This window comes from Lonchura striata, chromosome 1 (genome assembly GCF_046129695.1).
Source record: "Lonchura striata isolate bLonStr1 chromosome 1, bLonStr1.mat, whole genome shotgun sequence".
In the NCBI taxonomy this organism is placed as follows: domain Eukaryota; kingdom Metazoa; phylum Chordata; class Aves; order Passeriformes; family Estrildidae; genus Lonchura; species Lonchura striata.
The window spans coordinates 35,619,874-35,908,231 of NC_134603.1; the positions used below are offsets into that span (position 1 = coordinate 35,619,874).

Here is a 288,358-nt window from a genome sequence, read left to right on the forward strand (position 1 = left end):
ATGGGGGAAAAAAAGTTGAGGAAAGTTAACTTCCCCCAAACAGAAAATGTATAATGTCAAAACCTATTTATTTATTTCTTTGCTCAGATACCACTCACTGAAAGAGATTTGAAATTGTAGCAGCTATAGCATAGCCTGGAGCAAAGGCAGGGTCACAAGTACCATCATGTAACACATTTTAAAGGCTGTCAGAGATGTTTCTTCAATCTCTGTGTCCTCAGCAGTCCCAGAGTCACTGGTTTGCTGCAGGGACTTGCTACCTGGTCATACCTTTTCTGTGGCTCACATCATTTTGACTGTAAATCACATCTAAACTGTGAGAAGGCTGTTTGCCTTAATATGCTCTGAAAGCATATGAAGCTTTGTGTGCAAAAAGTCCTGGGCCTCATCCAGTCTGCAGCACATTTTGCATAACTCTGGTCTCATAGGCTTCCATGGGAAGTCCTGACACCCAGCATCTCCTCCAATCCACCCACCCCCGCACACACCCCTTCAGTGTGTATTGAAGACGCTCACAGGAAAGAATTTTTCCTAATATCTAATATAAACCTACCCTCTGCCAGTTTAAAGCCATTTCCTCTTGTCCTTTCACTACATGCTCTTGTAAAATGTCCCTCTCCAGTTGTCTCATGGCCCCTTTAGGTACTGGAAGGTACTAGAAAATCTCCCCAGAGCCTCTTCTCTGGGTTGGACAAGCCCAACTCTGCCAGCCTGTCCTTATCAGAGAGGTGTTCCATCCCTCGTGGCCCTTCTCTCAACTTGCTCCAACAGGTCCACATCCTTCTAATGCTGGTTGCCCCAGAGCTGGAGAGAATACTCCAAGTGGGGTCTTGCAAAGGCAGAATATATGAGGTTGATAATCTCCCTCAATGTGCAGGTCATGTGTAGGTGTTTTTAAGATGTGTTTTACTTCTCATTTTCCTGCTTTGATTTTGATTCATAATGAGTTCCATTAATTGCCCCAAGTCAAGTCTACTTTGCCCATGACAGTGAACAGTGAGTGATCCCTCCCTGCCCTTACCTCAGCTCATGGGCCTTTTGTTATATTTTCTCTCACCTCTCCAGCTGAGGAGGGGAGAGACAGAACACCTTTGGTGGGTACCTGGCATCCAGCCAGAGTTAAACCACCAAACTCTGCTTCTTTTGGTGCAGCCCAGGAATGTTCTAGAGCAAACAGATGCAGTTTGTTTCTTCCCCAGGGCAGAGGGTGGTGGGAGGATCACCTGAGCCTGGTGCCCATCCAGCAGAAGCATCTCTGCCTCTGGGGCTGCAGTGGTGTCAGCTGCACCCTCAAGCACCAGGACATCACAGCTCACAGGCCAAACTCAACAGAGAGGAGCCAAACTTTAGTTTTCAGTCATCCAGAAAATAGTTTCAAAAATAGTTTTCAAAAAAACTATATAGCTTATAGTTTCAATAGTTTTCAAAAAGGCTTGCTGCAGAAGCATGCAGGAATTGGAAATTTAACAAAGAGGTGGTAAAATTCAGCCTCCAAACAGGAGCCTCTGCCTCTGAGGTCATTGCATTTAAAGTGTGTATATGTTTACATTTACATAAACCACTGAAATTCCTGAGTGCTATGTTGTAATGTCTTCCAGAGCCTGAGGGGAATATCTAAACTGATTTTAACTGTACAGAGGATTCCTTTTAATAATGTATTTTTAAATGCTCCCTCAGACCTATTACTTGTCTTTCCCCCTTTTTCTTTCCCACCAAATTTTAGGTCTTAGCTAATAAACAAACAAACAGTATAATTCCAGGTTGCATGCACTATTGCTGAACAAATGCATTTTAACAGTATGCCTGCCAATTATGCTTGCTTCTCATAAACAAGCTTGCTTTTGTCATGACAGGAGTGCCCACCATAAGAGTTAATTTATGCAAATTCTGGATAATATTCAAGTTTAAGTCTCTTTCCCTTTCTTTTTCCCCCAGTCATTCACTTGATTCTAAGACTGTCATTCACTGAAGGAATAATAAAACAGCATTTGATTTAGGAGAGCAATCACAGTTCATGTTTCAAATCCTGAATATTCACAATAAGCTGAGACAAATTATTACAGAATTATTCATTAAATTGCTTTGAATAACAAATAAATGTTGTGGAATTACATTCTGAATGCAGACTTGCACAAAAAAGCAAATACAGTAAAATGATTTAAATAAGTTCTTCAGTTCTAACTAGGGTTTAGATTGCTATACACTTGGATCATATAAGCAGCAAGTTCCTTTGTAATTTATCCCATTGGTTTCAAGGGGATGATCAGTACTGGTTCAATCTGCAATATAAAAATTTTACCATGAAAATGTCCAGCAATAGAAAAGAAAAGCATTTTGACAGCTTGATGCAGTACCTTTGTTTCTGGCCATAGGCTAGAATGACCTGAAAGGATGTGCTGACTCTCACGAGCCGTAAAGCAAAGTTTTTTCCTTATATCTTGAGTCTGTTTATAGACTTACACCAAGACTGTGAAAACCATGTCCTTAGCTGAGCTGGGATGCCTGAGCTGTGTATATGAGACATGCTACCTCTGATAACAGCAGCTACAGGGATTTGTATAGCCTGAACTAAGCAGGCAGGGACTTAGCAGGGGCTCCAGAAGGCTAATTCCAGATACTGGCTAACAGTTATTTTCTCTAAATTCCTACTTAAATCACTTTGGTTAAAAACTATTTAAACCATTTATTTGTGTTTTACTTAGTAAGTATTTGTTTACATCAAAACTGGAGCCAAAATTCAGTTGGTCACATTTGTTTTGGTAGAAGTCCACACGGGGACACTGCTGCAATAAATCTGCCTGCCTTTGAGGCAGATCAGGATTGAAGTATTATAAAAGTACAGCTAGTTGCAAAATCAGAGTTTTTCACCCACCCCATAAAAAGGTAAAGGTATTTACAATTAGTCTGCAACACAGTGAAACCCACTGGTCTTGCAGATACTGGCAGCAAGCTCTGTCCATCCTTTTTAAATTTCCCTGTATGGCAAATACACATGGTCAAGGAAAAAAAATAAAACAAAAACTTTTCAGAAATTCAGAGGAATGAGGTTGGCATCAATCATTAATGTTCTCTGTTGCAGATGCAAAGATAATTAATGTAATCTAGCACATCTTGAGGTAAACTAATGTGCATACAGATATAAACAACAATTCCAATCTCTTAAAGAGTGAAAAGCTGGTGCTTATTAAAACAGTTCATAATCATTCCTATTTCAAGTTCTGCATGAGAATGTGCTGTAATGAGGAATTTAAAATTTTCTAATTAGACATGATTTTATAAAACACACAGATAATTAAAATGGTGAGGATTACACAGAGAAGGATGAGAAAACACTGTAGAACAGACAGAAAAGAAGAAAAAGGGTTTAAATAAGGAAAAAACCCACAAACCATCACTGATGTATCAAATTTATCCTGCAAAATTTGTAGTGTATTGGAGTTTTAGTGCAAAAAGCTACTATCAAACATTTTTATAAGGTTATGCTAGCATAGGTAGATTCATACTGACATTTTATTTGATTAAAGGATGCTTACTGAGCCTTGGAGTTGATTTTCATAAGTTTTAACACTTCAGAACAGGAAATTGAGGTCTATAGACCACTGCTGTTAAAATGGATCAAAACACATAGATAATAGCCCTTAGCTGTAGAGCCATTGCAGAGCTATTTACCCTGATTTGTATTCAGTGAGAGATTGGAACAAATAAAAAAAATATTTTCCATATAATTAAAAGAAGGAGGGTGATGTTCTGCTAAAAGACAGGAAAGGGTAAGAGGCTGATTCTACAGTGAGCAATTCTTTCTCTTCCACTACCCAGTGTGGGTGCCAGGTGGGATGCTGAAGGCTTGTTTATTCTCTAGCAATACACAGAAACCACTCTACAGAACAGTCTGTTTGAGAATGAAGGTGACAGAAGATGACTAACCCTTGTTAGCAGGTTACATTTGTACCCCAAGTGAAGAGTGGTCCTATTTCCTTCTTTTTAAGGCATTTAGAAAGATGGGTTAATTTTGCCTTTGTAGAGTTCACAGAGACATTTTTAAAGGCCTGGGAATGAAACCTTAACTGGGACACTCATTTTGTTTTGTATTGTGACTCAACTAGCTGATTTTCCACTACGGTTTAAGCAATTCCCAGATTGTAACAGGAGATGCCACACACTAGATAGATACTGAGCAAGCGCCTCTCCAAAGAGTCGCTGCATTTCCAAATGTTCCATACCACTGGGAGAAATTCAAGGAAGTACATATGTTGCTTCTAGCTTCCACAATATTTTGGGTGTGACTGACTAGACTCATATGTTCCCATATTTCACCAGCAGATAAGTATTGGACTCAGAAACAATTCCACCCTATCAATATGAAAGTGATGTGTGAAGCCAAGAATGTTATTACTTAAGATCTTGCCAACTACCCTTGATCAATAGATGAAGGTCAACTCACTCAAACACATAAGACTATTTCTGATCAACCAGTTCTAGCTGCATAGCTGGGAAATTGTTTATTATTTAGGAGCAAATCTGCATATATAAAAGCACAATGTTCCTTTTACTGATAAATAAATATCCATCAATGTTGCAAGTGATAATGTTTATTTTGTGAGGATTTATCTTCTTGACTAAATCTATGACTGATAGCAAACAGAAAGCATTCAAAACTCATCCCAAAGTCAACTTGCTGAGTAAAGAGATCTTAGTATGATGTTCTGATGCTCTTGTTCAGCAAAAAACCTGATATGTTGCAGAGATAGTCTATCTTTCTTCCTCTTGCAAATAAAGATTAAAAAGCTCACTTTGAAAGAAGCCTGAAATATGGCTAACAAAGACAATAATAGCTAAACTAGAATCTCTTGAAAGAAACTAAAATTATATGGATGAAAAGATTTTTTCCTTTTTCATACCATAGCAGATAAAACGTAGAGACATTTGACATTACAATAATTTTACTTTTGACAAGGATGTAGAATTTCATGAAGCAAAGTTGCCTGCAAGCTAGTACTGACTTGCCACTGTCTTTTCTCTCTTCATTCTTCATCTGTACACTGAAAGGATGTCTCCAGTTTTTGGCACTTTTATCTTAAGCTTCAACAAGAATACAGCTGGTGCTGATGCTGGTTAAATGTAAGCAGTAGCAAAGACCACAGGTTTGTACATGTGCAGTTCAAAGGACTGATGTACATGCTCAAAGGATTATCTCACTTTCAGTAGTCAGATCTTTTAGATTGTCTTAGCTGTGTGTGTGACTGCACCAAACTCCAGAACAGAGTGCAGAAGTACCAGCAGCTTCCGCTCCAACATGATTGTATCAGGGATGCTTTCTCATGTCATCTGTCTTCGTCAGAGAAGGAAAATAAAGTTTCAGAGATAAAAGTGGATTGACAACTCTGCTTCTTTACTTGGCTCTACAAATGCTGCAGCAGAGAAGACAGGCGTGTCCACACCATGGTCCTGTTGGAGTTGGTTTTGTGTCTTCACACTTCATTTGAGGTCAATCACACGTGAATGTTGGTGAGCAGTGAGGCTTGCTCACTTTGCAGGATTAGAGTTAGCATTGGTTTGAACCAAAGTGGTTCCATATAGACAAGAATGTGTTTTAGAAAATAATCAAGGCTCGATTTTTTTCTGACAACTTGGTAATGAGGGAGCTTTGACTTTGAAGGCACAGAGCTGGAAATAGAATTATGCACATTTATGATATATGGTTTTGATCAAAACTCAGATTAAAAATTGTTCCTTTACATAACCTTCATGACCTTCAGGTTTGTCAAAATTGTTGGAATTTATGGACATGGAAATTTTAGGAGGCACTGAGGTAAGGTGATACTTGCCCTGGCTCAGCAGGCTTTAATATGAGGTAACTTGAAGTGTGAAGGAGTGGTCCAAGAATGCCATAGATCATTCTGTCACATCATGTGGATTCTTATGTGTGATTTCTTTATTAATAGAGTCTTTCTGCCTAAAGGGTCAGAATAGACATGTGTATTGTATATCTACTACCTCTTCTTGTTGCTGAACTGTATCTACGATGGCCTTTTAGAAATGCAGGCCAGGTTTCAGTGGCTTGCTATTTCAACATGCCTTGGTCTAAAAGCAAATACCAGAGAGCACCCTGAGAGCCATAGTTATATGCTCTCTAATTTTTAAAACAAACATATGAGGCTTTAATCCCTAGAACTCAGAGATGCCTCGCTTGAACAGTGACCATCCAGCTTGACTTCTATGTACAGATGTGCAGGGCTGACAAGGACAAAATCCTCTCTCTATCAAGAGATGCAAAATATTTCAATATCCAATTGATATTAGAAGCTATTCAGAGATTTTTGACTGATGGACCAATGAAAGAAACTACCCAAGATAGAAAAGGCAATCAAAGATTTGTGATAAACTGCAGTTCTCATAATTTTATGGTTTATTATATTAAGCAGTGTGTGTTTATGTGGTAGGAAGAGCACAAAAATATCATCCCTCTCTAAAGTGTTGTTCTGCAATACATTACTTGAGAATCTCATCAGGGCCAGTGAGACCTAAATAAACCCCAAAATGCAACCAGCTCATTTGTGTCTTGCACTTTATTGTGACAGTAGCACGTGCTTTTGGTGGTTTTATTTTTTTAAACAAAAGGTGAGTGAATTCTTATTTCTTCTCATCCAAATGTCAAAGATTCATGAATCAAGCTTTGTTCAAGATGAACAATAATTTCAAAATTGTTTTTTTTTCCTTAGTGAACATCTGATCTGTTCCTGTCAAAATGCATTCTTAAGATGTCTCTTCCTGCTTTTTCCCAGTAGATAATTTAATTTGGAATATGCTTTGAAAGGTTTTCACACTATAGATGGGCTAATGGGAGCTTTAGTAAGACCTGATTATTGAATATCCTTGGAGAATGTGTCAGCTATACATGGAGGAGAAGAAGAAGGAAAAAAATAGCAATAATCCTCTGATGGAAATAATTTGTAAGTAGAGACACTGGAAAGGATTATCTAAGAAAGAAAAGTGTTGAGTCTTGGACATCAAAAGTCATAATTTCCCACTGTAAGCAAATAAACACTGTTTTTTAGCAGAACAGAGAAGCTGCCTTTCACCACTGCTGTAGTCCCCAACTGCAGAGGTGTGAAATGTTTACTTGAAAGTGCAATTTTTCACAAACGACAATGTAAAAACATTCATACCTATGGGAAAACTCCATTTCCATAGATGTGTGAATGTATCTAAACATCATTCATTCTATCCACTGTGTCATCTGCAAGAATATTTCCTGGACTTACCTCTTTCCCTGTGTCTCACTTCGACTTTTTCCCCATGAGTGAATTCTGATGTGATTCCCTGTTGCTTCTTTTCCCATCAGGAGCTCCTGATCTTATGTACCATCCCACCACAGTGTGGCCCTTTCCAGTTCTATCTACCCTGGGGCCATGATGACCTTCTCTATCCCTAATTCAAAAAGTTCTAAGTGCATGCAAAAAGATTTTAGAAGGCAAAAATTGGTTCAAGTCTCAGTAAAACCAGTGTCCTGCTCATCTGTTTGCTCAAGACCTTTGGAGAGCAATGACAACACAACCGGCCTTGGATTATCCCTTCAGAGCCACATTTCACCTGATAATTGAGTTAAGCAACTAGTTATTCCTATAGCCAGGACACATGAACGGGATGATAAGGGAAGATTGATTTATGATCACTTGGTATCCGAAAGGTGTAGCATTCTATTTAACAAATAGTGTTCCTCTAGATTAGAAAACACCATAAACACATTGGAAAACCTCAGCCCAGACCCATCCTCCACATGTATTTTTTTTAACATTTTAATTTAGCTATCTGTTTTGGATTACATAAATAAGAAAAAATGTTTTCAGTATTTTCTTTCTAAAATAAATCAATTCTGCTACATTGGAATTACCGATTAGATTGAGCATTAGGGAATGTATAAAACTGCATCTTTAACAGACACGACAACATTTCTCAATGAGAATCAAGCAGTTTGCAGTGACCTTCATGTTGATCAGTGGGGGGTCAGTACTGGCATTAAATCATTTTGATTCACAGATGAGATCAACATATTCATATTTGTTTGCCAAATGTGTATTTTAATTTAAGCTTCCTCTGATTGATGCATGTAATTTATGCTGCTTAGAACTAAGGCATCATATTTTTCTTTTTTCCTAACTAACCGGGGGAGACTTTCTTGGAAACAGATAAAGGAAAGAGTCCAGTAATTTGTAGCAATGTGACTACAGCCACACATGTTCTAGAATTAATGTTCTTCATTAGGGTGAGGAGTATCAGCTGTATATATACATCAGGATTTTAATTAACTTGGTCCCCACAACAGGACACATGATTCAAACTGTTTTTCCTTTATTTCGTATTAGATAAAAAAAAAAACAAATAAACCAACATGATGTAAAGTTAAAACAGAAAAACAACAAAAAACCAACCTCATGCACATGCAACAATAAGAAACAGAATTGAAGCATTTTAGTCAAGGTCAAGAATATTTCTGTAAATCAGAGTTAATCCTCACGAGTAACTTGGCACTGACAGCTTACAGAGCAGTGCTCTGACTGAGAGATTACCAGTTCTACCTACCCCATGTGGCCCAGTCTCACACAAGGGTAGTGACTCATTCATGGGATTGTTTAAATCTTTTTAATGTATTTTTGGGATGGACACAATTTCATTTACAAGTGACTTGTAATTGGCTACAACGACTGCAATTGCCCTGTACTCTGACAGATGGGTTGCCTTTTAAGTGAGCCCTGAACACATTGTCCAGGGAAAAAAGCATCTTACACTGCAAGTGACTGGTTCACATTTCCCTGACCTCTGTGTAACCAGACTGATGACTGAAGTTGCAGCTGTGTGGGACAGGGATGCCTTTCACTAACCAGGTTGCTCAAGGCCCCATCTAACCTGGCCTTGAACACTTCCAGGGATGGGGCATCCGCAGCTTCTCTGGGCAGTCTGTTTCAGTGCCTCTCCACTCTCACAGTAAAGAATTTCTTCCTAATATTTTACCTGAACCTATTCTTGCTCAGTTTAAAGCCATTACCCTTTGTTTAGTTATAGGAATGTTTGCACATGTGTGTATTCAAGAGAGAGAAACAGATAAACTCACATGCAGTCCCATACACACCTCCCCAGAGTGCACATATTGCTGGTTAGAGGAGACAAAGTCAGGGGGAAGCTCCTTACTCACCATATGCAAGGATTTGCTATAGAGGCTCCTTGTTCTTGGATCAGCACCAGGGAAGGCACTTCCTTCTCTGCAAAGATGATTTTTATCCTTTCAATAGAAATTACTATTGTGCTACAGGATTCTTACACCAGGCACGAACATTGAATTAGCTTAATTTATGCAACTTGTGTAATATTGTTGGTTGGGAGCCAATGCAAGGTAAGCTGAACTGTTGCACCTTTTATGATTTGTAAAAAAGCCCATGTCTGAAAATAAAAGTCAGCACTGGTGTGGCTGTGATCCTCACTTCTAACAAGAATATCATCCCAACACAGTTTATTTAAGAAATTCAAAAGACATGGACAAAGTGTTCATGCAGCTAAACCTTTAGGAGTTAACTTTGGTATAATTTTTGCCTTCTGACAAAAATTCAAACTGGAATCTGTCTTTTGATTATATACCTCCTACTCCATCTATTTTAGATATTCAAGATGTAGTCTCAGCGACTAATATTCTAAATTCTTTATACAGTCAACAGAAGACCTATATTGCTGACAAGAGGCAGACCTAATGCTAAAATTAGGACAGATTCACATAGGTCTGAACCAGTGGAAAATAGATACACTGCAGAGAAATGTGAAGGATCCTAATATGCTGATAAAATATCCTAGGGAGCTTGGCAGAGAGTCTTAAAGAGTATAATTCTGGTAAAATTCTTTGCTACTTTCCATTCAATCTTTTTTATTTGTGTCTAGTATCTTAAATTGTCCTGTTAACCAGAATAATAGAAAAGATAATTTTTATTGATCTGGAGACTCTGGAGGCAGCTGATACTTTAAATCTTTGCATTTCTTATAAGATAAAACACATATTATAAGGACAACAAATTGCACACAATTATGTTTCACTATGTTACAGTGATTTAGAATATAATTTTAGGTTATTATCTTTCTTTTCATAATTAGGCATTTTGCTATTATAGTGCACATTTTCAGTTGATAATAAAAGAAAAGTTATTTATTTTGGCTTTAACACAAAGATGTTTGAAACTTTTTTGAGAACACAACACTCTCCATTTTATTCTAGCGGAATAATTGTATTGTTTTGGTGGTAAGAAGAAATCAAACTAGGTGGCTATGTCTGTTATATAATAAATCAAAATGCTACAGTAAACCTACAGTACATCTAGAAATATATGCCTAGAAGCAGATCTAGCAGTCAAAATCCAGGTTGCAGAGCCTCTTTTTTTATGAAATCATCACTACCTATTATCACAGCCATTTATCAGCTGATTATCTCCATCCCATTTTTTTTTGCACCATTCTAGACACAAATAATTTCAAGATATTGACAAATATTTCTTAAAGAAAAAAGCTCACGCTGTCTTTTCAGGTTGATCGGGTGAGCTCTCTCTTGTACATCGGAAAGCTGACTACTTTCCAACAACTTGATTTCACAAATGGAGAAACAGCATCTGTTTTCCTGCAGCTCCACATATGGCTCTCACTGTTGCTGCACAGATCTAAAGCAGGTAGTCCCATGAGCACAGCCCTCGGGAGCTCTGCAGCCCCCCGGGACCAGCCACCACCACTCGTCTGCAAGGGACAAGGGTTCTCCAGGCACCTGGAACCCTGTACCTGATCTTGATCAGCATATGCAAAACATCCCTCCCAACCTCAACCTGTGGGGGAAAATTCTCCAACATCTGCTTAGGACTCCTGTGCTGCTCTATTTGGTGTGGTGATTTCAGCATATTTACTCCAAGGTATGATTGCTAAAGGACTTTAGAAAATGTTTAGCTGTCATCAGTGGAGCATGAGGGGACCTGAAATAATTTGCAGACAGAGGGGTGCATGCATGTGAAGAAAGGAAACAGAGCAGCTATGCTAGAATTAAGATAAAATGCATGTACTTTTTTTCTGCATGGCACGTATTTTTGGCTCTGTTATATATCCAGCAGATCTTCATGGCCCATTCAGGAGTTTGAACCTGTAGTCAAATAAAAAAATCAAGGCTTTTTTCTTTCTTTTCTTTTTTTTTTTTTTCTTTTCTTTCCTTTTCATAGGCTTTATGTGCTTGTGAAGGTCGAGGGACTGGCAGTGTCAGAAATTGAATTTCTGAATACATCCACAGTCCAGGTATATTTCAGACAGATGCTCTCATTCTCACTCTGCCCTGCCAATGACCTTAACCCTGATTTGGAAGGACAACTCAATCTACTATAAAGAGGAGAGGTGATTTAGTCTCCAGCCATGCTTACAGAGTCTTGGACCTCTCTGAACACAGTTTGTCATTTGTGCTGAAACATAAAATCATTTGGTAATGTGAACTATCTCCCACTAGTGATTAAACTGAGACTAATTACTATTCTTTCCCTCTAAAATCTGGCTCTGAATAATCCCAGTGATAAAATTTTTCTCTCTGTATTTTCCATCTTCATAACAAAATGTAATGCATCAGTATCTATTTAACCATCTATCTATACTATTGTTTCCAAGTGTTGAAGGCCAGACACAAGAAAAGACAAGACAATTTTCTATGACCATTGCTGGAGACTGCATTATATCAGGTTAGAACTTAAAAGTCCGATTTGTTCAAAACTGTCATTCCTTTCTTCAAAGCATTTATCCACATCTCCAAACCCACCAACTGATCCCCAAAATCTGAAAAGCAATTTGGGTCAAATCTAACATTGTTAAATAACTGCAAACCCTCTGGTGAGGTGCCATCTCAGCTCATGGCATAAGAAAATCATAGTCCAGGAGAAATGCTGACACACGGTAGCAGCAAAGCATCTTTAAAAGAAAATAGCACAAGCTTGGAAGCCAGATACAGTCCATCTTTGGGGCAGGAGGAAGTAATTAAAGCCCATGATTATAATCCCCACCAGAAAAGGACTGACAGCAGCACCTCAGGAATGACCTCAGACAGACAGGCCCAGCAGGTAGGGATGGAGAAGGTGAAAGTAGTCAAGTAAGAGATTAAAAAAGAGTGAACATGAAGTGGAAAGGAAAGGAAAGGAAAGGAAAGGAAAGGAAAGGAAAGGAAAGGAAAGGAAAGGAAAGGAAAGGAAAGGAAAGGAAAGGAAAGGAAAGGAAAGGAAAGGAAAGGAAAGGAAAGGAAAGGAAAGGAAAGGAAAGGAAAGGAAAGGAAAGGAAAGGAAAGGAAAGGAAAGGAAAGGAAAGGAAAGGAAAGGAAAGGAAAGGAAAGGAAAGGAAAGGAAAGGAAAGACAGAAGAAAAAAAGGAAAGCAGAGGAATTAAAGCCAGTGAGAGGATGGATACGAGGAAAGATAATGTCAAATAAACTATTTGGAAAATGAGACAACAACCCTGACCTCTTATATCAGCTGAAGGAAAACAAAGCTCAACATGATTTTGTTTGACTCAGGGATGAGAAACATCCCATTACTGAAATCTGTGACAGGCTACAGCATTGTTCCACTCTCCTGTGTCAGGAAAGAGCTGCTATTTTTAACCAGTCAGGGTAGACTTCAGACTGAGGGACAGGGAGAAAGAGAAATGCCAGCTAGGCTACTATTTTGCAGGATGGTAAAACTCTTAATTTTCAGTAAGGTGGGGAGCTGAGAAAAAGTAGAATTTAGCATGGTTCCATGGCAAAAAGATAGCTGTATTGATTTGCTTGACTTCTTGTGGCTTTAATCTTGCTCTAAATTAAATGTGTGTTGTGAAGGAAACACTGCAGTCTCTGTAGAACTGAGGCAGGTGAAGAGTCCACTGTTCCCTGAACTCAGAGGGAAAGACAAGTTCAGGTGTCAGGGGGTCACACTCTCTCATATTTAGGAGGTGTCAGTGTTTTCCTATCAGTATGTAGATATCTGGGTACCTCATTTGGAAAAATACCAGGATCTACACTGAAACTGGAAGGCTAGGAGGGAAACAGAGTCCTGGCATGTCCTGTGCCTGCCACAGACAGGAAAGTGGCAAGCAAGCCATGGGTGCCTGCTTTGTATGGTTGCTGAATATCTTTGAATGAACTGAAATACTGACACGTGGAAAATTGTGGGATTGATTTAATAGTTACCTTCAGCACTTGGAGAGTCAATGCACTGTACAATACAGAAATCCAGTGCTTTCCAGAAAATTTACAGAATAACACAAATGATCATTCTACTACTGCCCTCTAAGTGCCAAAGTTTCTGTTTATTTAAAAACTTCCATTGTGAACATATAATTGAAGATATATTTTTATTTGATTTGTGGTAGAGGTGGTAAAGGATCATTGTTTCTGTCAGGCTAGGTTATCATCTTCGAAAAGAAAATATCCAGGTCCAGTCAAATATAACAACAGCTTCTAGGAAAAACACTGACATACAAACCATGTAAAAACAGGCACTGCAAAAATTTTAAAAATCTGATTCATCTTTCAACACTGAGGTCTGTGTTTTTAGGTTGATTCAAGTTTAAATGTAGCACTCCATTTCAGTTAGTGAAATGCTGTGGATGTGTTTGAAAAGAGCAAAATTTCTCCCTAAGAGAGCAGTAAATTTTCAAAGCGTTTGCAGTTTGTTCTTTGCAGATGGATGAAAAAAGGAGGGAATCCACCTCAGAAATTATTAGAATACTGTCATAGTATCATTCATCTTGGCAAAAGTTGACTGAGCAGATGATGAAGATCCACTTAACTTGGACTCAATCAAAGGTTTTGCTATTTTCATTTCACAGGCCAGATGTAGCTCATCACCAGTTGGAGCCGATTTCAGAAGAGGTGTTAGAGTTTGCTGGTCCAAGAGACGATCTGATCCAGGCATCAAAGGGAGCCACGAGAGAAGCGTGTTCTCTCTCCCTGCTTGCAATTGTCTGCGGTGCCGCCCGCTCGCTCCTGGCAGCCCCACGCCACCATCCCAGGGCAAGGGCTCCTGCACGCCCCTCCTCAGCCTCCCCTCCCCTCCCCACCCTCCGTCCTGCTGCCAAAGGCTAAAGAGCACAGCCTTGGGGCCTGCACAAAAGGGAGAAGGAATTGCTAATAAACACAATCCTGTGTGCTGGGAAAATCAGGAGCCAGCTTCCCGCTATATGTTCGCTTGACTCACTCGCATCCATACGCTGAGCAAGGAGGTGGCTGTCTCCTCTCACTTCTCCTTTGTGGCTTTTGAACTTCTTCACTCTTTTGTGGGGAACACATTCTACCTTAGCTGTGCAGCATCTGTTGCCTGGTTTTTCTGACCCATGCCAGAAGCTTTGCTAGTCAAAAATTACTGAAATGCTTTATTGCGATGCCCACAGCATTCAAGATGCAAAAGGTTGATCGATATCCCAGCAGGATGCAAAAAAAGTGTGTTTCTTTCCTTTTCTTACATCCTAAAAGAAAGAGTGCACTTGAAACATTATGCCTACTCTCTCCTATTTCTATCACCCCTTCTAATCAGACTTCAGTACATTTCTTGAAAACAAAAGCCCTTGCAAGCAGTGATAAATAGATAATGTCAATTACTGTGCTATTCGTGCAGTAGAGTTTTTGTGGGTTTTTTTAAGATTGTGATTCAGCTTCATACAGAGGGTCCTCCTGAGACACTGTGAACTTCAGAACCCAACTAGAATTTCTCTGGGGTTTACATTTTTCCTGATGCCTCACACAGGGTGACTTTTATCTCTCTCATAGATTTTCTGTGAATGGGTCATGAGAGTCTGAGACCTTTTTATAAAACGTTTATAAGATGTTTATAGAAAGCACTAGCAACTTAAAGCTTTCTATCTGATAATGCTTCTACTACTTTCAGTCTCTGATTGGATAATCTTAAAAATGCTCTAATCAGAAAAGCAGGAAAACTTCATTAGGATGTTGCAATCAAAACAGTTGAAACAGTTTTTTGAGTTTTCCAGCATATTTCCAGCAGAGATTTATGCTGGAGTCAAAAACTGTAGTCCAGTTGTAGACTTTACAAAGTTAAAACTGTGCCTGGTTATGAAAATAGGGTTTATAAGGTTTTTTTAACAATGTTCAGTTCCAATAAAGATTATTCAAATCCACCTACTCCACACGTGTGAATGGGTAAACCAATTGAAATTCCCATTGTAACAATATATTATAGACTATTAGAATAACAAATATATGTATCAATGTTAGAAAAAATAGGCTGTCAGTTTTGTGCTTCTCCTTTCATATTTCTTAATTTTCTTCCTTATCATCATGCCAATAACAGCAACCAAAAAAAAAAAAAAACCACCAAAACAAAACAAAAAAACCACCAAGCCACCATTGCCCCAGCAATCACCATTTGTTGGAACATTTTCATAAATGTTCTTTTCAAGACATGCCCTACTTAATGAAATAGATGTCTGAAATCATGCATACTTCAATGTATTTCCTTTTCACATTCCTTCTGGACGTGTATTTATATGCCAACTCATCTTCATAAATTTCAGACTGGCCTTATAATAGCACAAATTAATGATGCCACTAGAAAAGAACTCAGCTGCTTTCAAAGGAGCAATAATCATGTCAGAGGTGCAGTTGGCATGAAGATGATTGAGTTGCACCTCTTCTCTGAGATATTTTCAGGGATGAATCATCCTTTACATAACGTATAGCAATGGACAAATTTTCCATGTTACTCTGATACCTCCTGCCATCACATTTAATTGTGTAACAGTCAGTCACTACTGCATAAATTTGCCTCCTCAATGATTTGTTGTAAGACCATGGCAGATGTGTTTTCAGTAAGCTGATTTGAGATTTCAGAGACACATGTCTGACACTGCACTGGATTGCAGGAACTGCAGGACAGTGATACACCTTTCTGGAGACAAACTCTACTTCTGACTTTTTGATGTGTGCTAATTGGAACTCCTCTCTTGAACATTAACTCCTCCATTGTGAACAATTAAATGGGAAAATTAAAGACAATAAAAAGTCACTTTACTCTAAATAAAAGGTCCTTATTACACACTTTGCCTAACAGACTTTTTCATATCCTCATATATCAAAATTTTGCTTTACTGCTTGTGACATTTTCCAGGCTATGCCTTGCAGCTTTCTTTAAGAGAAGTTTAGATTAATTATTCATCTAATATTGCGAGCTAAATACACTCACCAAAAGCCAAATGTTCTTTCTGTACTACAGTGTAGCTACAGCATTCTGATGTGACACAGGCTATTATCAGACTTACAAGTTTGTCTGCTAAAGCATTCTTTGGCTTGCTGAATATTTTAATAAGCCACAGTTCATTTTACACAATGAATATTTTCACTGAACTTTTTCATTGTGGACCCTGGTGAAGAATGAAAATACATAGAAGAAATTTAAATCAATAATTTTAAATTAGCTGTATTTTAGCTGGGGATCCATACCTGGAAAGGCCACAAATATTGGCCTTCCTCAGAGAAATGTTTTTCATAGGAAACTGTAGAGCTGGCATGGTTCATCAGGCTGCTGTTTCACACAGAGCTTTACAGAGTATGGAATACTTATCAAACACCTTCTCTTCAGGGCTGACAACATCTCACATCAGCTTAGCCTGTGACACCCCAGTATGCCAGGGAGTTGTGAAGTGTGTTTATATCTACATTGACTCTTACCTTACTGAGGTCAATTCATTAGGTTTAAGTTTGGATGTGTCATTGAAATGACTAAGTCAGGACCTAGGTGCCCTACAACTTAGGTTGATTGAGTTTTGTGCTGGTGCATTAAGATTCATGCCCTTGAACTATGTCTCTCTTCCCTTCCACTGAGCCTAGCTTACCTCAGTGAGGTGCCAAAAGCTACATGGGATAAATTAAATTAAAATTTGATGACATTCTGAAAAAAAATTAGGGGCCTGTAACTATTAAAGGAGAATGCCTGTTAATAATTGAAATACCAGATCAAATCTCCTCTGATGAGGAGGACAATTCATTGGACTTTTACTAAGACTGATATTTCAAAATCTTCAACAAATACCTTTTACCAGAGGTATGGGGCTGCACAGATACATTATCTAACATATCCCACCCCGTGGACACCCCCATGACAGATCACAGGTATTATCTAGTCCTGGTAGACTTTTCCCCTGGGATAATGATTTTAACATAAGCCTTCACTGGATGAGTTCTGCACAGAGTTCAAGAGAGGGCTTATCTAATCCATAGCAATGTTGAAGAAGGGAAAATATACAAAACATTTACACAAGATCTTAGCAAACATAAGTTGTTTAATGTACATGGGACCATATGTCAAATATTTTGTATATCGCTCTGGATAAGCAGAGAGCACCAAAGGTAAATGCTGGTTACAAAAGACATTTGACAGTAATTCAGGTTACATAAAATAAAATGCAAGCAAGTAAACAGCTTCTTCACTTTTAAGTTATTTTCCAAGTAGTAAATTGCCTCAGCTGGCCATATTCCTTTAGTAATTTGCCCACAAAAACAATTTGAGAACAATTATTGCAAATGGCTGGACAATATTTTTCTAAAACCTCTCACTTGAAGAAAAAAAACAATCACACTTCTACAAATTACCAAAATTACTTTATAATTTTTGTTTTGATAACTTGGTATTCACTTCCCTGCTTTTCTTTCTTTCTGAGAGTCCTTCTAGGGCAATCTGGTCCCAGCTGATGGAAAGATCATGTATTTCCATACTTTCATAGTGAATAAAACTATTTTTTAAGCAATAAATTAGAACAGGGTTCAATATTTTCACTGTAATGCTTTTGCCTCTGTAGTGAGGTAATGAAACTCAGTAACTTTTTATTTTTATGTCTTAGAAGATGTTACTGCAGGCAGAAAACTTTCTAACTTCTAAATATTATGAATTTGCTGTCTTTTATGCATTTCTTGACAATGCAATCAATTTTGCATCCAGTTTTCTTTTTAGAAAGAAATGACAACTTTTTAAAAGAAAAGACATCATGATTTAAGGTCTGCATTCACACACAATTTTTTGGGGGGTAAGGATGAAGAAAGACACAGAGCCAGAGTGACAGCTACATTATCAGATGTGTGAAATGGGCTCCTCTTGTTAGACTCTCTCAACCCAGCTGTTAACCTCCCATTGCACAGAGATTCAAATTGGTATGTAAACAAAGCTTGGGTTACTTGTTTCATGTCTTCTCTCTTCTTGGACAATCTATTTCTTTGCTTTGGAATTTAGTTTTGATCTTTATAGTCTTTCAGTTTAACCAGTATATTGATAGAAATTAGTAATATCCTCTTTGCATAGACTTACCAAAATTTCAGGTGGTTTATTTCCTTTGTTTACAAATATTGTCATACTAAATCCAAATACACAGCACTGTGCCAGATGCTAAGAAGAAAATTAACTCTGTCCCAGGCAAAACTAGAACATTCAACAAAAAGAACAAAACATAATGCTCTTTGGCAATCCAGCCTCTTCACATAGCCTGCAAGACATCGAGTGATTCTATCTCCAGTTTGTGGAAGCCTGCACAAACTGGTAAACTGGTGAACTGGCAGTGAGGTTCTGATACAAAGGGGCCAGTGTTTATAATATTAATCAGGTTTTGAACATTCCAAACTTTTTTTAGGGCCTTAAATTAGAATGTATTCCTTCAGCAACATATCAGCTACATTTATTTAAGCAAAATTGTATATAAAATTGTGATTCAAGAATTGGAAATAATTGCTTCTTTTTCTCTTTACAAAGAAAATTTGCATTGAATTTATAATGTAAGCCTTATTCAAATGAGCTGGTTTTATTTCCATGGAGAAATAAAAGTTTCCATGAATATTTGCTCACAAAGTAGATATTTTTCACACTGTGGTGGGTTGACCTTGGCTGGAGATCAGGTACCCATCAAGCTGCTCTATCATTCTGCTCCCTGGCTGGGATGATAGTGGGGAGAAAATAAGTGGAAGGTTTGTGGGTCAAGATAAGGACAGGGAGATTGCTCAGCAATTACCATCATGGGCAAAACAGACTTGACTTGGGGAAATTAATTTAATTTATTACCAATCAAATTAGAGTTGGGTAATGAGAAATAGAAACTAAATCTTCAAACTCCTTCTCTCCACACCTCCCTTCTCACCAGGCTTAACTTCAGTTTTCTCTACCTCCTCCCCCTCAGTGACACAGGGGGATGGGGAATAGCAGCTGCAGTTAGTTTATCACACACTGTCTCTGCTCCTTCTCCCTCACTGCTCCTGCTCTAGCGTGGCATCACTCCCATGGGAGACAGTCCTCCCTGAACTTCTTCAACATCAGTCCTTCCCATAAACTCTTCACAAACTGCTCCAGTGTAGGTCCTCATGGGGTCACAAGTCCTGCCAGCAAACCTGCTCCAGCGTGGGCTCCTCTCTCCACAGAGCCACAGGTCCTGCCAGTACCCTGCTCCAGTGAGGTCTTCCCATGGGATTACAACCAGCTCTGGGTACATCTACTTGCTCCATGGTGGGGTCCTCTGTGAGCTGTGGGTGGATCTCTGCTCCCCCATGGACCTCCATGTGTTGTGTGGGCACCATGGGCTGCCTCATGGGCTGCAGGGGAATCTCAGCTCCAGCACCTGGAACACCTCCAGCCTCTCCTTCACTAACCTCAGGGTCTGCAGAGATGTCACTCTCACATAATCTTACCCCTTACACTTCAGCTACTCCTACTCCATGGTTTTCTTTTCCCCTTTGCTAAACAAGCTGTCCCAGCAGTGCCACCTCTGTCACTGATTGTCCCAGCCTTGGCCAGCTGCGGGTCCATCTTGGAGCCCTCTGGGATTGGCTTCGCTGGACATGAGGGAAGCTTCTAGCAGCTCCTCACAGAAGTCACCCCAGTAGCCCTTTTCCTACCAAAACTTTGTCATGCAAACCCAACACATCCTCAGAATTTAAAAATAAAACTGCTGTTATATAAGGTTTACAGGAGTCAAAAAGCATTCAGTTGTCTCTTATTTTTTTTTAATTGAAGGCTAGAACTCAGTACGGCATCGAGTTTTTTGAATTAGGTTTTTGTTAGAGATGTGACTCTAACAGCTGGGTAGTTAGCTGCTTTTAATAATATTATTCTCACAACTTGTGTCAGCATTGCCTAGAGCCACAGAAAGCTGCTCAGTATTGTAGTTTCTAGTAAACAAAAATCAGTGCAAAATGTGAACAAAGCTACACCAATGAAGATTTAGGCAAAAGGAAATGGGCAAGAGTAAATTCCTACTTACCCTCTACCCTCTGGTCTGCAAATTAGAGAGGGCAATGAATGCAACATTGCAGTGGACACCACTAATGGACAGAAGTGGATGTGATTTACAGAAGCAAAGGTAAATGGAGGTGGGGGGACTGTGGTAGCAGGGAAGATGAGGAAGCCAGATCCCAGCTGCTGTGTAACCATGGGCAACTACATGGACTCACAGGGAATTTCAAAGGTGCCAGCACAACAGTCTTTGGGGTCTGCCAAAGAGCCAGATGCTGGTGCAGAGTGAATATTTTAGACTGTTTGCCATACTGTTTTCTGAATTCTACCTGATCGTCTTCCCATCTCCTTTGGAAAACCCAGTGGTATGTTAATTATCTGCTTCATAAAAGAAAAAATATCCACAGTAAGCTTAATGAGTTTGCAGAACTTTTGTTTAAATGCAAGACAAAAAAAGGACACTGTTAGAGTGTGTTACAATTCATGGGCAATGTATAATATTCATGGCCTCTATGATTAAAAATGAAATTCTTCTTTTTGTAACACCCAGGGATTTTCATTAAAGCAAAATGAAGATCTTAACTGCAGCTACTAAAAGCAGCAGCTGGTGCCAAAATGGATAGAGCTATATGGCCTGTGATGTGTTCTTTCCCTATTTCACACCTCTAGTGAGGCAACACATCTTCCCCACCTTCCTGTCTTCTGAAAACCCTCTGACCACTGGAGAAATATGAGAGTCCTGTAATATTTCGTGGTTAACTTGTTCTGATGAGAAGGGTAAATAGAAGGTATAGATTTAAAATTGGTAGATGCCTTTCTGTTGATTAGATATAACTGTGTTTTTATTTCCATCTCTCCTCCAGAGGATATAAAAGCAGTCACCTGTCAACCCAATCCAGCAATGAAATTCAGCAGCCTATTGTCCCAATCACTGCTTTCAATCACTCTAAACGGTCTCCAGAGACAATCATTATTATAGGACATGTTCCTAAGAGTAGATAAATGGAGCTCAACCTGCCAGCCTGCATAGGGAAAGATGGACAGTCTTGGCCAAAAATATGAAAGGGCCTGGAGCTTTATTGACATTTACATCAAAAATAGTTAGCAATGAAAGCAGCTGTTGTGGAGAGCTTTCACCACAACGTGTTTGGAATATGCTGTGAATTGAAATACAGACCTCCTGACAAGCAATTTACCTTCTGTCATTCTCCATGTGCTTGCAGCATTACTGGGTACTTGCTGTGATAGCCCACTTAAAGCTGCACATGTGTACAGTTTGGATGAAAGATTAACTGCAATTTGAGGCAGGAAGCAACGAATTGTGGAGTGTCATTCATAATGGCCGACATTGTCATCTGCAGGGTGACACCACAGCAAGAAGGTGCCTCTGTTGTGATGAGCTTATAGATTCAGATGTCATTCATCCTAATGAAGATCTGCCTACAGTTCTAATAAGCAGAGTGTGAGACAGCTCAGGATTATAAGCATTAATCTGCCTTGTTTGTTGACATTAACATGATGACTAAAATGCCATTATGCAAGAAATTCTTTCGAAAGCTATTAAAAAGGGGCAATCTTAAAAGGAGTATTACAGCCCAGAACAAAATATGTGCTAGGAGTTAATTTGCAGGTTTACTCTTTTTATTTTCTATGCTGTGTTGATTTTTTTTTTTCTCCTCTAAATAACTTAGGCTGCATAAAAATTTTTGGTATTTCATGAACATAGTACCACTTACTGTAGCTAAAATACAATCCACATGCTGGTTTCCCCTAATGCAAAACATAAATCCATTAACTCCTGGTGTTGATGGCAGGTTAAGTTAAATACAAATAAATAACAATGTGATAAAGATTTAGCTGATATAGTCTGAAAATAACAAACCCAAATCACGCCAAGTACGCTTAAAAGGAAGACTTATGATAATATTTAATTTAAATAATTGACTTAATATATAAGTAGATTGGAGTTTTTTTTCAGGCACAGAAAGAAGCCATTTCAAACTGATGTGGTGCTCTTGACTATGGGGGTCAATGGAGAACTGCCAAGGCTGATTTTTCCAAAGACATCAAAACTCTTACAAGTCATTATCAACTGGAATTGAAATAAATCTGTGTGTAAATCTCTGTTTAAAGAAGGCTAGAAGAAGGATATTAAGGATTTTGATCTTTATCCCTGGAGAAGTGGATGACATACATAAAAATGGATGTATGCCTGTCTTCTCAACTAAGCTTAAATGAAAACTGTATTCACTAGCAAAATCCAGACAGCAATCTAATATATGCAGATACGGCATAAGATATTTTCTTTCTAGCTGTACCTAAGAGACCCAGGGTTTAAAGGACAATAATGCAGATGAGGGATCACTTTGCACTTACAGATGCTTTAGCATTTTTTTCTTTACACCTAGTTCTTAAAATCAGCTTGAAAATTCTTAATTTTTAATTTATGTAAGACACATTTCAACAGAACATATATGTTTTTGCTGTCTGGATGTGGAACAAATTATTCTCAGCAGTAGGAGGTTTGGCTTGGGGATGGGTTAGTAAAAGATCTTCTAAAAGGTTAATCAAAATTTAGTGGCAGCTGTTACCTTTGTAATGTGTCAGTGGAGGGTAAGGTGAAAAATTTATCTTGACATATGTTTGCCCATATATCAATGGATACAGGTGAAGCAATTTAAAAATCAGGAGGATCTGGGAGAGACATGCTGAGGGCCAAGGAAACTATGGACTGCATCTTCTCAGTCTTTTGTATCTTTGTGAAATGGGCAGCACTAAATAGTCATATCTACCAGAGTTTAACAAGAGAAGAGTGGAAAGCAAATCCATGTTATGTGTGGGACCACTAGAGGCTGCTTCTAATTAGAGCTGGGGCATGGGAGCCTTATTGCAATTCTGAGTTAGCGACTGAAAACTACATTTTCATTTTCTCTTTGCACGAGGGTTCTTTTTACTAATGAGTCAGGACAGCCTTAGAAAGATCCTTTTGTAACACTAATCTAAGCATATCTAATCTGGAAACTACAATTACCTAAAAGTGCATTGATTCCATAGGAGATCCAACTTCCTTCAGTAGCTAAAACAAGTTTCTGTTTAAGGATAAACTGCCCATTTGTGGTTCGTATTTTTTGGCCTGCAGGTCAAGTGTAGTGTGGTATTTCAAAATGACAGAGGCCTTCAGGTGGGGAAGACACTGGGCTCCAAATGCAGTAAGTGGGTTGAGTCAGAAGTCTTGGAGAGGGGCTTAAAAGGGACACAGTTCAAAGCAAGGAGCTGAGAGACTTCATTTTAAGCCCAGACAAATAAGGGAACACCAAAGATGGAAATAATCCTAAACATCAGGTTACAGAGGTCTCTAATGAAAGCAGGGATCTGGTCTCCTTTCAAAAGGTGAAACTGAGCACAGGATGATAGGATCTGGATAAGGTGGCATTTCCCTTCTCCCCCTGTTTCTGGGGCAGAGTAGAAGTGGCAAGTGTGAGGCTCAGGTCCATGACATTTCCTTCATTTGACAGATCCCTGAATTCCCCCTCTTGGTTGGTCAGGATTTTTATTGTGGACTTCAGTCTCACAGTGTATGCCTAAGCTTTTTCTTAGCAGGTGAGACCACCATTTCAAATGAGGGGTACGTGCTGAATGGGCTGAGCTGTCAGGCACAAAGCTCCTTTGTGCCGGGGACTAGCAGGAGGACAAAGGGGAGACCCTAGAGGAGAGACAGGGCCCGGCCCCTTTCTGCCCCTCATGGTTTAGGTGTGCTAGTGAAGAGCCTAAAACACTCTGAAGAGAATGAAACACTGGGCTACACTCACACAGAGACACCCAGAGCTGCTCCTTGTCTTCTCCATCCCTATGCGGTGTCACTCCCCTGGCAGCACTGCCAGGCAGTCCCCACTGGCTTTTTCAGCAGGGTGGGATTTCTGGTTCACCCAGCATAATTCCTGACATATTTCTGACTAGAGATATGCTCAGTCCCGAGGGGAGCGTACCTCGGAGAGCAGCTGCTTGCTGCTCGTCCTACCCCCTGCACCAGCTGCACATCTCCAGAGCACCAGATGCACACAGAAGTTCTCATGGTGTCTATGCGGTGATGTGAGCATTTTCAGTATTGAACAATTTTCCTGTTCTATTTGAACAGGACTACTACTCATTTCTTAAGCCTGTATCAGGCTGATGAGGACAGCAACAACTATAATTTCAAGTCTCCCTGAGAGAATCTCCCTCTTGCAAAACACTCTGCTCCTTCATGGTGGTTACTGCACGGCTGTTCAGTATCCTAGATGTAAGAGTAAGGGCACTTCTAGACCTTTTGAAAACTATCTCACAGAATTTTTAGGGTGGGAAAGGACTCTGGAGATCGTCTCCAAGCCCCTTACCAAGGCCAGGTCACCCAGAGTAGGCGACACAGGAATACCTCCAAGTGGGATTTGAACGTCTCCAGAGAGACATGACCACATCTGAACAACCTCCCTGGGCAGCCGGTTCCAGTGCTCTGCCACCCTCAGTGTAAAGAAGTTCTTCCTATTGAAATGGATCTTCCCATGACTTAGTTTATTGCCTTTGGTCCTTGTCCTGTCACTGGGCACCACGGAAGAGAAGCTGGTACCATCCTCTTCACAACCACCTTTGAAATATTTATAGGCTGTGATGAGATCCCCTCTCAGTCTTCTCTAGACTTAACAGGCCCTTCATTCAGCAGAGTCACAGAATCTAAATTCAGTGAATAATATCTGTAGATTCAAAAGATATAGATATTTTCAGAACTATGCGTTAGAACTTTTAGTTTATCATATATTTGTAATCAAAAAGGCTTTTGAAATGCCTTCAAAATGACTTCACATTTGTTTGTTTATTTGTTTCTGAGGAACAAAAAAGAAACATTCTGGCATTCCCAAAACAGATGAGATTTGGGATTAAATGTTTCTCTTCTGGGAAGAAGTAAGTGACATATTTTTACTTACTGGTATAATCTAGCTGTCCAGAAACATCCACAAGTTTTAGGTTTAGAAGAACCGAGTCTGCAAGAACTCAGTTCTTCCGAATTCACTTTTAATTCTGGACTCTGAGAACAAAACCACAGCTGATTTATTAGACATTTCTAGAAATGTGAGTTAATTATTGGCAGCTAACTACAGATTTTGGCGGCATGAATTTCCCACAGATCAGACTGACTGAGGAGGTGTGAACAGGTTAAGAATATCCAAATTATTGATTATTTTCCATACTTAAAATAAGAGAGTAGAACATTTCTATAAGGCAAAGAAAAATTATAGCTGAAAGTGTGAGGAGAATTTGAATGAGAGATTTTTAAAAAAAAAACCCAACTGAGAATGACATTTTTAAAATAAAAGTAGATAAAATACCAAAGTATATGTTTTTGAATGGACTCATGTTATTTTTAACTGAGAGTTTAATCTGTTTTGAATTAATTTACTGAATATAATCATTGCCTTTTCTAAGCAAATCCTGATGCAGTTTTCAGAGAGCTTGGCAAAATTTTGATCAGATCACTTGTGTCTTTAATTAGGCCTTGTGCTGGGAAGAAGCTGACTATGACTTTAGGGGTCAAAATGAAGCATCTTATTTTTAAGAGAGAATAATAGTGGGTCATTGAACTGCTAGGTAAGTGTTCAGAAGGCAGGACTATTGACCACTATGAAGTTTCTATTTGGATCTAGGAGTACATCAGAAAAATTCCATAAACCTGGATGGAAAATCATTAAAATCTGTTGTAAGGTTAAAGGAGGGATGTTTAACCGTATGACCTCCAGGAGTCCCTTTCAACCTCGACAATTCTACAGGTCTGTGAGTCTTTGAAGTGACCAGGAAAATTCTCCTGGTGAGCAGACTGATCTGACAGAAATTCTGCATGAGCTTTCAGTCTCTACTTTAATTTTTTTACATCAGAGAGAAGTACTGGCCTCAATAATGGCAGGGAAGAAAACCAAAACTAAGGGTTTGAAAATTGTTTATTTTATTTATAAGTATTAGGAGGACCAGCCAAATGAATGCACTAGAGAATTTTTTTTTTCTCTTTTCAAACTGCATTAACTTTCAGCCAGAGATATGTTGGATTATTTCTAGCTCAAAAGCTGGACCTACTTTTGCCTCCTCTAGCACTGTCATTAAACAGTAACACTATCTGGCAGCAACAAACAGCACACAATAAGTCTAAGATTATCCAACAGCACACACAGCTGAGAACATTCAAAACCAGCTGGCAAATGTTTGGAGTTACTCCAGTTGTCTTCCTTAATGCAGGCAAAGGTAACAAATGTGTGAGAGGGGCCAAAGATCTCTGGTTTGCTCCCATGCTGTGCTTTAGCCATCACCTCAGATATTCTGTGGTTCTGTGAAACTGATTACTGGGTTAGCTTTGCTGATAAGGACACACAGCAATTTTCTTTTCTTAAAACCCTTGAATTCTGTTGAATTTCAGCCAATGGTTGAAGAAAGTTTGAAAAAACCAACATTGATGAGCACAGTGTGTGTCAGAAAGGAAATGTTCTTCCTACGTATCTTATCAAAATCTTGCAAACTGTGTGTGGCTTTTCTTCATTCTGCTCAAAAGACCACGCAAAACCAGTCCTTCAAACCTGAAGTCTTGGCTTATTGCCATGAGAAAAATTCAGACTCAGAAAAACAAGTCCTTAAGCAAAGGACTTGTCACTTTCATACAGCTCTTGCAGGAGAAGGAAAGACTTCAGACAGGCATTGCTTGACACTAAAGCTTGTTTCTCTGCCTCGTGGTAAATCTGTGCTTGATACACAAATATGGGTGTCCCCATGTTTCCCTCTCACTTGAGACTGCTCATTGCTCAGAGCTGCAGCTCAAATTAGCAAATGGAATTTGCTGGGGCTGGATTACCCCAAACACACCAAGGACGGGCAGTCCCTGCTCTGCAATACACCTGGCGGCAGCTGGCTGCTCTACACGACACTGGTAAAAGAAAAACTGTGAATGCTGTATTATTATGTATTTCTACTACTTCTAATTGTCTTCAAAGGGGAGGCATATTTTTGAGATCAAGCACAGCTGCTTCTCTCCCATCTCCCCAGCCTCACCAGGTTCCTCCCACAGACTTCAGAGGAGCAAGAATCACATACCCAGTGAAATATCAAGGTTATCAGGTATTGTGAGCTTCTGCCCTTTGGCCGGTATATTTTCTCTGTGACTAGGTAGATGTGAACATAATTTTCTGACTATGTTCAGTAGTGAAATGTTAGAAAGTATAGGTGAAGTCCTGCAGCTCCTGATCTCAGAGCTCCAAAGAGCAGAGTTAAAATGTTTGCTGCTGCTCTTAAGTGAGATGTTCTGTTCAGCCTGGCTACAGGCCCTTTGTGGAGACCATCTGTGTCCCTTTTTGAGGACAATTTGGGAAGAAGCTGCTGATTTCTGTGGGGGTAGCACCCCACTAGGAATTATGGGGCAAAAGCAGGATGTGCTTCTTCTTTCAGTATGTGCCTTCTCTGAACTCTGAGTTCTTCTCTGAACTCTGATCAAGAGCCTTAGCATCTCCATTGGCAAGGGCTCTGAGAGGAGCTGTGTGTTGCAAGACAGAGAAAAAGATAAACTATTGCTTAATATTCATAGTATGGCAGGACCCAGGAGCCTAAGTCAGCCTCGGGGCTCCCTTGTGCTAACCTTCATTCAGACACTTTTTGTCCTTTATCCTATTTACCTGTTAAAAGGTCTCTCCTGTTTTTAACTTTTTACAACTTTCTTTGATTTTTTTCCCCCTTTCTTTCTCAGGGGCTTGTCACCTCTTTCTTTGTTTTGTTTCTGAAAATCAGTAAAGAAAATAGAAAAAATATTTAATGTAATGAGTTTCCTGGATTTTATGTGGTGACTAAGTTCCAAAGAACACCCCCTCCTAGGAAAAATTTCCTTTGAGATCTTCCTTTTTTTTGTAATAGGAAACTGTTTGAATGAAGGGTGATTTTTGTTTCTTTTTAAAGGCATTTTCTGAATAAACAATTTTAGTTGGAATTTTTTGCTTAACTCCCTTATGACACTGAGAACATTAGTTGCAAAACTTACCCTCTGAACTAATGAATAACTGATTAATCTGTTTTGCAAACTTATCTTCATTCTCATTTTGTATCTTGACTATCTCCATGGACAGCTGAGGGCTGCTTCATTGTAGGTATAAATTGCCCCAAATCTGAGTAAGGAACTGGAGGAGACAAAACTGCAAGGTGAGAGGGCAAGTTATAAATTTGGCTGAGACATCCAAGGAAACATCATTTCAAGGCTTTCCTTCCAAGGTACCAATGTGCAGACTGAGAAAAACTTGAGTGCAGGGAAACCAGCCAGCTCCATTGTGCTCCAATTTGATTATTGCTATAGATTGTCAAATCTTTAGGAAGAAAACTGTAAGAACTTTTGAGGGAACAGCTGACAGTCTGCACTGTCCATGACCCAGTCACGGCTGAGGAGCTGCAGATCCCTGTTTGCATGCAGTGAGACAGAGACGACACTGCAGTGCCTCCTTCCATACCTGCACCCTCCTGCTCTGGGGTCATGGTTTGCTGCTGTTTTATGAGTTGAACAAAATCATAAAAGATTGAGCAGCAGCTCTGGATGGCAAGGAGCCACCAGGAACCCACTCTCTGCAAGAACTGACCCAGTGAGTGCTGGAAGGCCAGGAAAACCCTTGAGATGAATCCACCAATGGATTGATGCCCCAGCTGCATCATTCTCCTCCCCCCTCAATCTTGTCCTGTCCCACTACCTGTGCTCCCTTTGATCCAGAGCCCTGGTGTTTCAGACCAGGTTGAGACTCACCTGTATAATGAGGCAGAGCCTGGAATCAGGCACAAATGACTATTGACAGCAAAGGGGGTGGGGCAGGATCTGGGTTTCAAAGTTAAGATCTGAGATAAGGGAAGTTCGTGTCATTTGAGCAAACAAACCTTGGATAAGTAAGTTCTGGGGAGAATAAATGGATGAATAAATAAACAGATAAAGAGACTGTGTGAAGTTTTAAATAGAGTCAGCTGCTCTATAAAAACAGGAAGCCTTTAAATTATGGGAAAAAAGAGCCATTTTTTTTCAGTATGCAGAAGAAAGGAGCCTTGATACTTTTATTTCCACTCCTGGTGCACAGGAGTGTAGGAGCAGGTTTTTGCTCTAACGAGACCAGGGTTCAATGTGTCCCTGTGGATGAAGGGTAGAGCTGTGTTTGTTTTAAGATGAAGTCTGAATCAAGCCTTAGCACTACTGAGATCATTCCATTTCTCCTCCTTGTCCCTTGCTTATTATTTTTTTCTTAATTAACTTTTCCTGAACAGAAATACTTTTAAGCAGCAGGACCAGCCATAAACAGCTCTGAGTGATCAGTTTGAAGGAGTATGGAAAAAGAGAGAAAAGTATATCTGCTTTTGCATTTTACTGGTCTAGCTCAAGTTCAGTGTTTCCCAGTTCCTTATTCATATAGTAGAAGACAGTCCTCACATAACGATATTTTAAAAACATCCTTGATATAGGCTTGATATAGACATATAGATATGTCATTTCTGATACGAAATTACATATTTTCTGTTTGCTTATTTATTCTCAAGAAGAGCAAATAAAACTTAAATTGTAAAGTGTACAGCATTAAGAGAGCCCCAAAAATCTCTTTAACAGTATTTGCAAGTGTTTTCAAGTGAAGAAAAGTTTATTATATGTGTTTAAATATTTATGGAATGTTAAAAATGAGGCATTAACTGGCAAACAACTTAATTAAAATGCTTTCTCGAGTAATTAGGAGCAAATACCTTCCTCTCTATTTTGCATACCATTTGTCTTACTCTCTGTTTGATAAAGCCTGCCTGTCAGTCAAACTTTGCTGCAGGTAATTTTTTAGCTCTGTGGGGAAAATCTTCAAAAATTACATCTGAATTTAAAATATTTTTATTATCATTTTTGTCTAACAAATTCTCCTTTTTACTTCATCTCCTATATGTCCTAGTAAAGCATCATCCTGGGAATTTAGGGCCTGAAGATGAAATTCTGCATCAAGGCATTACTGAGTTTCCAAAAATGCTCTCCTGAGAACAAACTGAATCAATCTAGAATCAACAAACAGTGCAGTTAATTAATGAGTACACCATAAGGGAGCTTTTTTAAACAATGTTGACTGCTGCTGCCTCAGGACCAATAGCACCAGAAGTTATTGCTGGTTTCAAAGAAGTGATTCTTAGGGTTCCCCCAAGGCACCTTTTGCTTACATTAGCTATTTACTATAACTTTTCCTCTTATTTGCACCCTAGGGAAAGTATACTTATTTGCTAAATTACTTTTTAAGTGATGCTTCTTCATGCCAGTAGCCTGAGGTATATGAGGGAAGATGCTACAGCATAAATAATAGCAGAAATGGAGCTGCTTTAAAGGAAAGTGCAAAGAAAACCTCTGAGCTGGACACCATCCAAGTGCTTCCAGGCCAAGCTGAAGCTGGAGGGAGGGGGAGAGCCCCAGGGGCCAGCTGCACATCAGCCAGCTGTGTGTCATCAGGGGTCACAAACCCACAGAAGTCCCCACAGGGAGCAGAACACTTTGGAGAATCAGGATGGAATAATGGAGAAAATCCCCCAGATTTCCAGGCACTACAAACCAGAGAAGCTGAATCAGTCCTAGGAGAGTGATGCAAGTTTGCACCAGGTGAAATTGTGGCTAGCAGATCATCTCCAACAACAACCAAAATGAATAGAATATTCCAACTACAGCCTTCCATGTAAAAAAATCCAAACAACAAAATATTAAAAGTGGAACTGCATTTTTTTTGAGGTCACACTGCTACATTATGGGGGAGCAATGACAACTTTTCTTGTGCAACTTTTCGAATTTCCCTTTCAGGCCACTCTGTAGGAGGAGAAATAAAATATCCAAAGTAGGAGGCTGTGTTTATCAAACACCCTTCAGAACATAAGCTGGGTAGATCATCATGTTCTTGCAAAATTATGTTTTCTTATCCCAGCTATATGATAAGAGTTTAAAGTTGTTATTAAGTAGGGTCAAACTATCAGTGGCCTGGGATAAAATTGTATTTGTGAGTAGCTAGTTTCAGTCATTGGATGAATTGCTGCAACTCCTTTTTAAAGATGCTGGGTGGCAATTATCCTTACCCCAGCCATGGCTGGAACTCATAAATGTAACAATATCTGTCATTCACACAATTTAAAGTGTCCCATGAAATCATTGTGTAGGAAAAATAATCTAAATCTGAATGGAGGCATTATACATTAATAAGTCCAAGAGACCGTACAAGCATTGGTTACAGCAATAATCATTTGGTATTACTGATGGGATCTTGCTGGGAGGTATTTCCAGCCTATTCATGCTTTTAGTTTACTGACAAATTGCCACTACATAAATATTGCAGTGGGGATTCACTGATGTAATCTCTAAAAGTTAAGAATAATTGAAGTTCAGATTTGTTCCTGCTATAGAATTCTGGCCAGATTTTTGTAGGACCAAGGAAAGTGTGATCATGAGCAGGATGGGGTGAAGTTGGAGAAACCTTTGTGTTTCTGGAGGACTTGCTTTGCAAAGGATTCAGGCAGATTGGAAAAAAAAGGATCCTGCAAAATGCTGCCTTTGTTCCCAAAGAAGAAACAGTGAAGTCTGTGCCAGGAGGGCAAGTGCAATCTAAACTCAGGAAGTTAAACTCAGCCATTTAATTCTCTTATGTTTATGTCTGGTTTTGTTAATTTCCTGTAAATTTGAAGGGACTTTGCAGCACAGGCACCATGACAGGGTTTGACCCGAGCAACAACCATCTGCTGGAAGGGAAAGACCTCTTGCCACAGAGGCTCAAGCACATGGCACACGAGCCTCGTGCAGCTGGCAGCTGAGCATGGGGCTGCTGTTTCTTTGGAGCTCCTCCTGCATTGCCACTATTTATTTATTCTTTGGGTTCCACTTCCCCCAAGTGAGCACGGCTGTGTGCTGCACACCCAAGCGGCTTCACCCAGGGACCGTGACCGGATCTGGCCCCAGACTAATCTCAGTGGTGCTCCAGCAGATTTGGCTGCAGAGAAATGTTGACAAAAGTTGCCATTCCTTGATGCTGTTTTGGAGTTAATTTTGCTTACTTCAGATGGAAGTCAGTTTGGTCTTGACATAAGGGAGAAATTTTTAATTGTATTTTTGACGCTAATAATTTATGTCTGATTAAAAACATAAACCATATTAATAGATTGCTTAAGTATGAAATAAAAATGGATTAAAATGGATAGTGAGGTGGGAAACTGAAGTACTTCTATTAAAAACAAGCAGGTAAACCACATCAGATATGTACTGTAATTAGTGAAGGTTCTGATTTCAGCAGGTTCTCAGAGCACCTTTATGAAGCTACTTGTACACACTGTTTTATATTTCTCAGTAATAAATGTTGCTCCTCACCCCAAAATTCATATATAAATGCTTATCACACATAAAGACATGACTTTAGATTAGGAGTGTTCTTACCAAGTCTTTTCATAAACAATATTTTTTTGTACCAAATAGAAACAAAAGCAATTGACATTTGGCATTGATGCATTGACTACTACCTCAGTAAAAAAAATACTGGGTCATCTCTGTACCTGTTTCTTGATATTTAGTTAAAATTCACCCTATAGATATGTATCAGCAAAAATTGGAGATATCTGAAAAGGTTGGATAACTGGTTCCCAGTTATCTTATGTAATATCGTAGCAATATGAGCCACTAAAATCCTGCAAAAATTTTTTTTTCTTGCAAAAATGATTGTTAGTATCTGCTTTTTTTTTTTTTTTGTGTGTGTGTCCTTGTATCCTTTTTGTTTGTGTTATGTATTATGTCTGACTATCATGATGACCAAAACCCAGGATTGAGCTAACAAGTGATGATTCTTATTTCTACAGATTAAGTATTGTAACAACAAAAACAAAAATGTCTGTTCATCTCATGGATATAATTTCATAGAAGTAATTATAGGAAGTGGAACTCTGAAAATATGAATCAAGATGGTGCAGTGAAAAAATGTTCTATAATGATCTGTACATACACTATAGGATTAGTTTTTCTATGGAGCAGCCAACCACCCATGCAAAGCACTGGGCTTGATCTTTTAGAGTGGATGGGAAGGAGTCAACTATATGCAGTTCAATTATCCAATTACTCAAAATTCCTCATATGTGAAGGAGACTGTTAGCAACATCCTTTCTGGTATCACCTGCTCTCGTGTCTAGTCTATTTATAACAGCATTCCCACCCCTACATGTCCAGCCTTCTGTAGTGAATATGATATGCTCATGTTCCCAAACCCTTGCCTCTTCTCCTACTGGAGGTGGGAGCCTGTCACCTCCTTTATAGTGGCTACAGTAAGTTGACTTTTGTTTTGGGTGGGAGTGGGAACTTCAGAAAAAGTTTGTTAGAAAAATCCAACCATTAAGTCATGAGGTGCAGAGTGGACCTCCTTGCTGTCTAAATTCCTGCTCAGAGAGGAGTCTGGGGGCAGCTGGATCTAATTTAGCCCTCAGCTTTGCTAATGGTTTAAATAACCACATTCTACCGGATTACAAATGGCAAATAATATATTTTTGTATAAAATGAATTGTTTATTATGACAAATGATTAGACCAAATGTTTTAATCAGGATTATTTACTGCAGAGTATAAAACCTAAAACTACTAATAGTGTCTAGTATAGGACAGCACATTGAACTGTATCATAGCAATTATATTAAAGCTAGCAAAAAGAAACAAATTTTAAGTAAAGATTGATGTAACTCATCCTACCAATGCTGGTGGGCAGATCTCTTTTTCCTAACCTTGAGAAGTATAATTGTGGAGTATCCCCTACCCAAGGAAGGACTCTCCACACACTCCAAGGGGAAACAGGACATTGTCTGAGTTGCTTGAGCACATTCCAGGACATTCCAGAGCATCCTACTACATTTGTTCCAAGTGCTACAAGCTGTGTCTCTGTGCTTCTGTGTTCGGCTGTGTTATTTGGTTTATGGTAATTGTAAAGTCTTGGAAAAGTATTTACTTATTCTGCATCTTGACCAGATGATTCAAGTTACTTTGTAGGGGATTTGGTTCTCAGAATTACCCCTCATTTTACAGGGGTAATCATCTCCCTGATGATCTTACTGACAAACTGTCTAACAACTCCCAGTAGATCTTGCTTGCACTATCCACTCCAGAAATACGTGTTCCTCTCTGTCCCCACTAACTCTATCTGGCATGCAAGATCCATCTAAGGGTTCTTGAAAAGTTTAGAATTGGACACTGTTATTAACCTGCCTACAGGCAGTTTCTGGATATACTTCAGTATAAATACTTGGCAGAGTCAAATGATAGCTTTCTCTGGATAGCTCTACCTCTAAAACATTCAGAAAAATGTGGAGCTCTCCATATCTTCATGGTGAAGATCTCAGCCGGAAAAAACAAAAACCCAGACTTATGAATCTGCAGGCCAGGGACCTAAAAGTTAGATATGATGCTGGATCCATTTCCACAGATTGTATACAGATTGATAGTGATTCACAGCTTTTGGAGTGCCTAAGGATTTGGGTCTTGACTGAATGCAAACTTTGGGTACTCCAGAAGTGCTGACACAGTATGAACTGATTAAACCTGGAATTCAAAATCTCCAAAATTTGTTGAAGGATTGTCTTTGTGAAGCAGGTTTTATGACAGATCAAGTACTGTCTATGCATGCAGCTTACTAAATCAGGCATCATCTAGCCTCCCCCAGCTGCCACAGACCTTCATTAAAAATATGGACAAAATGAAATCTGTATTGTGACTAATTTGACAGGTGGTTGTGAATCCACACTTCTCTTGGATCAAGCTTTTATTAAAGGTTGATTCTACCATGAAGATGGCTGTTGTGAAGGAATGTGCAGTCTCTGACCTGTTCATGGTGAAGTCTAGAAAAAATATTTTCACATTTTTTGATATCAGTTTGTCTGAATTAGTGGAAGATGATGTCTACTTTAAGCTGTTAGGTGAAATATCAAATTTTAATTACCAATGGAAGTGAATATGAGTATTGACACACAGCTCATCTCTAACTACGAAAATCCTGAAAAACCTGAGCTACCAAGCATCAAGGTATTTCTGAAACATGTATCATCATTTCCTGTATTGTGGAAGGGAGATTTACAATGCTGGATGTGTAGGGGATATTGTGCCAACAGAGTGTGGGAATGCTAATTTACGTGTATTCCTCTGCTATATTCAAAGAGTTTGGGTGATGTGCTCTTGCTGTGTAAGGTTTTTTTTTTTTTTTTTTTTTTTTTTTTTTTTTTTTTTTTTTTGCTTGTACAACACCAGAATGCTTAAGCATTATAGCTGCAAGAGTTTTAAATGCTGTTTGCAAGTCAAACTGTTTCAAAGTAGCCCTGAGGGGAAAGAAAACAAATATTCCCTTAACCTTCATTCTAATTATATCAGTCATTAAAATACAGGGAACAAAGAACAGTGTTTATTAAAATTCCCTTCTGTTGATAGCTCCTCTTTATAGTGTGGTTCATACCAGCAGATGTTTAGAGGAAGCATCTTTGTGGAAGAGAGGAATAGTATGCTTATGAATTGCAATCACTTAACCAAATACTTTAAAACATTCTGATACTCCCTATGATCCTTTATAGTATATGCTGAGGAGTTATTTTAAGAATGCATTTTCATTACAGTTATCTCTGTGGTTGTCCAGCTTTGCACAGTCCATTAAATATAAAATGCTCATGAAATAACAGTGTTTGATACTTGTTGATTAAGATCCAGAACTGGCATTGTATGCTCTGCAGATAAGCAGAAAGAATAGAAATAGCTGTTTTCAACTGAAGACCTAATTTCCCTTTGCTATGAGAACTCTTGATTCTGTAATCATAAATTAATTAGGTTAATTCTGAGATTATTAGTACAACTGGCATCTACTTCAAACGATGAAGCCATCTGCTTTTATAGGGGCTTTGGAGAGGTACAGACTTCTGCTCTACATAATTATTTTCTTCATAGGACTTTTCTTTTTCCCTGCAGTGCAAGTTTCAGAGTGGGCTTCAGAGCACATGCCCCTATCCTCAGTTTGTGACCAAGGTGACTATTCCAATGTGTTCAAAATACTCATACTCTGCATTGGAAAGATTGGTCTCAGATTGTATGCTGATCAATAGAAATGAGCAGAAGAACAGGAATACTTTGGTTTTTTAGCCAAAATTTGAACCTAGGTGGATATTTTTCTGCAATTTAAGTGGTTTTTCATGATGATGACTAGAACAGGATGTCAGATTTTTATTATAGAAATTTGATGTGGAACCATTTTTTGGATTAATCTTTCTCTTTTTACTTCCTAGATGACAATAGCTTTTTTTATACTTAAGAGTTTTAAAAATTCTTAAACTTGAGTATTTATTTTCAGGGTACTTTCTATTTTCTTTTATTTCTGCATTTGTAAGTGACAGAAATAAAAATTGACTGTCATAAAGCTTTAAAAACTGCTTAAATATTTTTAAGCAGTATGCTTTTCTGCAAAAATGGAAGCTTAGTATGGTGCTTCTAGTCTGATATAGAGAGTCCATTTTTCTTTCTTGATGTCCATGCCACAAGGCCTCCAACTCATTTACAGGATGATTCTGGTACAAGCAAAATGAAGTAGTCAGAGCAATCATCATGGGGCTAAGGGGCTCCAGCTTTCAGAGAGGTGCTGCATTGTACATCTCTGCTGCACACCATTTGTCTACCTTTATAGGGAAATACACGTTGCTTTTGATGGACACGATGATGATAGCATATGCTATTGATGCAGTCCTCCTAAGTTGGGGAATTCTAACATGTAAAGCAGGTTACTGTGACTTGTATGAAATTCAGGTCACACCTGACACAAGAAAGACAAAGGAGATGACTTCTGGGAAGCTTCATATCCCAGCAGTAAAAGAGAGAGCAAAAACAAGCTCCTTAAGTTGAGTTACCAAAGCTCCATGGCATGCAAGTGTCAGCTGGTATCCTGAACTCTGTCATGTTTTGTGGCTGTGAGCATGAAGACCATTCAGAGTGAAAAGAGCACAACAAGAGCAGCAAGCGTAGGGCTGATGGTATGAAAACAAACTGTTCAGGGAGCAGGTGGAAGCAATGGGGGCCAAGCACCTTAACCCCACTTCAAGCATGTTGAATGCTCCAGCAGCAGAAGGCAGCTGTAACCAGAGTGGATCCTGAGGCAGCTCAGAGATACTGCAGTGACATGTAGATCCCTTATCCCTGGGGTATAGGCTGTGACTGCCAGAGTATTTCTGTTACAATTGAAAAATCTTCACTATTTAATAAAAAGTTTAAATTATTTCCTCAGTTGTGCCTATGCTACAGGTAAGGATTGAGCTGCTGAGCTACCTGTTACACAGGTATATTGAGAGAGAATGACCAGAAATTAGTTTCAGTAGCTAACCCTACTGAGTTCTTCAGTAAATTTAACTCATCTCATTTAAGAGAATACTGTTGACTACTCCCTCTTTTTTTTTTCTTCATCTGTGCCTGTTTTCCTTTGGTAAAAGAAAAACAATAACTGAGCCTATATTTCTAATATAAAGATAAAACAACAGATCAGATAATACTAGTTGTGTATGCCCAGAGGACTTGCTTCTGAAGATTCTTCCATTGACTTATAGGAGAGAATTCTCAATCCTCCATGAGTAATGCTGCCAGGCAAATCTGCTGATTTGCATCACTTCTGCTGGACTTTGTGTCTTCTGCCTCTACAATCCATCCCTTGCTTTTTTTTTCCTAAGGAAAAAGTAAAAGGAAAAGCAGAGGAAAGAATTTGATTCAGGCAGATTTCTATTTTACTGAACTGCACATTTAGTATATAATACACGGAACCACACAAGTACCTTCCCACCATAATCCATAGGAAGTGCTCCTAGTTTCCAAAAGTCAAAGTCTGAGTGAGTGGAAAAAGGGAAAAGCCCTACAGAAGCATCCAAAACTAAGGAAAAAGCATCATGAAGACAAAATGCCTGAGCTTGTCAACAGACACAACTTGCCTTCCAAGCTGTGGAAAAACCAATAGGTTTTCACAACATGTTGAATCACAAGGAAAAAATATTTGTTTTTAAAAAATAAGCCTTAGATTATCCAAGCACTGACACAGACAGCAGTACACTCAGTTCTAGATGGAGCAGAATAAACATATTTACTCTGCACATAAATACAGGTTTACAGAGTGACTTGACCTTTCCAGTTGAGGGAGCCAATTCCTTAAAGGTAGATTTCCACAGATACTTCCTTAATGATGAAAAAAAACCCCAAACCCAAAAAGGATACTTAGAAACTCTAAAGAAGTTGTAACTAATTTTTTCCTCTGAGGCTGTCACATAAATAAGGTTTTCCTGGGCTGCTATTTTGCATTAAGCTAAATATGTAAAGATCAGAAACCACCGATTCAGATTCAGTTCTGTGATACTGTAAATGCATGTAAATGAAGGATATTGCTTTCTATTTACACTTGTACCAGAAAAAAACAACAGAGGAATTTGCTTCTTGCTAGATTTTATAGAAGCAAAGTGCAGGAAGTCATGAATAGTCTGCTTTTATTTCTGAAATGCACATTCTCTTTCATTTTGCTTTGAGTCTTACATTTAAAAAAACCCCACTTCCACTGTTAAAAATAATCATTAAGACCCAAATAGTATTTTGGAAAATGAATATGACCTAATTAAAAATATAGAGGTAAAAGCACCAGTTGCATTCAGTAATTGCCAGCAGGCAATGATTGCATGCAGAAAATTGACTAGTATACCCAATATAAATTATTGATGCACTCATATTGACTTATTCTGACTCTGATGAATAGAAAATGTGACACTATTGTAATGTGCATATTGTATTAATAACGTAACTAATCAAAGATAATTTTTAACAAAATATGACATAAGGCCCTAAATTATTGATGTAGAACAGTTTAGAGATGGTTAGTGCATTAGTTGAATGTGCTCATTTCACTGACCATTTGGTCTGGTCCCATCTGCCACAAGTTAGCTTCCTCAGCTCCCTAGTACCCATTCAGGTGCATTTGGAGCAGCTGGGATATTAGTTCTCTATGGAGAAATAAGATCTCACCATGACTCGCCAATACTCCCTGCAGTTCCATGCTCCCCAGCAGCCTCTTCAACAATAGGACAAGGCCCTTCTCAGTTCCAGGTCTAATAATTTAATCCCATAAAACAATGTAACTTAGTCCCTCAGAGAGTCCAACCTTATTAATAAAAAATGCAGGCATACAATTTACATTGTTATGGTGACATTCCTCAATATTGCTTTTTTTTTTTCATTCTGTCAAAAGCTGCTTAATAAAGAAAAGACTTGTTCAAATAACTAATTTGGCCATTTGAGGTAATTGGCCTAGGGTTATGGCATGAAAATTAGGAAAAAAAGTGGAGGCAGTGGTGGGAGGGATGTGAGAATTAGGGGAGTTATTCTATTAAAGGAGATTGTTTCTTTAATTCTTTAGTTTGTGGAATAGTAACAACAACAACAAGAATAACAACAGCAAACAAAACAAGGCAGCCCCAGAATATGGATTTCAAAGCAATAAATGCTCACTTTTGATCCATTTACAGTTAAATATGGTAGTATTAAAAAAGCCATGTACTGTTACCATAATTTAGCAATCTGTTGGATAGGGAAAAAGAACAGTTCATATTGTGGCTTAAAGCACTAAAACAAGTGGCTCCCCATGACTTTTATTTAAGTTTTGTGGTACAAATCAGCCATTGTGTATCATGCAGTATTTGCAGATGTATCCATTTCCACAGATGTTTTCAGTTAGAAGTTGCTCTTTGTTGTTAACCCTGAAATACCATCTCATGAGGAATGTCAAGAAGAAAATGGTTGGAAGCTTAAAGAAAACATTACTTGATGGCAAGAATCTTTTGAAAGAAAATATTTTTCACACCAACCTTCACCAGGGGTGGTGGGAAATGACACTTGCTAACACACAGCTTGGTAAACTTTTCAGAGCTCCCTTCTACCCAGCTGATTTTCTGCTGTATAATAGCTTTGAGAACATCTACATTTTCTGAGACCAGTTTCTAGGCTAGACAAGTTCTCTTTGTGCTAGAAGATTTGCCATGCTCCCACATGGTCTTCTAGGCTGAATCAGCTGTCCCACCTAAGCAGCACTCTGTAATGCTTACAATGCCTCTCTGCCTTAACTAATACCCTGAGTGCTAAATGAGCTCCAGCAATTGTTAGCAGCAATCAAGGCATGAGTTAGAGGATGAACTCAGCTTCTGAATGAACAAAAAGATATGTCAAAGCACTATTTGATTAATGTTGCCAAAAATGTCCTTATTTTTGATTTTCCATAATCAGAGATCATTCCATTTTACTTGTTTTTCCTTTAGGTAGACTGCAATTTACTGTCCCCACTGAAACAGAATGAGGTAGATCTGAAAAGGTAGGGGAATTTCAGAAAGTATTCATATAGCAAACCACTGCTTGCTGTAATAACAGGGACCCAGCAGACAGTAATGAAAAATATCTGGATTTTTCATGTGGTTCCTGAAAATCAAGGGAATGTTTCTGTCTCTATCCTCAGCTCACTTGCCTTTTCTGTCTCTGAACAAAAGTAGGAAAGACTTACCCAGAGCTAGGTTTTTGGTCCTAGTCATAGGTGACATAATTAAGAGTAACTGAGAAATATCACTTCCCTGCTCTGATAAGATTTCTCTCATGTGACTAACATATAACAAAGGATGCTGTGATGAAGTTTCCAGTTCTGGTGTCACACACTGAGGATTTCTGTGGCTCTCCAGCTCAGTCACTTGCTGGGGAAATGCTTGGGAACTTCCCAGAACCCAAACTAGTCTATTTCCCTTTTACTGATGAAAACACCACATTTGGTTCCACATCCTTGCCAGATGTGACTAACCCTCAGGACTCAAAAATGCACTTCTGAAGAACTGGTTTTTTCCAAAGGATTTCAGGCATATAAAAAAGAGAAGAGATTTTTTTTTCCTATATTTTTAAATGATACAAGATACTGTGGCCCATGAGACAGCAGTACCATCAAATTTTAGCTCAATAGTGTTCACACAGGTTGAACACGGCTGTGATACTAGTATGTGATTTTTAGGAAACATAGCACGAAGTACAGAAGGGACAAAAACGTGTTTTCCTACTGCTGCTGGCAAAAGGAGTACTTATTTTGGTATTCTAACTGCTAGAGAGCATATGATCTCCAACTGTTTCTTCCAGAAGAATTAAAAATTGTCAAGTGGCATTCTGCCTTCTTTCTGCATTTCATGGAAACAGCTGGCTAAACTTCTGCGCTCCCTCATCCTTCTGCTGGAGCCTGGTTTTTAGTCACTAGCTTGCTTTTTTGCCCATCTATTTAAACATTGTTTACACCTTATTAATCTCGGCAGAGTAAGACATTCTGCAAGGTTTTGAAATGGAGCACAAAAATTGCGTGGCAGATTTATCAAAACACACTTTAACAAAGACAGAGATCTGACACTCCTGGTGTAAGTCAAAGGATTTATCCATATTGAATCCCTGTACAATCTAATCCCTGTAAAATTTCACAAATTCACAACATGAAAAGTCTAATTTATGAAAAGAAGGCATAAAATACGTTTGTAGGGCTTTTTTTTTTTTCTGATCTATGTATTTTACAATAAAATTGGTTGTTCCCATGTCAGAGAAAATTGTGCCTCTGTCTGCATGCTGCATCCTCACTGAGGAATGCAGTTAGCTTTGCATTGAGGACAGAAAGCAGAAGTTTAGGTTGAGACTGTAGAGCTACAGGCCATAAAACATCATGAAAAAAATGGTAAAGTGTAGGCAATGTGTCACCTATGTAGAGCAAACACAGAGTTAAAGATATCCCAGGGAAGGATTTATTTACCCACAAAGACTGGCCAAACTAAGGCACCAGAACCTAATTAGAAACAATGGCTGAAGGGCTCTGCCCTACCAGTATGGGGAATATGGGCAGTCAAAATTTCACTGGTGGTCTCAACTGCCCTTCCCACTCACACAGCGGTGGCAAAACCATCTTGCCCCTCAGCATTCCATTGCTTGAGGATGGTACATTAAAAAAGTATGACTAAAAATCTGATGTGGTTTTATATGGAGATTTCTAAGCCGCTCCAACATGTTTTCTGGAGGGACTTGGGTTTCACTGGCTACAGTTATGTTCTAATGAGCATATGGACACAAGCCCAGGCTGTGGCAGGGGCATTCCATGAGCTTCAGTGCTTGTGGAGAGAAAGCCTGATTCCATCTCCCCCCGTACGGAGAAGCCATGTCTCTCCTGCCTACGGCATGAAGTGCCTTTGTGTGGTTATCCCAGTCACCAGCCTGGACACACAATGCCTTCCAGTGACAGCACCTTGCTGAATTTGGGAAGTGAAGCTGTGCTGGGGTCATTGAAAGAGCCCATGGGTGGTAAGAGGGGCAACAGGCAGCCCAGGGTGGCTGCAGGGAGGTGGGAAGGGTGCTGTGCCCTTGGTGGTGCTCTGGCCCATGCCCTGCTGAGCCACTGCCTCTGACTCCAGTGGAAGAGAACCTCACACTAAGGTTGCTTGCTGCCAGACATGCAAGTTACAGTGTTAGTAGCAGGGGGAAATATTCTTTCCTCTTTTTAAATTGAAAAACATTATGTTTTCTCCTGCTAAATAACATAGGATTATTTAATCTTCTACTTTAAAGGCTTTCAAAAATATGAAAGTGCTAACTGTTTTATTTGGTCAGTAGAGGTGCAAACTTAAAAGGAAGTCAAGCTTTTGTTTGTGCACCATGCCCAGTTTTCTCATCTAGAAAGGGGATGCACAGCTATCAAGTGTCTGAAGAATGGTTTCTTTGGCAACATGAAATATATTGAAACAAGAATATATATACAGTTAGTGCAATCTCAAATGACTGATTTGTTTTAATGAAATTAAACTTCTCACAAGACTGCCCCAGAACTATATAATGATTTGAAGGGCTAATGCTTACATTGGGATGTTTACATTAGCAAACAAATCTGGGAAATAAATGCATCCATTTGTCTGCCTTGCAGGGATATTCCTGAGGAGTCAGCTGCACACTGTTTGCTTTCATTGTGTTGTTTTGGTTTTAACCAGCTTGGCTTTCTTTTCAGCCATGCTGCAGGACAGGAAGGCTCCATTTCAGCAGTAAAAATGTGTCCTTTTAGCCAAAAAAATAAACATGTCAACTCCACCAGAGAATCTGTAAGACTACACAGTGCAGCTCTGTTTACAGTAGGATGGACTACAGCAGTTGAGAGTTGGTCTTCTTAATTTCTCTTCTGAATTCCTGAAAGCACCCTGCAACACCAAGGTGGGTTTTGGGGTAGCAGCCTTGCTGAAGGCGCTAAAAAAACATTTGCCAAGTTTAAGTTTCCCAAAAACATTAAGCATGAGGTCATCACGTGGATATAAATTCTTCAGAAACAGCTGAAATTAACTGCTCAAATAAATCCTTCACTAATCTAAATGTAACTGAGAAAATCAACACTCAAAATAAACAAGTAAAAACATTGGGAAACCTTAAGTGCATGATGAGATACATTCAGTAGATAGATGATGCATGCCATTTAAGGATCAAGCTTCAGACTTTAGTGGCAAAAAAGAAGAAAAATATAAGAAATATATCAGTTAGAAATGTAAATTCATTTAAAAAATGAGATCACATATTTGAAATTCAACAAATTTGATGGTTAGCTTCAAGAATCCCCCCTTTGGTAGTTTCACTGGCCAGTCATATGCAACAAATGAAGGAAACCAGAGCTATAGGCCACTGAGAATGTTGTATCTGACTTCCTTTTGATACCAGCTAATGTGACTGAAACAACTTGGTTCCCAGAAAGGAGGCTCATAATAAATCCTACTTTCAAGTAATTGTTTGACCAACTCCACATGAGGGCAAACCTTGGAAATGAGATTCCACAGCTGCAAAGACACTTATAACTGCTATACATCTCATCTTTTTGACTCTGCCAAGAGATATACCTTTCTCTACTTTATCAATCTTCAGAAATGGATAAAAAAAAGTAGAAGAAAAGACAAACAAATTATTATTTTTCGCTTGGAAATTGGAGACTTCCCTCATTCTTTACTTCCATTACTTCACATGAATATGCACCTATGCAAAAACTGTTAAATTTTTTAAAGGATATCTAGGCTAGCAGGTGCTTCATCTAATTTTTATTTCAAATTTTAAGATGTTTTGAAGAGAGAGAGATCCTAAACCACTATCTCAGCTCCCAAGATTATGAGAAGAAAGAGGCATTTCTATACAGCTTTCTTAGATATATAATCTAACTTTTAGTGGCTTAAGTTAAATGAGATAAATTCCATTCCCTGCAGAGCTGTGCTGCCAATTGTGTAGGAATATAAAAAAGTAAAAGACTATAGAAAGTCCAAAAAGACCCCAGAAAGTAGACATAAAGCTAAGAAAGGCTGGAAATTTTCTAAACCTTCTTATAGGAAGCTAGGAAATTAAGAACGAAGTGAATACATTTATATTTATCATAAGGAACAAGAAAGAACAAGAACTTATTGATAGTTCAGGATATGAAAAGTCCTAGATATATGTTTTACAGAGATAGAAAATGTTTCAATCTTAAATAATTAATTATTGTGTATTGTTTGAGGTCCATAGAAATCCTTTTGTTAGTGTTAAACCCATTTGGGTCCTTTTCTTATTGGTTAGAGTATAATGACTTTACACCTTTTCTTTTATGCTATTGGTTCAAAGAATAGATAGGAAAAGGCTTTGCATAAGCTGCCATCTTGTCTCTGATCTGGATTTGCACGGATGTTGTTATTTCCCTGTGTCTTTTGCTTTTTGCTTGTATGATATGGACAGATAATAAATCCTGAGTCTGCAACTAGTCAGGCTCCCATCCCATTTGTGAGACACGGAGTGATATAGCAAAAATTTCAGACTGTACCTGACAACCTATATATAACTTATATATATATATGTGTGTGTGTGTGTGTGTATATTTTTTCCCTCTTTGTGCTTAACTACCATTACTGATAGTAGGAGATGTACATGGTTATTGAGAGCAGAATATACCTGAATTTCAAGTACCTGAATTATTTTTACTTTGCATGGAAATATGATTAGCTGTAATGAGAATTCAGGATTCAATGAAGGTGAGATAGCTTAATGGTAAGAATTTAGTGCAGTTTTACAATCTGATTAACTTAAAATATCTCAACTTATAGCTTTTTCAAGCAGACATAATGGACCTTATTCAATAAGTTTGCTGAATCAGGTGTTACTTTCAGAGAAATATTACCATTCTTCTAAAAATAAAAGATTGCATTTCTATGTGTTACTATTGGGTTTATTCATTTTCTTCCTGTGAAAGGAATTTCTGATACAGCCCTGAAATTATTTTATTAATGTTTTTATTTTGCTGAAATCAAAATAGCCTGTAGAACTAGCTCCTCTGTGTTCAGGGGAACATATCATAATATATCATAATATGATAGTAGTAACGCAGAGACATTTTAGCTCCCATAAACATGATTTGGTAAAAATAACATAATTAACAAACCATGGCTTTTTAGGAACCAGGAAAGCCATAATCTTAAGGGCTGAGGCACTGAAGAATGGACCTCTTAAAACTGCTTCGTCACTAACTCATCACATTGTTTCAAGCAGCTTGTCACTCCTCTTCCTTAGGGGTTTTATCTTTAAAATCCAGGCAGCAATACTGGTGCCCATATTGCAGGACAAGGCTTGAGTGTGGGCAGCTGTCTACTCGAAGGAGCTGTGTGTGAAAATGCGAAGCTGGTGTTGATGTTCCAGTGCACTGTCCTTGCCTCTCCCCGTGTGAAGGGTGCAGTGTCTGTTTTGTGTGCAGAAGTGAGATGAAGTTTGTGTGAATGGCCTTGGGATCTCTGCAAGGGCACACACTGGCCCCGCTTTGCTCCTTTGGGAGCGCTGCACCAAGCATAGCGAGGCAGAGCTGGGAACACTCCATTTTGTGATGGTAATAATTCGGAGTTTTTCCTAGGTGCAGTTTTATGCTCAAAATGAGATTAAGCAGCCTCAAGTCAAAAAACACAGCCTTAGGAAGACCACTCAGGGTTTTGTTGTTTAGTTGGGTTTTTTTTAATTTTACACATATTGTGCATATGCATACACGCACACACACATTTTTGTGTATTTGAAACACCCAATAAAGGAATCATCCTTTCTCATTTTCATGTTAAATTTCAAATTCAATACTTGCCTTGTTACCAATGTAGGAGGATATGAGGAGCCAGGAAAGTGTCTTCCATGTGTGGCGAATTGTGGTATGCTGTGTTCAGCTGCATAGCTGTCTATCTGGGTGAACTCAAGCTGCCTAAGCAGTAACTTTCCAGTCTAAACCAGCTGAACCTGAACACAGCACTTCCTCTCATCTGAAAAACATTGTTTAGGAAGGTGTGGTGTACTGTCTTTTGGAAACATTTATCAGTGGAGAGACACCCACAGGGAATGAAGACCCACTTTTATCCTTCCACTGAATATACAGGGGTTTAAACGACCATTTTAGTCTAAAATTAAGGAATAAGTTACAGTAGCATTGACAAAATGAAACCAGTTTTTAGGTTGCTCAAAAATATTTAAAACATAAAAATGATGTGCAAACTGTGAATATAAAGAGAAATTCTAAATATATAATTCTTTTTCAGTCTCGTAAAAAACAAGGCTGTTAATGTTATGGAATAGCTAAGGTTCATTTGAATGTCTGTTCAGACATTTTGAATGTCTGTTATTTTGATAGAAAACACAGATATTGCAGGTGATGGCATGAAATAGAGATTTCTGATGGAAGGTGTGTCATGTAAGAAACCCACAATCACTGAACATACTGTTATCCTAGGCAGAAATACTAGGCCAAACAAATGACTAACATGTTAGGAATTACAAAAATCTGTCATCTCACCCTATCAGCATCTCACCACTTTTTTTAGTGCTGCTATTTTATTTCAAACAAAAAGCCTATGGAATGTAGATGATAAAACAAAAAAAATTTTTTTGAAAGAATGAAATTATTCAGAAAACATCAGGACAGAGCAAAATTCTAGTGAAATTTCTACTCATTTTTCAAGCTGTGATAGAGCTACTTTAAAAAATCCCAAACCCAAACATAACTGAAAAAAAAAAAAAAGAGACATTGTAACATTTTCCTTCTTCTGTATTAATTATACAAAAGACTGAATTCTGTACTCCACACTCCAAGTTTTGTCTGGTTAAGTAGGAAAAATCACATTTTGACATCAGTCACCAAACAGCACTTTCTACTGATGAGTGTAGAAGGTTGGTTTTGCCATTTAAGTTCATCAATTCTCAGACTATGCATCAGAAAGAAAAAGTCATCTGGGCCTGAAATGATAAAACCACTGAAATACAACACAGAATGAAGAAGTTTGAAAAAAGCCAAGAAGAAAGTGTTGTGGCAAGTGCTTTAACTGCAGCAAGTGCCAAATGGCAATGTGAGTGAAATAGTTTAGAGGTCATTCCATGATTCTTGATGCTTGAACAAACTTATGGCTATTTTGGACTGTCATCCAGAAAGTCATGTCTTATTCATATCTAGAAAAGCCACCAGAGCTGTTCTGCCCTCACTTGCAATGCTGCTGTTAGTCCCACCTTTTGATTTCCTTCACTTGATTATGTGAGTTTTCCTTTGTCTCATTGCCACATATATTAAGAATTTTATTGTTGCAAACAGTTGTCATCAAAAATGATGACTTGTGGAGCATTTGGATGATATTCAGGGTATTCTTATGTTATTGTTGTCCATTTTGGAGTCAGCCATGGCCTGTGAAGCTTCATGCACGTTCAGAGAAAGTTACTTTCCTATTGTCCCTGTGCCGTACACATATAGATGTGTGTATGTTTCTGAAAACTAGAGCTTTTAGTGATTGGTTCAGCTAACACCATCCTTAACAAGCTTGTTTTAGTCTATTACTTCAAATTAATTTTTTAAGACCAGAGCATTAGAGAGGATGTCTGCTGGGGCTACAGTTGGAAAGACAAGTCTGAGGACTAGTTTATGAAATAAAAACAGCACATAAGGGAAGAAAATTGCCTAAAGGAAACATACTGCTGTTTGAAGCAGGCAAGAGGTGGGAGACAACCTTGTTAAAAAAAAAGCAAAAACAAATAAACAACCCCCCCAAAACAAAACAAAAAAACTGGGAAGTATGTCCAGATCTTCTTGAATATCCCAAACTGAAACTGAGGTTTTGTCAATTTTAACTTATCCTACACATTTTTCATATGCTTGGCATCTGAGAATTGCTGGTAAGAAATCCTCAAAATTTGCAAATGTTTTAGGGTTTGCATTCTTCCTCCCTGGGAGGTGAGGTAGAGAGGGTGCTGCTGTCATCTTTTGCAGTTGCATCCTTTCACTTGATTTATCTGGTATAGCACATGGCAGGGAAATATAATTTTGAGTACAGCTTGGTGCGCCCATTAAACTTCGCCAAAAAAATTCCAATTTCTTGAAACATTCCCCAAAGTGGAGAAGTTCTATTTGTAAATAGAAAAGACTAAGAAAGGAGATAGACAAGCAGGGGACTGTCATAAACACTCCGAGACTGTATATGCTGGTTCCTCTTCCTCTTCCTCTTCCTTTCTTATTTTTGGACTTTGAAAGCTCACCTTTTAACTAATATCTACAAAGTAAATTATTATTTCTTAAAGAAAACAAAAATTGCTCTATGGCTCAAAATTCTGGAGCTTAATGGAAACACTGTTCAATATCATGAGGTTGTTGGGGTTTTTTAACTCTGTTGGACACATTTCTGGGCATTTGCCATGATTTGTTTAGATTTTAAATATCTAACTTTCAAATTTACACCTTCATCTTCATGCTAAATTTGTTTTCTGTCTTTAATAGTTTTCCCACTAATTTAGCTAATACACATCATGCATGTCATTCTTACCAGATTAAAACTTCTAATTAAAACTGAACAATCATTAATATGCCCCTCCTGGGTAACTATTCTGGAGCAAATTACAGGCAGTTTGAACTTACACTGTCAGAAATTAGATATTAAATCAGATACCATCAAAATGACAAAAAACTGGTAAGATTCCTATTTTATTCTGACAAAGAAGCACTCCTAGAAAAACAAAACCTGTGAAGCTACAGTCATCCTGCAGTGTGTAATCCTTTGTGGGAGAATCAGACAATCAGAGGAATCCCGTATCGGTTTGTGCATACATGCACACATGTAGAGTTACCTTAAATATCTACTACTCTCTCTCCCAAAGGTAAAACGGGAATAAGTCAAACCATTTTCTGTCAACTGAATGATCTTTACATGTAACTCTCTAAACTTGCTGTGTTCACAGTAGGACAGAAATGTTATTTTTCCAAATATATTTAAGGAATAAAGTGCTGAAAATTGCCACTATATTAATTTTTAAAATTGTGCCGAGCAACGTAATTGCTACTAAACATCCTCTTTCCTGACACCCCCCAAAAATATGTACATTTGAGGATACAAAATGTCATTGAAATGCTGAGAACAAAAATATTTCAAACTGCTCTGTTGCTAGCATAGTATGGCTATAGCAAAACACATACTAGTGAGTTGGAATCATATCATCCTGAGCATCTGCACTACTCCTCCTTGGAGAGTGCATACTAATCATCTCTCTTCATGGTCAGTAACCACATAAGGACAACACCAGACGATGCCAGTGGTTTTGGTCCTGTAGCATTTATATGCTTTCCTGCAAAGATAGTCATGCCAGATAATATTCGTCAACCTTGTCTTTGGTCTTCTCTCTTGATTGAGGCAGATGTTTATTTTCCATCTGCACTATATGTCAGTGCAACTGCAGCTTTCATCTGGCAAAGGGTGCCTGTAATATTATGAGGCCATCACATAAGCTGCTGGAAAGATTACTCTGGTGAATAAAATCAGTTTATGGCTAAAAACATTTATTCTTCATTTTGATAAGCCCTTAACAAATGAAAATTTGCTTCCTTACATTTTTGCCAAGGATAGGACCATGTTTATTTCTAGCTATATGGGTCACGAAGGATTCCCAGCTGTTAGATAGAGTCAGTTGTGCATTGCTGCACTCAACAACATCTGTTTCACAAAAACAGTATCCAGCTTTTAGCGCTCAAATGGAGGTTATACCATATGCCAGCAGACCACTTAGTTTTTACCTTGGGAACCAACTTTACACTAGTCAAGGTAACAGAGGAAGTACTGAGTATTTAAATGCTACCAGGCTTCAGTCACATCTTCATGTGCTCTTGTCATTTCCAACTATATATAGAAAAATTAGTTCCAAGCATATACTGCAAGCTGTTCCTCTGTTTAATTATTAACTGGAAGAAAGTTTGTTTGCAAAACAGTTGAAATGTTTTTTGTGATAGATTCTGATGTTGGAAGTGGTGCCATAAGATGCTTCTGCAAATACAGAACCTTGTTAAAATGTCAAATAATATCAGCTATCAACAAAAGCAGATCAGGCTGAATACCCTTTAACTACTGAGCAGGATGTTAAAAAGCCATACTACCGTGGAACTCTTCAGAGCCTCGCAAACCATTCAAAATATCTGGCGGTGTTATACTACCAGGATGTTTTCGATTATGATTTATGTTGTGCTACCAACTGTCTGCTTTCCTCTCATTTGGTTTTAATCACTTAATGACTCTCTAGAAATAAGGTTTTAAAAATATGTATTTTTGACAGCAACAGATAAATTAGGTTAAAGGAAATGCTTCTGATGGGTGAATCACTCTCTGTTTGGAGAATACCAAATAATTTTATGCCCTTAATGGTAGCAGGAGGATGGTTGCTCCTGGTAAAAATTTCAGAACATTGTATTGCATTCAGTGATACAGTAAAGCAGATTTGTTTGCTGATGATGCATTTCTATTATAAATGTTTTGTTGCAAAATACATTCCTTAATGCCCAGTAAGGTGTTTACAATAACACATGGATTCAATATGGTATGTACTCCAGACTAGCTACAATACTCCCATTTTAATTGATACTACCAAGTCATGTCACTGAAGATGTGAATTATGCCAGAGAAATGAATTAGTTAGATTTTGTTAACACAGACAATATTTCCTTCTATGTATTTCAGTTGCCTGCAGTGGAAGTATTCTTTCCTGAAATAATGCAAAGAGCCAGTCATGATGCTGCAGACCAGTTTGCTCCAAGTCCCATCCTTAGTTTGTGAAACTTTAGAATAAGTAGAGTCAAGGTGCACTAAGAAACCGCTTATATCTATCTCTCTGCCATGACACAAACAAGTAAGTGACAGATTCATATCACCAAACAACAGCTTTCAGGAGAGTAGTAATAAATTCACTTGATCCATTGTAACTCTTCTGTAAACATCCCATGTACAAATATAATTTGTATCTGCAGCCTGGTTTAGGCTTATCTCTTTACTTACCTTCTGAGCTTTGCCTCGAGCTCCTCTGGTTCTTTTCTACCGTTTATGCTGTAATTTTGGATGAAAATGATGTGGTGCTCACATGCTGATATGGAGTTTACATCCAGATATGCAGCAAGGTATAGGCAGAAAAGCAACCACCTCCAATAACAGATGCTCTAAGTTCCATACTACAGACAATGCAAGAGCCTGACAAATCCATGCTTTGGGAAATGGGTCAATAAATCTACAAAAGAAAAAATAAAATTCTAAGTATGCGAAGACATAATTTATACTAAGGATTCAGGAGATTTGTTCCCAAAAGGGTCCCCAACAAAGAAAGAATTCCAGGACAGATCATGACCTTGGAGGTTGCAGATTTATGAAGAGGATGATGTGATCATGGTTTAATTTTCATATCCTTTCGCAAAAAACACATATTGACACTTTAGACAAATGGGGTTGGAAATAAAATAAGATTGCCTAGTTTTTAAATTCAGGCTAAGTATATATTTAAATTCAGGCTAAGATTGAAAATTTTCCCAGTTATCTATGTCCAAAGTGGTTTGGCAAAATCAAAATCAGAGAAGTAATATCCATTTAAACTGCACCAGGACTTGGCCTCTAACCTAAATCTTCTTTGTTGTTTCTTTTTGTATTTTTTTCTTTTTTTTTTTATTTTGCTCACATGTATGGAACTGAGCTAGGCCTGCAAAAACATTTACTTAACTCATAAGTGGAAAATTTAGTTTTCAAACCTGTTTTCTGTTTCCAAACCTTTAAGAAATTATCCAACTAAGAATAATTTACTCAAAGGAAGGTATGAAACACTTATGCATTATAAAACCCCAACAAATCCTTAAAATTATCAGTTCTATTCATTTATGGATAGAGGAAAAAAATCTTCTTTCCTTATATTTTGAATATTCTTTTTCCTATCTTCATCAACATTTAGTTCTTTGTGACATTGATGCCCTTCTGCAAGTGCATAGCATATTTGGCTAATTCTGTACTGCAAATAGTATCAGTTTAATCTGTTTTTTCCCCAAGGGCTAAAATTACTGAGGCTTTGGGTTTCTCATTTTCATCACCAGTAATTGTTTAAATAGTCACACCCTCCATACATTAAAACAAGGGGTTTATTTTAAAATAAGATAGCTTTTGTAGAAATAGATGGTACACTTTCATACTTTAGAGATTTCATCCTAAAATGCACCTTATTTTCTAAAGAAGATGAGAAGCACCAGTGTTTTCTAGTTTTGAGTGTTTAAGTGTTAAGAAATTTATAAGTTGATGGAAATTTTTTCCTTCTATTCATTATTATTTGGCGGCCAGCTCAGTTTTTAAGTATTGGCCCTTGCTCTTGGGAAGCAAGAGAATTCCTGGGGATTAAATAATATGGGAACATCTAGGGTGATCTGACTATTGCTTTTCCAAATGAAACAAAAGCAAAAAATGTTCACTCCTCAATCCATGACATTATCACAGATTTCTTTACAATATTTCTGACCAATCATGTTGAACTTATAACAGTAACCCTTTACAGAGAATATACAGAGACGCTCCTGTGCCATTTGATTAGACAGGAAAGCTGCTTCATTCCAAACTCTGAAACTTTGCTCTTTCCTCCTAGTGAATCATTGCCAGGAGCACCTCTCTGTGCACCTTTTCAGACTCTTCATTTCCACAACACATCTGCACAGTCTTGCTCCACATAAGAAGGACTTCATGGGCACTTTGAAAGCCCATCTTTGGCCTGGAGTGTCTGCACTGCTGCTGCTGTAAAGCCATAGTGTCTTCCCAGGTAGCAGCTATAAAGAGACACTTTTTATTTGTCATCAGTAGACAGAAAATGTCCATGTTGAATCTGTGAGTCTCACTGAATCCTTAGTCCTAGACTGCCACTTTTCAGAGTCCAGCCTTCTTCCCACAGTCTCAGCAGGTTGGCAGGAGGGCAGTGGGTGTGTAACGTTTCCAGGGCAGAGGGGTAAGACAAATTCTTGTTCAACTATTCGGTGGTTCCACTGTCCCATTCTATGCTCTTTATACATTTCACCTACAAAATCTATGATGAGTGGCACCATCTGCTTCTGACTCCCCATTAACTCTTGGCCATCTATTATTTTTATTGTGGTTTTGTACTTCTGCTTCATGAACCTTTCCTCTCTCCCCCATTTAAAACAATATTTGTTTTATTTAAGCTCTCCCTAAGCCTACAAGTTTGGTTAGCTGTTCTGAACAAAATATATTAAAAAAAAAAATAAAAGAACTGGTTTTCCAGGTGGGTTTTCCCAAGCTCTCACAGCTCCCATTCAAGTAAAGTTTTTACAGTTACATCTGTGCAAACAGTGAAAGCAAATACAGTGTAATGGCACGGAGCTGAAGGAAGTTAAGTGTACCTCTCCACCTGCCAAGGCCCAGATGTGGGAAATAACACAGCCCCAAAGATCCCAAACACTGGGACACAGCAAAATTATTGCTACAGAAGGCTTTGGTACTATGTTAGTTTTATTTCTTAAAGCATAATCTTTTCTGCAACCATTGTTTTCCCATTCCTGCTGCAAGCAGTTTTAGCACCAAGCATGAAGTAAGATTTATAACATCTCTAAAAACAGAAATGAGCAAAATGTTTGTCGGCAAAGAAGAATGTCCGTCATTAAGAGAGATCATAAGGAGAGATGTTTGCATCTATTACCAGCAATAGGTAGCACATAACTTACTGCTGGACTTTTTGCCTTACAGAGTTTGGATGTTTATTAAGAGAGCAAAAAAAAAAATGTCTGTTTCCTGAAATTTCACAGATTTTATAATTTCCATCCAGTCCCCAGATGAGGCTAGTAACAGTCATTCTTAATATTTTTTTGTTCATAAAAGCCTCTCCTTTATTCTTACTAAGTGATCCCATGTGGCACATAAAGACAGTGTTGTTTCTTAAAGATGTTTCTCAAATAGAGAAATCCACAGTTAGTTATAGACACTTGTATCTAATGACAGGCACAAACTGATGTTAAGTAGAGATGGTGAAAGCCTGGAACGATTCTGGGATGTACTGGACTCTGTATATCTCCTCATACTAGGTCAGGCCACAATTTTTTCTACCCAGTATGTGTTCCTTAATAATACATGACAATGCTAGAGCATCCACATCTCAATATTCCCCTCAAACACATTCCCATTTTCTGCAGTCTTATGTACTTTATGGGCTGCACAGGTCAGCCACATCTTTCCACTTAAACAACCCTATTTTTACACCCATGTACAGAGTCTATGATATCCTTGAAATGAGCTCTACAACTTAATCACCACGTGAAAAAAATAATGTCTTTTTGTTTTGCTTCCTGGTTATGCACTTTTTTTGATAATGGAGAGAGGCAACCACTAATTGCTCCCAGTTCTTCATCTCCATGTTTGTGACTTTACAGACCTGCCCTCAAACTGTCCTTTTCCAGACTGAGCAGAGTTGAGTCTGTTTAATCTCTGTTCATGAAGTCTGTTCATTTCTCTGTTCTTCTGATCACCATTTTCACACTCTTTTTCTGCTTTATCCTTCCTGTTACGGAAGGAACCAGAAGCATGCAGAACTCATGGGATGCACAGGGATTCACAATTGCATAATGATCCTTCTGGTTTGCTTTTGATTCCTTTCCCAATCTTTTCTAACAATCTATCTGGGATTTTTTTACTGCCTCTGACTAATAAGCTTAAATCTTCATATCCACAATGAGTGAGGATTTCTTTGCTGAGCAGTAACAGATGAATGAAAGCATCTCACTGTGTGTGCATAGCTGATGATTGTTTCTCCCTATGTGCATTACTTGATGCTTATGGATATTGAATTTCATATATTATTCTTAGTCATTCAGTATCCTGAGATCCTTTCATAATTCCTTGTAGGCATTTACTACCATTAATGATTTTGAATCATCTGCAACTTTGTCACCCCTCTTTCCAGATTATCTATAATTCCAACAGAAGAAGCTTCTTCTCCAGCCTCTAGAAGAGACTCCCTGCAAGACTGTCATGGCATTCTCTCCTCATTGGGATTCTTGATACTTCCTTTTTATAACTTTTTCCTTGTATAGAAAAGTTCCTGTACAAGGTCCTGTGTGTCCCCTTCTAGAGCAGCCCTCAACACAGAGAATTCACCCAGATTTTTCCTGATAGCATTTTTATTCTTGACAGCTCTATTCATATTTGAGTAATCTCTTAGCCCTCAAAAGTTGTTTCACACAATTTCTTCTCTGTTATGACAAACATTCTTGTCATTGCTTTTATATTTTATCAAATTGTTTTCAATATTTTCTTTTGCTATCTTTATTAGTGTTTACATTTACAGTGCTAGAATTTATGCTTTAATTTTTTTCACTTTTCTGGACCCTTGGCCAGAAGAATGATTCTTGCAACTTGAAAAATGTTTTCTATTCCTAACTGCCTTTACTATTATGTCCTTCTTCCCTGATCCTTTTCCAGATCTTCAGGACAACGGTGCACATAAGTTTGTTTCTAAGTTAACAATTATAATTATATAAAGAATAATTCAGAAAGGCAGGGAATCTGTAGAGCAATAGGAAAGTAATTGACTTATAAAATTACAAAATTGCAGCTGTAAGTAAGAATGTAGATGGCACTGTAATATATATGTTCCTTTTAGAGGCTACCACTCTCTGGATGAATGGAAAAGAGCAAATGAAAATATAAAAATGCCTTGCATTTACCTTGCAACAACACAGAGAGTTTACATCTGCCAAATTAGGATTGGTGATAAGGTCATGTATCCTTGGATTTCTGTAGGAAAAATTCTGTTTGATTTTCCCAAGTATTTACTACACTTTAAGTATTATCAAGGGGAAATAATTTGTCAGGCTAGAAGGAATGAAGTCCTGTGCTTAATAGAAATAACTTAAAATCCTAGACTAATTTTTCTTAATTTACAGTAGTTGGAAGAATTTGACACAATGTGTGCTTAGATTCCAAGTATAAGGCTTTGCTTCTGTCATGTTACTTTTTTAAAAAGAGATATTTATGAACTTGTAATGTAGGTTTCAATCATCTCTGTCAGTGGAGGATAGTGGAAATTGAGAAAATATGAACAGAAATGTGTAGGAAAAATGTAGCAAATACCTTCACATGGACACAGATGTGTCCGAGTTACATGACTCTTCAGTTTGCTCCAACAACTGACTTACTGTAATATTTTTCCTGTGTTTGTTCCTAACCACATTTGTGAACCTTTTGTTCTTTTCCTGTGACTATATAAAAATTTCATATATGATAGAATAGTGTTGTAACTTATCAGCAAGAGATTAATATTCACATAGAACCATATTCCACAAATAACAAATTGATACAAGGAAGGCTATTTAATAGTGTACCATTAAATTTGCATTGAAATATGGCCTTATGTTAGTGGGTACTGTGGAACCAGGCAAGTGTTCTCCATTTGTATTTAGGTCAGAAGTTATCCATCTTTGTTTGAAGAAGCAGAATGCTTTAGAGAAAAGGATTTTGTACCTAAAATCTTGTCATTTTCTCAATGACTTTCTTCAATGGCAATTTCTCAGCTGTTCTGATGGGAGATATTACTGCTGCCTGCAAATTCTGACTTGTGAAATCTCTGTAGGTAGTGATCAGCATGTTTTCTTGGCAGTTTTGGAGGATGTTGGTCCTCCCGCCGCCAAGACTTGAGACTAATGATATTTTATTTGTCTTCACCTTCTCTGGAAAGTTTGAGACTGAGTTTTCATTTCAGTCCTCATGTTGCTGTTGTCATCTAAATGAACCTCTAAAGACCCTATTTAGTTGGTGAAAACTTTCTGTTTGGGTTTTATTGCTTAGCGTTCTCCTGAATCCAGTTTCCCTGAACATGAACATAATAAAAAATGTGGTCCTTGTTCTGACTTTCTTAGTAGAGGCGTAAGGGCTGTATAATCTCAAAATTGGACATCTGCAGTAGCTCATGCCTGTATCTCGGATTGTTTTTCTTGGCTTCTTCAGTGATCAAGAGAAAAGGAGAATGTATTTGGCCAGTCTTTGACATCTGCTTTATGATGGGATGGATCACAACTTGAAAGAGGATGTCCCTCTGTCACTAACAAAGGGGTCAAGGCAAGTAACTCATACATAAAGTCTCCTCTGCAGATATATGGTCAAATGAATCCCACACAGTGTGCTCTGCCACTTTTTCAGAGTTGACAAGTTTCAATTGTTGTAGAATTTCAGAGTTGTAATACTTCAAGCCAACTGAATCCTGTGCAGCATCAAAAGCAGTATGGCCAGCAGGACAAAGGAGGTGATTCTCCCCTTCTACTCTGCTCTTGTGAGGTCTCACCTGAAGTTCTGAGTGCAGTTCCAGTGCCCCCAACATAAGAACACAAATGTTGGAGCAAGTCCAGAGGAGAGCCACAAAGTTGATAAAAGGACTGGAGCACCTCCCTTACAAAGATAGGCTGAGGAAGTTGGGGCTGTTCAGCTTGGAGAAGAGAAGGCTTCACTGTAACCTTACAGTATCTGAAGGGAGCCTACTGGGAAACCAAAGAGGGACAATTCTTCAGGAGCTGGAGCAACAGGACAAAGAGCAATGAGTACAAACTGAAAGAGGACAAATTTAGGTTTGATATTAGAAAACAATTTCTAACTGTGAGGTTGGCTAGACACTGGAACAGGTTGCCCTGGGAGATTCTGGGTGTCCCAACCATAGCAGTATTCAAAGCCAGGCTGGATAAGGCCTTGAGCAACCTGGTCAATTGAGGTGTCTGTACACAGGGAAGTGGGGGGACTAGAGGATCCTTAAAGTCTGTTCCAATCCCTTAACATTCTATGTTTGTATGATTCTATGATTAACAAAAGCAGCTCAAGGAGAATACACAGTATTTGAAAATCTGTTCTCTTACCTCCAGCTCACTGATTTGAATGCAGACTGAGAGTACTCACAGTCCAACAGCTGTTCAGTGACCTATGTGACATGCTTTGAGTCTTCAGAATCAGCTTTTGCAAAGTCCTAAAAATAACCTCATTTTTGCTATCCATTTGCTACATTGCCACTGCCTGCATGTTTGAGGTGTTTGTTCAGGCATGTTAAACATACTTTATTTGTACCTCCTTGAAAACAAGCTCTTTAGGTAATTATTATGTTAAATGCAAGAATAAGGGGAAGAATACAGATTTATCTGGTCATGACAGCAAACTCTATTGTCTAGAGCTATTACCAACCAGTAAAGTACCAGTCAGAATAGCAGGAGACAGGAACTTCCTAAACAGAGAATTGCACTTCAGCTCTCCACTGTCCTGATATAATTTTTCAATGCCAACTAAGACCTTTGTCCTAATTTTGAAAATAATCCATGGTTTAACCCCAAGATGCATCAAATTTGTATCTATGAATCCTGCTGACAGCTAAGCTCTTTGGAGACTATACTGACCAGAAAGCTCAGAGTGAAGCTGGGGACACAGTGTTCTCTGTTCAGGGCATCTGGCTAAAGAACAACATTTCAGAGGAAAACAGATTAGGAAATGTTTCAAGAAGCCATGGGAAAGCCTTTCAGTCTCATAAAGTAAAATATGCAATTTATATTTGTTACATTTTCATTACACAAGAACACTTCCACTTTCTGCATGTCAAATTCTTATCTGAGAAAGCCATACCCCAATGGAGTTTTGGCCTTAGATGCTTTGGAGATTTCCCTGAATACCACTTTGCACTTTGCTACTGTAAATGCCTTCATATAATGCCAGGACTTCTGTGAGTGGTATAAAAATCTGAAACATACAGAAGAAAGAGTGTTTTCCTTCTCAGGACTACAGCCATTGAGAGAGCAGGTGGTACAATTGTACCAGGACTTGTTGGTTGAAGCAAACATGAGTGAAAATGAAGGCAAGTGCCAGAGAAGTTAGTCAGATTTCTTTTTTCCTCATGGCAAGGCACATGCAGCCCCTGGTAGTTCAGGTTATTTGGGGAAGATAGTAGTCTCGTTGCATCTTGAACAGGTTTACATTATCCTCTGTTCAATATCCAGGGGACGTTACTATGTGCCTGTCAGGACTAGAAGCCAGTAAAAGGATTAAAAATGTAACTTTCTTTGAAACATTAATGCAAAATCTGTATCTGCCTAGTTGAATGCCTAAATTACTTAGGCTTTCTGAGGATTATATAACTATACATTTTCCATATTCAACACTGTTTCAAAATTTCCTGAAAAGGCTGGCTATCTGGAGCCCACAACACAGAAACATTAATATATTAATAGTTTCTGCTTGTGTAACTGAGAAACAAAGCTGTGGAGTGTTATTCAATCAAGTGATATTAGACAAGCCAGAAAACACTTGCAGTAGCATTTTAAAATGCTTTGATTGTTAGTGTTCGTAATGCAATGGCATTGCCACTAAGTCCCTGGTACATATTCATGACATTCTCATACAGACTATCAGGGGACTCCATGGGGGTTCAAGGGCTGTTTTCTGTAGGCAGTGAGACTTCACAGGTACTAGCATTGGTTTTATTGTCTTGAGTCTGCAACTGATTACTAAAGGAAAGAGAAAGGTCTCTTAACCCCCCCCCATTATTGGTGTCATGCCATCCACCAAAGGTTCCCAGCCCTTTCATTAGTGCAGAGACTCGCAAGCAGTGAATGTGAAGTTTGTAGCAGCTGCAGGGGTAGATTTCACAGAGCAAAAGTAGGAATGAGGAGGTGAAGGAAACTCCGGAAATCTATGTAATAAAAATGTTTCCAACCATAACCTTAAAATAATAGCTATGCTGTTCATCAGGCATTACAACCAATAGCTCATGCTCTGTCCCATTGCATCATACACTTGCATCCCACTGGTAATGACTTGTTCTTTGAATTGCAATTAACCTATTTAAGACCAATTAAGAAACAGATCTTGAATAGTCCTGCAGTATTACAGCTCAGTACTCACAGAAGATGACAATGATGTTTTAATTAAATATGGGAGCAAAAGGTCTCAAACTGAAGCTTACAGCTAACTAAGCAGCAGTCATTTGGTTACTGAACAGGCAAGGAGCTTTATGGTCTCCTTCCACATGGTTCAGCCTCCATAGCTCTCAAGTTTGCTTAAGGCTAAATAGCTTTCCTAATCTATTATTACACAGAAGTCCCTCCCGCCCCCATTTTCCAGACCATAGTTTGGTATGTTTTAACAGACTATGATAATCCCTTGGTTTTTCAGGGCAAAAGTATTGCTGATAAAGTGATTTCATTTAGGCAAATTAACTCTGTTAGTTACATGAAAGATTGAACACTGTTATCTTATGCTGGTATGTGCAAAGTCTCATAAGTGCAAAATACACATTAAGGGCCAATTTTGCATGAAAAACTCCTGATAGTATAAGAGCTGGTTAATATTTCTGAATTATTAAGTCTGACAGCATAATCATGCTTTTTTGTTGTTTAGGCTGTTGATACCAGATGTTTAATGCACAATAAAATGTAATAGTGTAATAGGAGGCATTTTAAGGAAGTGCAATTTTGTAAAATGAAGAAACTACTTGGGGTAATTTAAAGCATAAAAACAGATGTTGGAATTTGGACCTGTTTTAGTTTTACATAAAGTGGAATCCTTCCTTTATAAACCTGAAGGTATTCCCAATCACTTGCTTTTGTCTCCTGGCATTGTGGCCAGCTCTGGCTGGGAAGTCAGGTCTGAGTGCTGAAGTGTTGGTTCTCACTCTTACCCAGTGTTCAACCCCACGCCTTGGCTGTGGTCATCGAGAACCTGGAGGAGGGATTGCTCCCACTGGGGCAGGGCTGATTGTTCTGCACCTGCTGGTTGTTTAGTACATGGAGACCACAGGACTGAATGAAAAGCTTGACTTCAATGTTCTTCCTGGCGTAGTATTGGATTCTAAGAAAGTCTTGCAGGTGTTTTCTGGGACATCAGATTAGAATTTGGATGTGTTACCAAGATAGTTATAAAATCTGGCTGAATTTTGACTTCATTATGCATTTGTTAGCTATTAAATCGAGTTTATTAAAAAAAAAAACAAACTGTATAGTAGGATAGAACACATATATTTATTTTAAATATATGCTTCATTAAATATATGCATATTCAACGAGTTGCACATTAAATACTAACTTAATATCGAAACAACAGACAGTAATGAATGCTGATCAGTATTATGGGATTGTTGAGTCTAATAACATAACCATGCTTCCCTTCTCCTTGCTGCTTCTTTCAGCACCAGATGTTTTAAGCACAGTAAAATAGAACCTTAATATTCTCTGTAATTAATGGGTGAAAGCACAGAAATATATACAGGCACGTTGTGTTTCTATTAAGATGTTGTCATATAATTTATGAGACAAAACAGATGTTCCTTTAAACAATTTTCACTTGGTGTGCTTGGAATTCCCCTTGAGAAAAGAGAAGCTGTGGGAATTTTTCATGGCATAAAAGAGTGAGTTTCATACTTAAAAAATAATTGCTATCATACACAGCCAGAAACTTTGTCCCAGCAACAGCCATTCTGGTTTGATTATATATCTCAGTGCACATTTCAAGATGTCCAGATCAACTGAGAGAAAGAGTTTACTTACAGTAGATTAGCTGTTCTTATCTCTTATTATCTCTTACTATCTCTTGTTTTGTTTTCTTTTCTCCTTTATATTTTTTTGTTTTGTTTTGTTTTTGAAAGTCACTACTTCTTGTTGCCTCCAGTAAGTTCTGTCAGATCTGCTTTGACAACCACCTGAACAAAACTGGTATTGCAACTGCCTTCAGTGACTGTGATTTTCAGAGAACAGCTGCTTAGAGCTTTCTAATGACAGGTTTTTTTTAGGGTTTCACAACACAACCACCCAAAAGAAAGCAACCAGATAGGCTTTTGTTCAAATAGGGTTTGGGTCATTCACTTAATGGAACAGTGCATTACATCTTCAAAGATTTTGCAAGTATTTTTCAACAGAATAACTTTCACAAGTGAAGAAATTTTTAACCCATGCAAAAGTGTGGAGAAAATGAAAGAAGGCAGTGAGAAGCTATACAAATAGAAGCTAGGATCAAATCAGAACTCAGGGCTCAGACATTTTGTGAGATTCTTGCATTTTTTTTATTTATCTCATATGAGTTGAAAGGCAATATCTATCTGTGAATACATGCTTAGTCCATGACAAAGGAAAGGGTTAATTACCCCACCTCAGTCCATGGTGAAAGAAGCTCAGATTGTGTACGACAATGTTCCTCTTGTCAATGGTCTTTGAATCCCATGTTTTATCTCAATCATGATTTATAAAATACATACACAGACAATCAATGTATTTGCAATAATTTGCTAAATGAGGATAAATCTTCCATTGACCAGTCTTTTCATTGCTGGTGTCCCCAAGCTTCAAATGACGTGACCAAAGGCTGCTGCCACGTGGTCTAGATCATTAAGCAGGACAGCAGGAAGATACTGAAGGTTAGTTGGTCAACGCTATTCCACAGCAAAGCAAAGATTCAGGGATAGATAACTGGATCTAAGATTGCTGCACCATCTAATTTCAAATTAAAACAGTTCCCTAATCTTTCATTGAACAATCTGGTAATATGTTTTGTAAACAGATGTGTAGTAGACAGCTGTTTTGTTTAACAACCAACTGAGAAAACCAGACTCTGGCATGTAGTAAATAAACAGATGAAATGTTAGCTTTTGAATTGCTTCTTTCAGGAATACTAGCCTGAAAGTACTGAAAATACTGAAAGTATTGGTGGAGCCATGTGTTTTCTCCTTTCTCTTTTGGAAAACAGGTGAACTTCCCTGTTGCCAGCACATGTAAAAGAGAGGCAAAGTCAATCCACTCTTCAGTCTGCACACCACTAGTTTAGTTTATGCAAATTTGATTTTAAAAAGAAAAAATCAAAACTGTGGAATTTTGGTGCAAAACTGCACTAATTTGTAAACATGAATTTATAAACATTAATTGTAGAGGGAAGTACAAAGAATAGTACCCTCACTTGAACCAACAACACCCACCTCTCCAAATCCTACTGTTTCATCACAGGATTGCAACAGTTTTTCCAGTTTCCAGTCACTTAGCAGGGTCTGGTCAAATTTTATGAGAATTTCAGTTGATACATTTTGGAAATTTTCTTTTTTATTTTTTCCAGGGGGAAAAAACAAATGAAAAATTAATTTCTGTATGGTTTTGTGGACTTAACATTTTCTTCCCTCATTTTGAGTAACCCTGGATAGGTAGAATGTTGGAAACATCCTTCCGCTATGCCTCCATATGGCCAAAATTAAAAATGAACAGCTGTCAAAAGTAACTTACTATTTAATGAGGAATCAGAAAACCAGGAGAAAAAAATATTGTCTTTGTTCTTTTTTTACGATACATACTTATTTATCTTGGCAGACTAGTCAACTGAGTATTATTTGCATTAAATTGCATGACTCCCGAAGTATCAATAATTACATGAAATTGCCAAAACAATGGAAAGAAATATTTTTTGAAATTTGTACACATTCATTTGTATATATTTATTTGCACAACATAGTAACTATTTAATATGATAAAGATTCCCAGTCCAAAGTTCAGGATTGCTGGAAATAACTCACACAGGGTTGCTGTAATAAGGAAAATTCTTGAAAAGCATGGAATTTTTTCAAATACTTTTCTGTCTTTTTTAATGAAAAACATAATTAAAAGAAAAAAAAAAAAAACCAACAGTCTTCTATCTAACAATAAGCTCCATGCAAATCAATGAGTTATGATAGAAACTCCCCTTGGGAGCAAAGAACACTAAAAATACTTAGCCTGAAACTGAAGTAATGATGATTCCTTTGCTTGGAGAAGCATGTCAGTCTAACATAAGTGTTATCTGCAGCTTCCCTAACCCCAGCTGTACTTTTCAAGGATACAGATGACTCTGATGATAAGCCAGGCTGGCTCTACAGAGCACTTTGTTCATTCCCCAAGAGATCTGCTGCTCGAGGACTTGGTGTCAAGATAACTTACCTTCCTTTGCTTGCTATGCCCCGGGAGATTGAAAAGTACTCCTGCTCCCAAGAGCTTTCATAAGAGATGTGTTTTTTAAAAGTCTGTTTAAAGTCAGGTGGTTTTGTCTGTTTCCCTGCAAGAGGACTCTTCATGACAGTATTTATTTATTTCCAGAAGGTGTAGGTCGACATGCCTACTCTATTGATCATACAGGCATATCCTGATCTCAGTTAGGCTGGAGTAAAGCAGATTAAATCATTTCCCAATGATGCTTAGAATACAGTGTATAGTTTTGTTGTATGTGAACTAGCTTCCTCATATTTGCTTGGAGAGCTACAACTGGGGCAATGTGAGAATTCTTCAGCGTTATCGTCATAACTTCTGCATTGCACACAGATTCTGTTTCACTGTTGTTGTGTTGTTCATATAGTCACAAACCACCATGGAGGAAAATTAAACTTCACAAAAATTAAACTTCGACCTCTCTCTTTGATTGTAAAGGGTTTAAAAATTAGCATGCTTGAGGATCAGGCATATTAACAAGACTGTAGGCAGTCTTTGTTTAGAAACTGATAGCTAAAATACTAATCAGTTTTTAAAAATTCATTTTTCTTTAACAAAACCCAATTTTAATGTCAAATCTCCCTCCCTCAGAAAACAAGCAAACAAACCAGCAAGGATGTTTGTACATTAAATATGTACAAACAATATGAAGCTGAGGTGAGAGGATAAATCATTTGTGTCAAATGTACTGTCAGGAGGAGGAAGGCACTTTATCAGAATGACAGTTCAACCAGGTACGAATAAAAGTTGTCTTGTTCAAGAGCAGATTTTGAACACATTGTTCCAGAACAAATGATTATATGAGACAACAAAACAAGGAATTAAACAAGACACATAGGAGCAAGGGGAGCAGGTAAACAAGTGAAATGGAAATACAAAAAGACTGAGTGACAATTTTGGGGAGAAGGGAAAAATACTGCTAGCAATCAACAAAGGTGGGATTTAATTCCATACTTAAACACCTTAAACTTATTTTGCATGCATTTACATCTGCTTTTCAGTGTCCACTTGATGCTTACTGAAGAGCTATGCTGAGTGGAGCCCAGAACTAATGATGCTAATGTCTGTCCATTCAAGGATAGTTGTCGCCATTTACCATAGGGAGTTTAACTATCCACCTTATCAGTAGACACCTTTGTCCATTAAAACACACTTAAGTGTCCTGATCTTGAACACAATAGGCTGTGTTGAAATGGCAGATGATGATGTGGCAGGAGCCACACTGGAAGCCAGGCAAATGTTACATTAACCAGAGGAGAGGAGTGGATGGAGGAGGAAGCTTTAGCATTGAGAATGGCTGCTAGCATGTAGGAACTGTGTCTCCTCTTCCTCCATCCTACACTGAATAAATTGGGAGAAAAATCAGGTAAGGTAGCCTACGCTAAAGACACTGAAAGGGATATAATAATGTCCATTTAGTGCAGTTTCAATTTATATATGCAGATATATTCCAATTCATAGGAATATGAACTGGAATATATAGGCATATATAGGCATATATAGGCATATATAGGCATATATATAGGCATATATAGACATATATAGGCAAGTCAACCCTTAGAAATATTTGTGCTGCTAGGTATTAATAAAACAACAACAACAACAAATATAATATAATATAATACAATTAATATAGAAAAAAAAAATTTAAAATCTTAGTTCTACTCCCACTTCTTATATTTAATCTGCACCAGTGCCTGTGAGAATAAGGGAATTATACACATTCAGAGGCTGATGGTAAACAGAGAGGATAGTCCTCAAGGTTCTTCATTACTGAAGAATACATCACATTTCCAGATAGCCCTTTTGCTGAACATGCTAGGCCATCTGCTCATGAGGCTTTTGGTTTCATTTCAGGCACAACTAGCTTCAGCCCACCTCTAGCAGTGAATAAAAAGAAAGTTTCTAAAAAATGAATTACTGTCCCAAAACACAAATCACTTTTTGCAAATGTTGTGATAAAGTTTCCAAGCAATGCAAAGTGGGCTACCATATGTGCAAACCTCTATGGGCTGGTGAGGAGGGAGGCATTCTCAGTGTAGCTCTCTGTGGCCGTGTAAATTTTCATTTTTATATACCAGTATTAAAATCTATATTTGTTCTTCCTTTTTTGTTAGTCACTACTGGAAAAATGCTTTTGTTCAGTTTAAGTATCCAGGCTTAACAACTGCTTTTATTTTTCAAATCAGAATGGTAATCTCAGTGATCCTAAGAATGTAGCAAAAAAGGACACACATTACATTATTTATTTAGTTATTTATGGACATTTTTTACTGTGGCTTTTCACTTGAAACAGGACCATCATCAACTCAGGATCAGGTCAGAGAGCTGCTCAAAATCTCCATGGGTGGAATAAACTGATTTCTCTCTGTAAGCTCTACCACTGCTGCATTACTCTTCTGCTTCCTGAAAACCAACCCCAAGCCATAGCTTGAGTTTACTGTTTGCTTTCAATAAAACAGTGTTTTGTTTTGTTTTGCATTACTGAAAGCAAAGCCTGTAAGAGCAATTCAAGCATTGGTCCACTTGATCAACAAAAGTCAAGTAGAACCTAAGGGACACAGACAGGCTCATTGGAACTAAATACTTCTTCTGTATGCAGCACTTATTGATGATCCTGTGCCACAAGCATTTCCATCCTGTTAATGGTATTAGAAGGGATTGTCAGAGAAAATAAACTATCTAGTTTTGATCAGGTGTTTCAAAATGCCATACATCTAAAAGAGAGCTGACTGAGGCAGTGGAGTTGTTGGGGATCAATACTCTGCTTGTTACAGGAAAGACAGAAGGACACTGCTGGGTCTGTGCTGTTGAGTATTACCAGTAACATGTCTTAAAGGGCATTTCCTGAGTGTTTTGGCAGACTAAGCTCTCACTGCTTTATAAGTTTACACCAAAAAAACTTCCCATATAGTAATCTGTACATAATTAAAAATGGCATTTGTGGTTCATCAGTGGCCTCCTGATACCGGAAGAGCAGGTGTTTTGTTGACATTTTAAGATTGAGATGATCTTTGAATTTGAAATTCTCAGTGCTATAGCCTGCTGACTGCCAAATTACAGCACTGAGGAGCCTTTTAGCAAGGGAGGAGGACACTACAGGCTGGGCTTAGGCAAGACACTTGACTTGTTTTGACTGGTTTGAGTAGTCTGGAATCTAGTTCCATGTTTTGTTGAACTTGTATTGCCTCTTGATCAAAACAAGCACTATCTGTGCTAGGCAGCTCTTTATAGAGGTGTAACATCAAATAAATTAGTGGACTTGGACTGCTCAGTCTCAATGAAGAATTGAGGCTCTTGACTCTTTGGATCAATCTGAATGACCCAGTGGTTGAAACACTTTGTCAGGGAAGACATAACTCCTTCTGTACAGCACTGTCTGCTGAGATGTGTGAAAAGTCTAGCATTGCTATGACCTACAATACTGCCTTTTCACGAAGGTATGGAAGAACTTCAGCCTTGAGTGACACTGATCTGGCACCTTTCCCAAGCCCAACGCTGGACCAGACCCAAAGATTTAAAGTGGAGCTGAGGCACACAGCCCTCAGGCTGTAGAAGCTCTTTGCCAAGATGTTAGAGCCAAAATACAGGTATACTTTGGACTCACATGCTCAAAGCTAAGTGTGATGACAAAACATTTCAAGGTGAAGGTTAAGGGTCATGTGTTTAGCAGAATCAGACATTTCTAACTCCAATCATTATTACACATAAACAAGACCTAGAAATGCATATGTGTGGGGTTATCAATAGGGTAATAATAATAATAACTAAGTCCATAGTTACAATACTAAATATTACAGTAAAATCAGGTGTTTGGGAAGGACCACACCTTCTCATTGTTCTGAACAGAAGCACAACACCTCTCAGAAAACAGGAGACAGCCTTTACAGAAATTATTCTGTAACCAGCTTCTGCAAGGATCTAGTAGCTTACACTACAGATTTTGATAAAAATGGCTTCCTAAAAAAAAGAGTGGGACATTTGTGATAGCTAGCACGATGATATCTAGTTTTCAGAGTTCTGAGTCATAGCCCCATCCTGGCAGAGCTGTACTGGCAGAGCTGTACTAGAGACAAGAGAGAGAGAGACACTCCCATGCATACCAGATGATGAACGAAGTGATTGTTGCCTCACTCCATTTGCTGTCTTCTAGAGATGATATATTAGTCAGAAAATGGAAATGTTACTTGCAGACTCTTTCAACACAAGTCCTTATTTTAGTATTTACAATAAATAACACTAATTGTTAAGAATGAATGAGTGAGAAGTACCAGAGTTATTCACATCTATGTGTAATTTCAGAGCATCTTTTCTCCTGTCCAGTTCAGGAGACAAACACCTCACTTGAAAGTCAACATGTTGCACTGCCAATAAATCACAAGATAAAATGCTTTGATTTAGCATCAGTTAAATTTCTTTTTAAAATATAAGTGAATTGACACACCAAATTTTATTTAGTAGTTTTTTTCATAATTTCCTATATTTTTGTTTACAAAAACAGTGTCGAAGGATGGATACCACAATATGGAGAAAATATTTGCCTAGTACTTGACTTTCTGTAAACTTTTAAGGGCAAAATTTTATTATTCAGAAAATAAAAAAATACTTAACAATTCCTGCACATATTTTACTGCTTTCAAAATTGTTGAGATAGAAATTTACAAAGGTATCAATTTTAATAGGTGTTAGAATAATATGCTATTTTCCAGCAGATGAATAATTATACTATTACATTTTTCTGCTTCATTAAGATTTCCCCTGACTTTGGTAGGAATTCTAAATGTGAAAGACATATAGACTCAAGTCCTTGGTGTCATTCTCAGTGCTGAAACAGTATCTGTTACAAGAACAAAATTTCCAGCAGATGCCTCTCTCTATGTCATTGAACTTCAGTAGTGTCTCAATTTGAGTTCAATGAGACCATTCAGTCTTTTAGAAATAATGACAGTGATAAATGGAATGAAGACCAACTTTTTTCTAAAACATAAATATAAAATGAAAAATACAACTTAATGATGGATGATTTAAATGGTTCCAAGGTGCAGGAACAAGCTGGAGTGTGGCACATCAGTTTGCACAGCAGTTCACACAGGAAGAGTTCCTCTCCAACTATTTGTATGGAGCCAATAGAGGCAGAAAATGTATTAAATACCCAGTAAGGAAGAGCAAATAGATCCTTTTAGCTGAAGTGTTTAACTTTCTTAGTTGTGGTGTTGACATGCTATCAAGCTAATCCCCTGTGGCTGCCAGTGTCACTGGCCTGGCCATGTCAGAGACCTCCAGCCAGCCAGGCCTGCTGATGGCAGATGTAGCTCTCCAGGTCACAGGCTGCCAGGAGTGCCTGAAGCTTCTTTCCAAGGTTGGGATGACAAAGAGCTATTTTGCAGAAAGCATGCTGTATTTGAGGAGCTGTATTGCAGGTGGAGCTACAGGAAAAAGTGAACACACTATGCAGTATCCAAGAGAATGAGCAAGAGATAGACTGGTTATTTTCAGCAATGCTACAGTCTCAGGATTCCAGGAGTCTTGAACCTCCAGTGTGGTAAAGAAGCAGATGGACTCAGAACCCTGCAGGGTAATTAGTCAAAGGACTGTTAAATTAGCCAGGGGTCTGTTAAAGATGAAGGCTGGAGGCACATCACAGCACATAGCAGCAAGAAGGTTCCTCTTTCTCTGAATTTGGCAAGTAGGACTGGTACCTTTTACAGCAGGTGTGGGGCTCTGGATGGAGAAGGCCAAACAACTGGTGAGGTATGTGAAGATCCTTCTGGGATGGTGGGGCCTCCTGAAACAACACCACCTGCACCCTGCACCAGGACCTCCTCTGTTAACGGGAAAAGAGGATAGCTGTGATAGGAGACTCCCTTCTAAGGGGAAAGAAGAGTTTGATAGGCAGACCTGACCCAACTCACAGGGAAGTCTGCTGTCTCCCAGGGGCTCAGATACTGGAATTACTGGAAAACAATCCAGTAAGTCTAGTAAGGCCCTCTGATTATTATCCACTATTGGCTGTTCAAACTGGCAGCAATAAAATTAAAAAAAAAAAACAACAAACAAACAAAAAACAGTCTGAGGGCAATCAAAAGAGGCTTCAGTAACAAGGTACATATGGCCTCAGTTTCGACTTGTGGGCATAGGCTGGTTGCATACCTATTTCCCACCTCCCATTTGAAAGAATATGTGCTCGCTTCACTCTTTAGGGAGAAACTGAAATAAAGTAATTTCTGCAGTCCCATTTCAGACCTGCCTGAATTTAGTGTCTATCCACTCACTGGATTACTTAATTTAGCAAAAGTATCTATTTAGGATAGAGTCCAAAGTACAGACTGTACCCCATACTCCGCCCCATTCCTCCAATCACACCACCTCCCATAGGTGTGCCCCGCACACAGGGTGTCACATATTTAGCAACCCAAACAGTTTTACCTACTTCAGGCTTTGACAGATTTGCAGACCAAGATCACAGTCTGAGTAACATAATGACGGGCCATTAGCCTATGCCCCAGGCCTGCCATGAGGTCTCTGGCACGAGAACATACATGCCCCATGAACAAGCTGAGCCTTGCTCATTTAATGTCAAAGGAATCATCCAGATTTGGTTTACTTTCAAAACTGGTGGATCAGGAGCTGATTCATGAGCAAATCAAAAGTATTAACCTAAAGAAATGGAGGATCAGTCAAAAATGTCCCAGATAGGTGGAAGAAAACAATTCCAGGTTTTAATCTCCTGGTGAACTTTGAGATTCAAAAGTTTCTGTATTGTCTTTGAATGAAGCCATTGCCAAGGAGAAAAACAGTTAAAGTAATAAACATAGAGAATATTGGAAAAGAAATAAACATACAAGTAATCTTGAAGTACATTTGATTTGATTTTTAAAAGTCAATCATAAAAAGTTCTGGGTAATACTGAGTACCTTTGACTTAACTAATTGCACATTAACTCTGAGCCAGTGACTGCTAAGTCAAGTTTTGGACTCTCCAGATATATTTCAAATTTACTGTGTTACAAGGTTTTGCTTTTTGTTTTCCACAAAGTAGGCTTAATTAAAAATATTAACTATAATAAAATATAAACCCAAATCTTTTAAATAATATCTTAATTATGTGATTGATCAGCAAGAATCACTAATACCATGCAATATCAGAGGAACAAGCACTGCAGTAAGTTAATAAAATCCAAAGAACACAAATATAAAGGCATGATTTAAAAAGCTGTAGCACCAATATATTGATAAACTGTGGTCCAGAAATTATAATAAGAAAAACTGGTTGTGCAGGAGTACAGCTAGTACCTTGGGAATCATTGTCAGCTCTAGTCTAATATAGCAGGATTTAGAAATTGTGTGGCTGAGTCATATTACTCAAGTCACATTTTAAGTCTATGTGAGCTTTTCCTCCTTCAAACCTTATTTGTTAGCTGCATTTCTTCTCAATGTGAATGTTAAAACAAACGTGCATTTGGAACTGCTGCATATCTCCACTTCTTAAAATAAAACGTAATTTTAGTTTCTAATTATGCAGTGTTTTATTACGAATTAATTTCTATGTAAGCAGTAACTTAGCATTGCTCTTGAAACATTTTTCACTGCACTTTGATCTTATCAGCACTGCTCCACCTTGTTTGCTCTTGCCAAGACAGCTCACAAGTTTTTGAGTGTATTACTGGTTTTATTTCTGTTTAGGAGGTCTAGTCTCCTGTTTAAATATTTACCTCCATTTTTTAAAAGTTATTTGCCATATGTATCTATACTGTTTTGCAATGGCTAGCATACATGACATGAATGCTTACTCATTTTAGGGCAATACCCCAACCACTGACTTTATTTGGTTTGTGATTGAGTATTTCCTGCATTTTCCTGTGCGAGGTTTCAGAAATGTCTGTGGGTGGAATCACAGTTGCATGAGCATTCTTGACAAACTTGATCGTGGTGACAAACTTGTCTGAATTTTACTGTCTCCTTTTTCACGGCTTCTATGTCTAACCATTTGGCTCATACAATATTCTTACATCACAGTCCATCAATAACACACTTTTTAATAGTTCTGAGATTTTTTATCTACAATCTTCAATCATTCATTCTTCTCACTTGGGTAACAGTGTACTCTTTTGACTTTCTCTTTAACTGTTTCTGTTTGCAACAGGATTTTCACCCTACTGCTGACTGATTCTTCTAATGGACAGGACTGTGAGAGATGCATCTTTAATGTTGTCTTTACATACATTCCTTTTTATCTCCTCCCATCACTTCTCCTATCTTCCAATTCGAGCTATAGCTATGTTCAGTACTCCAGAGAAATGAAAAATGTCCAGATGTTGTTTATATACATACACCTGCCAGCTAATGAGTTAATACATGGTATTTGTTTTTATAATAGTACAAACACTCTTTAGTTGGCTAGCAATGACTGCAGTATTCCCAAGGCAAATTAAACTGAATTATAGCATTGAAAAATAAAAAAGCACATTTTGAAGGTTACAAAGTCAGCTATTAGAAAGTTAAAAAATCCCAGAATTGTAAGCCTTTTATCAAGGTAAATATAATGTAATTACAATTTTTACCATAATTTTGCCAAAATCTCAATATATAATCTTGTGCAGGGCATACAGAATTCTTCAAAACTTTGTTAGGTTACTTAGTGCATACCACTGAGCACCTTACAATATTGCAAATATAAACCTAGTTTAGGGTACACTAGCATTACTATTTTCATGGATACTTATCAGCAGAAAAGTTAAATGCTGGGATATTTTGTGCTAAGAATGCTTTACATGTTCAAAGGACAAGTCCTTAATACACCATGTTTTTGTAGCTACATACTATAGATATGTATTGCTTTTGACATGCTTAGCACTTTGGGAAGTCAGACCTAAGCTTTCAAATTGACCTGCAGAAAATGAGGGTCTATCAGATAATTAGCCATGGTATGATGGTATAGAAATAACACACAGAAACTGATGGAATATAACTGTGAAGGAGAATCTTTAGTTAACTTAGCCAGGACAGCCACTGCTCTAACAGTCATCCCCTTGCCTCACCAGGTTTCCATCTACAACAATGAAGAAGCAAGGGTTCTCCAGTCTCTTTGACTACATAGTCTAAGTTTATCTGTAAAGCTCTTTCAACATTACTTCCTTGTAGATGCACTTATATATTAAAGTCTTCTCATTAAAAATCCAGAGGGAAAATGTGAAAATTCTTCCACGTGGCATTTGTAATACAGGTCCCTTTTTATTTAGCTCCCAGAATAGGATGCCTCACTTTTCCATAGTCCACATCTTGGATTGCCAGTCTATGTTCTTGCAATGGTAAAGACTCAGCTTCAGAACGGGTGGAATCAACGGATTATCTGGTGGCATGCTAGCTATTCCTTCTTCTCCTTCAGTGAATGAGTTTAATGCCAGATTAGAAAATAACCAGATCTCACTGTGTTAGCTATAACAGAAAGGAAAACATGGGCTTGTTTGACTTTGTGGCACAGATGGCAGTATGGACAAACATGACCATGTCTTTTGAAGCTCTGCAATTGTACAAAGTAAAATTGCAGCCAGGAAGACATGGCATTTTCTGTTGGGCCCTCCTTATCTTGATCATCTTGCCCATCACTTTTATGGGCAAGAGTCAATTTTTGACCCAAATCCCTTTCTTCTTTCCCAGTAAGATTCAGCCTGCAACTGTAGGAACCATTTCAGAGGTTTTTTACCTAAGTCCTCTTGGATTCTCCCCTCCCACACTGCCATTCCCACGCATTTCCCATTCCACCTCTGTTCTTGGAATTCGCGTTTGAGTCATATCACAATTCCACATCTTAATCTCTACACACGACAGCTGCCAGTCTGTCACAAACCTCCTCAAAACCTTCTCTATTCTTACTGTCATCTCCTTTTCTTTGGGTCTCAGATTTTATTTTGCCCATTCATCCTCAGTTTCCCCTTATATGTTCCTAATCCTCCTTTCTTCCCCTTCCTGGCTCCCATTCATGATCTCTTTGTCTATTCAGTTCCTGTTCTTATCCCTGTAGACCTCTCAGCTTCTTTTTTTTTTTCTGATGAGTCCATATGTTGCTGTATGTAGCAAGTGTGTGTTTGGCATGGCATTCCACATGATAGTGGGAAATGGGACCAAGATATTTGACATGCAGGGATGGATGAATGGGACTTCTCAGCCATCTCAGCGTGGGACCTTGTTCAGAGCTCAGGCTGATCAGCTGTGATTGACACAGGAGGCCATGGGAGAGAGCCTGCAGTGCTGTCTTACAAAAGCATTAAATGCAGATTGGTGTGTACTTGAAGGAGAGAACAGAAAGTGAGAATCGAATTATTAGTCTTGAATTAAGCAAGATTTAAGAGGTCTGTAAGCCTTTTCGTCCTTCACTTAAATCACTGCATTTCCCTTTGCCTGTATTCTAGCAGGAAGGGAGACAGAGAGCAGGGAACAAAAAGGCTTTTAGTTTCATTGCCCTGAATTCAGCCTGATCTCTATTAGCTCAGAGCTTCACTTCCAGAGAAAACAGCTGCTGAGCTAAGAGCTGGAAGCAGACCCAGTTCCAGGGGCATCTTCAGAGAATGAAGCCCCAAAGGTCCAGCAGGTCATTATAATGTATAAAACCTCTTTTCTTATGCAGCTTATAACCTAAATAAATTTGGACAGATTATCTTTGACACAGAGGTTAATTTGTTGACCCCATTTCAAAGTCTAATGCCACTGCCATTTTCTCAAAATCACTAAAAATGTTACCATGGGTATTTTCTTTAACATTGTTAGCAAAAATACATCTTTTTTTTTTTTTTTTTTTTGGTTGAAATAATTCACACACACTTGAACTGAAGGCAAGAATGGCCTTGCAGTATTGCAACTGCAATGGTTATAGCAGATCAAAGCTATAAGCTGTTGAAAATAACCTTTGAATAAGTAGTGCTGGGTGAGTGGAAAAGTAAGCCTTGTTCCCACTGTTGCTTATAACGCATATGTCACTGGTGCTTCAGTGGTAGAGAATCTGCTCTTGTCTAAGACTGAGAGTTTAAATCCTTGTGCACATGAAAGCTACCCAGCAGAACAGGCATTTGTCCATGTGCTGCATATAGCAAAATCACACTGTGATGTGTAAAATACTGTACAGATTGCAGTATATACTGTTCAAAGTTTATTTTGAGTCTTCTGCATTTTCATAAGACAAAAAAATATGATCTATATCATCTTACAACATTGGCAGTATGAAACATACACACAGTATGCATTTTGAACTGTAGCATATGTACAGAATGTTCACAATTTAAACAGGAGAAATGTAGCTGAACATCTATCATCTATCTATCTATCTATCTATCTATCTATCTATCTATCTATCATCTATCTATCTATCTATCTAATCTATCTAATATATCTATGTTTATAGGCTTAATACCATAGTACTAGGAACCTCTCTGAAATCTTTCCAACTGAAAAGCCCTCCAAGCTTACTGTATGAATTCTCCATCCACCCGTGATCCACCCTCAACTCATAAAGTACTTGCAAATGCTGTCACCTCTCCCCAGTTTGCAGCTGTTTCTGGAAGTTTTCTAATAGATACAAAGGACACTTGGAGAAATTTGTAAAGGAGCCACTACTACCGTGATGGAACAACAGAAATTACACCCCACTAGTAAGGATAACAACTGGACACAGTTGTATCCAGCTGGGGAGTAACATTATCCATTTCCAAATATAACAGTATTTGCATTGTTTCTCCTCACGACCATGCTGCAGCAAGAGCTCTACAAGGAGGTCATGACAGCATGAAACTGAAAATCCCTCCAATTCTTAATAAACTACTTTCCTAACAAGAGACCACATAGCTATAAGCTTAGGCTTGCACCTTCTGAAAACTAAGTTCCTCTTTCCTGCTAGAGCTATATTAAAGGGAACTGTTCAGCCTCACCCTCTTTCTCCAGTTAGTTGAGATGCCAATATCTATGAATACATCTATTATAATTTTAACTGGTACGTTATGTGTAAATATCATCCAGTTGGATTTGCATTGACGTAATTCATACTATATATAAGACATCAAACTTAAAGATGTTTTAGCTTCCAGCTCTTTGAGATTCCTTCACTAGTTAAGAATTTCATTTATCCTCTTGGACTTTTAAAATGGTTGACATAGAACAGTACTCAGCATTCTTAGGGACTCAGGATGTTTCAGGGTTTGTTCCCTGTATTTTAAAATTTTTGTGGTGTGGTTCGAAATGGTTTTTGGTGTGAGGGTGGGGTTTTTTTTCATCTGCAATTGACCTGAAACAGTAACTGTCAACAAACATAAAAAGTGCAAACTAAAAAAGATTGTTGTAACCCTCTTCACACCCTTTGGCAGAACTACAGTAATCTTTGTGTTTTGATGTTTTGATTATGGGTGAGGGCTTACTTTAGCTGCCACAGCTATTTAATTGTTTGTAGACAGTTATTTCTCACCAAACTGAACTGAAACACTAAATTTTCACAGAAGAGGTCACTTGTAAAATGAGTAATACTTTACTATGTAATGTCTTACAGTGTAATGCTTTTCATTTTTGAATTAGTCCTTTTCCATGAATTTACAAGACTAGTAGCTAAGAAACCCCTTGGGATTCCCAAGCTGGGGATTTCAAATACAGTTACTTGCAAGAAGTTCTGAAGAACTACAAGTGAAGCATTAGTTTCTCTGATGGTTTCCCTCCATGCATCATATTGCACAATAAGGGTGTCTGATTTTTTAGTCTCAGGAAGGCTAGACAGCTGATAGTTTTAAGCAATGTTGTTCAGATTTGGGTCAATTTTAGTGTGAGACTCACTACTTTGATTTTTACTGATTAACAAAATAGCATTTCAAAATATCTCACTGCAACTAAAAGGAATGTCTGAGGAAGAAGACACACAGGTCTGATGACTTCAAACCCTCAGATATGCCCCAGGTTTTAAAAAATAATGAAATCTGCTAAGGAAGGTGTTTAGTTAACTGACTTTTTTATCTGCTAAGATACATTTGGGACTCTACAATTCTGAAAAAAACTTGCAACAGGACAAGTCAGAAGACTGGTGTTCTACAATTTGTTTCCAAGATGAAAGGAATATATAAACCATCAAGCATTATGAAACATACAACATATGATACTGCATGCGGCTGAAAATGAGCATGAACTTGTCTGTCAGCATTCAACTGAACCACAACTCCAAAACCTGAAGGATGTTACGCCATTTCTCAGTGTGAATTCTCATTGAACAGTGTCTTATATCACATCAACATTTGAGTGTACCTTGTACCAAATGGCAGTGGAGCGGTAAGGTACTGCTGCTGCCCTGGTGTTTTGTTAGTCCCTGCCCTGCCACGAAGTATTGAACTCTTTACCTCCCCACCTCATCCCAGGTCCTCTCTCTGGGGATCTCCTCGTTGTTTTTTGTCTCTCACCTCCTCCTTCCTCTCTTGTACTCTGTAACACACCAGAGAGGCTGGCACAGTGCGAGGAGTGGACCCAGTTTCTTCACATAAAGTATTAAGAACCAACCCTCGCTATTTGTTATCGTACCTCAGATTAAGTTTTATGAAGCTGTGGGATGTTGCCTTGCTTTTTAAGGGGTCCGTATCAAAACCAAGCGGATGCCAAAGGGCTGCCACAGCTGCCACCTGTCCGAGTCTGACACTGTTCGCACTGGGAACACGCCACGGCCACTCCGCCACCCGAGGCCAGGTTTGCGGGGCACCGGGACCCTCCCAGGGTGCCGTGACGGCTGAAAGGGATTGGAGGGCGGGGAGCACTGAGATGCCCCCATCATTCCCGGGTCTCCGTCCCGGCACCTTCCCGCCGCATCAGAGCCTTTTCCCGGCAAGCCGAAGGCTGGGGCTCCCCCTCCTCCGCCGCCGGGAAGCCGCGGGGGCGGGCGGGCGCGACCCTCCCCGCTCTGGGCGCTCCCCGGGGAGGAGCCGGCCGGGTCGCACCGGGCCCACTCGCCAAGTCCGGCTCCGAGCGGCCAAACCCAGCCCCCTGGGTTCGGGGTGGGCGGGGAGGGACGGCCGGCCGGGCGCCTCTCCTGCCGGGAGCGGGAGGACGGGCGAAACTTTCCTCCCCGGCGGCGGCGGCGAGGCACCAGCAGCCGGCGAGGCGAGCGCCGCCAGCATGGGCCCCGACACGCTGCCGCTCGGCACCTACGGCGGGGCGGCCGCCGCCGCCGCGCTGCTGCTCTGGGCCGTGTGCGTGCTCTGCAGGAGGAGAAGGTACCGGGGCGGGGGGCGGCCGCCGCATTCCTGCACGGCCGGGCCGGGGAGCGGGGCTGCCGGCGGGCGCGGCGCCGCCGAGCCGCGCATTGGGCCGCGCTGCTCTCCGCCCGCCCCTCCGCTCGGGCCGCCCTATCAGCGCCCGCCGGGCCGGGGGCGGCGGCCCCCGCGGGATGGCGGCCCCGGGGGCGGCGGCTCCCGCTGCGGCCGGGCCGGCGCCGGGGCCGCGGGCAGCAGCCGCGCCGCCGGGGCCGAGGGAGGGGCGGGGAGGCGCGGCGGGCGGCGGCGGCTCCTCGCCTGGCCTCGGGCGGGGGCGGCGCGGGCACGTGGCATTCTGGCCTCCCACGGGGGTGGGATTCTGGTCTCCTCCCGGGTGTGCGTGGGATCCCGTGCTCCGAAAGGAGCTGCGGACGTAGCGCATCCCCGGGCAGTTCGGCTTGTTGAGCGGACGCGACGCTGGGGTTTGCGGGGAACCTGAATGCGAGCCCTACGCGCCGTGTAGCAGCAGAGACCCAGAGCGGCCCGCGCAGCTGTCCCGCGGAGCCCGAGGTGCGCCTGCCGTACCTGCGGCCGCCGCTGCCGCGGGGTTGCGACATCGCTGCCCTTCTCTTTGTGCTGAGTAGCTTGGGTCATGGACATTCTAGTGACTCCTGTTAGTTTTTCTCATGCTGTTGCCTTTAGTTTATTTCAGTGTATAATCTATAAACTCAAAGAAGGTACACACGTGTTCTGGGACATTTCAAGATCGTGCAGGTTTTTTTGAGGGCAAAAGAAGCACTCTCTGTAACTATGCTTTCTGAATACCTGTTACTTTATATGCTGACATTTTCCCAGGTATTTTTCACCTGATGAAGTGAAATGGTTGGTCATGTGAAGCCAATACTCGATGCTCTTCAGTGTCTCTTCTGCGACTGATGAATAAATGTGTATAAAGGCTGTTGGTGGAGGAGTGAAGAAGGGGAGGGATCAATATTCACTATTTTTTTGTTTATTTTTAATTCATAAAATGAGATGTGTAGGAAATTATAGATGTAATTCTGAATAGTAAACTCTTCGTTTTCCTAATAATTGTAAGTTATTTTGGAAAATGTAGACAAGCAAATGCAAAAAATAAATTGCACTACTAGGTTCTAAAAAAAGTTAGGAGGGCAGTCTGGCAATTTTTAGACCAATACCCCTAACTTTGGGACCATGTATAGAATGAATTGAAAAACAGTGAAAATTTATGTTTTGATCGCAGAAGACATCTGTAAACAGAGATAGGGTATTTCCATGGTGTCTGATTTGGAGCCATTATTATATGCGATTTGACTTAGCCCAATCCCTTAAGGAGGCATCCATCCCATCCATCCCAATAAGGGGTGTCTCCCTTAAGGAGACATCAATCCCATCCATCCCAATATTTGAGTGGGGTCATCCAATAACACAAACTGCTTGACAGAATAGTTTGTGATGATGCTTCATGCTTCAGTTCAGTTTATGAAGTGGACAGTTGCTGCTTGACAGGTTACTCCTCCTCCTCATCATCATTCATGTTGCTCCTCTGACCCTCTGTGAGTTTATTCTGGGAATTAAACACATAAAAACTATTTATTGTTTTGACAGGTTTAGTTTGCTGTTAGTCTAGCTTCCTAAAGAACATCAGCACAGAAAACAAAAGGGGAGCAGGAAGGCAAATGGGATGGGATGTCTTTTTAAGGCTAGAAGATATTATACTGCCTCAGCCATATTATAAAATTGTGCCTGTCATTAGTTTAAATTCTAGTACAATTGTAAAAGGCAGAATTTTTGAAAATGGAAACAGGCAAAGCTGTTTCTTGTAAAGTTTTCAGCCAGATGTGAGTGGTAGGGAAAAAAAGATCAAAAAACCCATTCTGAATTATTCTTATACCCCTTATGGCTGTCGAGTTTTTCAAGTGCACTGTTTAGAGTTTGGATGCTTGTGTCGCAGGAGAATGATGTTACACAGAAGACCTCACAAGAAAGTGTACTGTCTTGTCCCAAAAACCAAACCACTATTTGATTAATTAACTACTTGAAAGCCTATGCTGTTTCTCAAAGAACTGTACAAAGCACTAGAGAGCAAGCAAATAACAAATGATAAAATCCATCAACTTCTGTGTGGTACAGCCCTCAACAAAAGGTGCTGTGTTGAGGTACTATCCTGCTCCAGTTAAATGTGCAATTAATTCTCTTTTAGCGTAAAGAGGTCTATAGAGGTGCTTAGCAGCAGCCTGCTGATGTTCCACAACCATTTCTGATCTGTGAGAAGAAAAGCTGTTCTAAGGGTGCAGTGGATTAAAAAATGGGGTTAGAGCTTAGTTCATGCTTCGCAAATTTGGTGCAAGTCTGTGATCTCCCCTTGCTTATCAGACCCTTATCAGTTTATCTATCCCCATGTGTCCTCCATTTGTCAGATTACTTCTTTCCCTTTCTTCTATTTGAATCTTAGAAACCCTGCAGCAGGTGGACTACCCTCTACCTTCCCTCTGGAATCCACTGTAAACATTCGGGAGCATGTTGACATAGGGAGCGTTGGCAAATTACTCCATAAATAAATGCCAAAGTCAAGGCTATATTCCTGGTCATGGATTGTAGCCATTTGGGCAGAAGAACAGGCAATGTGGAGCTTGCCTATGCTAGAAGAAATGTAGGTACTTCAGGCATGCATGTGCTCTTACATAAGTTAATATGTTGCCCTAATGTTGGTATGCTTATAGCAGCCTGTATAAGGCTGTGCAAACCCTGTATAAGGGGTTTGTTGTGTTTAAGGTACCAAGATAAACTTTACCAGAATGATCAAATTCGACATCTTAACCACAGCCCTGCATGGGTTTAATCAAGATTACCACAGTAGGCAAGTGTGTATATATAAATGAAGAGCTTAAGTAAGTAAATAAACACTACTAACTTGCACTTCAGAGTTCCGTGTGTTTGTTTTGCTGGGTGATGCCTTAGTTCTGCTTGACTGAGGTGAAGCACAACCACCTTCGAAGCTCTTGAGAGTTACACATCTAGGAGCATAATGATGGTTTGTATATCCTGGAGAAGAGAACTTCCTAAATCCATCACTGATGCTCCTTTAAGCAATTACAGGATTTCACCTTTTTTTGCTATAAGGTGCTTCCACTCTGTTTCCTCTCAGGCTAAGGTACTCCTTACTGGAGCAGTTGGTGTAACCTGGCATTACAAGATTTGAGGGTAAATTCAGTACTAGTTTTCTCAGAGATAGAGTAGAAAGGAAGAGGAATTTCCTTTTGTATAAATGCTTATCATTTGAGAGCTTGTGGCAGTAATAACACAAAGGAAATTAATTGGAGTCTTTGCCAGGTTTTGTATCACAGATGGTGAAGAAACAGAAGTAGAACAAAAGTTTCTGTAATCACAGATAAAAAATAATTTGAGTTAAACTCAATGTCAAATGAGTCTCAGTGCCTTCTGCATGCTAAGAGAGATCTCCCTCTTAATGGTTAGTGAAGAAAAGCCTATCTAGGCTGTTTGTTAGGGAATGTGTTTTCTCCAGAGAGCACTTCCTTCTTGCTGCTGCATGTAAGTATTTCTGCTATGGCAAAAGCTGATTATTTCCTAGCCTGGAGACTGTACAGATTATTCTCTTTTGTCTTCATGTTTTACCTCAGCTTCATGTGGTTTTCTTTTGGTGTTTTCAAACTGCTTTTCCGCTAGCTGTACACAGTCTCATGGAGCAGGAGGTGAGATGTCAGGTGAAGCTGACTCCCATTTGTCTTCCAGCAGTGATACTGCCCAAGTTAGAGAAGGGCCTTTGAGATCTTCAGGGGCCGTGTTTCCTGTTAACTTCCAAAGGTGTACTACTATTCCACTTTTTCTTGCTCAAACTGATGCATATTTTTGGTTGCTAGTGTTCATTGCATGTCCATGACTGAAAATGGTCACAGATTGTACACAACAATTTGTGGGAAAGGCTAGAGTATTCTCTGACTCCCTCGAAGAGCAGATGCTGTAAATTACTAGGAAGAAGGGGCTTAGGCTGACTACAGATTAAAACCACTGCCTTAGGGGAATAGGACAGTGGAGAGAAGTGGAAGATTGTTGTGTCCCTATTTATCTATTGAAAGTGAATTCTTCTCCTAAGGTTTTCATTCCAAAGTTTTTCAAATAAAGAAAATACAGACCAAACCTGGAAAAAGGTTCCTTCTCAGAAGTTTGTAACTGCTTGGAAAGTTAACCTACCTGATGTGAGTTGCATCAATGACAGGTTTGTAAAAGTTATTCCCTCTGCAATTCTATTGCTTTAAAATGAAAGAAGGTAGATTTACATTACATAATAGGAAGAAATTCTTTATTATGAGGGTGATGAGACACTGGAAGAGGTTTTCCAGAGAAATGTGGCTACCCCATCCCTGGAAGTGTTCCAGACCCAGTTGGATGGGTCTTTAAATCACCTCATAGCAGGGATTTGGAACTAGATGATCCTTAAGGTCCCTTCTAACCCAAACTATTCCATGATTCTGTAGGCTTGTAAGGTTGGTATTTTAATTATTAGGAATGGTCTTCACGGTCAGGATTGCTTGTGCGGAACGCCATGATACATGGCACATGTTGTGGGTTTTACTTTCCATCAGTATAGCAATTTCTCTGCTGCATTAGATGGGACATGCACCTTCTAATATATTGTTTCTGACCAGTTTCTGGTGCAGAACATGGTAGTACAAACTTTTCAAACTTATACAGTGAAATTGTAGATTGAAGTCAACATAAGTAGAATTGCATTATACATTTCTCAGAAAGGATTTTGCTCTGACCTGAGTTATGGATTTAAAGCCTTTTTGAAACAAACTGTCTTTCATTTTCCCTTTTATATTTTAAAACACCTCTGATCTATACAATTACATTAATCTAAGATACTTTCCCCCAAACTTGCTCTCTTGAACCCAGACAGATATTGTTGAAAAGAATATAGATTTTGTCTTTGCCTTCAAGAACATCTTATCCTTCTCTGTGACAAGCTGTGAGCTTGCTAACAGCTCTCTTACCAAGCGAATTGTAGTTCACAAGATGTCATCAGCCTGTCTTTTTTACCACTTCTGCTAATTTAGGCAATATGTTAAGGTAGTTTTCAGTTGGAGGGAACATCAGGAAGGACAGATAGAAGGATACCAGAAAAATGTGGCCTCTTCCTTCTTACCTTGGCCTTTTGCAGAGGCCTTTTTCTCCATTCTTTTAATTGGACCTCTAGGGAGTGCTCGTGTTTTCATGACCTCCTTTTGTTTACTGTCATTGTCCGCTCTTACTCCACTCAGAAAAGGACTGAAGACTGAAACTGTTTAAGGCAGAAAAGTAACAGTTCTGTTTCTTAAGTAGCCTTAGGAAACCTTTCTTTCTCACCATCACACTTGGGTTTTCTGTCAACTGTTCACTGCTGTGCCAAGATGTGGTGGAAGCTTATTTCTTTGCTTTCTTCTACTGGTCAGAGCTTAAGTAAGGGTAGAATAAAATGAAGTCAGCAAAACCATAACCTTCTCAAGGTGTACAAGGCTCCATTCACAGGCTGTTGGTTTTTCTTATGGCCCTAATAGACCTGGGGAGCCATTATATCATGGGTCTCGCACAGTAGTGTGTTTCAAGACAGGTTTTTATTTTTTTTTATTTTTTTTTTGTGCTGCTTCTCATTCTTCTGATTTGTAGTGTGTGTGTGTGTCCTGCACATTCTGAGTTCCACTTCCTACCAGTACTTTGAAGACAACACTAAAGATAAGACCTCTTTTAGAAGATAATAAACCTTCCCAGTGATCTCTGATTTACAAAATTCTTTGCTTAAGGTACACTGCCACCTAGCAACAGTTTCCCTTCCCTCCCAGTTTTCTTGACCTACTTTGTTGGGGGTTGTTCAGCTTTATAGTTTATACCTGGTCTGGCCTTGATCAGCATCCAAAACCCATCAGTAGATGCCATCCTGGTAAATGTATATGTGTGAGAGGTGGAGATATTTTTAGTGGCAATAAGAACTGCTAGCTTCTGGTTTCTGACTAAAATACAATAGTTCATACTTTCATGGGATTTTTTCCTCCCCATGTTTCTGTGGAAAGGGCCTATAATTATTTTCTCCCCTTTGAATTATTGATTTTGCTTTCTTCTGTTCTTTCTTCTTTGGAGCAAATAAAAACAAAGGGCAAGAATTAAAGAGAATCACTTTCAGCTCTTTTTATTATTCCAGTGCAACATGAAGCACGGAGTATCCGTCTAGAGTGCTGTACACAAATGCACAGTGCTTACAGAAAGTTCTGAACAATTAACCCTTCTGCTCCTCTTCCAAGCTGATACTCCCAAAGGTATGAATGAGGACAACCCACATGAATACATCGTACTTCAAAAATTATATTCATGCTTACCACCAGATTTACAGGAGGAAAGCAAGCTGGTTGGCAAATCTTAGCTGAAACGTTACAAATAAAGTCTGCTGTGAAGGAAGACAAAAAGAAGCAAATCTTAATCCTAGTGTCCCCTGACATGAGCTATGAACTACTTCTTGAAGCATGATGGTAAAATTGCCCCCCCGAGGTGTTTAATCACTGGTGATGTAACTAGAGAGCTGCATCATCAGGCAACTGCAGGACTTCCTGGAGGCTTGACTCACAAAGCTACGTGGGTCTTAGCTCCCCAAAGGAATGAGTGAATTCACTGGGATGCGGGGACTTTGCTAAGTCCCCAGCTTGCAGTCTTGCTTGTGGACTCCTCCTCAGTTCCCCTACTGTAAATTGGAGGTCAGTATGGTCTCTTGATTTACAGATAACACAGACAAATGCTTCACTGGGCACGCAGAGAGTTGTCAGAGATGCTGAAAAGAATTCTTGCATGTTATAACTGCTCAACATATGCTGAGGAACTGTTGCCTGTCCACCTCTTTCTCCTATATGCTGAAATATAATTTTAAGTATTGTATTTTTGCAATTGTCAGCTAAGTTGTTGGGTTGTGCCAGCTGCTTTAGTGTTTTGCGCAGTTATGAGAATTATGGTCCCATATAAAATTGTTGTGGGTTTTTTGGGGTTTTTTTGGGTTGTTTGTTTGTTTGTTTGTTTGTTTTTGGGTTTTGGCTTTTTGGTGGTTTTTTTCTGGTGTGTTGGTTTTGTTTGTTTTTTTTTTTTCCCCAGTCAAGTGATTTGATTAAGAAGTTGGGCGGGGCTTGTTTTGATTAAGTAATATAACTGTTCTCACTCCATCTAGTCACTTATTTAACTTGGTGCATTGTAATGCCAGAGTGGGGTAAATACAGAAGCTAAAGGAAACAGCATACGTGCAATGTTAATACACTATATGAAGTTAAGGAAAATCTCACTGTTAAGTTGGCAGTCTTTTTCTCTTTTATCCAAGTTTTATAGATCTCCTTGGTATTGGAGCCAGACTTGGAACACATTTTCCTGACTTCTAGTTTTGTGCTTTAACTTGCTGCCTTTTCTTTCCAAGACATTTACCATATATGTATGACATTATAGCTGTCTGGTAAACTAACTTTTTCAACCATGAGGCAGATTTTGAATTCTGATTTCAAACTTCAGTAGTGTTCTTTTTCTTTCCCCATCATTTACTGATCCTTTTACAAGAAGCATGTAGGATTTTAGGCTAATATCCATTTGCATGCCGTCTGGGTGAATTTTGGCTGACTGAGAGTCCCATAAAACAAAAGTTTCCTCTTTACAAACCACATGGATCTTGGCTGTAGATATTCAGTCCCTTTCTCCACAAACTGTTTTTAATGGTGCCAGATTCTTCTGTTTCTTCTCCTTGTTTGGCACATGTCAGGAAAAAAAAATCTTGGCTCTTGTATAGAACATATCTTGTTTCCTCTTAACTGCTCGTACTTTCTATTCGTAATTTAAATCAGCACAAAAATGCTATGGTTGTGCTTCTCATGATTTAATCTTGTAGTTTCCTAAGCAATATTCCAGTTCTCTTAAAAAAATAATGCTCTCTCATACTGTAGGCCTAGTGGTGGCAGGTTCTAGCTGAATGCAATGGATGCGTTCGTGTTGATTTTGGAGAATATGCATGGAGTCCTGGCAAAGTGGCCTGCTCAAGCCTATGGAGGCACGTGAAGAAAGAACAGATGAACAAAATGAAGTTAAAATGAGGTATTACAGGAGTACAGTCTCTACCATGCAGCTTCCCCTTTCTGACAGTGCAGTGAAAATCTGGACTCCAACACTGCACTTTGTAGACTCATGTCCACAGTAGGTGGTTGAAGAAGTGTCTCCTTCCTGGCCCATGGCAGCCTGGGCATCTGTCAGAGAGCCAGTGTGCGTTTGTCACAAGCTACTCATTTTCCTTGCTGACAGCCTTACCCTGCCTCCTTTGAGCTCTTGTACGAGTCAATGTGATTCTGATGGCTAAGGCAGAGTGCAGTGCTGCAAAGTGTGGCTGTCTGATTTATTGTGACTCTCCCAAAAAATCAGCAAACTGCTTAGAAGCCTGCTCTTTCCTTACCCCATTGTCTTGCTTCTCGTAAGATCGTTCCCCAGACTTCTCCTGAGTGGTCATTACAAATTTTTATGTAGCTTGCCTTGTTTAAAATGATTTGGACAAAATTAGAAATTTTTCAATTATATGTTGAAAAAATGATCATAGAAAATGGCCACATTTTTTAACTTTTTGAAGTGATATAGTATTTAGAAAAAAAATTAAAGTCTCATTTCAGCATTATGTGAGAATGCAGAAGTTTTGCAATTATTAGCTCTGGCAGCTCTGTTTATTTAAAAAAACAAAAATAAAAACAAAAATAAAAGCAAAACCAAAACCAACACATATATTCCTTAAGATGAGAAAACTATTACTGTTAAAACACAGAGGGCAGAACTGATGACGTCGGTTTTTCAGTCTTTTTGTACTCTTTGCCTTTGTATGCATGCCAGTAAGAGGGTGGGTCTGCGCCTTCATCACACACAGTGCTACTGTAGTCTCTGAAGGCTTCAGAGGGATGGTCTCCAGCTTTCTAACAGGGCCCCAAGGAAAACCAAAAAATCTATTTAGAAACTTCAATTTAATCAAGTTAACAAAAGCAGGATGATTAGGAAAGAAGAACAATTGCTAGTATCTCCTCAGAGAGAATTTGAGTGAGTTCCATTGCTGGTCTACTCACCTGATGCTACAGTAGTGTTTGGTCATCATCCCTAGCAGGAAAGTACTGCTCTGTGTTTCCTTCTCTGTGTTTCCTTCTGCAGTGCTGGCATGGTTTTTCAGGTTACAATAGCTTTTCTTCAGAGCTTCTGGTGTGAGATAGATCATAACCATGCTAATTCTCTCCAGCTGGTTTTTCAGCATGAGAAGCTTTGGTAGTCATATTTGGGAAGTTTCTCTCAAAACAGCTCAAAGAGTGGATTGATGACAAATCATAATTTTTTTCCTTCAATCATTCAGGAACTGCAATATTTACTTAGCTCAGACTTAACTTCATTAAGACAGAGCAATGTCCATGGAAGATTTACTTTTGTTTTGGTAGGTACCAATATTTGTAAATTGTTTCCAGTGCATTATGTGTTTCCTCCTCCATATTCCTCTCAAAAACTTCTGTTATTCTATTGGAGCAGATTTTTTTTTATGTTTTTAAGAGATTTTAAGATGACTAGGTTAGTTTCAGCATAACTGTTTTGCTTAAATAGCAAATTTCCTAGACCTACAGCTGAGGGTGAGGCATGTTGCCAGAGCCTGGGCTGCAAACCATTCTTCTGCGATTCCTGTTTAAAAAGTAGCAGCTGTGTAGCTGTAGGAGAAGTGAAAATGTCTCAGTTCAGGAGTCATCCAATAACCAATTGTAAAACATGATGAACCCACTGAATTGATATTTGGGAGGAAAAATAAAAGTACTGTGAGGGCTGGCTTGTATGTGGTGCTCTTTTTAACCTTAAGTACATGCCTGAAAGATTCTGATTGAGCAGCAGTAGGACTTAGATGTGTGTATCTGATGATGAAATGGAGCCCATAGTGCATGACAGCACAAAAGATGTTTAGGTCTTTCCCTGACAGTTGCCATCACAGTATCTTTGACTGATGGTGAATCATTTATAGGCCATGGAACAAGGGCAGCAAGCTGAGGTCAGAGCCTGGGCTCCTTCTGATGACCAAATGAGGGAAACTGGAGTTTGTGTCCTAGCAGCTGGCACGTAATATCCTTTAAAGCCAGGTTAAATTATCTGTCACTGTTAAGGCACGACACAGAACTGTTCACAGCAGGACTGGAGAGGTTCCCCCTGTATGTCAGTGTTCAGTGGCTTGGGAAACAGCTGCTTGCGCAGTGTCTGGTTTTGTGGTTGAACAGACAGCTCAATTTCTGGCATTGCTGCTTTAAGATACAAAAATTATAATCAAGCTTCAAAGAAATCTTGCATATGTGAGTGAGTCAGAATTATTTTTTCTTCTATAAGCTGTTTTAGTTTCTTGCATTTTATGTAGTGAAAACACTGCTAGATCCTACTTGGTATTACCACGTTATGAGTGAAGGGACTTTTTTCACCACCTTTGGACTTCCTTACATAGAACCACATCAGCTATAATAAATTCAGAGCCTTAAAAACCTGTTGTTATGAAGACTTTAAAATAAAACTGTGCGGGCTGTGTCTGTTCAGTGGTAAGAAGCTAAAATAAGACAATGTTGAGATCTATTTGGCTTAAAAGAAGGTTCAGGTTTCCTGCTTTCATGATCTCCTTTCCAGAAAGAAAGCTTTGTGTTTCTATCTTGGAAACCCAAGTCTAATAAAGCAGAGTTATTGTGACCCATCCAGTCTTAGTTCCCACATGGTCTAGTCCTTTGCAATGTCTCCTGCATTAGCTATATTAAATTGTGTTTGAACACAACTGTGCATTGAAAGATATCCTGCATTTGGTTTATTTTTTACTTTGTGGGATGTTCTTACCATTCTGTTTTCACTTCAAGAAAAGAGGGTATATATACTTCTAAAAATTGAAAAGATTTAAGCAAAAGTTATGAAAAATGTCTTGAGATGTCATCCAGTACAAACAAACAATCTCTTGTTCAAAGTATTAAATACTGCTGTTGCAAATAAATGTCTGCTTAAAGACAGGTATATATTTAAAGGCATGGACAAGTTCATCTGACACGTTTTTGCTTGTGTCTCAATGGCAATATAGTGTGGATTGAAGCAACGTGCTTTTTATGCTTGCTCCTCCACTGCCGAGAATGTTAGCGTGGACCAGTTTATATGTGCTGCCTGCTGCTGCTCTGTAGTCTCTGCATTGCATGCTTGCTTCATTGTTTTGGGAAAAAGATCAGCCAATTCTTTTGATGAAGCCTGTGAAAGCCAGCGATAATTCAAATGGCACCAGATGTACCAATGCTTCATTTTTTTTCTTAGACATAAAGAAAATCTTGATCGTTTTGTTTTCCACACTATTTCAGCATATTTTGTTATTAATAATATCTCTGAAACTATTGTTTAGAGTCAGGAATATGTGTTATCTCATGCCTCCAAATTGTGTTGCAGCAGTTCCAGATGCACTGTTCTCAAATGCCCTGTACACAGTAGAAATTTGAGGTATAAAGCTGTTTAAACTGTAGTGATACAGTTGGTTTCATCAAAAGGAAAGCACTGGAAGATTTTTCTTGTAATTGTTTTTAGCACAAGTACTATGTGCTGCTTTGGAACATCAGTTTCTTTTATTAGGCCATGTGAGAAAACTCTTCCATATGTGCATATAGTTGCAACTTTGTAGGTAGTTGGTGGTGCTGGAAATGCCCTACAGAGATATGGTTTTGATCCCTTGGTCATTGTATTGAAGACTGCACATCTGGCTCAGTTCTCAGTGAATGACTGTGGCATTGGAAGTGACTGGAAGATGGAAATCCCCATGTGTGCTGTGATGGTTGTGGATTCTGAAGTGAAGGCTGCCTTAGGATTCCTACATGTGCAGGGCATTTTCACCCCCCCAGCTTTTGTTCCTTCATTTTACTTTTTGTAGCAAATACCAAATCATCTCCATAAAGGCAGCAGAGTGCTGGAAAGTCATGGGAGTCAGTAGATTTCTTAAGATTGTGGAAGGGGTAGATTAGTTAGCTGCCTGCTGAAGTATGAATTTTACTGCAAGTCAGCATGGAATAACATAGAATCATAGAACCATAGGTTGGTTTGGGTTGGAATAGGCCTTAAAGATCATCTATTCCAGCTCCCCTGTCATGAACAGGGACACCTTTCTCTAGATCAGGTTGCTCAAAGCCCCATCCAACCTGGCTTTGAACCCTTCCAGGGATGGACATCTTGCCCATCCTTGGACAGTCTGTTTCAGTGGACATCTCCTTAATTTTCCAGGGTTGGGTGGGTCAAAGCAACCTCAATAAATAAGAGTTTACACACCACATTTCTCAGAACTGCTCTGTTTAGGGGGAAGCAACAAGCACATTTGGATTGCATCATTCAGGTAAGTTTCTTAGGCTCTTTTGCAATCTTTTCATAATAATTACAACCTGACTGCAGAATTTGGCTACTGCATAGCACTAGATTTATGTCACTAAAGGATAAAGTCTATATTTCTTACTCCTCACTCTTTCAGCAGGTTTTATGTTTTGTATCATCCATTTTGTTCTGATAGATGTTAGAGTACTTTTTTTGGTCTGATCTCTCAGTTCACTTTTTTTACTGTCCACAAAATTCATTGTGCTCTTTAGTAGTTGTCTTCATGAATTCTCATTGCTCTGCTCAGAGGGTAAGCTAGGCTAATGAGACCCTTTTTTTTTCATTTGAGTGAGTTTTGCTAATTGTTTTTATCACACTGGAACCTGCAAGAGGATTTTCTGTGGACAAAATGACAACAAAAAAATGAAACACTTTTGTTGGTAAGTCATCTGGCCATTTCTCATGGATCCTCAACATAGCTGTCAGCTAACATGAGTGACTTCTTAACACCCAGTGCCTCTAATTGCACTTTATTTCCTCACTGTTTTTCTTGTGTGGGATTTCTGAATTGATGGGATGAAACTTGAAAGCAGGTTGTGATGGAGTGCATCTCCAGTCAACAGAAGAAAGAATAGTAGAATGAAATTAGGATAGTCAACATGCATCAGGAAGATAAATTTCATCCAGCTTCCTGCCCTGTCCTGTGGTTGTGGCTGATCCCTTGCCATCTCAGTTCATAACTTTTATTGTTACTTCTCTAACAGCTCAGCTCGTGCCAGGACTCTGTCACTAAGGGTGCAGACCTAAGGGGCGAGGACTTCAACACTTACCCTTTTCAAAGGCTCTGTGCTTTCCCAGTTATCAGTTTGTCTCCATCTCCTTCCCCAAGTCTTGCTTACTGAAGTGAACATCACCCTAAGCACTCATCTACCCCAGAATTGTATAATTATTTTAAGCATAAGGCTAGAATAAGGTTTTGTGAAATTACTAAGAAAGTATAATTGAATTTCAAGCCTCAGAAATGAGATGGCAGCTATTAGTTGAATGTATCTAAAAGGAGATAGACTCTGTGAATCTTGGGTTTATCTGTGTTCTAGCTTTTGAAGAAAATTTACATTAAACCTAATAGAGCTTATTAACCAATAATTTTAATTATTGATGTTTACAAGTTTCACTAAGTTTTTTATGTTAAATCAAGATATATCAGGATTTTTTTTGTCTTGCTTGAAGTTTTCCCCTTGAGCTCCACTGTAGTTCTTTATTATCTTTGACTTTGTCAAGAATAGCTTGAAAGCTTCTTGCCTTTTCTGCCATACCTGCCTTCTGCAGGACTCCTTGCAGGAAGGGAGTAGAGCCATCGCTATTCTCTTCATTTATATAATTCTGTCATTGCCTTGACATCAGCGTAATTTTCTTGACTGGCTGATCAAACTGATTTTCAACAGTTTTAGACAGAGTAAAAAATTAGTGCATTTAGGCCTTACTTTATTTTTCTGGCAGTTTTCTCTGTCATTCAGACTAGCAGTTTTTCTTTATCTCAAGTCCCTTTGTATTTTTCTGTGCTTATCTTCTTTCTTATAAAGTATCTACTGCAGCTGGAATTTTTTAACTTTTAGATCTTTAATTCTTCTAATCTTACGTCAAAGCAGTTAACAAGTGCTAACAGACCCTTATCAGACTTTGTATTATTGCAGCATTCAAGATGAATTTTTGGCCTTACTTTAGACATTTGAGATTTTCCAAAAAATTTGATAAACCCAGGATTTTATTTTAGATATTTGCTGACAGTATAGACCTTCGATGGTAGATATTTGCTCACAGCATAGAGCTTCGATCTTAATCATACAGCTGAATTAAATCTCTTCTGTAAGCGATGTGTGTAGATTTAGGTTTTCTGTGGTTCACAGGACATCAGTAACAACTGAAATACTATTGCAGCAAGAAAATCTGTTCAAAATCACAGCAAATCCTGCTGCTGTAGGCTTCTGAAAAGGGAGAAGTGCTCTGGTCTGCAGTCCTGTTTCTACCATAAAATGGCTTTGGATTTTGTTACAGAGGAAGGGTTTGCAATTTTACTTTGCAGGATGAAAATACACAGTAGTTAAGGGTGCCTTTGGGATATTGCAGACTCTGGATCTCTCAGTGGCATGTTAAAACCAGCAAAAATTTGCCAGCCTGGCTGCATTAGATAGGTTTGTGGTTTGTCCTCTCACCATGGCTGTGTCTGCAGAAGCCCTCTGGCAGTGGCAGCAGAACCTGGGCATACAGGGGATTGCCATGGCAGCTCTTTCTGGTTGAGGAGCCACCTTTGCATGTCTGAGACATGTTTGCTCACATGGAATTTACTGATGATTAGGGCAGACCCGGCCATACAGGAAGGAGTGGAAACCTTAATGCTAAAGACATGCAGCCTGACCATACACAAGTTCTTTGCTTTTGCTGGACTTCATCATCTCACCATACATACATGTGGTGACTAAACTCACCATGTAAAGGATAATAATTGGCAAGTTTAGTTTGGATTCCTAGAAGTCCCCTTGCATTCTGATTCATTGAATTGCTGAAGTGATGGCTATTTTTAAGTCTTTGAATAGCTTTAGTTTTAGTGGGACTTGGGCTTCTAAGTGGTGTAGAAGCTCAAGTTTTTTGACATATCAGTGCTTTCATGCTGAGGCAAATAAGAATTTCTGGTTTGATGGTATGATACAGAATGTACAACAGTATTTCCTCTCCTTACTGCTACTAATTTCTTGGGGGGAAATGTGGTTCTAATGTTATGCTCTGAACAGAATTTCAAAGTTTATTGAGGATGAGACCACTTCTTGTTGGTAACTGAGGTTACTTAAAAATATCACTTTCACTTCCATCTATGCTGGATGATCACGTTCAAGACTGGGGCTGGTTTCTATCCACCCATGCTGGATGATTGCTTTCAAGACTGAGGCTGGTTCCAGGTTTCCTTTTATATGCAACACCACACAAGTTTGAATTTATGGATTGCATGGAATTGTAATGGCCACTTGTCTCTGATCATGAGGCAACCTCTTTTCTCATTCCCAAAAATGTGAAACAGTGACATGTTTCTCAGACTCCTCCCTGGGTCTGTAACGCTATCAGCAGCCTGTGGCTAGACAGAGTTGGCATGCTCACTTCTGCCAAACCCACCCCTTATTTTTCTTTCCATGACCTGGCATGCTTGTGCTTAACCACACTGGCTACCAAGTCCCATCTGGTGTGTCCCAGTGGTTTACTAACTTTTCAAAAGCAATCTGAAGCTTGTTCCCCTTTCATGAAAAATATTGGGAGGTATAATTCTATTGACTTACACAGAACAAAAGTACTCTGTTTGAGTTGTTGAGAAGGTTGAAGTCCGTAGAGCCTTTTTGCAATTGTAAACATTAAGATGCACAGTCAATGACTTCTATCTTCTGGCTGTGAACCAATCATATGTGAATTTTCTCTAATCATGATGATGAAACTAATAACATAGCTGCTGAATGTCACAAAGTGGCTTTTGACCCACAAAGTTTTTCTGATGTTATAGCATTTTTTGTTTGTTTTGGGCATCTAGAAACTAAGATAGAACTTCTTCAACTAAATCCATCCTGAGTTTGTGAGAGCTCCCCAGGAGAAGTTCTTCATGTAGCTTCCAGTTGAACAGATTGTTGCTATCAAATTTTTAAGAATTTCTTGTGGCCACTTTATTACAATATAGTTCCTTCTAGTATGAAAAAAAAGTCTGTGGGTAGTAAAAATAATGGGCTTTTCCTATTGTGAAATGTGCCTGTGTTTCTGTGCACATCTACCCACAGAAGCCAGCTGTGAGGGGAGAAGGAAGGTAGGCTGTTGGGAATCCCAGCGTACTCACGGGGTGAGTCACAGGACTCAGTCAATGTCTGGGAAGCAATCTTTGTCCTTCTCTGCAGACAGAGCCACACAGAGCTTAATTATTAATTATTTTTTTTTCAAAAGATAAAACAATTGCCTCATCTGTGATCATATTTATGCCATTGCAGTCATGAAGAGTGTGAGTCCTCTGCTCTGTTTTTCCTTACCATCAGGAATATCACTTCTCCTAAAACTGGTATTCAATCCTTAACTAACAGTTTCTACTTCAAATTTAAAATAATTACTTTTTTAGGTGTTTTTTCATAAAATAATGAAGATTGAAATAAATGGGAATACAACTCCAGGGTAAAATGAGAAAAGTGTAGGGTAGGTATTTTTACTGGGGTAGAATAGGTGGTAAAGCTTTTAGAAACAAAGAGAGCTCATGAGAAGAGTGTTGCAGACTGAAAACCCCTACTCTCTTTTGACTACTATCAGACTAAAACATTGCTGCAGTCTTAACCTGCTAATTACCCACAACTGATGCGTTATGCATGCTTGTAAGTAAGGAGCTTTCCTTTAACTCTGATTTAACTCCTGAAGATACTATTTTAGGTGCTTATTTTTGTCTGAGCTTTGCATTCATTTACCTGTACTGTTTGGTGTCAAAAATATCAATAAAAGCTTCATGGGATATATCTTTTATAAAATATCAAAACATAGGTCTTGTCAGCCTACAGCTTTATGACAATGACTTTCAAAAGGAAAAGATCTCTCTTTTTTTCCATAAAATTGATTTCCTTTGCTTACTATTTTCTTTAGTGTCAATTGCCATTTGTTATCAATTCAGGCACTTGGAGATCTTGGAACTGAAAGTCCAGTACAACTTCTCTAAAGTGAGTTTGTTTCATATAAATGTGTTGAAACGTATGCATTTTCAGAGTTCACTTACGATATTCTGAGCTTGCATTTTTCCCTTTTTTTTTTTTTTTTTTTTTTTTTTTTTTTTTTTTTTTCCCTTAAACCACAAAATGTGTTAGGCAACTAAACTGTAACCAATCTTTGGCTTTTTTCAGATTTGTGATTTGACTCCCTAGCATGACTATGGGGCTGCAGCTTTGGCAGTGCTGGAATCATACTGTTTGTGTGCTGTATTGATGATCTCTAAATTATGTCATCTGTGGTGGACTATGCTGATTATTGGTACCCGAAGGTCATCTTGACTTTGCTACTGCAGTGATGCCACACTGGGACACAAATCACTTTTACTTCAATACTGAAATAAAAATGCTGAGTGTTCAGCACTAAATTTCAGGGAAAAAATAAGTTCATTATTGCACTGTTATATAGTGCTGTAGAAACTTTAGCCTCTTTTTACAGGCTGATTAGTCAAGAGTTCAATGAGTAGTTAGTTTGTCCACATTTGGGATTCAACACTTTGTGTCATCTGCCATGTTTCTCATATTTGAGAGAGCACCTGACATACACATCCCCCTAGAAAGCCTAGCTAGTTCCTCACCCTCACGCTAATTCCAGGGGTGCTGTGAGGGTCTAGTCTGGTTTTCATGTCCTTTGCACTATTTTTGGACTGATCGACTTTGCAGGTTTCATTGAAATTGCCCATTTACAGCAGAGATTTGGTGGGTGCTGGGTGCATCTCACAGAGCAAGGAGTGCCTCCATTGCTCAGCAGGGAGCATCCTGTTGTATAAGGAAGTTTTAAATTTTTTTTTCAAAAAACGGAATTAGAAACTTATCAGGGGAAACTTGTGTAGGATGTCTTGGATTTTCTCATGGATGGAAAATAATAGCTCTCTCATAAGCAGGAGTAACAGAACAGGTTGATACAGTATTAGTAATACAATAATTTCATCTTGTCATATTAAAAATGATGTCTGCAACAATAATTTATACATTTTTTTTAATCAGGAAAGAATTTAGAATAAAGACCTTCAGGCAACTTGTTTGTAATTCCTCTAAATGTACTCTGCCTCACATAAAATTACTGCAAGAAGTTGATAAGTCTTTTTTTCTCTGCAAAATCAAAATGAAAATTGCTTTCCATTTTTTCAACCTGTTTCTTCTGCCAGATTTGTTATGTTGGGAACATGATGTGGTGAAAAAGGCATCTGTAACCTCAGGCTCTCAAGAAAAGGCCCATGTTTTATACATTATTCTCTTCTCTTCGATGGATACCTTCTAGGAAATGTCTTTGTTAGTTGTTCTTTTTTTCCAGTACAGAAATACTGCTTCAACATGTTCTGTGCTGAAATGTCAGCGTTGTGCTGTTGTGTAGGTGGTAGTATGTATTATACACAGTTTTCAAAACCTGAATAATCAGTGATGTGCATGACTTTGCCAGGGAAAACAAATGGCTGTGTCATTTTGATTTCGGTATACCAAGAAAATGTAACCTATAAAAGTTAATTAGCATTCTTCCAGAAGGGGGTTGTTTAACTAACATCTTTATTTCCATGTTTTCAGTTTTGTCAGAAGTTGGAGGGGAGTGTTTTATTCTGTTGCTAATGTATACCCATAGATTTGCAGAGTATTTCACGGAGTTTTATCTACCATGCATCTGTCCTTCATTTCAGCAAACGAATAGATTTTTCACTTACTTGAACAACTACTTAAATCCACTGAAAAAAATTTTTCAGTCTTTCATGTGATTTTTTTTTACATAGTTTTTATAAATAAAATTCCTTGAGGCTGGTAGTGTTCATGTTATCTATCAAAATGAGGTTTTGCCAGTGATTTTTAACAGGACAAATCCTATAATTTGTCACTGAAAGCCTGACCATTTGCATCACTGGTCACTTCAGTGAGTTGATGTATCTCCACCTCTCATGAATTTGGTTCTCTGGTAGGCTCAGTTCTTTCCATTATCCTGGTTATTACTGTCATTGCATGCACTAAAGTTTCTGGTCTGAAACAAAGCTGAAGTTTGGGCATCCATGATACTGAATGAAGTAATCTCATTTTATTTTCCTGTATAACTGCAATTCATTAGCCTTCCTCCATCACATTAAAAACTAACTGAGAGAACTTGTAGCTATTTGCACACCAGCATTACATAACTGTAAGATAAGTTAACTGCTAAGATAATTTATAAAAATTTGAGAGCAGGTTTCTCACACACTGGCTTCTTTTCCACTGTTCTGTAAATGCACACTTGAGACTTTAATTTTGGAGTCAACTGTGATCTTGTATTACAAAACTATATATTGAAATGTTTGGTATCCTTCAATGTAAAGGATGGAGGGTGGCTGGAGCCTGTGCAGAAACTTCACCATCGTAATTGCCTATGAAACCACCCCTTGTCCTTGCTTAATAGAGTCACAGGGAATTGGAGATCCATAGGGTTGGCTGAAAAAGTGAACAGGAGCAAATACTGGAAAGACAGTGGGATTTATTAGTCAAAGTGAGGGACAACTGAACAAATGGTGACGGGGGAGGGATTGGGGGCAAAGGAATTTGACAATTAACAGCGCAGAGAAGACTGGTAAATGAAGTGCTGTTGTTTCTGTGTAACTATTTTTCAGAAGACGTTTCTTTGTTGCCTGGTTATGATTAGGCCTCTTTGGGGTGTAAGATGCTTGATTTTGTCATCTTTTTGATTAAAAATCCAAGTGTCTGGGAGAGAATATACTCTGACCCTTTTCTAGAAATGGGCCTTAGCATTCACTTGGTGGCCCAATGCCATCGTGTCTTTGGAGAGTATACATCTTCCACACTATCCCTGCACTTTCCTGTAAGCCAGCTCCTTTTCTTCCTCATCCTCTTGTTTTAAAAACTGTATTTATAACAAGAGTTTGTTGTTTCCCTGTTGCTGGTGGTTGCTATGTCTTTCTCTAAGATGAAAGCCTGCTCAGTTTTTTCGTTTGTATGATTTTTTCCATGCTTCTTCATTTACCTCTGTGGTGGTTGATTCCCTTCCCTCTTTAGAGATAGTGTCTTTGTAAGAGTTTTTTTTTTTTTGGGCTGTTTATGTAAGATTGAATTCAAGCCCCCCTTGGCTGATAACTAATACCCTTCCCCATATTTCCAAGCCAGTATGCTTTCATAGAAAGTTTAGCTTTCCTTTTATATTTTTCACTGTTTCTAATATACTTCCTCTAATTTTTATTCTTACCAGCCATTACCATGTTTTGAATTTCTTCCTGTGGGGGCTCCAAATGTCCATTTGCAATGAACTAACTGACTCTGGGGCTGAGAGACATAGTTAAGAGGATTATGAAGTGCAAAAGAAAATATCCATTAGAAGTGAAGTGTGGACAGTATAATCCTTAAAGTAAGACTATGTATTTTAGGTATTATATCCATAGAATATCCCTTTCTGACCTTAGTTTTCATTAGTAAATGTTGTTTGCAGTTCTTTACTCACCCAAGTTGTATAGTTTTCCAGCCTTTGGCACTTTGGCTAATAGAAATTCAAATTCTCTCGAAGAATTCTAAATTTAGTTTGCATTTTCTCTTCATAATTTTGCCCTTCTGAGTTACAACTATTAGGCTTTCCTGTAACATTTGGAAACTGTTCTTTAAAGCTGTTGACTTTGGAACTGTCCATGCTGGACATAATCCAGAACATGGTTACTGATTACTGCAACACCAGCTTCCAGCCCAGTGATTTATTACATCTCTGTACATCTGCATAGTTACTCTATCTTGAACAGGGTATCTCTACTGATGGTAAGAGGTGCAAACTCTAATGGTGTTTTCTGTCTGCCTGGCACTCAAAGAAAAGCCCCTTCACAGCAGAATAGTTTTATTTCACATACTGGATGTGCATGAGGATGAGTGCATCCCTACAGTATGAGAACAGCTTTATTAATGATGCACAGTTTCTTTATCACCCCTTCATCCCCAAACTGTTCAGGTGCAGAGCTGTAGCCACAGTGAAATTACAGTGAAGCTACAGTGAAACTACAGTGAAACTGGGCAGTACTGTGGCCATAGGATCTACAAACTATACACAGCCATGACCCTCCACTCTGTGCTTCTGATGCAGAGTCCAGCATGAAGAACCAGCTTGTGAACCCAGCTTGTGAACCCAGCTGGGTTTTGAGGCTCAGAGCAAGCACAGAGACAACTTTCAGGAGCTCTCAGACATGTCAGCATCTGTCCTGCTGATTGCCAGAGCCTGTTCTGAGCTGTGCAGTTCCATGGCTTTGCACTGCCCTCCAGCTTCTTTGGTCTTCAGTGGTGGGAGTCAGAGAAACTGTAGTTCTTGCAAATGAGACTTTGCTTTTCTATTGATACTGTATAATGTACATAATTTAACCATCTATTTCAATCTCTTTTGCACTTTCAGCTCTAAGGAACAGGTGACATTGGAAAAGTTCTCAGAACACTGTATTTTTGACTACTTTGCGCTGTAGTATGCAACTGCCAGTTATAATTGGAACAATTTTAAGACAAACTCAGTAATTTCATTTAAGATCTTATATGATGTGGAGATCTGGTGAGGAAGAGAGTGAAAGACTGTTTCCAAGGTCTGGAACTGAGAATGGGTGTAAAGATGGGGAGTGTGCCAGTGCCAGGATTGGCAGGCAGGAAGAGAGTGTAGTGCACCTTATGAGATGGACCAATTCTTTTTGGGCATGGACAGGTTTAGTAAAGATTTGAACTGTAGCAAAGTTGAAAAAGAGTGTGCCATATGCACAAGTTTCTCTGAAGGTGTGGTAGACTTTTGTGCATGGGTTTGGGAGAAGGTGGAGGACCTGGAGGTGGGAGGAAGATAAACATTCAGTCATCAGCTCAGACTTCCTACGTGCTTGGGTTGTGTAAAAATACTCTGAAAAAGCCCAAACAGACAAATATGGTGAAGACATGGCATAGGCAGGAAGACGTTTCCAAAGGCCTGAGAAGATTTATGCTCAGTTTAGTATCCTCTTCTTAGAATGGTAAATTATAAAGGAAAAATTTGCAGCAGAATATTACTATGGGGAGGCCATGGACATTTGTTTGCCTTTGCATTAGCACAGAATATAAACATATTCTTTCTGTGTCTCTAGACACATTTTCACATTTTGGGGTATTGCCATATTAGAGGAGAAGATGAGATCTTGCTGTATTTGAGTTTGAATGAAGAATTATGAAGATGATATCAGAGAGGAAAATAAAAGAGGAATTTCAATAATATGGTGAGCACTTTTCTGGGCTAAATAGTCTATCATATGCAATTAGTGACCTCACAAAAAAAAGTTCACTAAGTTTACTTTTCCTTTGCCAAATAGAAAAAAACCCCACTATTTCTACCTAAATAAATATTCATTACAGTATTTTGTGAAATTCATAGTGTCATTTTACCTCAAATAATGATGAAAAATGGAGAGATAATATATATGTCTATTAATACCATATGACATGAGCTTCCATTTAAAAAAGTTTACTTGGGAAAACCAGCAGACTTCATCCCCTCCAGTACTGAAAGAACTGGAACTATTGCTCTATATAGAAATTATAAGTGACTATGAAACCTGTCTATCTGAATTAACTGCATGAAATTAATTCCATGAGAAAGGGTTAATATGTCATTATTACAATAATTACAAGTCTTGGGAAAAAAAGCATTGCTAAGTGAGAAAAAAAGTGTTGCATTCAGTTCAAGCTCTTTTTGAGAGGTTGCATTTATTTTTTTTTAACTATTCTACATTTTGCTTCTTTAGTTCTTCTGTATTTCAATGTGAGGATGAAAAACACCTTCCACAATGGACCCCTACTGTAATAAGAATTACAGAAATGGGCAATAGTGCTTTTATACTTCTATAGAAGTGTAACATTTATTTTTATCTACCTATATATATATATAATATTTAAAACTAGTCCTTTCTCTCTTGTCAGTGTGCTGTGCCATATGGTGCCGAGCAACATGCCAGATGATAAAAATATTCCTAGAACATATGATATCATCAGTCAATTCAAGAGGGGTGAAACTTCTTGACCAAAGCATTTGTGGCTTTGATACATTTTCTTAGGTGTAAAGTGTATATTTTGAAATGATGAAGTGTGTCCAAGAGGTCTCCTTTGAATTTGCATAAGCAAATTCTAAAATACCATCTTAGAACATTGTGCTTGCTAAAAAACATGGAAAATAAATAAATTTTGTTTTAACAAAGGAATTCATAGCAAAGTAGCACTTCTTTTCATAGAAAAAATGATTCACTACCTTCCTTTCAAGATATATTGGTGATTGCTCTGGTATTGGAACCATGCCATAAAGAATGGCACACCTCTCTATCTCCCTTCTCCACTTGTAGCTTGGTCAGAGGATGGTTGTGTTTGGTGCAGACAGCTATCTGTACAAAATTGGGAAAAGACCATGTGTCCCCAGGAAAAAAACCCATAACATGACAATATTAACTATTACAGTTTTCTATCAGAATAACTGAAGTAACGGAAGTTGCTCTGATGTTAATTCTGGCGTTTACTTTATACTGAGCCTCTTTCTTGTTTTTATTTGTTTTCACAAAACACTGAAAAAAGAGAAAATGAAGTGTTTTCCCTTGGCAGCGGGAGTTGTGGTCAAGTGGCCTACTCCAGGGAAATGGTGGGTCTTTCTTCAGAAAATACTCCCAGGAAAAGACAAAGCAGATACAAGACATTCTGAGCTTTAGGGACAATGCTGCAGGAAAAGTGGCCTTTGTACTGAGCTGAGCAATATATGCTGCAAATTACAAACTTACAGGCCAGAAGTGACTACCACAGCCTGTGTCTTTAGCTGCCTGTCAGTCTTCTGTTCATTTTGTCTTTGTCATGGGACAAATATTAAGGAGAAAAATCTCAGCTTTGAGTTAGGACCTAAAAACTGTGTTAGTTGGTTAATTGTTATCATGTCTGTGTCACTGGACTCTTTCTTCCTGCTTGTCTTCCTTCATCTATTTCCTTAGAGTGTTTGCATTATATGTAGGAATCTCCTCTGCTGTCAGGTTCCTGGGTCAGTATTTATTTTGATTCACCTTAAAACTTAAGTGTATATTGCAGCATTCTCATTCTTTATTCTCTGTTTTTAGATTTCCAGTCCTTAAGTCATCCTCACTTCCCTTCCTGTCAAATATGTGTTAGGGACATATTTTGTGGTCCAAAAAATGCCTTACAAGAATTCTGGAATATTCCAGAATAAAGATCTCAGTTATATAAGGCATGATTTAACAGGAAGTGTCTGGTCTGATTGTAAGAAGCTAATTTGTAAAATGAATTAAGTAATTGGGCCTGAATGAAAAGTAGCATTTATAAGTGTGGTTAAAAATCTATTTTGCACATTGTTGAGGCTCAAACCTCTGATGTTACACTCTCACCAATTTTCCAGTCATCCATTAAGTTCTCAGAGAGAAAGGATGTGTATTTATACCTAAAAACATGAAAAAAATATGTATGTAATAAAAAAGGAAGGTGGGGTTTTTCTGCACAATTTGAAGAGGGGAAAAAAGGCTTAAAAAGAATTTATAAAACAGGGAACAAAATGAAAATGCTATCATAAATTATTGTCTTCTGTACCAGCAAGTGTGCTATAATGGAAAAAAAAATGCAGTCTGTACTTCCAGTCTATACTTTTCAGCCTTTCCTTATTGTGAGTACTCTTCTACATGTTTAGTAGTTCTTCATAACAAGGTCTTTAAACCCATTAACCCATCAGCAATTTGCTTTTACAGGTTAATATACTTACAAATTATTTTGTAATAGGCTCTCCTTATTAAAGGGCAGATTTATTAACAACTCCCCCTCCACAACTCATGATTTTTTTCTTTTAAACCAAGACATACCTACTTCAGTGCTTTTACATTGACCAATTAGTGTGGCAGAAGGAGTGCTTTGCCTCGTGCTTGAGCTTGTAACCTTTTGAGTGCCTCCAGAAGTACATCCCACCACACACATTTTAATAACTCAGACACTTACAGTTGTTCAGATTTTGTGTATTTAATGCATAACTAAATGGGGTGCAGATCCAGGACCAGCTAGATTATATCACCTTTTAGGATTTGTAGTTCTCTTCTGGAGAGATTATCATGTTGACATGATTTGCTCAGAGCTGCTGCTTATAGCTGTTCCTTTTGTAGAGTCAGACTTGTTGTGCTCATCATTTGTGAAACAAACCACTTGACTTTTCCATGTCTGCATTTGACAATACAACCACAGCATCACACCATCAGCCAGGTTGGAGGGGACCACAGTTGGCAATCTGGTTCAACCTCCGTGGTCAAGCAGGGTCAGCCCAGAGCACATGGCACAGGATTGTGTCCAGGTGGTTCTTGAGTATCTCCAGTGATGGAGACCCCACAACCTTTCTGGGCAATCCATTCCATTGCTCGTCTGCACAGTAAAGAAGTTCTTCATGTTCAGGTGGAACTTCTGTGCATTAGTTTCTGCCCATTGCCTCTTGTCGTTTTGCTTGTCACTTACTCTTTATATATTTGCACATGAAGGAGGTCCCCTCTCAGTCACTGGGCCTGGTCCAGGAGCTCCATCCATACAAGATACTCTTGTACTGTGGATCCCAGATCTGCACACAGTACACCCATCTATGGCCTCACCAGGGCTGAGTAGCAAGCTACTAATTAAAATTTTGAAAATGCAGCCAACCCTCTTGTATTATTTATTCTCCAAACCAAGATCACAGGTACAGATTCTATATAAGCTTGTGGTTCAGCTATGGATATGAACTTGTTCTTTGTCTGCAATGTCTGAATACCATTGCTAAGGGCCTTTAAGCCAAGGTGATCAGGGCCAAACCATGTTGTAAATGTGATCCACTCCTTTCAGGAAAAACAGAAGTAGCTGTGTATAAAAGCAAAAGATCTTAAATGATTTTTAGTGGGGTTTAGATACCCAAAAATATTTTTTATTACTAACTTTAGGCTGAACTAGGCCAGTATGTCTGAGCAAAAGACATGTATGTGATTAAAGTACTAACATGATGTATGCTCCATCTACTTCAAAAAAGGATAAAGCAGTACTTCATAATGTTATACAATCTTCTTTCACCTCCTTTCTGAGGATCTTGTCATCACAGGAATTTGGGGCTAGACAGCATTATTGTCCATAATCCACTGATGAGGGGAATGAGGCATGGATTGAGATTTTAAAGATGCTGTTAAAGGAAGTGAATAGGTTCTGGACTAGCATGGGGTTTGGCTATGCAGTCCCAGTCGGATACCACAGGAGCCATGTCTGATTCATTGCCAATCCATGGCAATCCCATACATTGGATCAGATAAAGGGAACTGGTCTCTGCATCCTAACATTTATTAGTTTACTTTCTTATTATTGTAACCTGCAGACCATCTCAATTAATTCTCAAGAATAACCAACACAATGGGAAGAGAACCACTGTCTAAACAAGCAGGAACTAACGAGGCTGTGCGATGCTCCATGCAGCTCGGGCAGGAATCTGCCTGTGGACTGTTTTGGCAGGTGCCCCTCTTGTATAAACTCAGCCAGGCTGCCTCTGGGCTACAGCTGGATTGTTTGCTGTATAACATACTTAAAGAAAGCAAATCAGGCACAGTTTGCCATGGTATTATTATTTCTTAATGTTTGTGAAACAGTTAATAAACCTTCTCAACCTTAACTAACCACACAAAATATGTTCAATGGGGCTGTACAGTCTCCTAAGTGGTGAAGAGTAACTGGAGACAGAAAAGATCAGAAGTTATAGGCAGTGGTGAAAGGGATTTGTGGGCCTTATAACCTTGAATACTCATTCTCATAAGAAATCATTTTTAGAAGGTAGAAAAACATGGTTATGAGCACAAAAATAAGCAGGTTTGTATGGGTTAGTGCACTTGGTTCACTACACAAGCGAATGCATATTTCAGTACCTAATTACCTCTCCTGAAGTGTAGTTATGTAATGCATCCACCCACTTGCTATAAACCTGAATGAAGATATAAGCTGCATATAGGTTGTTTACATTGCAAATCTCGGCCTCTTTTAGAAAACCCAACTTTTACTCACTTCATATGAGCAGCTTAGAGGATTTTAAAAATTCATCTTAACAGAAAACAGATGGTTTCAGAAAGCTGAAATGAAGTAGGAAAAGGAAGAAGTTGAACATCAAAACTAAAATGTATAACATTAAGTGAAAGCTACCATGATAGATCCTTTTGGTTTTGAAGACAGGGCATTACACCAATTTGGTTTGTGTCCTGTTATGCAAGTAAAATGGAAGTGCTAAAAATTATTTTAAAGAGACTACTTTATTTTTTTTTATCTTGGAAATGTTCAACAATAAATTGCAGAGGTTGGTGTTCCTTCTTTGATTGTCTGTCTCTGGTTGCTATACCTAAGTTTTCCCTAACACCTCCACTTGCAAAACCCCATGTTTCCTTACTGTGCAAGACCCCAGGGACTCTTGTCTTCATGATAAGGTGAAAGAGGCCTTTACCTCCCAGATAAGGGATATTCTCCAATGTCAGCAAGAGAGCTGTGTCTTTCTGCTCAGTTCAGCCTCCATCTCCAAAGATATGTCCTGCCTCTATGAGACTGTGGATTAAGTAGCTTCAAAAGGACACTTAACAGTCCTACTGCGAAAATCAACAGACTGTTTTAAATTATCAGGAAGAGTAATTTTCTCTCTCAGTATCAATATTTCCTTATTAAAAGGAGAGGACAAGATTTAAATATAGCATAAAACTTCCGATACTGTGTAGTATTTCTTGGAGGACTGTGTTTGCTATGTTTATTTGCCTCAGGGGTAACACTTTTTTATGTACATTGTGAGGCTCAATAGTCTGGCAGCGGCAGCGCTCAGAGTGCTTTTCTTGATACTGTGCATCTGTCTCTGTTATGGTATCTATAGCAAAGTTGGTAGGGAAGAAATAGATATTGAAGATGTCTCTGGACTCAGTTTTTCAGTGTTGCTGTAGTTAGGTTTATTAAAGAGTTGTGATTAATTTTTGTGAAAGGGAAAATACCAAACTTTTTTGCTTGTGGCTATTCTTAAAGAAAGAGTGATGAAAAATTCCCAGAGGAAATTTTGCTGTAGATACTGTGAGGTTTAATTACTGCCTATTGCTTCCACATGTATAAATAATCTTTTTGGGCTTGTGTGGGAAGGATCATATATGCTTTATCTATGATCACTATTTGGTCAACATGACTTTTTTATTATTTGAAGCATATTCTGTCATGCACTGTTGGTCTGTCTTAAGAACCAGAAGTAATTAATATGAGTATAACCTATGTTGTTCATATTTGACAATGTCACTACTGTCATTATGATTTTTATACTGAAAGTTCATCTTTAAGTAGATGATATAAGTATTGTGAGCGTGTCTTCTCCTTTCCACATTAATTTCTACAGAGACTGATTTCTAGTGGCTACGTGATGCTGCTTCTGCCACCTGTGCTATGTGGACTTCCAGAACAGAGCCTCAGTTTCCCAGTAGAAAAAGATTTCAAAACAGGGCAGTGATGACAATAATATTCAGATTCACAGATAGGTGGAAAGTTGATTGTGAAAGAAATCTTTTATTCTTTAAACTTCACTCATGAGCAGGTGATTCCATTTTTAAAATACTCCACTCTGGGGATACTTCTTTTTGTTCACCCTCAGGAAGTTGATATTTACAAACCACAAGCATTAGGCAGCTGTCTAGCAGCAGTAGCAGAAGCACCATTAGTGTGCATCTCCATAAAAATGTAGCTCCTGATTATTATTATTGGGGAAATATATCTATATCTGGGGAAATATATATCTGTAGATATTCTCTATATCTTTGTGTGCTATATAGAGAATATCTGTAGATATTCTCTATATCTTTGTGTGCTATATAGAGAAAGAGATATTCGTAAAAGGGCTAGCTATCCACATGGCTTATTAAGACCTATGCCTTCTATTGCTCTTCTTCTTCATAGGTTAGCTAGGGATATAAATAGGAAAAGAAAACGATTTACTCAGTGGATTTTTTTTTCAGATTCTCCCATAATCTGTTTATATACTGGTTCAGGGTTTTGTGCCTGTAGCTATTCTACAGTTTCTGAAAATGGCAACTTGCTTCAAAGGCTGATGAAAACTCGGACTGGAATGTTTCCAAGACAGAAAGTCACTTTCTGGTGACTACAGGAAGTCAGCATTATTGAAGAAGGTAAAGCATACTAAGCCTTGCATTAGCATGGGACTGTACCTAGTGAATATAGGTTTTCAATGGCAAGAGCAATTGCTTAATTATGCATTAAGTCTTTGGCTCTTAATAGCACTTATGTATTGGTCTGGGTAAGTTTTCACTGAAATCACTGCTAAAATTGGTGTCAAGACTGGACAGCCTCAGGTCCACTTGTGAGGTCAGGTGGAGCTTGTGCTCTGGATGCTTTCTTGTCCTTGAGTGCCCACATGGATAACTAAACAGAAATAATTGGTCTGTGTACAGTTTATAGCCTAATTTGTTCATATTCACTGTACAGAGACAAGTTCTGAAAGCTTTTGAAAACAGCAGTTAGCACTGCCTTATGCTGGGGTCAGTACTGGTCCCACCTAGCCCAAAAGAAACGGTGGTAACTTCATTGTCTGGAATGCTATTCATCCCCAGAGTCCAAGGGTAAAATCCACTCTGGACTGAACTCCTCTTCTTGTACTTTGAAGCTGTTTGTGTCCTTGGATTTACCAGGAGAGGAACATTTTCTTTGTTCCTTTCATTCCTCTTGTGTGCTATATTTGGTGATGGTTAGCCTAAATATGAGCATTCCTCAAGATTCATCTGACTGCACGTACAATATGGGGAGAGGAGCACTTCTAAAGCACAGGTCATCTCATTTTAAGTAAGTCTAAAACAAATTAGACAAATTGCAACTCAAAAGGAGACAGCTAATCCAGATGTGCCCTGATGTTTCTCTGGCAGAACTGGCCACATGTATCTAGCCAAGAATTTGTTTTTCTTACTACTCTTAAATAAAACTGTTCATTCTGATAGCACATGTGCATAGTGTTTCAAACTGAATTAAAATTTTCCTGGAATTTTGGTATCCAATAAATTTTGCAAACACTTTTGTGTTTTTCTAAGCTCTCCTGAGGATAAAACTAATTTTGTGTGAATGTCCCAAGTACAATTGCTTCTTGATTTGTAACAGCTGCTGCAAAAAAAGGAGTCTTTTACATCAGCAATTCTGGGCAGACACTCAGATTTTAACCTCTGGGTTACTCCATTCTTTCTTCTTGACTTTCTCAAAGGACCAGTGAATTAAAAAAAAAACAAAAAAAAAAAAAAAAAACAAAACAAAAAAAAAACCAAAAAAAACAAAAAAAACCACCAAAAACAAAAACAAAAAAGATTTGGATATGTGTAACATATTGTGCAATGTGTAGCATTTTGAGCTTCCTGGAGGGATGCAACAAGTACATGGAGATTGGAAATCTAATTTGGAGACATGACATTATGAGACAGTTTATATGAGAAAAGAAATTTAAAATTTCCTTTAAAATTTTACTGGTGCAAATATTGTTTAAAAAGAAGAGTTTCTTAGATGGTCAGTAGAGGGCAGGCATATTTTATTTCTAAAGAACCTTTGCCCGCTACTATGTGCAAAGAATATTTGTTCTATCTTCAGATTTGAGGAGTGTAAGTCCACTTTATCATATCGCCGTGTTATAAATCAGCAGTAGTAATTTAAAAAGACATTGTCAACCCCTTTGAGAAGCTAAATGTCCATTTTAAAGCAATTGGAGGATATGAGTTATGACTACAGGCATTTAATTTCTGTGTTTATATTGTAAAAACCATGGCATAAAAAACCTGAAATATTGCCTCTACCAAGTACTAGATAAGAATAATTTCTCTGCTGAATTCTGTAAAATGCAGTCGTTCTTTCTGATGTGAACTACTATATCACTAATGGTGTGGAAACACACTCTTGAAAGTCACGATTGTTTAAATCTTCAACTCAGTAACAGAGATTCTTCTTGAAGATCTGACTAGCCAAGCGACTTTAAACCTAAAGGAGCAATGCCTCTTTTAATTTCTACCTGCCTTCCTCTGTAATTGAAACAGTGTTTGTATTTCAGCTGGACAGAATACCTAACAGGTTCTGAGTACAGGGTAAAATCAGTGTCATATCTGATTAGCTCAACAGAAAAAATTAAAGTGGATTTAAAGAAGCATTTATTTTGAATGAGCTCATTTTCCCCCAGATACGTTTTAGCCTGGAAACAAAATGTAGACAGGGTATTTTCTGGAAACACATTAATATAAACACATCACTAATATTGTTATGATATATCACTTTTAAAACCTTGTAATGAGATTTATTCTTAAAGAGAATGAATGATAAAAAACTACATGTTGATTCTGTAAAAGACTAGAAATTTTTTTTGCTTAAGTATGAATACTCATATATGAACTCTTATTTATATTTATGATCAAACTTGTTACAGTGAAGCTATACATGTAAGAAACAGTAACATGAGAAAAGGGTCATGTCATTTACCATTTATTTCTGTGACTTGACAGTTCCATTTTTTTCTGGCAAGGTTGATGCCCACATAGACACCTTTAATTAGGATCAAAAATAGTTTGAAGATTTGTCCCAAAATATGTGGCTTGCATTAACTTTGTCCTCTCTGTATCCATCAATAGAAAGTCTCTATTAGATTTCAGAACTATTCTAGATAGAAGAAGTGAATACTCTGAAATATGTTGGCTACCAGTTTCAACTTCACAGACTTTGGAATTGTGAGTTTGGGTGCCGCGTTGCCTTCGTTATGAGCAAGATGAGTGTGATTGAGATGCCGAGGTCTTTGTATCACACCTGCAACTGAAAATGAAACCAAGTTTCTGGGATTACTTTTTTGTTCTTTCTAAAGAAAAGCCGTGGCCTTACATGCAAGGAGCTGAATTTTCATGCTACTCGTGCCTTCCAGATGGTCTCTGGGATTAGTTTCAATTTTTCGTTCTAGAAATTAATGGAGGTCCATATTTTTGTGCAATCCAGCTAGATACTAAAATGATGAATCTCTGTAAGAAATGAAAGCTGATTGAAGAGATGCAAATGTTAGAACCCTCAAATGATTTCAATCAAAATTGGACTTGCTATCATGTGGGTACATGTTACTAAATTAACTTCAATTTTATCTTCTCGTGTCTTCATTGAAGTCATTTAGGCAGATGGAAGAACTGTCCATATGTGGCCTATACCATATACAAAATTTACAGGATATACTTTATTCTAATCCTGTACTTAACTCCTAAATGATCCAGTGTTATATTTCCTATGAAATATAAAGTATAAAATCTGAACCTTCTGCTTCATCCTTTTAGGTGACTAGATTTCACAGCACTCAGACTGGGTAGAAAATCTAATACTTCATTGTGTATTGTTCTGTAACAGTGATGACACTGCAACAAAATATTTGAAACCATATGGGTCTTAATTTAAAAAATGTTTTTTCTGTCTATAATGAAATAACCTTCATCAAGCCAGCAAATAAGTTTCAACACTTTAATGCATAAGCTTTCAAAAATGACCTTTTCCTATAATTTTTTTGTCTTTGACTTGAGATAGTGAAACTACTGTAGTGTAAATTTCAAGATTACTTGCGCTGACAATGTCAACTTGAAACCTAGTGATTCCATAAAAAAAAAGAGCTGGTAGTTTCAGGAAATGTTTCTATTTCTATATTACCTTGCCAGTTTCTGTAGTTCTCCTGTTATATTTTCCTCTTTAATGATTTTTATATCCTGTGTTGGGCTGCAAGGCTGTGATGAAAGCAGTGGAAAATCTGTTTATGCAGTTTAACACTGAGACAGACTTTAAACAAAATTATACTTTTATACACAAATTATTAAGTAAATTTTTTACATAAATTATTTTTCCACAAAGTAAACAGATATTAGAGAATTTAATTTTTTTTATTAGCGTTGCCTCTAAATGCAAACCTATTTATTATTACATTAGTGCTGAGCATGGTAAAAAGCCCAAAATACTTTCTCCTGCAAGAAACTGCATCATGAGAACAAGACCAACAGATGGCCATAGAGGAAACAGAGAAGAACAGGAATGGACTGCTCTACAGAAGGTCAAAGATTTTCTTGAAGTACTGGTACAAGGTCTTACTGAATGTTTTCAGGACCACCTTAAAAAAAACTAGAAGTGCTGTTTTAGCTTATCTGTTTTTTTTTAAGACTGGGGGGTCTGGTACATGTAGGCTTCCATGTAGCATATTTTAGTTGTCCACCATATCCTCCTTAGAAATGGTATTTGGACAACCTGGAGTCTCCAGCAGTTGCAAAATCACTCATTTCAATAAGCATGAGGAACAGCTATGATCAGAGTCAAGTGTGAGCTGTACTTCAGGGCTGTGGAGGCTCCTGGTGCAGCCACATCCAGTGCTGTACAGGTGTTCTCGTGCTTGGTATTCTCCATCTGGGCTTGCTTGCCTTCAGAGGTGTTGACATGGCTATTTCCATGGCCCTGCCTCTGTTACTCCTCTCCCATGCCTTGTAACCTCTGTGATGCACAGGGTGAGATGTGTTGTAGCAGGCATGAATGGAAACTGAATGGAGATAACCCAGACATAGCTGAGAAATGATGTGCAACACTTAGTTTAATACCTGCATAAAGACAGGTATGGTTAAAAAGACTTAGGGACAGGAACAGAGAAACAGTTCCTATACAGTAAGACAGAAAAAAAAAGAGGCATGACAGAGGATGAGAGATGAATCTGTGGGGGAGGATGGATGTGTTGGAAACTGAGAGGAGTAAATAGGAGAGAAAGTAAGAGAAAGGCTGAAAAGAAGTGATAGAAAGGAGGAAGAAAATAAGTTCTTGTTTATCTCTTGCATAAAAATATGTGCAGGAGAGAGATCTCACTTGAATATTAGGGAAATATAAAGAATTGGAAAAGATAACCAGGGAAACATTAAACTGGAAGGAAGAAAATCAAAGAAGGAAGGGGCTTTCTTGTTTGGGTTTTGTTTTATGATTTTTTTTATTTGGGTTTTTTTTTTTGGGTTGTTTTTTTTTTTTTTTTTTTTTTGGCAACAGAATGCTCCCAGATTGCCGCTCTCTCCATCCCCTCCCCCCCCTGTTTTTTGTTTGTTTTTTTTTTCTGGCTAAATATCCCATGATTTCACAATATATTCTCATTCTCTAAACTGAGGTGGGATTTATGATTTTCCCATAATATTTATTACTCTTATTGCAGAATCACTCAAAATCTCAAACAAGGTCAGGACCTTTCTGGGAAAGAGGCTATGAAAACAAAGAAAGATGATAAATTTTGTGTTCTGAAGCCTTGTTCAATGGCTGTTTGAAGCCTGGTTCAAAGGCTATTACAAGCAATGTGAAGACTCCTTTTAATATGACTCAGTGGGTAACATTTCAAATGTACTAGAAAACCAAGTATTTGTCTGCATATTTCAATAATGTGTCCCTAGGAGACATAAAGCCAGCCCTGAAAGTCTGAGCAGCAGAAGTCTGAGGTAATTAATCCTAAAATGCAAGACCAAGTCCTGGCCTTATTGGAGAAGGTGAGAATAGGATTTCAGCCCTGCAGCTTCTCAGACAGGACTTAGATTAAATTATTCTTCTAGATCTAAATGATACTTGCACTGTAGCAATGTAATGTGAGTGTTTAACTGCAAGAGGGTCCTACTCTAGAAGGTGGCCAGGTTTGTTGGTTTAATCTTAAGCTGTAAACCATGTTTAATGTAAACAGAAGAAGCATGGCAGGGCTGAAGAAAGTCAGGCTTGTCATTAATTTCCTGGATACTCCTTTTTCCAGTTGCCAAGTCCAGTTTAGCCCTGGTTTGATCCCCCAGAGAAATGTTAGGATAATTCATAAGCACCTAGACAATAATCAGGTGATAAAAAACAGCCAGCATGAATTTGTCAAGAATAAATTGTGTCAAACCAATCTCATTTCCTTCTTTGACAGAGTAACTGGCCTAGTGGATAACAGAGAACTAGGAGATGTGATGAGTCTTGACTTGCGAGGCTTTTGACACTGTCCAACATGACATTCTTATAAGCAAGCTTGAAAAATATGGCCTAGATGAAATCACTGTAAGTGGCTGCAAAGCAGTTGAAAAGTGTTCTCAGAGAGAAGTTACTGGTGGTGCCCTTCCCAGCTGCAGCAGGGGCCCCTCACCTGGCTTTGCTGAGTGGGCTCTTCCACAGAAATTTCTTCTCTTTGGTCCATCTAGTCCATCATTCAGAATGCTAATGAGAAAATACACTTTCTTTTTTCACTGAGTCAGGCAGGGGCAGGCGGGGAGGTTTGCAACACTCCAGCGTAATGAATTGGTTCAGAAGCATCTATGGAAAAATTGATCAGGTGAATTTTTGGTAAAGAAGGACAAAATACTGCCCACAATACAGTAAATGCACAAAGACAAAAGGTAGGAGTAATTGGAAGGCAGAAAAGTGTCTGGGGCTTTAGGAGATCACAAGTGAAATACAACTCACAAAGGACATGCTATTGCAAATAAAGCACCTCTTTTTTTGGGATTCTTTAACAGGAGTGTCATGTGTAAGACATGGGAAGTAATTATTTTGTACCATATGGTGCTTGTGAGGCCTCAGCTGGAGTATTGAATCCAGTTTTGGGGACTGCATATAAAGAAAGATGTAGATAAATTGGAGAGTTTCCAACAGAAATCATGAGGAAATCAAGAATTTTAAAAGTATGATTTAAAATTAAATGTTCAAGGAGTTAGTTTTGTGCAGAATATTTCTGCCCCTTGTGCCTTTTTATGTAGCAGAGGAGTTAAACAATCTCCTGAGGTGTCTGAGAATTCTGTTTTTGTAGTCCCAACTGTAGTATCGTCAATCTGATGAACATTCTCACCTCAGTAACACTTAGCTGATGTTATAGAGAGATATGGGAGAAGTTCTGAAAGAAGAAGCAGACACTGGAAGTGGCTTCAGAGGGTCTCTTTGTGGCAGGTCAGCAGTAAGGAAGAGTTTATTGGGAAAATACAAGCCTGTGTTCAAAACTGGCATCATTAGTAGTGTAGAGAAAAGCTACTTTATACATGATGACTATATTTGTGTATGGCCACATGGACTAAAATATCTTCATTTTTACATGTTGGTACCATCTCTCATCACTCGGGGATTTCCTTCAGTAAAGTGTTCATTGCTGGAGATTTCTGGACTCAATATTGTTTCCCTGAGCTGAAAGCAATAGATTAAGCACAGTGTTTTTAGAAAACAAAAATTTTTAAGAAGAAAATAAGTCCACATTCCCAGTAATTTGTGTTTCTGTTTATGACTATTTTTCAATTCTAAAATACATCTGCTGAATTGTATCCTTTAGACATTGAGGCATTGGCAAAGATGGTTGCTGACCCTTTCTTTCTGTTTCTTTGCCTTTCTTTAAGCTGGGTGACGCATACTTGCATACAGCTCCCAGAAAGTTCCCAGCATTTCCAAGATTCAGTCCCACATGCTCCACTAAAAAGCAGAGTTAGAGTGAGCATGACTGTACAGCAGCTCAGCTCATTGGACTAATCTAATGCAGTGCCAAGTATGGCATTTATCTTTGCTGTGGAAAAATCAGGTGGTCCAACAAATTAATAGATCAGTAATAATGAATCTTTTTAACATGTTAAGTGAGGAATAATAAATATAACACCATTTTTTTTTCACGGAAGCCAAATCCTTCTATGCACCCTCAAGAAAAGTTAGACTTTTCAGTCTGACTTAAGGGAATTTAAGTTTTCCCAAAGTTATAGGGATTTGTGAAGCAAATTTGAGTAATGCATCCTGTGAAAGATAGCACTGCCCATACAGCCCAGAAGGATAATACTTCCCATTTCTCATCTCTAGGTCAGACTTTGTGGCTGGTAGAGCTGTCTTTCATGTCCCTCCAGACACGTGTGGCACAGCCATGTTCAAGGGAGCACAGGCCCTCAGCTTTTTAATAGCACAGCTTCTTTGCCTTGGAGGCCACTTAAGACCGGTGACTTGGTTGGAAATGATGTGATTGTCCATAGGCATGAGCAGAATTTATATCACAGTGCATCCTGTGCCCTTCTCAATATAATACCTCAAAAGTATTTGTGGTTTAGCCTGAAAAAAAAGCAAAAAATATCTCTGTTAATTAGATGCACATAGGCAAAAAAGGAAAAAAGAAAAAAGAAAAAAGAAAAAAAGAAAAAATAGCAGGACCTGGTTTAATATACAAAAGCAAAACTCAGGCAGCTCAAAGTTAAACTTCCCATTCAATTACTAATTCATTGTTTTTGTTTGTGAGTATTGCAGTACATGTGGTTGGTGAGATTACCCACTGATTGTCATTTTTCATAGTGGTGCCGCTATTCCACAGAAGGAATTAAGACTGAAGCTTCCTTTAGTGCTTGTACTTTCCAGTGTTACAGGGCACAGGGAAGTTGTTTTGTGTATGTGCAAGGGGGGCTACACGTGGGTGCGAATTAATAGAGTTTTTAAATGTATTTTTAATTTTTATCTCCAAGCAGTGCTCTATTATCAGCTAGATGATAAAATGTCTTGAATAGTTGACTCTAGGGCTTTCACTAAACTGCCCATGAATGCTGGAACCATCTGTTTTTCTGGACGTTTGTCAGGGTGAGTGTGGCAGAGGCAGCTGTTTGAAAAGGGACGCTTTGGATGATGAACCAGCCCATTGTCTCTGAGCGATGCGCTTGCATTCAGCAGCTCTACCCAAGCGTACTATAGAGCAATCAAAATCAAACTATTGTTTGTCCCAATCATATTGATCTGAAAAGAAGGTGGTGGGATGACCGCATTGTAGATGCAAATAGTTGTTTAGAGCAGCTGTATGCTGGCCAATATGTACCACAGTAGGAATCCCACATGGAAGCTAGAGGGCTCCCTGCACCCTACTGGGGACAGAGAAAAGATGATGCCAGATTGAACTTCAGTCTAAAGCAAAAAGGAAGGATCTGGACTGTTGGTATTGCTAGTAATTCGCTTTTTACAGTAATGGTTGACATTAACCCTGTAGTGTCTTAGTAACTAAAGCCAATTGCTTTTTTTTTTTTTTTTTTCTGAAAGCACATTATGAAGAGAGATTATCAAGAAGATAATTACCTAAAGCTACTGCGATAAAATATAGAAGCAATTGGACTGCTTGGATGTCGACTATCAATTTTATCTTCTATAAAAATTAATTGAATTTTTGTTGTTGTTTTCTATGTGGAATCATTCATGCACTGTTTCAAGTTTTCATAATTTATTTATGATGATGAAAATATAGCAGCTGAATCGAAACATATTGTGGTTTTCGTTTCTCTGTTAAATATAGCTGTCTTATCTCTGTAGAAAGCAGAGGAAAATATGATCTTTAGTGCATGTAATGAAGATTATAGCTTTTAGTTTGGAGTAACTGAGAAATCTGCACTTCATCCATTAACATTTTAAGCTTTTTAGTTGTCCTTGTCACTTCATTGCATGCATGCTAATATCTCCTCATATAAAATTTAATCTGTCGAACTAAATGAAGGAATTAGTATCTGAAAGACATCTTTCATTAAGCAATTAACGAATCTTTCTAACAAATCTACAAAAGCATATGTGTTTATATTTAATAAGTATTTGTATGATCAGCCAATTACAATACATAGATACATCTTTTTTGTTTATTTGTGATATTACAAAATCTAAACTTACAATTAAGTTGTGATTATGCTGTAGAAAATGTAATTGTCAACAACTGTGGTTAGGGGACTGCTGTCTTTAAGAATCATATCACATAAAGCTTAATATTAATTTCTTTGTGTAAGAATCTTTTTTTCCTTTCACTTTGTGATCCATGGATGGAAATTATGAGGTAGTAAAGAATCTGCAGAGGGAACACATTCAAAGATATGTCTTTTTTAAATTAACAATGATGTATATGTGCATGTAGGAGGGAAACAAACAAGAAGAGGATGGCAGCCTGGATGAAAAGATGATCACCTGCACCAGCTGCAACATGTTTCTTTTCACAGCTCAGAGTAGCTTTTCAAATGTACTCTCTATTCAGGCTGCTTGCATAATTTAATGAAGGGACACCCCAGCCTAACTTAAACTGCTACTAAACCACTGTCAGCCTCTGTGTAAAAAGTCAAAAACATGAGTAAAAATAGCGACATTATGCTTTTGCCCTTGCACCATCATTAACATATTTGGGAGTAATTTTCTTAGCAGTATATGTGAGTGCTTCCTTCCTGGGCTTCCTTCTTGTTTGAATTAATAGTACTTAGAACACTCTATGTGATGTATAAATGTCCAGTTGCTGTAGCACTTGGAATTGTCAATTGACTAATAACTATAATACAAAGAAAAAGAAAGCTACTTATTTCCTTGCATAAGATTGTTATTGCTGTTATTGCTCTAAATTTGGCCCGCTTTTATAGGCTTTTTTTGTTTGGGGGTGGTTTTTGAGTTGTTTTTTGTTTTTTTTTTCTTTTTTGGTAAATGAAGTCTTCAGTCATGTAGTTTTTCAAGACAAAAACTATGGTAAAGGAGATGAGCAGTAAATTATACTAGCATCAAGAAGTGTCCAGTTTCCTGTGTGAGGACAAAATGCTGTATTACTGGTTCTTTTTCAGGCACATACAGTGTATACAAAAATTCTAAGCATTTCCTTCTACTAAATATTGAAGAGTAATATTCTTCAGCAACTTTTACCCTTCTAAGTACATGTGGGTTCATGGTTGTTGGCAGGAGAATTACACAGAGGGAAAATGGAGGTGAGTAGAAGAAATAAAACCTCTAGTACTTAAAAAAAATACTGCACCTGCAATTATCTCTAGGGGAGAGACCTGTGAGTGAGATGAATCAATGAATTATAGGAAGGCACTTGGGTGTTATAGAAAGAATTGGGCCAGTAGAAAGACTTGTTTTTCTTTCCAGACGTCCAAGCAACATTAAGACAGACAGTGTAGCATGCTTGATTTGACTCATTTGCTTATTTTTTTCATTAGCATTTTGCTACCTGACTGTTTCAGAGCCAGTTCTCCAAGTGTTAAAATAACTCACCAGCTTGACAGCTATCATATATGTCTGGCAGTATTAACAAAGTGCAATCCTTGCCATGAAGTTAAAAAAAATGTATCAGACACCTACTTGCTGGTTGCCAGAGGACCAAACCTCTGAGCAAGAGAGAGACAGAGGGAATGCTGCACCACCAGCTAAGTTCAGGGATGGTGAGGAGCCAAGACACCTGCTATTTGCACCTCCTGGGAAGGGTGGAGTGGAGGAATCCTGGAAATATTTGTTTACTCTTGGGGTCTTCTTTGTCACATCTCTGAAAGTCTGCTCAAAGTTTCACTCTTTGTGTCAGACTCAGGGCTGTGTTTGTCTCATCCTGTGTTGTAGAGTCTGAAGTCATCTGCTCAAGGATGCTTTTTAGCTATGTGCTGCACAAAGTACTGATAAGGTCCATTCCTTTGCTGAAAGAGCCCCAGCCTCTCTCAAGCAGTAGCAGGGGCCTTCTGCTTTTAATCTTTTTTTTTTGCTCTCACAGTTTTCTGGACATGGACTTGTATTGCAATCCTTTTGTTTTATGCCTTAAGCAATTAATTCCAGTGCCTACTTCCAATGGGAAGTAGTATATTTGACAAATATTGGTGTAATGAAATTACAGTTCAGTTAAATTCAGAGATTTTACCAAGTGTAATTCCTTGATGTGCTTTACTTCAAATGGAATTGCAAAAACAGGTGCTGCACAATATCAGTGGAAAAATAATATGTCGCTAGTGTACTGCACTTTAACCTTTCCTCATTATCGGTTTTCAACAGAAAAACTGTGGAGATGCACTTGTGTAACGTTGTAGGGTTGTTATATTGCGCTGCAGTTATTGAAGGGAATCATTCACCTGTGGTCTAAGATTGGATTAGATTTTACTTTGGTCAACCCAATGCCCACATGTCTACCATGCTTTACAATCAAGTGTGAACATGGGTTGTAAAAGAGATGCAAACAACTATAATGCAGAATTATTAGTACCATGTGTCTGTGCATTATTTAGCCGGGGTTTTATTAGGGAAAAAAATGGGAATTACTTCTTTAGATCAAGTGAACACTCAGATTCTATGCATCCTATAGGAGACAGGGAAATAGTCCGATATTAATAATATTTCTTTGCGATGGGCACACAGAAATAAAGCTTCTTTAACTTTGTTTCCTTTCAGATTATAGTTTGCATTAATACAGAAATCTGAACTGTGGGGGTTTTTTTCGGTGTGTTTTTTGTTTGTTTGTTTTTTGGTTTTTGTTTTTTGTTTTAGGACATGTTGTTATATCCCTTAAAATGCTTTTTAAGCAGTCTCCTTTTCCTGGTGGAAATTTCTCTTCCCAGAGAAGCATTTTGACAATGATACTGATTAACATCCTTTCACAAGGTGAATAATATGTTAGGCGAAAATGTAGTAGAGTTAAGAGAATTTGGCACAAAATTGGAATAAGGACAAAATGTTGTCAGAATTGGGTGCTGGAAGCCATATGCTTCTTTTTTGAAGGTGGGTCACGTTTTTAGCTGTCAGATGGCTAAGAATTCTCACATTGCCCGTGGACTTCAGGCAGAGACAGGTTTTCACCACGGTGGAAAGGCAGATCTGCCTGCTACCCCCAGTTTGGCACATGAATTCAAAACTTGTATGACAAGGCATCTGATTTATCAAGCTTAATTTGTGACGTGGAAGGACTTCTCTTACAGAGATTTGTTTTCCACTCTTCCTGGGGCAAGCTGTCATTTTACTACAAATTTTAGAAGATGGGGAAGATTGGGTTTGTTAGTTTATATCTTTCTCCAGATGATTCGACTTGCAAAGTGAACTGCTTGAATAGGTATTGTATCTTAATACAGACAAAAACAAGTTTATTGACTTGTGGTTGAGACAAGAGAAAGACAAACATGAAAAAAAGCTAGTAAAACCCATAAAATTACACTTCTTGTCTCAGCCCCCAAATAGGCTAATCGGTAACACACAGAATTTTTTGCCTACACTTTCATACTAGCTTAAACAAATCTGCTGGTTTTACTTTCCAGTTCTTCCCAGTGTATTTTTAGGAAGCTGCAGTTTTACTATGATGAGTAAGTATAAGTCCTTGTCCAAAGAACTGGGCTCACTCCTATACCATATCAATCAATTTATTTATTTATTTATTGTCCACTAATTTTTTTTCTTAAATTCTAGATGAGGCTTCATCAGAGATTTTTTTTGGGGGTGATACAAGTATTTCTATTGACAGTGTGTGGACTGTCACAATAGTACTGACAGTACTATAGTGTTTATGGATGTCATTACTAGAAAAAATTGACAGCTCTTGGTCCTTGTCCTCCACTGTGTTTTCAGCTGTAGAAGCACAGCACCCAGCAGTTCTTGTCCCTGTCCTGAACTGCACAACTTCTCAACTAAGGTTAACAGGTCTTTCATTACTGATGTCCCACATTTCATCTTTGTGATTTCTGGTCCTTCTTTTTGTTGCCAGTGAGTTGAGTTCATTTTCACATTTATATTTAATATTTTGTAGGTGGAAATTTTAAACCTACCTAACCTTGAAACCAGTCCCTTAAGTACTTCACTAATATTCTCCTTCCCATAGGAATTATTCTTTTTATTGTGTAAACTACTGGCATTGGCAGCTGCTTCCAGAACTGCTTGTGACTATTGGAATACTCTGGCTCAGAGTTCCAGATTGATTAAGAATTTCTAGTTTTGCTGGTTTAGTTTTTTAATGTAAAATAGTGGTTCACAGAATCATAGAATCATGATTGGTTTGGTTTGGAAGGGACTTCAAAGATGATCTAATTCCAGCCTCCCCCATAGGCAGGGACACCTTCCACTAGACCAGGTTGCTTGGAGCCCCCATCCAACCTTGGTCTTGAACTTTCCAGGAATGGGGCAACCTTTTCTGAGCAACCTGCTTCTGTGCCTCACTGCCCTCACAGTAAGGGAATTTCTTCCTTATAGCTAAATAAGGAGGAAATAAGCATCATTATATTGTGGAACTCATTATTTGTATGAAGAGTGTATTTATTATAACAAAAATTAGTACAGTGATTTTTTTTTTTTCAAAGCAGACTATTCTTGAGTTTTAATCCTTTTTTTCAGTGTTTGAAAATGAAGTTCCATTGTGCTTTATGGATGTTGCATGGAGTTTTAAGCAGCAATTTATCATGCAAAATTTCCATTTCTGGTTTTTATTCAGAAACTTGTTTTGAAAAGTATCTTTCTAACTTTACAAGTAGAAGCCAACAAGTATGAACCCATTCACCCTGTGAGAAAAACTATCTTACTTTCTTGCAAATGAGTTTTTAAAAAAGGAAACTACTTCTGGTTATTAGGACATCCTATGGAAAACTTTGTCCTGGCTTATTCTTCCAATTCTCTAGTTACTTCCAACTCATGTATCCCAGTCATCTCAGAAAATACCTTTCCCTTACTAATATTTGTTTTAGGTTTCATCTGATTGTACAGTCTTTATCTCCTCATCTGTCCTTTGTTTAATTCCAAACTGGTGAAAGTGGCTTCTGAGTGGCGGCACTGCTGTGGCTGTCATGTAACTGAGTGGCATCAGCCCTTAAAACAGAGCTGGCCACCAGCAAAATGGAAGCTATTTCTGTTTTCCTCAAGTGAGGGTGGCTTTCTGGTGACTTTATCTTGTTTAATTAGGAGGAGTCTTTGCCCCTTCAGTTCCTATGTATTTGGGAAAGTAGGTGTTATTTCTAAAGACTTGGAAACTTTTGTGTATACATTTATAGAACAAATTTTATGTTTATATTCACTGCAGACAATTACTGCATTTGCAGTCCTCAATATGCATAGTGATAATCAGTATCAAAAGAGGAATGTGTTTTCTGCCTTCAGCTTGAAGTAAAAGCTTTCTTCTTAAACAGCATGTCAGCTTTCTAATTTCAGCATTGAGTGAATTAAAGTTTAATTATGATAACACAGCTAAATTAACAGACTTCATGCATGAAATAAATACAAAAGAAAAGTATCTAAACAGGGCCAGAATATGAAAGATTTTAGGTCAAATGCTTTCTGTTACCATCACTTTGTTTTTAACTGATGAATATTTACCTCTACTAATATTTTATAGCCATCTTCTCTCCTGCACTGAGTACACAAATATAAAATACTAATGAAGAATGCTGTAATAACAGTAGTTACCAATGGATGGTAGCCGTAGTAAAATAAATACTTGGCATAATTAAAAAGAAAAAAGTGCAGGGGTTTTTTTTCCCTCTTTTAAATAGGCTTAGTAGTAAAACTTACTGTTTCCTTAATTCTATGAGAAATTTCACTAAAGTTTATTGGGTTGATTTATGCTGCCAGTATAGAAAAAATGTTAAATGAGTTTAACTTCAAGACTTCCCATGCCCAGCTGAACTGAGATACACTTTTTGATCAGACTGGATAATTTGCCTTTCAGAAAATCACCATATTATGGCATGTACTAAGGAAGAGGTAAAAATAGTTGCCACAGTTGCAGTTAACTTTTCCAAAAATGGGCGTTGGCATTATTTAGCTACTGCCAGAAGACAGGGCAGAGTGTTTGATTTATTAAAGGATAAAATCAGTGCTGTCATGTAGGTGGGAGTGCTCTGCTGCTCCATAGAGTCTATATGTGATGTCCACTTTTCAGCATCCCCCTCGCCAAGGGCTTGCTGGGATATGTGCAAAGACTCCTTATTTGATTGTGGTGATATTTGTACCTTAGAGTGCCGAACACTTTCAATTTCTGCCACATCTAAATAGGCAATGAGACCAGTTCCAGTGCATTTGTACTCTGGTTTTGTTCTCTCCCTGGTCACCTCTCCTGAGATACTGTTAATGGTTTTCTGGAAATAATTTATGATGCAGGACATACTTGTAATGAAGACATAAAGGGCATCATTCATTCTCTTAAACAGAGATGTCTGTCTTGTGAGGCCTCCAGCTGTGGGCCCAGAAGGATGTAATTCTCTATCCATGGCAGTGTCAGACCTGCCACTATGTGTGAATGTGGAATAAATAGCATGGAGCATTTCACAGTACTAGATATACCCCTAGCTTGACGCAGCTGAATTGAGCCCTGCTTGTTTGCTCCAGGTGGAATAAATCAGTTCGAGCTCCACTGATGGTACTGATTTGGATACAGGGAGATCAAGCAATTTCAGATCGCTACATTCTGGTACATAAAATTTAATCTGAAACCAACATACAGCCAAAAGCAGAGTACTTACTGTCTTCATTGGTACATGGGATGGAGGCTGGAAACTTGTTGTCATGTCACTGCCAGCCTAAAGCCATTGTGGTGCAAACTCATCTTTAAATAAAATCTGAAATTCTGATAAGTGAAGTGTAAGATACATTCACCCATACTAAGTTCATGCACCTGGCCACATAGAAGTGAAGATTGCAGTTGTCCCTCTGCTGTGGGGGTAAGGTAGATATCTCTAGAGAGGAATTCATAGCACCTGAATTAGCACTCACACTAGGAACTACACTTTCCATGGGCTCTACAGGATATGCAGGGGGATTAGGAGCCTTACTGATTGCTTTAATTTAAGACAAGTAAATCAGGATCTGAATTTTTTAATGTTGCACCTTCAGACAGAACCCCTGAAATGTAAAACAAGTATAATAAAGAGTCTGCAAGAAGGGTGGAGTGATATCTGTGGTGTTAGGGAGACAGGCAAATATCAAACAGATTTGGTAGTTAGATGGCTCAGATGTTTGGCTGAGTGTTGAATTTGTATTAGGAATTACTTTGTTGCTCATCTTCTTCAAAAGGATGACTGTGTGGTTTATTGTGAGATACAGGATTAACAATGGTTTATTCCAGCTGTCACCATGTCCTGCAGCCTGAGTCTTGCCCATGCAGAATTTCTAAAGAAATGGTGGCAGACAATTGTAATTATTCCAGTGGAGGAGAAACAACTGATCAATTCCCAGGAAAATCAAAGTGTTCCTCGAATAAAATAATGTTCTTTAGGAGCAATTCCTGATAACTCTTTTTATCATCTAACAGTGATTTCTGTTCATGAGACAAAGCTTTACTGTTTATTTAATTATGTGCTAAGGCACATAAAAAACAAGGAGGTAATCCAAGGCAGCCAACACTCATTTGCCAATGGCAAATTGTGCCTGGTAAATATGGTGACTGTTTATAATGGAGTGATGGCAATGGTTGATGAAGAAAGTCTAACAGATATAATTTGTTTAGATTTCCATAAAGCCTTTGCTATAGTCTCACACGACACCCTTATCTCCAAACTGGAGACATATGGATTTGATGGACGGACTGCTCAGTGGATAAGGAATTGGATGCTTCATTGCAGCCAGAGTTGAGGTTGATGGCTCTATGCCCAGGTGGAGGCTGGTGGTGAGAGTTGTCCTTCAGGGGTAGGTCTTGGGACTGGTGTTCTTCAGTATCTTCATTGATGATGCAGACGGATTGAGTGCACCCTCAGCAAGTTTGCAGATGACATGAATCTGAGTGGTGCAGGTGACACCAGAGAAAGGTGGGATGCCATCCAGAGGGACCTGAACAAACAAGAAGTGGGATATGGGAAACTCATGAAGCTCAATAAGTTCAAGTGCAAGGTGCTGCACCTGTGTCAGGATAAGTCCTAGGCATGAGTACAGACTGGGAGCAACCATTGAGAGGAGCTCATCAGAAGATGACTTGAGTGTTCTTGTGGATGAAGAGCTGGGTATCAGCCAGCAGTGTGCACATACAAACCCAGAAAGGCAAACTCATCCTGGGCTGCATCCAAAGGAGCGTGGCCAGCACATCGAGGGAGGGGACTCTACCCATCTACTCCGCACTCATGAGGCCCCACCTGGAGTGCTGGGTCCAGGTCTGGCATCCTCAACACAAAAAATACATGAATCTGTTAAACTGAGTCCAGAGGAGGGCCACAAAGATGATAGAGGGATAAAGCATCTCTCCTACAGGCTGAGATGGGGTTGCTGAGCTTAGAGAAAAGATGGAAACCTCATTGGAAACCTCAATGCAGCCTTCCAGTGCCTTAGGGAGGGAAAGGGACTTTTTATACAGGTATATAGTGACAGGACAAGGGGAAATAGCTTTAAACTGAAAGAGGATGGGTTTAGATTAGATGGGTTTAGACAAGGGGAAATAGCTTTAAACTGAAAGAGGATGGGTTTAGATTAGCTGTTAGGAAGAAATTTACTCAGAGGGTGGTGAATTACTAGAGTGAGTTGCTCAGGGAGGATATGAATGTCCCATCCCTGGACATGTTCAAGACCAGGTTGGATGGGGCTCTGAGCAACCTGGTCTAGTGGAAGGTGCTCCTGATTGTGCAGGGTGGTGGAAACTAGATGATCTTTAAGGTCCCTTCCAACCCAAGCTATTCTATGATTCTATGATCTTGAGGGAAAGTCTGTGTAGAAATACTAGTTTAACTTCTACCCATGTTTCAAGGCAGAATCATCCTTGTTTATGTTTCTGAACAGGATGGCCTGAGATGAATTCCTGCAGGATACTCAGCTTCATGACTTACAAGGTTTCTTCCATTCCCATATTTTCTCATTGCTGTTTAAGTTGCTGTAACCTTAATTAAGGTTGCTTTCTTACAGTATTTTTTTAAATGTTCTTGGAAGTGTTGAACTGCTTGTGAGTTTAAAGCAAATTAACAATACTTCTTTTTTTTCCCTCTTGAAAAGCTGTTTTACAATATGTCTCTTGTAAACTTGCAGCTTTCTAAGTTTCTGTATCAGAATTTGAATTGATCATGGGATTTGACGGATTGTATCCCATTAGCTCTTTGGCTTGTAGGAAACAGCCCTTGACCTATTTTTTTAAGCTTTATTTCATAACTGTTTTCAAATCTGTCTGAAGATCAAAAAAGCAGGGTCATTCATTTAAATTTACTTTAAAGACCAGTGGTTCATGGCTAATGAATGTATGGTTTATTAATCAAATGTATGTAGCTAAAAGAAGCCAACTACAATTCACTTACAATTGCGATTTTACCCTATTTTAACGTTATTTTAATGAGCTACAGATTTGAATGTGGGCTTTGTTCATCTGTTGCTTCCACTCAATTGCAGTTTCACCCTAAGAAGACACAAGACAGATTGATCAGGCTTCCAGTCATTGTGAGACTTAAATGAAGTGAACAGGGCCTTATGTTTCAAAACCAAATGAGAGGATTAAAGCAACAAAAAAAAAAAAATTCTCCTATGTTATCTGTCTGCTGTTCTTAAATTTGATTAAGCTACTTGCCACTAAGCACTTTTGGTTTTACTGTAAATACAGCCTAGAAATAAATTTTCATGGCCGCAGGCACCAATCAGCAAGTGATACCATGAATAATTAGCACTTAGAAACACTTGTTCATGTTAGAATATTTCTTTGATTGCCATTTCCAAAGAACACACTCAGATAATAGGACAGTACATTTTCTTAAGGTCTAATTGGGATTGAGCTCTGTGCCAGCAGTTACAATAGTAGTATAAGCAAACTTTTCAGAATATTTGGATTTTGTGTGTGTGTGTGTGTGTGTGTGTGTGTGTGTGTGTGTGTTTGTAGTGCAAGTTTGTACTTTACGAGAACAGAAAAAAAAAAGAATAGTTCCAAGTTAAACTGTAACAATTTGATGCATTCATATTTTATTTTTTAAACTACAGCATTCAGTTTTGGGCTATAAAAGGCACTTTTGAACCTGAATATGACCATATCTAATATTACCTTTGCAAAATATATGCAGATTGCAATGACCTGTAAAATAATTAAATGGCCTGTGAAGACAATGTAAGCAAGAGTTCTGTATCCTACTTTATTCTTTTCTGCTTTATTCTTATAAGCTCTTCGACTCGCTTGAGAATATCTGATAGGGAGTAGCAATCCTTGTGAGTTATACTGAACATAAACTCTAGGAACAGCAATGTAGAAGCATAGCTCAGTTTTATAGACTTTTGCTTTGCTTAAATGTTTAACTTTTGACATAAGTGTGTTTGAACTGTGAAGTCCATCAAGATATACTTTGAAAGTATTCATCATTCAAGTAATAATGTTCTATTTTCCAAATATGTTTAATTTTCCTATTCTATATTTGATGTTGATGCAGATTGCATATCCGTATTTGATATACACCTTTTTTGTTCTAAATTGCCTTTTGAGTTTCTCGTTAAACACTGTTTAGTAGCATAGCAATCTAACGTATCTGCAGTTAATCCCACATTTCTTGTGTACCCAAACTTCCACCCTCCTCTAGTATGACATTCTGTGCAGGAAATCCATGGCTGCAGATTCTGGTGGCCTGACTAATGTGGGGTTGTTCTTTCAAATGACTTTACAGATTGAGATTTTAAATAAGAAATATATTTTGTTAATGCTGAGACTTTTTGCAGGTATTGAAAATGCTTTTGGGGTGGAAAACAGCTATTTAATACCTTGAAAGAAATGTTTTTGAAAATTGTTCTTTGTATACTGTTTTGCCTACATTAAGTACAAGCACTGGCCAATTAGTGCAGGATCTCCATGGAGCAGGTTAAATTTACAGCTGGTGAAACTGAGGCAGAGGGGGAAAAACTCGACTTTCTGGAGTGGTTAAGCATGTATCTCCAGTGATTGGCATCTCTATGGGACAACTGGAGCACAAGCTGCCATAACGATGCACTTGTAATTCAGCTGCAGCGAGAGAGTGAAGGCTGGGGAGGCTGTGGCACATGGACTTGGGACAGCCTAGGTAAATCTTTGCTGATGTTGTCTGTAGCACCAAGTTGAAAGCTACCTGGGGTTTGCCTCACTAGGCTGTGAGCTGTATCTTCATTCAGTATCCAAAGGACAAATGCAATCTAGAAATTGTAATATTACGATCAGATTTGGGAGTCCCAGACTCCCAGATTTGCATGGCTTTCTCTTGAGTATTCAGATTCTCCTTGTCTTGTTTAAGTGTTAGACTAATGTCTATCAGCCTCAGGAATTAAATGTGCGAGAATGAACACATTGATAAGAAAAACTAATTTATAATCAACACTGACTCTTTATGCAAAAATTTAGAATAATACAGGTCTTAAATCTGTCTCATTCCCACACGTTGTTTGTTTTTAAATAATGTGCTGCATGAAGTGCATTTTTTGTGTTCCAGGGAGATGTTCGTTAATAGACCTTTGTGTTTTCTCAGCCTTTGTGTGGCCATATGTAAACTTGAGGAACTGAGTTCTGTTGTGTGCATCTGTGTCTAGCTGAAATCAAAGGTGATTTGACGTTTCTCACCCCACATGATAATTTAGATGAAAAAAATATTGGTGGTGAATTTGAAGCACAAACATATTTGCCTTCTGTATGTTAATCTTTATGCAAGCTGTGTGATATTATTTAAGAAGAAGGCTCTAAGAAATATCAGCATATATTTTTAATAGAGTTGGATTACTTTATATTTCATAAAAGTATGTATGGAAGCAGAGTGATGAAATTTTGTGAAGCATTTGTGGGTTTGATTTTTGCAATGCATGGTGTTTGGTGGCACAGTCAGTGAATATTTCTGTATAGCTTTGCAGTGTAAAACAAATTTCTCTTGACATTCAGTGTATGTAAGTAACCAAGAATATAGTTCATTTCATTTAGTGTTCAGTCATCTAAAATCAAAGCATTTGGAATATTAATACTTATCTTTGATATAAATGAGTAATCTACCATGTATTAAGCTTCCTCTGTTTAAACTGAAATTTCCAGATAGAACAGGATACCATCTGTATTTTTTCATATTATTATTGCCCTCATAATAAGTTCAAGGTGAGATTTTCAGGCAGTAAGCTGCAAGTCAGTTTTCATATAAACACTTTAGAAAAGCCATCTTGACACCAGCAGCTTATGCAGTCTCCCATCTATAATGTAAATTACTACACCTGTGTTATTTTTATTTCTTCATTATTTTTTGTCTGCTCATTTAAAAATCCTTAAAACATTAAAAACATTTCTGCAAATATGTGTGAAAGGACACAATTGTTCTTGTAGGAAAGGCCAGGAAAACACACAAAAGAGGCCACAGAGAGACAATAAACATAAAAGTCCAGGAGGTATTATGATGAGGTTCACAGATACTGTGTTCCAATCAAGCTCAATAAGCTCTGAATTCCTATTATGTTTCTCAAGCCTCCAAAAAGACATGGGAAGAAACCAAAAGTTTAAGTCAAATAAAAAGCACTTAAGCCATGAGCACATGAATGTATAGCTGGGTAATGGAGCTTTCATCTCTGAAATAAAAACAGTTCAATTCAATTGGAACTGAAGTTTCTTCCCCCTTTGAAAAAGTTTATTTTAATGAGTTTCCATTTTATGCGTGGGCTGTTCTTTAATCGATGCTGCTCCATTGAAGTTTTATCCGATGAAGACACAAGACAGATTGTCCAAGCTTGCGGCTATTGTTGGGAGTTGATGAAGTGTATGGGCCCTTATGGTTGATAACAGAAGTAGATGGTCAGAGCCAATAAATAAAACTTTAACTCTGATTGTTGGGTGTTTTGTGCTGAAAAGCTTTCTATTACCATGAATCTTCGGTTTTGAAGGACTTGTGAACCCAAAGGCAGCTTGTAGCTCTGTCACACAGACTAAGTTGGTCAGACAAGCAGCAATCTGTCCTATCCAATAAACCCAGTTTTGTCTTTTAAATTCTAGACTTCTCTTCAGGAATCAACATTGTTAATATCTTGACAGACCATTAACTTCATAATACATGTATCTGCTGCCCTGTTGATTTATCATAAGAAATTGATGTTTGCAGAAGTTATATTGTGCTGTCCTTGGTAGTGTTTGTACAAAGCACATATCAGAAAGAAAAATTTTAACAACTGAAAGCCTGTGCTAATGTTTGAGGAAATTAATACAATATTTTTGTGACATCACTGAGAGTCACAAATGCAAAAGAACCCCAAAATTATGCATATTCTGTATATTGAGGAAAGAGGATATTAACTTAGAGGTTTGAGTTTTTTCAATGATAAATGAGACTTGTTCAACAGATAGAGCAGTCTTAGAGCCAGACATGTTTGTTGCTTGGTCCAAAGAGGACTCACTGAACAGAAGAGCAAATAAAAATTCAATTAAAGTACTCAGCATATTTACTGAAGAAATGTCATTCATTTCAATTTTAAGAAGCAAATCTGTTCAACATTTGTGTTACAACTGGTTTTGTCGGATCAGCAATACTTGGAGTGTGGCAGCTAGTGGCTGAAAGTGTCATGCTGATGCAGTGGATGAAATTTGGCCTTAGAGATGCATTGTGTTTTCTCAAGTTTCCTGATTCTTGGGGTGAAAGGGAAAGAGAGGTGAGAAATCCTGACTGGCTGGGAAAAGGCAGAGAGTTCAGGTGTGAATACCATTGCAATGGATTGGGAAAGTAGGGAAAGGGTAAGGTTGGGGGAAGGAGGAGGGGTGTTTCTCTGGGATTGTCAGTTGTCTACTTGTGTGAAGGTCAGTTAAGATCAGCCCCTCGTAACCTTCCAAGATCCTTACTCTTCTTCAGCATCTAGTTATCAGAATATCTTTCATGAAGTAGCATGGCTAATATTTGTCACATGCGGTCTGCTCAGTTACTCCTTGCATCTGAACACAAGGAGACACTGTGAGGGTGGTCAGACGTTGGAACAGGGTGCTCAGGTAGGTTATGGAGTCCCCATCTATCAATACACGGTCCTGGACAACCATCTGTAAATGACCCTGCTTGAGCAGGTGGGTTGGACTATACAGTTTTAGAAGGTCCCTCCCAACCTAAACAATGGTAAGTTTTTGTGTACTGTGCAGTATTTTGTTCTGGTAGGCATGTTGCTTGGGTTCTAGTACTCCTTGTGGTTGGCATGTGTTTCAGGTAAGAGAGGAGAAAGATGCAGCTTGCATATGGAATAGGAGGTCAGCTTGGCTGCCAAAAGCTCTTCTTCTGTAATAATGGTCTTTTAAACTGCAATGGTAATTAAAGCAACATCCTTTCATGCACAGGACATGGAGAAGGCAGGAAAAATTTTTTAAGGTATACTTACTATGCCTTAAAAAATATCTACTTGCCTTAACATTAATAATGTTCGTACTGGATGCTCTTGATCATTCTTCACTTGTACATTTGATGGGGATGAAAAGTCCATCTTCATCATTATTTTCTTTTGTTAGATGACCTGTGATTTGTCCATCTCCTGGAGGAAATTTGCCTTATGAAAAGAAGTGGCACAGGAAAATAATGTACAAGGTGTGGGAGGTCAAAAGGATGTATTTAGTGTACATCAAGGAGTCCTTGACTGTAGCTGTGGTGCTCCTAAACTTTGCACAAGTATGTGTTTAAGGACAGGCTTGATTACATATAAAAACCCTTTATTGTACATGCAGTACAGTAGCAGTGCAACTGCTGTGCAATATCCCGACCCTGGTCTTCATAGACATAAAGATCTTTTGTGTGTTAAATAATACATTATGTGCTAAATGGTATTACCATGCCCTTGCAAACTGTGTGTTAACCCGAAGTGTGTTAGATGTTGTAACGGAATAAAATGTTTTGTGTATAGCTGTTGGGATATGGATAGCTGAAAAGGCTGAATTTAGAGTAAGAAGCTCCGCAATTCTTGGAGGAAAGCCAGCTACTAAAATGTCTGGGAAGAATGAGCCCAAATGAAGCCAATTCCATGGCAAATTGAAGATCAGGCTAATTTAGTGTTAACCAAATTTTAGCACCCAAGATGAGTTCCTCAGGCCCCTGTGACAGTGAGTGTGCTTATTGCACAAATCACAAAGAACTTAAACATCATTTACACTGTGCAGGATCTGTTTTGCCTCTCTCTCTCTAACTGAAAGGATCCAAAGGCTTACTACAATCCTACTGCAACTGATGACACTTCTATCCATATTGCATTTATCTGTCCATTGCTGTGGAAGAATGCTATCTTCTAGACACTGGTGGTAGCATGACCTGTTAGTAAAACAGAGATCATCCATTTTCATGAACCAGATCTTCTTACTGCTTTCTGTGCTGTCTGTAATATGCTTAGAGATTTAAACAGGAATAGTGATACAAAACTCTGGATATTATTGTATTATGTTATGTTGAGTGGCTTTGCACAAGCAGATCTCCTTGCTGGTGAATATACAGTGTGGTCTCCTGCAGATGAGATTCATTCCCTTGCTATTGCCTATCCTTACACAGAAGCTTCATTGCCAGCTCTTTCCCTGAGAGGGTCTGTGAGTATTCAGATATAGTAAATAAGAGCAGCCTGGATACCCCAAATAACCCACTGAGTGTGAGAGAGGCACAGCCAGCAAACAGAGTAAGTCAGAGACTCACTTTGTCATTCCTGGTAAGCACAAGGAGAATTCTCTGGCAAGTTTCAGATTCCAGAGCTCACTCTGAGCAGGGAGAGTAGTTCTTCTTCTTAAGGCATCTAATTTTGAGTCTGTTCCTGGGTATTACCTGGTACAGGGAGGTGTGCTTGCATTTTCCTCATGAGATAAAATTATTCCTCTCCCTCTAATTACATGTGGTAGGAATTTATTCTTTTTACATTTGTGTAAAATCAGTTTTTATATCAAGTTTCTTTCGCCTTCTAATATACCTCAGGTTATAGAATTCTTTTAATTAATCTACTAATGGAATGGGAGAGTCTGAAGTCTTTCACAAAGGTGCTCTGAAGGATGGGCATCTGTATCCATGCTTTGGTTGGATAGACTGATGCATCTGGGGATTTTACCAGTTTCAGCACTTAGACTTTGGGCACAAGGGTCCTCAGCAGTTAGAGTCTGCTGGTACCCCAACTTATTTCCTTCCTAAAAAAATGCTCTCTTCTCTGATACAGCATCAGTAGAGCTTGGTGACAAGTATCAAAAAAGAGAAGTCTAGCATGAGTTAGGTTTTGTATGTCCTGGTTTGACGAAAAGGAAAGTTGTTGGAAGACTACTGTTCATCATATAAGATAATTAAAAATGTGCAGTTAGAATACCGACTATATTTTTAATAAATTTTCAGCCATACTTGCTTTTGCGTGCTTCACCTGCAGCTATGACACTTGGGAACTATAGAACATATTAGGAGCAAGCACTTTGACTGTAAGAAAGGATAACACTGTATGCAAACCCCTGTTGAGGCTGCGTCTGAGGTTCCTAACCATGCTCCTAGCTCCAGCTTCATCTGGGAGCTGCACAGCCATTTAGTAACAGGCTTTGGCTTTTCTGGTCAAACTGGAGCAGTTACTGATGGGAAGTCTGAAACCCCATGTTGCATTAAGCAAGATGATGGGTTTTGTCAGGTCACTGAAGCACTGACAGTCTGACTTCTAAGTCTTTGGAACATAAAGCAGCATCCAGTAGGAAAACGGTACCTGCTAAAGTAAACTTATTTTGCCAGAAGATAAAAAGGATTATAATTCAATTTATATGATAAAAGTACTGGCTAGAGGCTGTAATCACTGGCTGTCCTTCATTGTAATCCCCCAATTGCCAGATACGGGTCAAAAAGGTAAGATGTACTCTTTTGTACCAAAGCAGTGGAGTAATGAGGACATCTGTTTTCATATGGTACTTGACACACACTACCAGAAATTTGATGTCATGCTGTCCAAACTTGTACATCATTGCAGAATTGCATTAGCTTTTCTGATTGATTCTGACAAGTCACTGACAGTTTTTGAGGTGAAACACAGACATGACAAAGGGCAAGCAGAGGCTGCATATGTCAGCTGGAACACTCCCTTGTTGACTCAAAAGGGTGAAAATCTCTCCGTCTTGTCTCCTTGTGCCCCTTGCTGCTGTTTAAGCTCCCCAGCCTTGCAGCTTTAGAAATTATGTGATTACAGGAGTGAGTCCTTCTGAGATTTAGCTTCAAAGAATTATAGTGCTAAGGAATATTTTTTTTTTCATGGGTTAATGTGTGTACCCATAAGTTAAAAAGTGTAGTTCAGTAAATTTATTCATCATGAATCATGAAAGGTTGATTTCCTTTATTATATCACACCATAAACATAGTAATTTTTGGGTTGTATTTATACATCTATAAACTTAATTTACCCTCATGGTGTCAAGCAAGTCCATTTCCTTTCCAGAAAGTATGAACATATATGTACAAACACATAGTGTTTTAAAATATCAATGCTATGAAAAAACAAGTTTTTAGCTTGCTTGTAATGTAGGGGCTTGGGGTGGTTGTCTTTTAAGAAAAATAAGGACAAATTGCACAGTGGTGATATATACAGGTTTACCAGTTCTGAAACAACACAGGATTCCCTCCGGTGCTACTGTCAGTAAGGTCAAATGCACCATTTGTTTTCAATATATATATTTCTATGTATGGTAGCAAAAGAGCAAATGACGTGCTGTAGCACAGCAGGTCAGAATCCCATTCTATATCACCATTTCCCATTCTGTGTTCTGCTCCAAACCTTCTCTTTAAGATGGATTATAATTTTTTGGCCATGGCTTGTTTTGTCCATTTCTTGAGAATAAGCTGATCAGCAAATGGAGACCAGTCATACTGCAAGTCTATGGAGCTGAGACACTTAGTGTTCAAAAAAAGTATTGAAAGAAGGATGTACTATAAATGGGAGAATAATATATTGCATTAGGTTTATCTTGTTAGAGTTGGACACTGGTCTCAGAAAGGATCAGCTCACGTATGCCTAGGTTTTGCAGATAGGTGTGTGTTACACTTGCTTGCCTGATTTACTCCTTTTCATAAGAAAATAAAAATGCAGTGATCCATTTTAAGTGAGATACTGAAGTTGGAATTTATTCTTTGAATTAAAAGATAGGTTCAAACTATATGTTCTTATTAGTAAAAGAGAGTTTCCCCTTTATATTTTGTTTTGTTTTGGTTTGATTTTTTTTAATTAAATAGACCAGGTCTTTTGGAGTTAATCTAGAGGAGGGTCACAAAGATGATCAGAAAGCTGGAGCATCTCTCCTAAGAAGACTTGAGTTTGCTCAGCCTTGAGAAGTCCTAAACAACAAATTATATGAGTGTTGTTTGGATCAGTCTTTTTCGTGAGTTTAAACCTTTCATTTTGAAAGGGTTGTGATCTCTCAGCTAAGTTAGTGGAAGGCAGTTGCTGATGAAGCATTAATAACTCTTTCTACAGAGGAATATGTCAAAGAACTAATGTGTGAAGCAAACCAAGAAATTTCCTCACATTATTGTCATGAAAATTCCAAGAGCCCATTTTGTCTTAGTGCCCTTTCCCCTACTTCGTTCTGCAAAATTGAGGCAGTTAGACCTTCAAAGTATTTGATGTGTGGTCACCTATCTTCTTTTTCCATTGCGGATACAGGCATCTCCTGCAAAAGACTTGCTTTTCTCAGTTAACCATTGTGGACACCTGAGATGCAAATCATTGATTGGCAAAGATTCAGGGATTATACTTCGAAAGTTCCTGATATTTGGAGTTCGGTGTCATCTTGTTTTACATGCTGTTTAAGCTGCTACTGCTTTCCTGATTGTGCAGTGGTTGTGGTGGTGTTTACAAGTATGGTTGATATTTCTGTGGCTGTAGAGGTCTATGAGAATAGGCAGGCACACCAGAAACTGCATTGCTGCATAAGTTCTGTCATGGGACTGTCAGACTTCATATGGACAAAGCTGGCTCAAGCAAGAGAGTAAACAGAACTTCCTCCATCTCCCACTTGGAAGGAGAAGCACGTTATGATCATCTTTGATTGTTTGAGATTCTAGGCTGAATCTTTCATATTCAAGAATGATTTTGTTCTGTTTTGGACACCAAAGAGATTTGCATAAGTCGTCCTCTCTTATGGGAAGCCTTGCGGTGACCAGTTTGAGCTGGGTACCCCTAGAGGAGATCAAAAACAAAACAAACAGCAATACAACAGTTGAGATACAAAAAAATGTTGACTTGTTGCTATATTTCACATCCTTAGTGCATCCTTTTGCATTCATTTTGTATTTAAAGTGCAAGTTTGCATATAAAACCATACATCACAATCAAACATGCAGTATTTGGGACAGATACACCAAGAAGGGTGATCAGCATATTCCTTAAAGCATCTTTTGTTTTGCTTAAATGCTGTTGACTTGAATATCCATTGTATTTTTTGTGATGAAACTTGGAGATATATAAAAAAGTATTCTCTGTTGGTTGTGCATACATAATTTGAGCTCACCAGCTGGAATCACATGTATATGTAAATGATGGCAGATTTGGGCTCATAATTGTTCAAATTGGCTATAGCATTTGTTATGTCAACCCTGTGTTCTCAGTGCTGACACTTTAGATTTCAATCAAAATTTTGTTAGGCAGAAGTCATAGAAAACTCCATTCTTTTAAGTGGGTGACTTTCTCATGATACAGTCTGGAGCTAGCATTCACGTAAAGAATTATTTTAGCAAATGGCAGTCTTTTAATAATTTAGTCTGTGGCATAGCCTTAACAGGTTATATTCTTCAGAGGCTTCCAAGCTGCCCATCAAGATAGTGTCCAGTACTAATTATGTATATTTTTCTTTTTTCTCGGAATGTAAAATAGAATGCCTTTATTGTTTTTCAAATCTCTGTTGCTTTTTTGGCCTCCTCATCTGCATGGGCATGCTGTATATATGGCTTATTAGAGACAATTGCTAGTTGCAATGCCATTTGTGAAATAAGGAGCTTTATTACATTACTTTTAGAATCATAGAATCATTAAGATTGGAAAAGACCTGCAAGACCATCAAGTCCAACCTTTGACCACATCAAAACACCACCGTGTTTAAACCACTAAGTGCCACATCAGTCATTCCTTGAACACTTCAAAAGATGGTGATTCCACCACCTCCCTGAGTGGCCCATTCCAGTGCTTAACCACCCTTTCTGTGAAAAAATTCTCCCAGATGTCCAACCTGAACTTCCTCTGGTGCAGCTTGAATCCATTTCCTCCTGTTCTGTTGCGTGTTGCCTGAGGGAAGAGCCTGACCCCCACATGGTTACACCCTCCTTTCAGGCCGCTGTAGAGAGCAATAACGTCCCCTCTGAGCCTCCTTTTCTCAGGCTAAACAACTCCAGCTCCCTCAACTCCTCATAGGACTTGCTCTCTACACCCATGGGGTTGCTGTGACCCAGTGCAGGACCTGCCAGTTGGCCTTATTGAACCTCATGCTGGTGGGCCTCAGCCCATCAATCCAGCCTGTGCAGATCCTTCTGCAAGGACCTGTTCAGCCCACAACATACTTCTACCTGCTGGTGTTCAGCTTTTCCAAATTGCTGGCTGTTTCATTGACATATCCTGTGATTTTTCTGGCATGCCTAGTAAAATCCCTCTCCCTTCTCAGGTCTCTGAAGATGACAGGTTTTTGTCCATCCTAGGCTTGATCTCTGGAGGTTTGCAGCTTGAAAAAAACCAACTGTGGTTATTTTTCCCTCTTTAGGAGTTCTGTACCTGTAGCTGTCATTATTTTTTTAAGCTTTCCTTTATTTATTTGCTGTTGCAGTTCCTTTGATTCTGCGCACAATCACACAGATAAACAGTCATCAGAGCAAACCTGGGCAGGCAAGTGGCTGCTCTCATAATATTTATAAAAGATAATGCCAACAGTTTCTCAGTTTACCACAGTCCTGACTCTTCATTAAAAAGCATTGAAAATGCAGAGCTGTCAGCCTTAAAATCAGGGAGTGACTAGCACAGAAACATTAACTGATCTGGACTGTCACAAAGTACATTTTGGTGTCTTAGTTAGGTAGGGCTCAAGCAGAGTAGAAGTGCCTTAAGGCACAGACCAATTCTGAGCTTTATGTTCAGAAGCATTTTACAGCCATGATAATGTATCTCTGAAATTAAGCATCCTAAGCATGGCTGATTGTCTTTTAGTTAATTTATCACTGTAGAGTATCTATATAGCTACTTAGAATGACAGGCTGTAGTATGGGCAGTAAACCCTTCCCGTGGCAGTCTGCATCTGCAGGCTTTGTCTGGACCTGTGATATAAATGTTCCTGATAGGCCTTGTTTTCCTACCAGACAAGGTTGGTTTTGTCCCCGCTCGTTATCAAAAGGTTTGTAAGTACACCTTTTATTTAGAATGCTTGTTAGTGTATAAATTATAGTTAGTGCTGAAGAAAAACGGAAAAATATCTTTCCCTGGAAAGATAATTGTGGTGACTTTTCACCTCAAAGCAATTCTTTGTCAGCTTGAGAGGTTTAAGGAAGTAAAAGGTGGGATATGCTGTAGGGAGCCCAAACACAGAGACAGGGTATGAGATTAGGATACATAGACACATTCACTGACCCAGTGATGAAAAGGAGTTATTCCTCAAAGATCAGGACAAATCCCACATTTCCTGTGTTTTCTTCCCTTAACAAGAAGGGCTTAGTTCTTTTATGAAAATGTTATTTATGGGCAGAACAACCTACCCATCAAATTTTCTGTCTGGAAATTAAAAATGCCTTGATGAGGAATAATAACACTACAGTGGAAGGAGTTACGTTGTGTTTGTCTTCCAGGAGCAAGCAAGGCTTTGAGAATGCTCTTAAGCCTTAGTTTCATCTAGGCAGTGTCTCATTTCAGAGACTGACAGGTAAAACGATTGGCATCAAGAAGGCAGTTTTCTCTTGGCTCCTGGCACCCTTCCAGTGCTGTGATTCGTGCCCCAACACTGTGCAGCACCGTTCTAGTTGCTCTGCAGTGGTTTTCCGCTCACAGCAGAATTGAAGATACACATACAGAGAGGTCTCAGCAGTGGAGCTTTGAGAAGAATGCATTTTTATGTAGGGGAGTAACCATTCGTTATCAGTTCAAATGCAACAGTTCCATAGCTGGTATGCAAGATGACAAAGCCCAAAGGCACAGAGAAGTTTGAAGCTTAGCAAACTACAAGGGTTCAAAATGTAAGGGTGGCAGTATTGTTTAAGATAGGTATAGATATAGATTATATAGATATATATCAGCTTTTATTTTGGACCCTCTGCTTTCAAAATACTACAACTTTCTTTTTAAAAGGGGACAGTTGTATCCCCCCAAAATGTAGCATACAAGCTTTGGCTCAGTGGAAATTGATACAAGGGGTTTTGGTTTCTTTGATTCAATAGCAGCAAAACCACACATGTTAAAATAGGGGGACTTCACTCAATTTTGAGCAGACAGATGTTTCCTGAGAAGTTAAAATAAATTCATTTGGTTTTTGGTAAGATAATACTTAAAATGCAAGCCATCAGTGTAACGTTGTAACTGCACATCCATGGAGCTGTTACAGATTCTTCAATCATGGAAGGTGACAGGAGTACTTCCGAGAGCTTTAGGAGCTCTTTCTTCAAGCTTTGGTGTCCCTGCTGTTTCACAACAGTGACTTACCCACATTTTTCTGTGCATGTTTGAGAGTGCACAAGTGGCCTCACATACCAAATAGCTTCTCAGTTACTGGCACTTGGTACAAAACCAAACTCAGTGACAAGATTTCTCTTCAGCAGACCTTATATCATGAACTTTCAGTATGTACTGAAAGGAAGATACCAAATCAAAGCAAGTTTTCCTTCAAAGAAGCCAAGATATCTTCCCACTGAGAAAATTTCTTGCCAAATGCTGGCTCTCCAACTGTGGCCATCTTGACTAGGGAGCTATTTAAAGCAAGGATGCAATGATTTTTTTTTTTTTTCATTATGGCAAGACTTGCTTTCACTTCTCATGGATAGCTGAGATGTTGATGCTCAAACTTTCCCTTTAAAAGTGTGTTCAGACAGAAATCTAGATCAGGAAATTTCAAAAGGAAAGTGATAATTTGGATGAACTGAAAGTAGAATTAAAATGGACGCTGTTAACATAAATATCTGTGTTGTTTCTGCTACTATAATCATATTAATTTCTCTTTATCTGATATATTCTATCTTTATTTAAGTCAGAGCACACCCCACATGGTTGTTGCATCCACTTGAATTTACACTGTCTCTTATACTGTCTGACATGGTTTATAGCAGGTGAAGAAGGGGCATCGTAGGGGTGGTTCAGAAACTGGGCCCAGATATGCCAGTATCGTTTAAGATAAATGACATTGCACTGGATGAGAAACTGTCCCTTGTCTGATCCCTTGGACACAAAACATGGATGTGGCATTATGGGCATTAGGAGGCATCTTGTATGAATTTAGTTTTCTAAGTTCGCTGCAAAGTTACTTGCCATGGAATAAGCACTTGGTGTGTCACTGTTTATTACTGTTACCCTTATGATGAACAACCAGTGTTTTTTTGACAGAAAAGAGTTACTTTTTCTAAAATCTTGAATCACTTAATTATCTAGGTTATGTAGGCAAGTACAGCTCCTCACTGCATAAACACCAGCCATAGATCTGAACTTGTTTATTTAAAGGCATGAATATGCACATGCCTGGTTTTAATTGGGATACCTAATTTTCTGATTTCTGCCCTTGTTATGCAAAAAAGGTTTACATTCATCTAACCTTCCTTCCAACAACACTGTTCTTGTTGCTGTTTTCTCCATTGCTGTAGCCCCTGCCATCAGTGTTCTGGTGAATAAGGTGTATGATGAACACATAATTATCATCTGCTCATGTCTCCCAGCCAGACTATGCCAGATCTCACAGATTATTTTGCATAACGTCTTTAAGAGACCACCTTTCTTCTCCGTCTGTGTATCTCACATGCTTGTTGGGTTCCCTGCTCTGTTATGCCTTAGTTATTGCACCTCAGCATATGACCACTGGGGATGAATCCATCAAATGCAACATGCTTAGTTGCATTTTTGCAGTCTCTCATGGTCTGGCTTCTCACTGATTCAACTAACCTTTCATACAGTATCCAAGTATTTACACACTCTTCTTTATCAGCCCAGAATGCCAGTTCATCTTTGAGGATATTGAGGATACTGCCCTTGAGAAATGACTTCCAGAGCTTGCATTTCCTTGTGACTATACAGAAAATAGTTTATCTGCTTATGTGCCAAGATGACTGCTAATTGATGTTAACTAAATGCTTTTCCTGTGCTAATTCCTTCTGTCCTTAAACAGCTGTTGTCTATTGTCTAACCTAAGATCTTTGAGGAAGTAAATGCCTTTTTCATTTGCTTTGGTTTTGTGCAGTACCTAATGCAATGGGCTTCTGACACGTGATTTAGGTTATAGACACAGTTCCAAAAATAATAAAGTACAACTAGTTTGTTCTAGTGATTACCTCTAATAGCACTGTTTATGTCTTGTCTTTTTTATAGTTTTTACTTACAAGCAGTACCTTTTAAAGTCCTGTAAATTTCAAAGTCAGAACAAATCATTCTGAGATAATAAAGTAGCAGTATCCCTAGCTAAAACCTTCCATAAATATTCAGGACTACTGAACACAAAAATAAAGAACACCGGCAGTATAGTCTGTGTTTCTGTTGTTATTCCAAGGCAGTTTACTGTCTTGGAAAAAAAAAAAAGAAAATATTTTTTCTCCATGTGCTTATGTTTTATAGTACTTTGTTTATAAACTGTTAGACTGTTTCCCTAAAGGAAGTGGTGAAAATGAATTCAAAGCCTGTTGAAGCTAGTGAAGCATTAGTCAGATTTAACATTTGTTTATTTGTGCCTTTTATACAGAAAGAAGTTTGGGTGTATTTTTTTAAGAAAAATACTCAAATCTGATTGCATTGCTACAAGATTGGTAAATTGTATTGAGGGCAGGTCTGCCCTGATTTTAAATCATGTTCTTAATTGATTGAACATAAAGATGACTTGTCTTTGAACAATCTCATATAGATAACAAAGAGAAATCCCAAATTCATTTATTGTTGGTTTGGACTTTTTCTGATTGATACACCAGACTTTGTTTGACAAGAGAGGCATCACCAGAATAGTTACCTAGAAAATGAGTTCTTAGTTTCTTATATACAGATTTTAGTTTTAACTCAAAAACAGTAGCCTCTTTGCCAGAGGCAAATTATAATCTGGCAGGCACACAAGGCCCTAAAGACTTCAGAGGAGCTGAGCAGAATGGCCCATATATCTCATTTTAAAGCTCCCTGCAATAGCTTTGAGTCCAATGAGGATCTGTGTGTTGGAAAGATCTGCCTCTTGACACAGCAACAGAGGAAGAAAGATTAGGCAGGCACTGTATTCCCTGTGTGGAGGCCCAATTTCTTTCTTTATCAGAATGACCTTAGCAATGGACTGCTGGATATGATAAATGTTTTTTTTACCTAAATCAAGATGATGACGCTTCTGATGGTCCTCACTGTGTCATCATAATTTTGTGATGCAAATGATCAAATAGAGGGTGGGGGAATTTTCAAGAACTAGTAAGAGGAAAGAGAACATGTGTATTACCTGCAAAGCTTGTAAATTTCCTAAATATGATGAGTATGCTGTGTTTTTTGAAACCACTGATTACTTTTTGGGGAGACTTAGTAAAATGATGAGCTTTAGTGTGTGTGTCACTTTGTTGATGTGTTTACGTAAGGCATGCACATTGAATAAATGTACATGTAAAGAGATTGCCTTAGACCCATTCACATTTTCACATGGATGTGCAGCTGAGATAAGTGTGTGCAAAATTCAGATGCAGTAAGCTTTCAGATAAATGGGACAGGATCTCTGTTGCTGAAAATTAGCAGAGCTCCTTTGACATCAAGGAGTGTAAATCCACTGATCATCCCTGCCGACCCAGCCCATACTGCCTCAATTTGTATATACCACTCTTTTCCTTTCTGCTAATGAACTGGATGTCTCTTTCTTTTTCCCCATGCAGAAGGGGGTTAGTCCCAAGTCTGGAATTAGTCTGGGAATCCCAGCTTCAGTCCAGCTCCAGCTGTTTAGCAAAAACCCTCTGGACTGAAATTGTCTTTCTCCACCACTTCAGGGCCTTGCCTGCTCAGAGGAGTGAATGTGCTAGGATAAACTGAAGGTCCAGAAAAATGAAATCTCAGGTGACTCTTATCTTTGTGCAATAACATACCATACATTGTTTCCAGTGCTATTTGTCTTCTAGATAGCTGGGAAACCAAGAGATTGCTTGCTTTTTGAAGGTGTTTGTTTTTGATTTCAGTAGGGCTCAGATATCCCCGAAGGAATTCAGTCATGTTCCCATACAATAAGAAAATAAAGTCTGGTATCAAAACAAACCATAGGTGATGGTTTAAGGAAGAAGGTGTACTGAAGATAAGGCCAGGTGAAATGTTTGTTGCAAATCCATGGCGTGCTGCGGGATGTTTCTGCTGCTCCTTCTTTGTACAAGGTTAGGAACTTTAACTGATATAATGATTTATTGGAATTGAGCACAAGAAAACTTGTCATCAGAAATCACCATAAAGCTTGGGGAAAAACACAAAGCATTCCTCCACATTTCCATCCTGTGGTATTAATCTCACTGTGTATATATATATTTTATATTGAGATATAGATATATATATATATATATATATACACATACAATGTACATATATATTTATATATATATTTATATATATATATATATATATATATATATATATATATATATATATATATATATATACATACTATGTACATATATATTTATAAAGCTCTATAGGTACTTTTTTAAGTAAAAGAAAAAAAACCCAACCATATGATGGTTTGCACCTTAAAGAAAAATTACCCTGATAGTTCTCTAAAAAAGTAGGCTCCACTTTATTTTTTTCCCTTTAATGTGAATGCTCACAGGTTGTATGTTAGGCTTGTTTTGGAGGAAGCTAGTTACGGAAGGAGTCTGGTTCTGAGAGCATAGGATTCATCCTTCAGGATTCAGAAGTCCTGAGGGGCACAGCTGTCAGGAGTCATTGACATTTAAAGGAGAGGAGGCTGTCTTCTGTGAACACTATGCAAGTCTCTCAAAGGTTTTGAAAACATGGAGCAAATGCAAACTATATATAAAGACTTGAAGGCAAGGTGCTCCTGGTAATCTGCATAACTGCAGATGCGAGCTGCACCACCCTAGATTTGGATACAGACGATTAAATTCACTGTTATCCCAGGAACACAGCTGATGTTGACATCCATTCACATCCATTGTGTTTACAGAGGAAGAACAGAGATCTTCACTGTTAGTAAAAGCTGTTGTTGAATATGTTGGGATAAGAGAAAAAAAAATTACAAAGACAGATTCAAATTAATTTGGAGTCACAGAAGACAGACTAGGAGGCATTTCAGTGATGTAGTAAATTAGTACAGAGATCTTTCACCTCCAGCCACTGGGTTCAAACTCATGCCAAGCTGCAGGCTGATAACAAACGGGTGATTTAAACTGTGTCCTTACTAGGGCATGGCCATGGTTTCTTGTGTATGCCTCTCCTCAGCTGAAAAGTCTTTCTGTTATATTAAATGTCAGAATGTGGGATTATTGCTTTGTAAAATTTACAAAACTGATATATTTTCAACATTAATTATGATATTTAAAATAGTGGCTTTGTCCTGGTTAAATTAAACTATTTCAAAACACAGCTATTGAAATTAATGCATCTGTTTTATCTGAGCATTCTCACAGGAATGTGGAAGCTCTTTATTCTCTTATTTATATATGAAGAGTTAAGGCATATACTCAGTCTTTTTTTTTAAATAATAAAAATACTAGGGAAGGGAATTGTCTGTTTTTAAAAACCTTAAACCCTTAATCTTTCCTTTTTACATAGTAGCTAGACTTGGATGTAGCTAATGTCATTTGGATGTTCAGTACAACATATGCTCAAAAGCACAGCCAGCTATATTGATAAGATAACCCTCCTTCTCCACATACTATGGGTGCAGATTTGAATTTAACACTGTTAAGCTGTGGAGGTGAAATGAGAGATCATGTGAGGCTTTTTTCAAAGTTCCAACCATAAAGCAACATACAAATGATACCAAGTGATAAATTCATAAAAGTGGAACAGCTCCATGTTTATGTTTCTCTCACGTGCCATAACTCAGACATTTTGCAGATATGTTTGGTCGTGCCATACGGTCTTCTTCTCCTATCAGAAATTTACAAAGATCTGAATAATGTTATATAAAAATTGGGAGAAAAGCTCTGGTATTTTTCATTGTTGCGATTATGATCTGGTGCATGGTATAGGTGACAGAATACCTGTATCCTAGACAAGATGAGATACAACTTTCTGTAGGTATCTCAAACTGTGAAATAAATATTATTTTATGTATTTATTTTATTTTGGAAATGTATTATAATCTCTCATTGCTGAGGCAATATTTTATTAATCATTCTCTCCTGGAGGAAAAATAATATCACACTAGTCAGTTGGGAATTCTTACAGTTCTGGAAGCTGCATAAGACAATATTTATCAAGAAAATTACCTTTTAGAGAACTAGAGAAGCATAGATGTTTGTTAATAAAAGCCCAAATGTATAGCCTAAACATACCATTTTTGCTCACTAGAGTAATTCTGTTTACTTGAGGAAAAGGAATTATTCCTATGACAGTATAAAGCACCTGGCGAATTTTTTAATTTCCTAAATTATTAATCTCTGAGAATGGATAATGCATATTTGAACATTTTAATTATAGTTGCATTATAGTCTATTTTCAGACTAATAGCTAGCATATACAGCGATTTTCAGTGGTATTGTATAATGAGTAATGTTTCTGATTAAAGATTATTTATGTGCTAGGTTTTTTTATGATTATTATTTTTATTTACTTCATAGACATACTTCACAAAATATCATAGGCTGGCATCTCTACAGTAGCTCGAAGCTGCTCTTTAAAATGTCCTTGACTTTAAATAAGTATATAGCCAGAATAGGCATATTCTTGGCTTCAATGTAATTTGCCTTAGTCCACTCTCTGACAAGGCTGTTTAGGAGGGAGGATGCCAGTGGTTTCCAAGAGGAAAATTTATACTGGGGGAAATTCAGTGTTTGACAGTAACATAAAAGGACATGAGAGGCAGGTATGAAGGCACCTTCTACAAGGGACTCCAAATTTTAATTGGACTTTTCTTTGCTTCTGCAATACCAACAGTTGGGGAATTTATTAATAATTAAATAAAAACAGTGGAATCCTTCTGACATCATTCAGCTTAGGGGGAGATATTAATGCACTGCATTATTTTAACAATGAGTTGTGTGTTCTGCTTGGGCTATATACTGGGAAGAGCGTGACTTTGCAAAGAGGAACATGAAAAGATACCAGTATCCTTCTTCTCCATTGCATTTTCTTGTTTTTCAGGTGCTGGGTTTAGGGAATGGGACAGCTAAGAATATTTCTTTTTACCTTGATAGAAAAATACCCTGCAGTTTGAGTATTCCATTTTAAATATAAAGAACCAGCCTAAATCTCGGTATCCCTTTCCAGTAAGGATACAGAGTACCTTAACAGCTGTACCTGTCCGGGCTTGAAAGTTACCATTGCTAAAATACACCATCAGCTCCTGGGTGCTGCATCCCTTTTCATGTCATGTTAAAGGTAGGGCTAACAGGTCAAAGGGCATTGTGAGCCTCCCAGGGCCCTCCTGACTCTCTTCAATTCAAGACAGATAGTCCTGAAGGTTAGATGCAAAGCAATAATGAGCTTTTTATTGCCACATGATAGGCTTCTGATTTCTATTTTCAGGTAATTGGTTGGTTTGTAATAGAGGAGGTGAGGATGATTTAAGAACTTCATGGAAACATGCCTCACTGCATTAGCAACTGAAACAAACCCAGACTCAGCAGAGGTTTTTTCATACTTTTCAGTAGAGTATTTTAGAGATCATTAAATGTGAAATTAATTAATCCTTATGATTCCTATGGGAGATGGAGGAGTTTTATTAGTCCTGTTTTACAGATGGGGAAACTGAGATAGTTTTGAGTAACTCACTTTTATTTGGTGGAGCAAGGATGACAGCAGAACACCTCCTAATTGGTTCCTAGGCTCCTTCATCAGCTGCAGACCATGTTTTCCTGCTGGACTACTGCAGCTTCAAACCCTTTTATACCTATGCCCATTGTTTAGTGCCTTAAACCTCCTTAAGTTCAAACTCCAGGTGTCACAAATTCTGCATCCAGTGAATGAGACAGATTGTTAAAATGTCTGCCAAAATTTGAATTTAATAGCATTGCCACAAATGACATAAGAATTCTGGGAGAGCATGAAGTGCAGGTGTTTTTGGTGTGCCATTCATTGCCTTTGGCCACACCATGCTTCTCTCCAGTTCCCTAACACAATTTCTTTTAGCTTTCTGTTGCTGGAAAATCTCTGGCCCTGAGAGCCGTTTAGAGGCAGGACCGTTGCTGAAAACACTCTCATTTACTGCATAGTCTTAATTTGCTCCCTGAAAAATATCTATTACTATGATACACTGAGGCTGTGGAAGAAGAAAACAAGCCTACAGGTGATGGCAGGATCCTAACGTAAAAACAAAGTGAAAAGAATGCACTAACACTGGACGTCTTTAATTCTGATACTTCCCAATTTTATACTCAATAAAACAAGGTGTCTTTAATTTGAGATTTAAACTGTCATTCCTTGGGTTTGTTTGTTTGCCTTGTATCTCAGAGGGCCCAAAGGAAGCATGCTGCTTGCCACTGTAGCAACAACTTCCCGTGTAGGTGATGATGGCCCTTCCAACCCCAGCCTCCGAGACTATGGCATATGCTGTTTCAGCTTGTTAGGGGATTAACAACTTTAGCTGAAAGTGTAATAAGCCTTTTATCCTTTAGGCACCAGCTACTACAGGGGTATGCACATCATGTTTGAACAGTGCCCCATCTAGCAGAATTCAAAAAGAAACAAAGGAGGAGTACAGGACAGTCAAGGGGAGAGAGACTACAGCAGCCTGGGTCAGAGTATATTGAGCCCTGGGTGGTTTTGCTTTCTGACTGATTTGATTGCTCACGGGGTTGATACACAATCTGCAAAGAAGAGTGCTCTGCTGGGGTGGTGGCTCCTGGAGACCCTGCCTCTGTCTGCCTGTAACCATGCTGTATTTCCTTTTTATTGCACCTGCAAGCAGTACTCGGGAGCAAGGCACTAAATTTTGTATACCGTCTGGATGTCAGCAAGCATTGCAAAGGGGGGTTTGTATTCCAGTTAGGATGCTGTTTTGGCTTTGCAGATGGGAAAGTGGGACAGAGTAGCTCCAGGTTTATTTTGCTCACTTCAGCATGCTGAGCTAGGTTAAAAAGCATTTTCATTTTCACCTCATTTCTCAGAGAAAAAAAGAAACTGTATTATTTTGTTGCAAACAGACAAAAAATTTCCTTTGTTTCTAAATTCTTCTTTTTCTAAAACTCATCCTGATTGTAAATCCAGGAGGAGCAGTGTTTTGGGCCATGATTTTATTAGCGTATGTTGGACATGGAAAGCTGATTTAGACCTTTTTGTTTTTGTTTTTGACTTCACAAGAAATGTGTAATATTTCTGTATTGGTAACATGTTGTTAAATTTATAAGGTAGATCACCAGCATTATGTTTATGGTCTGAGTTCATGATATATTTCTGATAAGTCCATCCTTGGCTCAAACACTGATTTCAGTAGAGAGTTTCACCCCTCCTGACTTTGGGCCATCAGCATATGGTAAAAGTACAACTTTCAGAAGCCCAAATGCTGCCCCGTGTCTGCTGATCTCCTGAGTCCTGGATATTGAAATATGATGGTCGAAAGACTCATGTCAGAAAGCAGAGAGTGAGAGGGTGATGGGACAAGGTGAGGGGTGGCTGCAGCCATACGGATGTCAGCGAAGTGCAAAGCAATACCACATGCCAGAAAATACTGCAACTACCTCTTGCATTTTGTATAAGCAATTTTCCAGTCTGTTGTCTTCTGTCAAATGCAATGTTCTGAGACATTTAAATAAAATAAATACTGCTGTTGAGTTATATTTAGAACCATGTGAAATTTCTCTAGTGAAACTCACATCTAGGCAAAACATGCCGGCTTTCAGGTTTCTGTACCACTTGAAGCTTCATCAATGTTTGTCAAAGAGGTTGCTCATGAAATCTGATGCTGAAGGTGGCTGCTTTCCAAAAGAGGCTCTGCCTGCCACTATGGACACTGCTGGAAGGCTTGGCAAACCAGGGCTGGGTCTGGGTGAGCCTCGGCAGAGAGTTGAGTTTCTCGCAGGTGGAAGGTCAAAAAAGCAAATGATGAGACGGGCTGCTAATGGAAATTGAAGTGAAGGTTTGCATAAACCTCCCACCCCTGCTCGTTTTAATTGAGCTCTCACATTTGTCTATCTTCCCAGACATGCGTCGCTTATCTAATGAGGACAGGTGTTGGTGTAGTGAGTACCAGCACATGTGGGGGCTGGCCAGGGCAAGAGTAGATGTGTGGAAATCACTCCAGAGGTGGGGTGAGAGCCCACTGGGATGGGGGCCATGGTGAGACCCTGGGGTCTGCCCCTGACTTGAGCACCCATCTCCCTCCTTCCCCTCTAGACTGCACAGGGTTGCTCCCAGCACCCCACCTCTGCCCTGGGGAGTCACCCTCACCCTAAAGTGCTCCCCAGGAGCACCATTTTGTCCCCTGGGATGCAGCTGGATGGAGCACACTACACAGCTCTAGCCCCATTTTGAGGCTTCTTGAGCATGGAATGTCAGGTGTCTGCATCCCTCTGGCTTTAGGGAGTAAGGGAAGGAGGCTGGCAGTGCAACAGTTTGTAAGGGTAGGGCCACTAGTGCCACACAAGCTCCAGCTGGTGCCACAGGGGCTCCAGCACGTTTCACTGCACTTTTCCCCCAGTACTAACATGCAGTCAAATGGATTTTGATAAAGCGGTGAGTGATGTTCTCTTTCCCTTTTCCTCATGAGATGGGGAGGGGAGAGGAGGGAAGGGGGAGCTGAGCATACCTTTAAATCACTGTGCTTTTTCTTCATAAGGCTCCCCCAAATAATTTCAAAATACATGAAAGCTTTATTGTAAAATAGATATTTAGGAGGAAGCAGGAGTATTTGTGCATCACAGTTGTGGTTTAGCTGTGGAGGTTATGTAATAAAATGAAAATTTTAAACAGCATTTAAAATAATTGCATAAATTGTTTAACAGCTTGTTTTATTATTATTTGTAACTCAATAGGACCCTTTTTCATTCATTTAAGTCTTAACCTTGTTTGATAACGTGCTAGGGAGTGGTGTGGAAACCTTTATTCTTCCAGAGGGTTGGAATCTTTTGTGAGATATGATAGACAAAGATGGCATCCCTTGTAGAGGATATGTAAAGCCTGTCTCCAGACATTGTGACATTGCTACAGACAGAGTTTGTCATCCATAAATTTACAGCTTATTTCAGTCTATTCATAAATTGACTAAATTTTTTTTTTAAAGAAAAAAATATATATAGGTGTATAAAATACCCAGTTACAGGTTGTGTTCTATTTAGCCCTTGATTGAAACGTATTGCTCCTCAGTATCTTTTAGCTATGAAAATTATAATATGGAACAGAGATTAGAATGAAATTATCATGGCTAGAAGGCATTTACTCAGTGGTGGCAGCCACATAAACCTGAGCCCTGAGAATGATGATAATGCATTAGGTTCTGCATGCCCGATATTATTGCTGTACATTATGTATGTTTCATTTATACTATTTCGCACACACCAGCAACGCTGACAGATAGGTAATTACTCTCTGCGCCAATGAACACTTATCAGCCCCGCCGCTGTTTATTGCTGGGATGAAGTGCGCTTGTCAGTCAAGGTCACTTGTTTGTGTGTCCTTTTTAATAGTTCTTTCACAGTTGTTGAACTTTGCATGTGCTTCTTATGGAAAACTTTCAGTAGGTTGCTTTACTATGTCACCTGCCTTATTAAAGTAATTTGTATTTATGGCTTTAATTGATAAACAACCAAGTTGCAGGAAGCAGGACTGAAAAGAGGAAGGGGTATATTTTGCTGATCAGCTGATCCGTGGGTATGTTGGGTCATGGACAACCTCAAAAGCAGCGTGTTGCACAAACCCTCAGACCCTGCTGTGCCACCGTCATTAGCTGGTGAAATCTCTTGTGATAAAGACAAACATGAATTTTATGGTAATGGATACCAACACAATCTGCAGACTGCTGTAGGGCTCCTGCTTGTGCTTTTTGGTAGAACATTTGCAAGTTCTGAACAGAGCTTTTATTATTTGCACCCTCAGGACATACATGTTAAAGACCAAGCCACTTTGTTTGTCTTCAAATCAGTGTTTTCTTTTCTGCAAGAAGCCCTACAGAAACTCCATATTATTGCATAAAATATGCTTTCCAGACTATGTGTGTGGCTCTAACTTTTTTTTCCTATTCTTAAAAATTCAGAAGCTCCCTCCCTCCCTCCCTCTCTCCCTCCCTCTCTTCCTTCCTTCCTTCCTTCCTTCCTTCCTTCCTTCCTTCCTTCCTTCCTTCCTTCCTTCCTTCCTTCCTTCCTTCCTTCCTTCCTTCCTTCCTTCCTTCCTTCCTTCCTTCCTTCCTTCCTTCCTTCCTTCCTTCCCTTTTTATTCCTCTCTTTATTAGAAAAAACAGAATATCCTCTAGGATACAACAAATTATTCAGTCAAAATAACTGGAGCTATATCCTTAAGCCTGTAATCACCCCGAGTTTGTGTGTTGTGAGATTTATACTGCAGTTCCTTATTACCAAAGAAACAGTTAAAAAGGATTTATGTAGTGTTTGCAGTGTGTGTGTCTGGAATTTCTTCTGTATGTTCCAACTTCTGCACTCTGGTGGCTCCTTGGTCCTTTTTGCATAGGACACTATTTTGAAGTGTAGGCTGAACATTCAATTAAATGCAAATTTTATTCAGGCATTAAAGCAGAATCACATTCATTCATTAAACTCAAATGATGCTTTTATTTAGGAAAATATATCAGCACATGGTAGCACCACATGCTGCTTATAAATAACTATGGTGATCTGGTTGTGCAAAAGTATATAATTTCATTATTAAAGGATTTAAACTCCTTACAAGGTGCATAGTGTCCATGAATGTTTCACTTAATTTGATTACATCCATAGAAAAAGCATTTCACTTACATGGGTAGCAGTGGGTCTCCTGTCTTACAGCACCGTTCTAATGCATTATGATCCCAATCTCACACTTGTAAGTTCTGACTTGGCTGGATGTGTTTAATATTTTGGGTACATAAATGCAGATTTGAGCATTTTGATTTGTTTCTGAATCTAGCCTACCAAACTTCCACATTTTCAAACCACTTCCTTTTCTTAGTTCTTAGTTACCAGAGTGTTACAAAGAAAGGGGTTTGATCTCATGTAGATAGCATAGCATTAATTACCCTGACACTAATTAAACTGCATCAAACAAATACCACCGTGTTCCTCAGGGGGACAACAGAAGGCAGTTTAAAATAATTACTGGAGCTTCATGCATGTGTGAAGTTTTCATTACTCTTAGGACACAAGCAAAAGAGATTTGATATCATTAAAATTCCCCCCTTTAGTGTTTGCAAAAAAATGACTAAAATTTCCTCAGAGCATATTGATGTCTAAATAGTAGTGATTTCAGTTCTTGAAAATAGTAACTTTTCTTTAAGAATTGTAAGCCTGTGAAGCAGGAACAGGTGTTCCAGTCCACATTCTGGTATGATTATGTATTAGCTTATGTTTGTCAGACCATTTCATTAACCACCCACTGCTATCACATATACATATACTTTGTTCTTTCTGAACCATGAAATGAAATGCATATATCTTCACTAATGCTTGCTATCAATGTAAATGAGAAAAGGAGGCTTATTACCAATCACTGCTGCTGTGAAGCACACACCTCTGTACAGTTACAGGTAATAAACATCTTTTCATAAGTAGGAAGCAAGATGTATTGAGTTTTGCATACAGTAAGCAGCAGACGTGCCTTCCACTGTACTCCAGCGTTAATAGATCGCAATTCCCAGACATGTACACATTCAACAAGATGTCCTAAAGCACCTTCCTGAACCAGAAGGTGCTATTCCTCTTCATGCTCATTTATATCTTGCAAATGTTTTGAAACTTCACTGGCCAGTGGTTAAAGGGCATCTTCTCCAAGGAAAATTGGAGAATATTTGTGCCAGTGAGCAAGTGCCAGTTTCTGGATCAGCTGTCACTCATGTCAGAACCACTAGCTTTATAGGTTCTTTGAAAAAATAGATGGAAGAATGATGTCCCTGCATGGGATGGAGGCTTGGACCAGACAGCCTTTGAAACGTCCCTTCCAACCCGTCCCGTTCCATGCGTCTCCACAAACCAAACTGGCAAGCAAAGATGACACTGAGACAGTAAAGGAGGACAGTGCAGATTTCCAAACTGCTGCAAGTTCTGTACTTTGCTCACTTGATCATGCACGAAGCACCACTTTCTGTTTCTCAAGTTGATGAGTGTATGTTCTTTGTATTTCCCAGTGCTCTAAAAGCCACTGAGCCCATTGTACAGGGTCATTTAGCTTCTTGATTTCTAGAGGTCAATAGTTAGTAACCTTCACTGAGGTTAGTACTGATGGCAGGGGCCTATGGTGAAAGGTATGTGAGACAGAAAGCATCTCTAGCTCTGCAGTACTCCTAATATTCTGCATGTGAGTCTTTCTCAAAATTTGATTATGTATAATTTAAATGTATATAGTCATGTATCATAACCTGCTTATTTTCTGGAACATTTGAGGAATGATTTAAAATATTCTATAATGAGAGGTCTGATTATGCTGATGGTTCTCCTTTTTTAAATTACAGTATTGTTTTGATATTACTAAATCTGCTGTCTGCAATATAACAGTGAATTGGGATTGTACAATTGACAGACTAAGTAGAGATGATCACAACTGATTGGAGAGGAAATACAAAATTAATCCAGTTGTAGGATTCTGTGAACCCAACAAACATGCATAGCAGAATACTTTTATTTCTTTGGAGCCAGATGGTTTGTCCTATTTTAAGCTGATAGATTCTTCATGCATTTCTTTTGGATGTCATTGGTTTTAACTGCCAGACAGTATCTACTGTTAGAAGTTTCCTTATTCCTGGATTATTTAAAGAGTATTTTTGGCACATTCAAATGATCATACTGTACACCAAGTTAATTTTTCCTTACACTTAGCTCATACGTGAAAAAAGTGTTTATATAATGAAAAAAACCCTCTAAAATGAACAGTTCTTTTTTTCCTTCTTTTGACATGATGTTGACAGAAGTCGCTTTGATGTAGTTTAGAGTCATGAATTTTCTATCTGTTCTGTTTTTCCTGGGGCTCCATCTATTCAGACATCCTGATCTGTCATTTTGCAACACTTTGTGAAGTGCTTGACAGATAGCGGTTTTGACAAGTGCTGGACATCAGCAGCAATTCAGAATAAGCAGTGTATATTTCTCCAGGTAAAGTGACAAAACGTCTAAAAGCGTAAGAAGAACTGTACAGTCTTCAATCACATTTAATGTTACAAAGCAAGACTTTTTCTGCTTTCTCCATTTGTTCTAGTGATGTGCAGTGGCTCAGACTTGAGTATCTGCTGGAATTTTGGATTGATGATTTTCTCTTTTCCTTTTGTATTTCCTAGTACATGACAAATTTCTTCAATCGGATTAAAAAATGGAAGTGCTTGCTGAGACAGATCCAGAAAATTGCAGCACAGCTGAAATTACATGTAATAATAATTTCCAGTGTCTTCTAGTATTTGACAAAAAATGTATGTGATCAATTATCTCTGCATTTGTTGTTGTTACTTTGTTGGGGTTTGTGGGGATTTTTTTGTAATATCATTTTAATTCTACAAATATAGCATGTATGAAGAACATAATTTAGGAAAACCAGCATTATTGATTAATTATTCTATTTCCTGTTCCACATCCCAAACCCTTTCTTGATGGTGGTTTATATTATATCACCCATAGGTAATCATAGATTACATATTTACATGATGTAGTATATTGAAAATGTAAAACATTTCATATAATTATTCTGCATCTGTATTCACTCAAGAAACAGCTGTTGAAAGTTGAGGGGGATGCAAAATGGCACAGCCTGAAGATGTTCTTGTTCATTCAGCTAACTCCTTTTTGATGTGATACCTACTGGCAGGGTTGTGTGGTGAATTCAACTTCTTTGACAGGCATCAGCCCCACTGACCAGTAGTTTCAGTTTTTATAGTTAGGGGAAAGATGAGAAAAAATATTTCCATAATTTAGATTTTTTTTTTCAGCTGCTGGATCGAAAGCCCCTGCCAACAGCTATCTAAATCAACACCATGCCAACATGTTCTGTAGTCCGAAGGTCACTCAAACATCTGGCCCCACAGTCTTGTTCTTTAAGGTTTGTCACTGGGCAGCATCTGTTTATAGATTCCTTTTCAACCTCTCTTTGATCACTTTGACAGCAAAAAGAAGCTTCTATCACCCTTGATGTGTTAAGATAAAAATATCAGAAACATCAGACCATTGTAAAATTTGGTGCAATTTTGTCTAATACTGTATCTGCGTTTTTAATTTCTTACGTTTGATTTTTTTTTTCTTGGCTGAGTTAGAGGGAATTATGTATTACTTTCTGCTGTTAAGATTAAAAAAATATATTGTCAGAGCTGATATGTTCAGTGGGAATGTGAAAATGACTGCACTAAGCAGGTCTTGCCTAGCTGAGCTTGGTCAGCATTTAAAAAAAAAGTTTGGAAAGTGAGCAGAGCCGGCATATTTAGCTCTGGTCTATTTTGAGTAACATGTTATCTAACTCCCTTTACTATGTCCTGTGTACTCCTACAAAGAGCTACCTGTTTCATAAAGGTTTATATATGCTCTTAAGTGTTTAGATATTTCTCCTGTAAATAGCCATTGGGGATATTGAAATATTATAGCTTCTGTGTTTCCTTTTACTAACTTCCAGTGAATTTTTAGGTCTACTGTTTCCAAACAATTTGCAATTTTTTGCTTTTTTCTAGATAAGAATAACCAAGTTATCTTTTTAAAAAAAAAAAACATTTGGTAGTCTTTGAAAGTGTTCGATCAATGTTATGAACACTACAGAAGTCTGGTTTGCACCATAATGGAAAAGATGTTAGGTTACATGCCTTATGGAATTGTATGGTCCTATCCTCAGCAAAGACATTTTCTTTGATGTGTAATCCAGGGACAGACGCAACTGTAATGTGAACAGATAAAATTATGGGTATGTGAAATTCATTTTTGTTTACGTACCTACAAAGTTTGTGACAAATGATGCAGACAGCCCCAGAGTCCTTTGTTACTCCAGAGAACTGCTTGGTATCAGTTATTCACAACTATCACGTTCAACAGAGGGAGGTCTCTTCATGAGAGCCTTACTAAGTGTTCACATAAAGGACATTGTCCTGTGCATCTGCCATGAAGGGTCACCTCCATTCTGTGGTGGTGGGTTTATGGATATATATTCATTTGTTAGATAAAAATAAGCTGCAAATTAATTTTGTCTTGGCAATGACAGCCAATATGTCACTAAAATTTTTGACCATTATCAGCCAAGAAAATAAAACCTTATGTAGAAATCAACAGCAGATTGATCTTAGTTGGGCTCTGTCTAGCTGTATAAAATGAAATATATGGAGTGGCCCAAGTGAGAGTATCCCCAGTGTTCTCTGAGGTGTAACCATCCTGGGCCTTGGGAGCATGGAGCAGTCTACTCTCAACTGCTGGCAGTGTAACAAGAAAGGGACACCTGAGCAGTGAGGGATGGTACTGCTGGAAGATTGAAGCTTTAGTTGAAAACTCTGTTTTCCACAAGAATACAGGAAAGTCATAAAAGAGTATTAGTGGAGAAGCTAAGTTTGCACCTAACACAGGGGAGAGAAGAAATCTAAAAAGAAGGCGTAGCCTTCTTCCCACCAGAACATCCCACCTCAGGGGTGCTCAGAATGAAGAAGCACCCCCTTGTAAACCATGTCCAGTGGCTGTGAGGGGCAAGTTGACATGGCCACTTGATGAGATTACTTGATGTATGAAAGAAGGGAAAGGTCAGTCTTTAGAGATATTTTTGGGAAGTGACAACATTTTGTTATAATCTAATATGCAAAGAAGGCCAAGTCTAAGACTGTAGATCTGAAATATACAGAGGGTAGGCGCTTCCATAGTAACTGTGAAAGAGATGTAGGCTTTGAATTTAAATTCCAGCTAGCACATTTAATAGTGTACAAACTGTTTTGGATAGATACTTCGGAGTAATTCTGACCAGGATCTTGCTTTTTATTAGAGTGGCCTTGTGAAATGGATCCACTGCACAATCTTACAGTTCACCTATCTGATACTTCATGTAAAGATGCTTTCTTTGCAATTTCTCTTTCTGTATAATCTTTCAAGTTCATTTGAAAGTATGAGCCATACACCTTTTCATGTGCCTTACTGCTTTTAACTGTACGTTGCTCAATCCCCATCATCCTTCCTCCTATAGCTCGCCTTTCCTTTGTAGCAATATTTTATCTATTCTCTTTGTCTGCTTGAAGAAAGCACATTATTGAAGATCTGAATTAGTGAAAACAAGCCTTACCTACAGGATTTGACTCAGGAGATAGCTGAAGGAGATGACCTAAGAAAATAAAGACTGTTCAGTGGGAATTCTGCCTCATAAACTTTTTTAGAACAGCTGCAGATGGTGTCACCTGCAAGAATCAGAAGGTTCAGCCTAGGCTGAGAGAGACAGACATTTTCTGAGAAAATTAAAGCAGGTTTGCATGAGTGAAACCTTGCTGTACCTTCTGAGATCAGTTGTGGAGAGTTGTTCTTCGAGGTGGTGCAGATTTGAGCAGTGGGAGGGCTCCATGTTGGTGCTAATTGAACCAAAAGATGGTACTAGGTAGAAGAGTCCTTATATAACCCACAATTGCTTAGGTTTAAGATGAACATGCAAGTAATTGCACGGAAACTGTCCAGGAATACAAAAACCTGAAAGAAAGAGAAGAATTGGGTAAATTAAATTCCATGTGTAAGGCTCAAATAGGGTTAAAACTTCAATCAAAACTTGAACTGATGAAGTAAAAAGCTAGATAGGAATGAGTTTGTGGAAATAATCATACTGTGAGCAGTGCAGTAGGCACACACGTGAAAGCAGTACAGTTTCAGCACCATGGCTGCAAGATGAGACCTCTGCTTCACTAGTTGCAAAAAAGCTTATATTAGCTTGTGTTTTCTTATCTATTTGTGTTTTCTTATCTACTAACTTCTTATCACAAGTAGATTTTACATAATGTATAAATACAGAATGAACAATCTTGGTCTGGGAGTACATATGAAGACTGTATTCTCTTGTGTCTGCTTCTAGCTTCCTTCCTCTACTCCCCAAATGTGTTTTATTAATATTTTGTGTTTGCCACTTTATGTTTAAAGAAAAAAATAGTCAAGGTGAGACTGCCAGCTCCCAGAGCTGGATTTCTTGTTGGCTCTAGGGCCAGCAGCAGGTGTGTGCCAAGGAGTGCATGGAAGGAGAAGTATGCAAAAACACATGCCTTTTGCCTCTTGCACTTTCTGTGAATCAGAGACTCAGGTTTTCTGGCCTATGAGTAGTATTTTTATAATTTTAAACATTCCATTGATGGATTTTGCTGCATGGTTAGCACTTCAAACTTAATTTCTTCATTAGTTTCCATGGTCACCCTGCCAGACTCTATGTAAAGGCCAGCTCTTAAAAATCTACAAGGCCAGGACCAACCTGGTTTAAGATACTGCTGCCTTGTTCACTGAAGTTCAGCATTTTTCTTACTCTTGTTTTCTGTCTTCTAAAGTCTTTGTGTGACTTCTAAATCTGTTCCTATCTTTTTCAGCTCAACATTCTTCTGTTTCGTTCTTGATTCTGTTCTCCCTTCTTCCTCTGCTTTTACCTTTTTCCCTGTCCAGGAACTCACCTCAGGCAGCTGAGCTCAATTGGCTGGCTGGGAATGTCTGCTGTGCTCTCACACAGTGGAGATGGGATGCTGAGACAGGGTGTTGCAGGCACACCGTGGAGAGAGCCAGTGCAAGCATGTCTCTGGTGGGCCAAGGATATTCTGGTGGTTAGAAAACAGGCATTTTAGTGGGATTATCAGCTTCATTTTTGAGTCAATAAGTGCTTCTAATTAAGGATCACGGGCCTTTAATGTGTCAGTTACATCTTGAAAATGAGATGCTGGCATTATTCAGTGTTGTCTGGGAGCACAACTGGTTTAAAGCCCCTATGAAGACATCCCTGATTCACTGGCTGCAAGACAGATTTGAACTGATGGCTGATGTTTGTTTTCTGTGGTGAAACTTCCCACAGATAGTATTGAAGGCTGAAGAGCCTTTCCAAGGCAGACTGGAATATTTTATGTAAATAAGAAAGCAGACTGATTTCAGTGCAAAAAAGCATATTACAGAAGCTATAGGTATTTTGCCACATTTCTTGCACAAACTGTCGATGCCACCTGTAATTAAAAAGGAAATAATCCCAGCAATTTGAGAAAGTCTTATATGATTAATATCCATTTCCTTGTTGCCTGCTGCAGTGAAAGATAATTGTAAAGACATTTTCAGAAACAGTACAATAATCTTCTCTAACCAAAAGCAAATGTTTAAAAAGTAAGAAAATTGATAATGCAATTAATGATGTAGATATTACAATAATCTAACCTCCTTGATAGAAATTTGGTGCCTAGGGACAGTATTATCCACACATTAAATTGAAATGAACAATAACATCCTTTTTATCATTGCAGGCTAGCACACGACAGATGTAACATAACTGCAGCCCTTGAGAGTTGCCTAGGTTAAGATTTCAGAGCATTTCTTAAAACTCCAGATCTGCTCACAGAAGATCTTTCTCTAAATATCCTAAAAGGTGTTTCAGATAGAAATGTTAAGACTTACCCTAAATGTATTCAAAGGCTTTGCATATAAAATACTTCCAAAGGCTTCCTAATTTCACGTGTGGATTTATATCTAGATGATGGGTTAATGATACTATTATGTCCACCTGCTTTTGAGCTTTAACCTGTGTTTTGAATACATTAGCTCCAAAGGTAAGCATTCACAGAACATGGAGTTTTATTAGTTGTAAATGTTGGATTTCAAACTCAGCCATATTATTTCCAAAACAAATCTCAGTGAAGTAAACAATAAACATAAACACTTAATTTTTAAATGCTAATGTACAAGAAAATAAATAAAAGATATTGTTGGTAATATATATGGGAAATTATACAGAGTTACTGCAAGATGTTTTGCTGAATGTTTTCTTGAAGGACTGTAAACTCTTAACCAATTGGGTATATTGTTATGACTTACATACAATATTTTCCTAATATTATAGATGGCAGTAGAAGCTTAAGATTAAAATACTTATCTGGTATTCAATTAGACACCAACAGGTTGCTTATAATGTAACAAGAAAATGAGTATTTAAAGACATATGAGTTGCCACAGTAAAACAATAATGTACAAGTAGGTAAAATACACCACTGATAGTAAGGAAATGGCAGGAATTTAATTAGCTCAATATAGGTGTATGTAATAATGTGTTATTTGTAATATGAATGTATGCTTTTTTGTTTATTCATTATAAAGGAGAAGGGTCAACATGAGTGTTATTAATAAAAAAAAGGAAACAATGGATCTGTTGCAACTAGTGGAAAAAACCTTTAAATCCTGACATATAGAGGGATAAAAGGACGTTTTTATGTTTGATGTATTGGTTATTGTTTTATTTGTATTTATATATGCATAGATGTATATTTCTCCAATCTTTAGAAGTCTCTACAGCAAACCAGGAAGTTCTGACACGTGATTCTCATTTTTATGGACAATCAATATGCTGTTTGGAGGAGCAGCACTATGTGCCAGGTGGTGCCCTGTTGCTGGGATGCAGAGCAGCAGGGGCTCAGAAGCTGAAGACAGCATAAAGGAATGGAGATTTATTAAATAGTTGTTCTATAAAAACTTTGCTGTACAAATTTGAACTTGATATCTGATTTCTGCTGCCTTCCAGCTGACTTCACCTTGGGGCACGCACAGTATCTCTCCTGGGTTCTGCATCTTCCTAGGAGAAATATGAACTTGCAGGAGCTCCTGTGGGTTTCAGCAGGTATTGCTCAAGGGCCTCTGTGAGTCTTCTTGGTATGAATGGGGCCCAAATTAAAAAAGGGGTAATTTTTTAGCCAAATTTACTCATTTGGAAATTAGCGGGTTAGGTAAATGGCATCAAGCTTGTTCTTAGTTCGTATTTCTGGTCTGCATGTGGCCTGGCCTTGGGCTTGAGTCAAGATGATTTGAACCGAGACCTGTAGCAAGATTGAGCAGTGTGAGCAGAGTTCATGTTTCAGAGAGTGTTGTCCATCAGGTCCATCAGGAGGTCGTCACCTGCAGCAGACAATTCAGAGGGGGCTTCATTTCATGTAATTTTCCTTATAAACACACTTAGAGCAGGAGCTCTTGAAGCCACGCAAGCATCAAATCACATGAAAATAATACTAAAACTAATAACAACTCCCCCCCTAAACAAAACAAAACAAAACCCCACAAACAAACAATGCCTCTCATCCAAATAACAAAAATCCATCTTTAGACATGTAGATCCATAATCTGTGTGTAGCTACACACTTAGTTCTTCTCTGTGGTTTGAATTAAGCATTTGCTTGTGATCTGCAGGGTTTGGAGCCCTGTACTGCATAGTGCCTAAATTTATTGCTGGCATGGTAAGACTGGTATTCTAATGTACGTGTCCTGAATTATGTAATACTGCTGAGCACCCTTTCTAATTTTCTTAATGCTGTGAGTCATTCAGCTTCTGGGCATTAGTTAAGTTGTTACATAGATGATTTCCCTCATAATTATAGAGAGTTTTGCTGCCTTGTTTTTCTCTTTTTCTTTGGCAAACAGGATTGTTTCAGTAGTGGTAATAGGGTTGCCTGTTGCTATTGTGAGTTTAGTCAACTGTGAAGCTGTACTTATGTTTGTTATTACCCTGCAATTTGTTATGAAATTCAGCCTATTAATTATTTCACAAAAATGTAGCTGCTGGACCTGTGGGACATTCCACTTTCTCCTGTTGCTTTACATTTCCATTCATTTTAATGGCAGTTCAGGCACTTTCTTTACATTTATATGTAATTTCCCTTGGCTGTCACTGCCTGCTCCTTCTAGATAGTCCAGTCAATATTTTCCACTGTTGGTTAAATTCATGTTTCCGCTCAGGAGCTGTCAGTGTAACTTCCAATTCCTTATTTCCTCCTCTATGCTATAGTTGAACATTGAGGCATAGAGGCCTGGAGGTCAGGGGTACAACACTTCTGATTCACTGTAGAGTAGCTTTCCAGAATAATACCCATTTTTAAGCACTGAAACACTTGACATGTAACCCTTCTTGGTTGCTACATTTGCCTTAATAGCTCAATTTTTTTTTCCTTTGGCTCTGTTTGGTATTGCAGTGGACTTGTTGGGAAATTAATAGCTATCATGACAGTTTTTATTTTCTAAATGAAACAATGCCCCCTGGTGCTCTAGGATTCAAGAGGTCTGATTTTACAGTCAAAATAAAAATAAAACCAAATAAAATCTTTTCAGACAGATACTTACTGTTCCTAAATCTGCCAGCTTCCACTCAAATGCTGTCACTGTCACTCACAAGGGATGGGGAAGAACACTTGTCAGCGCTAAGCAACAAAGAGAAGTCAGAAGGACAGTAACAGGGAATAAAAGCAAATTACAAAAGAGACAAGTCCATTAGGCTGGTTGAAAGCAAATTACAGAAGAGAAAAATAAAATGAAATACTTAAGAAATAGTCTAATGAAAGAACTGTTGGAGAAATGGAAAATTAAAACTGTCTGCTCAATGAAATGTTAAATCTAGATTGTGATAGAGAAGAAGCAATAATATTAAAAAATGGAAGTATTTTTTTATAAAAAGATTTGATTTAATAAAGGTATTATAGAAGAAAAGGACAAAGAGGTAAGTGTGAAAATTTGCAATGAAGAGCATTAAATTGAAATGGCAAATATAAAAAGAAAGAGAATATGGAAGGTATATATAAGTGCATGAGTGCTACAGGAATTAGTAGAGTAAATGTAATTTGATATTTTCTGTGCATAACAAAACAGATTATGGATGCAGAAATTTAATCCAAAGTACCATCAGAGTTAAAATGTAAGCAAAGCTGATAAGCAATGAAATGAAACAGTTGATCTCTCTTCAGTTGAGCTTGTCACTAGCATTTGATTCTGTAAAAATTAAGATGCTAAATTACAAAATTATTCTTGATGGGCATGGCACTCATGGGAACCTCAAGAATGTTGCTTGTCCTGGTTGCAGACAGCAAACTCCAGCACAGCATGCCTTCCCACAGCCTTGCAGCTGACGGGAACCTCAGCTTTGGAAGACCAATCAATAGAGCAGAGACTGCCATAAATCACCATCTCAGATGGAGTGCAGGGCTATGAACACTACCAGAGCTGTCTAAAAAGCCAAAAGAGACACAAAAAAACCCCCCAACAAATAAAGGCAGAAGAAAGGCAAAGGAAACGACCACTTGCTGCAGCTGCAAGATGTGTAAACAACCTGCTCTCTCAGGGTTTTTTTTTCAGTCACAGGCAAGGATAAAATAGCACAGCTCAGAAGAGGGATGACTGAAATGGCTTTAAGGTAGCTTTATGTTCCCACAGTCCTGGAGCAGCAATGAGTCAGTCAAGTCCCTCACTGTAAGTTAGAATAGCCTGAAGGCTGCTCTAAATCATTCTGGCTGCCAGTGACCCTGCAACAGCAGAGAGGGGCTGCTGGGGCACAGCAAAGTCTTGGCTGCACTTCCCTTCCTTTGGCCATGTCCTCTGGCCCATCCAGAGGAGCTGTTGGGAGGGGGGTGATGGGGGAGGCTGGGGACAAGAAAGGGAAAAGCACAGAAGTGGCTGTGATGCCTGTTCTGCTGGAAGACCCGGGCTTCTGCTGTGGCTGGCAGAGGTCCAGTGGCTGGCTGTGGTCAGAACTGATCCCAGCACAGACAAGAGGAATTTTGTGGCTGGGCCATGAACAGGTGGAGTGGTAGGGTTTGATTTTATTAATCTCATTTTCAAAGGCATTTTTTGAGAGCTCTTCAGATTATATAGAGTCTCTTTTCCCTGGGAATCTCATCTGTTAATGACTGGTTTGTAAGTCCTACACATGTGCAGGTGTTCATATTCTGTGACCACCAATGTAAATTTTGTTAGTGTATCAGTGTTAATGAGATATTATCTCTACCAAGTACTACCTGGCCTAGCAATAGCAGTATTTAAGTTAATACTGCTATGTGGATTTATACCATTGAGTCCAGCTCATGATTTTAATTTGGGTTTTATTTACTTGCTCCTATAAACTAAAAACATCCCCCAGCTTATGAGAAAACATGGGGCTGTGATTCAATCCACTTACTTCCTTTTTTGTTATTTTAAGATGAAAATTCTAAATAATATTAAGAACAAATAGCAGCAATCAATAATCCTAACTCCAGATATTTGCATTTTGTGCTGGGATGATTTGATGTTGTTGTCAGTCACCTCTGAATGATCCTATATGTGATGGAAGCTGAAATTGAGAGTGTAATTTGTTTCCAAACTCTTATTTAAATATCTCAATCTTGCTACTTAAATGTGAACAAAGTATTTGTGGCTTAAAAGAAGGCCATGATATTCTTAAAAGACAACCTTTTCAAGCCAAACCTTCCCTTTCTCTCACTGAACAGTGAACAGCCCAGCTTTAATAGTGGGTAGTCAAAATGGAAATTTACCAAACTGATTAGTCACAACAGGTTATTGAGTGCACTGTTAGAGGAGATACTGCAGCAGAGGAAAAATTATGATCCCTTTTAATAATTCCTTAAAACCATTCCCAAAATTTTGTTTTCAGTCAGCTGGGTATTTCATGATGTGCAACAGAAGTAAAGTGATATTTTTAAGTACTCAGCAAGACCATTGGTCTTATAAGTAATGGGCATCTCCATAAATTATCTGGAGACATAATCTTAACCTGTACATGCACAGTGCAAAGGCTGTAGTTTGTATTTGCAGATCTATTTTAGCAGAAGTGTGAGGAACTACCTTGCCCCGTGAACTAAACCTCCATGAAGGTCAAAGTAGACATGGACGCTCTATTCACTCCCTGTAGTTTATCTGAGACAAAAGTCTGTGATCCCTTGATGAGCAAATGGCAGAAGAATGGTAGTTTGCAACCACAGGTGTGGGGTGCATGTGAGGGAGCGCAGAAGCTACAACTAAAGTTAATGCCATTGATACAATAGCTTGTAAAGTCTTAGCTTATAATGTCTTGGCTTTTGCTGGTAATTTAGAACAGAAATTTTTTAAAGAAAAAGAGAAAAGATGTATGTTTGTTGGATGTATGTGAACACTGGTTGACACAGTCAGCAGCTGAAGACTAAATCTTCAGGGTGTAAATTCTTTTAGCTCAGTTGATGCCAGGAGAGCTGTGTCAGATTGCAGTACTTTAAGCTCTGTCCTCAGGACACCCAGTACCATCAGCAGGAACTGCAAACGTGGAATCAATTGAGTTCCTTGGAAAGGATTCAGTGCTTTCCTGCCAGGAGCTTAACATCAGTAGTGGTCTTGAAGATGTACTGCTGCCAGAAGAGACACATAACCTCTGTCTACTGCGTTTAATCAAAACTGAGGGGAAAATTGTTTTGTGTTATCTTTGAGTCTGAAAACTGCTAACATCCCAAAATATTGAAGATCATCTGACTCTGTGGGATTTCCCTGTTGCTGTCTTCTCCCTGGCCTTTTTAGGTTAGGAGAGATTGCAGCAATTCATGCTGATGTATGGGAGATTGTTCCAGAGTCTTACTTGTGACAACCCAAACACAAAGACCTACCTACAATGGTAAGTATTTCATCCCATCCACAGTATTGCCTTAAAAGAGCCTACTGAGTAGGTATCTCTGATTTAGCAACAGGATGGAGCTGAAATCATGCCCTGACATGCAAGCATTTTGGATTATTTAATAACTTAATTTTTTCTTGAGGATTGATAGCTTAGTCTGTCATTTATTTGTTTGATATTTTATGATCTGATGATTTCTCCTCACATATTTTAGTCAGGCATATTATGTATCACTTGCTTTATGTTTTCTATTACTGGGAATTAATTTTTCACACAGTATCTTCATTTAATTATGTAATACAATCACATGTGTGTCTGCATGAATATGAAGAATCTGTTCTAATTTAGCCATTATATATTTTGCTATCTTGGGTTTTCCAGTAAAAATTCCCAAGTTTTTTGTTTTAGCATAACAATAGTCATATTCATTGCTTCCTACATTTTAACAAAAGCACTCAGATGCCAGTTCATAGATTGACATAATCAGCTTTGTCTCTTAATTAGAAAAGAGAATAAAGCTGTTTAGGGGTGTCAATAAAATGACAGATGCATCATTAACAGAAGGCTACATTGTATCAGAATGATGCAAGTAGTTGGAATTGAAATGTTAGAAATTTTTACTGGTAACCTTTTGTTTCTAATTTTCATTTTCTTGTAATTTTTTCATAATTGAAAAATGGCAAAGATACATAATACAGCATATATATGGAACAGTTATTGGTGGTAGAGAACTCAAGTTTATAACCAGAGTACAGCTATAGCTAGGAAAACTTAGTGTTTAGGATTTCTGCCTGCCCTCAATACAAAATTCAGCATGGTCAGTGCATCCTTTGGCCATGCCTTTGATGCACTCCTTATCACCCCTATGATCTCACCAGTTGTTTATGAGCAGTGGAATAGCATGTAGATTATGAAATTCGGGACTTATGCTATGTCTGACTTCTTGGTGCAGCACAGCGTATCAAATCTTTCCACAATCAGTCTGAGTATTCAGTTTAGTATTGACTTCAGTGAGTCCATTTGCAACAGCAGTTTATGATGCTGTTGATACCCACTTATCCTTTGGAATAAAGGATGTTTTTACATTGTACTTTTAACACAAAATAGCTTTCAGTTGGAACAAACAAAAATTGCAGGATCTGACAAAATTGCAAATATTTAAACACTGGGACAATGGGAATGCATGCTTTGGGATTCAGGCATACAGATAAGAATAACATTGTGTGCTGCATCTATTATCAGTCAGAGGTGGCTCATCCCAGCAGGGTCTGATGCCCAATGCATCCAGAAGACCCAGCATCTCATATTAGCTTTACTGAAAACCTGAGCTGGATGATTTCCAGATTTCTTGCAGATCCACCTGTCTTCTGGCAAACAATATTGAGGTCCTTCCTAGGAAGAAATCCGTGCTGTTTTTTCTATTCAACACCAGTCATATGACACAGTGTGGGGTGCTGATGGTCTGGCTCCTAGGTCACATAGCAAGACACATGAGAGTCCATCCTTGAATGGACTATCAAACTCAAAACACCCACACCTACAGACTTCTGTGCTAGATGAGTGCTGTGCAGCCAGTCTTGAAACCAGTCTGTAGTCCTGAGTTTGTATCCATGGATTAACATGGATGAGGTGTTCTAAATCTTAGTCTCCTTCTTTGTCTGTATCTACATTCTTTTCATTAGAATCTGTAAAGCTCATTATCTCTTCAACAGGAATGTTTTGAATTTTTAAGATTTCATGAAGTTTTGACACTTCTGTGAATTTTGTGTCCTGTGTATAGACAGATGCCTCATCTGCTGTTTGGGAATCAGCATTTAATTATGTGGGGTTCCAAAACAATTGTAATGGTACTCAGTTGAAGTAGCTGGTTGAAAAATATTGAACACTGCATTAATAAAATTTCAAAGTTAAATGAGAGCAATGAGCAGGTTGATGAAAGTGGTGAGCAGGTTGAGGAGCATCAGGAAGTATGATAGACAGACAGACAGACTGACTCCTGGAATCTCAACCTGTCTTCCCTGAGACAGGCCCAACAGCCAACAGCCCATGAGATGTGGAGGATTCCCTCTCCTCTCTGAACATAGTGACTGTACTAAACACAGTGACTTACAGGACAGGGAGCAATGGGGACAAATTCCTGCCCAGTGCAGCAGGAGCATCACCCGTGTGACTGCCCCACCTCCCCAGGTGCCCTGCGTAACAGGGGTGAGGCTCTGTGAGAGTAGCTGGACAATAGTGAGGGCGAGGGCTCATCTAGCGTGGAGGTGTTGCCAGGGTTAAGTAAGACCACATCCTCAAAGCCTCTTCCAGAAAGCAAGAAGATGGGTCTTTGTCATAGGAAACTCTTCTGATGGGAACAGAAGGCCCAACATGCAAATTGGTCACACCTATTTGGGAAGTCTGCTGCCTCCTGGATCCAGCTTAAAGATGTGAGGAGAAACCTTACCACCCTGTTATGGCTTTCAGATTATCATCCCTTATTAATTTTCCAGGTGGCAGTCTGAAATTCCCCACAAGAAGTCTGAGGGCAGTCAAGAGACACTTCAGGGTCTGGGGAAAATTGGCTAAAGGATCAGTTGCACAAGTAGTGTTCTCTATTTGCAGGGAATGATGGGGGGAAATAGGAAGAGCAAGCAGACCAATACCTGGTTCCAACACTGGTGTTTACAATATTTTTCATCATGGGTTGGCTGAGTTTTGGGCTCTAGTATTTAGTTTGCAGGAAAGACATGGAGGCACTGGAGCATGCCCAGAGAAGGAGAAGGAAGAAGGTGAAGGTTCTGGAGCACAGGTCCTATGAGGAGTGGCTGAAGGAGCTGAGGTGGAGAAAAGGAGGCTTAAGAGTGACCTTCTACAACTCCCTGAAAGTGGGTCAGTCTATTTTCCTGAGTACCAGTAGGTAGGACAAGAGGAAATGGCCTTAAGTTGCACACAGGGAGGCACAGGTTGGATGTCAGGAAAGTTTCTTCATCAAAAGGATGATCAAGCATTGGAACAGGCTGCCCAGGAAAGTGATCAAGTCCCAGTCCCTCGAAATACTTGTGTAGAAGGGATACTTGGAGACATGATTTAGTGATGTACTGGTAAGTGCTAGGGCAATGGCTGGACGTGATGATCTTAAAGGTCGTTTCCAACCTAAATGACTCCATTATTCTATGAAATTACTCAGTAGGATAGTATCTGGTTTTGAAAAAAAAAAAAAAAGGATAATATATTTTCATATATAACCATCTTGGATTCTTCAGAAAGATGATCCTTTGTAACCTAAATATTATTTTGTGCAGGAAACAAATGAGGAAACAAATGCAATAAATATTCATTTGAAATTCTAGTGTCTCTGATTACACTCCCCAAGTTGACATTTGCTCACTTTAATTAAAAAAATTGGGAATTTTATTTATGCTTTCTACTCCTTTTTTCATATTAGAGGGATTTAAAACATGTTCAGACCCACAGTGTTGCAGTTACAGTTCCATCTTATGATCTTCAGTTAGTAATATCTTACTTTCTTTGGCTGCAGAATGAAAATTTCTTGATTTACCTAAAACTGGAAATAGTTAGTTTGCCTAAAACCAACAGGAATTACATTTGAGAGAACTCACACAAATACAAGGCCAGAAGCTTCATTTAGGTTTAACCCTTATGCCCTTGAACACAATAGAGTTTATATAAATATTTAAGAAGGGCAGCCACAGACCAATTAAAGGAATATATTTTCCAAGCATCAAACCATTGTTTTCAGGCAATGCACTGATGCTCCTAAATTAATACATATTAAATCTGTTATGGGCTTAGCAGAGTTTTAGGCTCAGGAGAGGGAAAAGCAGATGAGAGCACCCCAGGGGGAGGTCGGGCAGAGATTGCCTGTGAGACACACGACCCACGCTCGCAGAGCCTGTGTGGCTGAGGGTGGCTGCAAGCTGCTCTGCAGATCCGCCTGAGGAGGACAGGGCACCACCACCCCTGTTGTTAAGTCCTTTCAGCGTCCTAGGAAAAGCTGTGGGCAAGCTGAGAAGGCTGTGCCTGGCTTCATTTTGGTATTTGCTAAATAAAATTGAGGAGCAGCTGTTTTGTGGGAAATATATTTAAGGTTTTTTTTTTTTAAAAAATTTAAAAATAAAAATGTTTTAAGATACTTCAGAATTCCCCTCATAATGAGAGATCTAGTTTCAGTCTAGTCCTACCAAAGATTGCTTAGTAAAAGACTGCACTTTTCATATCCACTCACTTCAGACCCAAGAGTCTGTCAGATTGCAGTTTCATAGTGCGCAGTATGAATTATAGAAAGGTGCTGCTCATACATACATTTATGTGAAAAGTATCACTACACAGACCTAGGAAAATACAAGTAATTGGATTTGTGGCTCTCTAATTGTGGCAGCTTGTTAAGGCAGGGATAGGACTTATCCAATGTGAACGATGAGAAAGTCTGATTTGAAAAAGACCCATATGCTCTTGAGGGCAGGGGCAGAGTTGGAGCAGAGCTCAGGGTGAGAGAAGGAGGGAAGGGTACAAGTGAAATGGAAAAGAAATTTTGGAAGAAGAATAAAGAATGCAGAAGCACTAGGAAGGGGAAAAAGAGGAGAGACTTGTTGCAGCTAGTGAAAGGCCAAAGATACAGAGTGCAGATTGCAGCATGCTTTCTGCTGAAATAGAACAACCTTCAGTTTCTTCTGAGAGAAGTAAAATCAGTTCAGATGGAGAAACTGAGAAGTTAATCTAGGTTGGTGGCAGGAGATGAAGCAGGAGAGAATTAATGTTTGTGGCAAATCCCTTTACAAGACCATTTCTCTTAACATGTGCAATAGACTTGTAGCACTGGATGGAAAAGAGAGAAATTAAGAATCTGGAAAGAAAATATGAATAATTGAATAATCTTTGAAAGAGAAGAAGACCTACTAATGCTATGTTCATTTTACAGACTTTTAAGCTGTTGAAACGTTCACCTAAGTACGGTATTCAAATGCTATTTTCCTGTGATATGTGCCTTACTGACAAAATTAGTTACCTTCTCTCATTTTATCAACTTCGTGTTTATTTACAAATAAGTGAACTAAATAAGCTACCTGGGGTATTTTTGTGTTCATCCAACTGTTGAGACTATACATTCGAATTCTTCAATACATTTTTGAGCAGAATATGTCCTGACTGTTAATTCTGAAATACAATTTGTGAAATGTCTGACATCTGAAGCTTATGGGGGAGAGGAGGGAAATTGCTTGCAGGTCGCCACGTGCTTCTGTGCTTCCACTTGGGGAATGCATGGCCATAACTGTGGGAGTCATGAGATTGTTAATCAAAAATCTTAGCTGTATTGCATCTTTTTAAAAAAAGATAAAATTGACAATCTTTTCTTCTTCTAAAGCTATGCACATGGAGATTTTTAGACAGAGTAAATGGCCCCTATTTCTAGTTAATTACCTCAATAAATCAGGAGTGGGTTGCTGGTATTTGAAAGTTCTGTGCATGGTAGACAGGGTGAGGGATGGAGCAGTTTTCTGCAGTGGTCTGTTGCTGGTCAGTAATGGTATATAATGCACTCAGGTCAAAAGGGTGATACTGATACTCACAATGCCACCATGGCTATAACATCAGAAGCTTACTGCTAAAACCCAAATTATTACAATAAAACTGTTTATGCTGCAACATAGAAAGTGTTTCTGTTACTGCTACCGAAAAAAATGTAATTGCGGTACCACTCGGTTTTTCCTATGATGTGATCTTTGTTTGCATAAATGCATATGTGTGTGCATATAGAAAAATGTATGCTTATATACACATAATCTATACTGATATGCATAATATGATTGATATACACACACACATGCATCCTGAGTGAATAGAATTTGCTTCTCGAAAATGGCTAATATTTCCTGAAAGGGGAGATGGAGAGAGAGGTGATTTTACTGGTACTAGTTGATCTCACAACTGAGGATCAGTTTTGCAGTGAACAATGCAGACATGCACTGTAGAAAGGCTGTTCCTGTCTCTGCCTAAGACAGGAGACAGCAGATGGGTGTGGGAAGGCAGTAGAGCACCGTGGGGAAACTGGACAAGACTGACCAAGAGGCTCCTTCTCTGTGCCAGTGCAGTGTGTGTGTGGTTCACAGTGGTGACAGTGGTGGACAGGATTCAATAAGGTGTTTTGACTGAGGGTGAGCTGGAAGTGAAAGCTTCCAATACCTGGACAATGCCTGGACTAAGAACATATTGCAAGAGATGACAGCAGAGGCTCCCCAGATCTGAACAGGATCTTGGTTTGAAAAGAAAGTTAACAGTGGGTGGGAAAGGAGCTCAATGATCATGGCTGGTCCATGGAGGCATTCCAAGAGGGTGGAAGTATGCAGAGGAATCAGAGGTAGGAGAAAAATATTTTCATATGATTGGGTCAGAACAACTGACATCAAAAAATAAATATGAGAAAAGACAAGACAGAATTAGAGAAAATCTAGTGGAGCTACCTTGATGAGCAGTTCTAATCTATCTGTACCATTGTTAAAGACCAATACTTTCAAAAAGCTCCTTTTCTCTATGGTATTATTTAGCATGCAGTTTTATAGAAAACAATACTTGATTTTTGCAGTAATTATTTTTTTATGTCTGAAATTATATACTGCATTCTCAAAGAAAACTCTCTTGCTGCATACAGAAGCAGCAATATTTTTCCATTTAGCATTCTCCTCTCTTTCCTTGTTACCAGGATTTTTAAAATGTGATAATGTCCCACCACTGTTTCTGAGATTTCCTGAATTTATTTGTTTACTCTTTATTACGTAAGGAATGATTTCTGCCTGTTTGAATATATTTCTGTGGGGAGTGCTGACATTCTTATCCACACTTCACTTGTCATTTCCAGGCCAGACGGTTAATATGATTTTCCTACTATGAGCTACTTACTGCATACAGTTTTAACATGTGTTGCAGCAAAGCCGTACATTGAAATGCAGAAATGAATTGAGGAAGAGAGGGATGTCGGTCAAAAACCATTGGGTTCTCTTCAGTAAAGTCAGCATAAATATGTTCCTAATGGGGTAAAAGGAAATACAGGTGGATCTTGTGATCCAATCCTTCTCACGTGAATATGAGGAAAAGAGGTGTTTGTGTTTGTGGATAATACCTAAAGAGAAGTGTCTTTGAGCCTGCAAAGGAGGGATTAGCATTCCAAATGGTGAACTGGAAAACACAGAGGACTAATCAACAGCATCTGGATGGGGGCACAATCTTTTCTCTGGGAAAAGGCTGAGGACTGTAATGGTTCCCAAGCTGGATTTTTATCTACACAGTGGTGATTTTGCACAGAAATCTGGGGTTGTGCTGGGAAATAAAGGGTGGTACCCTTGAAATGGAATAATAGGTAGTTGCACTGCTGTGCTCAGTGCAGGACACTGTCACAGAGAAAGGTGTGGGCTAATGTTAGAAAATCAAGAAAGAATTGACACAAGTATGTAGAGGTCTAGAAAATAGTTACGAGGAAATACTGGAAGAAAGTGAGGTTGTTTAACCTAAAGACTAAATGAGAACATAATAATAACATAATAAGTATCTCTAAATACATTAAGTGTTCCTGCAGAAATGAAGGGAATAATTTATTCTCTTATCCTTTGCAGACAGAGTGAGAAGTAGTGGGCTTGAGGTAGAACATGAAGATAAAGGTTAGATATGGGGAAAAGCAGATTGCTTGGAGAGACTGGAGAGACTCTGTTACTGAGTATCTTCAAGAAGGACTAGAAAAATATAAGATACCAGTGCACAGCACCCTACCTGGGGTACTAGGTATTGAATAAGTAATCTCTTGTCATCTCTGCCTAGTCTATTTTTCTTTGATTAAAGCTGAATTAAGAAAGGAAAAGACCTGGGCTAGACAAATAACCTCGATAATAATAGAATAGTAGAATAACTATAAGAATATATATTTTTTTTATATATTATATATATATTCTTTTATATTATAATCTTATATAATATTATATTCTATTATAATCTTAAATAGTTACATATTCTATATATTATTTTATACTCTAAGGATAATAAGAGAATAGTAATAGAATAACCTTAGGCTTGGTCAGGAAAAATGTTGAATAGTTGTGGCTGCTCTCACAGCCTTCTCCCAGAGCAGAAGCAAAGTGGGATTGCAAAATGAAGGCTATGAGCACTAAATTGTATTAATTTTTAATACTGAGGAATTATTGTCACATTGGCCAGGTCATGTCTTCACCATGACTCCTATCCTGGCTGTTATGAAACTTTACATTACATTTGGTATTGTAAAATTTCTAAGAATTTTCAGCCTCTGATAAAGCCTGAGCCACAAACTCTTTTTTTATAGGTTTCCATTTTAAAACTGTTCAGATTACTTTCCCACAATGGTATTTACTTGCCTTTTGGCTTTTTAGGCAATGTCCCAACTGGTAACTAGAAATAGAGGTAGAATTTATAGATGTGTCCTTCAACACAGTGTGCAGTGTGAAGAATTGCTATGTACAATGTCAATGTACAATTCTTTATATAATTTAGCCTTAACTGAAAAGGAATACAATTTCTTAGAGAGTGATATTTCAGAGTTACTGAATGAGTTATTGAGTCTTGGTATTTTTTGGATATTTGGGGATTACCTAAATTAAATTACTAGAAGAGAGAGAAAAGAAGATGCTCCTCTGGTGGACAGATTAGAGTTGGAGATCTTAACAATAACACCTTGAATGGTTTTAAAGGAGAAAAAAATGCATTTTTATTAAAATCCCAGAAATTTTTGACATTAAAAACTTTCAACAAAAAAATTGCATTTTTCTGGGAAAAAAAAAATGACTATAAAAATTCACTGGTTGGTTGATTTGCTTTTGTCAGCATTTCTCACAGTTTATCTCATATTACCACTGAGTCTGTTTTGCTGTACTACTCTTTTTGGAAGCACAGATAAAAGTCTTCTCTCCTTGGAGTACTCAAAAGTGTATTTGCTACTTTTTTCTGAGTCTTTGTCCTTTTCTTTTACGAGAGATTTTTATCCTAAAGAAATAGAGATGGTGATCAGTGCTGCAGTATGAAACCTCTTTACCTAGGCATGAGTATCGGCAGTAGCAGTGTGAGGTTTTTTCTGTCCAGGACTCTCACTTTTTCGTGGAGTCCATCCATGTCTCTCTCGTGATAATGCATCCATTTACCCCCCACAAACCTGAAAGCAGTGACCAGATAGGAGAATGTCTTTACCTCCGCAGGAAGTACGTAAGCTGAAAATTCAGGGTGAAAGATTTTGTATTGCTAAAACTCTCATCTGGCTTGTTCTGCAGGGAATGCTTTTTCATACTGCATGTGTTCAGCCTGGAAGATTCAGAGTTCCAGGAGATCACTGAGTCAGATAATTTGGGTGAAGATTTTATAAATGTCAAAAATTGCATTGTGGCCAAATATTTGAAATAAAAAATTATTTTCTGTCCTCATAGATATAGAACACCTATAGGTAGGTCCAGGGGAAAATTATAACTGCTAAATTACAGAAAAAAAATAGAAAGACTCACTGGCTTCCTCCTGTCCAAAGTTTCCTGTGTTGTCTCTCTCATAATACAAGAAGACATCCCAGACACCACATTTCTGGGGATTACCTTTCTTGGGGTTGAAGCCTTTGGCCTCATTCTTTTCCTCACAGTTAGACTGTCCATAAGCCCCTGGAAAGACACTGTCTGTCATGTCTTGTTGCTTAAATATTGTGATCGAGCCTGTGAATAATCTCTAACTGCTTTGACATGTTCATAATAGCTTTTGTTCTACTCTGTACCAATCCATTTCCATTAAAGTCCACCGACATGGTGTGTTCCAGCTTGGACATGGTATTATGATGGTTTGTCCAAAGATACTATGGAAAAATCAGACCACTGCCTTTAGCTTTTGTGAATGGTAACGATGGTTTGGAAAGTGGAAATGACCCCTCTGTGGCAAAAGGTATTGTTAGACCTTTTTCTCCTTGGCTTGTGGGTTTTTTTTCCACCTTTGGTGGAAGTTGTTGTGAAAAGCGGTCAGCTGAACCGGCGTTACCCTGCAGAGTGACGTGTTCGTATCGGGCTTCTTCAGCTGTGCTGTGTGCAGTGAAGGCTGCGTTAACACCAGATGCCAATCATACACCACCAGTGGATTTGCAAGATTATAGGACAGGAAAAAAAGATGAAGGTTAAGCGTGGGGCACAATAGAGATTACTTATGGTAATGAATTGTATAATTTTTCTAGACAGATCTGGATTAATGTTTATCCCAGGCAAAAGATTACTGTATGTCTGATTCTAGTTGTAAACAGACATTATTAAACAGAAGGTTTATGTTCATGAAATGCGACTATGGGTGTTAAAGCACTTATGATTTATTATGTGCAAAAAGAAAAATTAACCTGTTCATCTGCTATAGTACAAGATGCGCTGTGGGTTTTTGCATAATTTGAAAGGCATCTGCTCCTTTGGAATACAAATAACCAGTGAGATGAGAAAGATTCTCCTCTCATTTACACGGGTTCAATGCCTCACACTGCAGTGATGTTGAAATGGTGTAACCAAGAAAAGAATAGTCTTGTGTGCTTTTATAAAGCAATAATATTTCAGTGAGAGATCATGTTGGCAAAGTCTGTTTGCTTGTGAATCTTTAAGGTATTTTCTTTATAACAACAAAAAAAAAAAAAAAAAAAAAAAAAAAAAAAAAAAAGTCGTGTTCAGAGACCTTTACAAATTACCTTACTGGGGTTTCAAAAAAAACTCCTTTTCACTACATGAAAGAATAATGTTTAGAGACATTGAATTTATATTTTTTTATTGAACATTTTCCAAAATACTTAGGTTGAAGGTCATTTTTCTCCTGCTTTATTGCATCACTTCTGCATAGCATAAGTGAGACATAGATACAGCATCCACATTTTTTAGTATTGTCTCACTAAATAAGCTAAATAATCACACCTGAGTCAGCGCCTTCTGTGTTTTAGGTCAGATGAAAAATATTTCCTTAAGGAAACTGTAAAAAAACTCCAAAACTTTGGTTTTTTGGTGAAGTGGATGTTGTAACTCTATTACTTGCTAACAAGAAATTATCTTTTCTCTGTGAAAGCAACAAAAATTACAGTTATCAAAATCTGTTCGTTCTATTTATAGGCTGTATTTGTAGCCAGCTGATTTTTGCATAACGCCATTTGAAATTATCCATTTAACAATGATGGATGATACAACTGTGTTGCTCTCCCTCCACTTTGTAACTGATCTGTCTACTTATAGATTGCATTGGACATGTTGCTGATGCTTTATTTGTAAAATTCACTCACATATGTGAGAAATTTGTTCGTTAAGTCTTACTGACTTCACAGAGGCTCCTCAGACAAGTAAAGACATTCCTCTATAAAAGCAGAACCAGCCCAATATGTGGAGTGAAAAGACCTGGGAATATTGTGAGGTTTGTTAGACTAATTAGAATTTAAGCAGTTAGACTAGAACTGAATAAAATGTAATCTGTAAGACATTCTGAATGCTTAAATCACAAAAGTTAAATTTCCATCAAAACACTTCATAGTGCTCTTTTATATTTCTTAGCTATATTTTGCATTTGGTACAACAAAATATTTGTCATTAGTAAAATATAGCTCGAGTGCTTGTAATATTTTCCATAATTATCAAATTTTACAACTTCTGTGAAGTGTGAGTCCAGAGTTAAAGTTCATAAGCAAATTAATTAAGCAGTAAAAGTTTCTGTGGGCTTTGTTAATCATTCCATTTAGCATCCAAAGTTGATGAAGACTTCTGGAGATACCCAGGATGCAGGTGAGAGTCCCTCAGGAAATGGAATTGGCTGCAGTGCTCTGCCTGAACGTTTGTGCAGAAAAGCGCTGGATTTGGGGACGCACTGAAATACGAGCGGCCGCTCTTTTCTTTGCTGTGTGTTAGCAGACATTGATAAGTCGTGGAGATGACCTCCATATCCCAAAGAGACAGAAAGCTAGAAATGAAGACACATTTCTGTTATCAGTCTGCTGTGGGTCGTAAGTTGAACTGGTGTTATATTTTCCTCTGAAAGCCACGTAGCCTTGACACAGTGTTTAACAGTGTTAAGCTTATTGCTGCTGAGCTAAACATGTCTGAAGCGAACGATGACCCTCACGTCTTTGCAATAGCAAAATGTCTCCCTGATGTGATCCCGAAGACTTGGAGCATTAAGTTAATTTTCCCCTGGATTTCTGAGCTGCCTTCTTTTTACCCGGCGGAGCGCTTGTGAAGAATACAGCTTCTGACCGAATGACAGAACATGGAGGGTGAAATTAGATGCATTCAATTAGAAGATGACAAAAAGCCTATCTAAATATTTGTCAGGATGTTACTTACAGGACGTAGTCTCCAGCCAGGGAAGTGAAAGGCGGACACTCTCAGGACTTAATAGTCCGGGGGGGAAAAAGTGGGTAAATCATCCAGATTCTTTACGGGCTTGGAAGGGATAATTGAGGGTATCAAGTTGACTGCTATGCTTCCAGGGGTAGTGATCCCTCTCCTGTAATCTCAGATTAGTTCTTTGCTTTTATTCACTTAATACAGAATTAAACATTACAAAGTTTTCTGGACCATTTGAGTAAATAATGTAATTATTTACTCAAAGTAATTATTTGACCACTAGAGGATGATTCATGCAGTGGTTTCTGAGAGGTATTGAAGAAAGAGGGGCTCCATCTTCTTAGTATAAAAAAAAAAAATGCTATAAAACAATCAAACAAAATGCCAAAGCCACAAAACTTAAGGAAATGAAAAAGGTGCCGCAAACTGCTGGCTGTGAAACTGTCGGACAAGAAGATGTACAGAAGATGTACTGGTTTTTCAGAGAACAAAAGGATGTTCTTGGAAACTGAAATTTGAAGTTAGTAGTCAGTTAAACAGAAAGAGATCAAAATATGCAGCTTGGTTTAGCCACATCTGTTTATCTGTAAATTAAATTTATAATAACTTTTTTTAAGTAAATGAGCAAATCTCTGGCTTATATTTTCCTGTTCAAAAAGTTTAAATTATGAAAGTAAAATTAAAAGTAAATACACTATACCATGGTTATTTTAATTTTTTTTTTCATCTGTGTTACAGCAGTTCAAGGGGGAATGTGACTATGATAGGGTTAATCCAGCTACATAAAAATCCATGCTGTGTATGATAGTAGTAAAGCTTGTGATCCCTTGATCTTTGATTAGATCCAAGCTAGTAAATATCTTGTGTTTAATCAGAATGAGTTGTTCTGCATGTAGTATAAGTCACCTTCACAGATGGGATGTAGCAGCAGAGTTGTTTGTGAATATTTGTTTTAATCCCTTCCAGAACAAGCACGCTTTATGTTTCTTTGTTGTAAATCAGATTCGAGCAACTAAAGATCAGCATGAAGGAAAGATATTTACTTGCAGTCTGGAGTGGGACAATGTGGGAACCTTTTTTGCTTTTGAAGAAAAACGTAACTTAGTAGATTCCTAAAAGGTATTTTATACTATTCTGTAAAGATAACTAACACACCATGGCAGCTTTTTTTTTAACTGGAATGCAAACATCAGAACCTGTACTTTCTTCTTTAACTGTCCAGATACATTTCTATCTTAGACTATAAATAGAAAGAGACTAAGTTTTATTACAGTTAATATTCAGTCTGTATTATTATCCTATATTTTAAAGATATTTAGTTAGAATGGGTGTTCTCTGTGCTGGTAAGCTGAAATTGCTAAAATGTTATCTTTAAGGATACTTGTTTTGTGTGGTGTGTTGGCGTCCTATTTACCTAAATCTGTCATAAATGCCTTCCAATAGATCTTCCTCTGACACACCAAATATTGAAAATGAGATGACTCTTTGCTGGGAGCTTTTCTACCGAATGTCATTTTTCTGTGTTCATAACTTGATGGCAATAACTGGACGACCTATAGTTAAATGTGTCTAAATTTCTCTCACTTATTTCTCCTAATCACCACATGGAGCCTTCAGTGCTCAGAGGTGTGATTAGATTTAACCTGCCATCATATCTGAAGAACTTTCTGTACAACATATTATACATTGCAGGAATTATAGATGTAAATGGTGGGTCTAAGTGTAATATATAAATAGATATAAAGATGAGTTGCTCTCATGCCAAAGTTAACTCCTGTTTATTTTTTTTCTTCTGTTTTTAACAGAAAGACTGGAGAGCCTCCACTAATAAATGGCTGGATTCCTTACCTCGGGAAAGCTCTGATTTTTAGAAAAGATGCTTACAAATTCTTACTGGATCAGCAAAAGAAATTTGGAGATATTTTCACTGTACATATTGCTGGTGAGAAATATTTTAGTATTCATCTTGATTTTTTCCATCAGTGAAATGGAAATAATAATCCAAATATTTAGTTTAGAATCTTCCTTAATCCAAAACATTTTCCTGTAGCATAGACCCATAAAAATCCCTGAAATTGACATATATTTTAAGCATAATAGTTATCTATAAAATATCACTATCAATGTGTGGATATATTTACATCTCTAAGTATATATGTATTTTGACAGATTTTGTAGGTATGTACTGTACTGTATGAACATAGATTTTGCCAGCATATTAAATTGTGTATTGGTGGGTTTTTTCCTAAAGAAGGGAGAACATCATCTTGACACTGCACAGAAAAATATCAGATTAAATTTAGAAAACACTTAAGAAAAAAAGTGCAGAATTTGTTCTCACACATTTTACAACTGGTTGACAGGAACACAAGGGAATGAATGACACATTGACTCAGTGATACAATCAGGACTGGAACACAGAAACTTCCCGTTGCCAGCCTCTTACTCTGATCATGCTTGCTGAAAATTACAATATAATAAAGTATGATATAACCTTGCTGTTTCCTGTATTTATAACTGTATTACTAAGCCAGATTGAATACAAACATTTGAGTGATTTCACACAGGCACTTAGCTGTGGAAGAAAAACATAGAAAAACACTAAAATCCTGAATGGAAGTTAAATATATAAATTTACATCTATCTATAGACAGCTACTTTTTACTAAAGTCAGTTTAAAATCCAGTATTTTCTTGTGTTCAGAAAGGCAAGCTCTTATATAATATAGATGGTTATAATCATCCTCTGTGCCTTTATATGCTGATATCCATGTTCAAATGATCAACTTATTCTATATAATTTTTAGTTATTTCTGTAGTTTTAGGGAGTTTGAAACAAAAATGTTAAGTGTAAAGTATAAAGTTTTCTTTTTAATTCTAGGGGAGTAGCTTTAGCTTTATGTTCCCATAGAAGCAATACTTTAAAATGAATTTTTTTTTTTAAAGTCAATTAATTTAATTGCAATCCGTGTGTTTAATTAATACAATTTTTCCTCCTTTTAAAAATCTGTCCTTTTGTTCCTTTGGAAGAGAATTTTACTGTATTAAATATGTGATTTTTAAAAAATTTCATTCAGGGTTTTTTTTTGGAAACTAGTATGATCAGATCTTTTGCAACTTGAAAGTGAATTTGGCACAGTACAACACCAACTCTTGTTGAAATACATTTGTTTTTATTGTTAATTTGAATTCACACTATAATACAGTTTTGGCTTTTTACAAATACCAATTAATAGCTATAATTCAGATATTAGTACCTTCATAAAACTGGATACAGTCATACTTCAGAATCTTAAAAGTGTTTAATGAAATATTTATTCTTTTGTCTCTTTATTATTTTATACAAGACTGTGTTTAGAAGTTTGTGTTTAAGCAGTCCATGAGCATAATTTAGTTACAGAAATTCTATTTTTACAATAAACCAAATTCTATCTCCGATAATCCCCTATGTTCAAGTGTTTTGAGCCAAGCCTCCCTTGATAAAGACTGAGGTAAATGGAGTTAGTTCTGGGTATAATTTCTGTCTTGTGCAGGGAAATGTTTGATTTTGTGGATTCATCTTAACAGAGACACCACTTTAAGTTCTCTTTTTTGGTACAAAACTGCTGACCATCAGGACTTCACTAAGGAGAAATAGTTTGTCATCCTCAAGTCAGGGAAGAAACCAAAGCTAGTTAGTGTCTCCTATCGTGTCCTGATCTGAAGGAATATAGGATTTCTCTGTGTCTTACTGATTTGACAAAGATGATGTTTCTGTGCTCGGCAAACATAGTGTAGCCAGCTGTATGTGGACTATCATTACTTTACCCCCCTGGTGGATGTCTAAAGGTCCTGTCAGAAAATTCTATCAATATATATTGTTCTAATTATTGGTTCTCAAACTAGTTCATTTGGAAAATGCGGAATGATGCTTGGAGTTTCTGGCATTGCCCCGTACTGGTATTGCGATTTTGCTGATTGTACTTTCCCATGTGATGAGCAAATGATTGTCATCCCTAAAAGTCGCAAGGGACATGGATGTCATCTTAATAAAGAAATTAAAAAGCACATCTTTCTATGAGAAACAATGTAAATTCCTGACCTGTCGCAGAAAATAGTTCTCTAATTGGTTTTGTGTGGTGGTGCAGCAGAATCGTTTTCCCCAAACGTCATGCCAGCGCAGCACCACTGTACATCATTGTCAGCAGTTCAGCAGAATCTCCCTAATAAGAGGACGATTACGTAAATGCAATAGTCTTGGACCAAAAAAAAAAAAAAAACAAAAAAAAAAAAAAACAAAAAAAAACAAAAAAAAAAAAAAAGAAATAAAGAAAAAAATCAGAAAAGAAAAGAATAAGGACAGGGAAAGAGAGAGAGAGTCTGTGGCGTGAGATGATCATACTTTCCAAGCCCTTCTGCTTCTTAAAGAGTCAGCAGCATAGGCAGATGGCTAGGTAAGAACTTAAAAGAGCTTGAAACTGTTTTGTCATTGTTTCTTGGGATTAAACTTTGTGTCCTTTTTCTCTCAAGTTGATAGGAGTGATAATGAACCCTGCAACATTCTCTCTGAGACTAACTCACCTTTAATAAAATAATCCTTGTGGTTTTTACTAAGCACATTTGCCTTTTCAAATACTGCTGCTAAGTCATTCTTTTCTTTAAAGCATGATACACCTACAGTATCATATCACATTTTTCTCTTGTAGGCAAAAGGTAATTTACATTTACTCCTTACCAAGCTGAAGCCTGCTCCAAGCATTACCGAAATAACATCCATCATTAGATGCCATCTGAAATGCTTGTCTTTCATCATTAGCATTAAAAAGCTCCAGAATGCATTATTAGTGTAATTTCTTAACTATAATACAAATACTGACTTCGGCACTCAGATTTACCAAAGTTGACAATTTTCATATTTTCCACATCAATCTTCTATTTCTAGGAGATCACAGAAACTAAATGGAGATAACCAGGCAATATATTTGCAGCATGGGTATAATGCAGACTGAAGAATTAGATAGTGAAGTATGAATTCTCTGTAGCCGTTAAAAATAAAAAATCAGAAGGCTTTTTGCAGAAACAAGGATCTCTTGTTTTGACTTGTTTTTTACTGTATTAAATAAAATAGCTCAGTGACTCAAACTATTGTGAATTGGAGTGTGACATGTCTAGTTAATTTTTGGTGTTGAAGGCTTTTTTTACAAACTAACTAGGAAAGGCTTAGTCTCTAGTGGTTTCTATATAAATACCTTCAATATTTAAGGCTACCTGATTTGTGGAGATTGTAGTATGCCTCCATTTTTGGCTGATTTGGCATTACCTTTTTTAGTACTCTGATGGAAACTAATGATTTTGGATTGATTTTAGAAAAGGTTACTTTCCAAAGTTGTCTTGACTTTAGCTGCAATGGAAAGACATGGGAGTAGAGGGGGAAGCTGCATTTTGAAACACCAAATAATGACTGAAAATTTTATGAAAGGTTTTAATTTATTGGCCTCTGACACTACCAGGGACAATCAGTTGGAAGAAACATCACTGGGTACAAGGGCAGGATTTTAAAAGCAAAACTAAGGACCATATTGGCACTTAAAAAATTTAAAATCATAACTTGAGGTGAGAAAGTTTGTTCCACTTTGGATGTTTGCTGTTCAGGGTGTAGAGGAGGTGTTGGGGCATGATTTTGTAATTAGCAATCTGTTCCTGTATGGAGAAGACTGGGGTAAGCCATGTAGTGCATCTGTGTGCAAGGATGACTTTAATTGTTAAGGTTCCCATACCCACTCTCTCAGCTTTCTAACTGCCATTTATTAGCCCTAGGTTTTAGTAGTTTTCTAATTAACAGATCTAAAATTAGATTCTCGATGGCATACATAAACAAGCTGCCTTTGTTACAGGGGGGTTCAACTTTTCTGATTATCTAGACCCTTACTAAATGTAGCAACAAGAAATCTTTTGGTTTAAGTGTTCATATATGTTGTTGACTTACAGTGATGTGGTCTGGAGCCTGAATTGATTCTACAAAATGAATTAGATTTTGTTACATACTTACTTTTTGCTACCAGGAACCTGATGAGAATAATAAACCCCGGATCTGTAATATTCTTTTGCTCAAGGACTTTTTTTTCAAAGTATGTGCTAGTGGTGAGTGAGTTTTGATTTGAAATTATTACTAAAATTGTTTGTCTGAAAACTCATTTGCTGAAAATCATTTTCTTACTTAAAAATGATAAGAATTGATGTGCGTTTGCTAAGTGTCTGATTAAAGATCACAAAGAAACTCATATTTTGCATCAGAAATAAGCAGATGGTGGACAGATGGTTTAAATTAATATTAATTAAAAATCTTAACTTAAATTGTTTACCCTGTAAATGCAAAGTTAAGAAGCCAGCTTTCATCTTTAGGGTTAATAACACTCCAAATCTATTTATTAAAAATTGCTCCAGTGGACATTCTTTCCAAGCTTTGATCACAAAGATGGTAGCCTCAATAAGGAGCATGAAAGTAGGTGAAAGCTGGAAAGAGAGGGTAATTCTAGGATTCTTAACAAAGATCCTGCAAGACTAAAGTAATTCAAGACTAAAAATTCCTGTTAGCCTTTGTAGTCAGAGAAGGTCAAAAAAGGGGACAGAGAATTCAGGATCTCTCTTTCATGCTGGTTTCTCAATATACTTATTCTTTAAAATTAAATTTACAGCTGTGGTTGATTATGTTACAGTAAAACAAAATCAATGAATGTCTTAAAAACATTCATACACTGTTGACAAAAATGACAAAGGGTTCAAATTCTGTCTTGATATATCCTTTACATTTCCTTACTAGTTCACTGGGGTTGCAGTTGTTGTAATTGGGAGGGGAATTATGGAAGCTGGTAATTGTAGAGGAAGCTCAGAGTGTACCCAGATACTATAGAACACTGTGTGTGTATATAAGTCAGAATATGAAATAACTATGATAATTCAGATATCACTATATCGTAACCATGGATACTTGACATTTTTAGTGGTAGTGACTACTTTATCTCTGGACATCTGTCACAGAGCCAAATTTGGTCCACAGTTAAGCATGTAGTGTTCCCATTAAAATCAAAAGAAATTTGTCCCCTTAGTGAGACAGAATTAGACTGTAAGTGCTGGAAGCTTTGCTCTTTCCCTGAGTTTGTGACTGGGATATTTCATAGGTACCCTTTTTCCCTAATGCACCTCTTCATTCAAGTTAAGAATCAGGAAGTCTAAATTTAGAACCATCTATAAAGAGCCAAGATTGAATTGAGCTTTGGGAGTGTTAGCATTTTGATTCATGGCAATTCCTCCAAATGCTTTTCTTTGGCAGTTGACTTGAAGTTTAGGGAGAAATTGCAGGACATATCTGGCGTGGACAATTTGAAAAAGCATTTAACTTGATGCAAGCCTATCCCTCTGTACAAGGAGCTGAAGGTATCGCTGTGTCACCACATTAAGGACCCTGGGAAGGGTAGGAAATTGGTGGTGCACTCTGACACAATAGATCCTAGCACTGGGACAGTGTGTGTCCCAAAGTGGAGCCCATACTAAAAATCATGCCTGCTACATCATAGACTGCTCCTTCACATTCATAGACTTAGGTAGTCATGTTATGGATACTAAGCACATTCTTAACAAAGAGTTAGCAAAGCTTCAGGGAAGAAGAGCCAGATGTGAGAAAAGCTTTAAATGTTGGGGGTTTGCAGGGAGCAGTTAAAGCTGTAACTGACAGATTATGAGTTCCTGTGTCATCTGCTTGGAAAAAGCTGCCTAGGTGGCATGTTTTCCACTCCAGACCCTGTCATTCACTGTCCTCTGTGCAGGGAAAATGTGTGTGTTTTCCACTTTCTGCTAGTGAAAGCCTACAGTTTCTAAATGTTGCTATGACTCCACACTGTATTTTCATGAATTAGACCTGAGTAGAAAATTATTTATTTCAGAGCACCACATTTGAAGAGATCACACACAACTGTTGGCACAAACAGTAGATCTGTCTACATGGAAATGGCTTCACAAGGATTTTAAAAGTGCCTGCAAAGTGTATACTGGTGGAATCTGCATCCTGACAAGGAAAATCTATATAATATTTGTTTCCTTTGTTTTTCTTTTTTTTTTTTTTTCTTTGCAGATTTATTCACATATCTTTGCTTTAGGGTTTTTTTCTTTCTGCATGCTTTTTTCACTTTTTAAGACTTTGGCTTATTTTCAGTTATTGCTTCTGGAAGTGTCACCAGATTTATAAAAGTGCACGTATTACTAATTATTTTCTGTTCTTCTATTCAGGTAGATATATTACCTTTATCATGGACCCATTTCAATATGTCTATGTCATCCGAAATAGTAAGCAACTTGAATTTCATGAATTCGCTAATAAAATGGCATCCAAAACTTTTGACTACCCAGCCTTGTCAAAAGGAAAATTCCCTGAACTCAAGGAAAACCTGCACAGAATCTACCAGTATCTACAAGGCAAGCCTTTGGATATCATTTCTGACCACATGATGAAAAATCTCCAGGATATATTTGAATGGAAATGCTCACAAGCAACAGATTGGGAAACAGAAAAAATGTACAAATTCTGCTGCTCTGTAATGTTTGAAGCCAGTTTTGTAACACTATATGGAAGAGTTCCTGCTGCAGATGGCCACAAAGTTATTAGTGAAATCAGAGACAAATTTATCAAGTTTGATGCCAGCTTTCCCTATTTAGCTGCAAACATACCAATTGAGTTGCTAGGAGCTACCAAGAAGGTTCGGAAGGAGCTTATACATCATTTTTTACTTCAGAACATGACAAAATGGCTGGGAGGGTCAAAAGTGGTCCAAGCCAGACAAGATATATTTGAGAAATATGAGCTGCTTGGAGATTATGACAAAGCAGGTAGGAAACTTATGAATGATTGCTTGTCTAAAATAAAATAATTTACTATAGACCTTTGAAATAAAAAGGCAAAATGGCGACCTTGAAATTTTTTTATGTTCTTTCTAATTGGCTAATGATAAAATGTTTTACTCTGAAACAACCCTCTATGATAATTGATTTTTTTTTTGTGCTGAGGTGGTAAAACAAGATACTTAATGGTGATAATGAGAAAGATTATAACTGAGCTGCATTTCCTCCCCTTATTCCCCCCACCCCCCCGACATTACATTTCAAACTATTCTCATTAAGCAGAAAATTAGACTTCAGAAGCCTATTGGTCCTCATTAGCATTCACTGATCCTTGGCTGGGTCTGTGTCCTAACATCTTTTAATTAGCACACTGCAAATCTAATCAGTGTAATAAACGCTATTAATCTTCCTTTTCACTTATTTTCTCCCAGCACATCATTTTGCCTTCCTGTGGGCCTCTGTGGGAAACACGATTCCAGCTACATTCTGGGCCATGTATTATCTTCTGCGGCACCCAGAAGCTCTTGCAGCGGTGCGTGACGAGATTGACCATTTGCTGCAGTCAACAGGTCAAAAGAGAGGGCCCACATATAACATCCACCTCACCAGAGAACAATTGGACAACCTGGTCTACCTAGGTAATTTATTTTTATCTGTTAGGAAGAGGAGAGGGGCTCTCCCGGCAAACTCGGTTTATCACTCATTTCTGTTTACTGAGAAGGTGGAGGACACAGCTGCCTAATTGACATAATAACACCCATTTACATCAATTATAAATTATGTAGTTTATAGCTGTAGATACTCTCATTGCATGTAAACATTAAAGCCTAGGTAATTAACTATGCAAGGTATGCAAAAGGCTAAATCGAAGCTTTGCAATTATTTGAAAAAAAGTTGATGCCTATTAAGTTGTTTGATTCTGAGCATCTGCCGAAGTGTTAATGCATTTCAAATACTTCTGTATGGTACTGCCAAGAAGGACCCTTTTCTGAAATTAAAGTGGGATTGTGTATTTAAACTGCAAATGTATTTTATCTGCAAGCAATTTCTTAATTTCTTTCTCTCTTTAACAAAACAAAAAAAGCTTCTAAAGCAGGCTTCTGTTGGGCAATGCCTCCAAATAAAATATAAGAAGATAAAAATTTGCAGAGGATAAATTATGTTTTCAGTACTTTATTCAAAAGAGGGAGTTTTAAGGGAGCTACATATCTTCCAGTTCTGGATCCAGGGCTCAAAGGGAGACCCTTGCCAATGGTCACTGAAAGCTGTTTGAATCAGGAGCTGTAGAGCATCAACTCTTGGTTTCACTTCATTTGGTAGTGCATAGACACTGGCAAGAGAAATGGTGAAAATAACCCAAGAGATGAAAGACAGGTAGGTACCTAACTTTTAATCATCTGTGAGTCTCCACAAGTAGTGTTACAAGGGCAGACAACAGCGGAATAAAAGATTAAAGGTTAAATAATCATCTGTTTTTAAATATCAAAACAAATCCTCTGTTCAAAACAAGCTCATGTACATAGATCTTGGTAGCTCATGACCTGAATTGATGCTCCACTCTTAAACAAAGCTGTGTCAAGGGATGATGGTGGAGCAGTGCATTCTGTGCCTAGTTTGGATCCTTGTAATAGCTGCCATTCTCCAAGATCATCCGATGTGGCACATTTCAAGAATCTGTGTGCAAACTTGATTTGATTACTACAAATATAAAATTGAGTCCAATCCATTTCCTTTGTGTTAGAGCATTAATATTAATCTTGCATATCGTGAGTCTACTAAGTTGGTTCTATCCGGAGTCATGGCTGTTTTGATGCAGATTTATCTCTAACCAATAGAGAATGTTTTTGAAGTAGAGGAGGTATTGGATGACAATTCTGGTGAGTAACTTGATTTTCTAAGCATTTAATGGACTTCTAAGGAGCACAAGTAAAACTACTTCACATCAGAGCTAGCATACACCAATAAGTAAGTTAGCAAGCATCAAGAAGATCAAAAGATAACTTAGTTTATATTTATAGACTGAGATGGGAATGGCCAGTGAAAAAAAGAGGGAAAAAAAAGGCTCCCTAAAAGTGTAGGAATAAGAAATTAAAACCATGTAGTTCACTAAAACCATCTGGTGCAAAACAGTATGAACAGTTTGAAAACATTAACTGTGTCATTCTTCTGCTTCTTGAAATCTTGAAGTACCTTGGTAGCATTTGATTTATGTGTTGAGAGGGAAGTGCCACATCCTACTTTGTAGTATTCTTGTAACACTTTTGTTAAATTTCATAATCATGTTAAACATAATGTGATATGAACAGAAGCTAGATTTCAATTCTTCTGGCACTTAAGTCATAAAGGGCTGGATACTGTCCCATAAAATAATAATATAGAAAAAAATCTGTACCATGAGAGAATTAAGAGTCATGCTTCAGTGGAAATGGATGTTTTGTTAATAAATGTGTAGGAGGGACAAAGGTCCCAAATTGCACTGCTTGCACGCCAAGACCTCCCCTCTTGCAGGAAGGCCACTGACCCCAAACCTCCAAGACTGAGTTTTTCCTCTTTCCATTCCCTCTGTGCCAACCCAGAGCATAGGAAACTGGGATTGTGTCCCTGCTCTCAAATGAGGCAGACCAGGTGGGATGCTTGCATGTTCATCACCTTGTCATCTCATTCTCCTGTTTTAAGTGCTCTGATTCCCCGTCCTCTTTTTGGCCTGCTGTAACAAGAGTCTTTTTGATTCTTCATGCTACAGAGAAGAAGCACAAATTGCTAAAAGTCTTTCTCTGGAAGAGCATTGTTGTTATGGTCAGATTGTTGGGTCTAGGGAACAACATGGCCTGATTTACTTCTAAATTCTAAGCTCAGGTACATTATTATTTTATTATAAAAAAACCCAAACCAAACAAACAAAACCAAAATGCAAAACACATTCAACCCAAAATCAAACTAGCAAATTTTGGCCCTGATTATCTTCTTCTGATGGTATTTCTGGGGCAGAACCCTTTGTATTTTCTGCGTAACACAGTACAGACCCAAAATCCAAACGTGTGTATTTGTGTGCATAGAGTAACATAGATTGTTAGACATTATGGCTCACAACAGAGCTCTAATATGTAAAGGACAAATGAAAATGGTCTGTCAGTTAAACTGGCTATAATGGAAATGCCGAGGGTAAATCAGAGATGTACTTAGTGCATGTTTAATGCTAGGCATGTTTAGTCAGTTCGTTTATTTAATATTAGTCCATTCATTTATATGGTGAAGTATTCTTGCCCCAGGTCATTGCTGAATCCCAGATATTCCTGCAAAAAGAGCACAGCTTGAAAAATTGTTTTGTACACAAGAAAGGGTAGGGACCCAAAAAGAGCTAATACAGAGTGTGTAGTCATAACACAAATGCTAAGCATTAAAATCAGTGGTTGAATTGAAAGGGAATAAATATATTTTTCTGGAATGGGCTGGGCAGTACCATTTAGGTCTGAGTAACATGCAAATATACTTTTTTCAGATGATCGTTTGTGTTGGCACACCCTGATGCCTGTGGGTAAATGACCCCCCCAAATATTTGCATACTCAATAACTATTTTCCTACAATACACTCTAATAATTATTGCACCCCGTTACCTGCTCTGTGTTAATGTAAAATTAACAATCCATTACTGCACAATAAGTTTTATAAAACATTTACAGATAGAGATCATGTTTAATTAAAATTAACTTGCCTGTGAAAGCCAAATGCACTTATGATTCGCAATGACCTTTTATTACCTGCAGTCCCTTGTTTTGGCTGGATGATTGACAGCTTGCTGTTTGGCTACCATGTTGTATTTCAGCTGACAAGACTTTTCATTTTAACTCAATTTGCCTGCCTATCACAAGCTGGTGGCAGGCCAGGCTCAAGTCACCCAGCTTTGCCTCAGCAGCTTGCTCTATTTCTCATTAGTACGCATTTATTCAGTGGAAATTGGAAGACAAATGCTTGAAGGCATGTGAACTAAGTATAGCAAATTAGGGTTTAAAGACTGAATATTTATAAGTATATTGAAACAGTTTTTTAAAAAAAAATGTCTAGAATGAATTGGAAGCTAAGTGCTAGCTTTAGTATAAGAGAAATGAAGAGAGAAGTGGGAGGATTCTAAGAATAACAATACTATGAGATATATCTCTGTCTTCCCCCTCCTTCTCTCTCTAGAAAAGATGTAAAATCTCTCTGACAACACCTTATCAAACAACAGCCTGGCTTCTTTATGTAGTGCTTGCACAGTGAAGTTTAGCATCTCATGTGTGTAAGAAGGGGGGAAAAAATGAGGGTCATGTTCATTTGCTGCTTGGTTATCCCTTGGTATGCTTTAAATTGCCTTGTTTGTTCGGCACAAGCACAGAAACAGATGTTGCTCTACCATGCTGGATAATTTACTGTACCTCACGGTGCAGAATGGAAGGCCTCCCAAGCTACCCAGCTGGTCTGTCAGCGGCGATGGCTGGTGTCTGCTGAACTATGACAACTGCAAGTAAAGGCTGCAGTTTTATTGTGCAGTTGTCATTCCTCTCAATGTATAGCTCTGGCATTTGTGGAAAGCTGACTGTCTATTTTTTTAATGTGAGCCTGCAAAGCCATATAAGCTCCATTCTCCTTTGTTGATCATAATGTGACTCATTACTTTTGTCATCTAATGATTATCGGCATGATCGCTCAGAGCGAGAGCCAAGCTCGCCTTCCACACATAACTGGTACTGGAAGGTAAAACAGATTTGTCATTTACGATCTGACCGCTAAGCCACACTTTGTGCTCCATTATTGTGATTAACTTCTGCATAAGATATGCTGCCCAATTGTCATTTGAGATCCGGCAGCGGGCAGGGACTGCCACGCTTTCTGGGAGGATGTCCACCGATAGGAAGTGACCGCATTGCTTGGGTGGTTAAACGTGCTGCTATTTTGCTGTGGCACTTTATAATTATTTCGCTTTTTTTTTTCCTCCTTCCCTCTTCCTCATTTGATTTCTGCTGTCTCCACATATGTCAACACCATTTCCAAATGGTGGACTGGTACAAAGATACCAGCTTCATTTTCTGCAGGTTGGAGGCAGTCTGGAGCTGAGGCTGGACCCTTCCTTTGTACCGCGTAAAGTTTTGTTGCCAGAGCGCTGCCAGTTGAAATCTATCGTGTCAGGTGCCTTGTGGCTATCCGCAGTAGAGGCCATCTTCTGGAACCAGGGTTCTTTTCTGGCTTCGTCACCAACAAGCCGATTTGACTCTGCCTGATTATAGTAACGAAGGCAGTCCAAAAGAATATGCACAGACTCACTGTACGTCACATTGAATCACAGCACTGGCCACACAAAGCTGACCGCAGCCTCATTTCTTTAGACAAATGCATGCTTAAGGAAAAACCTCCTGCAAGAAAACATCCAGGGCCACTTTATTTGCTATGCATGCTGCACTAGATTTAATTTTTAGTGAAAGAACGTTTGTTATTATTTTTTTCAGAGGCATCTATACTGGGTAGCTACTGTCTCTAATAAACGAACCTTTTGGGTGCAGCAATTGCAGTGCCTTGGTGAACACTTAGAGAAGGCTTATTTGATATCACAAAACATAGAGGCAGACACAAATGGATTATTACATGCAAATGAAACCCTATTTTAGGCTATTTTTCACACTAATGATTAGAAGGAATCAAGTCACATATAACAGTGCCCATACACACTGGTGGAAAAATAGTCAGTTTTGATTACAAAGTGAGAGATGCAGCCCTAGACAGGAGCTACATGCTGATATACATGCTATCAGAATGATTTATGCAAATTATGCATATTATTCCCAAAGGAATTCCTCCTCAAACTGCCAGGATAAATTGCCGGAAATTAGCCATAAAATCTGTCGTGCTAGGAGCAAAAGGTGAAGGCCACTGGGAAAGCAAGGACATTCAGCTTCTGGAGCCTTCCAGGATGTGATGGTGGAGACAGAAATCTTGCGTTCCCCAAACCTGAAAGGACTATGTTTTGTTTCCTCTAGGCCAATTAGAAGTGTCTTTCTCTCTTAAAATTACTAGGCAAATAATGAATTGCTTTCATTCACTCTGACCACAACAGACACTATAATTTGGCAGCATAGTGCATTGAAAAGAAAATGCATTTAAAAATTCTCAGAATGACTACAGAATTAACAAGCAGAATGATTTCTAATGTATAGTCCTACCATTAAATCCAACATCTTTCAAAAAGCAAGCTAAACAGCTCCATGGATGCTTTCACTGGTACTTGTTTGCAACCGCCAAAATATATGTAGATTCATAAAGCGTTCATGTAGTTTGATTGCGTTGTTTTCAACACGATGCCTGAATAATGACTTTCCACCCAAAACCTGGTGCTGCTTACAACGGACAGGATTTCTCATCACCATCAGGGAGTATCACTTCGGGAGGTTCAGCATCCCTGACTGCCCCACCCCACCCAGCCCTGCGGGGTTGTGTATTGCCTCCTTCTGGTCTCTGCTTTATGTTTGGTTTTGTTTGTATGTTTTTTTCCTTTCTTTTTTTCCCTTTAGCCTGCCCTACTAAACTCCTGGAGAATCAGCAGCTGTAGCCATGTATAACTTCCAGTCATCTCCCATATTTCTGATGCTTCCCCCTCCCCCCTTTTTGTTTAATTGCAGAGAGTGCCTTAAACGAGAGTTTAAGAATGTGCTCGTCCTCCATGAACATCCGCATCAGCCAAGAGGATTTTGTTCTCAAGCTAGAAGGGAATCAAGAAGTCGTTTTGAGGAAAGGAGACTGGATAGCCCTTTACCCGCAGATTTTGCACATGGACCCTGAGGTCTATGAAGATCCTAAGGTAAACATTCAGCTGGTGCTACTCTTCTTACTCCAGGCACATCGAAGCAGTCAAGCCTTTTGTGGTCTGTGGGTTGGTTTTTTTGTTTTTTGTTTTTTTTTTTTTTTTTTGTGGGTTTTTTGTTTGTTTTTTTGTTTTGTTTTTTGTGGGGGTTTTTTGTGGTTTTTTTTTTTTCACTGCTGTTCTTTCTTGTGGAACAAATCTTCCTAGTTTCAGATGTATTTTCTAGGACCCTGCAGGTCAAAGGATTCATGGCCTGAAGAGAGAAATATGGTGATGAGACTGACTGCACTGCTTTCAAAGGAATTGACAATTGCACATTGACTACCATAAACTTTAGGCTAAATGTGGGCTTTGTTTGGCAGTGGATCATTTGATACCCAAGGAGGGCTGAATAATAGAAGGTGGTTTAAATAGCAAATAATGTGGGCCATTTAGCTAAGTGCCCGCAAAGCATCATTGACTCTCTGAAGCCCTATAATAGCAGTGTCTTACTTGAGCCTTATGCTTTTTCACCTCCCTTCGTAGGGATTCACCCCTTCTTGATCAATTAGAGTGTTGTGGACTTGAGACTGTAAAGCTGTTGCTCTGCAGTGAAGCTCGGAGGGTAATTGTGTCATCTCCTTGTATTTTTCTCTGACGCTCAAGTTAATGAATATCAAAGACTCAAAATTAATCCACCCTGCCTCAGCTGTAATACAGCTTCAGAAGTTCACCACCTGCATGCAAATGCAATAGTCCTCCTCTCGGCTAGGTTGCTCCCCAGATTGCTGTCCCCAGCCCAGGGTGCCACAGAGGAAGAACAAGAAAGAGCGAGGGTGCACGCTGAGTCTGCTAAACGGCTCGTCTGCCTGAGAGGGAAGAGCTTGTACTTCATCCATTCCTCACCCCTATTTTCCTAAGCAAATGGCTGTCTCCCAGCCATGCTGATTTCCATCCTCGGCATTTGAGCCAAAGAAGAAAGGAACTAAGTTTTTTACATGTTTATAGAAAGCCTGTGTTAGAGACATTGCTCCGTGAAGCTCTCCCTTTCAGGAATTTGAAGATGAGAGCTTGCAAAGAAAATATGAGATTCAAGTGCCTCGTTGGTGCAGGACAGCATTTCGTTGTGTAGGAGCTCTGCCAGCCTCAGTGAGAGGAGGTGTGGAGCATGTTGGAGTCAGGAGGAGTAAGGTATAGTCACTGTGATGAACATTGGAGCCACAAGAATGAAAATTACATTCTGGGGTGCTCTGCTAGGTGTCCCCACCCAAAAATTAAGATAAAGCCTACAGAGAAAATCAGGGTTTTAAAAATAATTCATCTATTGGCAAATAGTTGATTAATATTTTTATCCTTAAAAAGGATAGATAACAGCTAACAAATAAGCTTTTTTCTTTTTTTTTTTTATCCTTAACACTTTATTTTGGAGAATGTTATTGATTTGTCAAAAGTCCATCTGTTTGTTTAGGTCCTAGACCAAAAGCATCAGTGTGGAAACTGATCTCCTCCCTTATCCAATAATTGCCGGAATATATTACCATATTTCCATTGCTTGAATATATCTGCTTAGTATCAGCTCTGCTCAGATTTCACAGTACAGCTTTAGTTCATATATTTTATCTTTTTGATAGTGAATGAGCAATCCACACATTGCAGTACATTGATTTCAGCACATGGGCCCCTCTCGAAAAGTGGGGAAATCACTGTTCTGTTTGGTTCTTAAAATATGCAGTGTGCTTTCAACAATAACTACTGAGGATCAGATAGAGATGGAGAATGAATTTTTTGAAAGGTGCAGTCTTGAGCTTGTCATGTATTTAGGGAAAACTTTTCCTGGGAAAACAGGCAGCTTGATGAGATAATTTTGTAGCAATGCTTTTTCTCCTGGATACATAAATTTAAGTTCATGCTATCTTGTGCTTTGGCACCATATTGTGTAAGTGTAAGCATATATTTCTGACCTCTTTCTCCACCCATTAAGGTCTAAATAAATTAGTCCATCTTCTTTAAATTGTGTAAGTGAAACCCTAAATTATAACTCAGCTAGTTATAGAGCTCAGTAAATGAACTCTGCAAAACCTGTAAGAGTAAATATCAGAAAACCCTGCAGGAAATCCTCTATGGTGACTTCCCAAACAAAGCTAAATACAGCATGTGACAGAAGGAGACTTAGATCAATCACAGGAGATTGCTCAGTTTTCATAATACTTGTAGCAGCTCATCCACACAAAACTTCATTCCTTGCTTTCGCTCAGCATCCTGACCTTTCTCCTTGCTGTCAGCAACCATGTCTCTTTCAGGAGACCTTGTGCATGGCTGAAAATTCCATAATTTTTAAAAATTAGTCTTTATTTAGTCAGTGAACTAGCTTTTAGGGAAAGACTACTCAACCCAAGGGGCTTCAGCAGCACTGAGTTTGATGTCATTGTCATTGGCTGCATTCCTGTCTCACACTTGTTTTCTGTTTTCCCTATTCCTCAGACAGCAAATAGTTTTTTTGTTAAAAGCAATTGCAGCTCTCAGAAAGCTCTTAATATGACAAAGAAAGCATAAGGTCTCACCCAGTGTGTCTGTGTGTTCAATAGCACAGTTCTTGTATTCCTCCAGACACCAGAAGTGCACCTTGTGAATACGTTTGAGCAAAGTGAAGAGCTCTGGGTTGAGTTTTTAAGACACTGCAGTTCATATTCAGCAGTGCTTTTTTAGACCAGCGGGATTTAAAATTCAGGAAGTAAATCTTATGGCATTCTGGGCTTTCATTTGTTACTGTGCTGCTCCAAATGAAGCAATAACTTCCTGGCAGAAAAAAATAAAGGCGTGCTTCCTTTTAGCTGGGGTGTTCGGGGAGACTGAAAAGAATTACTTGTCAGTGGAAGCAGACATAGAATCGCCTTTATATTTGTGGAAAATCCAGGCCTCTGCCATTTAGTGAAATAAGCTTTTGCTCTTCAGCACCCAAAGTTGCATCCCCTCCAGTGCACCTAATATTTGTTCCCTTTCTCACTGACCACCTCCCCTGACATTTGTTTCTCAACAGCAAGACCTGGAGTTCATGATTTTCAGAGCCTTTAATCAAATTAGTAGATCAGTATCAGTGTATTTTTAATGGTGGTGTGGGGTTTTTTAATCAGTTGAGGTCGGTTTCTGTCTGACTGACTTGTTCCCAGCCAGCTCCAAATGGCTGCTGCTATAGCAGATGTATGCAAAGCAGGACAAATGCTAATGAGTGACCATAAGCAAGAAGTGCCTGTCATTTTTATTCAAAGCATGCAGGAGGGTTTTGTAAGTGGTTAATTTGCCATTGACTGAGTGAGGATGCCAGATCTCCTTCATTCAAAAACACAAATTATCTCTAAACAGGGATCCTGCTACTCAAAAATAGTCAGAAATATGTTCAATTTATGGAATGTAGGTTACAAGTGTGACCTCAAGCCCTACTTGAAAACACCCTCTTTATAATGGTCACTCACTGGCATTGTCCTGCTTTGCTCACAGCTTCTGCTGCAAAATACTTGGAGGTAAGATGTGGCAAATTAAGCAGCAACCATCTCCAACTGAAAGGAAAACTGACTGCAAAGAGTTGAAGTTTCCAAATAATCTGCACCATTCCATGCAAAAGAAGGATGGATTTTTTTCTGGCTTGCAAGAGCAAAATCGGTGCAATGCATTAATTTATTCATGGGCATTTGCAGAATTTGGCAGATTATCCTTATTCATGATGTATGTACCACACTGAGTGCATATGATGCTTTACAAGAAAATTGTCCTTCCACTGAGGTTCATTGTCCCTGCTACAAAGCGGTCAAAATCTAATTACAATCAATATAGGCCAGACACTCAGTGGATGAGATGAGGAAGTTGAAGGAGCTTGATGTAAAAGGACTGAGCTAAATAAGTGGATTTAAAGAGTGTTCTTTGCAGGGAAGATAATGTGAGTTAATGAAACTTGAGGGAGCCAACTAAAAAGAAGAAGCTGTCAGCTCCTTGTCTTCCTCTTTATCTTATTTTCTGGGTTTCAGACGCGTTACCATTGTGCAAAGAAAGCAGCTCATGTAACTGCCTTGTTAGATATCACGCTGTTTCTCTCTTTCATTTTCAGGAGTATAAGTTCGATCGATACATAGAGAATGGCAAGAAGAAAACCACATTCTACAAGGCAGGAAGAAAACTGAAGTATTTCCTAATGCCCTTTGGCTCTGGGATCAGCATGTGTCCAGGGAGGTTCCTCGCAATGAATGAGATGAAGATGTTTCTTTTCATACTATTGTCTCATTTTGATGTAGAACTAGCAGAAAACAAAGCTGTCAGACTTGATAACAGTCGCATGGGCCTTGGTATCCTTCTGCCAGACGTTGATATTGCCTTTCGTTACAAGCTAAGGTCCTTAAGAAATTGAGCAGCTGCCTATATGCCTTCCACTAATCTCCATGTTTGCTCTATTTCATCACTCAGCTTTATATTTTTGGAAATGTTTGCTTTTCCCTCTCTGCTTTTACCTCCTTCCTCTTTGTTTCTAAGGAGAAAAGCTGTTGGGCTGGAGGTAGAGACAAGATGCAGGGATGTGCAACCTCAATTTGTCCTGCTTGAGTTGTGAGAAGTGAGATGACGTGACAAGAGTCTGGCCAAGTAAATAGCCCAGCATCTCTGCAAGGTGCATCCCCATACTCTTGGTTGAGAGATGAGCAGGATTTACAGGGAGGATGAATCCAGGCCACTTACATAAATATCAGCATCTCCTCATAGAAGCATAATAACAAGGAAGGGGGGGCTTCTTGTAATTATCCTAACTTTATATTTACTTTATTTTTTTCATGGTCATGAGAGTCTTAGCCCTTTATTTGGGAGATGTGATGGAAGTTGTGCGGGGTGGTGGAGGATGATTTGCAAGAATGTCTTACTGACGACACATTTCTAACTTCAGGTTTATTTACTAAGGGTGAATGCTTTGCTTTCTTGCTCCTTTTCTTTTTTTTTTTTTTTTTTTTTTTTTGGCAAGTGCAAAAATTTAAAATATGTGATTTCTTTCCTGTAATCATTTAATGTCAGAAGTTCTGTTGATTTTAATAGGCTCTTGATCAAGCCTAAATTATGTATTTTGGCTTTTGAGCCCCTAAAAAAGCATATTGTTCAGGAAGAAAATATATAAGGCCATTTGAAATTATTCTATAACCTTGAAAATTAGCTTCTCTTTCTCTTGCTGTTTCTTAGTAACATGTTCATGCATTTATTTTGACTGTTTCTTATGTTTGTTAATTTCTCTGAAAAGGCAAAAGAGGAAGAGGGTGTCAAGGGCAAGTGTGGTATCTAAAAATGCTTTTTAACATTGTTTTACTTTGCCTAAGTTGTGAATAGGCAGAGTAGTGTAACCTGTGTTTGGAGACAGACTTGTCCATCTGCAAATTGGAAAACAGGCTCTTCCCTGGGGCCAAAATTTGAGCAAGTGAAAACCCTGGACAGCCACAGAAGTTTATACTGGCTGCCCAGCCTGCTTCACTAGGTGCCCAGCTCTTGTTCGGAAAATTAATTTCCTAGTGCAAAAAAATCTGAGATTTTAGACCCTGTCTCTCTTCCCAGCCATCACTTCAGAGATTGATGAGGATTCCCATGGCTGTCCAGTCTCAATTTGCCAAGATGATAATTGTAATGGCAGAATAGCCACATCTATGGGCCTTGCCTTGTGTTCCTAAAAAAAAAAAATCTCTCTTTGGGATGTGTCAGACTAAGTCTTTCAAAATCAGAAATTGTACTGATCTGTATGGCCCTTGATGGCCTATGGATGAAAACTGCTACCTACATACTAAGAATTATTTATTGTTATTTTTGTAGAAGCCTGTTCACTTATTTGTGCAAAGCACATACCCTAAATAAGCATCAGCATCACTAGAAAGACTTTCAGAGATTGGTACAGCCACATTCCAAATCCTCCAAGAAGTAAATTGTGGTTTTGTGGGATATATTGGATAAACATTTTCTCTTCATATATAGTATCAATAATGTCTACAAATATGGAGTATACTTACATTAAATGGGCTTTGCAGTTGATTAAATGCTTTAACTTTACTTCGACATTTAATCAACAGCAAAAGCTGATTATTGCTTTGTCCCAGAGAGTAAAATTGGTTTTAATGGAGACATTCTTGTACTCAGGTTACTTCTGTGGTTACTCTGTAGAAGCTATTCTGTACTCAGCTGTAGCTCACAATCCAGTTTGGACATTAGAGCCTGGCTTCTTGAGAGAAGGAATGTTGATATCATTACACTGTTGACTGCATTCCATTATTGCTTATATATAACCTGTAAAATGTCTCATGCTACAATTATGATGAATCCTTCTTTGGCATCCAACTTTAAAACAAACCTGAAGAAACTGCGAAGAAAACAGTGGGTATTTGTTTTAAACAGAAGCCTTTTTTTATAATTGTATTCTATTTTTAGGATTTTTAATTAGAGTATCACTGGCTGCTACGTAATTTGATAGGGCATAATAGGACTGTGCCAAAAGTATATGCAAATCATTAGTAGTTTCAGATTAATGGCTGATCAATTTGTATAGTATCTATTCTTAAATTAAAAGAAGAACTAGATTGTCTCCAAAATAGCAAATTAAATCTGTATCATATGCTCTATTAAAAAAGAAATTTAAAAAGAAAAAAAAAAAAAAGAGAAAAGGGTCAGAATCTTTCCCAGGAGTTGGATGAAACCTCTGTGAAGCTGCTTGGAGACCTTGCATCAGAGTTAGAGAGCGCCACGCAGGAGGCCAGCATTCTGCTGGGATAAAAGTTGCTTGCTCTTTTTTGCTCAAGAACCAAAATAATCAAATGCAAGGCAGGGTCTGCCCAGTCTGGCCTGGAATTGTGTCCCTGGTAACCCAGGCTCCTGGCTGGCAAGCACTGCATCACTAGCTTGGCATACCTCGGCTGCTGAGGAAGAAAGCCTCACCTCCATGTAAAGCCATGAGAGCTGGAGCTGGTCAGGGAGGTTAAACCCTTCTGGTCCATGTATTCAGCAACTGAGGGGACATACTGAGAGTCAGCAGCTGGTCTGACCAGGAATGACTCGGTCTCCATGAAGCAGGACTGAAAGGCCCATGGTGTTGCTATTCCTGGTCAATAAGCTGAGGCAGCACAACAGAGTGCAGCATCCCCAACATGCTCCAGCATCCTCAACATGTTCCAGCATGTCCCAGCTAGAGCCAAGCTCACTGCAGTGTGCTGTGCCAAGAAGAGCATGTTTCATTACACAGGGCACAACACCCTTTTTGATTACCTCCTGTGCTGCAGGACCCAGGAGTGTGCAGCTCTGAGTGTCTGTCACTGGAGCACGAAGAGGCAAAAGCATCTAAGCAGAAAGAGCAGTGCTCTTTGCCAGCATTCAGGTGCCAGTGGGGCTGCAGGGCAGGGTGGTGGGAGGCAGACCTGGGCTTCCCTCTCCCACCTCTTCACCTCAGCAGAGGGGTCTGCCCTGCCAACCCAGCAGTACCTGCTGGGGTCATCCACAGACCTGCAAGTGGATGGATGGACATGGGTACCCCCAGAATTTCTCTGCTGTTCCTCAATGAATTGGTGCTCTCACCCATCAGTTTGAGATGTGACTCAGCTGGTCACTACCAGCCTCTGACTGTAAGTTGTCGATGTCTATGGTTGTATCAATAGTATCTTCTGCTATTAAAAAAAATATAAGCACCTTTTTTCTCATTAAAAAATAGGTTTCTTAACAGTCTGGCCCTTTATAGCACCCAAGAAGAAAGTTAATTTATCATGAACTAATGTGAATGCTAAAACATAATTTTTAAATTATTCTTCTTATTTTAATTTGCAGACTGAATGTTCTCCATTTTCATGCTAGCACTTAGTACTGCTAGATGCTATTGTAAACTTTTTAAAATGTTCCATTATTTAGGAAACCATCTAGTAGTATATGTGTACCTGTTTGCAAATTAGATTTTCATATCTTTGTCAGTATGTCCTAATGTAGAAATATAAAACCATGTAAGAGTTGCTCTTTATGCTTTTAAGGGAGCTGCATGTCACACTTTTTGGCATTGCTATTTTTATGAAGAATTACCGGTCTGTGAATTTTTCTTGTAGAATTTTTGTCATTATTGAAAGATCATTCAAGAGATTGTGAAGTGCTCTTAATTTTGTGAACTCACAATTTGTATATAGCTGAACAATGGCTAGGTTTTACTTTAACAGTTAATATCCATTGTTCAGGCTCCTAGAACAACTAAGGTACTTCTGAGCAAGAAAACAGAAATTTCATTATTTTAGTAATCTAACATCTTAAAGGAATTTTGTATTTCAAGGGCAGAATAAAAAGGAATATATCTATTTTAATATTGAATTATTGTCTGTGGGTTTTTTTCCAGCTTATATTTATACTTTTCTCACAGATTCACAACTATTGCTTTTTAATTATTATTTCAACATACTACATTTTTCTGTTACTTGATCTTGACAGATATTTCTGTAATGAAAAAAAAAGCCTTTAATTCAGCAGTGAAATACAGAAACTCCTCTGAATATTGGAAAGTACCGTGTCTTTTTTATCACACACACACACACACACACAAACACACACACACACACACACACACACACACACACACACACACACACACACACACCCGCCAGGAAACATAAGCCAATTCTCATCAGATAAGGTAATAAAAGTGGCACTTCTGACATTCTTAGGACATTATTCAAAAATAATATAAAGATCTGCAGTCCACTAGTGATTCCTAAGTACAACTCCTAGGCTTTTACTTTTGCAAACCACCACATAGTACAAGATGTACTACCTAAAGTAAAGTATTCTGTCTTCACAGATCATTCATTTTAAAAGGGGATATGAATGAAATTGTTACGATACACAGTACTGCACCAGCAAAGCACAACTTGGCTTTTCTAGGTATCACTGTAGCTGCTGAGTTCTACAGGTATTTAATAGGAGGGTTGTACCCTAAAGAGACCAGTGTTTCTCCATTCCTTCATGCAGAAATGCTCGTCAGGTATGTCTGTGAGGGTTATTGAAGATGCTTCCTAGAGAAGACAGACCTGCAGCATTTTCTGGTTTGGTAAATGTATGTGTAGCTGTGCAGTTGTTCTAACTCCAGACTACATTAGAAGTTACTGAAATTTATAAATTAAAAAGTGGCATTGTTTGAGATTTCTTGAAGGGCACATTTTGAGTAAGCTTTCCGTAATGGTCTGAAAGATAATAATAATCAAAACTAGCCTAAGCTTCAGCTGTTCTTGCTAGAACCCTTGCAGAATTCTTTCTATATTCAAAGATTTGTTAAACCCATTTTGACACAAACATGTTGCTTCATTTTTCTTTTCCCCAAAACCAGCAGCTATGAGTACAGAAAAGTTGAATAAAAGTCTTAAGTTCTGGCTACAGGGAGTGTAAAAGTCATTAAGCAAACACCCTGCGATGACTTTTGACAGCGACTTCTTCCCCATCAGCTCATCTTTGCAACTATCTCTTTCTTCTAAACAGTTTAGTCGCTCGCTATTCTCCTACAGGCAGCAAGTCTTTCCCTGTCTAATTTCCATCTTGTGAGCCCGTGAATCGCCTCTCTTCACAACGTATCTTTCAGTTGCCTTTAAAAAATGAATTCTTTACAGCAGCCTCTTGCAAAACCGGCTTCGCAGGTGGCTGCAGCTGGGAGAAGTGCCGCCTCGCTAAAGCTTTGAACCTGAAAAGCGGATGGGCATTAGTTGAGCTGGTGGTGGAAGCACCGGGGGATGCTGCCGCTCCGGGATGCCCCCGGCCCGCGGCGGCGGCAGGGACCCGCACCCTCGCCCGCCCGCCCGCATCCCCGCCCGCTGCCCGCCGGGCTCCCGCCGCTGGCTTCTGCTCCCTGCGCTCCCACCTCCCGCGGCCCGCGACAAAAACCAGGGGAGAGGGGGGTGAGGAAAGATTCCTGCATGCCCCTTCCTACAAGCATCACGAGCTTCCAGGGATGCTGCAGTGGGACAAGGGGACGGGACCCCCGAGGAGGTTCCTAGGGAAGCGGTCTGGGTGTTCGGCGAGTTGGAGGGCTTCGGCTGGTGGAGAGGAGGTTTACTCTGGAAAGGCGATTGTTTTTCCCTAATCCTCAATTATGAAGATTTAAAAATAGTATTAAAGGGGCAATCTGTTCGGCAACTTCTTAGAAGAAATAATTGTTGATTTAGATAAGCACTGATCCCTTCAGTGTTTGATGAAGACGTTAATTTATGGCTGTCTAGCAGTTTATGGCTGTCATTAGATTTTCAGCTTTGTCTCTCTTCGAAATGTATCTTTATTTTTTTATTTTAATCCGACACAATTATGTAAGAAAACGGTTATGTTTGTTCTAAAATACATCATTTTCCTATAGCACTTCAAATTATTCACAGATCATAGTTCTTATACGTGCATATATGAATTTAAAAATACAGCAGTAAAGTGCTTGAAACAGACCATAAATTTGCTTCCTATTTTATTACACGTCTCTGAATCAGGTTGAGAGGACAAGGGCAACTAGGGGCTTGGGGAAGGATTTAACCCTTCCCGCGGCTGGAGAACGAGCCGAACCAGACCAAATTCCCCTCCGGAGCGCTTCGGGGCGGGTGTGGGCGGGCTGGGTGACAGCGAGCTGATGAGTGACCAGGGGTAAACGGGGCTGGCTGCATCTCTGTGCTCATTTAGCACATGTTCCCTCTGCTACGCGGAGGGCTGCTAGGAGCCCCCGGCTGGGGCAGGGGGCCGGGGCAGCCGTGCCGGCTCCCGCTCCCGGCAGCGGCTCCCACCTTTGCCCCTGCCCGGGCGGGATGGCAGCGCAGGAGCGGGCAAAATCGGCTTAACCCCTGCGGCGCCTGCCTAAGCCATGCGCAACGCTTCAGGGAGAGCCTGCCCTGCGCCCTCCATGGGCTCCGCTGGAGCCGGAGCTTTCCCAGGCGGGGACCGGGCCCCGACGGGCAGCAGCGACCCCGCGGAGCGGGCGGGTGGCGGGGCCGGCGCCACTTCCCCAAACTTTTGTCCCGCTCCGACAAGGAGCTCTTCCGCTGTTTGCTTAAAGCCTCAGGATCCGTCCGGCCTGCGGACAGGGGCGGTGCGATCACAGTTATCACAGTTACAAATGATCCTGGGGACGGTCTCGGCTCGTTTGTTTTACCCCCCCCCCCCCCCCAATCCCCAACAGCCTCCCTCCACCAGCACCAGCACCACCATTACCACCAAAAAAAAAAAAAAAAAAAAAAGTGTTAATTGCTGTAAAGTTTCGGAGCACGTGGATAATTTACTTTACTGCTGAGTTTTAATTAAAAGCAAACTTATTTATGATTCTGATGTTTATATTACGCGATTTAATTACGTTTCGAGGCAGCGTCGCACTTTTTTCCCCCTTCCACCCTAAATCACATTTTCATTAAAGGTTTTAATAAGAAAACTCACTTGACCACTATTCATTATCTAGTCCCCTCCATGCACACAAGTTCACTTACCCATTCATTTATTCACTTACTCATTCCAGCAGATCCGCTGCAACTGCTGCTAGCAGGGATGTGAACACTCATAATTATTTGTCAAAGTCTGGAAAGTGTATTATCCCTTCTTCTAGTGGTAATTAGTTACCATAGCATCTAATACGTAAATGTGCCCAGAGCACACCATTAACAGTTAAGCGGAGGATTCAATTTAACACATGATTATATCTTTCATAAGTCATTACATTAGGAAAGCCAATGTCACTCATGCTGGGACAATCTAGGCTCCGAGCCGGGGTAAGGGGCCGGGGAAGGGAGCCAGGCTGGGCGGCGAGGGCAGAGGGAGCTCCGGATGAGGCTGAGGGAGATCCCGGTTCGGTGGGGCGGTTGGAAACGGGGAAGCAGCTCTTTTGAACGGGTTCACGTTCATTTCTGGCTAAGTGATCTCTCAAGCTTTAAGGCGGGCGGGGGAGCCTCTCTCCTCCCCCCAGCCCGGCACACATTGCGCTTGCATTGGCAAGACCTGCTCAGGGACCGGCCCAGTGGCTTCGCGCCGCTTCCCAGGGAGGATGCCCGGCGCAGCGCGACTGGACAGTGGGGCCAGGACTGGTAGCACCTCTACCTGGCACGGACCCGTCGCTCCCTCCGAAGCAATCGAAGAGGAAGCAAGACAGCGACAGCCCAAAGTCGGGCGGCAGCGGTAGCCAGGAATGACAAAGATTTTCATTCCTCTGTCCCGTCGCTCTGAGGCAGAGGCAGGCGAGAGAGCGGTGAACGGACAAACCACTCCATGTGCCACAGACCTCGCTCCCCAGAGCCGGCGGGGAGCACGCCAGGCCCGGCCCGCACACTTCGGACCCTGCCCCCGGCCACAGGAGCCGGGAGGCAGGACGTGGGCCTCCCCCAGCCCCTTGCCTCCTCCCCACCTTGGGTCCCGGCCGCTCCAGGAGTTTGCTGGGACCTGGCTTATTTTCCCCCACCCCACTGCCGGGCAAAGCCGAGCAGCGCCCGCGCCTTCCAAGGGAACCTCTCCGGAAAGGAAACCCGCTCGGTAGCCAGAGACATTAAGCGGTAAATATTGCAGCAAATGTGTCCTGCGATGTTATATGCACGAACACACACTCACAGAGACACACACACAGGCACGCACCACGCCAAGCTGGTGGCGGTGGTTAATTCCTAATCAGAATGATGGACAGCAGAGACAGAACAATACAAACTAATGGCTGTGTTGCTGATCACTTTACCCCTTGATTAAAGACACCCAATTATGGCGCAGAACAGTGTCGTAATTATGTTCCTTAATCACATCCAGGAGGTTTAATTGCCTTAACGATGTGTTTCATTAAATGAATTTAGGTATTATAGTCGACAGTTTTCATACACAGTTGTTTTCAAATTAACATAATATTAGACATCGTCATGGAAATTGTTTTAATAATCATAATTAGACGCACCCAGCCTTTGTCTAGTAAATGCTGAGAGACGCTTCTCCTTGCGCCTGGGGGCTGATCTGCCCACCCTCTCTGGGCTGCCTTCCCACAGCTCCGTGGCACTTTACAGTTATGTTTCCTGAAAAGTTACAGGTTCTGATTAATCTTTTTTGATGGGAAGTGGAGCAGAAAATATTTATACCCTTCCCCCGCCTGTGGTGCTGCTGTTGGGAGAGGCGGCCCCGCGGACACCCGGCGCCGGCCCGGGCCGCCCGAGGGGAGGGGGGAGCCGCAAGACCGGGACCCCGGGCCGGGCTTAGCGCCGAGCAGACAGCCTGGGGGGCTGCCTGCTTCCCCTGCCCTCGGGTTTGGGGCAGAGCGGAGGGTGCACGAGGGGAGGGGCGGCTCCAAAACTCGGCGGACTGGGAGGAGGCAGGGGGGCGGTCCTGCAGCGTACCCCGCGGCGCATCCAGCCCCACGGCTCGGGGCGGGCGTGGAGCCGCGGGACGGGCGGGCCGGGCCGGGCCGGGCCGGGCAGGGCAGGGTTGGGCAGGGTTGGGCAGGGCCCGGCCCGGCACTGCCCCACGGCTGCCGCGCAGCGCCGGGGGCCGCCTGCCACGGGAGCGGGAGAAATGAAGCCAGGGAGGAACTTCTCGGCTCCCTGCCTGGGACAGCCGGAGCCGCGAGTGGGGTGACGGGGAGGGTACTGGGGCTCACTCGGGCAAAGGAAAGAAAACTACCCACCCCCACCATCCACCTCCTTTAATCTGGATAGAAATGCTTAACAAAGCACAGCGTAATACAAGCGTTTGTTCAAAATATTTTAATAAAGATTCTTTCCGACATAGATACACATACAAACGATCGTACATTGCTGTCATAATCTGATTGACCTATTTAATATATATCACTCTTTACACATCCGTGACCTGCCAACAGATCCATCATGGCTCCTATTTTGCCATCCAACCTGACAGTCCGAATTTGTATTATCTGCAAGTAGTGGAAAAAAGCAGGACTCCTTTTGAAAAGGAAAAAAAAAATAAAATAATTTTAAAAAATCCTTGATTTACAAATGGCAGAGAGACAGCCACCCAGCCATGCAAACTCAAACTGAAGGCTCACTTTGGGTAAATAGCTACTTCTTGCTTTTCATCTCTCAGTTTTCTTTAAAAAAAAAAAAAAAAAAAATCAAAAACCCGCCCCCCACATCCCCTGAAAAAGGAAGAGAAGAATTCCACGCGTTCTGTAAATTAGCCTAAAGTATTTAAAGTATTTCAACTTAAATAATTATCCACAGTCAGAATAATTTACACACACATTTAAAGCGGTTTAAATTATACCTTCGAAAACACAGCGCCTGGGAAAACATTGGCTTGGCAAATGTTCTTGTAGCAGCTATTGCTCTGATGCCTTGTAAAAGTAAATAGTTACTACCTGTTATAATGCAAAGAATACCCTTTCAAAAATCAGTTGGTTGAGCAATTAAGAATACACTTTTCCTGTAATTTTTGGACTGAAGCAATTTATTAAAGCTCAATTTAAATACAGGGATGATGCAACTTAAAATCCAGATGACCTTTCATAAACCTAAGCAGCTCGGATACATCAACATTTCTGCTTATATGTTGTTGGCAAATAAATGTTTTAAACACTTGGCACACAGTTTAAGTTAATCCATAAACAGAATTTTAGAAGCATTTAAAGTAACTGCACATAAGACCCATGACCTTAACACATGATAAATATTGTTGGCGTGGAAGGGTCATTTTAAAGAATAACAAATAAATAGCATGTCTTGTTCGTACATCATTGCAAAGTGGAAAGAAACAAGGTGCACATAAATATTTCTTTTAAAAATGCGATACTTTCAGCGACACGGAGTAGGGGTTTTGATCGGTTATTTTTTGTCTTTTTTGTAACTCTCTCGATTTTTTAAATCACTCTCACCAAACTTTGCGCATTTTCACAGGATCAAAGTTTAGAGACGATAAAAAATACAAAGTCTTCCATAGCAATGGTCCAGTCTCTTTGTTTCTGCGAGTCACTTAAATAATAAGTTTACATTTCAAGTTTGTTTGTTTCCTGGCTCAGAATAATAATAATAATAATAATAATAATAATAATACTGCTAATAATTAATTAAAAAAAAAATCTACGTTCAAGTGCCCTCTCTGATTTGTCCCCGGCGATAGCCCCGGCTCCCAGCCCGGCCTGCTATTTCCCGGCCTCTCCTTTGTCCGGACGCGCAGCGAGTCCCCCCGGCGCCCCCGGGCCGGGCCTTCCTTCCTCCCCGCGGCACCCCCGGCCCCGCGCCCCCTCCCGCGGCCGCACGCACGCTGGCTCCCGTCGCGGTCCCGTCTCGGCGGCGCCCGAGGAGAAGAGCGAGGCGAGGCGAGTCCGGGCAGAGGGTGGCGGGGCCGGGCAGCCGTCAGTCCCTCCGCCGCCTCCGCGCCCCCCGGCCCGGGACCGCACCGCCGGCTGTCGCCGCTCCCCGGGACCGCGGCGGCGGCGGGGGGCGGCCACGGCGGCGGCGCTTAAGGCTTCTCCGTGCACTGTTTGCAGAGGCTGGAGGAGACGCTGTTGAAGATGGCACATTTTTCCGGGCAGGAGGTGGCGGGGGGCAGCCCGGCGCTGAAGGGGTAACCGGCCGCCTGCTCGTAGGCGCCGAGGGCGGGGTGCAGCGCCGCCGCCGCTGCCGCCGCCGCCGCGGCGGAGCTGGGCAGGGAAGCGGCCGAGATGGCCTGGCCCTGGTTGAGATAAGCCACCAAGCGCCGCATCTCCTCCAGGGCCTGCGCCTGCATCAGGATGTAGTTCTTGGCCAGGAGGAGCGTGGCGATCTTGGAGAGCTTCCGCACCGAGGGACTGTGCGCGTAGGGGATGACCGCCCGCAGCTCGTCCAGCGCGTCGTTCAGGTCGTGCATCCGCCGCCGCTCCCGCGCGTTGATGTTGAGCCGCAGCGCCTTCTGTTCCTTGGACTTCTTGCTGCCGCCGTGCCCGTGGCTGTTGGAGCAGCTGCCCTCGGCCGCCTTCAGCCCCCCGCCCCCCCCTCCGCCGCCGCCCGCCGCCGGCGAGGCGACGCGCGGGTCCCCCCCGGCGCCGCGCAGCACCAGCTCGCAGCGGCCGTCGCTGTCGTCGTCGGGGCTCTGCTCGCCGCCGCTGCTCTCGGCCACCGAGCTGCGGCTGGCGCTCTCGCCGTACTTGACGCAGACGGAGCCCGGCGGCAGAGCCAGCGGGTCGCCGCCGACTCCGGGCTGCAGCAGCGCCTCGGGCTCCGACGCCTCGTAGCAGGCGAGCGGCGAGGGCTGGCGGTCGCGGGGGTGGGAAAGGTCGAGCCCCGGGGGCGAGCGGAAGGCGGACTCCATGCGCTTGGCCGAGGCGGCGAGGCTCTTGTGGAAGAGGTCCTCTTCTGCGGGCAGCCCCAGCGCCCGCTCCATCGGCGCCCGGCTCGCCTCCGCCTCCTCCGCCCCCCTCAGTTCCCGGCCCGCTGCTCCAAGGCTCCGCGCCGCGGCGGGCGGCTCCCCGGCGTCCCGCTGGCAGAAATCGCTTCCCGGCTCCCGCCGGAGCTGCGCCGTGCCCGGCGCCGCGGCTGCCCCTTCCCTGGCTCCGGCGGCGGCTCGGACTGCGGCTCCGGCGGCTCCGGCGACTCCGGCTGTGGCTCCGGCTCGGGCGGCGGCTCCGGCTCGGGCTGCGGTTCCGGCAGCGGCTGTGGCTCGGGCTGTGGCTGTGGCTCCGGCTGCGGCTCCGGCTCGCCCTCAGCAGGCGCCGCGCTGGGGCATTGTGCGCTGCCAGTGGAGCCGCTTCCACCGTTTATCTTGCTTGGATTCACCTTCAAGAGATTTCCGGACCCATCAACCAGCAGCCGCCGCAGACGGGGGAGTCTTTTACATCATTATCTCTGAGAGTAGGTTATTATGAAGAAGACTCGCCTGTTGGGACAGAGCTTTCTACCCAATCAGGTTAACGTTTTAATTAATAGGATTAAAACGGTAACAAACAATCCCAGGCGCTATCTGGCCCTGAGTCTGAATAGTTTCTTTTCCCAGGTCTGAAGACAGGCAGCAGCTAGAGCTTTATAAGAGGCGCCTGCTCCATTATTCTCCCTGCCATCTGTATACACAGCTTAACGCATATGTTTGCAAGACGTTGTGTCCTGTTAGTAACCCAACAACTGCCTTTAGCTTGACATGTGTGGCGACTTTCACTCATCAATGAGCACACTAAAAGCCCTACTTAGATCGAAGGATGTTCTTTGCCTCCTTCAGCAAATTACAGCCCTGCACTGCAGAAAAGCCCACTTCAACACTTCTCCTTCCGAGTGATGCCAGCAGACTTCTGCTAACTTAGCCGTGGAGTCGGGAGTGACACCCTCTCCCCCCAGCCCACCCACCCCCTGCATTTACATTAACTTATAGCTCCCTCCCACCCCCACCCGTCTTCCCGAAAAGCATCGCCTGGGAAAGAAAAACATAAAATTAAAAATCCCCGGAGCAATCCCAACCGTTGTGCCCACTCCTGCCCACTGCCAAAGTCCACCTTGCTTCCTTGGGAGGCGGGTGGTCCCCAGTCCTCCCTCTCCCCACCCCCCTTCCAACAAAAGGAGACCAAACTATGGGGAGGTTCCCTTCCTCCTTCCCTTATCCCTTTTCAAATAGCAGATTGCTGCTTGCGAGTGATTATCCCCCGTGTCCCTATAAAAAACATAAAGCCCCATCAGTTACCTTGAAAATGAACGGATCTTGGGAAGAGAGAGGGCGGGAAGAGAAAGGGCAAAACCCACCAAACTTTTTACAATTTATTTTTTATTGTGACTGACCAGCTCTTTGCCAGGTCCGTGCCCTCCTGCCTCCCTCCAGCGAGCCCGACTCGGCCGAAGCACCCCCGCTCTTCTCCCCAGCGCCGGGATGCCGCCGGGTGTCAGGGCGAGGCGGCCTCAGTCATCCGGACACTCAGACCCCCTGCTCCTCTCTCGGGGCTTCTCCTCGGAGCCGGGAACACTTTCTTCTGCACTCTTCCAAAAGCTGAAGTGGAAACCCGAGGGTCGGTCAGAATTTTGTCCCACTACTCCTCTGATGCTTGAGGCGAGCAGCTTGCTCTCGCCTTTCTGTTAGCACTCAGAGTATTTAGTGGAAGGTTTTCATTCTTATGACATCAGTAAAAAACAATATTTCCCAACACTTCCAAATCATTCTTATGTGGCAGGATTAACTGAAGGCTATGAAAATTTTTTGGTTTCTCTGGTTTCATTAAAAACCTTTTAATTGTGTCTTTCGGAGTTGGCCCCAGGTGTTGGACTCTTTTCATTACATTTTGCTCTAATGTGATGAAATTCTAATTCTCTCCTTACCATATGGTTAAATTTCCCCACTGAGAATTAGTTGAAAAAGGAGAAATAATCTATTAATCTCTGTAATAGATTCACAAATGAGGTTTGCCACAGAACCCGTTTTTGAATGGTAATATCAGAACAGTTGGGTGCCTTGTTTCAGGAAAGAAAGGACCAGGCGACAACAGAAAACGTTTGAATTTTCACCTGGAAAGAATGAAAAGAAGCCAAGCTGCAGATTTCAGAGTAATTGACTGAGATTTCATCTAGCGAGGACATGACTACAATACAGACCTTCCTCACCTCGTGTCTCCGGATCAGAGGCGAACATACAAGCCGAGCCCTCCGAAGAGGCAGGGTCTCACCCCCCGCCCCCCCAGCCCCATTTGGCTGCTGCGCTTGTCCCTGGTCGCCGTCCAAGCGCACAGTCACCGAGCGCCTCGCTCCCCTCCCCCTTTCCAAGGGATGGATGTCACCGTTAACCTCTATCATTATTAATCCAAAGGCATTTTACGTTTATTGTTTTTCAATTAGCAACTTCATTTTCCTCGGGATCATAAACAAAGGACTTCATGTTCGCAACAGGGATTTGGGGATTTTTATTATTATTATTATTTAATCTGTTTAATATCCAACTTGTAAAACTCGTGTGGTCACTTAAGGATGACGGATACTGTTATTATAATTTGATGGCTAGTGGGAACATTTCATTCCCCTCATCTTATTTCTTCGAAGACAGAGGGTTCCGGCTTGATCTCTCCCGGTGATCTGTGGGTTCACTAGCGCTGTCTAGTTTTTTCTCCAACTTTGGGGACGACGTACACTGCCTCTCCTCAAGCGGCAGGTCCCGTGCCCCGGGGTTGCGGCCACCGCGGTTGCCCCGATCGGCGAGGGGTGCTGCCGGGCCGTGCCGTCGGGGCGGGGGAACGGGGGCACGGCGGCGACCCCCGCGGCAGCCTCCTTCCCCCCTCGCCTGCGTTCGCTTAGATTTGCCCTCTGCGTCTGAAATCTCCCTCTCCGTCTAAGCTTTTTCTGTTCTTCCATGTCCACTGGTCAGTCTTCATGATCTGCCCCTAGATCTGCTCGCAGACTTTTACCTGCTTCATCCCATCTTTTCAACCACCTTTCTTTTCCTTCCTTCTTTCCCTTGCTCTTCATTTTTTTCCTCTCCCTCCCTACTAGGTCTGTCCCCTGTTCCTGAGACATGGATAAATCCCTTCATCTTGCCGATGTGCTCATCTAGGACTTGTCGTGCTCTAAAGATGCCAACTTTTCTACAAACTTTACCTTGTGGGAGGTGTGGGAAAGAGTTGGGAGAGCAAAGTGGAGGGGACGAAAAGAGAGCCCCTCTCGCCTTCCCTGGACCCGCATCTTATGATCTGTCTCTCCCCACCTCACGAAGAAGTGTCTGTTTAATAGTCTACGGGAACTTTAGTTTGGAAGCAACCAGAAGAATTTATAGAAGCTTTAAATGCGGCGCTTATAAAAATACCGAGGAATGGTCTTTGAGGTTTATGCACTCGTAAACTTTTGCTGATTGCTTCTGGGAAGTTGTCAGGCATTTAACACTGCGTTTATCTTACAGCGCAATGAAAACACATCTGCCCAGCGTCTCGTTACCTGGTTTAATTGTACCGCAGCCCTCTGCCACCAGCTCCTCCACACTTGGGTCATTATTTCGGGAAATGAGCAGCCCGGAGCCGAGATGCAGAAGGGCTGCGCCTGCCGCCCCGGAGCATCCCCCAGGCTCCGCTGTGAGCGGCCGGGCACGGGCCGTCCTGGGCGGGGCAGGAGGCAGGAGCAGGGGGCAAGGACTTGGAGAAGGTCCCAGGATACAGATGAGAGCGGACAGCCCAGTGATTGCTGATTTTCTGTGGCGTCTTTAGCAAGATGTGCTCGAGAGCTATTTTGTTCCGCTCCCCACCTGTAAGAGAATAAAATTGCCTTTTCCCTCTTCCCAGGGTTGGGTTTGCAGAAAAGTTTCCGTGATGAAAGACACGTTCCAAATTTTGCCGTCAGACGCCCAGGAGCTGAATGCAGATGGATTTAGTCAGGCGGTTAGTCTCTCCCTGCCTGCTCTGAGCAGAGGGACGGCGTGTGCCTGCTGCAGTCGGACGGCCCCGTAGCAAGAGCAGGGCTTGGAATCTTCCCCAACTTTCCGGTTCTTCTTCCAGTGGCTCAGTCCGGAGTCTCTTCTTCCTCTGACACGCCGAGCCTGGGGGAGATTACAGTCGAGCTCTGAGTGCAGCAGGGGCAGTCCCCCATGCAGGATTTGCCCGACTTTTCCAGCACTAAATCAAGCTTTGGAGAGCGCTTTCGTTCGCCGCAGCTGCAGCTATGTTGTCTTCTATGTGAAGAAAACTTTATTTAAGTTCGAAGTGTAGGAAAAAAAACAGTAAAAACAAATAAAATTACCCTCCCCTCTGCATCTCGTGGTGCAAACATCCTCAGAGGAGCGTGTCTGCTCAGAGGCAGCCCCAGGAGGCCGGCGGACTCGCCTGGGAGCTGTTCCCAGCTGCAGGCAGGGCCCGCAGCCCGCCGGGGGCTCCGGGTGGCAGGAGGATCCTGTAGGGGATGAGAAGGGGACGATGCTCTCAGCCCCCGGCACGCCCGGCGGAGCTCCCCGGTGCCCGGGGGAGCGGGCAGGGCTGGGGGACGTGTGTGTACAACCGGGCTTGGGGGACTTTAGTGTGACGAGGTGCTGCGAAACGGAGGTAAACACTCCCTCCGTTCCGGTCCTTAGTGGGGGTGCAAAAGCGGCGTTGGTGAACCTGGCCCACAGCGCAGCGAGGTTGAGGCTTCTTGGGGTGAGGAACGAAACCCTGACAGCCCGGCCCTGCGCCTCTGGGGTGACCGCTAGAGCTGTAAAGGGAATTCTGGAGGGCTGCAGAGAGAGCAGGAGCACCTGAGGATTCCCGCGGAGACCCTCCGGGTGTCCGCAGGATCCCGCTGGGGCTCCGCGGGTCCTACCGGCCCGGCCCCGGCCGCGGCGCTCCCGATCCAAAATCCACAGCACCATCTCCTGGGCGTCGGGAGAAGTGCATGGCCCGCCTCGGAGGCGGCGGAGCTGGTGGCAGTGGTGGAGGGAAGGGATGAAGCCATAGAGGCTGCATGAAAATGTAAAAAGGAATGACATTGAAACGTGAAAGACCCCTTCGGTGTTTTTAGGCATGGAGAGATAACTAATTATTCCTTTGGTGTCCCTTCTGAAATTGAAATCTGTGGATTGTCTGTGCTTGGACAGGAGTCAGGAGGCTCACAGGAGGTGTTTTCTGTTCAGTTATATAGACATGCTAGAAAATCCATGAACTTGAAACCAAGTAGGATGGAAGAGTCTGATGCTATCATCGTTTCAGGGACAACACAGGGTATATAGGCAGTGACAAACTCTCTGAGAAATTACATTGGTGTTTGTGGAGAAAGACTGAAAGGTCCTATGACTCTGCTTTGATTTGGGGAAGTTGGAGATCTTCCTTCCTTCCTTCCTTCCTTCCTTCCTTCCTTCCTTCCTTCCTTCCTTCCTTCCTTCCTTCCTTCCTTCCTTCCTTCCTTCCTTCCTTCCTTCCTTCCTTCCTTCCTTCCTTCCTTCCTTCCTCCCTCCCTCCCTCCCTCCCTCCCTCCCTCCCTCCCTCCCTTCCTCCCTTCCCTCCCTCCCTCCCTCCCTCCCTCCCTCCCTTCCTTCCTTCCTTCCTTCCTTCCTTCCTTCCTTCCTTCCTTCCTTCCTTCCTTCCTTCCTTCCTTCCTTCCTTCCTTCCTTCCTTCCTTCCTTCCTTCCTTCCTTCCTTCCTTCCTTCCTTCCTTCCTTCCTTCCTTCCTTCCTTCCTTCCTTCCTTCCTTCCTTCCTTCCTTCCTTCCTTCCTTCCTTCCTTCCTTCCTTCCTTCCTTCCTTCCTTCCTTCCTTCCTTCCTTCCTTCCTTCCTTCCTTCCTTCCTTCCTTCCTTCCTTCCTTCCTTCCTTCCTTCCTTCCTTCCTTCCTTCCTTCCTTCCTTCCTTCCTTCCTTCCTTCCTTCCTTCCTTCCTTCCTTCCTTCCTTCCTTCCTTCCTTCCTTCCTTCCTTCCTTCCTTCCTTCCTTCCTTCCTTCCTCCCTCCCTCCCTCCCTCCCTCCCTCCCTCCCTCCCTCCCTCCTTCCTTCCCTTTTTTTTTCTTTCCCTTCCTCTTTTCTATTTTCTTTTCTCTCTCATCTGCAGAGAAGCTCCTTCTGGCCCACCAAGACATTTCTTTCCTCATGAACACAGTTCTCCACTCATATGCACTTCTGCACCCCAATAAATGCCTGGCTGAGTCTCAGCAGGAGCAGGGGCCAGAGCTCTGGCCATGTACAGTTCATATTTACTCCCTGTCTGGCTTTCCCTTTCAGTCTTGACCCTATTTTCTTTGAAAACCTTCCACTGTAAAGGATGTGGCACTGAACTTATTCTTCCCACCCTTGTCTGACTAGGCTATAGATGTCTATTTTCAGTTAATATTTCATCCCCAAACACTTTCTGTAGGCTTTTGCTTTTCCTTCCATGCTTCTTGAACTCCATCCAGTTCCCTTTTATTGGTACTGAAAGTACTTAAATCTGAAAGCAGTAGTCGAGATGCTATCTCATCAGTATTGTATACTGAGAGAGGCATCCATCACTTCCCAGGGACGTGACATGGTGTCTCTGTGTTAGAAGCCCAAAAATTGCATTGGATTATTTTTTGGTCACCCTGGTAGGTCCTATTTAATTTACTGAAGCCCATACATACCAATCTATATGTTAGTAGGCATATATATTATACCTACTGTGTTCCCTTCAGTCACCACTTTGCAATTATAGGAAGAAAAAAATACTTTTGCGTGCCTTCTTTCCATTCCTTATAAATCCATGCTGTTTGCTGGTTGTGGATACATTCTCCCCTATGTGCTTAAGAATTTTACCTTTTAATATTTTTCCCACTATATTACTGCAGACTGAAGTTAGGCTTACCAGATGGTAGATGACAGGTTCACTCTTTCTCTTCCTCTTCCCTTGCCATTTTAAAAGATCAGTAACCTTCTCCTCTTTCTTTTCAGACATCTTAGAGCTCACTAATTCTTCAGGAGCACTAAAATATTGTCAGTATTTTGGATACATTCATTAATTAATTCCCTTTCTTCCCCATGCTTCACATCAGAAGGATATGCTCAGTTTCACATCCTTAGTTTTCTCTCTCTCAACCTTTCCTATGACATTCTCTCAACAATCCTAACTATAAGGTTGTTCTTCCTAACTGGGCTTTCTTTTTAATAAGAAATGCAATTAGTATCTTTTAAAATTTAGAATCATGGCTCCTTTTTTCCCCTTCTTTGTAGAATAACAAATCTTTTTTATTTCTAGCAATTCCCTTCTTCCCCTTGTAATTAAAAGATCATTTAGAATCTTTATACATCTAAGTCATTGCTACATTGAAAAATGGAGGCACTATGACTTGCAGTGCTCTTATACTCTATAAATAAGGACATTTTGCATGTTTAATGAGTTATCATGGGCATAAAATAAAAAAATGTGTTGAAATACAGTTTAATAAGAGTCAAAATCCATCTATTTAACAATGAAAAGTAATTTTGTTCTCAAACTCCTCCTATATTTCAAGTGATTCTGGAGTACAGTGTAAGCTCATTTCCCATTATATTCTTTTAGCTGCCATGATAAGTAACAAGAAAGAACAAAGAATTTCCTTCCTGGATTACTTTGCTAAATTCATACTTTAATCTTTTGGTAGATGATGTTTTTCAAGCACACTCAGATGTCTGATTGTCATCTTTATGTCTCAGCAAGTATTCCCAGCAATTCAGGTACAGTAAAGTATCTACCTCTAGCAAGCCTCTGTGTACTATATAACTTTTATAGTCATTATAAAAAGTAATTTATTGAAAAAACTTAAACCTTTTCCAACTCAACTGACTTTTGATTTAAAGGTGTGTGATCCCGGTTATGGTAATCAGGTGTGGTAGGTGCTTTTTTCAGAATTAAGTTTGCTGTTTATGTCACAAAGTTTAGAAGCTCTGAGAGTAACATCCTCTAAAACATAGCATGTTCAGAGAAACAGAGATCAGCTCATGTTTCACTGTTACAGTGCCTGGAATTGCGCATAATACAATGTAGGAGAACTTTCCCCATTTTTAGATGACATTTTTTTCTCCTGGGTATTATTTCTCTTTGCCTTCACTGAAGTACAATACAATTCTGACTGCAGACTGGCTCTGGGGAAACAGCTTGTAATAAAAAGGGGGAAACAACATTGCTTGTCTCTTTCTTCTTTCTTTCTTTCTTTCTTTCTTTCTTTCTTTCTTTCTTTCTTTCTTTCTTTCTTTCTTTCTTTCTTTCTTTCTTTCTTTCTCTCTCTCCTTCATCTTTCTCTTTTTCCTCTTTCTCACTGGCTGCCTGGCTTGCTGGCTTTCTTTCTGTCTTTCTCTTTCTGTCATTTTATTTATTACCTTTTTTCTTTCTCTTTCTTTCTTCCTTTTGGTTGGTTGGTTGGTTTCTTGCTTCATATGCCATATGGCCTTGCTTCATTTTAAAAATGACAGGATCCTTTAATGACAACAGTGATCATGACCAACAGGAAAGCTCCTTGTAACAGTGCCTAGCTCTGATTATCACTGTGACATGCACAATATTTTTGAGCCAAACCATTGCAATGGGATTTGAACTTGTTTTTCCATCCAGAGAGGAGAATGCTGCCAGCTATGGTCCCAGCACTTCACTGACTGTGTGGGCAGAGGCCTACTAGTGCAAGGTAAAGGAGTCTACTTCACTGCATCCTCAAGGACCAGGGAAGAAAAATCAGGGAAGCATCAGCAGGTGAGGTATGGACACTGCCGAGCCCTTGAGGGGTCCAGCTGCTGAGCTCTGACATCTGGAGCAGCCTTGGTGTTGCTCAGTTAGTCCCAAACCCAGGCATAGTGCACCCACTGGAGGGCTGAGCCAGATACCAAGGTGGGGTAAAGAGAGAGGCCATATGCTATCCATGGAGAAAAAAACCCATACAGTTCAGTTTTGTGAGGAACTTTGTCTTTCAGAGTATTTTGCAGCATAGCCTCAATTGCCAAGAGCAGTCCAGGTTCCACTAAGCTTACACACAACTTCCTTTTTGAGGGTAAGGTTGACTGACCAGAGAATGCTTGAGGTCTGACAAAAGCTTTTAGTGTCCTTAGTCCTGTCTTAGGCTGCCACAGAGACTTAGCGGTGTTTCCTCTGCAGAGTAATTTGATTATTCCAGGAGAGAACCTGATGGAGGCAAAGAATTCCACACACCTGCAGGCTGAATCCACCAAGGTGACAGTCGGTTGTGCAAAGACACATTTGCATGGAGATCTGAACATATTTCAAACTGATTTACTTCATAATTGCCCAATATCTCTCACTGGTGAACTGCTTGGACAACATATTCATTTAAGTTTAAATGGGCATGAAAATAAGTGGCAAGGCTGGAGGCAAGACTATATTTGTCTGACATACAGAACATGTAAGATTACTTCTGGGAACTTGTGAGCCTAGGCACTGTCAGGGAAAGGGCATGGAGCCTTTTCACATCCCTGACCCTTTACACAACTACACATAACATCAGACCTTGTTAGCACAGGAAAGAAACCCACCATTAATGTAGTGGCTAGTTCCCAAGTTCTTGTCTATAATCCTGAAATAAAGATCTTAGTGAAGAATGCAGTTTTTCTGAGACATCACTGAGGTCAACCTTATGCCAGTCTGATTTGCCATCAGACTTGGAGAGATGTTTGCTTGAACAGCCAGAGGTTCCCTGAGACACATTTTTTAGACTAACAAATAGGTCGTGGGAGATTCCATTAATCTCTTAACTCTTGTCATAGGAAGTTTTGCAGGAATTATCCACTGCAATAGCAGAAGTTCATGCATGGGATGAATCTGGACCCAAATGCTCACACATTACAAGACTTGGGCACCAATTTTGGTGATAAACTCAGAATTATTCCATCAGCATGAGACCAGGCACAGTGAGAACATGGACCCTGCAACACATTGTTATCATATTCACGCTGTTGATTCTGATTCTCTGATAAAGTTAATTGACTGAGTCAGGGCAAATTTGCTCCACACCTGCTCTGGACAGAGCAAGCTCAACCAGCTCTCATCAATCACTCCCACCAGGAAACTGGCACAAACAGTGCTTGTTCAGCTGGTGCCAGCGGCTGAACTTGATGACACTGGTGCAATCCCAGGGTGTAAGACTGTGGGATGTGCAAATGACTCTAGGGGAACCACATCAGAATCTTACACTAAGCCACTTTATTTTTTACCCTTTAAGTACATTTCCTGAACCTTTCTAGTAAACTTTGTTAGTCTCAATGTCATTCAGTTAAAGCTCTTGGCAGCATTTCCTCCACATGAAGTGTAAGTTATTGCATTTGCAGTCTGTCCATTATCACATTGGTTCTAGGATGGATCAAGAGTATCCACGTTCAACATCCTTATCTGAGGGCCTTCAGCATGGCTGCACTTTGCTGTGTGGGTAGGAATCCTGCAATCCAGGAGTCCGAGAACTCTGCTTTGCATTTGATGGGTTCCTTCATAAAGAGGTTCACCCCAAATAGGACTGGTTTAGAAAGGGATATTAGACACACCATACCTGCCTCATCCTTTGTTTTATGAATATTTCTAAGCCTTTTAACCTATTTTGCCCTGCCCATCTGCCTGTACACAAAGTACTCCATCCAAAACCCACACCATTTCCCAAAGGGAGTATGTCTCTAAAGGCTCTGGCAGAAGCATGTGGCAGCCTATGGTTGTCCTGCACAGTGGTTCCCAGTGCATGGAATGAGAAGCAGTGGGACATAAGCCCTGAGAGAAGCAGAGTTCTGCCAGCCCTCTCTAACATGGTTATGACATGGATTTTGGCAGCCTTGACAAACCCAGGATCTTTGGTCAGGCAGAAAACTGGTTAAGAGCTGAAACTCTTCCCAAGGTAGCTGGAGAAGGTTAAACTCTGTATTTGCAGACAGTAAGTGGCAGGAGAAATGGAGGCAGACATCACCAAATCTTATAAATCATGTCTGCTTTTGAAGTCCTTAAGTGTGTTACTGGCTTTTTGTCATCAGAGAGAGGAGCCTGACTAGGACCCTTCCTTGAGACAAGTCAGACCACACAAAAAAATGAGCAGAGGAGGCATGTGCATTGAGCTCAAAGATAATTTGACAAGAACAGCAGCAGCAGCATTAGCAGCTGCAAAAATCCTAAAGCCTTAAATGGGCAACTACTTAGCAGGAGGCAAATAGACTGTAAAGTAAAATATATTATATGGAATATGCATTTAAACATTTGAATCCTTTCAGTTCTGTTTACAGGCTGTAGCTACAGACCCTCATCCTATATCAAATGTTAAATAACTCTCTATGCAGTTTGGGATCAGGAGCTTCAACTAGGACCAGGTGGCACTCAAGGGGTTATTGTGATTTGCACTCTGTCTCATGATAACTTGCTTGTGTACCCATAAGTCAAATCAGAAATCAAGGATCACATTTAAGATTTCAGACTGGATGCTGACAAACAAACCTGGGCATGGGCAGAAACAATGCTACCAGCCCTCCTGGCCTCACCCCAGTCTTCATGGGCACAGTGGTGGTGTGCTTCTCTCTGAGCTGGGTTCTGAAGACTCTCATGCTGGAGTTCAGCTATCCCAGTGAATTTAATTCCTTGAACATCTGGTCTCCGTCTGCTACAGGAAAGCTGGTGGGCCAGATGGGAAATCCTAGTGACTGCAGACAGCCTGGGGGGCACCTAGTACATCCTTTTCAAAGATAATTTGAAAATGATAGATCACAGGACCTAAAGAGCTTTTACTTAAAAGGGCTAATATTACTATAGATAGAGTACCTTTTCAGTTTTGGGGTTTCCCGCTCCCCTCCCCCCCTCCCCCCAATTATTTTGTAAGGGAAAGATGTTAATACATGTAAGATGCAAGAGAGATGCTCACTACACATTTAGCAGGCCAACCATGCTTCCAGAAAAAGGAAAATAAAAGACAGGCATTGAGCCTGAGCTGTGCACACAGTGTAGTTGTTAGTACACAACCTGCTTCTGCTGTCAACCATTCCAGATAGTAATTTCCAAACCAGTCTGGGAAGAGACAGGCTTGAGGTGTGGTCCCATGAGAACCTCGTGAAGTTTGACAAGGCCAAATGCAAGTTTTTGCACCTGGGTGAGGACAATCTGGAATCTCAGTGCAGACTGGGGAATGAACGGATTGAGAACCACCAAGTGGAGAAAGACCTTGGGATCCAGATGGACAGGACTCAAAAAAGAGCACTTGCAGCCCAAGAAGTGAGCTATAGCCTGAGCTGTATCACAAGAAGTGTGTCCAGCAGGTTGAAAGTTAAAGAGGGTAGATTTAAGTTGGACATAAGGAAGAATTTTTGTAAAGACTGTGATGAGACATTGGAACTGGTTTCCCAGAGCTTTTGTGGATGCCTCTGGAAATGTTGAAGGAAATGTTTAATTATGAAATGTCAATAAGTTTTCAAGTAATTTGATGCAGTGAAAGATGTCCCTGTTTGAGGCAGAGAGGGTTGGATTAGTTGATCTTTAGAGGTCTCTTCGGTGGTTCTAAGGGTCCAACAGCAGTTCCTGCCAGTTCATGCCCAAAGGGTAATATGGCCTGCAAACAGGTTTGGCTCCTTCCATGCTGGATAGTAATCTCAGACCATCCTGGAAGGCTTTGTGTTTCCAGATGCCAAACCTGCCAGCATGCTCTGTTTTTTTTCTTAGTGTGATGGTACACATGCTGTGCGTGATGCCTATACTAAATCTCTCATATTATTTTAGGTTTTGTAAACTGGCAAATGAAACACAAAGTAGCAATTACATCTTAGGGCTACCAGGGGCTTGAGGAGGCAGAGGCCAAGTGCTCAGGGCTCTGGGTGAAGCGATCCTGTTGAAGGTGGGTTTGGCCTTAGCAGTGTGGGTATCCATCAGTCTGTGCCACTTGTTCTGGGGAACTAGGGACTCCCACTCCCTTTATTTGAGTGCAGATACAGCCTAAAAGCTTGAACCTTCATCACCGGAGTAATCTCAGCTGACAAGTGAAGGTTGCACATCTTCCTCAATATGTGAAATGATGAAGGAAACTTTGTTCTTCTGAACTGGACAAACCAGACAGTACAGAGAGTCAGCAAATTTAGGACAAACAGACTCAATGTAATTGGTTTCAGCTCTTGAATTTATTTTTTTTTTTTTACCTTTCCAATCAATGATAATTAGAGACTGACCATGCATCACTTACTGTCATCACTAAGAAGGATCTGGCAGCTTCTACTTTGGGATTATAGAAATTGTTCTTTCAACTCCCAATCAGTGATGCTGCAGTTTGAATACAAACCTGACTGAGGTTCAGTAGTTAATAGAAATGCAGTGTAACAAAGTCTAGTGCTAGATCATGTTTATGTTATGCTGTCAGAAAAACAGAAATCAATCTAATTTCAAATGGAAGGTGGACAACAGCTGCCAGAACTGCTGCTGGAATGAAACCCTGGAAGAAAGAAAGGAAGGATATTAGCATAGAGTAGTCAGAACAGTTTATTTACAAAAAATTATTGTCATTTGAAGGAAGGAACCAAAACAGGAAGGATTTTATTTCACAATATTCACAATATTTAATTTGCAATTTCACAGGATTTTATTTCAGCCTGTACTAGGATTCTTAAGCAGTTACAGAGAAAGATTTATCAAAAAATAGAAGAAAAAACACCATAAGAAATAATCTTGCAACTGGAATATACAGGAGAAAGATGAGAGGGATATTTTAATGATGGCCAAGAAATTTTGAGTGTTCAAAGAGTCAAGGAATTTCTACAAAACATAGACTAACAAAAGCAAATGGACATAAAGGCTATTCCCATAGGTGACACAGCTGGTGCAGAGATTTATTCCTTTAGATCAAACTTGACAGATTATTCGCTGAAGTGTCTGAAAAACCTCCCTGTTCTCACATCTCTGAGACAGCCTTGCTACAACTAAAGAGGAGAATTTGGTATTTCAGGTAATTTTTGCTGGTTTGTCTGGAATGGAAGGCACATTTTAGAGAATCTGTCTCAGCTATGCGGACATGGCTTTATCAGTTTGCAGTAAAGTGCAGGTTTAGGTGAGCACTCTTCTTCAATCCATTTGTTGCAAACTATCACTCAAGTAATAAATACCTATTGGTAGAAAAGGCCTACAGAGTAATTTTATTACTATGTTTAGCAATGAAACAGGGTTAATACAACCTTAGATTTTGCTTGCAAGAACAACACAGAAAAATCTGCTATAAACCAAGGGAGATTGATGCTTAAAAAATATAAGAGGGAGATAAGGCAAAACCAGAATGCCCTAGGAGCTGCCACCACTTGATAAAAACAGTCTGTGTATATGTGAGGATATTGATTGTGTCATGAGAGGTAGCCTGGTGGTCATAGGAGGTTGTAAATCCAGATGGACACATGCTCTGCCAAGAGGAGAGCAGACAAGAGGCATTAAGTCAATTGTTTTGCACAAGACATTTTCAGGCAACGACCAGCAGGTAGAGTTGACCGAGTCCCAAAATACAGCACAGTCAGGAAAAGGCTGTGTCAGGGTAGACCCAGAGTTTGAAATGACAAATATGCAACTCTAATTCAGCATTGACTCTGTTAATTAAGATACTAGCTCATTTGCAAGTATTTGAATGTCTTTGCTGTGTTAACCATAAGAAAATGATGAAGATGGTGATGGTGTGTGCTGTCTAAGGGAAGGTGTGGGGGAGATGGTGCTGGCACATGCCTTTTGGAAACAACTGTTGGGTTGTGCTCCCGTAGTGCCGTACCGATCCGCTCACACACAGGCAATGCATGGAACAGACCTCTATTGGGCTCCTTGGCTCTTAATGAATCTAAACAACAGCTGTTCTCTCTTTCTTTGGGCCAAAGTCAAATGCTGAGGCATAAAACATGTGGGTTACAGTGCCATGGAGGGAGTGTGCAATTCATCCTCCTGTAGCTGTGGCAGGCATGTACATTTGTGTGAGCAGCATTACATGCATATGACAGTCTTGGAGAGAGCAGGAGACTACAAATTACAGATTAAGTTAAAAAGCTCAAAGGAACCACTGCAAGCATTTAATTGGACCTCCTGTGCAACACATAAGACTGCAGTATTATTAGAATTAATTTGTTTAAACTAGACCATGTATGTGGAAAAGAAAATCCTAATGTTTTGATTTCTCCATTAATGCAGGCTAACCTTAGAGAAATTGCTCCAATGATAGCTGTTCTCACTTTTTAAAACATGTCACTTTCTCCTGGTTTGAACCTGGTTAGTTTCAAGTCCCTAGCATTGCACAATTGCACCTCTCTTGAACAGACTGAAGACCATTCTTACTAATGATGAGTTGTCAACTTCCAACTTATTAAAGTCAAACCCTTCAGTTTATCATAATAAAACACCTCAAGGAGTCTTCTGGCTAGCTGCTAAACTCTTTCTGTATTGTTAGCTGCCTTCTTGAGGAGGAGCAGCAGATCTGAACTCTGTTCTTCCACACTCCTTCAGGGGATCAGTAGTTGACTGGCTTTTTGAATGCAGAGCCTGAATACCAGGTTCTTCTCCCCTGCTTGATATTGCTTGTTTATGTATCCAAAGATTACAAAGTAGATCCTAAATTGCACTTGGAACAGTGTTCAGCTCTCTGGCCATTTTTTCCCTTAATAAAACCATCCCTATTACTTTGTCAAGCTGACAGATTTACAATCAACTCTGTTTTGTTTAAAATGACATGGGCAGGATATTACCATGGATTTAGTAACCTCTCGAGTATTTTACAGACTATAGAAATACTTTTCCAGTATTTTACAGACTACAGAATAGAGTGAGCTTCTTTGTCAACTCTGCTGAAATTCTTTTACACAAAATGCCTTGCAATGTAATCTTCATCTACATCGTGTTGGGGAATTCACATTCATTTAAATGCACCTGCTAAATCTACAAGGATTTGCATGTGCACTTTAAATATGCTACAAGTTATATTTAAATATGCATTGCAGACCAGAGAACTGATGTTCAGCTGGTCACAGAGTTTAAAAGCAGAAAACACTATTATCATAATTTAATCTATGTTAGTCTATGAGGATTCTAGAACAGGTTCAGTTCAAGAAGCAAAGAGAAGCAGCCTGACATTAATTCTGAAGCTGTACACTTTAGTCTAAATTTCCATGATGTAGACTGCAGATTACCTTTTCTGTACTTGTTAGAAATAACATATAATTCCTGTGTTATCTGAAACAGCTTTTTCAAGATTACATTTTCACCTAATTCAGCAGTTTCAGCTGCTAAGCAGGTATCAGTAACTGAAAAATTTCAAAGAAGTCTATCTTCATTAACATTTTACACAAGTTCTAAATGAATTGTATTCACTGTTTGTTGCTAGCTATTGAAATTTGCAGATCAGAAAATGGTTGAGGTTGGAAGGAACCTCTGGAGGTCATCGGGGCCAAAGCCCCTGTTCAAGCAGGGTCTGTTATAGGAGGTTTCCAAGGATCATTTCCATTTGACTTCTGAGTAGCCTCACAGGTAGAGACTCCACAACCCCTCTGGGCAAATTACTTCAATCTTTGACTAACCTCACAGTAAAAAAAACATATGAGCTTTCTTTGTTTTTAGATGGAATTGTATGTTTTCAATTTCTAACCATTGCCTCTTGCCCTGTCTGTGGCTATTGCTGAAATGAGTCTGGATCTCTCTTCTTTTTGTTCTTTGTTGTTGTTGTTTTGTTTTGTTTTGTTTTGTTTTGTTTTTTTTTTTTTTTGTTTTTTTGTTTTTTTTTTTTTTTTGTTCCATCAGATATTAATAATAAATGTTGGTAAGATCTCCCCTGAGCCTTCTCTTCTCCAGACTGACAGTCCTAGCTCTTTCAGCTTCTCCTCACACAAGAGATACTCTAGACCCTTGATCATCTTTGTTGACCCTGCACTGGATTCACTCCAACAAGTTCATCTCTCTCTTATATTGGGGAGCTTAGATCTAGACAGATTGCTACACGTGTCTCACCAGTGTTCAGTGGAGGAGAAAGATCAACTCCCTCAACCTATGACCAACACTTTTCTTAATGTAGTCCAGGATAGTGTTGGCTTTTTCTTTTTGCTTCAGTTTGCTGTTCAAGGACCCCAAGATCCTTCTTTTACAGAGCTGTTTTCCTGATGGTTGTCCCCAGCATGTGCTGGTCCCTGGGGTTATTCCTTTCTAGGTACAAGAATTTGCGTTTCTCCTCGCTGAACTTCAATAATTTCCTCTCTACCCAATTTTCCAGCCTGTCCAGGTCCCTCTGAATGGTAAACCTCTGTTTTTACCAGCTATGTGTGAGATATGAGACACATCTCAGTTTTTTGTCATCTGTGAACCTCATGAGTGTCTTCTAGTATCCAGGTCAGTAGTGAGGCTAAACAATATTGGCCCCAGTGTGGTGTACCCTGTGGTATACCACCAATAATTTGACCACAAATTAAATTAATGCTGCTGATCACAACTCTCTGGCCCCGGTTATTTGCTCAATTTCACTTTCCACTATCCTAACTTTTAGTTTATCAGTAGGTCTATGATGATGACAATGAGACTGTGTGAAAACCTTTACCAAAACCCAGGTAGACAACAGCAACTTCTCTTCCCTCATCCATCAACCAACTGTCTCATTATGGAAGGCCATCACACTGGTTAAACATGATTTCCCCTTCATAGTTTTATGCTTACGACTTCCAATTACTTTGTTCTTTGAAAAGGGCTTCCAGGCAGATTTTCAGCATCTTTTCAGTGACTGAGGTGAGGTTGACCAGCCTGTAGCTCTCCAGTTCTTTGTTCTTGCCCTCCTTGAAGATAAGAGTGACACTTCCTTTCTTCCATTCTTCAGGAACTTCACCTAATGGCAAGACCTTGCTAAAATAATCCAGAGTGAACTTGTGATGAAATCAACCAGTTCTTGCAGCACTCATTGTGTATGTTTAATTTGTTTAAGTGTTCCATAATCTGTTCCTCCTTCATCAAGAGTGAGTCTCTCTTCTTGAACATGCCTGGGTTCCTTTGGGGAGGTTGAAACAGCCCCTTCTGTTTGTCTACTGACATGAGATCTACTTAATTCAGAAATAAACTCATATTTTTGTTGTTCAAAATTTTATTACTGTAACACAATGGCAGGGCACCTTCTGGTTGCCTTGACATCCCACAGGAAAGCCAAAAGCCAACTTTAAGGGAGCTTTGGCTTTCCTGACAGCATCCCTACATATCGAGGCAACATTTATACATTTTTTATTTGTAATCTGTCCTAGTTTCCACCTCTCATATAGTGCCTTTATGCTTTGGAGCTCTGTCATATGCTCCCTGTTTAGCCAAGCCTGTATTCTAGTACATCTACCTTTTTTTTCTCCCCTGAAAATTGGTGTGAAGCATTGTTTTCAGAGCATGCTGTCCTTACTTAAAGACCTTCTGCCTTTCTGAACTGCTTTAGACTTCAGAGATGCCTCCCACAGGATGCTACCTGTAAGATATCTGAGTAAATTGAAATCTGCTCTTCTGAAGAACAGACTTTTTTCTGCTAGTCATCTTCCCCAGTCAATGTGAATTTCTATGGAGATTTACCAAATTTAAGTTCACTTAGAATAGTTTAGGGGAATGAAAGACCAAGATTCAGTAATTGCTTAAGGAAGCAATTTTGGGGTTTGGGTTACAAGCATATATTTTGTGTTCATGCCAAAGTAGAAATTCTTTAAAAGCAACTCAAGGCAGATAATAAAATGCCTTTTGTGAAGGATGGACAAAAAAATATCCATTTTATCATCCATTTTGTAATGTTTTAGACAAAAAAAAGGGATCCTTCATCCTTCTCACTGAGGTCCCTGCATGGAATGGGTTTCTTGCAGTGAATGTCTAGCATCGCTTGGCAGGTGGCAATGACTCTCATTAAGCAGTGTGTGTGGGTCACCTCATTTTGGATAGAGAAGAGTTTGGGCATATTGATACAAACTGTATTATTCTATTTGCTTTCAGAGTCATCAAGTGGCCATTATTTATTTTATTTACTTTCACAGATACCTTACATCTGACACTAGTAAAATTTATTTTTGCAAAGGTCTATGTTGCTGTTATATTATTATTATTATTATTATTATTATTATTATTATTATTATTGGTATAAGTCTTTAAATGAGGTTTTCCAATGTCTTTTAGAGACCTTTCCACATATTTTCTGGTGTTCTGCAGTAGTGATCATGGTATAGACTCCTCATAGGGCTAAATTCTTTTCATAATTGTAGAGAAGATAAAAGAGGATGGGACTGGAAAAACAAAAGGTTGCAGGTTAATTTTGTCTTCTTCTTCTTTTTTTTTTTTTTTATTTAATTAAAGTGAATTGCAAAAGCTCTTCTTAGGTCATTCTAAACCAGCTTGTGAAATAGTGGGGTGCAGTTTTCTGTAGTGTTACTTTGGATCAAATGAACATGAAGTAAAATTTGCAGTAACTCGAGGTACTGTGTTTTGTTAATTTATTAGAGCAGTGCCAGGACACTAGCACTGCAAAGGACTGTGCAATATATGTGGCTTGAATAAACAACATTTTTCTCTTAAAAATCTAGCAATCTCACTCTTTTTAAAAGCATAAAATTATTTAAGATATAAATTATTTGTATTAAAATATTAGAAGCTGAAAAAAATCCAATAAATATTTATTGACTAAATAGGGGCTATTCCAGTGCCTCAGAGAGCTATGAATTTTATAACCCCATATAAACAATTACAAAGTACACTTTGCTTTAGAGAAATACACCAAAAGAATAAAAGGTTCCATTAAACTGGCAAAAAATCAGTAACTCTGACATTATTATTTTTAAAACCTGAGGTTTCTGGAATTTGAAGGTTTAATTTTTTTGTGTCCTTTATTTCCTTTTTTGGAAATGAACAGTTGACAGTCTGCTTTATATGCAGCATGCATAGCACATAAATAGCATTCAAATTAAATTCTACACCAGCTGTACATACCCCATACATGTGGTTTGCGAATGTTGCTGACTGCAAATGGTGCATATTTTGATTTTCAGTTGATATCTAAAACTGTGAATTATCTTCTGAATATGTAGTGTTTTGCTTTCAATCCCTAGATTACATTTATATCAAGCAAAATAAATACAACTGTCTGATAATCACAACCTGGTTTTCTTCAACTAAGTTAAAGATTAGTTCCTGGCAAAGTGACCCCAAGTCTCATCTTCTTCAAGGTGAGAGTCCCATTCTGGCTGTGAAAGGGAAGTTTGAAATGAAAAGTAGCCACAGAGGAGAAAACCCAGCATACTCCTACAAGCTGCAGCATGTTAACCTGAAGTCTCTTGAATAAGGGACTGTTTTTATTGCTGTCAAGTCCCAGTGTGTCTTTAATGTAGTAGGGTTTGGTACTCAGCTATTAGCTCTTTCAGGCATGTTCACACTGCTTGACATTTATATAACACTGACTCCCAGAAACCTGTTCCAGCATCCACTGGGCCCAGTATAAAACCTGTGAGGATTTTTTTGGATGTGGCCTGTGTCTGGTTCTTCCAATATCCTGGTCAGGAATATGGCAGGGAGCCATTGGAGGGAGGAGAAGTAGCCAGATGGCACCAGTACACTGTTGCTCTGGCATTTTTTTCTGGCCAGCTGACTGGCGCAATCTCTAAGGAGGATTTTTGTTTGTTTGTTCATTTGTTTTGTATCTTTTCTTTCAGGTAGCCTGTGGACCTGAGTTAAACCCACTGATAGCTTGATCACCTTACAGATTTTCCACCTTTTCTCTTCTTATTTTTTGTACATAGTGTTGGGGGAAATTTACTTTGGTATACTAAAATCTTGCCCTGATTTCATATTCATCTTTCATACAAAAGCCTTGTTGGCTCTAAGGAGTGCCATATGCTTGAAAGACATGCAACACTGATATTTTTTTCTATCAGCATGTCTATGAACATTGTAAAAATTCAAGACAAACCTCAAAGGGAGCTAAGATGCATAAGATATTTATGTCCACACACCTCAGAGGGAGATAAGACTTATACAGATATTTATCCCCATAGCAAAGACTTGATTTTAAATTCTGTCTGAGTTTGAAAATACCCTCTTTCACTGGCTGTATCTCAGATGTTGGCACCTTCCTATACAAGTTAAGTGGGTTGAGGGGAATCTATGGGTGCTCCCTCCTGAGAGTGGATGTAGATATAAGATTTGTCTCCTCATCTTCTGATCTGGCCAGACATGAGCCATTTCGGTCTATATAAGTGTGTTAACATTGTTCTGTGTTCAAGTCAGTAAGGCCTGGTGACAGGCTGTGTATATTACTGGTTTGTGTCTAAACAGCTTTGAGACTGGAGCTGGCTTGGATCCAGCCTTATGAGAGCACCAAGCCGCCTGCGTGTATCTGCACCTGTCCACGTGGATGCATTATAAACTGCATATGATGCAATATAACTCACTGTTTATAAATGACATATTGTGACACCTCCTCCTTGAAACACATTTTTTCTCCACCTAAGCCTTTCAGCAATAATCCAACACAGAAACAACATGGCTAAGAGAATAAGTGCATCGCTGGGAGTTACCACTTCTCCTTTGTGTTTGAACCCTGTGATCTGCCTAATTGAGAGATTGATCTTGATTAGTTGTGAGCACCCACGGTTCCTTCTGATGGGAGCATATGGTATTGTACTGTATGTGCTTTGAGCCAGGAAACAGATCTCTCACTACCCCCTCTACACATAGGGCTGACATTACTATGAAGACAGGCAGCAGTAGTATAATGCCTTCCAGGAACTGTGAAAAGTGTCTGTGTGATTCAGATGCTTTTCTGCTTACTGATAATTTAGTTCTAATAGTACCTTAAAAAGTGGTTTGTCAGCCTCCCCAAAACAAGCACTCTAGGGTCTACTTGCACCCTTACAGGTGACGATTGTTCCTTCTGGTTTAGCATATCAGTGGTGAATGAGTGACTTCAATATAAAATGTAACTGTCAAAACATTAAGCTAAAGCTGCTTTAGGCAAATATCTTTTCAACACTTCAGTTACTGGTTCTTAAATACTCTGTTCAGACTTAGGTGGTTGATACTACACCCATTTTGATGACTGATTTTGTAGGAGACAGCAGCAGCAGCTTGGTTGTTCTATGGGATGGAGAAGATGGGAAACAGCTGCATTTGTGGCCTGCAGATGTTCAAGACAGCACCAGTCAGGAAACCGCTAACTACCTTTAATTGATCAGCTCACCAAAGTGGGAAAATGAACGTTCACATCTGTGGCCCATTCTTATAACATGTTTCCTCCTCACTAACTCTTGCTACTGTCTGGAAGCTTTCCAGACTGCTGCTAGTGAACATAAGACATTTTTTTCATAAAGAAGCAGGCATTTCTAACTCCTGAAGGGCTTTAAACAACTAAGCAGAGATGTTTTCTGTTATAATAACTAGTTAAAGTGAATAAACTGTACTTAGACAGGATTTTAATTTGATTTTAAGGTTTGTTGCTTCTGTAGGACCACTTGAGCCTTGGTGCTTCACTTGCTATGCTGAAAATCAAGTGCGGTTAAAGGTTTTGCAAAAACGGAAATGATATTATGTAACAGACCACTGTAAGTCGCAGGCGAGAAGAAAGAAAACAAGTCATGTTTAGTCTGCGGGGCCAAACGCAAACGATCTTTCTCCATCTCTCTATTCAGCAATGAAGCTGTGAATGCTTTCCTGGAATCATGTAGTTCTATGCACCCCTGTGCCTCCAGGTAGCAGAGGGAAGAGTCCTGACTCAGGAAAGTAAACGTGGTTTCAGATGCTACTCCCTGCGTTGGGCTTCGAATCTTCTGTGTCCTTTACCCCCAGGGCTTCCTTAGCTAATCCTTAGCTCTGCCAGGGAGGAGCTTCGTCTCAGCAGCCCAGGGCTGCCTCTGCCTTGGAAATGCTTACATCCCCCGGGCATGGCTGGCGCTGATTAAAACCATCCCCGCGCTCAACTGGAAATTGGCTAATCCCCAAACAGATTGTTAACCCATGGCTCAGGCTGAGTAAGGTTCAAATCCTAGACTCATCCCATATTCTGCACCTCTAAGCATTCTTTAAGCCCTCATAATCTGGGAGAGATGCATATAAAACATGACTGCCTTTGGGGTGATAATATGGCTGCTCCTAACCTTGATACTGGCAGTTTCCATTATAAATGTGGTGACAGTCATTTTAGAAGGGTAAAGATGGATTTAGAAATCAGAGTCTATTCTGCAAATCTGCAAGATGAAATGTTCAATAGTAATAATAGGTAACAGATTGTAGAACTTGCAATTGGATATTGCTGAGACTAGAAGCTTAACTAGGATGGGGTATTTATAGAAGTAATAATATCCAGATAGCAAAAGCCCCAAGATTTTGTGTGAAGTTGATTATTTTTCTTGGAGAGTTTTTGTCACTTGGTTAAGTTAAACTTTATTTCTTTATATTGTGTTGACATCTGGAAACAAAATTTTATCCGTATCTGAAATTTAGCAGCTGTGCAAGACCTCTGACCAATGCAACTGCATAAAAAAGCACATTGACGGGTATCAACATGGAAAAAGTTTACTGTTGTATTATTCCAATATGTTTGTTTCCTTTATCTGGACATCAATATAATGAATCAAGATACAATGTGAAAAAACATTACCTGAGCTAGGCAAAACAAAATGGTGCAATCTAAGATGCAAAGTAAAAACCTTAGTTATTTATCTCAAGTAAGAATATTTTTCAGTTTGGAGCACAAGTTTCTATATAATTTTGAATTACCAGAAAAAGAGGAAATACTATATTCCTTGTTTCCTATCAGAAGTGTAGGAGGTATGAAACTAGAATGCGAACAAGAAAAGGGAGAAGAAACACATTTTTCTTCAAAAATGTACAACTGCTAAACATGAAATACTAGTCTAAAGTGTCACATATCTGAGAGAAGCTGATGAGAAACTTCTGGAGCTATCTGTTGCAGCCTGAGGATAAGGATTCTGCTGGGGCTCCAGATTAGGTATGGAGAAGTCTCTGAAGGGTAGAGCTGACTTGCCACTGCACATCCAGCTGATATAGAGTGTGGGAGCTCATGGCATTTTGACATGCAAAGGCAAACAGAAGGATGTAGGAAAAAAAACACATATATTTGGCAAAATCTTGACTAAGGCATGCCTTTGCTACTGCTGAAAAATAGTCCAGGACAGGCTTCTGGCAGTGAGGCCACACAACATGATACATTCTCTTCCACATGCCTGAATTCTTGTCACCCTTGAAACAGAGGGTGGCTATATGCACCCCACCATCCTGCAAGTGCTGTGCTCTGAGCCACACCCGGGCACTGCAGGCTGCTGCTGCTGGGCACAGACCAAAACTGCACCAAGCAACATGCTGACACAGTGACTGGTCATGGGCTTGAGCCTTTGCTTTTTTTTGTGCAGTACAGAGTCTGCCTGAAAGAGCATGATGGAACACTTAAACTGTGTCTCTGGCACAGCTTCTCTTCAAGTGCTACTATTCTGCCCATAGACCTCACCCTTTATGTCTTCTTTATGTGTCTCCTCAAATTTTGGTTAGTCTTAAAATCAAAATAAATTCTCCTGGGGATATTTTGAGGGGCAATTGTAATCCACAGTGGGGAAGTGGGGCATTGGACAATGAATACCACAGCTTCTGCTCCATGCATTGTTCAGTCTCCAAGGATTCATTGAGCTTCCTGCATGGGAGCCTCCAATTTTGCAGTTCAAGGTCTAAGGCTGTTTCTGTCTGTACGTATAAATAGGTTGTATATGTGATCAATTGACTGACTGGCTGTTTGACTGACCAGCTGTGTCTGTTCACAGGAAGAGGAGATTTTGGTATCCAGGGTGCTGCTTGAACCTGTCTGTCACTTACACCACTTTGCTGAAAATTTGGGATAAATGATGTAGAATTTTCCCAGCTGATCAACTAACAATGTCATGTGCTGAGAAACATCTTAGATATTCTGAATGTTTTGCATATTTCTCTATTCTTAATGATCTTGTGTTAAGATAATTATTCATTTTTTTGTTAATACTGATGAGTACTGCAAGTATTTCCCATGCATATGCTAAGCCATTTTCATGAAAAAATGTTTTTTTCTTGAATGCAGTGTGTACAAAATGTGCCTAAATTAACTTCCATGGTAAATTGAGGAGTAAGTTTTTACAGCATTTGACATCCTTGTGGTGTGAGGTTGCTTTCTCTTGAAAGCAGAAGACTTCACATGTGTGATCTCCCTTCTGAACAGTTGGTCCTCATTATTTCTTAGTTTTACTTTGGACATATCCAGTTTGACTGCCCACTGTCTGCAACTGTGCAATTCCATGGGATATTCTAGTTTTAGAGCTCTGAGTTGGAGGGTTGGTCTATAAATCTGGCCAAGAAATCTCCAGAAGGTCAGTGTGGAATAAATAGCAGGAGTGAAATGTTCTCCCTTTGTTTCATTATTAGATGGCCTGATTCTGCACTTTCAGTGGGACAAATTTGGCATTGATATAATTCAGAAGCAGTTCAGTTTTATGGACTGATGATAAAGTTGGACTGATACCAATGTCAGGCTGGCATAACAGGTTTAAAGATGGGCATAAGAGGCATAAGCCAAGAGTTATATCCCAGTTTTTGATTTCCCCATAATGTGATCCCACTCTGTCCTTGGTTCTGAGTCAACTATAATCCACCCAACTAAATTAGCCAGAGACTATATATTATCTCACGTCTCTGGCTTGGTAGCTGGGGCTCAGTGTTGTGTCATCAATAGTCACAAGGTTTGGCATTACCGTGGAGAGCAGAGGGCAAAAAAGCGTCCTTCTTTTTTGTGCCTGCAGGCATCACCCCTGTGGCATTGGGCTACTTTGGCAGAGAGTGGTTCTGTGCAGTCACTAAAAATAGTCAGGAAGGTTAAAAAGAAGGAAGAGTGGGCAAAAGCATTTAATGTGTGATAAAGTAAGTGATTTTATAACTGATTTTATTACTTAAAGTTCAAACATTATTTTCACTAGCCTTTGTCAGGTGTAAATGAAGATGAAAGAAGTTGGACAGGGGGAGACTTGGGTACTGCAGGATGCTTCAGGAATCATGTCTTTAAGGGTTATTAAACACAATTTGTTTTTGTCAGATTTCCATTTTTCTGTGTTTCAGCAAATCCTAGAAACTTGAGCTCTGACATTTTGTATATCCCTATTAATTATTCATTCCTGAGAATGTGTACTTGTTTGACCTTAAGAGTTATTGCCTGTTTACATTGAAGAAGACCCAGTAAGACTTGTCATACATCGTCCTTCACAAAAAATAAAAAAATATAAGAGTCTTTCTCCCTGGGTAAATGAGGAAATAAAACAACCTGGGCTGGGTCAATGGTTTTAATACTGGTGGGAAACTCTTAACATGCTGCAGAGGCAGCATCTAAGGAATCTGCTGAGATAGCTGGATCTGCAGTTCTAGGTTAAACTTAGGGATACAGGACCACACTTCATCAATGCTATGTGGGATGAGCTGACCCTTGCGCAGAGTGCCACCAGAGGACTCATGCATCACTTATGTCTGACAAAGTGTCCTAAGTGGAACTTTGGTGTTTTGTGAAGTTAATATGGATATTCTTCACAGGAGCTAGGTTTTAACCACTATGGGTAAAGTTTATACAATCTTTGTCTCAATAAAAATGAAATGTAGACAAAGAGAAACTTACCCTGAAGTCAACACAATATTGAATATGTTGCACAAACCCCAATGACTTCAGCAGTTTGAGAGCATTCGGTTAAAACAAGCTTTTGCTTTAAGACCTCACCTCTATGAAGGATTTCATTAAAACAATTGACTTTCAGTGATGTCAGTGGTTTTTGCATAGGCTGTGTGGAAGTCTGGACTTCCCAGGAACTGAGTATCTGTAGCAGCCTTGCAGATCAGATCACCATGGAATCGACACGGCCAGGGCTTTCAGGTTTTGCAGCATTAGTGCAGCCCAATCAGCTCAACTTTCTTCAACTGGTGAGGGAACAAGAATAGCACTTAAAGGTCCTGGAATAAACATGTTTAGACACACCCACATTTGCCTCTGCAGCAGGATTCTGGGACACAATTTTCACATGACACAGCGATTCTGGTGCTTCTCTTACTGGATTGAGGACAAATCAGGGCCTTCACATCTCCAGCCTTCCTGTGATGAAATGGTGAAGAAGACCTGCAAGTATGACAGTACTTAATATTTTCTGGTTTGGGGTTAAGTTTGGCTTGGACACTGAAGAATTCATTAGAATGTTAGGCTTTCCTAGAAATAGCCAAAAGTTTGGCTGACAAAAGAGTGCTATCCCTTTATCTCAAATTAAAACACCTGAAATGTGTACTGAAATAGGCATTTTTTTCTGATATTAATTATTTTTGTAATTTTCCCTCATAATGCCAACATCTACAGTTTTCATTTCAGATTAGGAAAAAAATCCTTCAACTTGAACATATAGACTTTTCTCATAGAAAAACCTTGTGATGGCATTTAGGACTGTAGCTCTGAGGTTCATCAGCACTTGTCTCTTTCTCCTTGAATGGCCAATGAGCCATTAAAACTCAGCACTGTAGTGCAACTATGAATGATTCCAACTTCCCAAAGGGGAATGGAAGACAAGGGCTTTTGAGGGAGCTCAGGAGGTGTCAAATCCCCATCATGAGTCCTAATGAATTATTTCCTCCTCAGTAAACTGTGGCTCCTTTATGACAACAATTTTAGTGTTAACTAATACAAAACCCATAAAGGTGAAAAACATGTATTTGTTCTTAGGAACAAAGACTTCAGTAGCTGATATTCCATTACTTGCTGGTCAATGAATATCTGCCATCAGAGCTAGCTTCTTGGTTTTTTTGGCCTGCCTTGGAAATTAGAGCTGAATTAGACCATGGCTTTACTTGTATTTCCTAAAAATGGGTGAACATATGAGGCAAAAGTTGTACTGCTATTTTTGTCAATTTGTGCTTTTTCTTTGGATTTGTTTATAATTCTTAATTTGTATGTGTTTGGAGAAACTCTATGAACTTCCCAAAATGTGTGGAGAGCAGTACTGCTGTAGAGATTATAATTCAGGAAAAGCATTGAAACAGGGCCTGGACTAAAAGAACTGAGAGGCAGAAAGTAGATTTTATTATCTTGTTAATTATTACCAGAGATTCTTGCACAGCTCTAAATTAAATGTGAACGTCTTGACTTCTCTTAGGCCTTTGACACAGTCCCATACAACATACTCATCATTAAATTCTCTTGCTTTTTTTCCCCATGGCTTTTTTTAAGTCAAACTGCAGCTATTAAAATGTCCTTGGCTGTCACCCTAAGCTTTTCTCTTTTAGTTCCTGACAAATTTCTCTTCCTAATATAAGTCACTCTTTGCCCTTCTAATACATTAGGATTAAATCATAGTTCCTGCTCTCAGCCTTTGGGTTTCCTCAAGGGTCACCACCCCACAAAGTCTCAGGAAAACACTAGATATATTTGTCCCTCTTGTGGCTGCCATATGTCAGAAAGTTATATATTTCTGTAAAGTTTAAAAGAAGAAAAAAACTTCATGCTGAGACTTGGCTGCTGCATAGACTGATGCTAAATATGTGATAATAGACTACCTATGGCACTGCCAAGCAGTAACTGGCTGAATTTTTTAAACCACTGGCAAAAAACCCCAAAATAAACCCAAAAAATGTGCCCAGGGCACCAGTTTTCCAAGGCAGAAGAGGACATGTGATAATCTGTTGTGAGCAAGACTAAAATTCCTTCCTGACTGAATTAAGGATTCAGAAGTCCTTCTGAGTTGAAAGATGTGGGTAAGAGGAAGGATTGAAACTAGCTAGTCTCCAAAGGAGGTGGAGCACAGAAGAAAGTGATGTCCTCAGGATCCTTTGGGAAGAGCAGAGTGGAAAGTGGATCATCTGCCAGGAGACTGTGAACATGTTACACCTTGTTTTCTGTACCATGAGGGTCATTTTGGAGCTAAGATGATAAATGTAGAGATATACATGGCTTTTGTTTCATTGCTTGTTTATCGGCTTCTGTGAACTGCATACTGTGAGAGGCTGAGCAAATGCCTGGGATTCTGTGATAATACTCTGGCTCTTTGGCCAGTTTTAACCAACCAGTGGATTGAGGCTTCTGCACTCAATTGATGAATATTCAATTGTATTGAATAGAATCCATTCCTGGTGAAATGAAAGATGGTTTTCCCCTCTCACAAATCATTTGTTTGCCAAACATTCCAGTATAAGAATTTTCATCTTTTTAGTATTAAGTATTGATTATAATAGTATATTCTCCTCTGATTAAATTCAAACCTCCCTATTTGATGTTAAAAGATGCATGAAAAGGTACAAGGCAAAAAAAATCCTCAAATATGTTAGTATCTCTGTGAATATGTAATAGACACTTAGATATTTTCAGTCCAAGACAAGAGACAGTGTTCTCTGTCATATACACCCTGTGCTTTGTGGAACCAGTGCATCCAGTAAAAGGCATTAAAGTCTGGACCAGATTCTGGGGATGTCAGGATACATACTGCCCACAGACAGACCATGTTCCAATGAACACCTCCTTACATCTGGTAAAAATGTTGTTCTCAAAAATGCAGCTGGGCCTTAAGGTGATAAGGCTGGTTCTGACTCTCAATGTGCTAAAGACAATTGGCAGAGGCAATTGACAAAGAGTAGAGAGACATGACAAAAACTAAAGCCTATATATGGAGAACAAAGAGACTCAGTTCCTATTGGTAAATAAAGCATAGTCTCATTTAGAGAGCTTTGTTGCATCTAAATGTCACAAGGAATGGAACCTGGATTTCTGTGAGGTAATTGGGAGGGCATCCTCAGCTGCCTTTAAATAGGTTTTTGAATTGAGTGGAAAGATGTCATAGCTTCTGTTTGGGGAGTGATCCTCAGATCCTCATTACTGCAGACAGGTACAAGGTGAGGATGGATTTTTTGTGATTGCAAGTGGTAAGCAGGGAAGAGTGTGGTAGAAAATGCTCTGAATCTGGAGGAAGGGCTGTGACCTGTGGAGGCAGCTGGAAGAAAACCAAGGGCTTCCTGATAGAAAAAATGTGTCTGTGGGTTTGCACTGTGGCTGTTATAAGTATTTAAATAAAACAAGCCAGACAGATTAGATTATGAAACTAGTAGGCAGCAGATCTAATTTTTATTTCTAACTTGCTCTACAATTAGTGCAAACTCATCTAATTTCTCAGGGCATCAGTTTTTCCATCTGTGAAATGTGGATGATGTGACCATCATCAATAAATTGCACAATGCAAGTACAACGTGATATCTGCCCCCAGTGTCTTATGGACAGATTTTTATTTAGATACTTCACCACCTTTGAAATTACATTGAATAGGTGATTTGAAATCTTTGTTGTAAATCTAACCATTGCTGACACATTAAGAAGAATGAGGTGATCAGATGATGAACTGCATTTACAAGAGAAGCATGGTTAAATGTGGTATAAATGAGCTTGAACTGCAGTGGTATGAAGGGATTTTTACTTGGGCATTCTGCCAAAATGTGAGGCATGCACATTTTTATACTCTTCATGGATTTTCTTGGAACATAAACAACATATATATTATTGTTACAACTTTGAAGAAGTCAGTGACTCAAATACAATTTGACTATTATTGATGAACTGTGTAAATAAGATTTGTTATAGAAGAAGTAATTTTGTGAACGTAAAATAGAATAAAAAGGAGAGCTGTATGAGGCATCCATCACAGAATGTATTTTTTGCTTTCTCACAATAAATAAATCAAAGGAATTTTTTTTTTTTTTTGAAGACTGTTCACTGTTTGAGGATAGTCTTTGCACCAGTAATGGCTGTCACCATCCAGAGTTTCCCAAAATCTACCAACTTCATAATTTCAGGAGTTGAGTACATCTTTCTAAGAAAAGATAAAAGAAGATTCAGAGAAGAAGTGTATCTTAACCTTTTCCATATAAACCATTTGTGAGTTTTGTGGGAGAAAAGCTATGAGATTAGTCCTAAACTGCACTGAATTGCAACTTCAGTTTCAGTGCTGTAATATAAACCATGCATTTTAATGTGTACATCGTGCTTGCAGCAGTACGATAATACAGAAGCAGAGCAATTACATCAGTAGAATGAGCACATTTCTAATGGTATTTGTGTTATATGGATATATGGCTGTTGGCCTGTATGCTGATATTTTCATTGCTGCCATATACATGCAATCTACTTATGGTTAAGGTTGCCAGGCAAGTAATTACCAGAATGGAGTGCTAAGCAAGCAGTCCTGGTGTCAAAGAATCTGACCTTGTGCAGATAATGAGACAAGGAGAATTCAGAACAGATGAAAGCCAAGAGCACCTACTTTATCTACTGACAGCCAGAGAACACCTTCATGCTCAATCAGTTCCTGCTAATGAGACAAGATGGGGCAAGATGGTAAAACAGCAGTAACGGGCAAACTTTTTTTCAGCTTAATGATCTATAACTTAGTCAGATAAAATTGTCTTTTAAACCAGACAGTAACATAAGTATGAACAGAGAAATACGAAGAATGTATTGAATACATTTTGGTTTTGTTTACATTATAATGGAGAATGATTAATGGGCAGGGAAATATGCCCTGTAGTGTGGCTGGGGGAAGCTTAATCCATTTAACTTATCAAAGGGAAGGCAAAAGGGCAATGCAATCACTCTGAGAGTCCACATCAGGAGAGGAGCGTGGTAATGGAGGGCTTTTCAGCCTAGCTAGCAAACAGACACAACATATACTGTATGGAAGATGAAACCAGAGGAATACACATGAGAAAAAGAGGGCTTTTATCCATGAGGGTAATTTCTTAAACAACATTACAAGGGACTCCTTCTTCCTCAACTTAAAATTTTCCTTTAATTTATTTTCAATTAAAATTGGATGGTTTTTGAAAGGTATATGTGTTTGGTTTTTTTGTTTTATTGCTTTTGTGTTTTGTTTTTTTTTTTAATGCATTTGTAAACACTTGATGGTCCAGGGGTAACTGTGAAGGGACTTTAGAGAGGTAACTCAGATGTGAATGCTGCTTGTCAGTCTGCACCCAGCATCTTCAAATCTATTGGAAAGTTTAAAGGTATGCAAATTGTAAAAGGTTGAAAACTAATGGACTAGCTAAATTGACTCTTGGATTTGTATCAAGAATTAATGTAGGGGAATGTTCAAATCTCTCTTAAACAGAGTATCAGACTAAAAAATCACTCTGGTCTATTCTAATTTTGCAATCTATAAATAGGACTACTATTGTGGAGCCAGACCAAGATTAGGGAATTCTGGCATATGTTGTAGATTACCTCTTCAAGTGCATGTTATCTAGGCAGCTTTATGAGATGTTTGCAGGGTGGCTAGCTGATTTTCTATGTTATATTCCTGCATTCTCCTTTCCTTGCCATTTTAAAGCTTCATAGGCATTACAAATTGTTCCTTATGCTTTCACAAATTTTCAGCCTCATTCTTTCCATTCTCTGTTGTAAACCACTGCATTCATTCAGAAGATCATTAAAGTCTGAATCATTAAATTCAACAAGACCTCTAAGATCATTGAATTCAACCATTAACCTAACACTGCCATGTCCACCAGTAAACCATGTCCCTAAGCACCACATCTATGTGTTTTTTGAACAATTCCAGAGGTAGTGATTCCACCACTTCCTGGGGCAGCCGGTTGTAAAAGGCCAGATCCTCTAAAGCTTATTCTCTAAAGGTCACAGCTTGGTGAGAAGCTGGGGAGATAATGGACCTTGAAAAATAGTTCACTGTACTCTCAGTCTTACTTGAAACTCCAGACAAAATTATAATCAGGAAGGGTTTGTAGTACGTTGATGGCAGAGGAAATATAAGCTCGATACCTGAGTTGCTGTTTGAAATCCTTTTCTTTGTAGCAAAGAATTTAAGCCACCCAGCATGAACAAAACCACCCGTAAAGATCAAAATATCTGAGGGGCATTTTCCTCTGGCAGCATAGAGAAGGACACTGTCCTCTTCTGTGGCTCCAGTGGTGAGAGGCTGAGATATTATAGAACCTTAGCTTTCCCAACCCCTTTCACTTAAGGGTTGTCTTAATTCCAAATGCAAAGGCCTTTCAGTGACTGACGCTAAAGTTCAGACCCATCTCCTCAGTTAGAGGGAAGGCAAAATCCTTCTCTCTGGAAGCTTCTGGACAGAAGTTCTTATCTTTCTCTACTGGGAAAAAAAATCCAGAAGCCAAGATCAAGAAGGAAAGGAGCAGTGGCACTCGGGAACCTTCAGAATCAGTTTTTCTGGCCAGTTCAAAATTTCACCAAGTATTTTCTTTCCTGATAAATGGTTGGACTTTCTTTAAATAAACCTACTACCTGCTCTTGATTCAGTGTTTTAGAGCAACCACATCATTCTTGGGACTTGAATGGCTCTTATTTGATGCAAAAATTGAATGGTAGTTTCCAAATGCAGGTCATTCCTGAAGCTTGAATAAGCTGCATCTCCTGTTGCAATGCTTCCCTCCTTTTCTTATCCCCTCTAATAAGCAATGCAATACCTTGCAAAGTGAAGACTCCACACAGTGGTGAGTGATGCTGATTAATTCACAGGCCTGTCAGATCATGTTCCTAGCTTCTGCTTTCTTTCCTTCAGGCTTGCCCTACCCTTGGTAGCTCATGATGGTGCCTGGTGGCCCTCTTCTGGCTTTGGCTTGGGGTACGTGGTGCCCTGGATTCCTGGCACTGCTGAGTTAGTGGCCCCACAGGGCTTGGTGTTCAGGCTCACTGTGTGGGATGGCAATTGCAGAGCCCCAGGGAAGTGCTGCCATTGCAGGTTTGCTCTCAGAACACCTTCACTGGAAGTCACATCTTCCAGTCACAACTTCTGCCTCTGTACCCTTTCACCTCCCTTTTGCACAGTGTCCTGTATGTCAAGAGAGGAGATACTGAAAAGATCTGGAAGCAGTGTTTCTCTTCCTAACTTGTCAAAACTGAGGACTGCAAGTCTTTGTGCCTAGAGCTATTCAATAAACTTTAAGGTTTTTATATGTTTGTTTTAATTGGCCAGCTTAAAAGTAAAGTCATGCAAGTTGGTGTGAGGGTTTTTTTTCCCCAGAAAAAGAGATAATTTGCTCTATTCACTTTGTTCTGCCTCGTTTTTCTGCCCTCTTTAGTGCTGTTCCGGATTCATCTGACACAGCAGCCCTGGGCACCACTGCCTAAGGGCTTCAGAGTTTATTATTTAAATCTAGCAAGAGTGAAAAGTGAGCTGTAAGGGCCCATATTAGCACAGCTAGAAAAACAGACAAGTTTTTTGGTCTCACAAGCCTGTCTGCATGTGAGCAAACCAGACTCAGCTGCATAGTGAGCATGGGGAAGGCCCACTGCTGACCTGTGCATCTGCTGACCCATGCCTTGCTTTCCCCATCTCCAAAAATTAGATAATGACAGCTGTGCAGAGCACTGTAATAGCCAGGTATTAAGATGAGCAAGAGCTAGGAAAGGGGCATGGACTGCAAACCAATTCCATCTCCCTGACAACAGTAGCTCAGCTGACCCAGAAAAGCACCAGTTCACGGCAAGATTGTTGTATTCACCAAAGCTCTTTTGCAAACTGGTTGTATGTTAGGTGGTTTGGGTTTTTATTCCAAAGGCATTCCAGGAGGGCTCTTAGCATTTTCCATTTCACCCATTTTCTTTAAGGGGAAAATAATTAAACAGCCCTTCAGTTATAGATCAAGTATGATTGCAGTGTAGATCAAGTGTGGATTGTTCACCAGCTTCAGGTTCTTCTGTTACACCACCCAGGGAATTGCTAAGAGTTCCCTGCTATTCCAGGGAATCGCTGAGACTTTTCTGCTTTTCACTCTCTTGCACCAGAGTCAGAATACTGCAGCTGACAAGTCTGGGCCTTTTTTCTAGCTCTGCTCCTGCATGGTCGTCCTGTCCCTGGTGTGGCAAACGCGTTGTTTCATATGATGGGATCACACCTGCCCAGCCCTGACTTGTCCCATTCTGGTCTCAGTTGTGAGCTGTCTACCACCCCTGCTGCCCTATAGAATTTCTGAGATGAAGTCAAATGTGAATCTTGTTAAACTGTGGGAAAAAAAAAAAAGAGTAAATTAATGTCTCCCTGTCCATCAGTTATTTTAAGGTTTTTCCCATAACATTTAAAGGGCAGGGGGAAATGTGATTTAAGGAAGAGTGAGAAATAATTTGTACACCCACTCATAAACATCAGAAAAAAATGTTTTCCTCAACTGTAGCCTTACTTTTCTCAGTTGAAGGAGAGTAAAAAAAAAAAAAAAAAAGGCAAACAATGGAAGCATTTGGCACCAGTACAATTTTTATTGCAGCTGTCATTCTTTTGTTAGAAAAATCTTGAGCAAATGTAACTAAATGCTGAAAATGTGCCCTCTCCTGTTATTTCAAATAACTTCTGAAATAATTACATCAAAATTATATTTGGAGATACAGAGTTATGACTTTTCTTAAAACAGCTGAGCCACTTTTAGGAAACAATGATTCCAGTGTTAGTGTAGAATTAAGCAGAGAGATTTCAAGGGTTAGAAAAGGGTTCCTGTGTCTTGTAATTCACTTGTGCTGTGGAAGAGAAATTTGTCTTATTATTTTTTTCTTTTTAAATACTTAATGACCAATTTGCAGAAATAATCTGATATTTCACAATCTTAAATGAAACTGGAATGTGTGTTCTTGTGCATGGGTGCATAATTACATTGATATATAAAAAGAAAATTAAAAACAACCTTTTTGCATCTTGACTTTGGATTGTAGTAGATATAAACCAAGAAGAACAAGCTTGGAGGATTATCATGTTATTTAGTGTGGCCTTTTTCCCCCCTTCCTGTTAATATCTCCCTTTGTGGCTGGTTAGCAGCCAAATGAAACCTATTTGTTAAAAATAGAGAGCAACACAAATTTCTTGAGTCAGTCAGAAGTCACTTCAGTCACACAGGTAAGGTGGCACATCAGGGTCATTTTGGACTGTCATTGGCACAAGAGGCCAATATTTTGTGATGGTTTTTATGCATGTAGCTAGACTTGATACTGAAGATTTTTAGTGCAAACAAGTGCTTGGAACCCACACCAATTTTCTGCAAGTTGCAAAAGAATATTGTTTCATCTCAAAGATAAAAGTAGAGTTTTTTAAAGAATTGGACCATACTGCAAATAGTTACTTAGAGTATTCTCTTCATTGTGATATCATCACACATTTAATATTGTATCTTTTTCAAAGCTGTCTTGAGCTCTACAACATGCATTATACTGGGTCACTGATATACAGCTCCAAGATAATGCAGAGGGTGGCACAGCTGGGTGCTTAGTCCTGGCAGTGTTTGGGAGGGACAAAGACGAGATCTGTGCACCTGATTCACGGAGTTGAGGTAACAAGGAGTCCCATGGGGTGCAGGGGTGGGGAGGGGGGACAAGGGAAGCTGCTACCCAGGGATCTAGGAGTGGAATAAGATCCTCTGTCAGCAGCCTGTGCTGTTTCATCCTCCCTGCACTTCTGGCCCTCAATGCAACCTGCATTTTTCCATCACCAGGCAGCTTAAAGGCCCCAGGGTGTGATCCTGATCTGGGGGAGAAGCAGGTTGGCAGCACACTGGGGCAGTCAGATGCACACACTGCAGGACACCTGTCAGTCAGGGCATGGGGGTGAGAGGCAGACGGAGTGAAATTCAGCCTCCTGACAGCTGATGCGGAGCTGACAGCTCTGCAACAGACACCAAAAGTAATTGTTAGGTGCAGCTTTGTGGAAGAAAATGATCCAAGGCTGAGTGAGGCCCAAATTGTCACATGAGGGCTAACGATGTGACATCAGCTGTCCTGCTGTGCAGATCCCTTCTGAAAACTCTACCTCAAATTCTAGCTTTTATTTTTAAACCTACAACAGATAGTGTGAATTGGGAGGTAGGTTCCAGGCAATCCTGAGTTCATCTGCTGGAGGCTGAATCATAACTAAAGGACTGTCAGGGGAAGAAGTGGGTTGAAGAAGCCTTGACAGCCCCAGTTTTATACCTGTTTGTGCTGAGGGTGGTCCTGGGCAGTAGTAGGAGGGGAAAAGCAACCCCCAGGCTTGAGAGGTATGAGAGAAATGTGAAAACTAGGGAAAGCTTCTATCTGCTGCTATTTTACTGACAAAATGGAATGTGTGAATGTTCAGTAACAGCAAGAGTAATATCATTACAGACAGGTGAAATTTAAATATAGTTTTCATTGAAGATCTTGAATTAGTATGTTGTTCAGCTCGATTTCTCTTTCTTCTTATCCAGTGACATCCTTTTGTATCACTTTGTGACACATTTCACCTTATTCAGATATTTTCCAACATACTGAATAAAATATTTCAATTTACATTAGCTAAGCAAATAATACAAAGCCATGATGCTTCTATGACCTCTAAAGGGATGGACAACTAACCGTCTTAAGGATCAATATTTTAGGCTGAAGTTCCTACACAGTTAATATGTTCACATTTTTCTTAATCCACAATTTCTAGAGGCAAATTTCTGAAGTTGCACAAAGAAGAACTGAATTATGCTATTGGATGTAAATTCCATGATTTTCCTACTAACAGTTTAGATTTGGAATAACTGCTTTACTACCTCAGCGGGGGAGGAGTGAGAAGAAGACAAAATCTGTGTAGTGTAGTGTCATGATCTAACTTTAGATAATATTCAGGTCTGCAATTATAGTCCAGAAAATTTGGCTGATGTGTATCTTTTTTTGGGAATTTTGGATAAAAGTACAGAACATCAGAACATGTAACTTCTTGTTAGGAATCTGTTAAACCTTATGGTTATTGATCCATTATAATTTTGTTTAAAATATAAGCATACATAAAGGCAATAGTTATGTGCAAACAAAAAATATTAGGGCTTTTCAAAGCAATAAATCTGAATTGAATTTAAAAATATCCATTAACAAAATTACATAATTTTCATAGACATCACCCAAGTTTTCTGAATGTTTATCTTTTCTCTAATCACTGAAAGAGTGTCTGCAGACTGTATTTATTTTATTTTCAAAATGTGATGAGACTAAGAAGTTTACAAGCAGAATAACTATTTAGAATATCCTCCAAATTCAGCACATTTGTATGCTTCATACAAAGCAAAGAGTCCTCAGATCAGTAAGAGAGAAATAAAATGGGAGAAAGCGATGGCTCATGTTTTTGGTGAAGAACTAAAGCTGAATTAGGCTGTTTATTCTGTAATTTTTGAGCTTATCACATCTTCCTGTGTGTTTTCTGTCTTGATATATAGATGAATGACAGATGACATCTGCCTGTGTCTGAACAAAATATTAAAATACACAGAGGCACTCAGGAAGGAACCATTGTTGCTGTGAGGTGGCAGCTCTAGAAAACCTAACCAAAAATCAAACTAAAACAAAAACAACCAACCAACAAATAAAAAAAAAAACCAACCCAAACCCACAAAAAACCCCACCAAACAAACTGACACAAACCCTAGGGCTAAAACAAAACTTGTGTTTTAGGCAGGTTTTTTTCTGTCTTTGTGTGTATGTGGTTCTTATTTGTTGTTTGTTTTTGGGTTTTTTTTTTCTGTTTGGTTTTCTTTTAATGAAATATCTAAATATCTTAAATTAGGGAAATAATGTATCTGTATAAAACAACTTTTGAAATGTTTTGCCTGATGATTAGGCATTCTGGAATGACTAGATGCATTGTCAAAGATTTAGCAGTCTTTTTTACATCTATTGTTTTAAGTGTTTCACACCACCATTTTATCTGAAGATTATTATTATTGCTTGATTTTCCATAGCATTTTTCTCCCCTAAAATATTGCAACTGTCTTATTCTTTATCTCTTGCACTTCAGCCTTACATGTTCTTTCTCTCTTGTTGCATTATTTTCCATGGCATTTGCTTTCCGTCTTCTGCTTTGACCATGTTCTCAAAGCCGTAAAAACCCCAACCAAAATTACTTAAACCCAACACATTTTCACAGAATCACAGAATTGTCAGGGTTGGAAGGCACCTCTGGAGATCCTCTCATCCAAGCCCTCTGCCCAGACAGGGCCACCCAGAGCAGGTGACACAGGAGCGTGTCCAGGTAGGTTTGGAATGATCTCCCTGGGCAGCCTGTTCCAGTGCTCTGCCACCCTCAATGCAAAGAAGTTCTTCCTCATGCTGAGGTGGAATTGCCTGTGGTTTTGTTTATGGTCATTGCTCCTTGTCCTGTCACTGGGTACCACTGAAGAGAATCTAACACTATCTACTTTCAGTCATCAGAAATCTCCATGTGCTCAATGGAAGTAGCTGTGGCATTATTCTGGAATGGTAATAGGATGGCTGCTATAGAATAATCTCATTGGATAGCTTAATCTTATATCATCCCAAGATTTTCAAGACCAAGATCTATGCTGCCAAATGTATGAAATTTAATGGATATATTTTTTATGCAGAATAAACTGTCTCTTTACTTGTCCATTTGGAGTCCTATGACAGTAACAGAACTGCATTATTAAATTATTATAGATGCCAGACTCATAATTAAATGATTATCATGGACTAGATGAAGGGAGAGGACTACAGGCACCCTTTTCTTTTAGCCCTATTTTCTATGATTATGCAACCTGTGCAAATCAGGTAGAACATTATTAAGGCTAGAGAAGAAAACATAAGCTTTCTATGCTAAATGTTAATTGTTGATCTGGGTGCAAGATATCTCTGAAAATAAAGTCAAAGTATCAGGAATGTGGGAAAGACCACCTGAAGGTCATCTAGTCCAACCTGCTCCTCAAGACATTTTTTCAAGAAGTAAACAAAAATTTTAGTTGCTGTTTTCTTGGTGACCTAGGCAAATATAACAAAAAAATAAACAAAAAAAAAAACCCAAAAAATACCCAAAAAAAAAAAAAACCAAACCCCAACCCCCCCCCCCCAAAAAAAAACCCCAAAAAACCCCAAAAACCAAAACCCAAAACCAAACCAAATCAGCTAGTTACTTATTTAGACCAATCTTTTCTAGTTATGAGACAAACCTTAATTATAGCATACTTCCAATACACCTGGGTAGACATCAAGCAGATTATGAAAATTTCTTCAGATTTTGGAAGCATTCAAAGGTTCAAATGAATACTGAAGTTAAAAGTAGATAAATATTGCCTCATTTGCAAAAAATATTAGCCCCTTTCTTCTCTCATGATAATATGGTGCACTGATTTTCACCTGCAAAATATACTCCTTGATATTCAGAAATATTGTTCTTCAGCTATCATTTGATCCATGGTTGATTTGCATCACCTGGTGCTGCAAATTCTTTTTTGCATGACTGAAAACCAAAGCAAGGAAAGCATAACATTGCAAAGAAAATTTAATTCCACATGGTACAGTCAACTAATGAAGTTAGGGATTCTGAGATAGGACGGCACCATACAATATCTGGTCAACAACATAAGAGTTCCAAGACTCTTGAGTCTTTAGAACATCTTTACCAGGCCTGAAGACAGAAATGTTTGACAGTTACCCATCCCAACTCTCAGGTTTGCTGCTCTCTATGTTGCATGTGATGGAGCTTTTAAGGATGTCTTAAAACGCTTTTATAGGGCTAATTTGAATTGAAAACAGATAGGAAAAGCCTACTGATAATTTTTTTAGATAGATGTCCCAAAGAATTTTGCAGTAAATCTCACAAAATCTTTGGCTCAATACCAAAGAGTAAAGACTCTTATGGATGTTGACAGACTTGCTTAGCTTTCTACAAAATAATCCAGTGACTTAAACCTCATATATGCTCAATGAAAGCAGAACAACCTCAGTAATGGGCCTAAATTGACCTGAAGCAATTCTGAAAGTTTCCAGCTACCTAACAATTCTCTTTTGTTTTAATCATGAATAAAAATCCATGTACTGGGGTTGCTAGAAAAAGACTCCTGATTGAGCTATTAGAAGTCAGTAATAATTCATAGTGAACTTGAAAAAAATCTGTAGAGGTTTTGTTTTACAAATTCTTCAGAACATGAATTTCACATCCTGTTCTTTAAAATGTGTTTGCTTTTGTGGCGATAATTATTAAGGATGTGAGTGAATCAGAGTCTGAATCATTTAAGACCTCTACATCCCTGAATAATGTTCACCAGTGACTATTTCTCAGGTCCATATTTATGCAGTAATTCCAGCAATGAAGTCTTGTTGTGTTACAAGAAAATAAACATTAAAGTAAACAGCTTGTTCTGTATTGAGATTATTAGAGGAGCAATTCAACAAAGACTAGACTTCTCTCAGTCCTGTTAGGAGTTTATTATCCAAAGCTCTTGTGATAACAGTGTTATTTCAGTGGATACAGGCTGTTCAAGTTTCCTGGGATTTTAAGGTGAATTTGGGTCATTCATTACTTTTGTTGGCACTATAAATCTGTAGCATTAGAAAGGAGTAGAAAGAGATAAGTATGCTACAAATAGTACAAATAAATATGGAAGAGATCACTTTAACCCCCTAATTCTTCCTGTATGAAAGCGTGTCTGCCTTCTTGATAGGAGCACAAAAATAAGATGGAAGAAATAGCCACCAAATTTCCTTTTCCTGCCATACTATGTACACTTTCTTAAGCATGCAGGACATCTTCTGAAGCTCTCAAGCTTTCACCCTGTAGGTGCTCTTGGTTCTTTGAATGGTGGAGTTCAACAGTATCAGTACAAACAGCACAAACTGGAGAAAACAGAAAAAAAATGGAGAAAACAGAAAAAAAAATTGAGAAAACAGAAAAAAAAAGGGGAAAACAGAAAAAAATTGAAAAAACAGAAAAAACTGGGGAAAGCAGAAACTTGCCTAATTAACTATTTCTTGTAGAATGTGATTTAAAACTACTGTATTATATACAGTGAACACACTCCAATTTATATGTGACTTATGGAAGAAGCTGTGTTGATATTTGTGGTTCAGTTGCAATTGTAATGGATCTTCTCAGCACCTTTGCACTGATTATAGCTGGATATTTTTCTTCATTTTGAGTGTATTCTTCTTCTTTTTATTCCCAAAGGAGGTGATGGAACAAAAAGAGGGCAGCTATGCCCCCACGTCTTCCAAACTGATAGTAGGATCTTTCTATTTCCAATTTATTTCCCTCAGATGAGATTTTTCATTTTGCCATGAAAAATGTAGAAAATTCACTTCCTGTTACATAGTGTCTAAACAGACTAATCTTGCTCATTCTTTGCATTAATTTCTCTGTTTCGTTAATATCTTTATAGCTAGTCTACTTTTAATTATAGAATGAAACCTGTTTATTCCTTTTCCTCAGGTAGAGGAAAAGCTATTGTAGAGGCCTTACACACTGCACTCTCTGCATCAGGAAGAGTTCTGGCTGTTATCTTACTGCCTTGGGTATTTATGGTGAGTGAAAAGCTGCAGGACTTAACTCACTGGAAATTTCGTTAATGGGGAGGAAAGCTAAGCTACTATCTGGAGCAATGTTAGAAGAACATATCTGGTTTGAGGACTCATCAAGCATCCTCAGATATACAAATGGTCGATGTGAGTCTTGTGAGGAATGGAACTGAGTTGTATTATGAAGGATTTGAGTTGCAGTTAGTCCTTACTTTTCATAACTGGAAATCAACTTGAACCTTTTAAGTAGTTTTTCAGAGTTTTGGGGTTTACTGCCATCATTACTAAAGTTTTACTTAGAAATCTTGGAATGATCATCCTAGTTATTCCTGCTTAAATGTGCTAACTCAAAACATCTTTTTTTGGGGGACATATATAGTGTTTTAATTATCAAATTGTGATGTCCATTGATATATTTAGAAAAGATACTAATAAATTTGTGAAGAATATGTCCAAGTAGAGAGAAAATAGATGGATACTTACAAAAACATTAGAACACAATCCTACAATGTCGTGCAATCCTTTCTCTCGTGAGCTGTTTTAAATGAGGATCCTTTCTAGAGGGGAATACTCTTCTATTTGTAGGATCTAATTTGCAAACTGTTTGAGACCTTAATTTTGCCGTTATATCTCCTGTCTTCAGAATCTATTTTCTAAAGGCCCAAAATCAAAACAAGGTGTTGAGATGAGATGAGATGAGATGAGATGAGATGAGATGAGATGAGATGAGATGAGATATGAGGTGATGCAGCCAGTCATGCTCAGGTAATTATCAGGGGAACAATTTCGATGCTCAGATTTCTTCTCTTCTATTCCATGTGTACAGAGCCTAGCAGAACACACAAACACTCAGCCCTGCACTCACTATTAAACACCTTTCAACAAGCAATACCATACTACCATAGTAACACTAATTCCTACTTCCAGTGGAAACCTCTTGCAGTTATGGGGAGGGGAGGGGAAGCATCAGCTGTGTGGGGAGCAGCACGTCCTCCTCGGAGCATCGCTGCTGTCAGGACAGCTCCGTGTCTCACACGGGTGTTGGTGCAGCTGCATCTCAGCACAGCTGGGAGTCCTGCTGCCCACCGAGCCCATCTGACTGTGCTCAGCATAGGCTGACTGACACCCTTTAAGGCAAATGTAGAAAGTTTGCTGTAAAACCTGATATAGTTTCTGACGTTGATGGATATGAATAGTGAGAAATGTCAGTTCAAGATGAAAAGCTACTGGTGAAACAGCATCCTCCAAACATATTCCTGTGATTGCACTGCAGACTTCAGCAGCCTTGATTTTCTTGATGCAGAAGCTGGTAACCAGTGATCTAGATGTAACTTCAGTTAGATTATTTTCAAACTGTTGAAAAGGCTGTAGCCTGATTTGCAGAGTGCATTTTCCTAATGTGGAAGAAGGTTGTTTTTGTGCTGTTGGATACATGGAATATAATACATGTATCACTGCTACAATGCCTGACCGGTGGGCAGAATGATGTGCAGAACTCCATGATACAGAAGGCTAATTAATTACTTTATTATACTATGTTATACTAAAAATATGTTACCGTATATTACACTAACAAGAACTATCACTAACTAGAAAACCTGTGACTCTCTAGCAAGAGTCCTGACAGAACTGTGACCTAATTGGTCAATCAATCCAAAACACCATCACCAGAATCCAATCAAGCAACACCTTGGGTAAACAATCTCCATGACACATTCCACATGGGCACAAACACAGGAGCAGTGAATGAGATAAGAATTGTTTTGATTCTCTTTTCTCTGCTTGTCTCACAGCTTCTCTCAGGAGAAATCCTGAGAAAGCTGTCTCTGTGAATATCACATACATGTACATGTACAAATTCGGGTATGTATGCGAGCCTGATTTTAACAATTATGTATATGGGAACAGGACCTGCTGCAAAGCAGCATTCTCTGGCATTATCTCACTTTTACCTAGCCAATAATCCAAGTGCCTTGATAAGAATGCAGAAAGATACCTATTTAAACAGGTACAGATTGTAATTGTTTCCTCAAAACATTAGATTTTCTCTACAGAATTATACTCCCTGACATTGAGAGTTAAAGGACTGTGTTAGTTCCTAGGTTCTGTCTTGGCTGATAAATTATTACTTGTTTGCATAGAAGTTGATTGCATTTATGCTTTTCAAAAATACCTAGACATTGGCTCCTGGCTTTTCACAAACTTCTCTGATTTATGAAAAAAGTTTACAAAGACAAAAAATTTAACCAGTCCTACCTAAGGACATGTTAAAGTCTGTTTTTGTACATCACTTGTTCTTAGTGTTGTTTTTAAACAAGAGATTTTAAGCTGCTATTTTAAAAAAGTTATTATTCTACATGGATAAAGTAAGAACATGACTTCACATACAAAAAAAAAAAAAAAAAGACAAATAGTCCTCAGAAGACATTGATAAATTTTTACCAAGCTTTCCCTGTATATACTGTTGCTACAGCTGTTCCTTACATACAGCAGTTTGTACAACAGAACAAGTTTTAACAAATATTGAAGATATGTAGCACTTTACACATTTGCAGGTCATTCATCAAATGAAAAACGTCTACCTTAAAACTGCCCTCTTTCATGCTGTGGGTATAGTGAAAAGGTAAAGCCAACAGAGATATTTTATTTGAATATTCATGAAGAATATTTCTTTGCTGCTCAAAGTCCCATGTAATACCTAATAAAGGGTGACTTACTAGCAGTCATGCAATTTCCTCTCTCACACTTTCTGTGGCACTGAAATATTATTTATACTTCAATTATTGAGACAAAAATATTAGATTTATTGTTATTTGTAAATTGTCTGGTACATCTTGGGTGAATGACTTTGGGACTTGTCTAAGCTTGTTACAAAGACACTTTCTAACATACAATGAAGATAAAGATGCTCTGTAAGATATTGCACAGAAAGCTTAACTTTAGAGCACTGAATATTCTCCTCAGGATGCTGAAGCTTCTCAATAACTTTTTTGTTTGGTTGGTTTGTTTGTTTTTAGGTTATATTGGCATATTTAATGTTCCTGGGCTAAGAAGAAAAATTCTGTTTCTATTGCCTCTTGTAACTTCTGTTTATTCTGGGCTTGACTAAGTGCCTTTCAAGCATGGCAGAAGCAACAGGATTGTGTGCAAGTCTATTGCCAGAGTGAAGTCAAAGCCACACACTTCATATGAATGCTTAGGTTGGAATGGACCTCTGGAGATCATCTAGCCCAAACTCCTACTCAATCAAGTCACACAGAACAGGTTGCTCAAGAAATGTCCAGTTGAATTTTGAGTACCTCCGAGGATTAAGACCCCATAGCTTCTCTGGGCAGCCTGTGGAAAAAGGTAAAAAGTAAAAGTTATATAGAAGAAAATTTCCTGCGTTTCTTTTTTTGCCTATTGCCTCTTGTCCTGTCACTGGACACCAGTGGAAAGAGCTTGGTCTCATCTTTTTCATTCCCTTCCACCTTCCATTTATACACATTGATAAAATACTCCCAAGGCTTCTCTTCTCCAGGCTGAACAGACACAGCTTTTTCTCCATACATCAGGTTTTATGGCCCTTCCTCAGACTCTTGTGCAGGGGAGCCCAAATCTAGTCCAAGCACTTAAGATATGTCTAACCAGGGCTGACATGAGGGAAAGGATCACCTCCCTCTCCCTGCTGGCAATGTTTTTTCTAATGGAGAGCCACTCATCCTAGTTATGTATAATCTGAAAATTTGCTGAAGGTGCCCTGTGTCTTGCAGTCCAGGCTATTAATGAAGATGCCACCTTCCTAGGACTGAGGTAGGGCTGACTGATTTGTAGTTGCCCAGATCCTCCTTCTTGCTCTTCTAGAGGATAGAAGCAACCTCCAGTCCTCAGGATTTTCCCAGAACACCTTGACCTTTCAAAGACAATTGAGAGTGGTTTTGCAATGACATCCAGCTCCCTCAGAACTTGTGGGTGCATCCTGTCAGATCCTGTGTAAATTCCACCTTGTTTAAATATTCCCTAACCTGACCCTTCCCTACCAAGAATAAGTCTGCCTTGCTCCTGACCTTCACTCAGGAGTCTGGGATTCCAGAAGGCTGATCTTACTGGTAAAAGGGTGAGACAAAGAGGTATTCAGTATCTTGGCCTTTTCCCTCTTCTTTGTCACCAGGTCCTCTGCCCCACTCAGCAGCAAGTCCACATTTTCCCCAGTCTTTCTTTTGCTGTTTCTGTACTCATAGAAGCATTTCCTGTTGCCATTCTCATCCCTCAGCAGATTTAACTCCAATGGATTTTTGGCTTTCCTAACCCTGTCACATGATCAGAGAGTGTCCCTATACTTCTGCATCATTTGACCCTACGCCAATCTCATATATTTAGTTTGTGAGCCTGAGTTTAATCAGGAGTTCCTTGCTCAACCATGCAGGTCTTTTGCTGCCTTTGTTTGACCTCCCAACCATAGGAATAATAATTGGGATAATTTCCAAACCTGTAGGTGGTGGTCCCCCAGAATCTCTCTTCTCTCCAGCGCTTTATCCCATGGGATTATTCAAGCAATTCCCTGAAGAGGTCCTAGACTGCTCTCCTGAGGTGCAGAGCTTGGAATTCTCTTTGTGTTGCTTCCTCCCCTCAGGATCCAGAACCCCAGCATTCTGTGATCACTGCAGCCAAAGCTGCACACACCAAACAAGCTCCCTCTTGTTTGTAAGGATGAGGTGCAACAGAGCAAGTCCCCTTGTTGGCTCTGTGATCACCTGTTTTAGGAAATTACTATCAATACCTGTCAGAAACCTCCTGGATTTCTTGTGCACAGCTGTGTTGGCCTTTCAACAGAAAATGGGATAGCCAGGAAAACCAGGGCCTGTGAATGTGAGGATACTTTGAAGGAATGACTATCTTATGCTTTCTAACACTAAGGTTGCACAGTCTCTCTTTTATAGGTCAAGGCATGTCTGAAAAATATTCTGGGTTCAAGACAGCATATTTGTTTTTGCCAAAAATACCATGCATGTCCAGCTTTTTATCTGGGATAATAGAGTTCTTGTTGTGTAAACAAATGTAACTTTTGGAAAGATACACAGAAATATTTCCAGCATACATGGCACCATCAGTGCTCTGAAGGTAATCTAGAATATTCTGGACCATAAACTCAAGGAGTGAAGGACGAATCTCTGATTTTGAGTTCCCATTTGATATCTGTTAATCTTTATTGGAACCTCTCTCCTGAACATCATACACCTCTGCTCAAACCTTGTCCTTTGCTAAGCAAAATTATTTTATAATAATTTACCTAAATCTCCTTCACTTAGTTGCAAACTCTTTTTTCTTTTTTATCTTGGATAGCTTCCATTCCCTAAATGAAACATGATGAGAGAAGGTATGGACTGTCTCTTGTTTTGTGTTGCTATTTTCTTGGAGTAGTTAATGGATCCTTTAATCTGCAGGACTAAACCTGCATTTCTGGTGCCCACCACCCCAGCCAAGGCTACTTCCTGGGACAGAGTGTTTGGGTCACACCACTTTTTCTTGCAATTGTGGCAGCGCAGCCAATATTCTCATTTAATGATGTGCTCAACCCTGCCATGTCTTGCTGGGGTTCTGGCTTGGATTTCAGTCAAAATTTCTTGCATTTCTGTAAATGCAAAGCAAAGCTTATATGTCTCTGATAACATGCAGTGAGGGGCTTTTTCAGGACATCTTTTTTTTATGCTATTTTAGAATTTTTTTCATTGTGTTATGCTGTAGGTAATTTCACAGCCTACCTTACAGCACTATAATGTGGCCTTACGATTTCTCTTGCAGCAAGTTAAATATCTTTATGAAATTTATTAGCAATTCTTAGCTGTATCTATTTTTTTATTTAATGTTTATTTTTAAATAAGATCAATTTAGAGATTTCATGTGAATAATTTTTTCAGGGGATTAAATTTTAATTTTTTTGTATTTTTTTCCTAAAATTTTCCAAATATTAAACTGCCATTAAATTTCATTAAAATATGCCAGTGATGTGACTGGTACTTTTAAAGATACAGAAATGCAGAAAACAAAATCTATTTGTTCTCAGTATTTAATGATCAAATAGAAATCATATCATTGATTCTGAAGTAACTAAATTAGAGTCTTTGGATTTTGTGCCCTCTATTCAGGTTTAATTATCTGTAATTTAAACACTGTTTTTAATTCTCACTGCATTGATCCATGGCTTAAAAGCACCTGCTAGTGAAATACAAAAATGGGAGATGATGTGTCCTTTAATATTTCTATTGATGCATTGAAGGGGTCGCTTTTGCGCTGGGTCGTTTTTGATGCAGTTCTGATTTCTGTAGCTGCAGTACTAGATTTTGACCACTAAGTGTCAGACACTGAATAATCTTTTGACATTTTTTACCTTTTGGTTTCACCCCTTTCCCTCTGCAGCACAGTGTTAAAAAGAAAAATTGTGTCAGATCTTCCCAGCTCTGCTTTAACCAGAAAAAAACATATCCCGATCGTTTGATAGATTAAATTCCATCTCTCAGACAGAAAGAGAACAAATTTGGGCTTGCTAAAAAGAAAGCTTTACAGCACACACTATAAGTGCCTTGCTATTTTTGTTACTGGTAGCACAGCATTGCATAAAGTTGTATTTTACTGATAAGAATTTGTGTGGGCAGCTAAACTCCTGTTCACGATGTCTCTGTTACATACTGTTTGCTCTTCCTCAAAACCAGTGATTGACATCATCCTAAATTACTTCTCAGGTTTTTTCTGGGGTTTATTATTTGGGACTGTGAGATGAGGATACCCCCATGTCTGTCTCTGTTATGTGCTGAGGGTGTGTCTATTTGTGCTAGACAGCCTTGGTGAGGGCTCTGAGAACTTTCTTGGTGGAGACACAATTCAAACAAAGCAGAAACTTCTTTGCTGGTGCATTAAGTTTCCTGTTCCTCATATTGCAAATCTGCAGGTGAAACATTGGCACACAGGCCCAACCTTATGGCTCTGTTGTTGCTATCTTGGCAAATCCATGGCCAGAGACATAATTGAGGCAAGAGATGGGTATCAGTGAGATAATAGTCATTGTTGTGTTAAAATGAAAGGACACAGATGAGGCAGCCACCACTGCAGCCAAACAGAGCTGCTACTGAACTCTACTTCAGCTTCTCTAATGCTTTTCATTATAAGTTTCTGGCTTTCAGCTCATCATATCTGCTGAATTTACACACCTGTCTTGCTCTCTTGGTGCTTTCCCTTAAAGTGTCTGCATGATAAAAAGAGGGGTCTCTCGCAGTGGATGGCAAAAGAAATAGAAAGGCAGAAAAAACATGGAAGAATTGGTAAGGACTGAAAATCTGGGCTAACCTGTGGCACAGAGATGCCAATGGCTGTGACTAGGAGAAAAGGAAGAATCTCAGGTGACACAGGGCTGAAATAGGGTCTACAGGGGTAGGGGACATAATTGTTAGGTGTGTCTAAAGTGGATGTAAAAGCCTCGGCTTTGTTTCAACAGAAGAAAAAAAATTACAGTTCTGTGCAATGAAGCTTAACTACAGGGAAATACCTAAATCAGCATTGCCTTTGCAACCTTACTTCAGTCACTAATGAATGTTTAGAAGTCTTGGTAATGGCCACTTCATTTTTTTTTTGAGATCACCTCAGGAATCTGGAGAACTAGGTGGAATCTCTATTTTTGCTACTGAGCTAAGATGCTATGCTGCCAGAGTTATGCATATGATTTTTTCTAGTTTTCTCTGCTACATGATGTTGTAAAGTGTTAAACACTTTTTGGAAAACCACTTGAACAACAATCAACTCAACTGGACCCAAATGTCTCTGTGCCTTAGCTTCCTTCCCTTCTGCAAAGTATCCTTGCTCTCATCTCTCAGGCATACTAGAGAGATAAATTCATAATGACTGTGGATCAGTTGCTGTGAAATTACATCATCACAGAAAATTCTGGGAGGTAATGAATAATTGATATACTTGATATAACATTGATCTGGGATAATGCAAATAAAGCCTGAGCCATCCCTTAAAAGGAGGTACATAGAAAGGTTGAAAGAAGTTTGCACATCAGCTGTTTTTCACATCAAATAAGCCTGGGATATGATTCTCTGGCCATATCACATTGTGTACTCTGCCACAAAATAGAGTATTTCACCTCACATTGCTTATAGACAAAAGGATAAAATTTGGACAGACAGCTCTTTTGTAGCTCTTGTTTTCTAACTTATCTTAAAGTTTTCTTTAAACATGATTTTTAATCTCACAGGCCAACTGTGAAAAGGCAGCTCCTGCTTTCCTAAGATCAGGGTGTTTGTCAATTCACTGTCCACTGAGAACAAATGTTTCTGACAATGCTCTGCTCAGTAGTGATCTCTCTTATTTTTTCCTTTTCTTCATCTATCGATAAGTTGCTTTTAGAAATGCAGCTTTCATTTTTAAACTGGTTTATGCAGCACTTTCATCACAATTCAGTCCTTTGTAATCGGAACATTTATAAAATTGCCCAAGGAGGAACATTGTTTCCAAGAAGCATGAGTAAGATGCCATTATGAGGATCTAATAACGAAACCAGGAGTTTTCACTCAAAAAGGAATCATCTGACCTGGCCTGGGAACACTGTAGTAAATAGTTAAAATTAATCTATTGAGTTAAGGCTTCAAGGTAGTAGGAGAGGACAGAGAGAAATGCTGCACTGCAGGTCTGTCTCTCTAGTGAGGAGAGCTTCCCATATTGTCTGCTGCCCACATGGAAGCTCAGTGTGCTTGCTTCATTCAGGTGATTTTGTGGCTATTGGCTCTATGAGATAGTTTGCATTTTGCCTTAGTAATCTTTGTAAAATGTTTGTGTACAGTGCAAGGTAGACTTCAAAGTACCTTGTGCAGTCCCCTCAAGGAGACTGACCCTATATCGCAAGCACTATCTAGCTTTTTTCTCTTCAAGAAAAAGAGGGGATCTGAAGAAAAATGTAAACTTACAATGAACAAAATAGCTAACTGAAAATTTAATTAGACATGAACAGGGCCTTAATGGTGAAAGCCTTGCCTGCTAGCACATCTTCTGACTTGGGTGGTGCTGCAGTTCATGTCTCTTGTTGTAACAAGTACCAATATGAAGTCCAAAGGTAGAGGCAGATTACATAGATTTTAATATCTGAAAATGAATTTAAATGCTTGATGTCACAGGATCCAGTGTGTTTTCAGAATGGGCTATAGAGATAATAATAGGAAACTTGCATTTTGCTCCTGGTTGTACTAATCAGGGCTCAGAATTGCACAGATGCAGGTGGCTTTTGGCTCAAGTCTGCAACCTGCTGGATGCCACTGAGCTTTATTTATCTCAAGGTTTTGGTGGTCTGAAAAAGGCAATTCAGACCACTGTCCAGAGGGTGGCACACTTAAACAGGTGGTAGAGAGACTCTCCTTCCCTTGCTGCTCCATCCCTTCAATGTCACATCTGGCTAGAAGTTCTGCTGCTCTCTGCAGGTTTGTCTGGGTCTGCAAGCAGAGGTAGCTCTTGGGAGACAGGAAGGCAAATGGTTGAAACAGTGAACACAATAAGCTCTAATTAATTTAGACAGGACACTGCTGGTCTCTGTGGACTACTTTGAAGAGATCTCAAAGGAGAGCTTAAAAAGGCAGCTTTATTGCCTGGAGGCTTGACAGAAGTTAACACTTCTCCTTGAAAAGCGCAAGTCAAAATGGATGAAAATTGCTGCATCTAAAGCACGGATGAGTTTGGGGGATGAATCACTAGGAAAAAACTTTACAAACTGTTTTGCAAGAGGACAAGCCTAGAGAGCTCCCTACTTTAAATACCTATAAAGATGTTTTTCCAGTATTGCAGTAATTGTGAAAACCGGGACAGTGGTGTTGAGGCAGTTATACATTTTGCTTTGTCATAAAAGCCATGTAAATCTCTGATACTGAGGTACTATGGAATGCCAAAGTCTCCTCCAGAATAACAAAAAAAAAAAAAAGGTAGTTAGCATCAGGTCAATTAAAATATGCTTGGATGTTGTTTTTTTTTTTTTTTAATTTTTTAATTCTTTGGGATGTAAATAAAACCAAGAAATTCTCTTTAACTTGGGAATAAAATTATTTTACTTTAAACTCAATATAAATAAGCTCTTGGAGCAGTTTCAAGATTGGAATTCTTGCTGAGATCAGAAAATTTATAAAGTTATCTGAGGTTCAGTTTTGACTATTCAATATTTTAGAAACAAACAAAAAAATTGCCTTAACAGCCTCTCAGCTACCTCTGCTCACCCTTAACAGCCAGGATGATTTTATTTCTCCTAGTAAGTATTGCAGTTGAATATGAGATACTGTTAAGCTGCAGGCAGATGTGCATTGTGGCTCACAAGAGGTTTTATTAGTATGAAGATCGTGCGTAGTGAGAGAACAAAATACATTCTTCCAAATTCCATAATATGCACTTCTGAGCAAAGGTAACATGCAGGAATACCACTGTTTGTTATGGGACACAATCAGACAGACCAGACATAAAGGGCTTATCTTGCAGTAAGTTAATTTGAAAAGAAAACTATTTTGGATTGTAATCTAATCAAGTGTTTGAGACAGTTCTGTTTGGAAAAGGCAGATGATTTTCACTTTGAATTGCTTCATTGCAAAATCTCTGCCAAATTATCTCGCTGGCAAGATGGAGCCACCTGGCATTTTTGAATGGCTGCTGGGAGTGGCTGCATGCCAAAAATTTGCCAGACTGCGGTGATTAGTTTTAAAGAACTTGGCCTATGCTGTTCTTTCTCTGTGCAATGTCCTTGGGTCCCTCAATCCAGGCAGATTCCTACACACTTATCAGGAAAGGTACAGAGCTTTTGGAGTTAGAGAAGATGCTCTTGCATCTGCAAGTTTGGTCACCATGAGGTAACATGGCAGATTTCTGGTGTTCCCAGGAATCTCCTTTCCTTTTGCCTTCAATCTTCTGCTAGGAAATATTTGTTGAGAGGCAAAGGTTGTGCACAGCTGCCTTTCAGTTTTGTGGAGTAATGATACTTCTGGAAATGAGAAGGTTGCTATGCTGAGTGGCCACAATGGGAGGCACAGGCATTCTTGGCTCTATATCCATTGCGAATATCCACAATGAAGAGGCTCCTGCACCACTGATTAGGAGTGACCTTTGTTGCAGGACATTTTTTCCTTAGCAAATATGTAGGTTTGATAAAGCTCCCACATGCTGAATAATAACCCAAAGCCAAGCACCATTTAATAGTCTAGTTTATAAATGGAGAAAAAAACAGAATCTGCCTTTTAGCCTTTGAATAGCAAGCTTGTTTTAAACAGCTTGACTGTCATCTCTTTAAATTCACCTAGAATATCCATGGGTTTTAGCTCATTGCCTCTGTGGATCTCTGCACTCCCAGGCAAGTTTTCCAGGACCTTGATGTAAAAGTAGCTTAGGCCTGCTATTTGTGTATTACTGAAACTTCTTTCAAAACTGCTGTGACAAGTAGAACAGAACCATTATAAAGCAAGAATTTTGGGAAATGTGCCTTTGGAACTTTTTAGGAAGGAGGAGGAGAGACCATCTGTTTTGCTTGTCACAATTCTTGTTTGTTTAAGATGTGAATTGCCAGAAATGTGGAAAGATTGGGTACAACGACAAGTGATAGAGTAATTTTCACACTGGACTTATGGGAAGCATGTGTTGTCCATCTGTGTGATTCTCATTTTATGCAAATTTAGGAAATATAGTCTTATGTGTAATTGTCCAAAGGTAGTTCTGAACATTCAAATAGAGGAAAGATACCACGCCATATCGTCAGTAGGCCTTCCTTTGGCTCCGTAACACGCCAGTGCGGAATGCTGCTTGTTTGAAACTACAAATCATAATAAACATTTATCTTTAGAATCCCATAAAATAATGTTTCAGGGTCTGCAAAACACTTCAGATCCATGCTTGGATTTTCCTGGAAGTGGGACAGGATGCCACAATTTTCCTGACCTTCCTCAGCAGGTGTTACCAACCTGCCCTGAGTCACGTGCTGATGCCTGCTAGATCCTGGTGCTGGGGGAATACCAGGAGAGACTGGAGAGAGTCTGCAGGCTAAAAAGTACATAGCTGTATATTGTTAAAGCTTAAACAAGGCATAGCTGAGCTTCTGGGAAGAAGCTTTAATTTAAGGTTTGTTTTGGGGGAGGAAAGTGTTTATTTGCCTTCTTAAAAAAGAAATCACACTCCACGGAGGGTGATGGAAGTTTTACCTGGAGCATATTGCATTTTCAGAGCTCGTGAAAATGATACTTCCCCTTATCTACCCTAAGCAGTTTCATTGAATAGGTCCCAAAAGATACACTTTTCCTCCCTCTTTCTTCTTTTTTATCATTTCATGGTTTGTCTACAAACTACAAATGATTCTGTATTTTTTTTTTTCCTCGCTGGGACATCTGGAAATGTGACTAGAAATAATTCTTAATTCTACTGAAGTGCAAGTATTCCCAATTTAAAATACACTTTTTTGGGAATGTTCAGCTCAGGATTACTTCAGTGCTTGATCTTGTAGAAAGACAAAAGAGATCCACAGACAGTCAATATCAGATTCAGCCTGGAATTTCTATTGGAAGTTCCCATGAGATATTTTCTTTTGTTGATGATTGATTCTTTAAATGGTACAATGCCAGCAGTAGCAAAGATTTAAATTTGTGCCTTGTTGCTTACTGAACCCTCTTTAGACAGATACTTTGGTTCTACATACAGGCCTTCAGGATTTTTAGCTGTCTGTTGTTGTAATTTGGATGATTTCAAGGTGATTCCCACTTGTGATTTAAAAAATATTCTATTTATAATATGCTGTATCATTAAATCAGAAAAAAACCCACCACACAAGAAGACAGTTCTTTTTAATAAATAGCAAGATAGTGATGGTAATTAGTAAACACACTGATTCTGACTCCTTGCAATCTGTCTCACTTTTGAGGAGAGCTCTCTGGTATTTGTGAGCAGAATGGAAATCATTTTTATAATGCCTGTAGGTCAGTTCTGTGATATCTGATGTCAGAAAGGCTGTCAATGAATATAAGAAAGACAGTGTAGCAGGACTCCAGGTTTTGGCTGGGTCAATACTGCCATATATAATAAATCTCAGACACCTTTAGGTACATGAAGCAAGGTATATAGTGTAGGAGGAATTGATTTACTAAAGGGAAGTTAGGGACAATCACAGTGAAAGAAAATGAGAGATTAAGCAGAGCCTTAGGTTGCTGTGGTTATCACATGGTGAAGGGACAGAAACTAGAGAAATTAGATCTTGTGTATCCAGGAGGACAAGAAAGAGAAGCAGGGAAAGGATAGAAATCCAAATTACATTTACTGAGGTAGAAATCCATATTTCATAGAGAAGCTCGTTATTCAGAGAGGACTCTGAGAGAAGAGGAATGGAATTTATTTATTTTTTTTTTTTTTAATCCAGCAGGATTATTTAATAAGTAGGTTTGCTGTTTTTCAGGTGGGAGAGGCTGGGGAAATGTTTCAAGTCTCTTTTGGTGACAATATCAAGCTGCTGGTTTTGGTGGAGGTGGGAATCAAAGATGGAGGAGGACAAAAGGAAAAGTTAAGATGACTGAAGATGGATGCTCCTGTGCATTCAAGATGAATGGCATCAAAAGTGAGGAACTGCAGCCTTGTGAAACACGTTTTTTTTTTTTTTTAATGTGTCTGTTTGTCTCAAAAGCTGAGCTCTGTGTCTTCTTCTGAAATGTGCCTTACCTTGAGGAGAGACTGGTCCAGACTTCACAATCTTAGGATGCTGGAAGCCCCCTTTTTTTTTATTGTCCTTGAGTACTTGTTAAATGCATCTCCACAATGGATGAGTTCAATAAAGCTTACAAAATTCTTAGATATGTGTACTTTGAGCTATAAATAGTAAGTTATCTGAATACGGTACAACTGTCTGTTTAAAAATTTTAAGTGGAATAATCGAGTGTATTTTATATGTGGCTGCCCAATGGAAGCTGCTCCATAATTAAGGTTTTTCTCTTGTAAATGTATGCAAAATACATTTAGAAAACACTTAAATGTAATTTTATATCTTTAAGACAAACACAACAGTCAATTTGCAACAAGCAATAATTCATTCATCTTTTGATACTGCAAACTTGGTGCTTGAAGGCATGGACTGCAATACTAGTTCTGCTTCCTCTTTCTTCTGACTATGTAACGATGTGTTTAAACTCCAGCTGATCTGCTGAAACCTCCATGTTTTATTTTGATGCTTTCATCAAGCATTGCCTTATTAATGCAAAACAAAGAATTCAGTTGAATAAACAACTTGTATCTGTCCTTGTTTTCTACTAGTATGTTTTAATCAAATGATGTTGAGCTATATGTTGCTATGTTACTGCTTTGTCTTTGTCTTTGCTTGCCTTCAGCAGAAACAATTTTTCCCAAAGCTGCACCATGCTCCTGACACACTGCAGTGTGCTATATTAGATGTGTCCTAAAAGCAAGTTGGCTGAAGCATCTCTGTGTTGTAAGCTGATTTAAGGGAGGAAGAAAGAAGAGGTACACCTCCTCTCTTCCACACCCCAAATATTGTGGAATCTGCAACAACTTCAGAAATTCTTGCATGTTGCTGGAGGTGGTTTTAGTTTTCACACTAGAAGTAATTTAATTTCAGCACTTAAAGCCCAAAAAGCTCCAACATATTGCTAGCGTGCAAAAATTCCATGTGTGCTAAAAAACAACAGCATATGGTTGGGTGGAGTGTGACCAAAATGAACATAGTTATCACATTGTGAACTTTCTTTTTACAGACTTGATTAAATAAGGAAGAGGGGGGCAAAAAAGGGGGCATCTAGGACAAGAACCTGGAATCCTCTTAGAGTCTGTCCTTTTAAGTGCTGTGTAGTGAATGGGAAGGTTCATCTTGCACTAACTGTGGTTTAAAATAGGAGACTGGCATTTCATCTGAACATGAACATGGAGACAAAGGAAAGGTAGAAAGAAGGCAGGATGTCTCTGTGTGAATCTTTAGAGAAGAATGGTAGGACATGCAGGCCAGAGGGGCACTTCAGCCCTCCCTGTTTGCTCTTAGAAATTAGGTAGATTGGGATTATTTGGTTTGAATTGGGTAGAACAAGTTTTAAGAGGGTTCATTTGCTGGGACTATGTGTTTCAGGATGTTTAAACCTTACCATCAGTTCTTTTCAGCAAAATTGTTTGCTGAGGTAATTGTAGAAACAACTTAAATAATCTCTGATCGTGACTGTATATACATCTACAGGTTTGTTTGTTTGTTTGTTTGTTTGTTTTATTCAGTTGAGTATTTGAGACCTTATCAGGTCCCCATATAGGAATACCTAAAAATTGCACAAATCAAAATCAGAAATATTTCTGGGAACTTGGGTTCAGATATGTGACTAATCCTTCTGAATCCCTGGCGTCAAGGAGGAAACCCTTTAAGACAGTAATATCAAAAAGCTCAGGTGACTGTTATTAATATGTAGTTGTTTTGTGTGATTTTGTGGCTGCACCTGAAACCCCTCAACAGAGTGTATCTCTCTGGAGTTGTTGTTAATGCCTGCCTAATTTACTTTGATCTTTTCTGCATTTTCTGTGTCCTTCTGGGTGTAAATACATCAACAGAAGCTGAATCCTTATTTTCGGGCACATCACATACTATTCTATCTGGTTTTCAAGCATGAATATGATGGCAGCCCACTTTTACCAGGTAGTGGCCCTTTGCAGGTTGTTTTACTGCCCAGTGCTTGGCTTTCTGCATAACCAGCACTGCTGTCCTCTGGTTGACCAGGGAAGATGCCTTCAATTCATATTCCTGGTTAAACTATGTAGTTTCTGCTGCAGAGGCCAAACACCATCACTGGGCCAAGTGAGCTATACAATGCAAAATGTATATTTATTTTCTGCATAAAAGTCTGTCAGATGATTAAAAGTTAAAAGCAGTCTTAGTTTGGCTCTGTTGTTGAATAATTGGTGATTTCTGTGAACTCTGTAATCTACTCTGGTTTCTAATGGTGAATTTTTTCATGCTTTTTGTTGCTCCCTTTGTCTTCTCAAGTGAATGATCATCCTTGAGCAGCCTTAAAGATTAGAGCTTGGCCTAGTTTTCTTTATGTTCTTGCAAATGACAAAATAACAATTCACATAAAAGTCTATTCTTCCAATTTCAAAGCTAAGAACAGAAAATTACTGTGGATGACTTTGCAACTTTGGAAAACCTTTGATTTTTGCCCAGAAAGGCTATTGCTCATGTTAATTATGTTGGTTGAGACAAAGTATCTTTTTCAGAAAAAAACCCAGGTTATTCTGTGGAACAATAGGGTCTGTCAACTTGTGACAAGGCTTCCATATCTCGAGGGGAGGATCCAGTTGATGCAACAAAGTGTCAATCAGGATGTCGAGCTGCAGGAAGTTAACTCATGCGTATTCCAGGATTGTCCAGATCAGATGAAGAAAGTGCCAAAAGAGCTTACCCATCATAACCAGCTGAGAGATGAGCTATATATGAAAGACAGGACAGCTTGAAGGGCCCTGAATGGTATCTCAGGAGATGTGTCCCTCAAGGGACAGAGACATGCTTCATGTCCTTGTACAGTCACTTGAAGCAACTTGACGTGAAAATACTAAATAAAACATACAGAACCCCCAAGAGGGCATTTCACCAAAGAGCCCGAATGGGAATTAGCCAGCCTTTTAGCAGGTGTAGATTCCTGCCTGAAAGTGGCATCATAGATGTCTCCTGAGTCTTCCCAGTAAGCCAGTAATGGATCTGCAGCTTGCCAGGTAGTCTGTCATAGGCTGTCAGCCACGGCTGGGAGGAGGGACGGCAGCCTCTTTTGTTCCCATGTCAAGCATGCAGAGAAGGGACTCCTAAGTAGATAATTCAAGGGGAAACAGCTGCTGAGTTCTCAATTCTCCATGACTCTCTAATTTTGCTTTCTTCTCTTAATGTATTTGCCTGCTGCTGGATGAACGTTGTGTGCTAACAGTCCAACAAATAAAGAAATGCTATAAACTTCCTTGAAAAACTACTGTGAAGTGTAGCTATTTTGATGCTTATGGGAGAACAAGTTGAAAGGCTTTCTTGAATATGTGGTGCCATGGAAGGATAATTTTAAACTCCTCTAAAAGGGCACAATCACTTTGTTTCCCTAGTCCTGTTTTTTCTTAGCCAAATGAGTATTACAAACTCTTCTGGTTTTGTGATTGTGAAGGACTTATTTTCCTCTTTTAAAAAGCCTCAGCACTTGACGTCACTTGAATATATGAATATGTAATATTTCTCTTAAATAAATGTCTGAATTGTGACTTGAAAACGCAAATCCTGTAGACATAAAAACGCAGACTGCTGATAAACAACCCTTCCCACCTGATTAATGTCACTTAACTTTTAGGCTCATATCAAGCTTCTCACTGGTAGGTTTCGGATATTTTGGTTGAGAGTACTTGGGTGTTTGTGTCACTTAGCAAACTGCAAAAGCATCGGTAAACTACAGTAAGAAAAATTTGCCTTGGACAGTTTGTCTCAGTGAGAAACAGACTGGCATAGCCAGAGCTGTGCGGACATAAACGCCTCTCACCTTTTCCGGCTCCGTTGCTTCAATCCTGGCTCTGAGTGTGTAAAATTTCTGATTTGCAATTTGTAGGGCCTGGCTGGCCTTGGCGCTGGGGCGTTTCTGGGGCTCTCTTTTAGGGTTTTTTTGGTGTTTTCTCGGTGTTTTTCCCCGCTGCCGTGCCCGCTGGCTGTTTTTGGGGTGCCCCCGCGCGGTTTCGGGGCCGCGCCGCGGGTGCCGTTGCGCGCGGCGCTCAGCAGATGGCGCCATCGCACCGGGCAGCGCCCGGGATCGGGAATTCCCGAGCCGGGGTCGCCGTGCCCGAGCCCGGCGTGCCTGCCCGAGGGACAGCGGGGCTAAACGTGCTGCTTTCATTCCCCTACGCAGCCCTCACAAAGGTGAGGAGGGCACAGGACTAGCTGGTTTATGTATGTATGTATGCATGTATTTATTTATGTGCGCCTGCCTCAGAGGAATGAAGGTTGACGGCCAAAGAGTACGTCCACGTTGTCAAAAAGCTTTCTTGTTTGCCCCTTATGACAGGCTGCAGGACAGGAGCCTCTGTTCCAGGGTTTTAGTTTGAATCAAGAATGATGTTATGACCTAAGCACCACCGGGTGGTCCCAGAGCACACAAAATTGTTTTCTTTAGGATGAGATCAAGAAATCCATATGCAAGAAGCAGGGAAGAAAGTCACGTTCCAAACACATCTGCTACAACTGTTACGGCCCTCAGATCCCAAGCTAAGATTTGGGACTTGACTGAAGAAGCGTCCCCCAAAGCTTTCAGTGTGGACACTCTTGGCTCCAACTGTTTCACTGTATGGATCTGCTCCTTTCAGGCTGTGATAAATGTTAATTTTCACATAACCTAAGCTCACTGTAGTGTCAGCTGATGGAGATAGTGGCCCACGGGGGAAAATGCATGCCTCCAGTTTTGATACCTGCCTTTGCATCAAGTAGGTGATGTACCCCATAGTGATAAACCCCATAGTGATGAAAGGCTTCTGATTTCCATACACACGGAGGCAGTGTGGGCATCTTGCTGACTGTGCCACTTGTAATTTGCACTACTGGCTGTTCAGAGAAGAGATTCAGGAAATAAATCCTGGGTTTTCTTTGTTGTTTTACTTTTATGGCATGGTCTCAAGCTTCCAACAGACTCAGGCAGGTGTTTCTGTGTGAGTTATGCTGAGTTATGCCAGTTTTGAAGGCTGTTTTCACCCCTGCCTTAAACTTGTTACCATTCCTCTTTCAAATCCAAAGCAAAAGCTTTGAAGACACATTGATAAATTTGTTCTCATCTGCACTTCTTTGAAAAAAGCCCTCAGAGATCCAGAAAATGGTGGTGCTTTCATTCTGCAAGTTGTTATCACTTACTAACAGTGATATTTTTTGTTATAGTCAACCCTCAAATATGATATTTCTGGAAATTAAGGTTTTAGTTGCTGGGTAGAAGAGAGTTAATAATCCTGAATTTATTTAAAGGTTATGTTTTCTATATTCATGTAAAATTATACTCAGTGGTGCATAGAGATGAGTGGTAAAATCTGTGAAGCCTCCAAAAACTTGGTGAGTGGGCATCCAACACCTCCTTGCTAGAACATATTCCAAGATCATTGCAAAATACATTTAAGGTAATTTGCAAAGTCTAAAATCCTGGAAGCAGGAACTACCAAATTTGGGCTTCCTGTATTACTTTCACTCTTTCTGAGCTGTCTGCTGCAGTCATGCCTGGGGAAAGGATTTCATGTGATATTTGTGACTGTGCTGCCAGTGCTGCAAGGAGGATGCAGTGAGGCTTCCCAGCCTGCCCCAGCTTCTTCAGGTGTCTGACTTCTTTAGTGTAGCTCTTAATCCCTCAGCTGGGGGTCTTTGGGTAAGATGTCACTGAGCTTTAACGGAAAAATCGAAATAAACAGTAAACCAAAAATTTCTATCAGAATTCACCAGGATTGCTCATGTGCTGAAAAGCAATCATGTTCATAAAACATTGCTGAATTTAACCTTGTTTTTATTCTGTAAACAAGATTTATATTTTAAACAATATTGTCTGAAAATTCATCAAATGATAGTTTCATTTAACTGTTACTCTGCTTTCCTGTCGAGGTATTTTGAAGGACCACCACAGAAAACCTGGAAAGGAGTCCTCTGTTAAAAATTTAACTTAGATAGTTGTGTTCCATTATTTAAATGGGTATCTTATCAAGGTGTCTTTGAATTTCTGGGAAAATAAACGAAAAGTAGTGTCATTTTTCAAAATACTTTGTTTTTAGTGAATATAAATTGCCAATGAAATATTATCCTCTGACCCTAATTTGTAATAGTTAAGGATGTGTGACAAAGACTGTGTTTTCAAATGTTTTTTATGTTTTATTCTTAAAGATGATTGAAGGAAATATGGTGAAGGCAAGTTGTGCCAGTACTGCTTAACCTGCTTCTATCTTGGAGATTATTCCTGGTGGGTTTGTGGGCCTTTTCAGTGTGATCCTTGAAAATGCTAATTAATTTCAGGATTGCTGTGTGTGTGATATGCTTTGACATACACAGCAAATTAATAATAATATAATAATCTTTCTAAAAGAATTTTGAGTGCAATTTATAGTTCATGCCAGATGTCAGTTGACTGAGTAATTTAACACACTTGTGTAACTGAAAAGTAATAGCTTTTGCAAGCCTGCCATGCTGCTTATGGATATGAATGACAAAATTTATGGGTTTTTAGCTATGTGCATAATCCAAAAACATTCACTCCCTCTTGCAGGGAATAAGCAGTACCAGAAGTGAATGTGTTTTAATCATCTGAAACATATAGCCCAAATGCTATTTTATTTGTTCAAACCAGGAAAAGACATAATTCCTCTAAAAGAAGTGCTGTGAATGCAAGACCAAGAAAATTGTTCTTGTCCTATCAGTAGCTGCAGAGACCACATCTCCATAAAAGTTGTTAAAGCAGCAAAGAAAGCACTGTCAGCTTAGAAATTGTGCTAGAAGATACACTAAGCCTCTGTCCCTGGAATCTAAAGTGCTTCTTCCTGTGTTTGTGCTCAGTGTAATGCCCCTGAATCTTGCAGGTTTTAGACCTAGATGTGACCCAGGGGTTCAGGGAAGCCACCAGGATCCACCTGTCCAGATTTGAGCTGCTTGGAAACCATTCAACCTGAGCTGGAGCTCCTCTAGAGCAGCTAGAGAGAGACAGACAGCCCTGGGAGGAGGTTCTTCCCCAAAAGGCAGGTGGAGGGATTGCTTCTTGTGGGGAACCCAATCTAAGTAAGATTATTATCTGTGTTCTTTCATGCAAATGAATGAAAAACTACAGAACTGAGTGGAGGGTGCTCCCTTTACTGCTCAGGAAAAAGGCAATTTCACATTCATCCTGCAAGTCATGACACTGAGCATTTCTAATTTTCACCAATTTTACAAAAAGTGCCAAACATATTCATTTTTCTTTTGATGCCTAAAGATTTTTAGGCTTTTTTTCATATGTGTTGCTTTGTAGATGTTAATATATAGTTGTATAATTTCTAGCATTTTCTTATGATTTCCCACACTTCAGAACATCTGCTAACCCTTTATGTCACATTCTTGAAATTCTCTTGTCTGAATTTCAAGATAATAATTTCTTACAAGAACTCCTTATTTTGCACCAGGACTTGAGAGACAGAACACGAAACAGGGCAAAGAAGCCCCCGGAGAGTCTCCAAGGGGCGGGCCCAATGCTGGGTTACCAGGGCAACTGTTCTCTTATTGGATGTACCTGCTAGATATATTAATTAATTAGACTTGTAAAAATTGTGAAGATCTCATGCTCTGTGTGAACATAGCTGTATTTGTGTACCTGCAAACTTTCATTAAAGAACTGCTCTTTATATTACGACTTCTAATATTTTGGGAAAATTTTTCTTTCAATTCTAGTCAACAGTTTCACCATTTAAAGCAAAACACCTCCCTCAGATCTGGGCTCTTCATAAAATGTTTTGGAATCTCATGTCCACAGTGCTGCATTGTGGTGGTTCATCCAAGTATATTGGAGTGTCAAAACATTCCTGGCTCTTCACTCTGCTGCCAGCTCCATCTCCATTACCCCTGTTTTGGTCTCTGAGAAAGGATAAGCCACGCAAGGACCCATTCAGGTTAACAACTGTGGGGCCTGTCAAGTTAAATCAAATGAGATAACCACTTTGGAGTTAAGGAAAAGAGCTACAGTCCTAGTTCCTACCTGCCTGCCATCAATTTCCTACAGCTGAAACTCTGTGATCACAGCTCCAATAGAAACTGAATGTGCTGGGTTAAGTATTGAGATTTGTTTTCTTTTTGTGTTTGTTTGTTTGTTGGCTTGTTTGTTTTAAGGTCTTTCTGCCTCTCCTGTAGTCTTAAAAGTAGCAATGAGCTTACCTTGATAATATTATAACCAGGAATTTCCCATGCATGCATTTAGATGCCCAAATATATCTTTGAATCAGAGGTCAACAGGCATAAGACAGGTGAGGTGAGAGAAGGAGGATTGGAAAAGAATTGGTTTAATCAAAAGGGATGGGAAGTTGGTGAACAGTACAAGACCACATTGTCTGCTTCACTCAGCCTCCTGCACTGAAATCCCACTGATCTAGAAGATCTGCTACTCATATGCAGAAAGAGGGTGCATGCCATCAATGGCATTTCCAAAAAAAGTTACTAGGATTATGAATGAGCTGTGTTGTGATTGCTACACACTGTAATTTTTTCAACTTCTCACAAATTTGATATCTATCAATTTTTTTCATCTAAAGATAGCAGTCAAGAAGCTTTTGAGAGTAACCTACACATGACAGTAACCCACACTGCAGTGCCTAGCAGGGAGGGACCTTGGCTTTGAAAGACCTTCCACAGTTAAGATAAAAAAAGAGTTATAGCATATGCTAAAGTTGTTTTATGAGTAATTTTCCACTTTTTCATTGGGAATGTTTGACAGGGTTGTCCTATTGACACATGCTATGGAAAGCTTCAGGACTCTTTGAGGGTTAGTTAGGAAACAATTTTTCTCACCAGTAACCAGGTAGGAGCTGAAGCTCTTTAAGGAACCCCAGTCCATACATACTCCATAAGCTGATCACAAACAAAACCTGGACTCATTTTCCCACATGCAAAAGCAAGGGGTCGATACTGGGAAAGTGAGGGTAACACTGTAAGTGCTGCTCAGACTTTACTGGTTTATACACCAGCTGATCTCAGCACCTTGGCAGGACACAGCCTGCCTTGCTTTTCCTTCTGGAAAATCTGTGCTCCAGAAAATGCAAGTAGACCCTGTGCAGCATAAGCACTGTGGATCTGAAGTGCCTCTAAACCTATTTGTTTTTACCATATCCCATAGGCAGATTTGGGTGGCTTTGTGTGAGATTAGCTAGGTAGTTTAGGCTAGAGGGCAAGCTAATGCTCTGCCTCTCTTACCTACTTCTGAGGAGGTTTCCCATTTAAGTTTGCCAGTAAATCTGAGACACATCTCTGAGGAAAACATTTTCTCTGATTTTGATTGGAAGTTTTAAATCCAGTTCACAGGATTTCATCCAGGCTTCTCCCATGAAAATAAGAGAGGAATATTGCTTTCCTGTCTTTTTGAGACCACAATGAAGCATGGAGTAGGCCCATGTTCTACAGGCAAAGCTATGGTTAGCTCACGTTGCTCCAAACAACCTTTATCTTGTTTACATCTTCCTGCAGATTTGATTGAAGTCAGGAGGGACACATACAGTACATCAATGCAAAGTTTCTTCTGCATTACAAAAACAATTTAAAAGCAATCTCCATTCCTTGTAAGAGTAACTATGTTCACTTAAATTATAATGTTGCAGTATTCTTGTTAGACAATACATGATTAATAGTTTTGATAACAGGCTTAAAAATCTGTTCAATATAAGTCATGCCTTCTTACATTATTCTGACTGGAACCGTGTGCTGTGGTTCTAAGAAGTAATATGCTTATTTATTTTAACAGCCCATTTAATGAAACTTTAATGAAGAGTAGTCCTTATGGCAATCTTGGGCTTCGTGTGTGTGGGAGAAATATTGGATCAACGTCATCTGTAACATTTTTTGCTTGGGATTTTTATTGGTGTGTTAGTAGAAGGTCTGTGTTTGCCATCTACTTTTGTGGCAGTGCTACAAACTAAATGCAGTTTCTCAAGAGACAAGGACTTGCCAAATGTTGTCCTTGTCACAAAAGAGTCTACATGAGTGGCTACAACAGCAGACTAACCATAGCTGCAATGTCTTGGGAGCTTTTTTCCCTTCTGATGGGAGGCAGGCTGTGTTGGGTTTGAGAAGACTGTAGCAGCAAGAATGCAGGAGTAAGATGCTCTCTTGTGTGTGTGTATGTCTGTATGACAGCTCACCCTCCCTACTACACTCTCCCCAGTAATATATGAGAAGCGAATTTTTTCTCCTCTGATCTGGAAAAAGAATGAATCTGGAAATATTAGCACTTCTTTTTTTTTTTTTTTTTAACATTCCTTCTGGCCAGTCCTCCTTTATTAAATTAGCAAATTTATACCAAATGGGGAGCCCTGAAGTTGGCTAGGGATGTCCCTAAGATTACCACTGCCATTTTAAAGCTAAAAATAAAAAAAAAAAAGAGGATAAATCCCTTTTGTATAGCTCTGTAAGCAGCTCTGCTCGCTGGTTAGATTTACATATCAATGCGTTTCGATCTTTTTTCTTCTGAGCATTTCTGATTTAAGCCTGTTCTTAAGGGCATTTGTTAAACCATGCCACTTAGGAGCTTGCAGATATTTCCTGGGCATTTAAAATTGTGACCAGTTATCAAGCTTTGTACAAAAGTCCTATGAGCATTTTCTGAGTAACAGTGTTTCTTTCCCCAGCCCCCATCCCCGTACACAGTGTCATGTTGTTTATTCCTTCCTTGTGATTTTATCCTTGTGTGAGTTGAACTTGTGGTAATATTTACTGAAATGTAGGAGGAAAATCTCTGAGTTTTGCTTGAGCCCTGCACGTTGGCCTTCAAGTTGGACCTCAAGAAAGGAGATTCCCATTGCAGCTCCAGTACTGAGGGAGCAGTGGAAGAGAGGGGTTGCATGGTTAGGGGAGTTGATGGAGAAGGTGGAAATGCCCTCATCCTCTGTCAGGAACAGAATAATCCCTGTGCTGGAGCACATCAGGGATCACTGGGCTGGGCATCAGGCTGTGAGGCTGATGGTGGACAGTCCTTCTCCTTCCTGAGCTGTTCTTGGACTGGACTGTCTCCACAGTCCTTCTGCTGTACCACTGCTGAAGCACTTGGACACAGAATTTACCCCACTCTTCAATTTAACACACATGGTTTTTGCAGAAAAGAAAGAAAAGTGATGGAAGGTGTTAGGAAAATCTGTTTACTTACGGAAACTTGTCTGACTGAGCCTTGAGGAAAGGGAGGACACCTCAAATCAGCATCACTGTTTTCTACCTTGTACATACACACACACACACAAACATATTCATGCTCATATGCACAGACCAGTTGTTACCAGTTCCAATAACTGCTCACAACACAATCCATGGTTACTAGACCACAGGGTCAAACTGGAAGGTGCTGTATGTTGCTGTGAGTATAAAGGTTTGCCTAGAAGAGCAAGTCGTTTTCCCAAAAAATGACAGATGTAGGGTCTAAAACTTAATTTTCTGAATTTGTGAGCTTCAGAAAATGAAGGTCTTCAAAGTCATATTAAGCCTTGACTCTCAAAAGCATGAAGTCAACTTTTTGCACTCTGTTATTGCTGCTACTACTATTATTAAAAGTAAAAACAGAGAAACATGTGAAAAATATAAGATCATTACTGCATTATGATCGGATAGTAAATGTAATTGTTTATTAGATAATGTTTATTAATATTACTTTAAATTATTAAACTGTCTCAAGAAGTCACTTACCACTAAGAATATCCATGAGTGTTTTTTTCAAATGCTTTTGTGAACTGATTTGGTAAAAAAGGAAATTGATTAGAACTTAAAGTAAGCACCATGGACGTCTTCAGGCTTTAGTAAGTTAAATATAGTGGAAGCACTTTTACTTAGGTAAAAGGAGCAATAGAAAAAAACTTAGAATTAAGTATTTTCAAAGATTTTTTTCTCTTCTTCTATAATTTCTGTATTTTAAAGCTTCTTGCTTCTCTAGCTCCCTTTGTTTTAGTAGATGTGTTATAACGGTATGTGTATATATAAATATATATGCACAAACACTTTATCTATCTATCTATGTATCTATCTACCTATCTGTCTATATATCTATCTATGCATCTATCTATACTATATGCACATGATGTCCAAATGTAACACTTGGGAACAAATAAGCATGTATCCTGCCGACATGCTGCTATAGCTTGAAGAGTTGGCCCTGACAGGAAAATTTGGCTATATAACAGTACTTCCCAATAGCATGCTTGACCAGATTTTTAAAGTTTAACCAGCAGAGTTCTTCACATGAACTTCCAGATTTTCTCATTATGCCCAGCTGATACCCAAGGCCGTTCTTAGAAGTTTATTAGCAGCTCTGATTCATATGGAGCTCTTAAGATATCTGCCTATACAAAATTTAGAAATTGTGTCACTTTGGACTATTACCCATATATTAGACTGTGCCAATAAAATAGTCCCTACTGCTACTTCTTTACTAAAACACAATTGTATCACATAAGTAATAGAATGCAGCAGAGAAAATTACATTAATTAGTCCTGAAAATATAATGTTTGTAACATTTCTCCCCTGTCCTGCCAGGGCTTGACCTGCAAAAATACTTTTTCACTTCAAATAAGAGAGCTTCCCTAATAACCAATTCTGTGGTTGTCACAGCTTTTATACACTGGGATCTGCAAAACTGTGCTGTTGCTTCCCAAACCCTGGCACTGGGGACACAATCTGCCCAAGTGTTCTGTAATGGGTATATAGACATGTGCTTATCAGCTCCTGCCAGGGTAGGCAGATCTCAAGAACTTTAGATAGGGAGTCACTGAAGCCTAGACTGAGTGCCAGTGCTGAAGTGTGGGCTTACCAGCTAAGTGGCTATCTTTGGAGTTCTCCATGGTGAGAACCAGCCATTGGATGGAAGATTGTAAATGCTGATGAATTTTGATGCTAGTTGTCTGGGAGTTGCTGTGTCTGAGGCTGGCTGGTGGCTCTGCAGACCCTGCTGTGCCATGTTGTCTTCACAAGTCCTTCTGGGAGCTGTCTAGAGGAGGGGTAGTCAAACCTATTGCACTGTATTTGGATGAAAAAAAAAATAAAGAAAACTGGATAAATAAACTTCTTAAAATTACTTTTTTCTTATTTCAGTAGCTGGGCACCCTTGAGAAGGTATATTGAAATAATAAATTAAGATCCTGTTCACAAATCTGTGATCCCTTTAGAGATGCAGATCTTTTTCCATAAGCGATGATGTTTTCCAAACACTTCTAAATAATTCATAACCAGGATCCAGAATGTAGAAGACTTTTAACTACAGAATGTCAAGTCACTTTTCTTATTCATCTTGATCATATTCTTAAGTTCTTTCTGGGAATGTTCCAGGGTTTTGTTTTTCTGAAGCTGCTTGTTTGAGAGAGTTCAGACAATTTTTGACCCTGTTAACATTCCTCTATATATCACTGTATATTCTCTCACTGTTAGGCAAACTGAAAAATTAGGAAATTCAATTCTGCTAAATTGGGTCCCTAGAACCACTCCATCTCTCCTTATTTTATTCCTACAGAACCATCAGAACATGCTCTGTTAGTGTGATGTCAGCTAATCCTTCTCTCCCAGTACAATCTTTTTCTAAGCATGTCAGCTCTCAGTAGGAACAGGAGGGCATGGCAAATCTGTGTGCAGTTTGGGCATTCTAGCTGCAATCTGTCTCACCTAGGGGTGGGGGCTCATCTCTCCCAGCTTTACTGCTAACACTCTGAACAGTGTTGATGGTAAAAGCCCACCTTGTCCTTCTCTGCCACAGGAGCAGTGGTTGCTAGTATGACTAGGTTGATAGAATTTTTAAAATTAAGGAACACATAGGAATCACTTGCTAGAGGATGTAAAGGCTGAAACATGACAAGGAAATGGGGAGTTTTGGCTGAGGAACGTATGATATACTAGTGTGAATTATATTGATTTGTATTGTATTAGTTAAGGACTCTATATGTAAACAATAATTTAGTGTAGCCTTGAAATTCTAGCAGATTCAAAACCAACTTTCTGGTTTGGTAGGTATTATTCAAGGGCATTTTAAAAGATCAACCATCTTTATCTTTCACTGATAAGGCTGTTCTGAGTTAGCTCTGATATTTGAAATTGCTTCACAGGAGTTGTTACTGCCTTCTCCTGCTTGGACTTAGCTACTGCTTCCCTTTGATGGTTTTTCTACATTCCAGATCTGGGCAAACATAAGCAGAGTGAAAGATTTGCCCTCCTGTTCCTTAGCAGACTTCCATATGCCCTCCTTCAGGGCAGGCTTTGGGCTGGAGTTTCAGTCCCACGGCTCCAGATTTATCCCTAATCACTGTCTTCTCTGCCCTTCATCCTACTTCATGTGGTACAAGGAAGAAATATGCTGCAGTCAGGAATCCAACACAGATTCTGCTGACAAGTTTTCATCAGAAAACGACTCTTCAAAGACATCCCATAATCACCTGGGACATGTCGGTGGCTCTTGCTTGCTGGACAGAATTGTTCTTAATTTCTGAGAGGGTTAAGTACTTGAAAAAATGGAACAAAACAATGTGTGCCTGGAGACGTGAAAATCTAGTGATTTTTGTGTTTGTCCATAAAATACTTATGTCTGCTGGAAAGAAGCTTGCTTGTGCAAATGTGTTAAGCTGAACACAAAACAATGAGCATACACGACAGAAGAAAATGCATTTTAAGGTAAAAAAAAAAAGTAATTTTCACAGTTCTATTATTCTTTGAATTATTTGTCTCCTTTCTGTGCTTCTCCATATTGCCATATAAGCTTCTGAAATTGAAAAATTATTACTCTTCACTTTGTAGAGAATCTCAGTCTTCGTTCCTACTCAGCATCAGCTGCAAGCTTCCTAATGCTCGGCTTCTATATTCCCCAAATTTTCCAAGCATTTTCACAGTTTCCATACAGATGAGCCTGGGTAGTCTTTCATTTTTGCTCTTCCACGTCCATGTGAGCTGCAGAACAGCCTTCATCTTGCAGACCCCTGTGCCGTATCTGAAAAGGCAGCAGTGTTTGTAGTTTGAGATGGCAAAAACAGTCACATTTTCAGTTCTAACCTCTGTATTTAGGATTTCTTCAAACTTTTGTGTCTTTAGGTGGCTTTTCTCCCATGTGTTCTTTGTCTCCAAAAGTGAGAGAAAATAATAAAAAAGAAATTGCATGAAATGTATATACTGCTGAAATTTATAACATGGTGTAACATAGCTTTATGGACTGCTAATGGTTTGAAAATGCATTAATGTTAATGTGGTTGATATCTGGAGAGCATTTATTTATCTATATTTTTTAATCTATATATATCTGGGTGCGTACCAGCACACAGAAAAGGCACTGTATCTGAGCTCTGATGTCTATTTAATCATAAATATCCAGGACCTGCCATTCTTTGAGCACTTGCAGTTAGTATAGCATAAACCTCACTATATGTTCTTCTGTCAATCCACAAAATCTAGAAACATTTTCATTATCTCTTTGCTTAAAATCAGAAAAATTAATAAAAAATTAATAAAAAACTGTAGAATCCCTTAATTTAGAGAATTTATTTCCAGCAATGTTAAAAATGTCATAACATACCTGGATTTTCTGTTCCTGTAAGGTTATGGTTACTGATGTATTGAACTCTATCTTATTGTGCAAGTTTCACATAATGACATAAAGAATGCTTTAAAGAAGAACAGTAATTTGTTAGGATTTCTAAACACTCTTTGTAAGAAAGAAAAGCTGATTATTGAAACCAAAAAAGTGAAATTGTACGTTTTGTTAAATTACCCAAATACAAAACCCCCTTGAATAAATTTATTTAAAAACCTTGTTGTGAACATTTTCTTTTATCTGAAAATACTTCTCTTTCTTTCCTTTTCTCACTTTCTTCCTATTTCTCTTTGATTTGCCTTTTTTCCTCTGTCTCTTCATCTTTGTCTATTGCTCTCATTCTTTCTCTCTTTTCTCATTCCCTTTCAAAAGAATATTTTTTTACAACTCTACTAGATTCTGGGCTCTGAAATATACATTAAACATTTTTTCTTGATCCAGGCTAAGATCTCTTCTATTTTTCTTTTTTTTTTTTCCTTTCTTTTCTTTCTTTTTTTTTTCTTTTGAGATTTTGAACGTGTTAGAGAAAACAATGAGTATACTCTTCCTAGTAATTTAATTCAGTTACTCACTCTTGAAATAATTTTTTTGCTGTCCTCCACCAGCTGATGAAAAGGCTATTTATTAATTTACATTCCTTTATGCCTATGTTAGTGATGATGTCTTTTTTCAAGATAACACTAGTGCTAACATCCCAGTCATACAAATACTTCTTTGCCTATCCTAGTGCTGTTTCTTCTCGGGTGTTTGCCACAGCTGTCATACCTTCCCTCTGACTACATTTTGCTGAGCTGACAAATCAGGTTCTTGTGATCAGCTCATGGCTGGAGGTTACTCACCCTCTTTGCTGTCTTGGCAGCCCTTTGCCTGACCACGACTGATCATACTGTACATAATCCCAGTGTAGGCTTGCCTACACCTGGGGTTATAACACAAAGTAATTTCCTCTAATAGCATCCCAATGGCTCTTTCCGCCCCCCCCCCCCCCCAGGGGAATACCACACATCTGGCATACAGATACCATGTAACAAAACAATATTCTAAATCCTACTCCTCCTACTGCCACCAACCACTAGTAGTCTTAATTTACAACATGGAACAGTTTCATTAATTCCAGAGTGTGATCTCCCACATTCTCAAGTGACATTAAATCCTGTTTCTATAATTCCCGGTCTTTAAAGTCATTATATTTTTTTTACTCACATAGTATTCAAAAGTTCTGCATTTTTCACAAAAAAGGAAAAGTGTTTCTGGGATATCTCTGCTATTATAATGTGTTTATTCTTTTAAACCAGAATTAATGCTCTATTTTGTGTGTATATAATATTAAAAAGGCCCAGGATGCATTTAATTGACTGCCTGAAGTGTATAGGGTGAACACTGACCGTGGTCATGTGTGAGTAATTTGAACTTTCAGATCACGGGGGCTCAACAGTCCCAGAGTGTCTGTCCTGTCCTGATGGGGTGCTGAGCACGTGGGGGCTCTCCTCTTATCCCAGTGTGGAGCTGTGGGGCTGAAGCATGGCTGGGAATGCAGCGTGTGCTGAAGCACATCTTAAATCCAGACCTCATGCAGGGAAGGATGGGATTGCTTTCCAAAAGTGTATTGCATCCTGTGATCTTCAACACTTCATTGTGTGTGCTTAAACCTGGCTCCTGGTCTAGGAGTACATCTTACAAAAACTTAACCTTGCTAAAATAAAGCTTGCTAACATATAAGTGCAGTAGATCTATCTGAATGGGCACGTATGTTGGTTTGATTTTATATTGACCATGATAAAATTAATGCTTCTTTTGTCTTGCCTGACAGATTTCTATGTATTTCTTAAATACTTGTGACTGATAGCTGGTGTCACCAGTTTGACTAAGGTGGGGAATCTGACATTTTAATTGTTTGAAATTGAGCAAAAGAATTGCAAAAATTAAAACCCACTGATTTTTTTGTTTCCTATTGGGGTTTTGGCGTTCCTTTCAAGGAAATTTTCTTCTGATTGGCTTTTAGAATCCTCTACAGAGAAGAGATGAGGAACTATAAAACTTTAAAATGGGTCAACATGTCACTAATTATTGCTTTAATTAGTGACAGCTACATAATTTCTTCATACTTTTGTTCAATTTAATAGAAGGCAGATATATCCCAATTTTTCTAGTTTGAAAGTAGTGCCTTTGATTTTTAATGGACTTTACCCAGCCTGTAAATTGCCTGGAAGTGCCCATAGGAAAAAATGTAAAGGTTGTACCTTTAGATTTGCTGTCACAGCTGCTCTTTTCATTTTATCCATAAATATTAGGAGACAACATAAATTTTCTAAGGAAGAACAAATAGCAAAAAGTTCTTAATTAGGTTTGAAAAACAGCAGTGTGAAGGTGAGAGGTTTTACAGGGACTCGTATATCCATTAAAAAAATGTTTTCTCAGTTGAATGTCTTATACCCTGGATGTAGAACAGTAAATCAAATCATAAATCACTAAATGGTCAAAAAATATTTTCAATTACTCTAATAGGCATAGTTTGTGAGACAGGAATGATGTATGGTATGAGTTTTAGGTTCAAAAAGGACTGCACGGTTATTTTATACAGATTGTGCAAAATGATATAGTGTTGAGCTGTGAAGTCTCTGTGAAGTCAGGAAGACCTACATGTGTTAGTCATTTCCATGTTCCAGGTACTGTAAAGATACTGCAGATAATTCTGTAATTCTTTCTTTAAATTGCTAAGCAAAGAATGTTATTGCCTGGCTCACTAGCTTCATTATCAGCTGCATTAAGATCAGTTAAAATACACACTAGTAAAATCCTGTGTACCGAGTATTTTATTTTTCACCTCCTTGTACAGAAAACTCAGGCAAAACCTGTTAATGATGGAGTTAAAAATCTTAGATTACGTTTTGAGGTACTTTTGTACAAGTATTAAGTGTCTATTTTAGTAAATATCATTTAACATGCATCCTGTCCTAATCTCTTAATGAACAGAATTGCTCTAATATGGCAAATTATAAACCAACCTTAGCATCGACAGTACATCTGTTAATTTAATAGTTTCCTGGTGCTAATTAAATTGTCCTTTGAAATTTACAATTTCAAATATTTTATACTAGCAGTGTATTTAAGATTTGGTATTTCTTTCCTGTTTTCTGATTGTGGGATTTCCCTAGTAAGATTTTCTTATGACTACTTCAGACACACAAATATTTAGTATTCAGTAGCGTGGTGCTTTTAATGCCCACCATGCTATTAAAGCAGTTCCAGATTAAGTGAAAATTAATTCACGTTAGACTGCAAATTACTGTCTCTATTATCTCACACCTGAGTTATTGTGGTAATTGATCAGTATCAGAGGAGCTAAGTAACACAAAAAGAAATGCAAGGAAGTTTGTGCAGAGTGTGAAAATGAGTCTTATGTCATACCTTTGCTGGCTGGCTCACGGACTCTCTCACCCCGTGGCAGTCACTGCCATGCACCAAGCCTTGAAGCACCAGGCAGGTCACTTTGCTTCTCTCTGGGACTGGGGAAGATCCTGCTGCTGGCACAGCTCTGCAGGATGGAGGCAGTGGGACAGTGCTTATTCTTCTGGAGGGCTTGCTTTGCTTATTGCCTCACTTACCTGTGCTTTACACCTTTTTTAGCCACCACCTTGAGTACAGGAGGACAAGTGAAACAAAATGAAGAGTTGGTATTTAATCTCCTTAATTCAAAAGATAATTAAAGGCTTTTAACTTTTTGAGATGCACTGTGTCTTAAACTGGACAATACTTTGACTGTGCTTCTTACTCTAATTTGTCCCTGAGCGACACTGGTGTCCCAGACTGCCTCAACAGCTGCAGTAAGCAGGTAGTAGCTCATTTCCCTTTATATTTTCATGCCACAGATGATACTCTAGCTCTGAATTTAAATGAGACAGATAGCCTTGATTCTCACCAGGAAGGTATGAAAACACTGCTTCTCACGATCTACATCGCAAAACACTTAGAATGAATGTGTGCGATTGATGTTTTGAAGATATTTTTTATTCGGGACGTTGCTCCGAGATGGTGGATACTCAAAGTTTTCCGGGTTCCGCAGGGGAGGCAGCGCTGTGCTGCGCTGCGCCAGGATTGTGCTGGGTTTGCGTTGTACCGGGATTGTGCTGGATTTGCACTTTGCCGGGATTGTGCTGGATTTACATCACGCCAGGGTTGTGCTGGATTTGCGCGGTGCCGGAATTGTGCTGGATTTGCGCTGTGCCGGAATTGTGCTGGATTTGCGCCGCTCCGGGATTGCGCTGGATTTGCGCTGCGCTAGGCGCGGCGCCGTGCGCGGCCGCCAGGGGGCGCGGCAGTGCCAGGGGCCGGGCGGGGGCGGCCGAGGAGGAGGAAGAGGAGGAAGGGGAAGAGGAGGAAGATGAGGAGGGGCAGAAGAAGGTGGCGGACAGTCCCGCTGCCCGCCCGGCCCCGCCTGGGGCAGCCCCGACAGCCCTGGGGACAGGCTTTTCCCCCGGGATTCCGCCTGGGAGTCGTTTGAAGAGGGAAGAAGGAAAAATATATTTAAAAAAAAAAAAAAAAAGCAGCATGGGGGAGGGGGGAGGATATAGCTGTCTTCTGTCTCAAGGGGAGGCTGGCAGGCAGCGTTCACCACTCCTCTCTGTGGGGAGCTGTGACTGAGGTAGTCTCGGAAATGAGGCTACCCCCAAGAAAAATTGCTGAGACCAGGGTTTGCATTCCGTCTTCAGAGCAGGAAGGAAAGTGGTGAATATTAAATGTTGGTTTCTTTCAGATGCCGCCACCAGAACCTCAATGTGCCTACGACAGCAATATGACATCAGAATGGGAACTCACGTCTCTAGATGGCACAGTTTGTCACCTGGGTCTTCAGACTTTGATTCCATCCATTTTTTACGTGGTGCATCATCTTCATCACCACTGCTATTACTGTTACTGCAGTTTAGAAGGCAGAAAGGTTCCCTGTCTCTGGAAGCTTTCCACAAGAAAGCTCCAGCCATTCCAAAGTAAATTCCATTTCCTTTCAGGCATTACAAAATACCTTAAAAACTACATTGAGGGATTAGTGGTGGAAAGTTCATTTAGGTATTTATGTTTCTTTTGCTACAAAACTATAGAATGTTTATAACAAGTCTTTAGCACTGGTATCCAAGAAAAAAAAATAAAAGTGAAATGTGGGGAAATAATGCCTCAGTGCAGGGGTGGTCAACTCATGTTTGTAATCCTGCAGACAGTTTAACTGAGTGCTTCAGGTCGCTCAGGACACAAGGAATTTAAAATACTTCCCTGCTCTCTACCTGTGTGAGAGTCAATCTCTGCTGTGCATCATCCCGGCTTGCACATGAGAAGGCAAAGATGGACTTTCCTCTCTTCTCTGCTTGGCTCCCCTGAGATCCTGTGATGTGCTAGGTCTTACAAAGGACATATAAGCAAGAAGCAGTGATGAACAGAAATTGTGACAATCTTACGCTACATAGAAAGCATGAAATGTGCATATACGTGTACAGGTAGAAGTGTATATGTGAACAGGCATCTCAGTAGAAGAAATGAGAGCAGCTCTGTGGCATAGCAGGAGCAGGCAAAAGACTCGGCCCCAACTCTGAGCAGAAGGGAAAGAATGGAGTAGCCCATGTGCTTCATCTGTCTGCTGGACAGCGCAAGGGTGACTACACGGGGATGAAGAGGCGACAGGCTGCTGAAAGGACAGGAATTCTCCCCTTTTATCCCTTTGCAGAGAAGGGTGATCAGTCCAATCTGCAATCCAGTTTTTGGTAAAAAAAACCCCACTGCTGTCAGGCTGTCTGCTGAGACCAATCAGAAAGAGGACAAAGCTCTATGACCTTCAGGCAGAGAGTGTTGTTATTATCATTACAGTTCTTGTGGTTACTGCTGTTACTTAGTTGTTTTGTCTTATTTAGCCTTTGAGAACATCCCCTGCCCTGGCTGGCTCA

The 288,358-nt window shown here is 39.3% G+C and overlaps 3 protein-coding genes and 1 long non-coding RNA gene across 5 annotated transcripts in view; 1 reads left to right on the forward strand and 3 right to left on the reverse strand.

The window, feature by feature from the left end:
* The first annotated feature begins 78,216 nt into the window (after nucleotides 1–78,216).
* CYP7B1 (cytochrome P450 family 7 subfamily B member 1) lies at nucleotides 78,217–203,104 on the forward strand. 2 transcript variants are annotated; one of them, XM_021555624.3, is made up of 6 exons: nucleotides 78,217–78,328; nucleotides 180,709–180,845; nucleotides 187,165–187,761; nucleotides 188,205–188,411; nucleotides 194,422–194,600; nucleotides 198,682–203,104. In XM_021555624.3, the coding sequence occupies exons 3-6, from the start codon at nucleotides 187,185–187,187 to the stop codon at nucleotides 198,976–198,978; spliced, it is 1,260 nt and encodes a 419-aa protein (XP_021411299.1). In that variant the 5' UTR covers nucleotides 78,217–78,328; nucleotides 180,709–180,845; nucleotides 187,165–187,184; the 3' UTR covers nucleotides 198,979–203,104. The 2 variants fall into 2 exon arrangements, with proteins under 2 accessions (XP_021411299.1, XP_021411298.1); XM_021555623.2 differs by lacking the exon at nucleotides 78,217–78,328 and adding an exon at nucleotides 78,669–78,852.
* Nucleotides 155,343–159,669, reverse strand: LOC110484736 (uncharacterized). Its single transcript, XR_002467802.3, has 3 exons — nucleotides 159,595–159,669; nucleotides 158,449–158,638; nucleotides 155,343–155,370 (listed from the first exon to the last, which is right to left on the reverse strand). It is a non-coding gene; the product is annotated as an uncharacterized LOC110484736 (long non-coding RNA).
* A 6,718-nt stretch (nucleotides 203,105–209,822) lies between the features above and the next one.
* BHLHE22 (basic helix-loop-helix family member e22) lies at nucleotides 209,823–210,905 on the reverse strand. The gene has a single exon (XM_021555723.2). It carries the CDS (start codon nucleotides 210,903–210,905, stop codon nucleotides 210,006–210,008), a length of 900 nt encoding a protein of 299 aa, XP_021411398.1. The 3' UTR covers nucleotides 209,823–210,005.
* Nucleotides 210,906–279,926: 69,021 nt separating this feature from the next.
* The window catches only part of LOC116183253 (uncharacterized), a 9,357-nt gene continuing 925 nt past the window's right edge, over nucleotides 279,927–288,358 (reverse strand). The window contains exons 2-3 of the mRNA XM_031504036.2: nucleotides 285,837–285,963; nucleotides 279,927–281,831 (exon numbers count right to left, since the gene is read on the reverse strand). Coding sequence (XP_031359896.1) covers nucleotides 281,763–281,831; nucleotides 285,837–285,963 — 196 coding nt within the window. The 3' untranslated portion in view covers nucleotides 279,927–281,762. The remainder of the gene's footprint in view (nucleotides 281,832–285,836; nucleotides 285,964–288,358) is intronic.

What these genes read in the sequence shown, in the direction of transcription:
- CYP7B1 (XM_021555623.2), top strand. Translation starts at nt 78,755, where the DNA reads ATGGGCCCCGACACGCTGCCGCTCGGCACCTACGGCGGGGCGGCCGCC. An exon ending in TGGAGATTATGACAAAGCAG is followed by an intron (nt 187,762 to 188,204) that starts GTAGGAAACTTA and finishes ATTTTCTCCCAG; the next exon opens with CACATCATTTTGCCTTCCTG. An exon ending in AGGTCTATGAAGATCCTAAG is followed by an intron (nt 194,601 to 198,681) that starts GTAAACATTCAG and finishes TTTCATTTTCAG; the next exon opens with GAGTATAAGTTCGATCGATA.
- BHLHE22 (XM_021555723.2), bottom strand. Translation starts at nt 210,905, where the DNA reads ATGGAGCGGGCGCTGGGGCTGCCCGCAGAAGAGGACCTCTTCCACAAG.